At 39.0% G+C, this 274306-nt stretch overlaps 8 protein-coding genes and 1 long non-coding RNA gene across 15 annotated transcripts in view; 8 read left to right on the top strand and 1 right to left on the bottom strand.

Annotated features, from left to right (window-relative positions):
- The window catches only part of LOC139942998 (uncharacterized), a 4486-nt gene extending 2689 nt beyond the window's left edge, over positions 1-1797 (top strand). Inside the window, exon 3 of the long non-coding RNA XR_011786726.1 lies at positions 1-1797. This exon is cut by the window's left edge and continues 596 nt beyond it. This is a non-coding gene — a long non-coding RNA (uncharacterized lncRNA).
- Positions 1798-64441: 62644 nt separating this feature from the next.
- On the top strand, positions 64442-89354 carry LOC139943130 (metal cation symporter ZIP8-like). The gene is made up of 12 exons (XM_071939947.1): positions 64442-64862; positions 77640-77915; positions 78392-78599; positions 79014-79110; positions 79222-79252; positions 80034-80202; positions 80865-81034; positions 81666-81821; positions 82684-82861; positions 84577-84729; positions 85295-85485; positions 86121-89354. The coding sequence occupies exons 1-12, from the start codon at positions 64572-64574 to the stop codon at positions 86253-86255; spliced, it is 2055 nt and encodes a 684-aa protein (XP_071796048.1). The 5' UTR covers positions 64442-64571; the 3' UTR covers positions 86256-89354.
- Positions 89355-90172: 818 nt separating this feature from the next.
- On the top strand, positions 90173-96343 carry LOC139942903 (dual specificity protein phosphatase 3-like). The gene is made up of 5 exons (XM_071939720.1): positions 90173-90546; positions 91270-91424; positions 92354-92468; positions 93657-93768; positions 94733-96343. Exons 2-5 carry the CDS (start codon positions 91276-91278, stop codon positions 94930-94932), a joined length of 576 nt encoding a protein of 191 aa, XP_071795821.1. The 5' UTR covers positions 90173-90546; positions 91270-91275; the 3' UTR covers positions 94933-96343.
- Positions 96344-97648: 1305 nt separating this feature from the next.
- LOC139942820 (kinesin-II 95 kDa subunit-like) lies at positions 97649-137333 on the top strand. The gene is made up of 20 exons (XM_071939597.1): positions 97649-97730; positions 102388-102462; positions 103478-103662; positions 113022-113146; positions 114694-114818; positions 115420-115503; positions 116579-116658; positions 116971-117040; positions 117901-117993; positions 120259-120479; positions 121202-121383; positions 123190-123329; positions 124372-124569; positions 125086-125205; positions 125613-125731; positions 126325-126441; positions 126884-126989; positions 128236-128375; positions 130491-130550; positions 130892-137333. The coding sequence occupies exons 2-20, from the start codon at positions 102460-102462 to the stop codon at positions 130986-130988; spliced, it is 2265 nt and encodes a 754-aa protein (XP_071795698.1). The 5' UTR covers positions 97649-97730; positions 102388-102459; the 3' UTR covers positions 130989-137333.
- A 2654-nt stretch (positions 137334-139987) lies between these two features.
- On the top strand, positions 139988-144239 carry LOC139943353 (uncharacterized). Its single transcript, XM_071940183.1, has 2 exons — positions 139988-140517; positions 142165-144239. The coding sequence occupies exon 2, from the start codon at positions 142371-142373 to the stop codon at positions 142908-142910; it is 540 nt and encodes a 179-aa protein (XP_071796284.1). The 5' UTR covers positions 139988-140517; positions 142165-142370; the 3' UTR covers positions 142911-144239.
- A 1086-nt stretch (positions 144240-145325) lies between these two features.
- On the top strand, positions 145326-152159 carry LOC139943223 (uncharacterized). Its single transcript, XM_071940034.1, has 2 exons — positions 145326-145488; positions 147027-152159. Exon 2 carries the CDS (start codon positions 147063-147065, stop codon positions 148605-148607), a length of 1545 nt encoding a protein of 514 aa, XP_071796135.1. The 5' UTR covers positions 145326-145488; positions 147027-147062; the 3' UTR covers positions 148608-152159.
- A 1481-nt stretch (positions 152160-153640) lies between these two features.
- LOC139942567 (epidermal growth factor receptor kinase substrate 8-like) lies at positions 153641-215955 on the top strand. 7 transcript variants are annotated; one of them, XM_071939415.1, is made up of 22 exons: positions 153641-153857; positions 165968-166016; positions 190041-190190; positions 190997-191097; positions 192174-192484; positions 193838-193999; positions 194693-194842; positions 195328-195398; positions 197651-197808; positions 198901-199010; positions 199655-199870; positions 200352-200575; positions 201390-201558; positions 201718-201806; positions 202273-202420; positions 203628-203888; positions 205220-205277; positions 205912-205992; positions 208129-208321; positions 208887-209019; positions 210220-210388; positions 212932-215955. In XM_071939415.1, the coding sequence occupies exons 3-22, from the start codon at positions 190120-190122 to the stop codon at positions 212949-212951; spliced, it is 2895 nt and encodes a 964-aa protein (XP_071795516.1). In that variant the 5' UTR covers positions 153641-153857; positions 165968-166016; positions 190041-190119; the 3' UTR covers positions 212952-215955. The 7 variants fall into 7 exon arrangements, with proteins under 7 accessions (XP_071795516.1, XP_071795517.1, XP_071795511.1 ...); XM_071939416.1 differs by having other exon boundaries at positions 153642-153857; positions 198898-199010; positions 208156-208321; XM_071939410.1 differs by having other exon boundaries at positions 153642-153857; positions 198898-199010.
- Positions 215956-225094: 9139 nt separating this feature from the next.
- LOC139943303 (uncharacterized) lies at positions 225095-231436 on the top strand. The gene is made up of 2 exons (XM_071940126.1): positions 225095-225404; positions 228241-231436. Exon 2 carries the CDS (start codon positions 228254-228256, stop codon positions 229340-229342), a length of 1089 nt encoding a protein of 362 aa, XP_071796227.1. The 5' UTR covers positions 225095-225404; positions 228241-228253; the 3' UTR covers positions 229343-231436.
- Positions 231437-232448: 1012 nt separating this feature from the next.
- Positions 232449-265369, bottom strand: LOC139942465 (uncharacterized). Its single transcript, XM_071939255.1, has 6 exons — positions 264254-265369; positions 237618-238334; positions 237169-237306; positions 236443-236580; positions 235290-235361; positions 232449-234723 (listed from the first exon to the last, which is right to left on the bottom strand). Exons 1-6 carry the CDS (start codon positions 264332-264334, stop codon positions 234409-234411), a joined length of 1461 nt encoding a protein of 486 aa, XP_071795356.1. The 5' UTR covers positions 264335-265369; the 3' UTR covers positions 232449-234408.
- Positions 265370-274306: the final 8937 nt, after the last annotated feature.

Here is a 274306-nt window from a genome sequence, read left to right as displayed (position 1 = left end):
ATAAATATTGTCCACTATTGTTACTGAATCACTATTTGCCCATTGGTTCGACTGCATGACTTGCACTCAAAAGGTTGTAGGTTCAAACCCTACCAAGATAATGGTGGTCAGTGGTTAGACTGCAGGACTTGCAATCACAAGGTTGTGGGTTTGATACCTACCTAGCCAACCGTGTTTCAGTGGTTAGACTCTAGACTTGCAATCAAAATGTTGTGGGTTTGAATACTACCAAGCTAACTGTGGTTTAACAATGACTAATATAAGTAATTGTTCCCTAGTTACTGAATCACAATATTGTGATGGTTTAGTAGTTCGACTGCAGGACTTGCAATCACATATATATTGGTTCGAATCCTACCAAGCTAACTGCTGGTTTAACAATGACTAATATAAGTAATTGTTCCCTAGTTACTGAATCACAATATTGTGATGGTTTAGTGGTTCGACTGCAGGACTTGCAGTTACAAGGTTGTTGGTTCAAATCCTACCAAGCGTACTGTGGTTTAGTGGTTAGACTGCATGACTTGCAATCAAAAGGTTGTGGGTTCGAATCCTACCCGTTTAACTGTGGTCCAGTGGTTTGACTGCAGGACTTGCAATCACAAGGTTCTGGGTTTGAATCCTACCAATCAAACTGATCAAGTGGTTAGACTGCAGGACTTGAATGCACAAGGTTGTGGTTTGGAATCCTACCAAGCTAACTGTGGTCAGTGGTTAGACTGCAGGACTTGCAATCAGAATGTTGTTGGTTCGAAATCTACCAGCTAACTGCTCATTTTACAATGACAATTTTGTGATGGTTCAGTGGTTAGACTACAGGACTTGCAGTGACAAGGTTGTGAGTTCAAATGCTATCAAGCTAACCGCTGTTTTAAAAATGACAAGCGTCTAGTTACTGAACCACAAGTTCTTGATTTACAATTCATAATCGTGGGCGTCCAGGCTGGGATTTTAGGAGGGGTCATGGAGATCACTATGGGCTGACTACCCCTGTCATATTAACTGCTCATCCATTAATTTGTTATGAGCCAAGTAATTCAAAGGCCACACTTGGAAGTTATTTAAAGAGCTTTCCTAATGTTCAATACAAATTATGCAAAACGTAAAAGACTATTTTACTTAAACTTTCAATATGGGCAACAGTGTCGAAGCAAATTTAATGTCAAACTTCCAAGACAAAAACAACACAGAATCCTGGGTCATTATTCCTTTAATATAAAACCTTATACAATTGCAATATAACTGTATATACAATAACGATATTACCTTTATACGATTGTGATATAACCTTTTACATTTGCGATATAACCTTATATGATTGTGATATGACCTTATGATTGTGATATAATCTTGAACTATTGCGATATTTCCCTGATACAATTGCGATATAAATTAATACAAGGACTTAATTGTCAAGGACTAGCCTTCACAGTTGGTGTATCTCAACATTATGAATAAATAACTAACCTGTGAAAATTTAAGCTCAAACGGTGATCGAAGTTGCGAGATAATAATGAAGAAAAAAAACACCCTTGTCACACGAAGTTGTGTCCGTCAGATGGTTGATTTCGAGACCTCAAGTTCTAAATCTAAGGTCTCGAAATCAAATTTGTGGAAAATTACTTCTTTCTCGAAAACTATGGCACTTCAGTGGGAGTCGTTTCTCACAATGTGTTATACCTTCAACCTCTTCCCATTACTCGTCATCACCAAGAAAGGTTTTAAATAATTATTTTGAGTAATTACCAATAGTTTCCACTGCCTTTAACTATTGTGATTTAACCTTATACATTTCTGATCAAGCCAAATCTGCTATATTGTTCTATTCCAATAAACAACATTACAAATCATTGAAAAAAAATGCTTGACTTATGCCTTGTGATTTTATTTATTTGTATTATTTGACCATATTTTTGAAGTTCGATTTGTATGCATTAAAATGAAGCTAGTTTCTTCAGTGAGGGCATCATGTACCTTTCATTTTTTTATAAGATTGAGATTTGATGTTGACCAATCTATATCTAAAACCATTCCTCAAGTTGAAAATATTGTTTATCAAAGTTATTCCTCAAGTTAAAAACACATCAGAGTCAGAGGTACCTATCGCATTATTTTAGAGAATAAAAACGACTCTTTGTGTTTTCTTAAATTTATGGCCCAAAATTTTATAAACTGTAGGACATCTACCCCTTGTTTTGTTTATATTTAAAGAAATAAAATTATTGATGTAATTATTTTGAGGCACAAGGCTCTTGTCTTTAAACTTTTTCAGTTAACAAAAACGGTGTACCGTACAAACAATGGATGTTCAAAGCCTTGCATTTTTCGTTACAAAAATTCAAATGGTAAGCCTTGCGTTTTAGTAAAATCCTTGCAATTTTCTAACACAACAACATGCATAAGATGGCCATTTTTTGGTGTTATTATTATTGTAGACTTTTTTTCTTTTTTTTTTTTGAGGGGGGGGGGGGGTTGAAGTGTACCGAAGGCTTTAAAAGTTAGATTATTTGGTGGTGCAATTTGATTGAGATAATTTCAACAACGAAATATGGTCACTTTTTAATAATCAACCTACAAGTTATTTGTTCCTACATTAATAATAAGCTGAGAAACGAACCAAAAAATATACCTCATATATTACCTTTAGTTCTTTCAACTTTGCGCTAAATCATTTCAAGTTAAACAAACGTACGGCTACTTGGTTTAATTATCAAAATTACTTACAGTGTAAGCGTTTATTCATCACTTTTAATATGATTCAAGCCTTCGATTCTCGCATTTCGAATCATTCCGCGAGATCTTGCGGGAGCCAGTTTGCCCCTTTGATCTTGGACAGGCACCGGTGATTGGAACCAGCTAAAGCAACCGACCAGTGCAACCGACAGGTACCCGATTTCCACGCTACGCGAAATAAACATCAACAGAGTAGTAGAGGTCTGGGTACTCGACGGCTTGATGCCGTGACGCGATATTCAAAATGGCCACCAGCCATGCTTGTGAAGTTGTCAACACCGTGGATATACTTACGATGATTTGATGTGATTTAATGTCTCTTATGGTAAGCTTTATCATGCAGCTTATTTAAGTTAATAATGTAGAATAGGATGAAGGCCTCGTGGAAGGCGTGTAACCACTTAGTTTGTCATAAAACGGGCAGTTCTTGTCTCAATTTTAGTCGACCTTCATTCATGCTCAACATAAACAACGGCAATCCGGAAGTAGCTGTAACGTTAAAGCATAGATCATTTCATTGTCATTGCCAATTTGCCGTCAATCAGATACTGGATGAAGAACTCCTCCATGATCTGATGAAACAATCGACTTTTCTGTGTAGTTCTTATAGATTATCTACTTCAATTCGTGTCGGCCGCTCCTACTTGTTTCTATGTGTCAGTTTTTGTTTACATGTTATGTAACACTGAGCTGTCGTAAACTGTTTACCAACCAAAAAAAATGACCGGTGCTCTGACATTCGGAGTCGTAGCCTTTGCAGATTGCCTTTCTCTCATATCAAGTTATAAATCTAAAACTGGTTTGCCACCTATACTGCCAAATGATAATGTAAATTTTTAAAGTCTGAACATGGTCTGAATAAAACTGGAGGGTTTTTTATTTTTATTTTGTTAATCGTCTGAAATTTCATCCAGATGTGTAATGAAGGGCGAGGTGCACAGAAAAACCTTGGTCTGAGTCGTAGGCAACTTTTTGAGATATTGTCTAGTTTGCGATGCCCCCAAATCAAGATTAAAATTAATATTAATTTGAGGCCCTTCCAATTGTTCCAGCAATCTGTAATCCGTAGAGCGTCTTTTGCACATTAAGAACTTTCTTTGGTTAAATTTAGAGGCAAATCTGAGAGAAATGTTTTTTGAGGGTGCAAAAAACGTCAAGTTATACTCCATGCCGTTTTCTCAAAAATCTGCCGACAAAAATTGTGTGTTTCAAAATCACCTGAAAACTTGGGTTTAGTCGTCTACCTTAGTAACTTTTTGATGTAATTGTTTTTATTGCCTGATTTTCGATATAACAATGTCTCAAATAATTATTGTATAAAACTCAATAAAACCAATTGTACCATCGCGGCGAGTACCCACCAAGAACACTGGTCGAAATCCAAAGAAGTTATCCCGCCGTCATGTTGATCCCGGCTAGCCTACCAAAGACTCAGCCACCCAACCCCAATGTACCCCGCTACCCTTTCCACAGCGACCGACAATCCCCAATTCCCATCGAAATGCCAGACTAACTTCCCCTGTGAACTAATTTTCTATACCTACATCGTGTGCCTTCGACTCAAATAATTATTTTGTAAGTCCCCTATTATGCCTATGTTTCCTTGTAAACCAATGCGCCATATACAGCGTGTGCCTTCCATCCACTCACCAATTTTTTAAATCACAACCAGAGTCCCCTGTCTACCCGTCAGCAAAGCGTATGCCTTCCACTCTCAAATTATTTACCGAGTCCAAAGCAAGGGTTTCCCTATGCCATTGTACCATGCGTACCATTTCCCCATTAATTAAACTAATTGTCTATCTTTATGCCTACAGTGTGTGCCTTCAACTCGTCGAATACTTTTTAAGTCCGAACACAAGAGTCCCCTATCTACTACCAATACCCGTCAGTAAAAGCGTATTATGCCTTCCACTCGCAAATTATTTACCAAGTCCAAAGCAAGCATTTCCCTATGCCATAGTACCATGCGTACCCCTTTTCCCATGAAACTAGTGTGTAGATTTTAACTCAAATAATGTTTCAAGTCCGAACCAATGAGTTTCCCATGCCTATGTAACCAGCCCACAACTTGTGCATTTCACTCGAAATAACTAAGTATTCGAAATAACTAAGTATAAAGCACTGATTTTGCTATGCCATAGCATCATGTGTAAAGTGTTCCCCTCGCAAATTATATACCAAGTATAAAGTATAATACACTAAGTATAAAGCATTGATATTCCCATACCATAGTATCCTATGATGAGTATTCAATTATATACTAAGTATAAAGCACTGAAATCCCATGCCATAGCTTTCTGTGTAAAGTATGAACCGAAGGTTTATCAGGTCTAAAATGCGAATTATCCTGGGGGGGACCCAAGTGGGTGTCGTGGGTAGGTGTCGGCCTCCCAAGCAAAGGATCCCCGGTTCGAACCCCGGTGGTGGCAGCGCGGTTGCCGTCCGAGAAGCCTCGACTCACCAGACAGTGGCACACACCGCGCAGTGGCACTCACCGCTAGCACTCGCTGAGGAAAGAAACTTTAAACTTAAAACTTAAAACGAACCTATGCTCTTTTTTATATAAGTTTAAAAATTTTTATTAAAAAAACATTTTTAAAACGTCTCAAACTTTTCTGAAGCTGGATTCGATCCCGGGACCCTCCGGTCCAGAGATCAGAGCCCTTCCACTGGGCCACTGCTCCTTCTTACTAATATGTGTTCGAGTTTAATTTTAAACCTTCGTATGACAAACTTATAATTAAAACGTAGTAAAAGAACACCCGGGAATCGAACTCGGCACCATTGGGTGTAGAGTCCGGAGCCCTTCCATTGAGCCACGTCTCCTCTTACTTCATCTGCGTGCGAGTTTAATTTTAAACCTTCGTATGACAAACTTTAAATCAAAACGTAGTAAAAGAACACACGGGAATCGAACCCCGTACCATTGGATGTAGAGTCGGAAGCCCTTCCATTGGGCCACTACTACTCTTTCTGCATTTGCGTTCGAGTTTAATGTTATACCTTAGAAGGAACAACTTTATATCAAAATGTATTCTAGCTTATGCCTTCCACTCGCAAACTATTTATTAAGTGTAAAGCATGGATTTCCCTATGCCATAGGATACCGCGCAAACCAATGTTCTCAAGCATACTAAAAGAACACAGATCGGGAATCGAACCCCGTACCATTGGGGGTAGAGCCCGGAGCCCTTCCATTGGGCCACGTCTCCTCTTACTTTTATAGCGTTCCAGTTTAATGTTATACCTTAGAATGAACAATTTTAAATCAAAACGTATTATTTGCCTCCCACTCCCAAATTATTTAGCAAGTGTTAAGCAAGGATTTCCCTATACCATATGGAACCGTGCAAACCAATGTTCTCAAGCGTAGAAAAAAAAACACAGACCGGGGTTCGAACCCAGTACCATTAGGTGTAGAGCCCGGAGCCCTTCCATTGGGCCACTACTACTCTTACTTCATTTGCGTTCGAGTTTAATTTTATACCCTAGAGTGAACAACTTTATATCAAAACATATTGTAACTTATGCCTTCAACTCGCACTAAGTATTGATTAGGGGTTAAGCAAGGATTTCCCTATGCCGTAGGGTACCGCGTAAACCAATGTTCTTCAACGCAGAAAAAGAACACACACAGGGGTTCGAACCGAGCACCTTTGGCTTCAGAGTCCAGAGCCCCACCACTGTGCCACTGTCCTTCTTCATAACGAGCGGTTCGAGTTTAAAGATAAACCGTAGAATGAATTCAACTTTAAATAAAAACGTAATAGCGGGTGCCTTCCACTCGCATGTTATTTATTAGGTATAAAGCAAGGATTTCCCTATGCCATAGGGTTCCGCTTAAACCAATTCTCTTACGCGTAGAAAAAGACACACGCCGTGGCTCGAACTCAGTACCTTTGCGCTCAGAATCCGGAGCTCTACCACTGGGCCACCGCTCTTCTTATGAACAATGGGCTCGAGTTTTACTATATACGTTAGAGTGGACAACTTTAAATCAAAACTTATATAGCGAGTGCCTTCCACTCGCGTGTTTTACAAGGATTTCCTGATGCCATAGTACCCCAGGTAATGTAAAGATTGGGACTGGGTACAACAGAGTTGATGCATGCACAAATTCGACGGTGTTTGAGATAAATAGAATGCACGGGACTAAAACGGGTCTATCTAACTGAGAAAATATCAGCGATAGAAAGTCTCTAGAAGCCGGGCAGATCAGGCGAATGATGGGGGGGGGGCATAATCAAACAGGGGGCGTAACGATGTGACCAACAAAACCATTTATTATTATACATTTATGTAATAAATATTTGATAATCTAAGGAAATTGAACTCTAAATAAGACACGGGACGGAGTATTCTTTATGTTTTAGATCAATATTTGTTTCATGTTTGAGTTTCTACATTTCACATTATGACTGCTCTTTAAATCAATATAAAAAAGAATTCGGACAATAATTGACATACACATTCAAATTTATTTTAAACAGCAATTTTTATTTTTTATTTTATTTATTTAAATAATTAAAACCATTAAAATTAAAATTTAAACGTCAAGTGTTTGTGCATGGTAAAAGAATTTTGTTTTTCTACAAAGGCGATCAGAGAATACTGACCGAAACGTCAACTGAAACCAACGGTTATTTTCAGAACCACCCCATATTTAGAGATGATAGTAATTGCATGGTGTTACCGCAAACCTGTCCATATCGTATTTCCACCATGCAAAGTTTTAAATCCAGGGTACAACATCAAAGCATTGCCATAGATAGGCTGTACAATATGCAGTGAATAATAAGACGGGAACAATTTTACGACCTCACCGCCAATTTCTGGCCGTTTTGTTTTAATCTCCGAATAATCAACGGGAAAACAGCAACCTACAGGCCCACTAACTATAACAGAGAATTAGATTGAGCAATACACATACATGTACATACACAAGCATACCAGCTAACGTAGTGTTGACCTATAGCTAATAGAAACAAACAAATCACAAACATTGCTTTTACCATTGGTTTTAACGACTTTATATTGAATCAGAATAAACGAGTACACATTAGTCTTGCCTGAACAGTTCCCTGAAGATTAGAACTGCATAAAAGGCTCTAAATATCGTCCACGGAGACAGCCAGAGTCAACTGCATGGTTGGAGATAATTTTGAATACATGTGTACGCAGTAAATTACTGGGTACGAAGCATGGGTTGTAAGACCAACTATAGGGTACCCGACTATTCGTGTTCTTGTCGCACTGTCGCTTACTTCTTGATATAGCAGTGCCTCCAAAAAGAGAGGTTGAAATGAATTTGAGGCCCATCAAATTGTTCCAGCAGTCTTAAACTTGGAGACTGTCTTTTACACATGACGAACTTCCTTTGGTTAATTTTTTAGGCAAGTCGGAGAAAAAATGTTTCCGAGGTTGAAAAAACGTCAAGCTTACCCCCTTGTCGTTTTTTTCAAAAATCAGCCGAAATTGTTGTCTTCCAAATCCCCTGAAATTTCATACCTAGGTGTATTAGAGGGCAAGGAGCAGGAAAATCTTGGTTTTAGTCGTCTACGATGGCTACTTTTTGAGATAATGCCTCATTTCGGATAGTACGACGGTTTAAAATCAAGGTTAAAATGAATATTTGAGACCCATCCTTTTGTTCCAGCAACCTGTTACTTGGAGACTCTCTTTTACACATGACGAAATTCCTTTGGTTAAGTTTTGAGGCAATTCGGAGAGAAAAAGTTTCCGAGGCTGAAAAAAACGTCAACGCTTACCTACCCCCTTGTCGTTTTTTCAAAAATCGGCCAAAATTGTTGTCTTCTGAATCGCCTGAATCTTCATACCTAGGTGTAATAGAGGGCGAGGAGCAGGAAAATCTTGGTTTTAGTCGTTTACGATGGTTACTTTTTGAGATAATGCCTCATTTCGGATAGAACGACTGTTTAAAATCAAGGTTAAAATAAATATTTGAGACCCATCCTATTGTTCCAGCAACCTGTAACTTGGAGACTGTCTTTTACACATGACGAACTTCATTTGGTTTATTTTTTAAGCAATTCGGAGAGAAAATGTTTCCGAGGTTGAAAAAACGTCAAGCTTACCCCCTTGTCGTTTTTTCAAAAGTCGGTCGAAATAGTTGCTTCCAAATCCCCTGAAATTTCATACCTAGGTGTAATAGAGGGCGAGGAGCAGGACAATCTTGGTTTTAGTCGTCTACGATGGCTACTTTTTGAGATAATGCCTTATTTCGGATAGTACGACGGTTTAAAATCAAGGTTAAAATGAATATTTGAAACCCATCCTATTGTTCCAGCAACCTGTAACTTGGAGACTGTCTTTTACACATGACGAACTTCCTTTGGTTAAATTTTGAAGCAATTCGGAGTGAAAATGTTTCCGAGGTTGAAAAACGTCAAGCTTACCCCCTTGTCGTTTTTTCAAAAATCGGCCGAAATTTGTGTCTTCCAAATCGCCTGAAATTTCATACCTATGTGTAATTGGGGTCGAGGAGCAGGAAAATCTTGGTTTTAGTCGTCTACGATGGCTACTTTTTGAGATAATGCCTCATTTCGGATAGTACGACGGTTTAAAATCCTACCGTCAAAAATCCTACATCTAAAAGGGATAATAAGGGAGGATTGAGTTATTACCGTCAAGTTATATCTAAGAATAGAGTCACCTCTGCAATGGATACCACCCCCTCCCGGATACCAACCATCTCATCCCAACGTACCCCCAGTCCTCGCAAGCTTTATCATGCCCGTCTCAACCCAACACAACACTCACCCTCAACCCAAGTCCTCATCTCAAACACCCCACCCCATTACTCCTACCATCACCCAAGCCCCCATTTCAACCGTCCATCCCACTCTCCTACCAACACCTCAAGTCCTCATCCTAAACAGTCCAGCCAATTACTCCTACACCATCACCCCAAGTCCTCATCCCAAACAGTCAAGCCCATCATCATTCCTACCATCACCCAAGACCTCATCCCAACCAACCGAGCCCACTGGCTAACCGGCAAACTCCCACCCCTTGCCCAGGAGTCTCAGACCAGAGGCAACCCTTACCCAAGCCCACTGAGTAACCTCCTTGGCCCCTCGGCACTTAGAAATTTTACTCCTCCAGCCAAGCTCCAAGGCCCTTGGTAGGCCCTTGTAGGCCCTTGATCAGCTCTCAGATCAGCTAGAAATCCAAGGGTTGAGCCAGGGAAAATAAGTTCTGAAATATTGTCCAAGTCGGCCATTTTTAACTTCGTCACTCCAAAAACCGCTCAAGTAGCACAGCAGCGAACGAGAGTGCTTACAGAGTGGAAGGTCCCAGGTTCAAACCCTGTACATTTTAATCAGAATTCAAAGAAAAACATTTTTTTATGGCAAAAGGGTCCACGGAGGGATTTAAACCCACTCTGCTCACAGCTCCAGGATTCCTGGGGCTGTGAGCTTGGCCACTGTGCTACGGCAGCTCTTGAAAAAATTTGCTCGGAACATAATATTTAAACCTTACAATGGAAAGGTCTTATTAAAAAAAAAAAAAAAAAAAAACGGACCCTATGACCTTTGACCTTAGCAAGAGTCACAAGAAGAAAGATGGAATAAAGACATGACAGTTGGTGTATATTAAATTAAGGTTTATTTCCAGAACAAAAATAAACAATACAAATATTACCAGATGTTTTAATTAGTAAAGCTGTACACCTGTAAGACTACTTAAATATTTTAACAATTAAACGTAGTAACATTTAAAAAGATCACAAAATTACAAAGAATTAAAACAAATTTGTTTCTCAAGTAAACGCAAAGACTATATTTAAAACCTTAAAATTAATTTTACAATTTAAACTAACACCATAAATAACACAAAATAATTAACAGAGTACCATAATGGACCTTATGCACATGATATCATTTGCGTAAAGCGCATTCAACTACAGGTCCAAAATAGGTTGCACATTGGCCCAACCACTACAAAGTGCGTATTGCCACCAATTATTATTTGCAGTCTAGCAGTGCTTTATTTTAAATGCAAACTCAATTTGAATAAGTTACTTGTCTTCCTTAATAATTTTACAGTAAAACTAGTTTCCCCTGTTAACAGTTCAAAAACTGCATTCTCTAATCGAGTTACCCGCCCCCCCCCCCCAATTTACTCCATCAGAGTTGAAAATAATACTAGTTTATTTCATTCATAATAAGAACTACACAGAGCTTGCACTGCAAGTGGTTATTACATACTTCAATATTCATGGCATAGTCTTCCTTAATAATTTTAAAGTAAAATTTAACTTACTCTAATAACAGTTCAAAAACTGTGTTCTCTTATCAAGTTCCCCAGCCCCCCCCCCCCCCAATTTACTCCATCAGAGTTAATATACTCTAGTTATTTTAATTCAAACAAGAACTACACAGAGCTCGCAACTCTTCAATATGGTAGTTTTAGATTTAATTTTGTTACTGCATAGAGGGTGCTTCGCTATCTTGCTGACTTTAATGTTACCCATATTAAGAGTACACATTCAGCTATATATTAGTGGGGTTTTTTTGTAATGCAGATAATTTTATATAGTTATTTTTCAAGTTAAAGTGTGCCATAAAAACTTAACCATAATATTCATCTACACGTGGGCCTGACCCCCACTAATTGTACAATATGAAGTTCATACATGTGATGTATTAAATTAAACTGTAATTATTGTTTTAATTTTAGTGAAACAATTGTGTCCTTCCCCCTTTTGTTAATGTAATTTTTAAGTTGTCATAAACATGTTACCAGAGGATATGTTTATAAGTGTCACATTTATTCAAATGATATTGATAAATGTTAGTTCTAATTTAATTGTGGAATGTAAGTAGAAAACACTACCCCTTAATTACACATATTGTCAAATTCATAAATGAGACAAATTACATTCTCATTAACTGTAAAGTAAAAATTATAATTTTCTTTACTGATTTTTGATTTTTTTTGTGTGATTAACATTTCATAACGCTACTTTGTAACGTGGTAGATTGTTATAGTAGTTATAATTAAACTATAACAATTATTTAATTAATTTTTGATGTTATTAGTGGTACGATCTAACTCAATGTAAAAAAACACCAATCCAAATAACTTGTTTTGTGAAACAGACTTTGTTATTTACAAAGCCCAAATCATTAATAGTAAGATTCATGATTTATATTTTAATTATTTAAATTTTGTAGCACAATTTTGTCTGTGAATTATGAAGAAAACACAACAACACGTTCCAGTGCAAGTCTTTCATAGAACAAGACCTATATGACGAAACAAATGTGATATTTCCGCAACATTTCAACGCGCGACAACATTATGCGTGCACCACTCATGCTCAAACCTATCAGCAGCAACCTCGTTTTCATACCAACAAACTTATTTAACCAGTGAATACTTATTTGGGGTCTAAAAACAACCAGTCAAAGGTACTGTAAACACCCACGATAAAGTTTAACATCACAATTAAAAAAAAAGAAGTTCATAGTTTCACAAGTACACCACAAACATTTTATTTCAGTTTGGCCTATCTATTGGGGGGATTTCTTCAAATTGATGGGCTATCTTTGACTGAGACAAAGGGAGTTTAACCGTGAAGAAGCAGCACGCAACGCCGCACAAGGCAGAAGCAGCACACACCTCCACATAAATGCAGAAGTGGCACGCACCTTCGCATGAAGTGCAATCTCACAATGTAACCATTATAGTAGCTGATACTCCCATGATAAGAGACAGACTATAATGGGATACATTGCAAGACATCATACTTGGGTGACACGCCTTCAAAACGATGGATTCTCATATAGTTGATGTATTTCTTGTTGCCAAGATTAGGGTAAGGGATATTCTATTCTATGTTTATCATTTGTTTTTGAGGGGATTTTTTCAACATAACTTATTGATTAGCTATCTCTGCCTGAGACTGAGAGACTTTGACCGTTAAGAAGCAACACGCACCTCCACACAAGGCAGAAGCGGCACTCACCTCTGCATAAATGCAGAAGTTGCATGCACCTTCGCATGATAAGTGCAATCTCACAATGTCATAATAATAACAAGAATGATAGATATGATTGAAGGCACTGGACACATTTGGTAAATGTCAATGACTAGTATTCTCACTTTCCCAACATACATGTGTGCATAAAATAACACATTTGGGCACAATTAGTCATTGAAGTTGCAAGATAATAATGAAAGAAAAAAACACCCTTGTTGCATAAATTTGTGTGACTGCTTTAAGATGCATAATAAAAGGCTTCAGCTGAAGTCTTTATTATTTCAAAAACTACGTTACTTCAGAGGGAGCCATTTCTCACAATGTTGCAAACTAGCAACGGCTCTCCATTGCTAGTTAGCCAATAGGGTTTTACGCTAAAAATTATTTTGAGGAATTACCAATAGTGTCCAGTGCCTATATACACCTCTACACAAAAGTAACATACCAATAATAGAAACCATATTTAAAAGGGGAGAGGTTCCCAGTACTTACACCCTTAGCCAAGATCCTCAGCATCTGGCCATAAAAACAACACAGAAATGTTCAGCTTAAACAAGAATTATAAAGCACAATGAGTGCATCATTAATTAGAAAAGTTATGAAAAGGGGAGAGGTTACCAGCACTTTCACCCTTGGCCAAGATCCTCAGCATCTCGCCATAAAAACAACACAGGAATGTTCAGCTAAAACAATAATTAGAACGACTCTTGAAGGAAGTGATCGAAGTAGCTTGGCTAACAATAAGATGAAGACTGTTTCATAAGGTGGGAGCAGCATTGACCCCCATATTGCGAGGTAGGGATTCGTTGGGGAGCTTGCAGTAGAAACTGTGATGATAAGCGAAGACAGCGAGGATGTATTTTATGCAAAGTTATAAGTTTGGAGACACAAGTAGGAGTGAGACCATAATGAGACTTGCATAGTGAGCAACATTTGCTTCAACCCAACATGGTCATGATCGGTTGCCAGTAGTGACAGCGAAGAATCGAGGTGATGTGCTCATTTTTTGTAGACCGTTCCACAACAGGCATGCAGCAGTGTTCTGAATACATTATTCAGTTCATAAAAAACACATTAATAATACCTTGCTGTTAAAGAAAACATATCGATTGTTACATCCATAATTGCTTGCAGCTTATAGATGTCTTGAAGATCGGGATATTTTCATAATGTATGCGTTGCTCTCCTTTACACCCAGTATCTTTGATAACATCAGTAGAGGTGATTCAATTCTGCACTTCTTTTCAGGGAACCATTCCTCACATCTCCGTCTCTGAAAGGTCAAGTTTGAAGACAAAAAGCTAAATATAAGCCAACAATTTTAATTTGCACAATACAATGCAGGGTATATAAAACTGGGCAGGCCCCCTAATTGGGTGTTAAATCCTAATTAAAAGTGTGATTAAATATAATTTTTTAACACCAATTACGAACCGACATCAGCAACAAATGGAATAGAACTAGAGGCATGCCACTCACGAACCCACAGTGACCTGACAACTGCAACCAGTGGCATAGAACCAAATGCCTGTTGCTCAAGGAACAACAGTGAATTGACATAGGCAGCCAGTGGCATAGCACCAAAGGCTTGTCGCTTAGAAACGACAGTGAACCGACTTCAGAAACCAGTGACTAGCACCAGAGGAATGTCGCTCAAGGAAAGAAAGTAAACCGACATCGGAAACCAATGGCATAGCACAAAAAGGCCTGTCGCTCAAGAAACGACAATGAGACGACATCGGCAACCAGTGACTAGCACCAGGATGTCGCTCAAGGAACGAAAGTAAATCGACATTGGAAACCAATGGCATAGCACCAAAGGCCTGTCGCTCAAGAAACGACAATGAACCGACATCGGCAACCAATGACTAGCACCAGAGAAATGTCGCTCCAGGAATGAAAGTTAATTAACCGACATCAGAAACCAATGGCATAGCACCAAAGGCCTGTCGCTAAGGAAACAAAAATAAACCGACATTCGGCAACCAGTGACTAGTACCAGAGAAATGTCGCTCAGGGAACGAAAGTAAACTGACATCGGAAACCAATGGCATAGCACCAAAGGCCTATTCTCAAGAAACGACGATGAACCGACATCAGCAACCAGTGACTAGCACCAGAGACATGTCGCTCAAGGAATGAAAGTTAACCGACATCGGAAACCAATGGCATAGCACCAAAGGCCTGTCGCTCAAGAAACGACAATGAACCGACATCAGCAACCAGTGACTAGCACCAGAGAAATGTCGCTCAAGGAATAAAAGTAAACTGACATCGGAAACCAATGGCATAGCACCAAAGGCCTGTCGCTCAAGAAACGACAATGAACCGACATCAGCAACCAGTGATTAGTACCAGAGAAATGTCGCTCAAGGAATGAAAGTTAACCGACATCAGAAACCAATGGCATAGCACCAAAGGCCTGTCGCTCAAGAAACGACAATGAACCGACATCAGCAACCAGTGACTAGCACTAGAGAATTATCGCTCAAGGAACGAAAGTAAACCGACATCAGAAACCAATGGCATAGCACCAAAGGCCTGTCGCTCATGAAACGACAATGAACCGACATCAGCAACCAGTGATAGCACCAGAAAAATGTCGCTCAAGGAATGAAAGTTAACCGACATCAGAAACCAATGGCATAGCACCAAAGGCCTGTCGCTCAAGAAACGACAATGAACCGACATCAGCAGCCAGTGACTAGCACTAGAGAATTATCGCTCAAGGAACGAAAGTAAACCGACATCAGAAACCAATGGCATAGCACCAAAGGCCTGTCGCTCAAGAAACAACAATGAACCGACATCAGCAGCCAGTGACTAGCACTAGAGAATTATCGCTCAAGGAACGAAAGTAAACCGACATCAGAAACCAATGGCATAGCACCAAAGGCCTGTCGCTCAAGAAACAACAATGAACCGACATCGGCAATGACTAGCACCAGAGAAATGTCGCTCAGGGAACGAAAGTAAACTGACATCGGAAACCAATGGCATAGCACCAAAGGCCTATTCTCAAGAAACGACGATGAACCGACATCAGCAACCAGTGACTAGCACCAGAGACATGTGGCTCAAGGAATGAAAGTTAACCGACATCGGAAACCAATGGCATAGCACCAAAGGCCTGTCGCTCATGAAACGACAATGAACCGACATTGGCAACCAGTGACAAGCACCAGTAGAGAAATGTTGCTCAAGGAACGAAAGTAAATTGACATCAGAAACCAATGGCATATAGCACCAAAGGCCTGTCGCTCAAGAAACGACAATGAACCGACATCGGCAACCAGTGACTAGCACTAGAGAATTGTCGCTCCAGAAACAAAAGTAAACTGACATCAGGAACCAATGGCATACAAATGTTGCACCAAAGGCTTGTCACTCAAGAAACGACAATAAACCAACATCGGCAACCGGTGACTAGCACCAGAAAAATGTCGCTCAAGGAACGAAAGTAAACCGACATCGGAAACCAATGGCATAGCACCAAAGGCCTGTCACTTAAGAAACGACAATGAACCGACATCGGCAACCGGTGACCAGCACCAGAGAAATGTCGCTCAAGGAACGTAAGTAAATCGACATCGGAACCAATGGCATACAAATGTTGCACCAAAGGCTTGTCACTCAAGAAACGACAATAAACCAACATCGGCAACCGGTGACTAGCACCAGAAAAATGTCGCTCAAGGAACGAAAGTAAACCGACATCGGAAACCAATGGCATAGCACCAAAGGCCTGTCACTTAAGAAACGACAATGAACCGACATCGGCAACCGGTGACCAGCACCAGAGAAATGTCGCTCAAGGAGCGAAAGTAAACCGACATCAGAAACCAATGGCATAGCACCAAAAGCCTGTCGCTCAAGAAACGACAATGAACCGACATCGGCAACCAGTGACTAGCACCAGAGAAATGTCGCTCAAAGACTGAAAGTAAACCGACATCGGAAACCAATGGCATAGCACCAAAGGCTTGTCGCTCAAGAAACGACAATGAACCGACATCGGCAACCAGTGACAAGCACCAGTAGAGAAATGTTGCTCAAGGAACGAAAGTAAATTGACATCAGAAACCAATGGCATATAGCACCAAAGGCCTGTCGCTCAAGAAACGACAATGAACCGACATCGGCAACCAGTAACTAGCACCAGAGACATGTCGCTCAAGGAATGAAAGTTAACCGACATCGGAAACCAATGGCATAGCACCAAAGGCCTGTCGCTCAAGAAACGACAATGAACCGACATCAGCAACCAGTGACTAGCACCAGAGAAATGTCGTTCAAGGAATGAAAGTAAACTGACATCGGAAACCAATGGCATAGCACCAAAGGCCTGTCGCTCAAGAAACGACAATGAACCGACATCGGCAACCAGTGACTAGTACCAGAGAAATGTCGCTCAAGGAATGAAAGTTAACCGACATCAGAAACCAATGGCATAGCACCAAAGGCCTGTCGCTCAAGAAACGACAATGAACCGACATCAGCAACCAGTGACTAGCACTAGAGAATTAGCGCTCAAGGAACGAAAGTAAACCGACATCAGAAACCAATGGCATAGCACCAAAGGCCTGTCGCTCATGAAACGACAATGAACCGACATCGGCAACCAGTGACTAGCACCAGAGAAATGTCGCTCAAGGAACAAAGTAAACCGAAATCGGAAACCAATGGCATATAGCACCAAAGGCTTGTCGCTCAAGAAACGACAATGAACCGACGTCGGCAACCAGTGACTAGCACCAGAGAAATGTCGCTCAAGGAACGTAAGTAAATCGACATCGGAACCAATGGCATACAAATGTTGCACCAAAGGCTTGTCACTCAAGAAACGACAATAAACCAACATCGGCAACCGGTGACTAGCACCAGAAAAATGTCGCTCAAGGAACGAAAGTAAACTGACATCGGAAACCAATGGCATAGCACCAAAGGCCTGTCGCTCATGAAACGACAATGAACCGACATCAGCAACCAGTGACTAGCACCAGAAAAATGTCGCTCAAGGAATGAAAGTTAACCGACATCAGAAACCAATGGCATAGCACCAAAGGCCTGTCACTCAAGAAACGACAATGAACCGACATCAGCAACCAGTGACTAGCACTAGAGAATTATCGCTCAAGGAACGAAAGTAAACCGACATCAGAAACCATTGGCATAGCACCAAAGGCCTGTCGCTCAAGAAACAACAATGAACTGACATCGGCAACCAGTGACAAGCACCAGTAGAGAAATGTCGCTCAAGGAACGAAAGTAAATCGACATCGAAAACCAATGGCATAGTACCGAAGGCCTGTCACACAAGAAACGACAATGAACCGACATCGGCAACCAGTGACTAGCACCAGAGAAATGTCGCTCAAGGAACAAAGTAAACCGAAATCGGAAACCAATGGCATATAGCACCAAAGGCTTGTCGCTCAAGAAACGACAATGAACCGACGTCGGCAACCAGTGACTAGCACCAGAGAAATGTCGCTCAAGGAACGTAAGTAAATCGACATCGGAACCAATGGCATACAAATGTTGCACCAAAGGCTTGTCACTCAAGAAACGACAATAAACCAACATCGGCAACCGGTGACTAGCACCAGAAAAATGTCGCTCAAGGAACGAAAGTAAACTGACATCGGAAACCAATGGCATAGCACCAAAGGCCTGTCGCTCATGAAACGACAATGAACCGACATCAGCAACCAGTGACTAGCACCAGAAAAATGTCGCTCAAGGAATGAAAGTTAACCGACATCAGAAACCAATGGCATAGCACCAAAGGCCTGTCACTCAAGAAACGACAATGAACCGACATCAGCAACCAGTGACTAGCACTAGAGAATTATCGCTCAAGGAACGAAAGTAAACCGACATCAGAAACCATTGGCATAGCACCAAAGGCCTGTCGCTCAAGAAACAACAATGAACTGACATCGGCAACCAGTGACAAGCACCAGTAGAGAAATGTCGCTCAAGGAACGAAAGTAAATCGACATCGAAAACCAATGGCATAGTACCGAAGGCCTGTCACACAAGAAACGACAATGAACCGACATCGGCAACCAGTGACTAGCACCAGAGAAATGTCGCTCAAGGAACAAAGTAAACCGAAATCGGAAACCAATGGCATATAGCACCAAAGGCTTGTCGCTCAAGAAACGACAATGAACCGACGTCGGCAACCAGTGACTAGCACCAGAGAAATGTCGCTCAAGGAACGTAAGTAAATCGACATCGGAACCAATGGCATACAAATGTTGCACCAAAGGCTTGTCACTCAAGAAACGACAATAAACCAACATCGGCAACCGGTGACTAGCACCAGAAAAATGTCGCTCAAGGAACGAAAGTAAACTGACATCGGAAACCAATGGCATAGCACCAAAGGCCTGTCACTTAAGAAACGACAATGAACCGACATCGGCAACCGGTGACCAGCACCAGAGAAATGTCGCTCAAGGAGCGAAAGTAAACCGACATCAGAAACCAATGGCATAGCACCAAAGGCCTGTCGCTCAAGAAACGACAATAAACCGACATCGGCAACCAGTGACTAGCACCAGAGAAATGTCGCTCAAAGACTGAAAGTAAACCGACATCAGAAACCAATGGCATAGCACCAAAGGCTTGTCGCTCAAGAATTGACAATGAACCGACATCGGCAACCAGTGACTAGCACCAGAGAAATGTCGCTCAAGGAACGAAAGTAAAACCGACATCGGAAACCAATGGCATAGCACCAAAGGCTTGTCGCTCAAGAAACGACAATGAACCGACATCGGCAACCAGTGACTAGCACCATAGAAATGTCGCTCAAGGATCAAAAGTAAACCGCCATCGAAAACCAATGGCATAGCACCAAAGGCTTGTGCTCAAGAAACGACAATGAACCGACATCGGCAACCAATGACTAGCAGCAGAGAAATGTCGCTCAAGGAACGATAGTAAACCGACATCGGAAACCAATGGATAGCACCAAAGGCCTGTCGCACAAGAAACGACAATGAACCGACATCGGCAACCAGTGACTAGCACCAGAGAAATGTCGCTAAAGGAACAAAGTAAACCGAAATCGGAAACCAATGGCATATAGCACTGAAGGCCTGTCGCACAAGAAACGACAATGAACCGACATCGGCAACCAGTGACTAGCACCAGAGAAATGTCGCTCAAGGAACAAAGTAAACCGAAATCGGAAACCAATGGCATATAGCACCAAAGGCTTGTCGCTCAAGAAACGACAATGAACCGACGTCGGCAACCGGTGACTAGCACCAGAAAAATGTCGCTCAAGGAACGAAAGTAAACCGACATCGGAAACCAATGGCATAGCACCAAAGGCCTGTCACTTAAGAAACGACAATGAACCGACATCGGCAACCGGTGACCAGCACCAGAGAAATGTCGCTCAAGGAGCGAAAGTAAACCGACATCAGAAACCAATGGCATAGCACCAAAGGCCTGTCGCTCAAGAAACGACAATAAACCGACATCGGCAACCAGTGACTAGCACCAGAGAAATGTCGCTCAAAGACTGAAAGTAAACCGACATCGGAAACCAATGGCATAGCACCAAAGGCTTGTCGCTCAAGAAACGACAATGAACCGACATCGGCAACCAGTGACTAGCACCAGAGAAATGTCGCTCAAGGAACGAAAGTAAAACCAACATCGGAAACCAATGGCATAGCACCAAAGGCTTGTCGCTCAAGAAACGACAATGAACCGACATCGGCAACCAGTGACTAGCACCATAGAAATGTCGCTCAAGGATCAAAAGTAAACCGCCATCGAAAACCAATGGCATAGCACCAAAGGCTTGTGCTCAAGAAACGACAATGAACCGACATCGGCAACCAATGACTAGCAGCAGAGAAATGTCGCTCAAGGAACGATAGTAAACCGACATCGGAAACCAATGGATAGCACCAAAGGCCTGTTGCTCAAGAAACAACAGTGAACCGACATCGGCAACCAGTGACTAGCACCAGAGAAATGTCGCTCAAGGAACGAAAGTAAACGGACATCGGAAACCAATGGCATAGCACCAAAGGCCTGTCGCTCAAGAAACGACAATGAACCGACATCGGCAACCAGTGCCAAGCACCAGTAGAGAAATGTCGCTCAAGGAGCGAAAGTAAACCGACATCAGAAACCAATGGCATAGCACCAAAGGCTTGTCGCTCAAGAAACGACAATAAACCGACATCGGCAACCAGTGACTAGCACCAGAGAAATGTCGCTCAAAGACTGAAAGTAAACTGACATCGGAAACCAATGGCATAGCACCAAAGGCTTGTCGCTCAAGAAACGACAATGAACCAACATCGGCAACCGGTGACTAGCACCAGAAAAATGTCGCTCAAGGAACGAAAGTAAACCGACATCGGAAACCAATGGCATAGCACCAAAGGCCTGTCACTTAAGAAACGACAATGAACCGACATCGGCAACCGGTGACCAGCACCAGAGAAATGTCGCTCAAGGAGCGAAAGTAAACCGACATCAGAAACCAATGGCATAGCACCAAAGGCTTGTCGCTCAAGAAACGACAATAAACCGACATCGGCAACCAGTGACTAGCACCAGAGAAATGTCGCTCAAAGACTGAAAGTAAACTGACATCGGAAACCAATGGCATATAGCACCAAAGGCTTGTCGCTCAAGAAACGACAATGAACCGATGTCGGCAACCAGTGACTAGCACCAGAGAAATGTCGCTCAAGGAACGTAAGTAAATCGACATCGGAACCAATGGCATACAAATGTTGCACCAAAGGCTTGTCACTCAAGAAACGACAATAAACCAACATCGGCAACCGGTGACTAGCACCAGAAAAATGTCGCTCAAGGAACGAAAGTAAACCGACATCGGAAACCAATGGCATAGCACCAAAGGCCTGTCACTTAAGAAACGACAATGAACCGACATCGGCAACCGGTGACCAGCATCAGAGAAATGTCGCTCAAGGAGCGAAAGTAAACCGACACCAGAAACCAATGGCATAGCACCAAAGGCTCGCGCTCAAGAAACGACAATAAACCGACATCGGCAACCAGTGACTAGCACCAGAGAAATGTCGCTCAAAGACTGAAAGTAAACTGACATCGGAAACCAATGGCATAGCACCAAAGGCTTGTCGCTCAAGAAACGACAATGAACCGACATCGGCAACCAGTGACTAGCACCAGAGAAATGTCGCTCAAGGAACGAAAGTAAAACCGACATCGGAAACCAATGGCATAGCACCAAAGGCTTGTCGCTCAAGAAACGACAATGAACCGACATCGGCAACCAGTGACTAGCACCATAGAAATGTCGCTCAAGGATCAAAAGTAAACCGCCATCGAAAACCAATGGCATAGCACCAAAGGCTTGTCGCTCAAGAAGCGACAATGAACCGACATCGGCAACCAGTGACTAGCACCAGAGAAATGTCGCTCAAGGAACGAAAGTAAACCGCCATCGAAAACCAATGGCATAGCACCAAAGGCTTGTTGCTCAAGAAACGACAATGAACCGACATCGGCAACCAGTGACTAGCACCAGAGAAATGTCGCTCAAGGAACGAAAGTAAACCAACATCGGAAACCAATGGCGTAGCAGCAAAGGCCTGTCGCTAAGGAAACGACAACAAATCGACATCGGCAACCAGTGACTAGCACCAGAGAAATGTTGCTCAAGGAACAAAGTAAACCGAAATCGGAAACCAATGGCATAGCACCAAGGCCTGTCGCTCAAGAAATGTCAATGAACCGACGTCGGCAACCAGTGACTAGCACCAGAGAAATGTCGCTCAAGGAACGAAAGTAAACCGACATCGGAAACCAATGGCATAGCACCAAAGGCCTGTCACTCAAGAAACGACATTGAACCGACATCGACAACCAGTGAACCGACATCAGCAAACAATGGCATAGCACCAAAGGCCTGCCGTTAATAAAACGACAGTGAACCCACATTGGCAACTAGTGACTAGTACCAGAGGCCTGTTGCTCAAGAAACGACAGGGAACCGACATCAAATAATTACTGGCAAACCCCTAAAGGCCTGTTGCCCAGAAAGGACAGTTATTCGAAATTGGCAAACACAGGGAATACCCATTTGTACTCCTGGTTGGAGAGAAGCAATTAAGGCAAAGCGCCTCATTCAAGGACACAATTGTTGCCACTAACCAGGATTTAGGATTGGAACCCATATTTCGTAAATTTCAAAAATTGAGTCGCAACGATGCAGGGCGCTAGGCCCAGACACATACAGCGCCTTTAAACAAGAGTAACAACATGCATTCTGCATACATATATTACAGAGCTCCATTCGAGACTGGGGTTAATATTAGAAGTAATCTTGTTATGAACTCGCCTTTGACTGGAGAGTGTAGCTCCTTCATCATCGACTGGTCTTCGGTGGAGATCTACTTACAGTCATAGAGAAGTCTTTGCAGATGTTAAGCCTGACTGCAACACAAACAAAAGACACAGTTGATGTTTAGGAACATTACCCATCATCAAGACAGTCAAAGTACAGAAAAGTTGCTTCCAACTCTGGATTTGTAAAAAAAAAATTTTCATAAAAAATATGAAAAAGTCAAGTTAAGACAAGTCACAAGTCACATTTTTGCAAGTCAAGATAAGTCACACGCCAAATAATGTCCCTAAATAAGTCAGCTCTCATTAAGTTGTGACAAACTCAAGCAAAATCAACTACCTTCGTTTCCCCCCATGGAAACCACTTCCGATGTGTTATTCAATAATGAAAAATAAATGCACGAGTTTAATAAAATAGGGGGGAAAAATAACTTTAAAATGTACTTGACTATTAATGACCATGCAGAGACACAAGGAATTTTTGTTTTTTGTTAGCGATGTATCTTACTGATAAGACCAAAAGCTTTTGCAATTTTTGCATTTTTGTTTTTTAATTGCCATCAGTAAAGTTGTGAAAAACTAAAAACCTCATCCAACAAGTCAGCACACAACAATCTGTGTGTGCGTGTGTGTGTGGAAAGTCAAGTGACAGTAGTCTGATTGCAGACCGTCCAATACATATGGAGATACACCTGCATATGGATGTGAAAACCAGACATGGACCAAAGTGTGGCCAGTCGGTGGAATCAATCTCGTGCCTGTGTTTATGTACTGGGGCTGGGCATGATAACAAACAACATCGTGTGCGGAAGCGATTTGGTTTTTCATGAAAACATTTGAAGATAATTTGCAAACATTATATTCAAGTCAATTCTAAACTCTCGAGTAATTTTTGCGCAAGTCAAGTCAAGTCGCAAGTCATTTTTGTTCAAGTCAAGTCAAGTCACAAGTCTGACAAAATTGATGACTTGAGTCCAAGTCACTGACTCAAGTCAACAACAACTGGTTACAAGGAACTCATGCATACCATTTGGGTTGCTGCATTCCAAATATACAACAGTAAAACTTGGAAATGTCAATTGCCTGAAACAGTTCTCTTGGGGATTGGTGCTGTATGAGGAACACGTACGTTGCCTTGGATCGGACGAGTTGGTCTATAAAAAAGCGTTTGAAAGATGTTGTCAAAGTAGAAAACAATGATCCACACAAACATGCCTCGAAATTGCCCGGTTTTCCTTTTACCTCGTCGACTAACACAGGCGGCCATTTATGGGAGTCTAAATTTTTGACTCCCATAAATGGCCGACAGTGTTAGTTCGCACAGTAAAAGGAAAACCACGCAATTTCAAAGCAAATTTGTGTGGATCATTGTATTCTACTTTTGAAAACTCTTTCCAATCGTATACATTTTATAACAAACGGTTACACACACTTTTTAAAGACCAACTCGGCCAATCCAAGGCATCGTGTTCCTTTAATCAATGCTCTATATCTCTCTTCCCAAATAAAAGTTATCCTGCAAATAGCATGCAACCTTAAAATAAAAAAATCTATGAACTTGTCTTGATCTTTATATTCCAAATAAAGCTTACTATAAAAGCACTTTAAAAGCAGACTGAAAAACACAACGCAGTCTGTCAACTGCGAAGAGTTTGTTCTGATGCAAGAAAATGACTCATATTTGTTTTTGGTTAATCCAACACGGCAACAACAATTGGGCACACTACTAGACTGCTCTGTTCAGGACCAGAAGTAAATATTAAAAATATTGTTGTGAGAAATTCACCTTTGACTTGGGAGTGCAGCTCCTCGATTGAAGGCTGGTCTTGTAGATCTACTTGCTGATGGGTAGATGTCTTTGGAGATGCTGAGCCTTTCTACAAATAAAAATAAAACAGATCTCTTATGAAGCAGTGCTGATATGAACTTGATTTTTATGTAAGTGAGCTTTCAGATAACTTGCATTTACCTTTAACTTTTGTTGTACTCAAACAGAAAACAATAAATGAAGATGAAACTTTAAAAGCAGCGACATCATGGATTGTGTCAAGGAGCTCTCAAAATGAAACTACATGTATTCCAGCAAATGACATGCACAGTTTAGATTACCAGTGTTAAGGAGTTTGTCTTGATGTTTTGGTTTAACATGAAGTCCACTCTGGCTACGTACCTTCCCAAAATCTTTCAAACCCCAAATCTTTCAAACCCAAACCAAACACTGATATAAATGTATGTATAAATCGGAACAACTGAATAGGCATTCCTGCACAGAAAGCTGGGAACAGGGTCCAGTTTCATGACTCCTTGTACAAAATGAGCGCTTCGCATAAAAATTTTGCTTCTGCGTGTGCATACTCCACGTTAGTAGGCACTCTATGCGCAGAATAGCGCAGAAATTCGGCGCTTGCACGTAAGCAGGGAATTATGATCGTAAGCGCGAAATTTGGCGGTAGGCAATCCCATGAAAATGGGCCCTGGTCGGAACATGTTTGAATACTTAGTTCACTGTTTGGAAACTAACGTCCGTCGATATATCGAAAATACTCAAAAACTCGATATTTTTTTGACATCGAAATCGCCGATGTCACTTTTATAATCATATCGTAATATCGGATTTTCGATATATCGAAAAATTTCGATGTTTTGAAAAATTCGATGATCCTAAATGATATCGAAAATACCAAAAGAGTGTCCGATTATTTAAAAGAAATCTGTGTTTGAGTATTAGAAAAGCCGTCGTCGTTATGTAATTTCATCATTTCGAGTTGCTCTATTAAATAAAATACGTTTTACAACCAAGTATGTCTGCTTGTTCTTTGTGTTTTCGCCATCAGCCGCTGGCCCGTCGCAGAAGTTCACTCCGCGGCGAGCGCACGGTAAAACCTCACAAGAAACCACCGCTGGTTTGCAAAAATACCCCGCAAAAACTTCCCCGAATCAACAAGACATAACAAAACAAGGAAGAAAACAATCTTACGTTATACAGTAAAATAATCTTTCTATCAATCCAAGGTATCATAATGGCGTCATTTTGGTCAAATAAAGCCTACACGTTGTTGTTTTCGTTTTCTGGAGAGTGCAGCTCCTACGTCTTCTTCATCAAGGCGAGCGCCATGCAAAGTAGCTCGAGCCTGCCCAGTGTTTTTTGTCTAGATGTGTTGATCCACTTGCAGGAGCGTTTGGCAAAGCTGCGGTGTCTTGTTTCAGGGTGTTCGCAGATCTCTTCTTCAGCCAGCATACAGGTTGCAGTTTCTCATGGTCCTGCCAGTAGATGTTTAGGGCCATACGCAGCATCCTGGTATAGCTTGTCAAGAGACTCCGACGTCTTAGGTTGGTCTTGGACATAGATTATGGTTATTACTGGGTATAGATATAATTGGAGATATTCAGCCAGAATGAAACACAAACAAATTCAAACGGTTTGCAACATTTCGAGTTTCAAACTATGATTCAACATATTAGGCAGATTGTGGTTTAGTTTTTGCTTTTATATTGAAACTCTCATTCATAAACAATTGAAGGGGAAATATTGAAAGCAGCAGCAAGCTGACAGATAAATATGAATCCAGCAAATGAAATGCACACCTTAAACTACCAACAGCTAGAAATTTGTTCTGATATTTTTTATTTAACATGAAGCACAAGGGACCTCCTTAAAATCTTACAAACTCCATGCAATTAAAAAAAACACAGCCCAGCCAACAAAAAAATCACACAACCTATCAACTCTAATGCTTGCCAGAAATATAAACCACCTTTGAAAAATTTGCAAAACTGCAATAAAAAATGACTCATATTTACTTCTGGTTAACCCAACTCAGCTACAAAAACCCGCCAACTACTATTAATTTTGCTCAGTTTAGAACCAGAACAAGTAAATAACACAATTCTTTTTAGGGAACTCACCTTGGAGGGCTGAGCTCCTCAATTGCAGGCCGGTCTAGGACATCGACTTGTGGATGGGTAGATGCTCTTTGGAGATAAGGAGACTTTCTGCAACGGAAACAAACCAAACTATTTGCAGCAACAAAACATTGAAAACAACTTCAAATATTTATAATTGTTTGAAGCTTTGCATAGTGTGGATAAATGAAGGGACAGGCAGCAAAACAAGCAACACTAGTTCAGAGTGTTTTTTTTTTGGGGGGGGGTGGGCAACTGCCTGAAAACATTTTTCTGACAGAGTAGTGCTGATATGAATTTTATTTATTAATCAGGGAGCTTATTCCTTCAGTTTTTTTTTTCTATCAATCTATTAAAACAAAGTGAAAACAACTTAAATTACCAACAGTTCAGAATTTTGCTTTTTTTTTGGCTTAACATGAAGCTCGCTGTGGTACCTTCTCAAAATCGTTCAAACCCAACAGAAACCAAGCTTGTTAACTCTAAAATGACTTTCAAACAAGCGCTTCCGACATTATTACCCCTGGTCACTGGGCCTTAAATCATTCCTTAAACCATCTCAGCTCCCTGGGCAGTATTTATACAGCCTGTGCGCAATATGTGAGCTACTCGACTAAACCAGTCACAAGATCCATCTCTGCCCTCACAGGTACCCATTTACCCCTAGGTGGAGAGAAGCAATTATAGTTAAGTGTCTTGCTCAGGGACACTAGTGTCACGACCGGGATTCGAACCCATACTCTGCTGAACAGAAGCGTCAGAGCTTGAGTTTGGTGCTCTTATCCACTCGGCCACGACACCTGTACAACATTTACACATCCTTGAACAAATGGTAAAGCTACAATGACACTGGTACAGCTTTATTCTAAACATGTTTTAATATTTAGTTCACTGGTGGGGAACTCACCTTTTCTGGGTGCAGCTCCTACTACTTCTTAGGTTGGTCTTGGACACACAATGTACTTGTTGATGGGTAGATCTCTTTGGAGTTGCTGAGCCGTTCTGCAACAAATCAAATCACACAATTTGCAGCAACTACATTGAACAAAGCAACAAAATAGCTGAAGGAGCTCATGCACAACAGGAGTACTATCAAACAAGCAAATTAAATTCGGTGGTGGTGGGGGAGGGGGCAAATGCATGAAATAGTTTTCTCATGAAATAGTGCCGAAATGAACCCTTTTTATCAGTGAGTTTTTAGATAACCTGCTTTTACCTCAAGTTACCCAGGTCAAAATTCCAGTTGAACCTGGGGTCAACTGGTTCAACTGAAAAGTGACCAAACTCTTCCATTTTCCATATTAACCAACTGGTTTGGACTGGGTGTAACTGTGTTCAACTAGGTTGAAATTATAAACCAGTTGGTTCCTGTCCATTTTCCACATTAAACCAACAGGGTTTAACTGTGTTTAACTAGTTTATCAACTGGTTTCAACTAGTTCCAGTTAAACCCAGTTTAACTAGGTTCAACTGGAATTTCGACCTGGGTAATTGTTTAATACTTTCAATTTATCAAGAGTAAATTAAGAAAAACATTACAGCAGCAACATAATGGTTTATCAGTAGAAAGTTATCTAGCATGTGGCACTCGAGGTACTTTTCAAAAAACTTTCAAACCCCAAAGAAAGTTCCACAACCGAGCAATATAGAAAACATTAAACCCCACAACAGAACCAGTCAATCTAATAGATGTTAAATTTGCCTCAGGAATCAAGAATATTAACTTGTTTTTGTATACCTTCACACCGATGTGTGTTAGCACTGTATACTCAGTACTTTCCCTAAGTCCTTTGAAAAAATATATCACAGTTACTCGGGTGCAGGGGTCGAAATTAAGTGTATTTCCATGGTAGTCAGCAGGGCTAGTGACCAATAATTTTTAGTAGCCCTGATTAGATTTTGGTAGCCCGAAAGACACATTATGTCTCGCGTCACGGCTCAAACTTTACAATACACCAATAACATAGTTCTTTATTGTTTGTGATGATGATTTTTGCATTATTTTTCCACTAGCCCGTCGGGCTATCAAACTGGAAAAATCAGTAGCCCGGCTGTAAATCTGGTAGTCCCGGGCTAGCGGGCTAGTGCCAATTTCGACCCCTGGGGTGGATTCGAACCCACGACCCTTGCAATTCTAGAGCAGTGTCTAATTACCAACTAGAGTACTGAGGTTGCTCGGTAGCATAGAGGCAGTTCACTACAATCACTACAAAGCTTTATAAGAAAACCAGACTTCCAACTCTGAAACGATTGCTGTACTGGAAATATCTTTAGTTGAATTGTTCAAGCTAGAGCAGCAGTAACTAAGCTCATTGTTAGACCAGAAGTACTTATTCAAAGTACTTTAAGGAATTCACCTTTATCTGGAGACTGCAGGTCCTCTATCTAAGGCTGGTCTTGGACCTCTACAAAAACAAAACAAACAATTTGCAACAATAAATACTTAAAGGCAGTGGACACTATTGGTTAACCCTCAAACTAATCATTCGCGTGAAACCTTTCTTGATTACAAGTAATGTGGAGAGGTTGATAGTATAAAACATTGTGAGAAATAGATCCCTCTGAAGCAACGTATTTTTCGAGAAAGAACTAATTTGTCACGAATTTGATTTTGAGAACTCAGATTTAGACTTAAAGTCTCAAAATCAAGAATCTGGAAGCACACAACTTCGTGTGACAATGGTTCGACAAGGGTGTCTTTTCCTTTCATTAATATCTCGCAACTTCGACAACCGATAATTGAGCCCAAATTTCCACAGGTTTGTTATTTTATGCACATGTTGAGATACACCAATTGTGTCAAGACTAGTCTTTGACAACTACCAATAGTGTTGGGTGTCTTAAAACTCCTTGAAGGGTTTATAAAACACAACGTTTTTTTTATTGTTGAGGGGTCTATCAAGAGAATAAATATTATGACAGCAACAATAAAGGTGAGCAAGCTTGCGGCGACAAAGCTCTTTTGAGTGAGAGTGGTTCTGAAGATAACTGGAGGGCTCAATATTTCGGACTTTGTCCGTCGTTAGGAGACAGATGAAACAGTCTGGCACAATCAACAACAGTCTCATGCCTTCAATGTATTACCCCATTACTTCCCAACTGACTTTATTCGGGAAATCGTCTTACCTCTAGGGACTGCTCCCTCCAAATTATGTCTCAGCCAACAACAGGTTCATCAAGAATATCAGGACTCCTCAATGAAGATGTCAATATTCCTGTCCATGCTCCTGGTGACCAGTTCCATCCGAGTGGGAAGACACCTCAACTGTATGGATGGTTTATCTACTTCACCTAGGCAGAACCAGACATGGTTGACATCTTAATCAGCCATCTGAAAGAGATAAATAACTAAAAGAGCATGAGTTGATACACTGAACTGTTGGATGGATGCCAAACTTGCATCTATCTGAAGGCATGTCTATCTTCTGCAAAAGGACAAATTTCTCCCCCAGGAAAGAACAATCCTGTATTTTGACTTTTACAGGATGGGACTTTCTTAGGTGATACAAAGAATGCATTAATTCAAACCTTCATATTACTTCTCTGTCATGGGATGGTAGGATCAGGGGGAGGGGTTTATATTTTGCTGAGACGTCAGCTCCAGCGTTGCATTCACCATACCATGACTACACTGAGGGATGACAGCCCGCAAGGTAACTAACAAAACAGTGTCTTTCAAAAACACTGAAAATAAATCAGTTTTAACCTCATCATACTTGGAATAAAATTAAGTTCATTTTTGGTAACATTTAAACTTCTTGAAACAGGAGACTGCCAGCAAGTCAACTAAGAAATGTGGACCAATTGACGACTTTGCTTGCTGTGTCATTTTGTACTTCTTGTCTTTCTTTACTTAAGCCTACATGAAGTCAAGACCTCTTTGCTTTCCTTAGTGCTGTTTCTTTTTTTACTAAAACAGTAAAAACTAAAGAAGGAGCCATGAAATTATGGCTTTTGGTAAAGCGATCAGCGTAAATAAAGGGAACAAGGATTTTTAAAGCGATAAAAGGCACTCACTGGACACCTTTGATGATTGTCATATTTATAATGACCAGTATTCTCACTTGGTGTATTCCAACATTTTATAATATATAAAAATCAATCACAAATCTGTGAACATTTGGACTCAATTGGTCATCAAAGTTGCAAGAGAATAATGAAAGAAAAAACACATAATTGTACAAATTTGTGTGCTTTCCTTAGATGCATAATGAATGGCTTCATCCAGTCTGTTTATTATTTGAGTGAGAACTTTACCTATCAGAAACTCACAATGGTGTCTACTATCAACAGCTCTCCCATTTGCTCTTGAGTAAATACCAATAGTGATGCCTTTTTAACAAACTGCTTTGTTTCGCGGGAGTGGGAGCTCCCCCTGCCCTGTCCGCGGCGGGGTTTGGGGTGAGGGCTCTGGAAGGCTGCGACTGGTCTATTGGATCAACCGGGGACCCCGGGATAATATTATTTGTACTGAGACCATTGGGAGACTGTGGCTCTTATGGTACTGTGTTCTCAACTACAGTTCCTTGGGTAGCCCCCCTACCCCATCCAATGACACTCGAGCTGGGACCGGTCAGTGGGGCGATGGTCAAACTAGGGCAGAACATGCGAACTAATGGGATGTCTCAACTCATTAGTTGACTCGACTCATTGACACAGAATAAAAACACTAGTTGGGGTCGGTTACTTTCAAGGGAAAATGTATTTCCTTATACTCTGACATAACAAGAATTCACAGTTGAACAAAACAAACAGTTAGCACAACAAATAATGACAAGTCCCTAGTACCTCATCCAAGACCCTCCAACATCTTCCAAAATACTTTAATCCATGCTTTACAATAGTATGTTTGGACTTAAAAAAACTGAAATTGCAGGGGTTGCCCTTAACTTTTTTCCAACTGGCCAACAGGACGTTTTGGCTTGATTTTTCACTGGTCCGCCAGGTTTTTGACTGATCCGTCAATTTTTTATGTTTTTTTTTAAAACTAATAGTATACTGTTGTATACCAACTGCTCGATTTGCGATCGTCACTATTTCAAAATTCATTGTGAATTGCAACGTCAACTTAACTGCACTTGAAGCCATACTTTACTTGACCGTCCCTGTTCATCTGGTGTTTGGGGGTTAGAACCCACGTTCCATCCTTCTGTCGACCAACAGAAGATGCTGCACAAACTTGGCCGGTGGTCTGCTCGTCTGTACATCGGCTATAATAGGTTATAATTAATGTAGGTTATACTTAAATATAAACTATGAATTGAAAAACAATGTTTAGTGTGAATTGAATGATCATCCATGATCATTCAATGATGAAGTAGTTATTCACTCATCTGAACATAACATTTGCCTTGTAATCATTTTGTGATTCGTGGGTCACAGAAAATTAACATAATTATATGAACGTAACCCTAATTGAATTTATCAAATTCAACATCGCTGTCATCGTGATTGAATCATTCTATAGCTGCACTTTGTGTCACAATCAGTTTATTTCCATTTTGAAGTTATGCTGAGGAGTTTGCAGATTGCAACATTAACGGCGAACACATGCACGTCGATTCACAAAGCTTTATTATAATCTGAGGAAATTTGTTCAATTGTCAAACCATATGATTTAACAAAGTATAGCATTATTAAAACAAATTGGCCGTATTTGCTAATCGGGTTATTACATAACCAGAATTTTTAAACCAGAAAGGGTCGAAGTGTCATTCCGTGACCTCAGAACGGCCTGTACTGAAACTGGTTGTAGATACACATAATTGAAAATAAAGTAATGGCACAAACGTTCATTATGATATTTTAGATGTAGGTAGGTAATAACGGTTTGCAGTAACACACATAAATGATCATCTCTAAATTAGTTAGGGTGATGTGTATTGTAAGAACCACTCCACGTTTCGATTTTATATAATGTAAAATACTAAAGCGGTCATGCAGGTGCATTATAATATCATGTCCAAGTACCATCGCTTAGTGATTCAAAAGTTGAAATTGTGACTTGTTATTAAACCATGGTGTAAGATTTCCAGCTTCAAACTCTGGTTCGAACCAGAATACAAGTATAACAATATCAATGAGCTCACCGAGCCATTGAAACTTAGAAACTTATATATCAATATGTAATGTTGGTTTGAGATATTTCACGCTACTTGTAAAACCTTCTGTTTAAATGCGACACCTTCATGGCGTCACCGACTTTGCAGTCTTGAAAGTTAGTGTCATTTCAGTTTCTGCTGAGTGTCTAGTTTCCATTATTTTGTCATAAGATGTTGTTTGACGAGAAGATCTGTGCTTACCTCAGAACAAAGAATGGCAACACCAAAGTCACGGGAAAAAGACATACCGGTTGTAGCATTCAATTTCCTGAAGGAAAAAGTTGTTAATGTCTTTTGCCGTAAATGTGTTTATTAGCCCTCCTGAGCCTTGACCCTGGGCACCAAAAGAGCGTCTCAGTTCGTTAGTACACTTCTCCATGTTCATATTTATCGAACTTTGTAGAACGAAGCAGCTTCTGTTTACATAAACAAAGACAACAACCAAAGATTAGAAATGTACAAACTCGTGAAAAAATCAGGAATATTCTTTCGAGGTTTCCAAAAAGAAAAGCCTCGACCAAACACTCAATGCGTTTATTTAACGCACTGAGGGCGCCGTGTTTGTTTGTTGGTATTTCAACACTATCTCAGAAAGAAACATTTGGCAGGTTAACAAAATACCAGTTAATCGTCCACGATTTTCCGAGAAGAAGAGGATGATGGCCTTCTCATTTGCTTTTAAATTTTTCTCAAAGGTGGCCACTAAGGATTCTCCTCATCAAACTGGCCACCAATTCCTCATTTTCATGTCACCAACACATTCCTATAAGATTAGTAAGTTAAATGACACTTAAACCATGCTTATACACAGTAAAATAACACATACAATAAAATGGAATGCACCCTAAACAAATATGAGAGAGGGGACGCCCAACCGGTGGTGTGTGCGTCACTGTTGGACCAAAGAGAACTTTGTTTTACTCTGATATGGATTTCCACGTGATGTTGGTGTTGACGTTTTCATGTGATCCAAAAGTTTACATAATGGTTGTGCCAATGAATTTGTTTTACCTGCATGGTTTGGCTGCTGTTTTAGGCTGCTTTATTTTTAATTGGAAGGTACTCTTTTTTACTACTATTTTTAGTAATTGTTTGTCACAATTTATATGTTTAAAAATATATAAAGTTGTTTGGGGGCTGACTCCGCTACCCCTTTTGTGACGTCAATCGAGGCAGACTTTGCCTGCAATGCATATAGTAAACACACGTGCAAAGTACACGAATGAAAAAAAAAAAAAAAAACAATTTAATTTTGAAGCGTACAACGCGACTTGGTCCGTACATGTACTTTGCAATTGTGTTTTCTCTACGCATACAGGCAAAGTCTGCCTCGATTGATGTCACGAACAGCACTCTCTCGGGTCGGGTTCTACTCTTAAGTTTGTAAATATAAGAACTGATTTGTTAAAACCTTAGTTAAAGCCATTGGACCCTTTCGGTATTAACAGTGTTGTCCAAGGCCCACACTTTGTGTACCACAACTTCTATATCAAATAACAAACCTGTGAAAGTTTAGGCTCAATCGGTCATCGGAGTCGGGAGAAAACAACGGAAAAACCCACCCATGTTTCCGCGCGTTTCGCCGTGTCATGACATGTGTTTTATAACTCCGTAATTCTCGTTAACGAGAATTTATATTGTTTTACCGTTTTCTCAAAAAGTAAAGCATTTCATGGACTAATATTTCAGAGAAGTCTTTCACCATTACCTTCTGTAAACCCTGTAAATTATTTGTAAATCTGTGAACTTTTTTTTTTTTTTCTGTACCGAAAGGGTCCAATGGCTTTAACTGTTTATTCATATTCCATTCATCAAAACACATATATTAGTGACAAAAGCTTTACTTTGCAAAATTACCACTTCTAGGTGACTTTAAACTGTGTGAGATATAAGAACTAAACTGTTAAAACATGTAGGGCCTACATAATGTAAATAAAACAGTCAGGATTCAAACTGCATAATTAAAATGTACATGCAAAGCCCCAGTCACAACCCAGCGTGTGTGTTTTTTTTCCGTATGTTTTTTGGGGAGGCCACGGCTGCCACGTTTTTCTGAAAATGTGGGAAGGGAGTGGCAAGAGCAGGGAGGGAATATATGTCAACACACGTCACTCGCACGGTTTGTGCAAGGTGTAAGTACGTGGCCCGCACGCCACGCCTGGCTGTGGGCGGTTACGTGCATAGTACGTTGCGCATGTGGTATGCGAGTACTACATGCTTACTACGCGCTTACAACATACGATCATCTTGGGAGTGCCACGTTATCGTACGGAGGCCATACTTACACGTGCTGATTACGTACGGTGTACTCACCCGCATGTTGTAAGTGCGTGCAGGTGTTTCGTTGACGCAAGTTGAAAGCAATTTGCCTGCAAATAGTAGGCCTCCAGTGATCAGTGCAAGAAACTGTTTACACGGGAATGGAAACGCAATTTCAATTTTCTGTTCACAAAATATTAACACCAAAGAAGACAATTCAACAATTTTAAATAATGTGGGCTTGGAGTTCCAACTACAAGGAACATATGAGTAAAAGTTCAGACTCCCGAGTATTATTTTTTGTTGCAATGGTACAGGACCTTCATACCCTGCACTCCGTCGCGTTGCCTGCAACGGAGGAGTCCAACCTGGGCTACTCATTGGCTAAAATAGTTTGCCCAAATTTAGTCTAGTGCAAACACCGCTTAACAATTGTCCGAAAGAGACGAGGGATAACTTTCTGTGTATGTGGTAGTTGCAATAACGTAGCAAATCTGCTGGAGCAAATCTGCTGACTAGCTGTCGAAATTGTACGTTTTTAACCATTTCGCCCCGCACACATTGCGTCTGCTTCGTAACCCTCCGGCTACGCCGTCGGCAGGAGGGTTACGTTATCGCAACTATGGGATAACTTTCCATATGGCGCCACCACTTTTTCACTCATTTTTACAAAAAGGGATATATCAGTCAGGTAAATTAGATACTATATTATTTTATTTCAAATGAAAAAGTGGTGGCGCCATACGGAAACTTTTCCCAACTATGTATGGGGATAATGGCGCCACCACCTTTTCACTCATTTTTACAAAAAGGGATATCTCATTGAGGAAAATTAGATACTGTTATCGCAACTATGTATGGGGATAATGGCGCCACCACCTTTTCACTCATTTTTACAAAAAGGGATATCTCATTGAAGAAAATTAGATACTGTATTATTTCATATCGAATGAAAAAGTGGTGGCGCCATACGGAAATTGTTCATAGACGAACTTCAGGCATTATCAACACGTGCGCTTCGAAGATTGCCGCCACACTGCACAGTTAAGCCTACCGCACAGTGACATTGCACACACAATGACTTAATGCCCACCCGCCACACTGACAATTTAAAATGTGTTTGCACCATTTTTGCCGTTTTGAAACCTCATATAAACCTCAAAAACACTCCCAAAAGATTCTATAACTCATATTTAACTCACCTTATTCATTTTGCAGTAGTTTTGTCAACCGAATTGGCTATAAAATACAGAATAACTGGAGAGAAAAATTGGAGTCTTCCGCTGTCAGCCATTTTGTCTTCAACGAAAGGTCAACGCCCCGCCGAAAAATGTGCTCATCAAAGTAGCCCTGACGTCATACTGTGAAGATCATTAATGATAAAGACAGGGGATCAGTCTAATCTCGAAGGAGCGAGCCAACGTGACTAAGGCCTTGTCCGAAACGAAGACTTCGGCTACAGCTACGGCTAGATCGCGCGCGTCTGCTATTCTTCAACACTGGTAGACGCGCTGATCTAGACGTAGCTGTAGCCGAAGTCGTCGTTTCGGACACGGCCTAATTTGCATATCTCCATTGAGAAGGGCAAAGTACATTTTTTTTAAGGGAAATACTTTTCTTGCGATAGAGGAGGGGACGGTCCCAAACATGATACAAATAAGGACAAACGGTTAAATTATAGCATTGTGATAAAACATGTTGTTGCTTAGAAGACTTTTGGAAACATGTGTGGAATGTACGATGAAGAATTAGCTGTAAGGAAAAACCAACCCTTCGTGAACACCCCCATTAAAGAATGGAGACAAGTCCCCCTTATTTTCTAGATAACTATCGATAAATCTTTGGGCAAAAAGAATTCCCCTTGTTTGACCACCAGCCCACCCCAGGTCCTGTTTTGCTTCTGCTAGAGCAAAATAAAGCAGGACGGGGATGTACCAGTCAATTTGTACTTGTGAGGTGGTATTTTGGCTGGTAACGCAACAAATATAGGTGCTTTTGATTAGCTCGATACCTGACGGATTCCCAACAAATATAGGTACGTTCGATTAGCTCGATCACTGCTGGGATCGCTACAAATATAGGTGCGTTCGATTAGCTCGATCCCTGCCGTCATGCGGTGCGCATTCGGGTGAAGAGCCCCTGAGGGGAGCTCCCAAACGATCACTCGCCATCGATCTCGTGGTGACGTCATGCACCTCGGGCCAGCCCCAAGTCATCCGATGAGTAAACCAGTACAATCATTTACTGATAACATGAAAGGAGTTTACGAAGCAGAATTTTCGAATCTGTAACTTCAGGCTTTTACAAGGAGATTTAAACTACACAATCTGAAAGGTAAATAAATAAATGTCCCTTCATAAGTTTCTATGCACCACACAAAACTCACCACTTTCATTAAAGGCCGTGGACACTATTGGTAAGTACTCAAAATAATTATTGCCATAAAACCTTTCTTGGTGACGAGTAACGGGGAGAGGTTGATGGTATAAAACATTGTGAGAAACAGCTCCCTCTGAAGTGCCATAGTTTTCAAGAAAGAAGTAATTTTCCACGGGTATGATTTCGAGACCTCAGATTTAGAACTTGAGGTCTCGAAATCAACCATCTAAACGCACACAACTTCGTGTGACATGGGTGTTTTCTTCTTTCATTATTATCTCGCAACTTTGATGACCGATCGAGCTCAAATTTTCACAGGATAGATATGTAGGATTTGAAACTTTGCATGGTGGAGATAAGATATAGAAGAGTTTGCGGTAACACCATGTAATAACAATCTCTAAATGAGTTGGGGTGGTTCTGAAAAGAACCGTTGGGTTAACTCGACGTTTCGATCAGTATGCTCTGATCGCATTCTCCAGAAGACGATCAGAGCATACTGATCGAAACGTCGAGTTAACCCAACGGTTCTTTTCAGAACCACCCCAACTCATTTAGAGATTGTTATTACATGGTGTTACCGCAAACTCTTCTATACCAGGATAGATATGTTATGCATATGCTGAGATACACCAATTGTGAAGGCTAGTCTTTGACAATTACCAATAGTGTCCACTGCCTTTAAGCGAAGACTCGGCAAATGCTCATACAAATCTTTTTGTTATGCAAATTACGTGTTCGAGTTCTTGCAGCCGATTGCAACCATTGCTCTTTTCCAATAGAAAGTGTGTCAAACATTGTATTGTGGTTTAACACGTCAACGGGATAATGGACACTCATGGCTCTGCACTGGGTCGTCTGCTAAAACAACCGCTACTTCAACCTTTGTTAGAATGTCAATATGTTTGTATCATCACCAGTTATGTAGGCATTAATTTAATCAGCAGTTTGAATGGCTCAAGTTTATGTTCTAAATTACGTCGCCGTAGATTTGAGTGCATGCTGAAAACAACGGAATTGTGGACGATGACAAAACTGAGGGCTGCATTTCTTTCAAAGGAGTCAAGGAAAATGCCACAACACCGGGATTATTTCTCTGCTTAGCTTTTTTTCTGTTTTTTCAAGCTCCATTTATAGTTTGATTCAAATGGCACCGGATTTTTATTATTTTTTTATTGAATGAGTTGGAGTGGTTCTGAAACAGGGATTGGTTCAACTGGACATTTCGATCAGTATGATCTGATCGTCTTCCGGAGAACGTTGTTTCAAACAAACCCGTTGACGGAAGAAGGTGAAATAAATGTGCACCCAAGAAATGAGCTAACATAGTTTTGTGACAGGAATTAAGCGGACTTACCATTTAAAGCATGCCACCTGCTTAGTGCAGATTTTACTTGGCGACGATCCTCAAGCGTCCGGTGGAACACTCTGCTGCAATGCCTCTGGTCTAATCTTGACGGTACTCCCATTTATTAATGAACAAGGGAGTACAAACAAATCAGTAATTTTGTTGTGTCAACTTTCGGGCGTTTAATAATAAACAGCCAAATCAAGGGAACTCATTTTAAAGGTCAATTTATTGTTTTGTCTGACTCAATTTAATCAACACAGCTAACCACTTTAGTTTGACCCTGGTGTGTTGATTGAACTTCTCTCATTAGCAACCGGGACTAAGGACAATTATTTCGGTTTGCCGGATATCAAATAATCAGAACTCTGCACTGCGTACAAGTATAAAAATGAAGACAGAAAATGAAAAGAGCGAAAAGCATTTTTTTGTTTTCTATTTTTTATTCTTACCCTTTTGGTATTTTAAACGGAACATGGTCGTTCACTTGTGTACAATTGTTGAACATCATCCTACCTGAAGTATTCACTATATTGTGTATGTTTTTATTTCCAAGAAGTGCGGTATTTTTAGCACACTGCACAGGTGGGTACACTGAGCTTTCGCGCAGTCAGCGACTGTAACATGGTAAACACACATTAACGGTACGGGCAAAAATCACGTAACATCCGTGATGAAACAAAGCCTAATAACACTTTTACCAGCAGAATTAGCTTGGGGTGAGTCTTCGACTCTTTCAGTTATAATTAACTTCGAAGCCCCAAACATATTGAACACATTGTCATCCAATACACCCACGTTCTTAGCCACAAGTTGGATTTTGGGGTATTGTTTTGTTGTAAGGACCAAGTGTGCTAACACATAGCACAGGGGGTTGTTTTTGTACAATGCTTTCTTTTTGTGTGGGAGCCTTGATCGGTTTTCTGGAGAGTAACGCAATGTATTAATCCATATTATTATTATTAAGTTTCATTGTGATTGCCACAATCAGCCTAAGTGTTTTCAATTAGCCAATGTTTAGTGGGCGATAACGGTAGCTACATCAATTTAAAACGAGAAATATCACTCACTTGTCAAACCTAGATGTCTGTCTTGCGTAATTAGTGAGTAGTCTACAGCCAGACAATTTCTACAAGGTATTTTCGAAATACAATACCTATTAATAGTTGTTTTATAAACTTACAATAAACTTACAAGGTTTGAAGATATTGATGACCAAATGCTTCCCCTAAACTTACTAGCTGACCTGCTGTAGTTAGCATGTATATAGTGCGACTGTCATGAAAACAATGCTCTGTGTTGTTCATTTTTGTTCTAACCGTGGAACAACGAAACGCTTTGAAGTATTTGATATTGAGCTTTCGATTGGTGTAGGTTTTGGTGAGTTGAAGAGTGTTCTAGGTCGGATTGGCCTTTTTTTTGGGGGGGGGGGGTGAGGTATAGCTTTGAAAGAATAGTTAAAGCTCTGTTTTTCTTTATTGAGAAATGCGTTTTTTGAACTAAAACATAACAGCAACAGATAAAATTTAGCTATTTCAAGCTAAAACCTTAGACTATTATTAAATCCCGTCAATTGTGGCTTAACAAGTCCCTTTAAAAATCTTAGAATTGTAGCCTCAAAATGGGCCGTTTCCACCAAATCATGCACACATGCAATTACGACGTTTGCAAGTATTTTTTTTTTACTCCTGGGTGAAGAGAAGTAATTATGATGTGCTTGTACAATCAATGATTACTAGTGTAAAAACCGGGAATCAAACAGATACTATTATGACCCAGCAACCAGAGCTTGTGCCAGACCGCTCAGGTACGACAGTATAAAGTGCACCACCAAGCGTCAGTCGAGTTCAAACTGTATTTGTTTCAAAACAGTGTTATCGGTTACCACCATTGTTATTACTTATGGTTTTATCATTGGGAGAATATTCCTTCCCTTAAACCCCGATGACGTCATCCAGTGATCACTCTGAAAATAGAAAAGCTCGTTTCGGATCATCGCTCCAGCTGTTAATTATCTATTTTGGGGATTCTAGGTAGTTTGTCATGCGTTTTTTATAACACTTTCATCGCCGACATCCTAATAGATTTCAGTCAGGACAGGTTCATGATTAGAATATCCGTGGACACCGTGCAATGAAAGGTAATGTTGCTATTTTATAAATTATTTTACTTAAATATGCTGGTAAATTTTGTAATTAAACGCAATTGACACCTTTGGCTATATTTAAAGACCAGTATCCCTGCATATGCGTAAAATAACAAATTTGTGAAAATGTTTACTCTTCAGAGTGTCTGTCTGAAGTCGATTTTGAGTGAGAATTTACCTCTTTCTCAAAAACTAGAGAGAAGGAGCCTTTTTTTCAAATTAGGTTATAATAACAATAATAATAATAACAATAATAATAACAATAATGGTGGTGGTGGTGGTGGTGGTGGTGGTGGTGGTGGTGGTGGTGGTGGTGGTGGTGGTGGTGGTGGTGGTGGTGGTGGTGGTGGTGGTGGTGGTGGTGGTGGTGGTGGTGGTGGTGGTGGTGGTGGTGGTGGTGGTGGTGGTGGTGGTGGTGGTGGTGGTGGTGGTGGTGGTGGTGGTGGTGGTGGTGGTGGTGGTGGTGGTGGTGGTGGTGTTAGGGTTAGGGTTAGGGTTAGGGTTAGGGTTAGGGTTAGGGTTAGGGTTAGTGGTGGTGGTGGTGGTGGTGGTGGTGGTGGTGGTGGTGGTTAGGGTTAGGTGGTGGTGGTGGTGGTGGTGGTGGTGGTGGTGGTGGTGGTGGTGGTGGTGGTGGTGGTGGTGGTGGTGGTGTTAGGGTTAGGGTTAGGGTTAGGGTTAGGGTTAGTGGTGGTGGTGGTGGTGGTGGTGGTGGTGGTGGTGGTGGTTAGGGTTAGGTGGTGGTGGTGGTGGTGGTGGTGGTGGTGGTGGTGGTGGTGGTGGTGGTGGTGGTGGTGGTGGTGGTGGTGGTGGTGGTAATAATAACTTAATGTCGAAGTCTTATAATAGCAAACGTATCTATCAAACAAGGTACTCAATGCGCTGACAATAATTTGTTGTTATACAACTTCAGATATATATGTTACTGCAGTGATGAACTCTGAGACCCATTTAGATAAATTCTTGTTTGAATTTTTCGCAAAATCTGGACATAATGTTAATTAATTAGATCAACAAACTAATCCAAATAGCCGGACTGCAGTGAGGATTTTGAGGCCTACGTGCAAGCCACTGATGAAGTCCTGTTTTTCTTCGTCTTTTTCAGTGTTCGTTTCCTTTTTTAATGTTTACTATATACGTCGTATTGACCCCTTGCACGCGCGTCACACATGGCGACTGATGCCACGCTCACCATGTTGGTGGGCAGTTAGGTTTACGTGTATTAACGCCGCGTCACCTAAAATGCGCACTTCACTGCATAACGCACAGCATACTCTATGCATAAAGTTATAATGAAAACGCACGGTGACATTGCCCACCAGTATGGCGCATTCAAGATTTTTCTGATGATGACGTCAGGTGAAATGGGTTAATATCATAATGTTGGCCGTTCATAACTAATTAGGCCGTTCGACTCGCCCGCATAATGTTTTCCATATACTCAGTGTTGTTTGTTTTCACTTATTATTTTACTTCAATTTGTGTCATATAAACATGGGCTTATTAGCTAATTGCCTATTACTTTCAATTATCGTATTAAAGGCGGTGGACACTATTGGTAATTACTCAAAATAATTATTATCATAATCATAAAACCTTTCTTGATTATGAGTAATGGGGAGAGGTTGATGGTATAAAACATTATGAGAAGCGGCTCCCTCTGACTAACGTAGTTTTCGAAAAAGAAGTAATTTTCGACGAATTTGATTTCGAGACCTCAGATTTAAAATTTGCGGTCTCGAAATCAAAAATCTGAAAGCACACAACTTCGTGTGACAAGGGTTTTTTGTATTTCATTATTATCTCGCAACTTTGACGACCAATTGAGCTCAAACTTTCACAGGTTTGTAATTTGATGCATAATTATGTTGAAATTCACCAAGTGGAAAGACTGGTCTTTGACAATTACCAATAGTGTCCAGTGTCTTTAAATCACCTAGCTCCCGCGTTATGGGTATATAGCTTTCTACTTCAGGCGAATCGTTTAAAACTGCTGCAGAAAAAAAAATTGTCGACATGAATGAACAAATAAATATCCATTGAAATTGGCATCAAGGATACACGATTTTAACTGTGTTATACCTATACACCGATGTGTGAAGGGACTAAAATAACCTGTTTCATAATATTTAAATGTATAATGTTCAAAGAGGTGCAACCCACTCAACTTCCAACGTACGGTTCAGATGATGATGCTTTATACACAGAGCAATACAACTATGACATATCACGCTATTGTGCTCCCATGGGAGGCTGATTTATTAATTTGCTGGACTAAAAGGTTTAAATGCATAATTTTGCCAATTAGCTCCAACAATGAACAAGTCATAACTCAAGACTGATTGTTCGACAGTCACGCGTTCACGGTCTACTACATTTCAATATCCCGGTTGTTGATTGTTTTTTTTTTTTTTATACTAATCATCTCTCTTTCGAACAATATTGAATTGATGCATTTTGAATGACTCGTGTTTTGGGGGTTTTTTTTGCTCAAAAAGGCACTATATACAGTACGGTTGAATTATACAGAGAGTACTTTGTCAGGTAATATATTATTGTCGTCTGAATGACTATAACATTGTGAAAGGACAAACGAAGTGTGAGTGGGTTTTTTTTTTCGTCAGTAATGGTGTGATGTTTAACAAAGAAATACAAAAATGTCATACGCAAACCTCCATCTTTATTAGCCTTTTTGAGGTTACGGTTGACACTATTAAGGAGGGCACTGGTTGGTTTGGGTGTATACAAACAGGATAACCCTAATCTAATAGTGCCGGTAGTATTGTGTCCACCATATCTCAAAAAGGCTTATGTTTTTCACGTCTGTCTTTCGTTCCCCAATACTCTTGCAGGTGACTTCAAGGCGCAAGTACTGCAGTTTTAAAGACGACCTAAACAATGACCAACGTATGCATCATTTGTGAATTACTACTGACATTTATTGTCGTTGGCGGGCAGTCAGTCCGCTCCGGGGATTTGACCACTGAAAGTCCACAGCTCAGCAACGAATCCATTAACGGTGAGTGAGAAATTTTGTTTAATGATTTGGGTACTCTTTGCAGAATACAAAACACAATACCAACAGATTTACTTTCTGACGATATTGTGTTTTGTTATAAAAAAGTACCCAGGCCATTTAAAATGATTTAATGTTGTTGTCCGGGCACGTCGTGGTAACCAAGCCAGCACACCTACTCAATTTCATAAAGCCTGTAAGCACAAACACTTCCCAAACACTATGCCAAACAGAACTGGTTAACAGCAAAAAAATACAACAAGTTTGCATCGTTGCGGCTGGTTCTCCACTCCATTTTTGCTAAGAAAGACATTTGTCATTTTCTGCTCAACAGCTTTATGAAATTAGACCCTACCCACTTCCTCAAACCGTTGTTGTTATACTGAATTATTTGATGTGGACTGGTCCCCTGCCCTGATCCGTAGGACAGGTACTGGTTTATATGTATACACATGTACGTCGGATTTAAATGCGAATCTCCAGAACCATGAAGGTCATGTTATAATGATTAGAGGTCAAAGGTGATTATGGACGTGGGCTCAACATGAGATGTAGACTGGTCCCCTTTAAAAACAGGTACTTGCTTGTCAGAACCAGATTTCATTTGACACGATGATGTCAGTCGATAAACGTGCAGTGACGCGGCTTTACATATCTGTGTTTTGATTGGTCCGAGGTGATGTGGGTGCAGCTGAGAAGAAGTACCTCGGATAAATCAAAACACGTAATAGTAAGCTTACGTTAGGTCATATGCATGCATGTGTATCATCATATAGCAAGGACCACTTTGTTATTATGTAGAGTGTAGATTGGTATGTAGGATTCGACTCTGTGTGAAATGAATGTAGGTGAAAGGTGAATATGGAGGGGGATTGGCCTAGGCTAGAGGCCACTCTCGTTATTTACGAGCCTCAGATGTTCAAGCTCCAGAAGATGCTGTCTCACAAACGGTGAGACTTTAGGGACGCTAGGTGGCAGCAGACTTACCAGATAAATCATTAATGTGAGCATGCTCAGAACTACGTTAACAATTACAATTTACCGGGTAAGTCTGACCACTAAATCCTTCAGCAGTTTATTTGCCACATTTTGTTAATGAGTTGTGTGGCTATCCGATGGTACTCACAACCGTATTCGTTCTAACATTGTTATATAGACCAATCGCATATGACGTCACACTCTCAAATAGGAGGCAGATCATTGGACAATAGCTGTTCTCTGTGCGTAAAAACGTGCGTTAATTACCTGTTTTCATATTTTACTTCTGCAGTTGGATGTCCTGACAATTGCCAATGCACAAATGAAGTCATTGGTTGTCTTGAAGGCTGGGACTTGGTCACCATTTCAAACATGACAGGCAGGACAAAAAATATGCAAGTATAAGCAGAAATAGTAGGCACACTGCACTAAATGCTGTAATTTGGTTTTGTTGTATGGGTTCGGGTCCCGGTCGTGGCACTTGTGTCGTTGAGCAAGATACTTTACTAGTTTGTCTTCACCCATGGGTATAAAATGGGTAGAGGTTGATGTTGTGTATGAACAAGCTTTTGAAGCTGTACGGTTGCCCAGGTTGCATCCACAGTGAGCTGCGAAAAATAAAAAGAATGTTGTTGGACCAATGACCAGGGCATTAATGTAAAGCGTATTGAGACGTTTTTTGTGAAATGCGATGTGTATGAACTTGTTGTTATTATTATTAATGTGAATGTTTGCAGTGTCCTTCAAAACGGAAATGTACACACCATCACAGCCGGTCTATTTAAAGAGTTGCCACTTCTACAAGAACTGTAAGTAAAACTTTTCGTAAAATGTTCACCCGGATCCAGGTCTCATGAGGCCTGACCCGTTGAAGGGTCTGTGTGACCCGTTTAAGGGTCTGTGTGACCCGGATTATGTGTAAAAAATGACCGAGAATTATGTCAAAACAACGCAAAATCCTTCTACCGTTTGCACGCCTCTAATTAACACTGCAATCTAAATTATTCCGTATCGAAATTGACCCGGATCCGGGTCTCATGAAGCTTGACCCGTTAAGGGTTAATGTGCCCGGACTCTGTGTCCATAATTGACCTACAAAGTGTCAAAACAACGCAGAATCCGTCTATTGTGTGCATGCCTCTAAGTAACACCCACTCATTGACCCGGATCCAGGTATCATGAGTTAAAATCACAAGGACTTGACCAGGCCCACCTGGGACTCGGAGTCCGGGTCATTTCTGAACTCATATACGTAATAATAATCCACACGTCCTTACATAAGTATTCGAATTGCTTTAAGAAAATGTAATCAAATACAAAAGTATTTATGTCTTACCCGGGAAACAAATGTTTCTTTTTGTGAAACAAATACTTTAAAGACCACTCTTGACCACTTTAAAGACCACTCATTTACCAGGAGATTCAAAATATGCAAAAGCAGTTTTGCGAAGTCCGTAACAAATTGCAATAATGACCTGCTGCTGAGCAGACGATCTCTTCTGTTCTTACATAGAACTTTGGTCAACTCTGGCATAAAGGCAATTTCTCCGGGAGCATTTGATGGACTGAGTCAACTCACTTATCTGTAAGTTAGGTTTTTTTATGTATTTTTTTTTAATAGATAACTGCTAGTCCTGCTTAATTCGGCCTCTGGCTGCGATGTCAGTTTAAATAATAATAATAATAATAATAATAATAATAATAATAATAATAATAATAATAATAATAATAATAATAATAATAATAATAATAATAATAATAATAATAATAATAATAATAATAATAATAATAATAATAATAATAATAATAATAATAATAATAATAATAATAATAATAATAATAATAATAATAATAATAATAATAATAATAATAATAATAATAATAATAATAATAATAATAATAATAATAATAATAATAATAATAATAATAATAATAATAATAATAATAATAATAATAATAATAATAATAATAATAATAATAATAATAATAATAATAATAATAATAATAATAATAATAATAATAATAATAATAATAATAATAATAATAATAATAATAATAATAATAATAAAAATAATAATAATAATAATAATAATAATAATGATAATGATAATGATAATAATAATAATAATAATAATGATAATGATAATGATAATGATAATGATAATGATAATGATAATGATAATGATAATGATAATGATAATGATAATGATAATGATAATGATAATGATAATGATAATGATAATGATAATGATAATGATAATGATAATGATAATGATAATGATAATGATAATGATAATGATAATGATAATGATATTGATAATGATAATGATAATGATAATGATAATGATAATGATAATGATAATGATAATGATAATGATAATGATAATGATAATGATAATGATAATGATAATGATAATGATAATGATAATGATAATGATAATGATAATGATAATGATAATGATAATGATAATGATAATGATAATGATAATGATAATGATAATGATAATGATAATGATAATGATAATGATAATGATAATGATAATGATAATGATAATGATAATGATAATGATAATGATAATGATAATGATAATGATAATGATAATGATAATGATAATGATAATGATAATGATAATGATAATGATAATGATAATGATAATGATAATGATAATGATAATGATAATGATAATGATAATGATAATGATAATGATAATGATAATGATAATGATAATGATAATGATAATGATAATGATAATGATAATGATAATGATAATGATAATGATAATGATAATGATAATGATAATGATAATGATAATGATAATGATAATGATAATGATAATGATAATGATAATGATAATGATAATGATAATGATAATGATAATGATAATGATAATGATAATGATAATGATAATGATAATGATAATGATAATGATAATGATAATGATAATGATAATGATAATGATAATGATAATGATAATGATAATGATAATGATAATGATAATGATAATGATAATGATAATGATAATGATAATGATAATGATAATGATAATGATAATGATAATGATAATGATAATGATAATGATAATGATAATGATAATGATAATGATAATGATAATGATAATGATAATGATAATGATAATGATAATGATAATGATAATGATAATGATAATGATAATGATAATGATAATGATAATGATAATGATAATGATAATGATAATGATAATGATAATGATAATGATAATGATAATGATAATGATAATGATAATGATAATGATAATGATAATGATAATGATAATGATAATGATAATGATAATGATAATGATAATGATAATGATAATGATAATGATAATGATAATGATAATGATAATGATAATGATAATGATAATGATAATGATAATGATAATGATAATGATAATGATAATGATAATGATAATGATAATGATAATGATAATGATAATGATAATGATAATGATAATGATAATGATAATGATAATGATAATGATAATGATAATGATAATGATAATGATAATGATAATGATAATGATAATGATAATGATAATGATAATGATAATGATAATGATAATGATAATGATAATGATAATGATAATGATAATGATAATGATAATGATAATGATAATGATAATGATAATGATAATGATAATGATAATGATAATGATAATGATAATGATAATGATAATGATAATGATAATGATAATGATAATGATAATGATAATGATAATGATAATGATAATGATAATGATAATGATAATGATAATGATAATGATAATGATAATGATAATGATAATGATAATGATAATGATAATGATAATGATAATGATAATGATAATGATAATGATAATGATAATGATAATGATAATGATAATGATAATGATAATGATAATGATAATGATAATGATAATGATAATGATAATGATAATGATAATGATAATGATAATGATAATGATAATGATAATGATAATGATAATGATAATGATAATGATAATGATAATGATAATGATAATGATAATGATAATGATAATGATAATGATAATGATAATGATAATAATAATAATACATCACATCAATACAGGGCCCGGTTTCATAGAGCTGCTAAGCACGAAACTCTACTTAGCATGAACTTTCTGCCTTGATAAAAACAGCTGGAGTACCGACCAAAGTTCCATTTTGTGGCATATTGCTTGTTACCCGGTATTCAGCTGTTGTCTGCTTATCCTAAAAATCATGTGGAAATTAGGTTGGTTATCCAGTTTTTTTATCAACTTAAAGGCAAAAATGTCATGCTAAGCAAATATTTGTGCTTATAGCAGCTCTATGAAATTAGGCCCTGTTCACTTGATGCAGTAGCGGAAGCTGAATTTGTTTTTGAGAAAGGCAAGTACACTTATGTTGTCATTAGCATACGTAACTTTGAAGCAAATGGGAACAATATAAGCCGTGAAAGTAAGGGCCCTAAAATAGACCCTTGCGGTACGCTAAAATGATGCAACTTGGAGGTCGAGTTTGTCCATAATAACTGATTGCAGCCTGTCAGTAAAAATGAGCTTATTTTGCACTGCCTCTCACGCCAAGATTAGATAACTGTACAGCCTAATAAGAATATCATTTATAATTGTGCCAAAGGTAAATGACCGGGGGCCAATTTCATAGAGCTGCTTAAGCAAAAAATTTGCTTAAGCACGAAAATAGCTCGCTTATTTTACACATGTTACTGGCCAAAATTTCATGCCATATACATTGCTAATGACTAGTATTTAGCTGTTGTTTACTTAGCATAACAATTGAGTGGAGTCTTGGCCGGTAATCTGATTTTACTAAGCAATGAATTTTTTGCTTAAGCAAAATTTTGTGCTTAAGCAGCTCTATGAAATTGGGCCCAGCCTAAGAGAACAAGTAAACCTTAATTTCTAGAATCAAAGGTTGAGAAGTTAAAAACTTGAAATGTGTCTTTTTAAAGTATGTTGTTCTTTCTTTCACAAAATATATTTTAGGAGACTGTCCGACAATGACATCAAAACAATTGCAAGAGGAACATTTCAGCCTCTTCAAACACTCCATTTTTTGTAAGACTCTTTGAATATTATTCCTTTAATGTATAAATGCCTTTTGTGATCCGCCCACTTTAATCAGGGTCAAGTTGAAAGACCTACACATTTTCTAAAAATTGTGTATTACCCTAAGCTGCTGTGCTTCTAACAAAGAAAGTTTTATTGCAATTGATTTCCAGAGTGATTATTATGGTGTCGGTAAATGATGATGTTGTTGGTTTTTTTTTTTTTAGGGTGCTACGAGACAATAATATCGTCGAAATCGAAGATGGAGCTTTTGATGGTTTGCGCAATCTTGACTTGCTGTAAGTACATCCTAGTACAGCACATTACATTTTTCTCACGTGTACAAGAACGTCCTCATCAACACTATACTCTCGCGGATCTCAGAAAAAAATTGCTTAAAAGTAACCTGAACGATTGGGCATCATAATTGCAAGGCTTTGTTTACCGAATTCTGCGCTTACGATAACCATTCTTCGCCTATACTATCCAAAACGCCGATTTTCTGTGCTAGTTGTGTAAAGCGATTATTTGCTTACGGTATTAAGCAGAGATATGAAATTCGGGCCCCATGTCACACTTTGAGGCTCGCGAATAGCAGACACCTCCTTGATGATCTGACCGGCTGTCAGGGTTTTGTCAGATGTACCTTTGACCTTTCGCAGGCGCTACACTCATCACTCGTTGTGTGCGTTTTAACCATTGATCTCCATTATACTGAACCTTTGAATTATTGATGCTATATCATAATATGTCAGCCGAACACATTGTCGGAATCCGAGCTTCCCGTCCTCGTCGATTCCAGAAAACCATCTGTAACGGAGTGAAAACAAAAATTGCTCGACAAAAATAACAAATACTTGGCCTTTAATAATTGTTGTTTTGAATGATAGTTTAAATTTCCTGTCCAATATTTGTAACGTTAGATATTATAATAATATGAATCATTAAAAAAAAAATGCAAAGGCCTACTTACTTTTATGGAAAGACAATCCATTTGCCGACCCAGTTTTCCCTCCTCCGGCGATTAACAGCCGCGCACACCTTCACCATAAGCATTTTTAGTTTGTTTGATCCGATTCCAAAATTTTAAATCCCCAAAATGACAATTAAAAGGACGAAAACTTCTCCCTGTTTAAAGCAACTCCGTTTAAAAGTGTACAACGCATTTCGTGTGACGAACGGTCTTCACCCGTTTTAAAAAGTACGCGCGCGGCCTGCGTTTGGACGCGATGTCCTATATCCAGTCAGTGTAATGGAGATCAATGGTTTTAACACTACCTAGTACGCGTCCCTGAATGATGACCTTTTGGTACGCTAGGTGGCAGCAGACTTAGCAGGTAAAAACCTTTGTTCTCGGTAAAGTGCGCATGCTCAAAACTACTTGAACAACAGACCTTTCGCAAAAACTGGGACGTGCGCGTAAAGCTTGGAATTAGGAGCATTGTGGTCTAGCTTGTGATCAAACTTGATCCATATCTATCCCACAATGCACCTCCATTCAACAGACTGCGCTTGCGCAATGGTATTTGCAAAAAGGTCTTTGGGAGTTTAGCTGGTTAGTCTGCTGCCACCGAGCATTCCAAAGTTTCCCTTTGTGCCTGTCACGCAATAACTATTTCGCGAGTTGTTCTCGCGAGTTTAACCCGGATGTTATAGTATTACACACCGAAATCGTTGCTATTTTTAATCTGTGTAGATGGTTAGAGAACAATGTCAGACATATACACCTTGGAGCCTTTGACGATCTTGGAAATGTGACGTCATTGTAAGTATCTACATGCCCCATCATGTCAAAAATGCTTTGACCTAAGTTATAAAATATCTATTTTGTTAAATAAAGCATTTAATATTTTTACTAATATTTTAAGAATTTAAGTCATCTTCGCAAGGACTGCTATACATATTTGTTTTGTTTGAAAGTTGGCGGAGTACAAACCGTTAAACTAAAAGCGTACTCATGACCGACGGCATCAAGAATAACGATTTATTTATATGGTAACACACAATTTTTATGTTTTATTTCAAAACCTTTTAACTTTAGAATTCTGCAAAACAATCGAATCGAGGAAATTGTACCCGGAACACTTAAAGGTCTTCATAAGGTTGAACTTATGTGAGTATCTCTTCCTTGCTATGTTTTTTCACTTAGTTCGTTTAGTTTTAAACCACCAGTTTTCATAATTTCCCGATTTGTATGTACATTATTTCGTTTATTCTCACTCAGATATTTTTCTTCTTTGTCCTTTTTTCCGTCTCTAGACATGCGTTTGTTTATTTTTTTTATTTTTTTTTTTGCTCACTTTTATTTTGTTGTTGTCCGTATGTTTGCCTGTCTTTATGTCATGTTAGTCATCTCCTCAAGCTCTGCTTTTCTGGGATTTGCCCCAATATTACTTCCTCTTTAAGTTCTTGTTTATTATTATGGCCATTTTGTATGCCTCTTTTGTTAGTTTACTTAATATAATTGTCTATTTTTTGCATGCACTTTTTTTGCATGAAAGAATGAACGAATCTTCACTAACTCTAGTCTTAATTGATATCGGATCAGGGGACGGGTTTTTTGAAAACTTCGAAATCTAACTGGCCTTGTTACTACACTACTGTAAAAAAAAAAAAAAAAATGTAAATTTTCACCTTGTGTGGCAAGATTTTCAGCCCTGTGGATTCTGCCCCCCCCCTCCCAATACAGTGGTCATGCAATTCATAGATTTTGTATAAAAAAAAACTTTTCAAAAATTTGGGGCTCTGATAATTTAAGGCAGGTAGGTTGTCCTGTTTGCCTTGTGAATTTTTGATTTGCCTCATGGAAACAGTCTGTTTGGGAAATACACAATTTCGGTGGCGATTTTTGTGGGTAAGATAGCCAAAATTGCAAACGGCGGCTGACCTGCTAAAAGATTTGAAAGAGATTTGAAGTTTAGTTGTCAGCATTTAATTTGTTTAGTTTTCAAAGACGCTGGGAGATTTAAACTATGGTTTTGATATTTGTTTTTAAACATAAGCATTTAGCATCGGTTGCTAAACGTTCGTTTAAAACCTTGCAGGATTTCCGGCGGGCATGCATACCTTCAGGGACTTCGTGGACGAATGATATCAGACAAACGATGTAGTTTTGTTTTGTCAAAGTGGAAAGCAATACTTCCACAACAATAATAATAGTAACAATAACATGACACTTTTTTGTGCTCATTAAAAAAACGTAATAACGTCCCCCACGATAATAACGCATCATACCATTGTTTGATTCCCTTATTATGATTCTTTCACAGAGAACTAGGATACAATAACATCACCAGAATAGAAAATGGTACATTTGAAGGTCTTCACAACCTGGAAATTTTGTAAGTGTTGATGACTTTATTGTTGTTGCAATTGCGCAGTATGTACAACTCATTTTATAGTGCGCCACCCAACGACCCCTACATTTTAATTTAAATGTTAACGTCTATTAGACCCTAAACTGGGCCCCTTTCCTTATCCGCGTACTTGCTTTTAATAACCAGCGATTTCATTGGAAACGATGATGTCATGGATAAACGTGCAGTGACGTTGCTTAACATATCTGTATTTTGATTAGTCCGGGGTGATGTGAGTGCAGCTGACAAACACCACCTCGGACCAATCAAAACACAGCTTAAAGGCAGTGGACCCTATTGGTAATTACTCAATATAATTATTAGCATAAAACCTTTCTTGGTGACGAGTAATGGGGAGAGGTTGATGGTAAAAAACATTGTGAGAAACGGCTCCCTCTGAAGTGCCATAGTTTTCGAGAAAGAAGTAATTTTCCACGAATTTGATTTCGAGACCTCAGATTTAGAACTTGAGGTCTCGAAATCAACCATCTAAACGCACACAACTTCGTGTGACAAGGGTATTTTTTTCTTTCATTATTATCTCGCAAGTTCGATGACCGATTGAGCTCAAATTTTCACAGGTTTGGTATTTAAGGCATATGTTGAAATACACCTACTGTGAAAGCTAGTCTTTGACAATTACCAATAGTGTCCACTGTCTTTAAGTTCGGTCCTCTACCGTATGCACTGCCACGTGTGTATTATGCAAAGTGATGTATACTTGTATGTAATGTTGGTATGTAGGATTCGACTGTGTGTGAAATTAATCTAAGTGAAAGGTGCAAATGGACGGGGATTGACCTACAGAGGCCACTCTCTGGCGTTTTTCACGAGCCTCGAAGTGTGACGTCAGAGACGAACTTGTTAAATCCAAAATAAGTAAAAAGATTATTTTGTTTGATGAAGGTCTTGCAACCATCTCGTTTTTCTAATTCTCATTGTGAACAATCAGACGTTGTTATTTAGTAAACAGCCAGCCACCACATAACTTGCTTATGTTTCTCTTCCAGATCGCTCAACAATAATCCAATCGTCAAAATCGATCTAGGGGGATTCGATGGTTTGAAGAGCTTGACAAAATTGTAAGTTCCCTTCTTGTTTTATATCAAACCAACCTCTAAAGCATGGTTCATGTACTTCCTGCGAATGCGAATACGATACGAATTTTTACGTCACGAATATTTGTGACAATAACTTTCGCATTTTGCCAGAAGTATTGACCGGGTTTACCCTCTATCTGTCACAGCTAAACCCATGGAAGGTGATTGAATTGTTGAATGTGTAGGTTCTGTGTACACGGGCCATGATTTGCTCCTGTTATTAATTTTAGTTAATAAGGGAATCAATGTGTGGTGAAGAGGTTTTCACCAAGTGGTATAATCCCAATGAGGCCTGGTTCTTGATAATTTTACCGAGACGAAGTCGAGGTAAATTATCAAGAACCAGGCCTCGGCGGGTTTAAACCACTAGTTGAAAACCGATTCAACACACTTTGATTTCCATTCATAAATACCTTGTTCGGTCAAAAACAATCAACACTGTGGTCAAAAAGTAAAATAAATGCAAATACTATAATTGTTCAATGATTTCTTTCAACACAACACCCCTCCAGTTATGAAATGGTAAGGCCCTCGGGTAAACAACTCCTTATAAGGGAATGCTGTGAGCGTCGCGCGTATCGTGTGACGTGGCACAGCTGTTTTAGCCGTTGCTCTCGACCAATTTTTACGGGAATGAAGAAACTGTTTTATAAGCACAGGTGCAAGCTCGCGTGTCACGCCCATGTTTCAAAACTTTTTACTGGTCATAAACAAATGTTTATACACACCCACGTGACGTGCTCTCCACCAATAGGAATAGCGAAACTGTCTGAGGTATTTATGGGTAATTGTTGAGTTTCAATTGTGCAATTGCTCCTGCAAGCAGAGGCTGCTCTTGTTGTAAATTGTTTTGGCACGTGTGCAAGTGCTATTGTGCAGCAGTAGTGCTTGCAATATAAGTACAAATGATCGGTTGCCTTTGTTCTGTGAGGCGTAGTCCCTCGCGAATGTCTCGGGAATGTCACTCGTGCACATGAGTTAACAGAGTGTGGTAGTGTTGGATATGATAAAAGTGAAACTAGGCACAGAGTACTAGTTTTTAATTCAGGGGGGTGTAGTGTGTGAAGTTAGTACTACTTAATAGGCAGCCAGAGTTTTTCCTTGCATGCTCCGGCACAACTGTAGTATATCTTCCGGAGGACACAGACAGTGAGTTGTTGCGTTTTCATGGCCGAGAGGTTCTAATTCACACAGCCCAAGGTTTGGTGTTGCCAGCAGGAGAGTGTGGGCTCGAATCCTGGTCATGACGCTCGGTGCCTTTGAGCAAGGATATAACCATCATTGCGTCGGTGTTGGGAAGGTAGTGCATTCTACTTTACAAGCAAGGCTCTTAGTGGATGATCCCCACGCCTACATCCTTATGTGCAGGGTTAAGCCTAGACTTGATGACAAGTCGTTAGGCGCTGCCTATTTGTCTGCCTTTCATGCAACAGTCACAGTGCGATATTACACATGCAACAGTCATAGGTAGCGCGAGGCAGCTCTAATTGCGACTGACCCACACACACATAATGGGATCGAGGGTGTGTGTATCGTCCCCGTAGCTACGCCGCGCTGTAACTACACACCGCGCTTAACAATTACCGTCTTGACTTCAAGACTAGGTTAAGCCTGTTTCAGCCCCAGGTGTAGTCTTGGTTCCAAGACCATTGGTGTTGCGCGGTCACACACAACCAACGTTCCGATTATGCACGGCAAAAACTGTCCACGCTTGTTATGAACGAACGCTAGCGGGCGCTCTGTTTCTCTGATTTACGGATCTCACCATGTCCTGTGCTCACCATGGTCTTGGATATTTGCAAATTGAAGGCGTGGCCAGACTATGTAAATTACTTTTAAAGTATGCAATATTCATATCACGTGACGAATTGAAGATGACTATTCAAACTAGATCGAGTCAAAGGTCAATATGATCGGCGGTCTATTTTTAATAATCTTTGCTCAAAGAGTGATTCCGTGGTCATTATAGGCCTATTAAAAGGCAAACAGTGAAACTTTAAGTATAGGTACCTATTCAGATTATGGATACGTGACGATTTGAAATCGTAAATAATGGTCAAAAATCGAACGTAAAATTAGCATTCAGAGAGTCCGTGTATCGGACGCTGTATGGCCCCACGGCGTGGAGCAATCGGAACGTGAAATAAGCCTTGTGGAATATCACGCACCGCCCATGCCGTGTCTCGTGGGGGTTGGAGGTGTTAAATCCCAGGCGCTATGAACTCCCAGCTTGCGGGTGTCGAATCCGTTGTTTCTTATGATCGCAACGTTCCAATATGCTCCATTTTGATTCATGGCCCCCTAATTTCTTTTTGTTATGAGTTTTTCAGGTAATTTTGATGATGTCAAAACGTAGGAATATCGCATTTTGTTATATTGACAGTGTTATTGTGTGAGTAGCTTAACAAAATTATGAGAATTTTTTGTAAAAGGTTTAAATAAAAATAATGCTAAAACAAAATTCCCTCAAAGCATAATTTTGTCAAACAAAGTATTATTTTTTAATTCTGTGAATGAAGAGTTATTTTTGAGGTAATGATTAAACTGGGCAACTAGTGGAATTTAATGACCCGACTATTCGCCTCAAATAACTGGGAGTTGAATAGCAGTAGTCGCCGCTGGACAAGCAATCAAAATTCGAAATTTCTCATGAGTTATTCCAAAAGATTTTGTTACGACTACATTCCAAAAAATGTTATATGGTAACGTTCCAAGCTACGCAGCTACTCGGCTACGTTTACGTTCCAAGATACGCTTAGGTCTACGTTCCTTCAAGTTACACTATAATATCAAAAGGTATGTTTTCAAGCCCGAGTCAAGCTACGCTTACATTCCAAGATACGCAGCTACGTTTACGTTCCAAGATACGCTTAGGTCTACGCTCCTTCAAGTTACACTATAATATCAAAAGGTACGCTTTCAAGCCCGAGTCAAGCTATGCCTACGTTCAAAGATACGCAGCTGCGTTTATGTTCCAAGATGCTACGCTTCAGTCCAAGATATGCTTACGTTCCAAAAGATTTCAACGTTCCAAGCTACACAGCTACTCAGCTGCGCTTACAGATCTGCTTACGTTCCTTCAAGTTACGCTATAATATCAAAAGGTACGCTTTCAATCCCATGTCAAGTTACGCTTACGTTCCAAGATACGCAGCTACGAATTACGTTTCAAGATATGCTTACGCTCCACCAAAAGATACTGTTACGTTCCAAGCTACGCAGCTACTCAGCTACGCTTATACACTCCAAGATACTATTAGGTTACGCTACAATATCAAAAAGTACGCTTCAAAATACGTTCTCACAAAGACGCTTTTGAATCCCTCAAGATTTCCTTCCCCCAAGATTAAAAAAATTTCACTGTGAATAACACAACAGGGCCCACCAGTTAATATCTGTTTGGCAGAAAATACTGTACAAAATTTCTTTACTATCAAAAAATTTACTTGGGCACTACAAAATTTCAAATTTAATTAAAAATTGGCTGGCAACCAGTTTCTGCTAAGCAATACTATTTTGTGCTAACTATAAGCAAATTGTTTAGCCAATACAGGCTTCATCAGTGTGGGCCCTGGCACGTCGGGAGCATAACGCCACGATCGCATTTCAAGCTGCATATCATGGCAATGCAGTAGTCTGGATCTGGACATTATACATAGAAATGTTTGTGCTGGTACCACAAACCTTTCTTTATCGCATATCCACCATGTGTCAAAGTTTCAAATCCTACTGATCTGGACATTATTATACTCCGATAAAAACATTATACCCACACACAGAGTAAAGCAAAAGTCATGCAACGGAATTACTGCATGCATTGTACACTACATGCACAACACTGATGAATTATTCATGAGCCAACCGCAACGCAGCCTCTGATTGGCTCCACCGGAAAGTCGGGGGAGATTTGCCGAAAAACAATAAAAAAGTTAAGACCCGTCGTTGCAAATATTCAAGACCATGGTGAGATCTAAATCAGAGAAACAGAGCGCCCGCTAGCGTTCGTTCATTACAAGCGTGGACAGTTTTTGCCGTGCAACACCAATGGTCTTGGAACCAAGACTACCCCAGGTGTAGGTATAGCAATGTGCCCCCGCTGACAGTTGTTTTAGGTTGACTGCCCAAATCAGTGAAGTGTAGAATCTCACCTTGAAGTGGCCGTCTGGCATTGTGATGTCAGGCGATGACTACCTCTTCATCTTTATAATCCCTATCTACTGGTGAATTACATGCATTATGTTTTATATTTTATTTTGTTCTTTAATCAATAATAGGAATATGTCTGTGAATAAACTTACCAGCATTGAATCTTGGTTTCGAGATATGGGCAAGTTGCAAGAATGGTAAGATGCTACTATGTGTTTTTTTTTTTTTTGCATGTCTGTCTGTTCTGTTTGTTTGTTTGTCTGTTTGTCTGTTTGTCTGTTTGTCTGTTTGACTGTTTGTCTGTTTGTCTGTTTGTCTGTTTGTCTGTTTGTCCGTCCGTCCGTCCGTCCGTCCGTCCGTCCGTCCGTCCGTCCGTCCGTCCGTCCGTCCGTCCGTCCGTCCGTCTGTTTTTTATTTTATTTATTTTATTTTTTTTTTTTGACGGGTATTATTTGTGTATTGCCCCTAGGAGTGCGATGAACACACCTTTCAAAAGTTTACAGAGTGACGCCTTCAATGGATTGAGTCAGCTGGAAACAATGTAAGATCTTGTTTTGTATCTTTAACAAAATGCTACTTGATGTGTGACGAAGGAAGGGTGATAAATTCAAATTGTTTTGCTATGGTAATCGATCATTACCTCTTGTGGGGATTTTGTTTTTCTTTGCTGTTATACTTGTGTAATGTTGCGTTTTGTAGCTAATCGTCTCCCGGAGGAGCTTTTTAAAAACTTTTTTTCAAGTAGGACTAACTTGTAAGTTTAGCTTCGACAACTTTACTTATTTTTTTCTGTTAACTTATAGGCAGTGGACACTATTGGTAACTACTCAAAATAATTGTTAGCACAAAACCTTACTTGGTAACGAGTAGTGGGTAGAGGTTGATAGTACAACACATTGTGAGAAACGGCTCCCTCTGAAGTGACGTAGTTTTCGAGAAAGAAGTAATTTTCCGTGAATTTGGACGAGGGCTAGGTTGATTCATCCAAAAGTTGTAACCGCCAATTTTCATGTTGTGAATTCGTTAGGAAACTGTCCAGGGGTGAGGACACCAAAGATCACCAAATTGACGTCAAAGAGGGCGCACTTGACAGTCTCGTGATGCTTAAGAAACTGTAAGTATGACGCGCAAACATTGAACTTGTATCAGTCGACCCCAAGGTTGTTTTCACAAAGTATTGTCGTCTAGTTACTGATAATCATAGACATTAAACCGATGTTTATGTTGGGAGAGTTTGGCTGTTGTCAGCTTGGCGTTTATATCCCCTCCGTCGCCCAATCTTTGATGTTCTATAAAAGTCACCATGCATATGAATCTTCTTATTATTTTAATTTGAGACTTTGGAACGCTAGGTGGCTGCAAACTGACCAGGTAGATTTCCATTGTTTACGTGAATCTGAGAGTGCGCACATTACCGAAACAATGAATTTAATTGTAAGTCTGCTGCCACCTAGCGTCAAAAAAATTCCCAACATGATCTTTACTCAACAATGGGCCTTATTGTCCCTTCTGCAATGAAATTTCCAAGCTTGAGTATACCCACACGCATAATGATTGTTCAGGACGCTAGGTGGCAGCAAACCTATCGGGTAAATCATTTTTGTCTTGGTAATGGGTGCATGATCAGAAACTACGTACACGGTGACATTTTACCTGGTAAAAGTCTGCTGCCACCTAGCGTTTCAAAGTCTCTCATTGAAAGATAAAAATACATGGTATTTTTTATTGTCTCTTTTTTACTTAGAATTGTGGATGAGATTCGTATTTGTTGCATGTTCGTTTCAGCACTTCCTAGTTTCAATTACACGAACTGCAAATTCGCAGATCGAACCCTGTTACTCTACCATTGCGGTACTTTGATGTGGAACAACGGTATGCGGACATTCTTGTGGGTCATTGGGTTGACTTCCTGTATGGGCAACTTGTTGGTCATCGTCCGGAGATGTTGGCTGGGTGGTGTGAGCAGCGAAAGCGACGTCCACACGTTTATGGTGCTTAACTTAGCCCTATCCGACATGATTATGGGGGTTTACCTGCTGATATTGGCGGTAGCTGACTTGACTTACGGGGAGACCTACTCGACCTACGCGGAGGAGTGGCGATCGGGGACAATCTGCAGCATTGCCGAGGTGCTATCTGTCCTCTCTTGCGAGGCCTCGGTCTTTTTCATCACCCTGATTGGCGTGGAGTGTTTTCTTCTTATCGTGTTCCCGTTGAGCCGCGTCAAAATCGGGGAGAAGGTATCCAAAGTTGCTGTATGTGTTATATGGGGGGTGTCTGGGTTACTTTGCCTGCCATTTATAACAGGTGCGGGTGGGCGCGGGGCGACCGATTTGTGTATTACGTTACCGCTTATCCCCTTTCCAAATGGGAAGGCGGTTATTACGCACAGGGGATATTTTGATGGGAATTCGGATTCTGAGACAGTGACTAATGATCAGCAGAAACCGCTTGTGTATTCCATCTTTCTCTTCATTGTCATCAACACCCTCTGCTTTGTTATTTTGATCTGTTGCTATGTTGCCATTTTCGTGAGCATCAGACGGTCAGCCAAGAGGACCAAAAAGATGACCCCACGACGCAAGAGAGAGACTCTTATGGCGGTCAAAATGGTGCTGGTCGTTGCGACCGACTTTGCATGCTGGATGCCCGTAATCATTATGGGGATTTTATCGCAGACGGGGGCGGCTAAGATTTCTCTTGACACGTTTGCGTGGACTGTTGTGTTGATCCTACCAATCAACTCTTCTCTGAACCCCATTATATATACATTGTTTATCAAACTAATGGCTAACTAGTGACATCATAGGCCCAATTTATTCAATCTTGTAAGCACGGAAACTTGCTTAGCACAACAAACATTTGCTTACCAGCCAGAATTGGAATTACCACCCAGGCAGCCATACAGTTACAATTTGCTCCGACTGGTACCCCGGGTATTTTTGGCTAAGCAGATTTTTCTGCTTATTCTATGTATGAAATTGGGCACTGGGTCCTATTTCATAGAGCCGCTGAGGCACAAAATGCTGCTTAAACATTTAGTACAACTAAGCAGGATACCAGTTATAATTTGAACGTGTTTTAACGTTTAAAAATTGTATTTTTTGCTGGTAACCTTCTGGTAAAGAACAACTTTGTTGTGCTTGGGATAATAATATCGCTAGAGCGCCAAAATAAATTTTTAAAGTGCCTTTTAACTTTGGTAAGAGTTTTATATAAAGTTTAAATTATTGCAGATTTTTACACATTTTTACTGATTCAATTGTGTTCGATTTCGTAAAGAGGCAGTCAATTTCGCCAAATGATAATTGAAATAAATACGATAAAGTCATGCTATAAATAGATCAACTGTAGAGAAAGTTATGACTATTCATAACTTAGGACTCGTCCTGGGATATTAAAAACATATGGCTAGTCCAACTCGAGATAAGACTAGTCTTAACGCTTTGTGAAATTCACCTCTTTTTTTCGCGTTTTGTTTGTATTTTTTTTGCTTTTATTCAAACAAACCTTATGTTTCTTCATGTATGTTTCCAGTAGACTTTTAGAGCGTGATTTCCTGTCTGTACAAATTTGCAGATTCAACAATAAAACAGCACAAAAGCACACTTAGCTTTTCTCGTATCCTAATTATTGTTTTACTCCAACAGGAGGATCCCAATTCACAGGTAGTGGCAGGAGGTTCTGTCCCCCTGAAAACCTGCCCCGCAGTGGCGGACTTCTGATAGCGCCCTCTTTTGACACATCCTCCTCCAGCCCACGTTAAGTTACTACACATGGGGGGGGGCAATAAGCCACTTCGGAGTTCCAGCTCCGCATGTCAGTTACTGCTGACAACGGACTTTGTCTATCTCCCGTGACCTTGTTTTCAAAGGGTTACGGGAGATAGACAAAGTCCGTTGTCAGCAGTAACAGACATGTGCCATTGACATTCCGAAGTGGCTTACTTCCCTGCGGACACTAGCTTACACTCTGATTCTGAATCCTAACAGGGATATTTCAGAATTGGTTTTTTTTTTTTTTTTTTAAACAAAACAGTTGCTGACAGTGTAAGCACTTTATGTAATCCACCATTATACATAAACTGTTTGAGATCGATCGGCCATCTGGGTCACGAGAGAATAGTGAAAAAAACGATTGATGCATCGATGCCAAAATAAAAATGAATAAAACGCTCACTGAGCAATAAACTCTAAACGCAAAGTTAGATTATTTATTTCTCATCAAATATGCAATTTCAGACAGAAATATTTCAAGGGATGTTTTCAACTATCCTCATCATTAGACCGTGTAAGTTTTATGTAAATCTGTGATCTTCACGATTTTTGTTTCTTACCAATTCTGTAACGTTCCTTTAAATAAAAAGTCAGCAAAGCAATCTAATTGATGGAACATCACAATAATCCTACCTCCATGATCACACCAACTTTTTTGTGGAGAATACAATGGAGGTAGGGAATGAAAAACCCAATCTATACTAGCTAGGCTCTGGTCCGGGCTCAAACCGGCATGACCGGGGTCACACAGAGGTGACAGGCAGGACAGACACCATTGAGCCAACAGACAGTCAAACACTATTTTTCTGCAGTGGCGCACGGCAAAAGCGCAGATACGCCAAGTTCAAAGTTTGTTACATCAAAAAGCACATTGATTATTACCCCAAAAATGTTCCCTTATCTTCCCACTAAACTGCTATAGCCCGCCGGTGATTTCGATCGGCTTTGTACCTTTTTCTTTTCGTACCGCTTCGAAGCCTTGTCCCAATGCTTCTTACGCAAGCAAACCGCTTTGAATTCGCAACCTAGTATTAAACACACGTTGGACGACGAACTGTACGATACTCCTGCTTACAGTACTCTCTAAATATAAGAGTGAAAAACACCACTCTTTACATTTCGAGCTGTCCCTCATATGGCTCTTCAAAAAGAGTGGTGGTTATTTCACAGGACAGAGTGAATAATCACTCAAAAAGATGCAAACTCCAATCTAAAAGAGTGGAAGAGCACTCGAAAAAGAGTTGTCCTTCTATGGCTCTTCAAAGAGTGCATTTTAACTCAATAAGTACTTAATATTCCTCCATGATATACGGTATTCATGCTCCTTGGCGAATTCAAACCGGGATACTTGTGTATAAAGAGCCTTGGGACAAGCCTATATTGTGCTTCCTCGACCCATTTTCTTCCTCCATGCTTGACCAAAGTCTACGGCACTCCCCACAAACCACCCCAATGCAAACACCTAACAGTAGTCTAATCTAGCCAATCTCTTTAGTGTGCCGTGCGCATTATGCAAAGTATGAAGTTAGTGTCAACTGAAGGAATGTAACAACGTAACGTGATAAGGAGCTATGTGGCGTGTACCACAATGGGACATTGTGGTTATTTTGAATATCAATCAGCAATAGGGCGTTTAAAGCGTAGGCTTTAAATTTACATAGTTAACAATGATAATTTTGCATAATACAAGCGCCTTGCACAAACGGCCCTTCTGCATCACTACACTCTATATACAGGTAACCGTGCACGCACGACCGACAAAAAATTAGCATAAATAATTTTGACAACGCCGTGTGCACAACACCGCTGGATACACTATACTACTAAGCTTCGGTTGTGGATCATCGTACACAGGGCGTACATACAATAAACAAAATGGCACCGTGTTGGAATCGCTACTTTCGTGCCGTGTGCATATTTCTGGTGTTAGTCTGCGAAACTAGCCGTCTTCACGCGCTCGCGGCCGGCCAAGTTTCTACTGATGAACACGGTCACACACCGTCCATATTCGGCGATCCATTCGATGAAATCCTCGGTGAACTTAATGAGGAAATCTTGGCCGAGGAAAGGAACATCACATTGGAGGAAACGGCGGGAATTATTGGGAACCTCTTTGTGCAACGCATGCGATGCAGTGAAAATTTCGACGCTGCAGTGTGTGAAACGGTAAGCTGAACTTTCTTAAACTTATGCTTAAACGATTTATTGGTGAACTTGTACTTGTACAAAAAAAAACAAGTAGCAAGATAATTATAAAAGTATAAATATGATAGAAGATTTTCCGTAACACTCCACCGCTTTTTCTGATTGAGGTAAATGGAGGGGATCAGGTGTCATTGGAGTGCATCATTTTTTGTCGGGGAATGATGAGGGGGCGGCTCTTCTGGTTTTCGCTTGTCGTTTTTAATAATAATAATAAATAAATAAACGATATTATTAAGTCTTATCAATTATAGCGCACGTATGTACCAACAAGGGGATAACTTTCCGTATGGCGCCACCACTTTTTCACTCATTTTTACAAAAAAGGATATCTCATTGAGGTAAATTAGATACTAAATTATTTCATATCGAATGAAAAAGTGGTAGTGCCATACGGAAACTTTTCCCAACAAGGTATACAACTCAAGCCGCAGAGTATACACAAACTTTCAGAATAATACGACGTTGGAATTTAGAATTCTGAGACCAAATTGTAATTGCATTTATGTAGCAATAAGTCACTTTTCGACGCTCGTTTTGCTTTGCCGCATACTAAGATAGTCCGGTGCCCCCTCAGCTACACAAGCAGACGTGATAAGCTAAACAGTATTGACCAACTCCAATAATCCGAAAACACATGAGGTCTTTTATAATCATTTATTACCGTTATCATCTTGGGCATAAAGTCGCAGCTTATACATTAATGCTTGCCGCCTCTATAAAATATCTGTGGCTCTTACACCAGGCGGCTCAAAGGCATTGGGGTGGATTTCACAAAGGTAGTCCTAACTTAGGACTAGTCCAAAGCAATGCTAAGAGACAGGACTGGTCCTAAGTTAGGACCAGTAACTTCATGCTCATCCTAACTTAGGACTGGTCCTATCTCTTAGCATTGCCTAGGACTAGTCCTAAGTTAGGACTACCTTTGTGAAATCCACCCCTGGACACTTTTGGTTATAACGCGAAACAAATGTTGGCGTAAAAACTTATACTTGGTAACGAGTAATGGAGAGCTGCTGATTAGTATAAGCCTGTATGACGTCTTTCTCAGAATCAAATATTTTATTGGGAAATTACTTCCTTCTCGAAAACTACGTTGCTTCAGGAAAGTCGTTTCTCACAATGTTTTATACTATTAACTGATCTCCGTTACTTGTATTACCAAGAGTAAGTTTTTACGACAATGCATATTTTGAGTATTAAAATACCAACTGTATTCAGTGCCTGTAACGCAGTCAAGCTATATTGTTATAAGCGCATACAATTATTTTAGGAACAGCTTTCAATATTATTGCCAAGCTCTAAGTGGTTTGATACCTTCGAGCGCCGATTGCACCTGAGGCATTCTATTATTCAAGTGTACCGCACAAACAAACTTTAAAAATGGTGTCGCCCTACTTTAATAGATGTCATTCTATGAAACCCGGATCTAAAACACCGTGACGTTTACGTTCCACAATGCATGCGTCATGGGTGTGCCGCCTCGTGATTGGTCGAAATAGGGCCCTACGTGCGATCCTCCGAGCGAACCGGTCATAACTGGTTGGTCCCGGTTGGATCCGGTTGCGCGCGTATACACTTTTACGACCAAGCGGGGAAATAATGGTGTATCACTCGCTCGCGCAGGTGCATTTTACTCGTTATGCGCGAGCGTTATAAAGAGCACTGTTAAAAGGAAGTTCCGGGGTCGATTTCACAAAGAGCTAAGGCCGTGGCTACAACCGTTGCCAGGGGTGTTGCTAAGGGCGTCCTATACTTCAATGCATGATGACGCGGCGATCCGGCCGTAGCCGTAGCCGCCGATTCGGATCCGGCCTAAGATTGATCTTAACTGCATATCAACCGTAGTTGCTAAAGTGTGATGTCGCAATACAAATCACCATGGTATACTGACAATGTCTCACGATAAATTGTATTGCTTTGGTCATAAAGAGTAGCCAACATTCTGGAAGTCCTAAAAGTTATTCATGGTCCTATTTTGGTCCTGTCATCTTATTAAAATAACCCTGTTATTATTCTGTTAAAGATGTAATTTGGCCGGTCCCAGTGATTGTTATAACTACAGTCGTTTAAAGGCAGTGGACACTATTGGTATTTACTCAAAATAATTATTCGCATAAATCCTTTCTCGTTGACGAGTAATGGGGAGAGGTTGGTAGTATAAAACAATGTGAGAAACGGCGTCCTCTGAAGTGACGTAGTTTTCGAGAAAGAAGTGTTTTTCCACGAATTTGATTTCGAGACCTCAGGTTTAGAACTTGAGGTCTCGAAATCAACCATCTAAACGCACACAACTTCGTGTGACAAGGGTATTTTTTCTTTCGTTATTATCTCGCAAGTTCGATGACCAATTGAGCTCAACTTTTCACAGGTTTGTTATTTTATGCATATGTTGAGATACACCAACTGTGAAAGCTAGTCTTTGACAATTACCAATAGTGTCCACTGCCTTTAATAGGTGTACGTAACTCTATCTGCTTATCACGACAATACAACAATCTCCTATTTATAATAATAATTCTGAAATACTTTAATCGGATCTTCATAATTTTTTTAAGTCTTTAAATTCGTTCTTAATTATAATTATTCAAACAATACAATTGGGTTGTCACTAACTTTATAATATTTTACGGATGACGTACACTAAACTGTTAAAAGAGATCACGTTGCCTTAGATTTGCTAACAAAGCGCTTGAAATCATTTTCTATGAAATTCATATGATTGGAAAGATGTTTAAAAACATGAACGTTGTTATGAGAAGGAAGCACCACAAGGACACACGAAGCACAAACGAGATCAGAACGAACTGTTTATGAAGCACAACCCCTTTATTAAAGGCAGCGGACACTACTGGTGTTTACTCAAAATAATTATGAACATAAAACCTTACTTGGTAACGAGTAAAATGGAGAGTTTGATAGTAAAAACACTGTGAGAAACGGCTCCCTCTGAAGTAATGTAGTTTTCTCGAGAGAAGTAGTTTTCCTCGAATTTGATTTCGAGACCTCATCAGATTTAGAATTTGAGGAATCGAACAGCGTGTGCTGGTTAAATTCCGAATATTGATTAAAGCATATTCCGTTAGCAAGTCATGACTCAAAGTGGCAAAACATGTTTGTTTTTTATCATGAACAAAACATACTATGACGTCATCATGCCGTTATTTCACAAGTGACAAGAAATTTCAAATATCTAAAAACGTACTAAATTAATTTCAACATGATTGCACTAATACTGATGCGGGAGACATACAAATTCAAAACGTACAAAATGTAATATCCCATATCAAAACAGTGTTTTCTACCTAAGTGTGGAGTTTCCCCGATCTCGTCATGGCTTTAAAAGTATGATCTAATTTTACTAGGGTCAGGGTTTAGCGGAAGTTAGTCATTTTAACATCGAGGTAGGCCCACACACACACACGACTCCCGCTGGCATAATAATGTATTAAAGAAAAAAAAGAAAATTCTGTTTCCGTTGAATTCTTCCGGAATCTGCCAAAAAATTATCTCATTTCCTCTTCGTTTCCACCATCCCAGAAAGGAGTGTCACAACTAAGTCACTAAATGGGAGTGGTTTAAACATTTGTTTAAAGGATTGTAGTTATATAGGGACCAATCCATTTTAGCTTTAAAATTTAATCTTTTAGATTTGACTTTTAAGGGAAGGTACACGTTTGGTAATAACTTTTAAAAAGAACATTAAAGGAACACGTTGCCTTGGATCGGTCGAGTTGGTCTTTGAAAAGCGTTTGTAACCGTTTTTTATAAAATGCATATGGGTAGAAAGATGTTGTAAAAGTAGAATACAATGATCCACACAAACATGCCTCGAAATTGCGTGGTTTTCCTTTTACCTTGTCGACTAACACGTCGGCCATTTATGGGGGTCAAAATTTTGACTCCCATAAATGGCCGACCATGTTAGTTTGCACAGTAGAAGGAAAACCACGCAATTTCGAGGCAAACTTGTGTGGATCATTGTATTCTACTTTTAAAACATCTTTCCAACCATATGCATTTTATAAAAAACGGTTACAAACGCTTTTGTTTTGACCAACTCGTCCGATCCAAGGCAACGTGTTCCTTTAACTTAAAACTGACTTGGTAACGAGCATTTGAGAGCTGTATAACATTTGAGGGATAGTATAACACATGGAAACGACTCCCTCTGAAGTAACGTTGTCTTTTAGAAATAGGTAATTTCTCACTAAAATATTAAAAGACTTCTACTTTCTAGCTAGAAGTCTTTTATTCCTGTCTGAAATCACACAAATTCGTCCAACGAGGGTGTTTTTTTCTTTCATCATTTTCTCGCAACTTCGATGACCGATTGAGCCCAAATTTTCACAGGCTTGTTATTTTATGCTTATGGTGGGATACAGTAAGTGAGAACACTGGTCTTTGACAATTACCAAACGTGTACAGTGCCTTTAAATTGAGTTATTTTTATTTCTTAAAATTGATTGGTTCCTAGTAACAATCCTTTGGATTACCCTTAAAATCTCTCCCATTTAGGGTATTAATTCATGGTTAATTGATTACAAAGTATCAACGAAGCCATCTGCAGAATGTCGAGAATTTTTTACAAATACAAGGAAGCATGACAATGGGAGACTTTGGAACGCTAGGTGGCAGCAGACTTGCCAGGTAAATTTCCATTGTTTACGTAGTTCCGAGCATGCGCACATTACCGAGAACAATTGATTTTACCTGGTAAGTCTGCTGCCACCAAGCGTCCCAAAAGATTTTCTTTGTAGAAATAGGGACTGGCATCCTATAATTTCCAGCCCCCCCCCCCCCCGCAACACACACAACCAGCCCCAATATTTATTTTTTTACTTTTAGGATTAGAAATTACCCGAACATGAATGTTATATTATTCTTAAGCTTTTATGTAGTAATCTCAATGTATTTTTTTGAAGAAACAAATTTAAAAAAAAAACGCACTGAGAGTTCATTGGCTAAAGATTTGTGCGCGAGTGACCTTTGCAATTGCTCTCGTCCGAAATGGCGGTCGATGACGCTACATTTTGCACAATCCATCTACATATTAGTTATAAACTGCGCCAATAAAGTATCTAAACACTTACAAATAGTCAGATTTATCGGAACCTGAATTAGTATGCCAAAGAATAATTATTCATTTCTATTCACCGTTAATTTCTGCACATTTTGACACATCTTATGTTGCGCTACGATGTTGTTGGGTGGATTTATGGGCACTTGAGTGGCTTAAGGTCGAATTTCAAAAGTTGCAAAAGCCCCTATTCACCCCAATTCCAGAAGGGAACTCACACAAGCCTCACACACAGACAAAATCAAGACAAAAGACACAAACTCGTTTCGTTTACCTGACCATGAAATTTATGTCCGTATCTTTAACTCTAAAACTGCTGATATCCTGTCCTCAATACTTGGTGTGTCCTCCATCACTGTTAACGACAAGGAGTCGTCTTCTCATACTCCAAACGAGACATCTGATCTGTCCCTGATCAATCCCCTGCCATTTCCTGATCAGGATGCGTCGCAATCCCTCGAAAGTGGTGTCAGGCTTGATGGACTTGTTCACTTTCTTCTGCTGCAGAAGTCACACTCGGGCGGCCACTCCTTGGCAGGTTGTCCACATTTCCCTGGTAGCCATTCCACCATTTTACTGACCGTCGCTGGTGACGTTCCAACTTGATGAGCTGCAGCTCGAATCGACATACCGGCTTCAATCAAACCAACGATCCGTCCTCTTTCCTGTTTGGTCAGTTGAGCCATCTTTCCTGTTATCTTGAAACACCTTTCCCTGTCTTACCATAATCAGGGATTCTGGCTCTTAACCCATTTTGTTGTATGCCTCCCATCTTTGACCCCTTTGCTTGGTTACTGACAATTATTGCTGATGTTCATCGCAACCGATTTATCCAAAACGCGACAAACAAATCATTTATTAAGGGCGGGCAAAAGAAACGCTGATCTTACTCGTCACAATACAACGATTTAGCTTGAATAGGGGCTTTTGCAACTTTTGAAATTCGACCTTAAGCCACTCAAGTGTCCATAAATCCACTAAACAACATCGTAGCGCAACACAAGATGTGTCAAAATGTGCAGAAATTAACGGTGAATAGAAATGAATAATTATTTTTTGGCATACTATTTCAGGTTCCGATATATCTGACCATTTGTAAGTGTTTAGATACTTTATTGGCGCAGTTTAGTTTACTCTTGTTATTCACACGCCCCAAAGCTCCAAGCGTAACATTTAGCCCCAAAGTTATCCAACAAATATAAAAAAATTCCCCACCACCAGTGAGTTTGTTTGTTTGTTTGAGCATGGTATCACGGTGTCAGTTTGTGCCCGACGCATTCGTGCGAGAAACTTAAGTCTTATGCCCGAATGATTCCGGGGCACACATGCTTTGTTGTTCGAGCCTTTCTTAAAAATCACAGAAACTCAACCTTCAGAAAGTAACAGGACTGTGATTTTTACGTTATCCTTATATCCCAAACCCAACCATAAACCGTAACTCTCCCCAACCATAAAGCTAACACAGAGCCCACCCCTAAACCATAACCAACCAACCCCCTAAAAACAATTCCATTTACAACTGTCACAGCAAATCTTCACAACGTTTGCTTACTCGTAAAAATAACATCAATATCATTACGGCAAAGTATGGGCAACCTTAACAGATTTCTATGTTATCAAAATAGCAAACTGTTGGTTGGTTGGTTTTGGTCAAACAGCATCATGACTATACAACATTCTAACATTGACTCGGGTCCCAATCCCGTGCATTCGCCAGAAAACTATTGTTTGTTATAATGCTCTGCATTCCCCAACCTGTTCCGCATATTGACGCATGACTTGAATCTAGTCTACTAACAACATTCCCGCCCTTCAGTCTGGGAGTCACAATAGAATGTGTTGCTGCATCAATACATCAATCATAACAGTATTCAATAACTTTTGAAGGTCTGCTGGGGACACAATGTAAAATCTCTCTTTTGTGACCAGTGGTGGTTCTGAGAAGAGCTGGTTTCGGCTCGAAGTTTCGGTCAGTTTTCTCCGACAATCTTCTGGAAGACAGTTAAAGAAACTGACCGAAACGTCAAGTAGAAACGGCTCTTTCCCCAGAGCCACCGCTACTTACACAAGAGAATGTTAAATGGCACCACAAACCTAACTTAGTGTTGTCCACCACACTACCCCACTTCGTACTCGGTATACCATCAAAGGCCAATGAAGACCACTTATTTTAGGCCTACGTGATTTTTAGTGTCACCATTTATTTATACAGTCACCGATGTGTTTTATCACTATATACTCAGTACTTCCCCGAGCTCTGTGGAAAATAAAATCATTTGCATTATACTCGGGTGTGACAAAGGATTCGAACTGCCTTTCTAACTACCAGGCAAACCCGGTGGCTTAGTGGGTAAGAAATCTACTCTAGAATTACAAATAACTGTTCTTTCGAAACCAAACATGCGTGGAAATTGCATGCTAAACCTGACCGCGTCTTATACATTTACTCAATGGTCAGTCACGAAACGTTGAACGTGAACTACCACTTACCTAGTCAAATAGTGTTGTGATTAAAGGAACACGTTGCCTTGGATCGGACGAGTTGGTCAAAACAAAAGCGTTTGTAACCGTTTTTTATAAAATGCATATGGTTGGAAAGATGTTTTAAAAGTAGAATACAATGATCCACACAAGTTTGCCTCGAAATTGCGTGGTTTTCCTTCTACTGTGCGAACTAACATGGTCGGCCATTTATGGGAGTCAAAATGTTGACCCCCATAAATGGTAAAAGGAAAACCACGCAATTTCGAGGCATGTTTGTGTGGATCATTGTATTCTACTTTTACAACATCTTTCTACCCATATGCATTTTATAAAAAACGGTTACAAACGCTTTTCAAAGACCAACTCGACCGATCCAAGGCAACGTGTTCCTTTAATGAATTGAGAACTACTTATAGATAATATCATTACCAAGAAATGCCTTGTAATTAAGTCATGTGTTCTTATCTATATCATGTGTTCATGTGTCCCAAGTGTGTTCATGTGTTCTAAATTTATATCATGTGTTCATGTGTTATCTAAGTCATGTGTTCTTATCTACGTTCCTAGATGTCTACCCCCCCCCCCCAATTGTGTAGTGATTTATGGGTTTCACTTGAGTGCAAACAAATACAGCCCAGGCATCAATAAAGTTTGGGGGTTTATTGAGAGGAAAGCGTCAATAAACTTTCCGTGCGTGACGTTATTAAAGTTGAGCACCCTTTGATAGAGATCCAAAAAAAAGTTGTTCATTTGGCACATGCTGTTGGCCGCACAAATACTTTGCTTATCTTGTGAACCATTTACACGTATTTTCGCTATGAAAGTCGTTTTATATAAATTAAAAAAAAAAAAAAACATTTGAAAACCACTGGTGTGGCAACCATTTTGCTGTTATTATATCAATCATCACCTATCAGTCTGTCAACGATGACATAAAAAGTACTGGGGTTTGCAAATAGTTCGCACACGCTCGCAGACGCCATCTTGAGGGCAGGGCAGATCATATTTGCAAGCTACTCAACAAGCTATTTATCAAGCTACTTATCAAGATTACAAGAGTCTTTGTGATGTTTGATTCCATTATGAAGGTCTAACATTGGTGCGGGAAAAAAAATGATTATTTTGTTATTCAGAAGGTCGCTTCGTGCTGTATGAAATAAGCCCCTTTTCACATTGAAGGGTCCCTTGCTAAATTGTGGCATGCCGAAAACGTTGTACATGGTTGAAAACCTCGAAAAGCCATACCTCGACCCCACATTATCAAGTACTGTATGTCAAGCACCCATTATACCATATACCGTGCCAGTACATGTATCCATGCAGTTCGTCGTCCAACGCTACCTCGTGAATTCAGGTTTTGCGAGCCTTGAACAAGGCTACACGAATTCTAGTTCTCTTCAATTTGGGTTTGCCCGAATTAGTAATCAGGTCGTGGTATAATAGTATAAAGAAAAATATTTTGGTAAAGTCTGACCTTGTTGAATGTCTACCTCTTAGAAAATAGATCTGGGTTTCACGTTTATTTATTTATTGATTTAGTTAGTTATTCATTCATTCATTTCCTTTATTTACCGAGGGTGAGCAAAATCAGTAAAAAAAAAATATAAAACAAGTTTCCATTAGGGCCCTGCATATAATACATGATCAAACAAATCAACGTATTAATACTTCAAATGCTTTAAATTTATACTTTCAATACTTTAAATACGTTCAGTACTTTCCATACTATTTCAATACTTTCAAAACTTTTAATATACTTCAATACTTTTAATACTTTCAATACTTTCAATACTTTCAATACTTTCAATACTTTCAATACTATTTCAGTACTTTCCATACTTTACATACTATGTCAATACTTTAAATACTTTTAATATACTTCAATACTTTTAATATACTTCAATACTTTCAATACTTTCAATACTTTCAAATACTTTCCATACTATTTCAATACTTTCAATACTTTTAATATACTTCAATACTTTTAATATACTTCAAACTTTCAATACTTTCAATACTAGTTCAGTACTTTTAATATACTTCAATACTTTCAATACTTTTATTTATACGTTTTACTAAAACTTTCTATATACTTCCTCGATACTTTCAATACTTTAAATTCATAACCTTCACTACTTCCAATACTTGACTCTTTAATTGACTCTTTCAATACTTCAATACATTTAAATTCTTTCAATACTCTAAATTAAAAAAATTCAATACTTCCACTACTTTCTAAAAGGATACAAAAATCGATACTTCAATACTTTCAATACTTCAATATACTTTAAATACTTTCAATTATTTTTTAATACACTTCCAACACATATAATATACCCAGCAAGTGCAGATACACAAATGGTGTGCATCTAAAGAAAGTACAGCAAACTAAAGAAAAGACAGCCCAAAAGTATAGGAAAAGGGGATTATTTTTTTCAAAGAAACAACTTTGGTGTGTTCTTTACCTATATAAAGGATATATTTTTATGCACTTTTTCCTAACAAAACACACAATGTCCATAGATATACATTAAACTTACACAGTCTGAAGATTATGATAGTAGAAAGCTTCCCTTGAAATTTTACTTACTGAGGTGCTGTTCGTCTCAGTTTTAGCATGTAAAAACGTATTAACCAGTTATGCTATGGTTTTGGTATAATATCATAACTGGTTAAGGGGATTTTACATGCTAAAATAGTTTTGGTCTCATGGGACCAAAACTTTTCTGTGACTTGTTTTACTCGTTTCTCAAAAGCTACACAACCTTAGTTAGTAATATCTGAAGGGAAGCTTTCCACTATCATTATCTTCAAACCCTGTAAGTTTAATGTAAATCTGTGGACATTTTGATAAAGTACCCGAATCATTTAATGTCCCGCTGATGTGCAATTTGCAATGACCTTTCAGTCATCACTGGTCCTGCTGTGTTCTCTACGGGAACGAACTGCCCTAGCGTAGAACTTAAAAGCATGCCTATACCCCGTGTAACGAGGTTTGTCTGCAACAATTCACCGGTGAAACTATTGTAAACGCAAATCTATTATCAAAATTGAGAAAGTAATTGTTTTGAGTTGACTTAAACCTTTATTTTAAATGTCGGGTTTTTTTGCGGGGGCGGGGGGGGGGGGGGGGGGTAACATAGCTTTCTCTTCTCCTTCACTACGTAAGGATTTACCTTTGTCGCTTTAAGTTAGCCTGTACTTTCATTGTTTTTCTTTCTTTTTTCTTCCGTGAGCATCATTGTTCGTCTGTCTTGTCCTTGTTCCGTGATTCTATTTTTGTTTGTTTGTCTGTTTACAAGGCTGTTTTCTACAATCATCGGCTTACTGTAACAGCATCATGCTCTCATTTTTCCTCAACTACTCTCCGTTTCGTTTTACCTTTGTCGTCTTCAGTTAGCCCCTGGTACTTTATTTTTAGTTTTAGTTTTTTGTTAACGTCAGCATTTTGTACTGTCATTGTTCGTTTTGTCTGTCTTGTCCTTGTTTCGCGAATGGCTGTTTGTTTGTTTGTCTGCCTGTCTGTACGCAAGGTTGTTTTCTACACAATCCTCGGCTTACTCTAGGAGCTTCATGCTCTCGTTCACCTCTCTTGTTAATTTTGTATAGTCATTGTTCTTTTTATTTGTCTTGTCTTTGTTTCGAGGTTCTGCTTTTGTTTGTTTCTGTATACACTTTCCGACAAGCCTCGGCTTACTCTAACAGCCTCATGCTCTCGCTCTTCTCTTGTACATAGTTATTTCCTAGTTATTTATAATTTTCTTTAACAAAAATATATAAATTTAGTCCACTTAAATTGTGCACTTTTGACTGTGTTACCTTTCTATGTACTGATGGATCATCATATTTTACTTTTCCCAAAAAGAGTATGGCATAAAAACGTTCCATTAAATTGAACTGCATTGAATTGAATTGTTCATGGTGCTGCACCACTATTATGCCCACAAAAGTGACTGATCGCGTGACTTAACACGCTGAGAACGCCACGCTCCACAAGGTCAACCATAGTTTGACGTATACAACTATTGTGGGCAATGGCCTTGATTTTGTATACAAACATAGCTGACCACTATTTTTTTTTCAAAGGGCGACCTCAGGTGTCAATAATTGAATAAATGAGATGGAAATTTGTCCTTTACACTTCAACGATCATAGCAGCTACTAAAACGGCTATTACCAAAAGCCTATGGTTAAAGCTGCCGCAAACGGCTGCACGTTTGACCTACTTTGACTCAAAGCGCGTGAGGTCAAAAAGGGTATCAAACCAAAGGGTGCGTTTGATTAGCTTCCCCGGGTCGAACCCGCAGTGCTCATTCGGGTGAGCCCCTGACAAGAGCTTACCGAACGATCACACTCGCCCTCTCGGGGTGACTTTATGCACCTTTGGCCAGCCCCAAATAACCCGTTCCACACAGGTAGGACACTTGGGGCTGACCCGGGTGAGCCCCTGGAATGACGGCAAAGCTATTCGAAAGTACCGGGGGCAGACCGGGGTCGACCCGGCGAACCTAGTCGAACGCACCCATGTATTTGCAATTATGGGTTTTGTTCCCTAACTGCTTGGATGCACTTCCCCTATTTTGGCTTTCGTCCACATCTAAAACCGACCGAAATTTCCTCATCGCATTCCAACTTATAGCGTTGTCCATGTTTAGATGTGTGCTAAAATAATAACTTGCTAGTTTGTACATTTTATAACCGGATCCCAAGAAGTGTTTTTTAAGTAGGCTACATGAACCAGCACAAACTATTAATTTCAGTTTTCAATTATTAGAAAATGCACTCCAGCAAGCAGAATACATTTAAAGGAACATTACAGATTGGTTTTGCTAACAAAACAGTTGCTGGCTGTTTAAGCAATTTATGTAATCCACCATAAACTGATATACCTGTATTAGTTTGAGAGATCGGCCATCTGGGTCACGAGAAAAAAAGTGAAAAATATAAAACGCCCACTGAGCGATTAACTCCAAACGGGAATTAGTTTCAGACATTATTATCTTTTGAGAGTTTTTTTTTTTCTTTTTTTTTTTTTTTACTTTCATCTTCATTAGACCGCGTAATATAAGTTTTGAGTAAAGCTGTGATCTTAAACGATTTTGTTTTCTTTTACCAATTATTCTGTAATGTTCATTTAAAGCTATACTTTTCACAGTTATTTTTCTTCGTGATTACAGTGTTTGAATGCCACACAGCTGTTCTCAATTCTCAACGTCAACCAACAAGATGGCCTGGACGAGAAAAACTTCCAACGCGCATGCGTTGTCCTCATGTACTACGTCATCGACCTCGAGACGACATGCGCAAACGTCTCTCTTTACTCGAAGGCGTACGAATATTTTGAGCGGGAAATTCAACAGAGGAATGACGGCACACTGAACATCACAGAAGATGAGCTTGAACAGATGCTGGACTCTGTGGCTGTTACGTACACTGCTGAGAACTACGCCAAGGTATGTAAGGATAGACTGGTACCCCAAGACAGGTTTTTGTGGTACAGAAACAGTGATTTCATTGGGTAAACGTGCAGTGACGTAATCTTTTCATATCTGCGTTTTGATTGGTACAAAGTGATGTTTGGCAGCTGCACAAGCAGCGTGCATTATGGTTTACAACAGGGCATGTAGGATTTGAATGCGTATGTGAAATTAATGAAGGTGAAAGGTGATTATGGACAGATTGACGTGGGTTTAAATTGTGACGTGATATTCAGGCTGTATCAGTTGTCATGGGATGGTGCAAGGCATGATCTTTTCAGGGGTCGTTATTTCTAAAAAAAGGACCAGTAGGTAATTACCTACTGGTCCTTTTTAGAAACAACACTGAGCATCATGGTGTTTACTCGCAAACCTCCGAACTGTGAGACCAGAACCAAAAAGAAAATGATTTCATTAATTAATTTGATTAATATTTATTGTTCTGTTTTTAGTGTTTCGACGTAGAGACCATCTTTGACGCCGCCGTTGCTGACCACGTGGCCGGCGCAAACGACCACGAGGTAGAAGATGTTGCCGCCATTTTGATTTCCAGTCTAGTGCGTGGATTTTGCATCGGTAACGCTACCGAGGTAGACCCAGACGCCTTTCTTGAGGACATCTTTGAGACATATTCCACAGATGGAATCATGAGCGAAGAACGTAAGTGACTTTGTTACAGCCTATTGGTACTTGCATTAATGCAAAATATTGTGAATATCTGCTGATGTTGCAATCCGATATTAAACGCAAAATTTCAGAGAAACTTCAGATGTTTAAATAATATGTCATGGGAAAGCTTGTATAATTCTCAACGAGAGAATGCTTCATTTTTATAAAACACATTATACCGATTAGTTTTTCGAAAAATATTTAGTTTACATTTGTTTTCTCAAAAAGTGTATCAATGTCTAAAAAACAATGGTTACCACCAGTTTTTTTTTAAAGAAAGTGCGTCTTGCATTATAAAAGCTAACACAAAAAGAACGAATAAGTTTTCTACAACTCCGATAACTTATGTGATCAATTGTTATTTCACCCATTTGAATTATCACTTTTTGAACTTCACTATTGCAGAATTCGTTGCAATTTACACAATAATCGTAAATGCCGAGGAGGAAGGTGCACATGAAGACCACGCTAGGCGAAGACGAAACGTCGATGAGCATGATCATGAGCATGATCATGATCATGATCATGATCATGATCATGAGCATGAAGACCACGCTAGGCGAAGACGAAACGTCGATGAGCATGATCATGATCATGATCATGATCATGATCACGAGGAAGGCGCTGGGCATGGATTACAAACGGTGAGTAGCCAATTTGCACTGTTGGTAATGGGACACTAACTTTGGAACGCTTTTTTTGAAATGTTGTGAATAAACCAGTATCCCCCGGGATATTAAAAAAAAAAAAGAAAAAAAAACAAACTTTGGAACGCTATGTGACAGGCTGCGGACCACCTTTATTAATTAGTAATGTTTTCTCTTTTTTGTTTTGTGTACTTTTTGTAACACAAAACACAATGTCCACAGCTTTACATTAAACTTACACCGTTTGAAGATAATGATAGTAGAAAGCTTCCCTGAAAACATTAGATGCTGAGGTGCTGTAGTTTTTGAGAAATGAGCAAAACAGTGTCACGAAAATACGTTTTTACATGCTAAAATAATTTTCGTCTCATGATCGGTGAGACGAAAATTGTTTTCATGACATTGTTTTACTCATTTCTCAAAAACTACAGCACCTCGGCATCTAATGTTTTCAGGGAAGCTTTCTTCTATCATTATCTTCAAGCAGTGTAAGTTTAATGTAAATCTGTGGACATTGTGTTTTTTGTCCCCCAAAGAGTACATAGACCCTTTAACAAGTTTAGCGCTGTTTATGCAATACACTGTATCTCCAGGGGTTAATTTCACAAGAGTTAGGACTAGTCCCTGCATAATTCTAGGATATATTGAAAACTTAAAGCTAGTCCTAAGTAAGGACGAGTAACCCGTCCTAACCCGACACGATAAGACTAGTCTTAACTCTTTGTGAAATCCACCCTGGAACTCTACTGATATTTAACCCTCCTTTTCATGCCTCCAGTGTTTCACCATCGACGAGCTCCTTGAAACTTTTGGTGTCGATCACAGCGTGGGCCTTACACGTCAGCAATTCAAAGAAATAAGCCCCGCCCTCATTCAGCAGGCTGTCAGCGGCGCATGCGCACACGAGGAACACACTGAACCACGAACAGCACCAAATGCTGGTGAAGGTACAAACTCAATGCTTAAAGATCCCTTAAAGGGGTTTGCTACTTTTTGCTCGACACAAAACTCAAACGTTCACAGGCTTGCAATAAATTTACAAGGTTTTATAAATATATTGATAGTAGAATGCTTCCCTCTAAATATTACGTGCTGAGGAACTGTAGATTTTGAAAAAATAAGTCAGGCAACAAACGAAGAAGAAAAAATGTACTATCTCTATGATTTTTACCTGGTAACTGCCGCCACCCAGCGTCTCAAAAGTCCCCCATTTATGTACTTTGGTCCAGATAGTTATGCAAAGACTCTCATGGTACTTTTATCAAGGTTTGGTAACAGAATACTTTGGCGTCATGAAGAAAAAACTTAACGAAAATCAGGGGACTTTATGGACGCTTGTTGTGCAGTGGGTCACTTTGGGTGACCCGAGGTGCATGACTTCACCACGAGAGGGCGAGTGTGGTCGTTCGATTAGCTCTCGTCACCGAATCTAATCCATGCCGAGTGAGCACCGTGGGGTCGACCAATGGAAGCTAATTGAATGCACCCAATGGAAGTTTATTTGATTAGTCTGCTGCCACCAAAGTGTTCCAAAGTCTCCCATTTCTGACCGACATGTTTAAACATCACAATCTGTAATGGTTTCACTATTCATTTCTTTGTTCGATAGTTTGGGGTTATAGCGTGCTAGCGGTATTCCTCATCAGTCTCTGTGCTGTGGCTGGCGTAGTCTTCCTCCCGTGTCTGAACTCGGACGTCTACCTCAACGTGTTGCAGACGATGATGGCGCTCGCCGTTGCTACCCTTGTTGGTGATGCTGTTATTCATCTTATACCACAGGTAGGGCTAGGGGAAGACTATCATTCATTTGGGGACACTGGATATTTACTGGCCCCAGCCTTTATCCGCAAGGTATTGGCCTTACTATGTACACAAATGAACGCTGGATTTAACTGCGAATCTCCAAGACAATTAATGCAATGTGAAGGTCAAAGGCGATTATGGATCTTGGATAGGCAGTCGGATCTCGGGCTCATTTCACGAGGCTGGAAGTGTGGCGTCAGATGACAGGGTTAAGCAGCAGCTGTGTTAGGCTGAACATTTCACTCATACTTCGAGGCTCGTGAATTACGCCACATTGGCATTGAGCCTACGTTAAGATCCTGACAGTCACGTAGTAAGGATGTACCGTTGATGATGCATTCATTTCGCAACCAAATTCTACGTACATGTTTACGTAGTAACATCATTACATGCATGTACATGTACTGTAATTATTGTACAATAATAATATCCAATGAAATTACTGTTCTGTAAAGCCACTACCTGTCTTTATCCTTGTTTATCCTTGCGGATAAAGTCAGGGGACCAGTCTATATTTTCTGCTTATTATGTCTGTACAATACATGTTTCCATTATATTCCTAAAATCACAAACTGTGTATAAGTCTATGTGGTATCTCCTTCATCAGGCTGTTGGTCTACACGGTCATGATTTTGCGGCAACATCTGGTGAACATAACCACGACGCAGGCTCAGATGAGTTAGCGTTCATCTGGAAGTGCCTGGTAGTCGTCGCAGCTATCTATGTCTTCTTCATCTTCGAAAGCCTCATGCACATGTCAGGAGTAAGTATTTTAAAGGCACTGGACACTATTGGTAAACACTCAAAAGGATTGTCAGCATAAAAACTTACTTGGTATCGATCAATGGGGAGCTGTTGATAGTGTAAAAGAATTGTGAGAAACAGCTCCCTCCAAAGTGAGAAAGAGGGACGATAATCTTAGTCAAATCATAAGCCTTATATTATGCATCTGAAAGCACACAACTCCGAGCGTGTTTATCTTTCATTATACTCTTGCAACTTGGATGACGAATTGAGTCAAAGTTTTGCACAGTTTTGTTATTTTATCGTTTGTTGTGGTACAACAAGACAAGAATACTGGTCTTTGACAAAGGTGTCCAGGGGAGGATTTCACAAAGGTAGTCCTAACTTAGGACTAGTCCTATAGGCAATGCTAGGAGATAGGACCAGTCCTAAATTAGGATAAGTTACTGGTCCTAACTTAGGACCAGTCCTATCTCTTAGCATTGCCTAGGACTAGTCCTAAGTTAGGACTACCTTTGTGAAATCCACCCCAGTGCTTATTAACACCTCTAAAATCGTTGCAGTATACCCGTTGTTAAACAGGATTCAAACTGCCTCTAACTACCGGGTAATCTCGGTGGTCTAGTTGGTAAGACAGCTACTCTATATTGGCACGGATCGTGGGTTCGAATCCCTCCCTTTTCAGAACTCGAGTTTACAGTGCTTACACACATCAGCGTAAGGGCAACACCCAATAACATTTTCTTAATCACCGATACAAATGTAACACCTCTAAAGGAGTAAGTATTGTTGTCGCAGACGATAGCGCACATGACGTCAATGACCGCCATCTTTGATTGCATACAACAGAAAAATGCAACTTTATTATTTTTTATTTTTAGGGTGGACACTCCCATTCAGGAGAGTCGGGAGGACTGGAGAGGTCACGGCCACCAAGCATAAGACTTAAGGACGCAGTTAACGGTTCCTTCAAGAAGTCGCCCTCTGTACAGCAGCTAGAACTGGCTGACGTAGAGAATGACGTCACGACTACGACACCAAAACCTACAGTTTGTTGTGGTAAGAAAAGTGTACTTTGGTGTCTGTGGAAAATTCTTTAATATACAAAAACTGACTGCTGTTTTGGGGGCGTTTAAAGTATCAGTATTTTGTATAATGTTTTTTTTTTTTTTTTTCGTTTAACAAACAATTCCATTTTGATGTCGTTGTTGTTGTTTGTACTCCTATGCCTCATTGTGTACTTTCTTAAGACTCTGTGTGTTCTTATTGGTCATATTTGTAGCTGCTTTTGTGTTGTATTCTTGTGTATGTTAATGTATGTATACGGAGCCCCCATGGATAACACTTTATTTACAATCGATGGGCTATCAGGTTGACGAAACAAATAACTAAATAAACAAAGTATCACAAAAATGACTTGGTTCGCACAACTTTTTTAATAAAACTGTTCTCGTATTATATCCGGTTTGCGGTAACACCATGTATATAATATACTTTGCTGTGTGTGTAGATTTAGTTTTTTTCTGAACAAGTTCGTGTTTTGTTATTCTACTGCCTGGAAATGGATTTTCAATTTCAGAATAGAGTGCGCCACCAATAGTTTCTTTTTGAAGGGTCACCATCATCGTTGTTGTCATCCACTCACACACAAGCGCATGATGTATTGTAATAACCTGCAAAACAAACAGGCTTATGATCGAGAAACACAAACGGAGCTTGGACTTCCTGCTGGAAATTAATTTTGTAAAACAAATAAATGAAAGTATCTCAAGAAAGGGGACACATATCGAAAGTTAATAACAACAATAGTTAAACACTTTTACAATTTTTGATTTGTAGTGGTTGTTATGAGAACTTACGGATACACATACACCTGAGTAAAGCACAGACAGATACCTTAAAATTAAATTCAAGTCAACATTTATTTCATAGTACTCTTCTCAAAATATAACGTTAACAAAATATTATTCAGTTTGTCTCCTTTTCTCACAAGATATTTTTCAGTTTGTCTCCTTTTCTCACAAGATATTATTCAGTTTGTCTACTTTTCTCACAAGATAATATTCAGTTTGTCTCCTTTTCTCACAATATATTATTCAGTTTGTCTCCTTTTCTCACAAGATATTATTCAGTTTGTCTACTTTTCTCACAAGATATTATTCAGTTTGTCTCCTTTTCTCACAAGATATTATTCAGTTTGTCTCCTTTTCTCACAAGATATTATTAAGTTTGTCTCCTTTTCTCACAAGATATTATTCAGTTTGTCTCCTTTTCTCACAAGATATTATTAAGTTTGTCTCCTTTTCTCACAAGATATTATTCAGTTTGTCTCCTTTTCTCACAAGATATTATTCAGTTTGTCTCCTTTTCTCACAAGATATTATTCAGTTTGTCTACTTTTCTCACAAGATATTATTCAGTTTGTCTCCTTTTCGCACAAGATATTATTCAGTTTGTCTCCTTTTCTCACAAGATATTATTCAGTTTGTCTCCCTTTCTCACAAGATACTATTCAGTTTGTCAACTGTTCTTTCGAGATATTATTCAGTTTGTCTCCTTTTCTCACAAGATGCTGTTCAGTTTGTCTCCTTTTCTCACAAGATATTATTCAGTTTGTCTCATTTTCTCACAAGATATTATTCAGCTTGTCTCCTTCAGCTTGTTACTTTTCTCACAAGGTAGTGACGGACAAAAGCACTGGTACCCTGATTTATATGCAAAAAAAATGGTAAAACAGTTAAGTAAGTTTTCATGTTGTGATTTTAACTTTTAAGGCATTGGATCACTGCCGTTCATGATACTGATAGGAGACGGTCTGCACAACTTCGGCGATGGTTTGGCCATCGGTGCAGCCTTTGCGACCAGCGTAGGTGCCGGACTCTCAACAAGCATTGCCGTCCTCTGCCACGAGTTGCCCCATGAACTTGGTGAGTAAACTCCTGCTTAAATTCTCGCCAGTCTCCAGTACCGTACAATAGACCTTATGCACATGACGTCATTTCAGCACGGCGCCCTCGCCTTGAGGTCAAAAGGAGGTTGTTCATTGGCCAATCTATGTGCGTTTCGTTTGTTTCGTCACCGTTTGACCTCAAAGATGGCGGCTGGATGACGTCAATGCATAAAGGTCTATGCGTTTCTTGACATTTGTTGGTTATGTTACTTAAGTTTGTTGAGCCAAGGTTATCTCACGCATTGCATGCTGGGACGATGTAAAATGGCGACCATTCATGGTGAATGAACAAAATGTAAGTGATCCAGAACAAAAATTGCAACTTGTTTTAATTGAGACCTGAAGAAAGAATCATAGGAAGCAAAGCTTTAAACAATTGCTGTTCCAATATAAATGCAACCCAACATTAGTTTGACACAAAGGACATTTGTACAGATCAAGACAGCTTTGAGGCAACTAAACTGCACTGCATGCAAAACAGGTCATTGGTTTAAAGAAACATTGTTTCTATTAATGTTGTGTCTTTCTCTTTCGTTCCCTAGGGGATTTTGCTGTCCTTTTAAACTCCGGGCTCAGTTTCCGTCAGGCCCTCGGTTTTAATTTTCTGTCTGCCATGATGGCATTTATCGGCCTCTGTATCGGGATACCGCTGGCGTCTGGTAACGCCGAGGCTCGTCAGTGGATTTTCGCCGTGGCTGCTGGGATGTTTTTATACGTAGCACTTGTAGATATGGTGAGTTTTGAACTCTATATCAGGGGTGAGGTTGTTCAGCCTTTTTAAGAATTCAGACTTTTTATTTTCGGCCTGGTGAAGAAAATCAGACAATGTTTTGTTCCACAAAGTAAAGAAATCCTGCTCATTGGTCTACATCTCTAGTGCTTTGGATACTGGCTCCTTGGATTCTATAACCCCTTATATAGCGCATTTTACAATAACCGTATCATAAGCTTAAAGGCAGCGGACACTATTGGTAATATTGTCAAAGACTAGCTTTCACAGTTGGTGTATCTCAACATAAGCATAAAATAACAAACCTGTGAAAACTTGAGCTCATTCGGTCTCTCGAAATTAAAATTCGTGGAAAATAACTTCTTTCTCGAAAACTACCTTTAGTGCCCTGGTCATTATAGGCCAATAACATTCCTTTAATCTTTTCTCAGCTCCCAATGGGTACATTGTTTTCAGCCCAAGGCTCATTAATTGTCAAAAACTATAGCGCTTCAGTAAAGTAAAATTTCAAGGGAAGCTTTCTACTATCATAATCTTCAAACTGTGCAAGTTTAATTTAAATCTGTGAACATTGTGTTTGGTGTTAGTAAAAAGCAAACATATTTATTTTTCCTTTCTTTCCATCTCATTATTAACAGCTTCCAGAATTGATCCACCACGAGATGAAGAACAAAGGAACCGTCTTCCTTCTACACAATGCAGGTTTCCTGTGCGGAGCCGTCATCATTCTTGTCATTGCCTTATACGAGGATGCAATTAACATAAGCATTTAAATAAGATGCAAATGACGGTTGTAATGAGATTTAAATGAGGGTGTAGTAGTATTCAAATAAGATGTAAATGAGGATTATAATGAGATTTAAATGAGGGTGTAATAATAATAATAAGCTAATGATAAGCTAGCATTTATATAGCACCTTTTCATAGGTTATAAAGCGCTTGGATAATGTCCAACACAGATCAGAAGTCAATATCAAAGACAAAACAAGTGAGTCTTTAGCACTGTCTTGAATGAATCAACTGAGCTTGCTTTTCTGCAGCTATCAGGAAGTGAGTTCCACAGAGCTAGGCCAATTTCATAGAGCTGCTTAAGCCAAAAATTTGGTTAAGCACGAAAATAGCTTGCTTATTTTACACATGCTATTGGTATAGAGCTATTGTTTACTTAGCATAACAATTGAGTGGAGTCTTGGCCGGTATTCTAATTTGACTAAGCATTGATTATTTTGCTTAAGCAGAATTTTGTGCTTAAGCAGCTCTATGAAATTAGGCCCAGGGCCTGCATTTGAGAAGGCTCGGTCTCCTGCACTAGTGCTTGTCTTATGCTCAGTGAAGGTTGCGTGAGGAAGAACGTAGCATGCGTGATGGTTGATGTTGCTCAAGCCTTTCGCAGATGTTTACTGGGTATTTCAGAATGTATGCCTTGCAGATAAGTAGACAGATTTTGAAGTCAACACGCGTAGTAACATTCAAATTAGATGTAAATTGTAAATGAGGATTACAGTGATATTTAAATGAGGGTGGATCGAGTTGTATTCAAATGGTGATATTTTTAATGAGTATTAAATATTTGAATAATGAAATTACTTTTACGGCTTTTTATCCATAATCAATAATGAGAAGTTTTAAAGTATTACTAAAACCTTAACACAATTTAGTTATAAAATGTATAAATTACTCAGTATAAACACATGAGATAAGAATGGAGTATGTGTATAGTCATGAAGATTTAAATGAGATGTTAATGGTATTATTTGGATGTTTTACCTAACTTCGTATAACGCCTCTCTGAATAACTATTTTATGCATGCAGGACTTTCTGCAGGCACAATATGTACACAGCCCAATGGAAGAATATGTAGATGATCGAGCACTATCTTACAGATAATTATTGTATTGTCTAATTTGTGTAAATATTTTTAATATGAAGAAAGGTACACATCTCAAAACTTATGCAGCTGTTACTTTTAGAATGATGCAAGTGTAAATTTTCACTCAGAGCCTTATTGCCTACTAGGCCATCGATGTACTAGGTCACAATGGTAGTAAACAAGGTTACATGGTCTATACAATTGGTGAGTGATTAAGTGAATCACTAAATACTTTAATTTGGGGTATTTTTTTTTTTTTTTTTTTTTTTTTTTTTTAGAACTTGTCAATGCTCATCACTGAGCTTGGCCCCCCTACACTTTTGCTTTCTGTTTACTATGCATTTTTCGTAAGCAGTTGACATAATATTATTTTTAACATAGCAGTATAGGTGCCCATAGGTGCCCAAGAAAAATAAGAAGTGTGTCCCCCCCCCCTTGATTAACCTTTGTGACTTTTGATAATGGCAGTTATTGTCTTCCATTTGAGCTCATTCATATTCATTTTCAAACAACACTTGGGAAACATGTCGTAGAATTATTTCTTAATTATAGTTGTATTGGTAAAAATGTTTGGCCTTACAAAGTGATGACGAATTGTGGAGGGGGTGGGGGACTTATTTTTGTTGATGTGTTTATATTCAGATGGTATAGTTTTAGAGATCAGTGGTCAGGCCCCACGGACCCGGATACGGGTCAAATTTCGACCCGGAAACTGACCCGGAAGTGTTCAGAGTTTAGAAGCGTATAGACAGTGTCTTGGTTATCTACTCTACTCATGCCTTGAAACAATAATTTGTGATCTAGAGTTTGTAGTTCTCTAAAGTTTAAAGGTTTACTCAAACTTACTTGGTAATGAGCAATGAAGCTGCTGATAGTATAAAACATTGTGAGAAATGGCTCCCTCTGAAGTAATGTAGTTTTGGAGAACGACGTAACTACTCACTAATGAATTTAATTCGAGACCCCAGCTGAGGTGTCGAATTCAAGGCATCTTAACTCAACTTTTGCGACAAGGGTGTTTTATCTTTATTTTTTCTCTCGCAACTTCGTAGTTAGTTTATGCATTATGCTGCGCTGAGTCTCACCAAGTGAAAACACTGGTCTTTGACAAGAATAAAATTACCAAAAATAAGTCGAGTGCCTGCCCTGAGCTCATAAGATCAAATAATAATTACTCAGAGTTAACAAGACAGAAGGAAGATGCTACTTATTGAAATTAGAAAACAGTGCTAACTTTGTGGTTTGACACTAACTATAAAAATATGTATTATTTTTTTTATTTTTTTATTTTGTAAAAATAAAGTCATTAAATGACGACATTAATTATTGCCTTAAAGTGATATGATTGACACCATACATTGTATAATTATTCATAAGGTGTCCTGTTTAAAGGCAGTGGACACTATTGGTAATTACTCAAAATAATTACTAGCATATAACCTTGCTTGGTAACGCGTAATGGGGAGCAAATAAATCTTTGATTGGTAATTGTGTCTGGTTTATCTTTGCTTCTTAATTTTATAAGCACTAAAGTAAGTTTCGTGTCAATTCTTGTTCTTGGTCTTGTTAAAGGCAGTGGACCCTATTGGTAATTACTCAAAATAATTATTAGCATAAAACCTTACTTGGTAACGCGTAATGGGGAGCTGTTGATAGTATCAAACATTGTGACAAACGGCTCCCTCTGATGAAGTGCTATGGTTTTTGAGATTTCCACGATTTCAAGACCTCAGATTTAGAACTTGAGGTCTCGAAATCAAGCATCTATACGCACACAAGTTCGTGTGACAAGGGTGGTTTTTTCTTTCACAATTATCTTGCAAATTCGATGACCGATTGAGCTCAAATTTCACTGGTTTGTTATTTTTATGCATTATGTTGAGATACACCAACTGTGAAACTAGTCTTTGACACTTACCAATAATGTCCACTGCCTTTAAATGTTTTATTTTTTATTTAATAAAAATGTTTTATTCATAATAATAATTATTATACATTGTGATGGAATCGGCCAAATAAAAAAGAAAGTAAATTCCAGTTATAAAAGTGCCCATGAAAAGAGTGTTCTTTATTAATTTGTGTGTTATCAACCATCGCTTCTCCATTGGCCAATGAAATGAGCATACTCAACATTATTAAGTCATGACGTCACGGGTTTTTTTTTACACCGGTGATGTCATCTTGTACCAATAATAACCAACGGTTCTTTTCAGAACCACTCCATTCCAACTCTTTAGAGATCGCCTAGTCATTACATGGTGTTATCACAAACCTTTCCATATAGGTTTTGTATGTAGAAATAGTAACGGTGTCAGATGCAATTGTGTCCGCCATGCAATACTGTCCGCTCCGGACACTTTGGCATATGCATTCGTGTCCGGGGCTATGCGAAAACCGTCCGGCGGACATGTACATGACTGTACATGTATGTGAGCGCGGAGCGAGCGGCACATGGACCTACGTATCAATTATATGCAGCATGAATATTGCGGACACAACTGCATATGCAAATGTGTCCGGGCGGACACAATTGCATTATGCAGCAGCGTTCGGGCGGACACAATTGCATATGCGAAACCGTCCGGCAGACATTATTGTATATGCAATAATGTCCTCCGGATAGTATTGGATAGAGGACATTATTGCATGCGACACCGGCTTCGTTTTCTGCCATACACCTGTTAGATAATTGTATCTATTATAATAAATAGCGCCCCCAATGATCATTTAAAGCCATGCTCCGTTAAATAGACAGGTAGCCATGTCGTCATTAATCCAAACGTTGTAAAGATCCTTAACAAAACGGACCTCAGACATGGCCTGACATACCGGAAATTGTTAATAATTCGTCTGCTTCCTGTGCTTTTCATCCAATCGGAAACACTTGGGTTGGTCTTGAACTTCAGTTCCTGTTTGCTCTTTGTTTTACCAGCCTGTGCAAATTGTTCATCTATTCAGTGGTCAACTAAGGGCGGTTTAGATTTTGCCAAGAGTACACAGTTTCCTATCTGGCCTATTCTATTCTAGCAAATTGAACGTCAACACACCAGTAAGTACAGTACACAGGTCACAGTTGGGGTTTGCTAGCAACAGTCACTCCAAGCCAACTCCACGCACTCAAGTTGAACCTCCAACAGCGATGTTGAATAGTGAGTAGCACTACACCACGGTACAGTTTTAGAAACAAAAACAGGTAAGCTTCGGTTCGTGTACTTTGTCTTTTGCAAACTATATCATGTATGTAGATAGACGATATTATCTACTCCTAGTCCTACCCTGGCCTAGCCCGCTGGAACTATTGAGGTTCGTTCCGCTATCGTCTGGCTGGAGACAATGAACCTCAATTAAACTGAAGTTCTAGGACGAAGGAGCGATAACTTTCCGTATGGCGCCACCATTTTTTCACTCATTTTTACAAAAAGGGATATCTCATTGAGGTAAATTAGATACAATTATTATTTCATTTCGAATGAAAAAGTGGTGGCGCCATTCCATGCACATTTTTCATTTGAAGATTTTCGAATCATTGCAATTCACAAATATTAAATTGCAATTGGTGACTTTGTAAAATAGCACTGGGTCGACTAGTTGCGATAACGTATCCCTCCTCGCCGTTGGGAGGAGGGTTCGTTATCGCAACTATGAGTCGACGAGACTGACTTCATCCCCATCTGTTGCTGTCAGACTCAGAGTATAAGATAAGTGTTGTGAAATTGTACAAGTTTAAATCAGTATAAGTTGAGTGCCTGGATTATGTGTAATTCTCAAACGGTTACCATGGTTACTATGAAAATACAATAATTATTTCCCGTAATTTAGGGGTGTCATGCTCATAAGGGTGTCTGAACATGATGGAAACTTTAACATGTGAGTAACCAAAACTTATCATCATATTTTATTTTGTTTATCAATACAGATTGCCATGGCAACTCAGGATATCGCTGAAACGGTACCATCTGAGTCCTGTACGCCAAAGGACCTGTTGGAGATAGTGAGGGGAGGTGGTGAGTTCGTTCTCATGCCATCGAGAGCTTATGACGAAGTCTATCCTGACATTTACATCAGTGAAAGGTCAGTTTTAAAGGCACTGGGGTCGATTTCACAAAGAACTCCAGTCCTTGTTCTTAATAGGACTAGTCTTAGGAGGTGTTAATTACTTACAGCTAGTCCTTAGTTAGGACGAGTAACTTGTCCTAACTCTTTGTGAAATCCACCCGGGGGTCGATTTCACAAAGAGTTAGGATTTGTCCTAACTTGGGACTAGTCCGAGGAGATTAAAAAAAATGTATGGCTAGTCCTAAGTTAGGACGAGTCACTTGTCCTAACTCGAGATAAGACTAGTCTTAAGTCTTTGTGAAATCCACCCCTGGACACCTTTGGAAAATAGTCAAATACCAGTATTCTCACCTTGTGCATCCCAAACATAACAGGACGGTAGCTCCCTGCAGCACTCCCATTCAAAGAGAAAGCATGACCCCACCACTGACAAAGCCATTCCCTCTAATGGGGGTGATAAACAGGATTTCCTAGACAGCTACAGGCCTTTAGATCATGATGACACTAAATATTTTTGTATTTTAAAGACACTGGACACTATGGGTCACTCAAATTCAAAAACCAGTCTTCGCACTTAGTGTATCTCAACATTTGCATAAAATAACCAACCTGTAAAAAATTCAGCTCAAATGGCCGTCGAAGATGCAAGATAACAGTATGAAAGAAAAAAAAACACCCTTGTCACCAGAGTTGTGTGCTTTCAGATGCTTGATGTCGAGACCTCAAATTTTAAATCTGAGGTCTCAAAATCGATATCACGGAAAATTACTTCTTTCTCAAAAACTAGGTTACTTCAGACGGAGCCGTTTCTCACAATGTTTTATACTATCAACAGCTCCCCATTACTTGTTACCAAGTAAGGTTTTATGCTGATAACTATTTTGAGTAAATTACCAATAGTGTCCACTGCCTTTAAGGACATTCATATATTTAATATTTCACAGGAGCTTTGCTACCAATAAAACATCACTGAAGAAAGTTGGTATTACGCATATCGTCAATGCTGCGCAAGGAACAAGTAAATTTGGTCATGTGAACACAGATGAGGAGTTCTACAAGGTATGTGTAATATTAATAATAACAAATTCTTTAAGGAACACGTTGCCTTGGATCGGTCGAGTTGGTCTTTGAAAAGCGTTTGTAACCGTTTTTTATAAAAATGCATATGGGTAGAAAGATGTTGTAAAAGTAGAATACAATGATCCACACAAACATGCCTCGAAGTTGCACGGTTTTCCTTTTACCTCGTCGACTAACACGGTCGGCTATTTATGGGAGTCAAATTTTTGACTCCCATAAATGGCCGACCGTGTTAGTTCGCACAGCAAAAGCAATTTCGAGGCAAACTTGTGTGGATCATTGTATTCTACTTTTAAAACATCTTTCCAACCATATGCATTTTATAAAAAAAAGGTTACAAACGCTTTTTATAGACCAACTCGTACAATCCAAAGGAAGCCTTTTCCAATGACTCAGGGCCCTTTGCAAGAAGAAAACCTTCGCTAGTTTTGAAATGTCACTTGAGCCATTTTTCTTTTACCACCATGACCATTTCAGGTCGTTCTTTTGAAAACAAGTTTCTCAGCCCATCTGGGTATACTTTGGGGGAACTCTTTTGAGCTTCTATGGAAAATATCAATGCCACAATAACAAAAAATTATTTGGCAAAGGAAAGACAATAAAAGGCTCTTTTTTTTAGCAAAAAAGGTGTTAAGGCCCTAGTTGCACGAGTGGTCTTCCCTTCCAGTCATTTTGGATGGCGGCTCTACAAAGCCACCAAAGCCTTGACAAAAGGCTAGCCTGGCCTTTAGTTGGGAGCTTGTTAAAGCATTGGACCCTTTCGGTAAACAGTATTGTCCAAGGCCCACACTTCGTGTCTCACAACTTATACATAAAATAACAAACCTGTGAACATTTCAGGCTCAATCCGTCATCGAAGTCGGGAGAAAATAACGGGAAAACCCACCCTTGTATCAGCATGTTTCGCCGTGTCATGACATGTGTTTAAAATAAATCTGTAATTCTCACTATCGAGAATTGATATTGTTTTACTGTTTTCTCAAAAAAGTAAAGCATTTCATGGAATAATATTTCAAGAGAAGTCTTTCACCACTACCTTCTGTAAACCCTGTAAGTTATTTGTATATCTGTGAACTTTTATTTTCTTTCTGTGCCGAAAGGGTCCAATGGCTTTAAGATGAAATTAATCGAGGGTAGAATGAAATTCTGTCTGATTCGTTTGTACAGGATACAGGGATAAGCTTCTATGCCATCAAAGCTGTCGATGTGATCGGTTTCAACATATCTCCCTTTCTGGAGGCTGCATCTGACTTCATAGACAACGCCTTGACGAATAAAGGTGGGTGAAATGTTCTTAATTAAAGGAACACGTTGCCTTGGATCGGAGGAGTTGGTCTATTAAAAGCGTTTCTATAAAAAGTGTTTGTAACCCTTTTTTATAAAATGCATATGGTTGGAAAGATGTTTTAAAAGTAGAATACAATGATCCACACAAGTTTACCTCGAAATTGTGTGGTTTTCCTTTTACTGTGAGAACTAACACGGTCGGCCATCCATTAATGGCCAACTATGTTAGTCAAAAGAAAAGGTAAAAAGAAAACCGTGCAATTTCGAGGCATGTTTGTGTGGATCATTGTATTCTACTTTTACATCATCTTTCTACCCATATGCATTTTATAAAAAGCGCTTTTCAAAGACAAACTCGAGCGATCCAAGGCACTGTGTTCCTTTAAGGTAAAAACTTTTTAATGGACGAGTCAAAGGCACTGGACACTATTGGTAATTACTCAAAATTGTCATTAGAATAAAAACCTACTTGGTAATAAGCAATGGAGAGTTGTTGATAGCTTAACACATTGTGAGAAACAGCTCTCTTTGAAGGTTGAGAAAGAGGGAACTTTTGACCCAAATAATAAAAGACTTCAGCTGAAGCCTTTTATTAGGCATCTGAAAGCACACAAATTTGCGCAAGGAGGGTGTTTTTCTGACATTGTTCCCTTGCAACTTCGATGACCAAATGAGCCAAATTTTCTCACAGGTTTGAGATTGTTTGCATGTAATGTTGGATAGACCAACTGAGAATTCTGGTCTTTGACAATATATCTGTGCTGAATAAGTTTTTTGTGCTCACGAACTTTGTGGCTCAATAAATGACTTGATTGATCGATTGATTGATTGATTGATTGATTGATTGATTGATTGATTGATTGATTGATTGATTGATTGATTGATTGATTGATTGATTGATTGATTGATTGATTGATTGATGTTCAGTAATTTGTGTTTTTGTTTTATTGATGCAGGCAAGGTGCTTGTTCACTGCGTGGAGGGATTCAGTCGCTCAACCACAGTCGTCGTTGCTTTTCTGATGATCAAGAGAAACATGGACGCCAGAGAGGCCCTCCGGGTGGTCCGAGCAAAGCGGGAAGTCTGCCCAAACGATGGATTCATGAAGCAGCTGTGTGAACTGAATCGTAAACTGAAGGCAGAAAAACCATCGTAAAGTCTTGAGTCTTTGCACCATGAATCCTACATGTGCCTTAAAGACAGTGGACACTATTGGTAATTGTCAAAGACCAGTCTTCTCACTTGGTGTATCTCAACATATGCATAAAATAGCACACCTGTGAAAATTTGAGCTCAATCGGTCATCAAAGTTGTGAGATAATAATGAAAGAAAAATAACCCTTGTCACACAAAGTTGTTTGTGTTTAGATGGTTGATTTCGAGACCTCAAGTTCTAAATCTGAGGTCTCGAAATCAAATTCGTGGAAAATTACTTCTTTCTCGAAAACTATGGCACTTCAGAGGGAGCCGTTTCTCACAATGTTTTATACTATCAACCTCTCCCCATTACTCGTAATTAAGAAAGGTTTTATGACAATAGTTATTTTGAGAAATTACCAATAGTGTCCACTGCCTTTAACTTAGCTTAACTTAAATGCATTTATAAAGCGCTTACGTCATCAATCAAACTAGCAGCATGTCCTGCAGGATGTTGGCTCCAAGAATTGTCACTCTCCATCCTTGCCTAACTTGCACTCTTCAATGTTCCAGGTACAAAGTGCCGTAAGAGATGATGTCGTTTTCCCAGCTCGTCCGAGCAAGGCCTACCCCCTTCTATTTTTCACAATTTTGGGAGTCTGTTATTTTCCATTCTCACTTTGGGGCCAAACCAGGCAAGTTGGATCTTGTAGATGCTGTCATGGGTGTTCAACCTGGGTTTTTTTTATAAATATTTTTTTTAAATTATTTTTCAGCAAGACATTAAAAAAGCTTAAAGGCACTGGACACTATTGGTATTTGTCAAAGACCAGTCTTCTCACTTGCTGTATCTCAACATATGCATAAAATAAAAAACCTGTGAAATTTGAACTCAATTGGTTGTTGCAGTTGCGAGATAATAATGGAAGAAAAAACACCCTTGTCACTTGACGTTGTGTGCTTTCAGATGCTTGATTTCGAAACCTCAAAATCTAATTCTGAGGTCTCAAAATCAAAATCAAGTATTTTAGTGGAAAATTACTTCTTTCTTGAAAACTACATTACTTCAGAGTGAGCCGTTTTCACATTGTCTTATACTATCAACAGCTCTCCAATGCTTGTTACCAAGTAAGTTTTAATTCTAACAGCTATTTTGAGTAAATACCAATAGTGTCCACTGCAGGACAGTGCATTTTAGACAAAACTTAATGTACAAAATAAGACGATAACTTTTTATTTGTGAATCTACTGTCTAATTTTTTGTCAAGAAATTGTCAACTTTAAGTAAAGTGCAAACGTTTAAACATTCCTTAAGTTATTACAAATCATAATAGTTCATACTTTTGTACAAAGTAAAATAATTAGAGTTTATTTTGGGGACTGAAGTTAATGTAAATTTTGTATCACAAAGATGTATGCAGAATATTAAACCAGAGATTATATTATTAATAAAATTTACAACACAAATTGTGTTCCAAGTGTGATCATTGTGTGTCAGTTAGGCCTCATAATGACCCTCAGAGTAAAGGCTAGATTTTTCATTTAAAACTTGTACGAAGAGATTTTCAGTCAAAGGTTAAAAATGATTTGGTTTTTACTAGGTCTATATTGAAAAGGTTGACATTCAGTGTATAAGTATTAGGGGGGGGGGGGGGGGGGTGTCATTGGCACATTTTGGCATGTGTACTTAAAAACAAGGCAAGTTTTTGCAGGCCTGTATGCTTCGTTTTTGAAGGTGCAAGGGCACCAAGGCATTTTCTCTTTGGCAAAGGGCACCCTATGAGGAAATTGTAAATGTTTACTGGAGCATTTTAAGGGCACCAAGGCAATGGCAAGGGGCACAGAGGCAGTCGCCTCCGTTGCCTCCGTGAAGTATCAGGCCTGTTTTTGAAAGGGCAATGGCAAAAAGGCCTTGTTCATTGATAAAGGGCACAATTATGTGACCCACTCTGCAAAAAAGTATTAAGGGACGCTAATTACAAAGAGGCCTTCAATGTTGAGATGCTGAAAACATTTTCAAAACATGATTTTGTCTTTCTTGGTTTATTGGCTTCTATTGTATAAACACTTCCGTAGTTTATTTACAGAAATAATAAAACATATCCTTTTTTTTTTTAAACAAAAGTTTTTGTATACAATTTTAGGTTATTTCCCTTAAATTTTGCTACATTTATAAAGGGGCTATGTTCAAGAGGTTGTATCTCTGAAGGCACTTTCATTACATTGTATATGAATGCAACTTAATATCAGTAGCCTATCTCCAGAATGCAAAATGCCACAGGGTTCAAAGCTGATAATAACACAAATTCAGCTGTGTATGTAACTCAATTTACTTATTTTGTCCCTTAAAAAATACCCATTTTTGTAGAAGCCGGTTACATAATGAATGAGGAAATTGTAAATTTCTACACTAAATTTTTACACCAAGACAGCAATGACCGAGGGCTTGGAGGCAATCGCCTTTGTTGCCTCCATGAAGTAATTAGCCTACAAAGCATAGTCGGCTATAAATTAATTTGTGCAGATCTTAATTAATATTCTAAACTCTTTAATACGAAAATCTTTCCCAACTTTAGTTTTGGACATTGTTAACCAAAGGATCAGTCGCCCCGCCCACAAACTTTTTTTGGCGAGGTCCACAAAACTGTCATAGCGCCACCATTTGTTTGAAAGTGGAGATGCAATCAATTTTATAATGTACGCATGCGCTGAGACGCATTCCTCTAGTTACAAGATGGCGGGTTACATGGAGAGAAAACACCGGCTGTTTTTTTCTGGAAATGTCAGCGAAGTTTAGAGTCGCACCAGTGATTCACGGTAAGTCAGTTCAGCTTGCATTAGTTTATCGAAAGAGTATGGTTAAATGATATATCTAAGACCTGAATTATTTTAATTTACTCTAATATTAGGCCCCATTTTAATATTTTGTCGGACAACCAGGTTGGGTTTGCTTTATTTTTGAGGTTCACGAAATCATATGTCAAATTTGCATTTGCACTTGGCAGTGCGTGAAAAGGTTCAGTTCAGTACATGTACTTCGGGTTCCTTGCTCAACATGTTCTTGAGAGCAGCACTTGTGGGAAAAACGTGCCGTAGCTTGCCCCAAGTTTTTCACTCCCATTTTTACAAAACCGAATCTCATTAATTGGTTTATTTTTCTTTTGAATAAAAAAATACATGCATTTTATTTTCAAACAAATCATCAAATGAATACAAAAATGCAGTTGCGATAACGTAACGGAACCCTCCTCCCGACGGCCGCCAGGCCGGTGTGTTACGAGTTCGTTTCGAGCGGAAACGGTTGATCTGGTCCAACACGTACAATTTCGACAGCTAGTCACCAGATTTGCCCCATTTTTACCACTTTCAAAAATCACGACACAAATTCTGAGGGTACGAACTTAATCCGTAATGTCTAATGCAGCCTGCCATAATACTCAAAACACCATTTAGGAAATATTTCAAAGAAAAATTGACAAAAACTGACCAGATCCCGGAGCGAATTCCCAGGCTGATGCGATAGGAATGTTTTGTCTGAATCCTTATGAAACTTCTATTAATTAAGACAGCATAAAACAGCATCAAACAAGTATTTAACTATGCTCACATCGGTAAGAGTTAAAACAATGACAGTTCCGATGTTTTTTGTTAAAAGATTACAAAAGTTTTCCTTCTACATAAAGAGTCAATCACGCTATCAAAAGAAAAAGCGAATTGCCATCTTTAAATAAGATCTGGTTATTTTTATGAATGAACCGAGTGACACTGTCTAAAACTAACATCAATCCGCCCATCTGACCACAAAGGAACAGTGCGGTTAACCGAATACAAATATGTACCATACCAATAATCTCAACAATGCACAAAACAACAAACCTGTGTCAAAAAAACACCCTTATCACTCGAAGTTGTGTGCTTTCAGATCCTTGATTTCAGGACCTCAAAATCTTATTCTGAGGTCTCAAAATCAAACTCGTGAAAAATTACTTCTTTCTCGAAACTACAGTCCTTCAGTGAAAAACTGATTTTCACATTTTGCATTCTGACATCGATTAAAGACACTGGACACTATTGGTAATTGTCAAAGACCAGTCTTCTCACTTGGTGTATCTCAACTTAAAAATATGCATTTATAAAATAACAACCCTGTGAAAATTTAAACTCAATTGGTCGTCAAAGTTTTGAGATATATTAATTAATGGAAGAAAAAATACCCTTGTCACACAAAGTTGTGTGCCTTCAGATGCTTGATTGCGAGACCTTAAAATCAAATTCTGAAGTCTTGAAATCAAATTCAAATATTTTAGTGGAGAATTAATTCTTTCTCGAAAACTTTGTTTCTTCAGAGGGAGCTGTTTCTCCCCGTGTAAGTTTTGTACATCTGTTTAGATTGATTTGGCGCATTACACATACCTATATTATTATTATTATTATTACTATTTATAAATATTCACGCTTTGTTTATTTACCATTTCTGTAACATTCCTTTAAAGCCATTACACTCTTTCGGTAAACAGTATTGTCCAAGTCCCACACTTTGTGTATCACAACTTATATATAAAATAACAATCCTGTGGAAATTTAGGCTCAATTGGACATCGGATGTGGGAGAAAATAACGGGAAAACCCACTCCTGTTTTCGCGCGTTTCGCCGTGTCATGACATGTGTTTATGACAAATCCGTAATTCTCGTTAACGAGAATTTATATTGTTTTACCGTTTTCTCAAAAAGTAAAGCATTTCATGGACTAATATTTCAAGAGAAGTCTTTCACCATTACCTTCTGTAAACCCTGTAAATTATTTGTAAATCTGTGAACTTTTTTTTTTCTGTACCGAAAGGGTCCAATGGCTTTAAAGGGTGTATGTACTTTTTATAGGACAAAAAACACAATGTCCACAGATTTACACTAAACTTACACAGTTTGAAGATAATGATAGTAGAAAGCTTCCCTAAAAATATTACATGCTGAAGTGCTGTAGTTTGGGGGAAATGAGTAGAACAATGTCATGAAAATTGTTTTTTCGTCTCATGAGACCAACATTATTTTAAGCATTTACAAACGTATTTTCATGACATTGTTTTACTCATTTCTCAAAGACTACAGCACCTCAGTAAGTAAGATTTGAAGGGAAGCTTTCCCCTAACATTATCTTCAAACCCTGTAAGTTTAATGTAAATCTATGGGAATTTTGAAAAAGTACCCAAATCCTTTAATGCAAATTTAATGAACATGTGTATCATTTCATAGAAATGAAACACCTGCTGTCTGAATAATTAAAACCATGATTACTGCACTGCAGTCACTGATAACTGCAATGCTACTGTGCTGGCCATAAGCCTTTTATAAAACCCCCTGCAAGGACGTTTCAATGCACATCTGTAGATTTTTTTTTACACTCACAGCTGAATAATACAATGTATATATATAATGTACACACAGTGTAAAAAAATGACCTCAGCAATGAAAAATAATAATAATAATTTGAAGTCTTGTTAGCAACTACCACCTTAAGGCAGTGTACACTATTGGTCATTAATCAAAATAATTTTTAGCATAAAACCTTACTTGTTATCAACAGCTCTCTAATATACAAAAAAATGATCAAAGCGCATAACAAAGAAAAGGATAAATTAAAACTAGCTAGAACAAATCATTAATCTTCTCTTTAGGAAAGAGATAATTTTAAAGTTTTTTTTTAAAGTATTCAACGCACAAAGAAAAGGGTTAAAAGAAAGTTAAAAGGGTGAGGTCTAACTTTAGTGATGGAGGAAGGAAGAGAAGGAGCTCGAACGACCCGCAAAACCGCAGAGTAACAAAAGAATACCCTGACAATGCCCCTGTCTGACCAGTGGAAAAAGATAGGAGACCTCCAGCTGGACGGTCGATTAACGAGCAGGATTAGATCTCTTTGTACAGAAGGTGTGGTACCGCCAGACTGCGCCGTTGCCTTCGTGTAAAGTTGAATCATTGGAGACAAGAATTGTGAATACACACGTTTTCATTTACTGTTTGTGGTGTTTCACGGAAACATCATTTTTTTTTTTACTTTCCGGTCACTAGCGGTGGTTCAAAATTTGGGTATTAGTATACGATGGTGGTTGGTATTCAATTGTGTTTTTCGATTTGGTGGGCACAAGTGTACACAATTTTTATCAGGTCTCAAAAAAGTTGTTTTTTCTGTATTACATCCATACGACATACGACACCATAGGTGAGTGAAGAACCAAGTGCGCACGCGCAAACTCACATATACGCCAGGTCGCCCATTGTCTGTATTTAAGGTATGTGGTCAATTACGAGGTGTCGCTAAACGACTGCGGTACCACGGGTTTCGACTTTTGAAGTCCCTTCGTTGGAGCTCCTTCTCTTCCTTCCTCCATGCTTTAGTAGACTGTCTGATCATGGCTATATGATAGAGGGTTGTTGTACTGTATGGACAGCATTGTAATTACTTGGACAGGTGACAAGGTCTTTAATTACACTCAGTGATACTTCTGACGTTAAGCGTTTAGGCCTAATGTATTTAGCATTGGTGCTTGCTGTTGGCCTGACATTCAACTCTGAAATGAAATTCCTGACGGGGACATGATCTTTTCTTCGCGCAAAAAGAGCCGTTGAGTTTATAACGATCATAACGTATACTGTTTTTAGTTTGACCTGTGTTCAAATTTTTCTATTCAATTTACATTTATTTCCATACTGTCAAACATGTTGTCAAAAACACATCATCACAGAATGCATCATATAATGTACGTATGTACAATGTAATAGCGAACAGAGTCTAGGGTTTTACAGTCAAAGAAAATGAACAGTACTGAGGCAAATTTGATTTATTTAGGCCAGGCTTGTAGGAATATTTGTCTGTGCTTAGCATATTTTGTTGTGCTTACAGGCTTTATGATATTTGGCCGTGAGGCTGACTGAAGTGGTGAAGATTGCAGACCCATTTCTTAGGGCATGATACACACTGCATGACACTATAGAATGCACTACTTGTAAATTGTAATTTAGAACTGTGTTAATATGGATCTATGATGACTCTGCTCAACTGGACCGTGAATAAAACAACAGTCACTGATGATACCCAGGGCCATTAAAGCCTGATACTAACGATCAAATGGCGACGGCCGTCTGGGGATTCCTGATTATGAAATTTATACGTATGTCATTATACGTATGTTGCCGGCCTGATGCATACTTAAAGGTAGTGGACACTAGTGGTATTTGTCAAAGACTAGCCTCCACAGTTGGTGTATCTCAACATATGCATAAAATAACAAACCTGTCAAAATTTGAGCTCAATCGGTCATCGAAGTTGCGAGATAATAATGAAAGAAAAAAACACCCTTGCATACAAAGTGTATTTTCTCCTGAATTTAAAGTTATAATCTGCCGGCAAAGAGCAAACCATTTCTTCAGAGTAATTTTTTGTCAACAAATTTCCTGATTTTGTCTCTTTTTTTTCTTCAGATTGCGTAGATACAGACGACTGATGAGTTGGTCTTGTTAACGTTACGTGTAGGATTGTGAAAGACTAGCAAAATGGTAAGTAGACAAATTCAGACATTAAGGGTACCCCTTTCTCCATTCCTCCTTTCGTTCCATGTTACGTATTGTGGGCTACGTTGTTTGATGTCGGTCGAGACCTGGAGCCTACCTGTACTTCGTCTACCTTTCATCTCTACATGTATCAAACCAGGAACACAGGAGCGAGCCCCTTCTCTTGTTGATAAGTGCCCTGGGTGCTTTTACGTGCATTGCACAACACACAGCACCAACAACTTTATGTCCCATCCGAAAGACGAAGCAATCATGGTTAAAAGTGTCTTGCTTCAAAAGAAACAAACTCACACTTTGCTGACCAGAAACACCAGAGCTTGAGTATGGTGCTCTTGTCCACTCAGCCATCATGTTTCACCACCTTCCATCTTACAATCTAGACTGTTTTAAGAGGAACATCAATCCCAACCTCGTTCCAAGGGGTGATCGCTCTTGCCGCGCCATTTTCTCCCAGCATGCCTTGCTCGATCATTTAAACACCTGGAAGTGTGACTTCAAAATATCCAAATATTTAGGGATATTATAATTAGTCATGTGGTTAATCTGTTCTGTGTTGGGCGTTAGTCGCGCACGGGCTGGATGCGCTGTGTGTAATAAAAGTCATAAACTTGCCTTGGCATTCAGTGTTGCGTGATGAATACGTACATCTTTATACGCACGTGTTTCGGCATATAAAGCTTTGTGAAGACGCACAGCGTTTCATATTTTGCGCATAATATGATAGCCAGACACGGATCGGAGTTTCCCTCCCAGGGTTAGAGACGTACGCAGAGCTAGCGTGATACGGCGAGCTGCCCTTGGTAGCGAGGTTGCATCAATCCCTACAATGTACCTTCAGCTCTCCTGAGTTATTTTTCACCTCAAATAGTCTTTCTACCTGTAGTCCCGTACCAAAAGTGACTTTCAGCCTTGTTTGGAGAAAACTTGCTTTGAAAAAATATTAAATAAATCAAAACCAAACTTGTGACTGGGTTTTTCTCTTTTTGCTTCCTCCCTTCAGTCTAAAAAAGCTGAGTCCGTCAAGGTGGTGGTCCGCTGCCGACCGATGAACACCAAGGAGAAGGCGGAAAAATATGAACGAGTCGTCGACATGGATGTCCCTCGCGGGGTCATCACGATAAAAAATCCCAAATCAACCCTGGAGCCGCCGAAGCAGTTCACGTTTGACTCGGTGTACAATTGGAAGTAAGTTACTTGTTTTGTTTTGTCACTTGTTTTGTTTTGAAACGTCAGGTCACTATTTGTTTGCATTGTTTTTATGTGTTTGTTGAAAATTTTGTATTTATAAAGGCAGAGTATCTTGATGGTTTTAAAACTAACCTGTGAATATTCCATTTCAAAAGTCAGTCACGGTTTTTAATGTTATTAATTTAAAGAGTAAATACCAAACATACCTTCCGTTTAAAAAACGTTTTTTTAAATTATTTATAAACCGCAATATTTCCTTACCTGCGAGCCTTTCAAAAAAATGGCACCCTGATCAAATACCAGATCATCAGTCAATGTGTCGTTATTTTTGGATGATAAGTCGGTAAATCTGTCAAAGTTTGCATACATTGACGGAGATTTAATGGCAGACACAGATAATTGTCAACATTTGAAAACAATTTTTATAATTCAAGATTGGATGCGCAAGACCGCGGACTTTTCCAGTCTTGAGTTCACTGCAAGCCTGGTATTATACAAAGGCCAAGGCCTCTGTTATGTCCGTTGCCCCTGATCTTGGCCTTGGTGCCCCTTTAAAAACTTCCCATAGACTTTAATACTCTCTAATGCAGATGCCCTTTGTAAAATGAAAATGGCCTTGCTGTCCCTGAGTTGAAATTCTAGGCCTGCACTGGCCCGATGGTAAAAACACTGGCCTGCGGTCCAGTGGCAATTTCGAGCCCTGTGATTGTTTTCTTGCAAGTGTTTTTGGTATACCCCGTGATATTATTGCACATGTTCTAGATACACACAAAGTCTTTTAAGGAACACCGGTACTCATTTTTACGACCCAATAATAACTGATCCCTCGGGGGATCGGGTTACCAGCGTTGCTGTTCCTTACCCATTTTAAAATTCCTTGCGAAAACAATCCACGGAGTGAGAGAGTGGGTAATTGGCCGAAGATGCCCGTAACACGATGGCATATTTGGATCAATGCTCCGTGGGGTTGTAGCTTATAGACCGTTTGTTGTCTCCACTCTGTTTTGTTTGAGATTTTTTTGGCTCGTTTTCTTTCCAGATTATCTCTTTAATCCTGTAGAGTGTTTAACTAAATTTGGCTAATTGGATTGTTGCGGTGATTTGATTTTAACTTGCCAGCACCCATCTGCCCTTACACTGTGTATTGTACTTTCAGACAGTGTGCATACAACATACACAATACTTTAAAGGCATGTTTGTAGTAATTATTACAAAAAATTGTTAGCATAAAAACTTACTTGTAAAGAGCAATGGAGAGAGGATGATAGTATAAAACATTGTGAGAAACCGCTCCCTCTGAAGTAATGTAGTTTTTGAGGAAGAGGTAATTCCTCACTCAAAGATTTGAATTGATTTCAAGACCTCAGCTGTGGTCTGGAAAATCAAGCATCTGAAAGCACACAACTTGTGCAACAATGGTGTTTTTTCTTCTGTATTCTTGCAACTTCAATGATCGATTGAGTTCAAATTCTCACAGGTTTGTTTTATGCATTATTGAGATACACCAAGTGAGAATGAGAAGACTGCTCTTTGACAATATTACTAAACATGTCCAGTGCCTTTAAAACCCACAATACAAAGTGAGACAAACCTTCTCTTCAATAGTGCTTTTTAAAATTAAAACAGTTTGCACTTTATAAATACTGATATAAGATATACTTATAAGATATTGACAAAATAGGGACACCGCCAATATAGGGCTAGATAGCTCAGTTGGTAGAGGGCCGGCACGTTAATCCGGAGGTCGTTGGTTCGAATCCCACTCTAGTCAATTTGTTCAACCCCAAAAATCATTTATAAATACTGTGTACAATTTATATTGTAGGCATTTCTTCATTCTCAAAATTCGATTCTGGTCTTATGAGAACAAAACAAAAACAGTCTGACAGTAAATGTTTTGAACTACAAACAACGTCTTGTGGGTTCCCCCTCCCCAAACTTCAAGCCCTGACAGTGCACACTGCAATGGTCCAATGGACAACCCTTAAATATTTGATACTGTCTACATGGTATACAGTGTATACATGTACTTGTACACCAATCTTTTGCCAAACCATGCTTAGCCTAACGACACTTGGCAGATCTTTTAAAGGCAGTGGACACTATTGGTACATGTAATTACTCAAAATAATTATCATCATAAAACCTTTCTTGATTACCAGTTATGGGGAGATGTTGCTACATGTAGTATAAAACATTGTAAGAAACAGCTCCCTCTGAAGTGGCGTAGTTTTTGAGAAAGAAGTAATTTTCCACAAATTTGATTGCAAGACCTCAAGTTTAGAATTTGAGGTCTCGAAATCAAGCATCAGAAAGCACACAACATCGTACATGTATGACAAGGGTGTTTTTTCTTTCATTATTATCTCGCAACTTTGACGACCAGTTGAGCTAAAATTTTCACAGGTTTGTTATTTTATGCAATATACATGTATGTTGAGGTACACCAAGTGAGAAGAGTGGTCTTTGACAGTACCAATAGTGTCCACTGTCTGTAATTTAAAATCCATACTTGAACAAGCCAGAGGCCCCCCCCCCCCCCCTAAATCCACCCATGGCATTGCTTGACCCACATGACCCAGTAGGTAGAAATTGTTTCACGACAAAGGAGAAGCTTTCTTTTCCGTTCTTTGCATTTCGCTGTTTTTTTTCCATGAGATCCAATTTCACTTCACAATTTTAAATTTTCTCTGCGCTTTGGTTTGCAGACGTGTGGGTGTGTGTAGTGTTGCTGATCAGTCAAGCGTTGTCAATTTCTAATGAATTTGGTGTGGACTCGTTGGTCCATGAAGCGTAATATTACATTATGCATCCTTGGTGCATCCGAAGCATCATCATTTCTTGTCGTCAAGTTTTTGTTAAATCTTCTTTTCTTTTCCATTTCCCGTTTTGAACTTTTGTCCAAACTAGGTACATCCATACTTGCATGGCATATACAAAAAACTACAAGTTTGAAAACGTGAACCAAAATTCAGAAGTAAATGTTTTTCCCAGAAATTTAGTGTTTCTTTTTGCCAACATATTTTACAGACTATAACCTGTTTTTACCCATGTTTTTACCAATTTTTGTACCTGTATCCTCGGTACTTTCCCGAGTTGTTACTTTCCCGAGTTGGGTCTCGGAAAATCCACCGGCAAATCACTCAGCTGGGATTCGAACCCACAACCTTTTAGCTGGTAACAAGTTTCTGCTAAGTAAAGATTGTCTGTGCTTAGCAAGGCTTTATAAAATTGGGCCGTAGAGCTCCAAAATATGCAAACTGCACTAACTTGTAACCTTACACCTGAGCTGACATTGAAATTGGATAACTTTCCGTATGGCACCACCACTTTTTCACCCTTTTTTACGAAAAGGGATATCTCATTGAGGTAAATTAGATACTATATTATTTCATAGCGAATGAAAAAGTGGTGGCGCCATACGGAAACTTTTCCTTGAAATTGTCCATGTCGTGTACATTTATAAAAAATAAAAAATAAAAAAATATCAAAATTGAAGAATGGTAGTGCCCTTTCCCAGTGTAACTTCAACATACTTGATTAAGTTTTAGTCTAAAGGCTTTTTTCTTTTAAATATATTTCCATCTACACTAAAATGAAGTCTTCATAAAATCTGTATCTGACCAGCTGATTTCAGTTTTTACAATTTACAATATGTAAGTTAGAGGCAATTTGTTAGCTCTACCGATCCTAATACACATGTGTACCTTTAATTAAGAATTTCATGCATCATAATTCCACAGCCTACAATACTGTATGATATACCTATTTATAAACAAAATCCGCCTAATAAAGCCTACCAAATCATGGCGCATTACAAATGCCTGGTATTTCATGTGTTTGGCGCATATTAAACTATAAACATGAAAAAGCACAGCTCCAGGCCGCTCTCCCCCCCCCCCCTCCCCCCAGTAATGTAAGGTAATGACTCATATAAATTTATGAGTCGGAACAGTGGTGATATTTTTTACGTATTATACATAGTACTTGTACACCGGTAGTGTATGGTGTGTGGGCTGCTTAGCGTTGGTGTTTTGAGAACAAGTGATTAATGGATTGTGTGTTATTACCGATTGCACTGTAAGGAATTTTAATATTTTAAACACGGAACAAAGAGTGTTAAAGGAACACGGTGCCTTGGATCTGACAAGTTGGTCTCTAAAAAACGTTTGGTATGCGTAGAAAAATGTTTTAAAAGTAGAATACAATGATCCACACAAATTTGCCTTGAAATTGCGTGGTTTTCCTTTTACTTTGGGAACTAACACGGTAGCCATTTAAATGGGAGTAAAAAATTTGACTCCAATAAATGGCCGACCGTGTTTTAGCCGCCGAGGTGAAAGGAAAACCGTGCATTTTCGAGGCATGTTTGTGTGGATCTTTCTACCCATACGTGTACATGTATGCATTTTATAACGAACGGTTACAAACGCTTTTCAAAGACCAACACGACCGATCCAAGGCAATGTGTTCCTTTAAAGTGATGAATGCTTTTGTTTGGTTCAGCAAGAGGGCTTGAATCTAATTTTTGTATTTTATGGGGTGAGGTAAGGCTGTTCAAGGGGGGGGGGGGTGTGAATCACAAAACCGCAGTACTTGCAGCTAAAAATATTGTTACCAAAATGCTTACAATCTGACCGGAATGCAAATAAAAGAAAAAAACGTCAACAAGCAAACACCCAAACAAGCAAACAATCTGAATACACATTTTTGATTTCTGAGTCGGTCCAGGCAAGTCACAACATTTTCCATTTAATAACCCTTTGATCATTATGAATGTAAATTTGCACTTGATGACCTTAGAGCACTGAGCCGACAACTGGAGCCTTGCCAGAAAATAAAAACTGCCATCCGAACTTTGATCATCAAGAAATCTCAATTGTAAAAAAACTGGGAACCCCCTCCGCATCAATAGTTTTCGGGGGCCGCTAAAAAATCCAAGGTAAACAAGAGCATTTAGTGCAACCCAAATTGTTAATGTTGACTGCTGTTCAATATTGACGGCTGCTTCCTGTTACCATGGATACAGAGGAGGTTGGTTGAGAATGGTAAACAACGTCGTACATTGTACCTAGGGTTCAATATTAGTTTTAAAAGCAGAATGTATCGTTTTAAGACTACAAGACTCCTGTTTCCTACAGTTTGTAGGATACGAAACACTCCTTGCAGGAAACAACATATTATAAAATCCGTTGAAACATACAAGGTTCATGTAAAGTAACGCTTCATGGTATAGGCCTACATAATGTACATGTACGTATTCCTCGTAAAATAAAACATCAATTTTTATGCTTTAGAATCTGAGAAGCGTTTGATAATAAGGATTATTCCTCCAGCGTGGTTGTATTTCACTCCAGATTTTCGCCAATATCTCAAAAATGCGGCCACCTTTTGGAATGAAATTTTCACGGATGAATACCATGAAGGAATTTCATGCTTGGGAACAATCACAAGCAAGAGTTGTGAGACTCATATCAAAAAAATGTGTCGGGTTTTTTCCTGTTCAATTTCTATTGATGTTTGGAATTGATGGCGGTAAATCCACCTGGCAAAAATAAAGTAAAACACATTATTGAGCAAGCCTGATCTGAGGATCAAATTTCAAGCTACAGTTCTTGATTTAAGTGTGCTACTTGTACTATACATGGCGGTGAAGATAAAGGAACACGTTGCCTTGGATCGATCGAGTTGGTCTTTGAAAAGTGTCTGTAACCGTATGGGTAGAAAGATGTTGTAAAAAAAAGTAGAATACAATGATCTACACAAATAGGCCTGTGCCTCGAAATTGCTTGGTTTTCTTTTTTCCTCGTCGTCTAACACGGTCGGCCATTTATGGGAGTCAAATTTTTTACTCGCATAAATGGCCTATCGTGTTAGTTCACGACGTAAATGGAAAACCGTGCAATTTTGAGTCTTGTGTGGATCATTGTATTCTACTTTTAAAACATCTTTCTAACCATGCATTTCATAACCAACGGTTTCAAACGCTTTTGTATTTAAACCAACGTCCGATCCAAGGCAACGTGTTCATTTAATTTAATTTCATTTAACGAGAAGTCCCCTCGATTAACTAAAAGTACAGTAGTTGTAGTCTGGGACAATTTCCTACAGTTTCCATCCAGATTATGTACATAGTTAGTTTTAATAAGCAGGACAGTTCTTTTCAGGACTGACAAGTCTCCCAAATTCCTGAAAGATCATCCAAATAAACAAACATCCCCAAAGCATCATAGACGACTTCAATTCCCAGCATCATCTTCTTGATTGTTTGACGGCCGTATTTCCTTGGTGGTCAGAATATAATACCATGCCTGACTGGTTAGACTTAACCTACATTATTCATGCATTTATAACCATCCAGCCATGCCTCCCACCCCCCCCCCCCCCCCCCCCGGACTTACTGATGCATGCACTGTGTCCTTCCTCTCAATGGTCATTGCGGATTTCATGCCTCCCAAGGAATCAAGAGAACAGTTTCATTTGAGGGGGCATGTTGGTACCCCTCCCACTAAGCCTTTGCCAGTTTGTACTTTCATTGTGTGCTTGGTAGTTTTATGTACAATATTTGTGATATCTCAGGAATTCTTTTAAGGAAAAAAGGAACGAATTTAAGGGGATGTGTTTACTTCTGTTCAAATAGTGTGTTGAAGGGAGTGGACAATTATTGGTAATTACTCAAAATAATTGTTGGCATAAAACCTTACTTGGTAACGAGTAATGGGGAGTGGTTGATGGTATAAAACATCTGAAGTGGAGTACTTTTCCAGAAAGAAGTAATTTTCCACGAATTTGATTTCGAGACCTCGGGTTTAGAATTTGAGGTCTTGAAATCAAGCATCTGGAAGCACACAACTTCGCGTGACAAGGTTTTTTCTTCTTTCATTATTATCTCGCAACTTCGATGAACGATTGAACTCAAAGTTTCACAGGTTTGTTATTTTATGCATATATGCTGAGATACAGCAAGTTAGAAGACTGGTCTTTGACAATAACCAATAGTGTCCAGCGTCTTTAAGTTAAAGTATCGCATGGGTTTCCCCGTGCACAAGTTACTTGTAGCGTATCAGGATGATGCCCAAGAATTGCAAAATGCACATTTTACCCAGTTTTCTTATTTTATAACTTTATAATAGATCTACATTTATTTAGCATTAAATTTGACATACCACTTCTCTGTCATGTCTGTGGACATACATACTGTACATGTACTGTACAAACTCTCTCCATTTGCTTTTACATCCAAATTTGCTCGGGGCTGTTTGTTCTATAATCCGTCCGCAATTTGGTTTCTGAGTTGCGATATTTGAGAGTTAGCAGCTTGAACGGAGACTAATTGGATTGATTAAGCTCAGATGTCTGGAGGTGTGAAGGGAAGAACCAGGTCAAATGGGGTCATGAACGCTGCAGGCTCGAACATGTTTTTACCATGTACTTTCGCTTAAAGGGACAACTCCCTGGCAGGATCTAATGTGTACTCTTGTAGATTTTGAGGGGTTTCCTGATAAATACATGTAATAAAAATAATCTTAGCATTTAATATAGCATTCTTACACAGAAAAGGTAAGGTACCACAACGCTTAAAGCCATTGGACCCTTTCGGTAAACAGTGTTGTCCAAGGCCCACGCTTTGTGTACCACAACTTCTATATCAAATAACAAACCTGTGAAAATTTAGGCTCAATCGGTCATCGGAGTCGGGAGAAAACAACGGAAAAACCCACCCTTGTTTCCGCGCGTTTCGCCGTGTCATGACATGTGTTTAAAATAAATCCGTTATTCTCGTTAACGAGAATTTATATTGTTTTGCTGTTTTCTCAAAAAGTAAAGCATTTCATGGAATAATATTTCAAGAGAAGTCTTTCACCATTGCCTTCTGTAAACCCTGTAAGTTATTTGTAAATCTGTGAACTTTTATTTTTTTTTCTGAACCGAAAGGGTCCAATGGCTTTAAAGGAATTTTACAGAATTGGTAAGAAACAAAAATTGTGAAGATCACAGATTTACATAAAACTTACACGGTATAATGATGATGATAGTTGTAAACATCCCTTGAAATATTTCTATCTGAAATGTCATATTTGATGAGAAATAAATAATCTAACTTCGCGTTTGGAGTTTATCGCTCAGTGAGTGTTTTATTTATTTTTATTTTGGCATTGATGTAATGCAAAATTTGTATTCGGTTTTTCACTACAATATTGTATTTTCTCGTGACCCAGATGGCTGATCGATCTCAAACTTATACAGGTTTTTCAGTTGATGTATATGGTGAATTACATAAAGTGCTTACACTGCCAGCAACTGCAAACCAATTCTTTAATGTTCCTTTAACAAAAATAATATACAAGCAATCAACAATTAATACAGGAATGAAAATGAAATAAATAGCCTTGTTGGAATTCAATGAGTGAAATGGCAAGACGTGCATTATTTGATAAGGAAGATTGTTCCAAAGGTTTGGAGCAGCTGCATAAAAACATTCAGACGATGAAGAGTATCTGGTTTGAGGTTTAGGGAGAATCCTTGATCCATTGGAGTGAACGCTGCTTAAATCACAGGCCTTATGTGGGCCGGTGTTAATTTCAAGCCCTGATGTATCAATCAATCAATCAATATATCATTTATTTCCACATTCACATGGAGGCATCGTCCTAAAAGACGAGGCTTGTGGTGGATGTGCCCGTTACAACAATACAATAATAATAATAATAAATTCTGATATATAGCGCATTTCACAATAAACCGTATCAATGCGCTTTACATTAGTCCCCTGGTCATTGGGCCAATTAACATCCCTTTAATCTTTCTCAGCTCCCATTAGGGAGTATACAGCCCCGAGCTGCCGTGGCGCTCCAAAAGCTTTTCATTCACAATATCAACTTCTACCCTCGCAGGTACCCATTTATACCCCTGGGTGAAGAGAAGCAGTTTTAGTAAAGTATCTTGCTCAAAGACATAAGTGTCACGACCGGGATTCGAACCCACACTCCGGTGACTTAGCACCAGAACTTGAATTCGATGCTCTTAACCACTCGGCCGCGACACTCTATGATTTTTTTTTACAGTTTATGCGGTTAGTAGAAATTTGCTCTTGAGGTTGGGTCATTGATTGATTGTTTTTACAGATTTTGCAGTTCATCAAATAAAACATGACTGGACAGGACTTTGACAGAGGCCATTGCCCCTGTTGTCCCTGCTCTTGGCCTTGGTGCCCCTCCCAAGGATTTTCAAAAAGCCTTGCCCTTTTCTCAAAATGAAAGTGGCCTTGCCCTCTCCTAGAGGTTAAATTCAAGACCAGCAAACCTACATTCCTATTTTGTTATTATAATTTCTCGTCTTTTATTTCTCGTTTTCAGTTCCAAACAGAGGGAGCTTTACGACGAAACATTCCGCAGTCTAGTGGAGTCGGTGTTAAACGGCTTCAACGGGACGATATTTGCATACGGGCAGACCGGTACCGGAAAGACATACACCATGGAAGGTACACTCATCAATACTCATTCATAAATACATAAGACAGTTTATCCATTCTGATTGATCGAGAGGGCATCACGAGGGGTTGTTTGAACGGATGATATAACACCAGTAAAACGTGTTGAAACATGGGCACGACACGCGGGCTTGCACCTGTGCTTATAAAACAGTTTCTTCATTCCTATTGGTCGAGAGCAACGGCTGGAACAGTTGTGCCACATTACGCGATACGCGCGACGCGCACAGCAATCTCTTTATAAGGAGTTGTTTACCCGAGGGCCAGTACCATTTCATAGCTGGAGGGGTGTTGTGTTGAAAGAAATCATTGAACAATTATAATTTTTGCAGTTATTTTACTTTTTGACCAAAAAGTGTTGATTTTTTTTGACCGAAAAGGTATTTATGAATGGGAATCAAAGTGTGTTGAATCGGTTTTCAACTAGTGGTTTACACCCGCCAAGGCCTGGTTCTTTATATTTTACCTCGACTTCGTCTCGGTAAAATTATCAAGAACCAGGCCTCGGCGGGTTTAAACCACTAGTTGAAAACCTCTTCACCACACATTGATTCCCTCATTAATAGAATGTACAATGAATATTCATCACATGCTCATTTTGTCTCGGTAAAATGATCAAGAACCAGGCCTCAATGGGATTAAACCACTAGTTGAAAACCTCTTCACCACACATTAATTCCCTTAATAATAGAATGTACCTGTAATGAATATTCATCACATGCTCATTTTGTCTCGGTAAAGCTATCAAGAACCAGGCCTCGACAGGTTTAAACCACTAGTTGAAAACCTCTTCACCACACATTGATTCCCTTAATAGTAGAATGGAGGTAATGAATATTCATCACATGCTCATTTTGTCTCGGTAAAATTGTCAAGAACCAGGCCTCGGCAGGTTTAAACCACTAGTTGAAAACCTCTTCACCACACATTGATTCCCTTATTAATGTAGATTGTTCAATGAATATTCATCACATGCTAATTTTGGAATTGATGGAATAGCATGGAGGCCACGGAGGCCATTGGCTCTGTTGCCCTTGGTCTTGGCCTTGCTGCCCCTTCAAAAGTTGTAATGAATAGACTTTAGGATCTTCTAATGGAAGTGCCCTATGTTGCAAAAAAGAAAATGCCCTTGCCCTCTCACAGATGAAAGTTCAGGCCTGCCTTTTTGTGAGTGAAGGCACTAAATAAAAACTGCAAGAATTAGTATTTTTTTGATATGGAAATGTTTGCGGTAACACCATGTAATGACTATGAGTTGGGGTGGTTCTGAAAAGAACCGCTGGTTTCAACTCGACGCTTCGATCAGTATGCTCTGATCGTCTTCTGGAGAGAAGAAGAAAAACAAAAAAACAATCAGAGACGAAATGTCAAGTTGAAACCAACGGTTTGTTTCGGAACCACCCCAACTCATTAGAGATAGTCATTACATGGTGTTATGCAAACCTTTCCATATCGTATTTCCACCATGCAAAGTTTCAAATCCTACTTGGTATCATTTTATTATTTTTTCAATGAATATGTGTTTCTTCTTCACAAAGGTGTGAGGTCAGATCCAGAAAACAAAGGGGTCATCCCCAACTCCTTTGAGCACATTTTCACACACATCGCCCGGACGCAGAATCAGCAATACCTTGTCAGGGCGTCGTACCTTGAAATTTATCAGGTAATACTAACCAACCCAACTCAGAACCCAACTTAGAACCCAACTTAGAACCACACTCAAAAACCCGAATTAGAACCCAACACAAAATCCATTCCAAAACCAACCCCAAAACCCAACTCAAAATCCGACTCAAACCCCCACTTAAAACCCGACTCAAAACCCCACTGCAAACTCGACCCAATACCAAACTCCAAATTCCAACTCAAATCACAAGCCAAAATGCAAGTCTAAACCAACTCAAAACATATTACCCAAAACCAAATTTTAAACCAAACTCAAAACCCCAACTCAGAACCCAACCCAAAACCCAACTCAAAACCAAATCAAAACCAATCCAAAACCCGACTAAAAACCCCACTTAAAACCCGACTCAAAACCCAGACTCAAACGTCAAATGTAAAAAAAAAAAAAATAATCACAACCTTAATCACAACTAACTCAAAACCCAACTCAAAACCAAACTTTTAACCCAACAGTATGCCTTGTTTATTGGGCTGAAAGATGTGAGCTTCCCTAAACCCATCAAAATCCAACAGTAGGTCTTGTTTAAGTGTTGGTTTTTGTACTAATTTCTCGGTTGTTTGTTCACTTGTAACTGCAGGAAGATATTCGTGATTTATTAGCCAAAGATCAACAGAAGAAGTTAGAGTTAAAGGAAAGACCTGATACGGGCGTTTATGTGAAGGTAAGACTTATAGTATACAAAATTATTTGTGTATTATTCTACAAGCACCATGGTAGCATCTTGGTGAGATCTCTGTGGTAGCATCGGGGTGAGATCTCTGTGGTCGTTATAAAAACGCAGCACTGTCGGCAACAGTAGAAACTACCGCTTGGTTGGTATTGGTCTACAACCCCTGCCAAAATGCTTGAGCCACCCATTCCCAATGTTACATAAAACAATTCCATGTCCTTTTCGCCCGTCCCCTCGCTCAAGGTTGACTGGAATGCAGAAGACTGTGCAACCAGAACCAACATTGAAAGGGGGCAGGGGGGCCAAACGAGATATGGCCGGGATTGTAGATGTAATCGTAATGGTAGTGGGTCAGCAACACTTTTGTCATAGATGCAGTGCAGTTGTGTGGAGTCTTTAATTTGCCAAATTGCTTGATTTTTACGGCGATTGTGTCCTGACTTAATAATAATAACAATAACCGTATTTATAACACGCCTTTTGCCAAAGAATACAAAGTGCCAGGTATTATTACTGCAAGGAGTGGGGTGAATTTGTGAGATATAAGACCTAATCCTTAGCACCATGTACAATGGTTTACAAGGTGCTGTGGCGCAATATGCTGCCAATCCAGCCAGGAACACCGGGGCGAACCCCTTCTCTTTACGATAAGTGCACTGGGTTCTTTTACATGCGTTTAAACAACACATGGGACCAACGGCTTTACGTCCCATCCGAAGGACGAAGCAATGGTTGTGTGTCTTGCTTAAGGACACAAGTGTCACGGCTTGATATGTTTTTTAGATCCCGGTGATGGGCATGCTGTCGATTTCACAAAACTCATTGAACGATTAATCTTATGACTTAGGACGAGTCCCAACCCTGCACTGGAGCATGCAGACCTTCAAAAGATTAATCCCAAGTTAGGACTTAGGATGAGTTCCTCGTCCTACTTCGAGATAAGATGAGTCCTAACTCTTTAAGAAATCAGCGGATGGTCTTCTATTAGGTCGTAAGAGCTGTGTGAATGGGGTAAAATGCACATTTGTTACTTTAACCTTTGTGTTCACATTTTTTTCTCTTACAGGATTTATCCTCCTTTGTCACGAAGAGTATAAAAGAGATTGAACACGTTATGACTGTAGGAAATACGAATAGATCGGTTGGGTAAGTCAGCAATGCCAATCATAAGCCTTCTATTGATCACTTTTCCTACCATTAAGGTGTAGTAGACGAGCGGTCTAGTTCACTGGACCCAAGCTCTGGTGTTGTAGCCGTGTTTGCTTTTGTTATCATGTATGCCTACATGTAATGGGGAGACCACCGACACAGGGTTGGATAGCTCAGTTGGTAGAGCACCGATACTTTGGTCCAGAGGTCATAGGTTCTTGTCCCATTCCAGTCAATTTGTCTTTGTTCAAGCCAAAACTATTAATAACTTTGATGAAATATCTGTATTCTTTCCTTTTTCTCCTGTAGTGCTACGAATATGAATGAGCACAGTTCCCGATCTCATGCAATATTTATTATCACAATAGAATGTAGCGAGGTAAGGTTCATGCTTTAATTGGAGAATGTCAGTTAAAGGCAGTGGACACTATTGGCAATTACTCAAAATAACTATTAGCAGAAACCTTACTTGGTAACAAGTAATGGCGAGAGGTTGATGGTGTAAAACATTGTGAGAAACGGCTCCCTCTGAAGTGACCTAGTTCGACGAGAGGGGATTTTCCACCAATTTGATTTCGAGACCTCAAGTTTAGATCTTGAGGTGTTGAAGTCAAACATCTGAAAACACACAACTTCGTGTGACAAGGGTGTTTTTTTTCTTTCATTATTATCTTGCAACTTCAACAACCGATTGAGCTCAAATTTTCACAGGTTTGTTATTTTTTGCATATGTTGAGATACACCAAGTGAAAAGACTGGTCTTTGACTCATGATAACCAATAGTGTCCAGTGTCTTTAAGGTTTTTATTTATTTGCACCCGCCCTGTCTATTTTGCATTTATCTCTTTGTCATTTTTGTAAAATTTTTGAATTATTTAGTTTTGATTTTGGTACAAGCTGTTTGCGACTGCTTTGGTCTCTTCAAGAGTACTAACATCATTGTATATTTTTCTATTTAAAGACACTGGACACTATTGGTAATTGTCAAAGAACTAGTCTTCTCACTTAATGTATCTCAACATATGCACAAAATAACAAAGCTGTGAAAATTTGAGCTCAATTGGTCATCGAAGTTGCGAGATAATAAAGAAAGAAAAATAGTGTCCAACATGTCCAAAAGTGTTTTCTGCCTTTAATGATATCAAGAGTTAAATTTCCTGTATTTTTCTAATTTATATTGGAAATTGGCAAGCCAAATAAATAGAAAAATTAATAAATAATTATTGTTTCTGTCAACAGCTTGGTCCTGACGGTGAGAATCATATACGAGTTGGTAAACTCAATCTGGTAGACTTGGCTGGAAGTGAACGGCAAACAAAGACAGGTGCCCAGGTTCGTAATTTTTTGAATTTTTCTTTGAACTTAAGTTGAACACTACTGTAGGGTATTATGGCCGAAGGGGTTTGGAGCATCGAACTCAAGTTCTGGTGGATAAAGTCACCAGAGTGTGCAGGCATGAGAATCTTCCGGATTTTTCCGGAATTCCGGATTTTTCACTTCAAAATATGTGGTCTCCGAGTTCAATGTGAATTTGCTATAAAATTCGGGGGGTAGGTTTTGGGGGGTATACATTTGGATTTCTCTAATCCCTCTTCTTTAGTCAGACAATGTCCAGTTTACCTTTGTAATTGTTCTTATCGCGGATCCACACGTACGGCGTTCATGAAAAAACGGCACCTAAACAATAAATTGCCGTCCAGCAACTGGCTCAGTTTACGGCTTGTGGTCTTTCTGGCATCGCGCATGCATAATGGAGCAGCAGCGACCGATGTATAAACTTGCCGCATTCCTTGGTTCGTTTATAGTGGTACGGTTCAATAATGTTTGCGTGTAATGCGCTTGCTGCTGCAGCAAAGATAACACGTGTGGAGACTTTTGAAAGTCTACTGAAAAAAACAATGCACGTGTTTGCACCATGTGTACTGTGTACGTGCAGGTTTGTACACGAACCAATGAGCGGCGCGGCACGAATCTGAGATCGCCGGCAGGCCAGGGGAAACTGGTACCTGTTATTGCCTCACAACCAGCGAAAGATATATTGGGAACCAGCGAACACACTGTGCGTCCGGACGACGTGCTTTCTTCATTGGTTCTATTTCTATGTTGGGGTCTAATCTCAACCTCGTTCCAGTTATACCCTATGCTGAATCACAACCTCTTTCTCAAAAACACATCGCTCTCGCCAAGTATATAGGCCTATATATATTTTAAAATGTGCGTCGCCGACGGATCGTTAAAATCACAAACATTTAACTGCAAAAGAATTTCTTTTACACAACCGAATTTCAAATCAAGAACCTATAAAAATGGTTGTTGGTGAGAAAAAAAGCATTTTCAAGAGCAGAAATAAGGGATAATTTTTTTTTTTTTTTTTCCCTTTCTTTTTCCGGAATTGTAATAAAATCGCAGGCGAACCCAAAATTGTTTGAATTGTGTGAGCTTTACATTTTATTTTCCCTTAAACCTATTATAAAAAAATAAAAAAGGAAAAATCACACAAAAGTAGCTCACTTCTACCTGGAAAAATAGGTGCCAGAAATGCATTAGAGACCACCACAGAGCTTCTAAAATAGCCAGAGCTCCACACACAAAAATGATGGAATATTAACATTTCCAATCAACTGAATTTTTTCCTTTTTTTTTATCATCACCCATTCTCATGCCTGAGTGTGGGTTTGAATCCCGGTCGTGATACTCGTGTCCTTGAGCAAGATGCTTTACCATAATTGCTTCTCCTCACCCAGGGGTATAAATAGTACATGTACCTGCGAGGGTAGAATTTGATATTGTGTATGAAAAAGATAATGGAGCGCCATGGGGCTCGAGGCTGTATACTGCCCAGGGAGCTTGGAAAGATGTAAGGTAGTGGACACTATTGGTAATTACTCAAAATAATTATTAGCAAAAAACCTTACTTGGTGACAAGTAATGGGGAGAGGTTGATAGTATAAAACATTGTGAGAAACAGCTCCCTCGGAAGTGACATAGTTTTCGAGAAAGAAGTAACTTTCCACGAATTTGATTTCAAGACCTCAGATTTAGAATTAGGTCTCAAAATCAATTATCTAAAAGCACACAGCTTCGTGTGACAAGGGTGTTTTTTTTCTTTCGTTATTATCGTGCAACTTTGATGACCAATTGAGCTCAAATTTCCACAGGTTTGTTATAATGTGCATGTGTTGTGATCCACCAAGTGAGAAGACTGGTCTTTGACAATTACAAATAGTGTCCAGTGTCTTTAAAAACAATATTGGCCCAATGACCAGGGCCCAATTTCATAGAGCTGCTAAGCACAAAAATTTGCTTAGCATAAAAGGTCTTCCTTGATTACAACAGGATTACCAACCAAATTTCAACATGATTTTCAGGATTTAAGCAAACAACAGCTGAATACCAGTAACAAGCAATATGCATCAAATGGAAATTTTGTTGGTAATCCTGTTTTTATCAAGGAAAGTATTTCACGCTAAGCAAATTTGTGTGCTTAGCAGCTCTGTGAAATTGGGCCCGGGCACTATTTTAAAGAGCGTTGAGACATATTGTAAAATGCACTGTATAAAAACTAGTTATTATTATTTAGTATTATTTTGTTCTCAGGGCGAAAGGTTAAAAGAAGCAACCAAAATCAACCTGTCCCTGTCGGCTCTGGGTAACGTCATCTCGGCCCTCGTTGACGGGAAGAGCACACATATACCATACAGAGATTCCAAACTCACTCGGTTATTACAAGACTCCCTAGGGGGGAACGCAAGGACGGTGATGGTGGCGAACCTCGGACCAGCTAGTTATAACTTTGATGAGACTATAACAACGTTAAGGTTAGTTTTCGTTGAAACATTTTTTGGTTGGCATGGGTGGCTAGTTTCAAATTCTACTGAAGTAAAATGAAATGAATGTATTTTAAACTGTGTAGAGAAACTTTTCTCAATTTGATTTTGGTCTTGTAAAAAAAACAATTCTGGTCCCGAATAATAATTGTTATAATATCGAAGTCTTAAAGGCCTGTAGCGCACGTAACTACCAAACAAGGTACTCAAGGCGCTGAGTATATACAAACTTTCAGAAAGATAGTTAATTGCAGTGATGAATTCTGAGACCCAATTAGTTAGCACCTTATAAGAGTTTACAAGCTGCTACGGCGCATACAGCAGCCACAGCCAGGAACACCAGGGCGAACCCCTTCTCTTTTCGATAAGTACACTGGGTTCTTTTACATGCGTTACACAACACATGGGACCAACGGCTTTACGTCTCAGCCGAATAATTTTGAGCAGCAATGTTTGAAATAACTGTAAGGGCCATGTCACACGAAGGCAATCTCCAAGAGAATTCGTCCACATTTGAATGTTAAAATATTTTTCCATCGGGTCATAAAAAAGTTACTTCTGTGCTACTAAAGTGGTCATGTAGCATGCACTGCAGTTGGTTGCCCCCAAGTTGCCTGCATAAGTTGCCTCGTGTGACAATGCCCTACTTTACCACGTCGGAAAAGCTAGACACTTTTGTACTGACCAAAACGATTGATAACCATTGTTTTTAGATACGCCAACCGTGCCAAGAACATTAAGAACAAGCCCAAGATTAACGAGGACCCGAAAGACGCCCTCTTGCGAGAATTCCAAGATGAGATCCTTCGTCTCAAGCAGCAACTCGACAAGAAGGGAGGGGACGGCAGCGAGGGAGGGAACAAGAAACGGAAACGAAGACGCAGGAAAGGAGAAAGTGAGTTTTTATTTTTAAATAATAATAAGAAGAAGAAGAAAAGGAAGAAGAATATTAATAATGCGCCGATATCTAGTGAAAAGAAGCAGTGAAAAGGATTTGAGAGGCTAATTGAACTTAGAAAAGATGACATGTTACGGTGTTAAGAGGCAGATTATTCCAAAGTAGCGGACCAGCATGAGGAAAGGCCCTGTCTCCCCAATTGGTGTGGGTTTGGGGAACAACCAGTAATGAAGAAGTGGATTCTCTAAAGACATCTTGAAGGATTGTAGCGGGTAATTAATTAACATTCATAAATACCCCAGACAGTTTCTCTACTCCTATAGACTGTGCAAGTCTCGCGCGGATTTGAACTTCCGGGACCATTGTGGTCCCAACCTTATGGAGTTTTACGTTGGGGAGATTTTGTTTCGTCCATTACTTTAGTTTAATATATTTTATGACCATAAAAATGACATATGTTGTTAAAAATGTAGTACTAATTAACAACATATATAAAAGTAAAAATAAAGTCAACATAATAACGAAGAAAAACCGATATTTAAACTTGACCTCAGGTCAGGTTATTAGTAAAAAATTAAGAATTTGTGCCCATCTCCGATCACGAAACTTACGCAGACGCTTGTTTTGGCCGCGCGGGGTGGAAAGCCTTTTCATTGGTCGCTTAGGCGTCGGCTTCCTCTTTAAAATGTGTCACGCGTTTATCTAACGCCCTTGCGGACCACCGTGCGTCCGCGTATGAACCAGCTTTCAGTAGTTTCACATTCGGGCGTAGATTTACAAAAGGGGTTTCAAAACATTTAAGATCAAACAAACATCCTTGTCCCAGAGTTTTACTTTTGTCTATATAGACTTTAACCGATAATGTGTATTAGTTTAAAAAGCTAAAACTAATTTAAACAAGCTCGTATGGGTATTTTTGTTGTTCAGATTCGGCATTAAGAAAAAATTAAAGCAAAGATTGATTCATAAAAAAATTAAGTTCTGCAGTTGTCGTGTTTTCTCGCTCCGGTGCGCGGGAGACTTGCACAGTGTATTGGTGGAGAGCACGCCACGTGGGGGTGTTTAAACCTTTGATAATGACCAGCTGGAGCTGTTTATAACAAGCTTATTCTTATGTGATGTTACTTTCATTTCCTTTTTTTTTGTACAGCAGCACCATAAGCGAATACTGACGCTTTGTATTATTAATATTGTATGTGTACATGTACATGTAATATATATATGGGTCTGTTGTTTCTAATGTTTGAAATTTTTACCTACTATGTGTATATTGTATAATCTTTTCTGTAGGTTATTTTACATTTAACATAGTAGGCCTATTAGTTGATTAGGGTTATTTTTTATTTGGTCATGTTTTTAGCTTTTCGTTTCTATTGTTAGGCGCATTGAGGAATCTGTGATTCATAACGCGCTTTATAAATGCTGTTTATTATTATTATTAAAAGTTTCCATTATTATTATTTTTATCATTCAGTTTTTTGAAATGTCATCTTATCTGTCTTTTAGTGGGAGGATCAGAGGATGATTTGGTCATGTTTTTAGCTTATTGTTTCTAATTGTTAGGTGCATTGAGGAATCTGTGATTCATAATGCACTTTATTTTTATTTTAAATCTTCGGACATAATTCTTTGTTGGCAGGGGCCGTCCAGGGTAAGGCAAAAGTTTTAAAAACTGTCATCAAAGCGATGTGCCCTCCCAGACTTTATAAATGCTGTTTATTTAGCTGTTTATTATTAGTTTCCATTATTACTATTTTTATCATTTTTTTTTTTTTTTTTAACGTCATTTTATTTGTCTTCTAGTGGGAGGGTCAGATGATGAGATTGACGATGAAACGGAAGAAGGTGAAGAAGAAGATGAAGAAGAAGCTTATAAGAAAGCCCAGCTGAATCTGGAGGCAGAGAAAGAAGCCATCATGGCTAACAAGAGTATGATCGCTGAGGTAAGAAACGTTAAAGGAACACGTTGCCTTGGATCGGTCGAGTTGGTCTTTGAAAAGCGTTTGTAACCGTTTTTTATAAAATGCATATGGGTAGAAAGATGTTGTAAAAGTAGAATACAATGATCCACACAAACATGCCTCGAAATTGCGTGGTTTTCCTTTTACCTCGTCGACTAACACGTCGACTAACACGTCGGCCATTTATGGGGGTCAAAATTTTGACCCCCATAAATGGCCGACCATGTTAGTTCGCACAGTAGAAGGAAAACCACGCAATTTCGAGGCAAACTTGTGTGGATCATTGTATTCTACTTTTAAAACATCTTTCCAACCATATGCATTTTATAAAAAACGGTTACAAACACTTTTGTTTTGACCAACTCGTCCGATCCAAGGCAACGTGTTCCTTTAAGCTTGTTACCATGGGCCAATTTCATAGAGCTGCTTAAGCAAAAAATTTGCTTAAACACGAAAATAGCTCACTTATTTTACACATGTTACTGGCCAAATTTTGATGCCATATACATTGCTTGTGACTGGTATTTAGCTGTTGTTTACTTAGCATAACAATTGAGTGGAGTCTTGGCCGGTAATCTGATTTTACTAAGCAAGGATTTTTTCGCTTAAGCAAAATTGGGCCCATTTGAGAAGAAGAGATATTTCTCCAGGATTTTTCACATTTTTTCTGGCCAGGGAGTTCCTTTTTTTTCTGGGAGATTTTTTTAATTCCAGGCATAGGTCCCTGGCTTTTGTTTTGTTCTGAATATGTTTGTACTTTGTATGTGTTTTTATGCCGAATAAATAATAATAATAACATTGTTCTTTTCCTCATTTCAGACATGATATTATTCCTATTTACATTAAGTCTGATTTATGATTTTTGTTTCCCCTTTGAATTATCTGGAATTATTTTATTGAATAGCCTAAAAGTATATTAAAGCCTACACCATGTGTTCATATAGGTCAGCCATTGCACTCGGCAATGTGACAACTTTTTTCCAAGGACCAACAATCATGCCTGTCTTTTCCTCATTCCACACAGGAGAAAACAAAGTTCCTACAGGAGCTCCAGCACAGGCAAGAGCAGCTGAAGAAGCAACAGGAAGCGCGAGACGCTCTAGAGGCCAAGATTCGCGCCATGGAGAGTAAACTCCTGGTGGGAGGGAAGAGCATTATGGACCATACGGAGGAGCAAGATAGACAGCTGGAGCAGAGACGGTTGGAGCTGGCGGAGAAAACGGTACGTGCGCACACTTGATTATTTTATTTTATTTTAAAATTGTTTATTACTCAGAAAAGTTGTTAGCCGAAAAACTTACTTGGTAACGAGCAATGGAGAGTTTGTTGATAGTAAAATATTTTGAGAAATGGCTCCCTTGAAGTAATGTAGTTTTGAGAACGAGGTAATTTCACACTCAAACAATAAAATACTTCAGCTGAAGTCTTTTTGTGTGCATCTGAAATCACACAAAGTAATTTATTAATTTTATTGTATCTTTTTTTTATTAAAACCACAAATCGCGGCCAAAGGGCCAAATTGCATGTGACTGCAACAAGGGTGTTTCCTCTTTCATTATTTTCTTGCAATTTTGATGACCAATTGAGCAAAATTTTCATGTGTTTGTTATTTTATGCATATATGTTGGTATACACCAAGTGGGGATACTGGTCTTTGACAATTAGCAAAGGTGTCCAGTGCCTTTGGGAGAAAATGCTTTGTTCTATTTGAATATTTTTTCTCGTTATTTGAAAACAGCGAATCGAAAGGGAAATGCAGCAGAAGCTTGAAGAGAACGAGGAAAACACGGAAGAAATCCACAAGACATTTACGTCTTTACAGCAGGAGGTGGACATCAAGACCAAGAAACTCAAAAAGGTAAAAAAGTAGTATTTGAAACTTTGCATGGTGGAAAAAGGATATAGAAAGGTTTGCGGTAACACCATGTAATGATTATCGCTAAATGAGTTGGCTTGGTTTGAATCAGTATGCTCTTATAATAATAATAATAACTAGGTCTTGTGTAGTGAAATCCACAGCAGGAGTCGAACTATAAGACCAAGAAACTCAAAAAGCTTAAAAAGTCCTCCAGTGTTGAAGTCCCAAAACTAAGCTTTCAAAGACCCTTGGCATTTATGAGGCTCGGAAAGTCTATGTAAACATGTAGGTCAGCCCTTGTAACTCCATAAAATTTTTCCACTATTTTCCCAAAGACTAAATATCATGCCTAACACTACCTTTAAAATAATACTGTGTTTTTTATGACTTGATTTATTCTTGTTCAGTTATTTGCGAAGCTGCAACTCACAAAAAGCGAAATTCAAGACTTGCAAGAAGAGCACGCAAGGGAGAGGCAAGAAATGGAGCAGACTCAAAATGAGCTGACGAGGGAACTCAAATTAAAGTAAGTGTCGTCAACTACAACTTTGGTCACGTTCCTGAAGGATAGACGGTTAACGAGTGGTTGTTCAGTGACATACATAGGGCATGCACACAGAAGGTGTAGTGCGAACATAGAGTTATATATAAGAACTAGAGAGCGCACTGGTGATGCTGCTTGCACAAACGCGAAAGGACCGCAAGATGACATGCGAGCCATTCTGTACGTGCGTTAAATATGAAATACACGTTTGAGTTTTGTTTTATTGAACGCTCACGCCATGCTGTTTGTTCAACTTACGAAATGGCCGCACAAATAGTCAACTTGCATAGTCCAACTACACAGAATTTGGGCAACGTTACATGTAGTCAAACTATGGTCAACGATAGTCTTTGCGTGAATTTGGCCTTTGTACCAAGCGTTGATCAATCTCGCCGCTCTGTTTTTTTCTCAGCATGCCTTGCTTGCTAAACCCCGTATGGAGACGACAATCTGAATTGTATTATTTTATTGTTTAATTTTTTTTTTTTTTTTTTTTTCTTATATAATGCTTATCATTGAAAGATTCATGTTTATTTTGTATTTTTGTATTGTTTTATTTTTTTTTTTTCTTACAGAATGCTCATCATTGAAAATTTCATTCCTCACGAGGAGAAGAATAAGATTCTGAACCGGTCCGAGTACGAGGACGACACGGACCAGTGGGTGCTGAAGCCACTGGCAAGATCAGAGGGGTAAGTCTCGTCACAGTTGTTGAACAACTCTTCAAAAGGATAAGGAGTGACTTTAAACAGCAACATTTGGAGAGAATTTAAGTCACTCAGCATCTTAAAAGACGATTCATTTCTGTATACATATCATCATACACACAGTTATTGCTAATCTTGTTATTTTTTTCCAACGCTATTTTCAGGTAAAATGTCAGGAAAATAAGAAACAGAAATACGTGGTATTGTTTTTGAATTGTAGATTCTATGTTGACATGGGAAACATTAGAAAAATGTCATTTCAGTCCCAAGCCTTTTCTTTGACCCCATTGTTTGAGCAAAAGTTGGTCAAATATTGTGGTCGTTTGAGAACACTCTGGGCATTTTAGTACAAGCTGCTTGCAGCTGCTATGGTCTCCAAAGTGTTAGTTTAATACTATCAATGCATTTGCCCTCATCCCATGTTCAGACCAACGCAGATGGCGACTAGACCGGTATCTGCAGTCGGTAACCGTCGCCCTATTGCAGACTTTGCAAGAATGGCTGCTCAAGTCGGCGGGAATCCAAGATATAAGGTGAGGAATAGTAGGCGTACTGTAGGTTGGAATAGGTAACTTGGTTACCAGTTCGACACAGAATGGCAAGGTAAAAGTTCGAATAGGTAACCTGGTTACCAGTTCGACAAAAAGTAGCATCTATAAGTGTTTTAAATAACTAAGCAGGCGTAATGTTGGAATAGGTATCTTGGTTACCAGTTCGACAGAGATTGGCAAACTAAAGGTTCAAATAGGTAACCTGGTTACCAGTTTGACACAGAAAGGCATCTATAAAGTGCTTTGATTAACTTAGCAGGCATAAGGTTTGAATAGGTCACTTGATTACCAGTTTGATGCAGAAAGGCATCTATAAAGTGCTTTGGTTAACTTAGCAGGCATAAGATTTGAATCGGTCACTTGATTACCAGTTTGATGCAGAAAGGCATCTATAAAGTGCTTTGATTAACTTAGCAGGCATAAGATTTGAATAGGTCACTTGATTACCAGTTTGATGCAGAAAGGCATCTATAAAGTGCTTTGATTAACTTAGCAGGCATAAGGTTCGAATAAGTAACTTGGTTACCAGTTTGACACAGAAAGGCATCTATAAAGTGCTTTGATTAACTTAGCAGGCATAAGGTTTGAATAGGTCACTTGATTACCAGTTTGATGCAGAAAGGCATCTATAAAGTGCTTTGGTTAACTTAGCAGGCATAAGGTTTGAATAGGTCACTAGATTACCAGTTTGATGCAGAAAGGCATCTATAAAGTGCTTTGATTAACTTAGCAGGCATAAGGTTTGAATAGGTCACTTGATTACCAGTTTGATGCAGAAAGGCATCTATAAAGTGCTTTGGTTAACTTAGCAGGGGTAAGGTTGGAAAATGTAACTTGGTTACCAGCTCGACACGAAATGGCATCTATAAGTGTTTTAAATCACTAAGTAGGCTTAAGGTTCTAATAAATAACTTGGTTACTAGTTCGATAAAGAATGGCATCTAAAAGTGCTTTGAACAACTTATGAAGCAATTCAAGGTTTAGCACCAATTTTATGTTATGGAGCTCATAACAGTGATATCACTCTCTCAAACATCTTACTGTCTGATGTGTTCGCAAGACAACACATTGAATGCACATAAAAGAACCCAGTGCACTTCTCGCTAAGAGAAGTGGTTCGCTCCAGTGTTCCTGGTTTGATTGGCATTGACTCCCACACCCTCCTTCTCCCCCCTCCCCCCCCCCCAATCTATCAATGTAACTTTGTTTTGAATGTTGTGCTTTCTAGGCGGAGAATATCCTGCAGGTAGAGTTGGACATGCCGAACCGAACGACGAGGGACTACGAGGGGCCCAGCGTAGCACCCAGGGTGCAGGCAGCTCTAGACGCCGCGTTGCAAGACGAAGACGATCTCGATCTAGAAGTCCAGTAAGTTTTTCTAGATTTATTTATTGTTAGACTCAATATAAACACTGTTGTTAAATTGTTGATCCGCCCCAGAGCAAAGCTGGGGTGGATTTCACAAAGGTAGTCCTAACTTAGGACTAGTCCTAGGCAATGCTAAGAGCAAGTACCAGTCATAAGTTAGGACCAGTAACTCATCCTGACTTAGGACTGTTCCTATCTCTTAGCATTGCCTAGGACTAGTCCTAAGTTAGGACTACAATGTACCTTTGTGAAATCCACCCCTGGTTTCTGAAGGTGATAGGGTGTTCTCTGTAATTGGCCCTGAACTGTAGATAGATTCAAGGCCAATTTTTTTCATATACCTATTTTTCTGTAGCTATGCCAGCTTTTTAGTGAATGTTTATCCTCGCTGTTTTTACATATTGATTGTTGATCAGATACTGCATTTAGTTACATTTTAACTGAAGGTTTTATAACTATGGATTTTAATGGTTGTTTTTTAGTTGTTAAGCGCCCAATAGCATGTTTCATGGATAGGCGCTATACATTGTCATTATTATTTATTATTATTAGTACATGTGTATCACCCTCATTTTCGCCTTTGCCCGATTATTTCTTTGATGTAATATATATATTATTGTAAACAATAGGAAAATAACCTGTTTTTCTCAACTGGCTTATTTTTACCCTCATTTCTCTTAATAAGTTGATGTAAAAATTGCAGAGGTATTTAATAACCCGCTCTCTCCGCAGTTTCTTCTTGCCCATTTGTATATCATCCTACCCCTTTGATCTTGTCATTCTTTAATTGTCCACTGTTAGTTGCATCTTCATGCATCTTGCTCTTAATCTCTAATCCTACCTTTAATCCTATGTTTCCCTAGCATTGTAATTCCCTAGCATGTCCCTACAACGCATTTACCACTTTTATGGTCCAGTAATCCATCATTTCATACTGACCATCCTTTTTTCCCTCACCACTTTACTTTTATTGGTTCTTAGCTACCCATTTGAACAGAATTTTTCTGTTTTTGTGTGGATACTTTCCCTAAATCCTTTGCTCCTCTTTTTGCTGTGGATACATTATTATTTTCCAAATAGAGTATATTTTTATAGTGTGTTTGCTTCCCTATGTGACTGGATTAACAGGCTTTCGAGCGACATTGTTTAATAATACTTTTGTTGATCCTGGCCATCACATTAGGGTTGTTTTATCATTTCCTGTGCCCTTATTGTTTTTCTTGCTTTGTATTTACTTTTGTACATGTGCTTATACTATCTATTTGACATTCTGTCTGCTTGTATTTGTAAAATGTTATTGGCCAAATAAAGAATAAGAATAAGAATATATGTATTTGTTTGTACTTGTTTGGGCCTGACGAAGGTCCAGTTTGGATTGAAAGCTAAGGCCACCTTCCCTACTAGTTTTATACAATATAAGTTATCACACAAGCGCGAGTGGAATACGGAAAAATATAGCGCTTCTGCGTCCCATATCCAACGAGGCCGTATTTATCTTCAAGCAAACTTTGCGCGTGACATAGAACACACAAGACGCATGGTAGTGATATTAGCCGTGCAATATAGCTTTTTATCACCACTCCATTCTGGGAATCTGATTGGAGGATTAGCGCGTACTTGAAGATAATATACTTTATATTTATTTCCACTTCACTGCCTATATGTTACACTTAGTTACCTGTTCATGTTTGCTTGTGTTGTCATTTAGCCTTTGAGAAAAACTCTGGCAGGGTCAAATTTTTAGGCCATTAACTTTTAAATAGTTAATGGCCTAAAAGTTTTTGCTTTGCGCTTCCTCCCAAACGTAGCTAAAGACCGCATTAGGAGCCACAAGAAAAACAATTTTATTAACATTTTAAATAAATAATGTTTTTGTTTTTATTTCTGCATTGATATTTATTTCTTGGCCCTTGGGCCACGATTTGTGGTTTTTAATTAAATAAAATATAAAAAATATGTATTTAATACAGTCACACCACACTTTTGTGGTTTAATAATAAATAAAATGTAAAAAATATATATTTAATACAGTCACACTACACTTTGGTTAAAGTTGCCAATCTTATTTTCTGTCATAATGACCTGTATTTCAATATAACTTTTTTTTTCTTTTAGGCCGTCAGTTTTCAGCGGAAGAACGAAAACAAAGTTGAAGAAAGAAAAGACAAAAACAAGGTGAGTATTGACACCCCTCTAGGATGTATGGAATGGTCCACTTTAGGACATCATGGCCTATGAGCTGACAATTGTGTACGATGGATTCAAACAATGGAAATATTATTTAAATAAGTCAGCATATGCTGACAACTGCTTTCACTGCAAAGTTTTTAAGTGACAGGGATTTTTGTTTGCTTAATCTTTATAATTGGGTTGTTTGCTGTGTCTTTATTTTAGGTCTTAATCATTTTATTGTAAGGCGCTTTTGATAATTTTTAATATGGAAAATGCGTGGTATAACTTTGATTATTATTACTATACTCTAACCGTTATTATTTTCTTTTTGATCTATTTTCTAGAAGCAAACCAATAGTGCCATCGGCCGCGCCACACTCAAGAAAAACCGGAGGAAACTCACAGCTGTATCCGTCAGCGAGGGGCTTAATCTCAAAGTAACGCATCATGATAACGGTTTGGCTATGCAGTACTCAACCTAATCCTTTTCAAAATGGTTGGATTTGGATTTGGATTTGGATTTGGATTACAAAGTGGTAATCCCCAAAGTCCCTTCAATCCGAGGTTCTTAATCTCAAAGTAACACATCATGATAACGGTTTGGCTATGCAGTACTCAACTTAATCCTTTTCAATATGGTTGGATTTGGATTTGGATTTGGATTTGGATTAAAAAGTGGTAATTCCCAAAGTCCCTTCAATCCGCGGTTCTTAGTCTCCAAGTAGGCGTCATGATAACGGTTTGGCTATGTAGTACTCAACCTAATCCCTTTCAAAATGAATAAAAAGTGGTAGTCTTCGAAACTCCTTCAATCCTTAGTTAATCTTTTTAATCCATATCTGTCTAACTACGGGATTTCCCTTGAAAATCCCTTCTATCTCCATTTAATCACTTAAAGAACCCGTATCTGCCAAACTTGTGCATTCCCTGTTGGGTTTTGATGGATTTCAGGTGGTAAATCCTTCAATCCAGAAGTAATCCTGTAAATCTATGTCTGCCAAACTACAGGATTTCGGTTGAAAATGCCTATCCTGCTGTCAAAAAAAGACTACCCGGTAATCTTATCTCCAGGTAGGACGAGTAACTCGTCTCAACCAAGGACTAGCCTTAAGTTTTAAATATTTCCTGAGTCGCTAGACTAGTCCTAAGTTAGGACTACCTTTAAAATTTACCCCTTGGATAAATTTGAAGCCGGGTTCTGACGACACAAAAATGAGCAAAACTCTTAAGCAACATGCAGCGACGGTCTTATAAAATGGCGTTCAGAAACTAAGGCGTTACTTTCTCCTTGGTATCTGAAACTAGACCGGGACGATTTGTTTTAGGAATTCCTGTTGCCTTGTTTTGTAATTCCTTCAGTTTTTACGTATGTTACGTGACTTTGTGATTTGTTATAACATGGAGGTATCTAGATTGTACTTAAATAGTCGTACAGCCGTAGCAAAGAAACATCCAGTAACAAGTGTGGCTTATGCTCAAACTTTCCTCTTTGGAGACTAACTAATATACATTGTACACACGTACAAGTACGCCCTCAAGTGGCAAAATTACCACATATTAACGGCTTGAATGCAAGACTATGCACAGTGGCATTCAAGCATCAGTCAATAGCAAAGAGAACTAAGTGTTTGACATTTCTGCATAATCTGCATTTCTGCATATGCTCAAACTTTCCTCTTTGGAGACTAACTAATATACATTGTACACACATACAAGTACGCCCTCAAGTGGCAAAATAATCACCTACTAACGGCTTGAATGCAAGACTATGCACAGTGGCATTCAAGCATCAGTCAATAGCAGGGATAACTAAGTGTTGGACATTTCTGCATAATGTAGGCACAATGTATCATATTGTATCCAAAATTGTAAAGATATAATATTACAAATGTCTGACTCTTGCAAAAAAAATTGTTATGGTATTAAGAAAAAGATTCTGAAAATCTGGCCGACATTTTTTCGTCTAAGATCACAGTTAAAACTTACATGGTCTAAAGATGTTGATGGTAGAAAACATCCCTTGAAATATGTACTAGTCATCAGAGACCCCATTTTACCACACTCGCCCTTTTCCCATATGAAAAGCAATTACATATGCAATCACACAGTACTACGAATTATAAAAATAGTACTGTTTCAAAAGTCAACTTCTAAATGCACTTGTATACTCCAATTATGATATTATATTAAAGCAAATAATAATTTTGTCCTTAGAAAAACAAATTGCTATAAATTCAGCGAGCATTTTAAGGAAATAAGATATTGGTGTCTTGAAAAGAAGGTTTTCTGAGCAACCAGTTTAAACATGTCATAATGAACACTTTTTTTTTTTGGTGGGGGTGCAAATTTGTTTTGAGTTTTTGATCTATGGGCTTGAGTCCCAATTTTTCTTAACCTAGTAAGCAATATTCCTCGCTAATAGGGAGACCTGTAAAATAACCCAGGGCTCAATTTCATAGAGCTGCTTAAGCAGATTGCTTAACAGTTTCCTGCTAAGCAAAACTGTGCAGGTTACCAGTTCAGTCAATGTTACATTGTACTTTGGCTGGTAACCTTATTTTAGTAAGCATAATGTTGATGTGCTAAGCTGTTTTCATGCTTAAAGACACTGGACACTATTGGTTATTGTGAAAGACCAGCCTTCTCATTTGGTGGATGTCAACATATGCACAAAACAACAAACCTGTAATAATTTGAACGAAGTTGCAAGACTATATTGGAAGAAAAAACGCCCTTGTCACACAAAGTTGTGTGCATTCAGATGCTTGATTTCGAGACCTCAAAGTCTAATTCTGAGGTCTCAAAATCAAATGCGTGGAAAAGTACTTCCTTCACTAAAACTACTTTACTTCAGAGGGAGCCGTTTCTCACAATGTTTTATACTATCAACAGCTCCCTATTACTCATTACCAAGTGAGGTTTAATGCTAATAATTATTTTGAGTGATTACCAATAGTGTCCACTGCCTTGGCAAATATGTGCAGCGTATACTAAACAAATTGTATATGTTACATGGCAGGTAACTTAAATCTGGTAAGCACAGTGTTGCTGTGCTAAGCAACTTTTTGCTGCCAAGCAGTTCTATGAATTTGAGCCCACATGAAACAAAATAACGCTAATATATTAAAATTATTTTGAAATTCCATCCATATTTCACTCAGTATTCTTCAACCGTGCAGTAAAAATTGATCTTCAATTTCAAAGACTGGATCAAGTCAGTGTTTTAATCACATCCATACATTTGTAAATTAGTATTCAAATATATTCAAATTTATTTAAATATATCCACAAGAATATTTATTAAAACTTTGTATTCACAAAATGGCTGCCCTGTCTATGAGAATTCACTTTAAATACTAAGTTATTTATTTTGTGACGTTGGTCCCGCTTTTAGGTTCTAACCGGAATTCAGACTTTTGAAAGACTGCTTAGTAAACGACAAATATGCTGTATTTTTCTTCAAATACAAGAAGACATGCTCTTTGATCTACTTCTCTAGCATACACTGTTGTGGGTTCGAATCCTGCCAAGCTAACTGCTGGTTTCACAATGACTAGAATAGATATTGTCGTCTATAGTGTCTGAATCACAATTTCTCGATTTCACAATTTATAATCATAGACGTTAAACAAATGTTTGTATGAGAGAGATTGGCTGTTGCCAGCTTGGTGTTTATATCCCCTTGTGGGAGTTTGCCGAGTTCTCTTGATCATCTAAACAAACAAAACATTGTCTATAATAGATGTCAAATTTGCATCGCGAAAATTAACATCTATTAAATCGTCCTGGTACTCGCTGCCAAAACATATAGGATTCGAACTGCCTCTAGCTACCGGGAAATCTCGGTAGTCTATAGTTGGTAACACACTGTTCTAGAATTGCAAGGGGAGTGGGTTCGAATCCCATCCGAGTAATATGCCTGTGGTATTTTTTTCACAGGACTTGGGGAAGTACTGAGTATACAGTGCTAACACACATCGGTGTATGGGTACAAAAATAAAATTAAAAACATTGTCTGTTTTTGGAGCAACTCTGTGAAACTGGACCTTGGTTTTTAGCAGAATGTCGCAACTAGTGTAAGATAGATAGATAACTAAATGCATATTAAAAATTAATACTGTAGTTAATTATATAGTTGCTGTGTGTATAAACTTACTAAAAAGGAAAGAATATCTAATGTATGTACATATAAAGCATTAATCTGGACATTTACAATGTATATAATGGAGTGTACATTTATCTAGTACTTTGAAAAAAACATCTACCAAAAAGTTATTTTCTGGGTTGTTTTGTGTGTGTATTTTTCAGCTTTCTTTGCTTTCATTATCTGAAGTGCTTTTATTTTATTTTTTTGTTTTCTTTTGTTTGTTTAAAGGGTCTATGTAACTTTTGTTGAACAAAAAACACAATGTCCACAGATTTACACCAAACTTACACAGTTTGAAGATAATGATAGTAGAAAGCTTCCCTGAAAATATTACGTGCTGAGGTGCTGTAGTTTGGGGGAAATGAGTAAAATAATGACATGAAAATAATTTTGGTCTCATGAGACGAAAATTATTTTAATCATTTACAAACGTATTTTCATGAATTGTTTTTACTAATTTTTCAAAAACTACAGCACCTCAGTAAGTAATATTTGAAGGGAAGCTTTCCACTACCATTATCTTCAAACCCTGTAAGTTTAATGTAAATATATGGACATTTTGAAAAGGTACCCAAATCCTTTAAAGGCACTGGACACGTTTTGGTAATTGTCAAAGACAAGTATTCTGGTGTATCCCAACATATGCATAAAATAACACATCTTTGGGCTCAATTGGTTATCGAAGTTGCAAGAAACAAATATTGTAAGAAAAAAAAAACACCCTTGTTGCCGAGTTTGTGTGCTTTCAGATAAACGCTCCAGGCTTGAAGTCTTTCTCAGATTCAAATAATTTAGTGAGAAACAACCTCTTTCTCATAAAACTACGTTACTCCAGAGGGAGTTGTTTCTTACAATGAGTAATAATATCCACAGCTCTCGGTTGCTCGAAACCAAGCAAGTTTAATTGCTGATATATCTTTTTTAGTTACCAAATGTGTCCAGCCCCTTGGATAAGTTAGCATGGGGGGGGGGGGGGCTATTGTTTGACATTATTGTACTACAAAATCTTTCTTTTATTTGTCATTTTTTACGTAAATGGTAATTAAAACTTGCAAACTTTCAAACAAACATAATAACGTGCATTTGTTTAGGTGCTTTCATACTTATCAATACTTTACACTGTTCGAATCCCACCCGAGTAATATGCCTGTGATATTTTGTTCACAGGACTCGGGAAAGTACGGAGTATACAGTGTTTACACACATCGATGTATGTAAAAACCAAAATTAATATTCTTTATCCCCGATGAAAATTTAGCATCTATTATATCGCTGCGGTACCCACTGCTAAAACATAGGATTCGAACTGCCTCTAGCTACCGGGCAATCTCGATGGTCTAGTTGGTATGACACTGCTCTAGAATTGCAAAGGTCGTGGATTCGAATCCCACCCGAGTAAGATGCCTGTGATGTTTTGTTCAAAGAACTCGGTAAAGTACTGAGTATACAGTGCTAGCATACATCGGTGTATATGGGTAACACAAAAATGATTATCTCCCTGATTCTTCTACAAAATCTTCCTGGTTATGGAAACATCTCCCTGGTTGCAAGATGCAAATATTGGCATCTCTGACACGCCCATCACACTTCAGTGATGAATGTGATTGGTCGAAACTTTGTGGGGGCGGGGCTTATTAAGTTATCTTTTTTGTTTTTTGAGAACTTTTGCATTTTCCCGTCCATTTTCGTTTAAAGTATTAAACAGGATTGGTATAAAGGATAACAACATTGATGCTTATTTTTGTCTGATTATGAAGTTCAAACTAGAACCTTTTTTTGTATGAAATATATGAAATGAAGTGATATTCAAGACGAGTGTATCTGACAACCTAAACAAAGAATCACTAGCTGATTTCTGTTTTTAAACCAAAATTTTGGACAATGTGTTTACAAGCTGAAAACTTGTGCTTGGTTGTTCACTGTTTTCTCCTGACTCGCAAAACGGATTAAGCCTACGCCAAAATGTGTACATGTATTTTATTTCATGTAGATGGTTAAAGCCACTGGACACTATTGGTAATTGTCAAAGACCAGTGTTCTCACTTGGTGTATCTCAACATATGCATAAAATAACAAACCTGTGCAAATTTGAGCTCGATTGGTCGTCGGAGTTGCGAGATAATAATGAAAGAAAAAAACACCCTTGTCACACACAGTTTAGTGCTTTCAGATGCTTGATTTCGAGACCTCAAATTCTAAATCTGAGGTCTCGAAATCAAATTCGTGGAAAATTACTTCTTTCTCGAAAACTATGCCAATTCAGAGGGAGGTGTTTCTCACAATGTTACATACTATCCACCTCTCCCCATTACTCGTATTCAAGAAAGGTTTATGCTAATAATTATTTTGAGTAATTACCAATAGTGCCCACTGCCTTTAATAACACAAAACATGAACATTGTCTGCAACTATCTTGTAAACTCAACCAATCCTGTTTAATACCGTTAAACATTTTACATGAATGACATTTTGTTTTTGATGTTTAAAATCATTGTTTGATCGGTTCTTTTTCATTTGCTGATCTCACTTTCAGTGTTCCTCCGATTTGAAATAATATATTCGTGCAAATAATATCATGTTTTGTTTGTTTACAGTTTATGAAAAACTGAATAAAAAATCCACAGTGAAAGATAACTAAATGCAGCTGTCGTTATGTCTCCTCTAATGGTTATTCCTAATTGAGTTCAAGGTCTACGTTTGATAGTGACTCATAAAATTGCTGGCACTTAAAGTCACCTGGAAGTGGTATTTTTTCAAAATAAAGCTTTTGTCACTAATATATGTGTTTTGATGAGTGGAATGTGAATAAACAGTTGACTAAGGTTTAAAAAAAATCAGTTCTTATGTTATTTACAAATTTAAGAGTAGACCCCGACCCGAGAGGGCGCTGTTCGTGACGTCAGTCGAGGCAGACTTTGCCTGTAATGCGTAGAGTAAACACAATTGCAAAGTACAAGTACGGAACAATTTTTGTTTTTTTTCCGGCAATGCCGAACAGGTGTATTGCTGCTGAATGCAGAAAAACACTTTTTGAAATGTACCAACTCACGACTTGGACGTACATGTACTTTGCACGTGTGTTTACTATACGCATTGCAGGCAAAGTCTGCCTTGATTGACGTCACAAAAGGGGTAGGCGGAGTCAGCCCCCAAACAACTTTATATATTTTTTAAACATATAAATCGTGACAAACAATTACTAAAAATATTGTTTTATTGTTCGTAAGCATATACTCCTATGTTTGAAAAAAGAAAAATTCTATTTCCAGGTGACTTTAAAGTCACCTGGATTTTTTTATTTTTTCAAACATAACAGTATTATTGAGTTACAATAAAACAATTTGTTTAGAAATTGTTTTTAACGATTCAAATATGTTTAAAAAATAGATAAGGTTGTTTGGGGGTGACTCCGCCTACCCCTTTTGTGACGTCAATCGAGGCAGACTTTGCCTTGATGCGTAGAGTAAACACACGTTAAAGTACATGCAATGTGTTTTCCAGCAATGCCGACCAAGTGTATTGCTGCTGGATGCAGCAAAACAACTAAAGACGGGTCAGTCTGTATGGCTGGTCAAACTCACAAGAGCAATAGTGCCTAGTGGTCCGGTCCGACGTCTTTTTCAGTACTGTGCAGCTCAAATTTTCACAGGTTTGTTATTTTATGCATAATTATGTTGAGATACACCAACTGTGAAGGCTAGTCTTTGACAATTACCAATAGTGCCCACTGCCTTTAAGTGTAGATTCTAAACGGTCTACATTTCGATCTACACTTTCAGCAATAGAGTGACGTCACAGAAAAAGTTTAAAATTATAAGTACAGCAGTTTTTGATATTATACAGCACTATGAGAATCATTCACGTTGAAGTAAATTGGTTATTTTTGGGGCGTGCAGTAACTGGACGAGAGTTCATGTCATATAAAGCAACATGCATGCCTTGATCATTGTGACAAACATATAACGACTTGTCCACAAGTCTAATTTCTAAACAACAAATAATTTCATATTAGGGACTTTCCCTTGATGAGAAAGGCGAACGGCCCATTCATCAGGCCACTGTGCTTAGTCTTCGATCAAGTCGCTCAGCGTGAGTAACATGATTGCATGCCTCAGACTTGCGTGCTGGGGGAAAATTATTACACATCATCAACGACATGACACGATCGAAAGGAAGTGGATAGAATTTAAATGTATTGTAAATTATTGATGCAGAGTACAATAATACAGTTAATGCTTTTGATAGTGACTTATTTTGTGCATTTTTGTTAAAGGCAGTGGACACTATTGGTAATTACTCAAAATAATTATTGGCATAAAATCTTTCTTGGTGACGAGTAATGGGGAGAGGTTGATGGTATAAAACATTGTGAGACACGGCTCCCTCTGAAGTGCCATAGTTTTCGAGAAAGAAGTAATTTTCCACGAATTTGATTTCGAGACCTCAGATTTAGAACTTGAGGTCTCGAAATCAACCAGCTAAACGCACACAACTTTGTGTGACAAGGGTTATTTTTCTTTCATTATTATCTCGCAACTTTGATGACCGATTGAGCTCAATTTTTCACAGGTTTGTTATTTTATGCATATGTTGAGATACACCAACTGTGAAGGCTAGTCTTTGACAATTACCAATAGTGTCCACTGCCTTTAAAGAAAGAGTCAAGGTTCTCGTTTTGTTGAAAAAAAAAAATTCACAAAGAGTAGCTGGATCAACGTTAGAAAATAATATGCAACAATGGGAAGCGAACAGTGGACGCATGGTGCGTGTAGGCTACACCGGGAAGGAAACGGGGCCCGTCTCGACACTGCGAAAAGCACCAGGACCAAATTTCATAGATCCGCTTTATATTGCTTAACAAGTCTGCAAAGCAGAACATTCATGAGCAGGATACAGTCACTAATTATATATGATGGTAGTTTTGCTGATGACCTCATTTTCGGTAAGCATATTGTTATTGTGCTAAGCTCCCTTTTTTTTTGCTTAAGTAGCTCTATGAAATTAATAGGTCCGGAACTAAATGCAATCGAACTTTTTTTTAATGGAATGTTTTATCGTAATGACTCACAGATCACACAATGGGCCTGCCAAAACCCCAACCCAAAGTTGCGTTGTCACAAATTGCACGGTGTCATGTCCAAATGATTATGAATTTCTGGTCTGCTTCCAACCGAGTGAGCAATCCTGGCGCATTTCGCAACAACCCAAAGTAATAAATTGACTGTGGCACGTACTAAATGACTAGTTCAATGGTATATCCTCGCACAACCAAACAAACAACTTCAACCACATTTTCCGTGGAACTGTTAGTGGCGGAGGATTCGCTTTACGGTCACAAAATTGTTATGGCTTTTCCGAGTGGGACGTAAAAATTAAAACAACCCACCAAACAGATTACGCTTCAGAACTGAACAAGAAGAAAAAAAACATTCTTGAGAGACTTGTTTAGACTTGCCATAATAAGGTCACGGAAAGTGCCAAGTGCTTAAACTGTTTGCTATTGGTAAACATTAGAGATAACAAGTTGACAACCAAACCATTTGAATAGTTGTGTTCACAACAACTACACGTATACAACGTAACAACTGCCACTGCAACGCAACTTGAGCAGACGGTCTAGTTTCCTGTGTGGGTGCATGGTGATCAATGTACTATCAAGACGAGGGACCAGTCTGTTTTACAGATAGCCTCAACTCCCGACACAGCGTAGCCTACTGTGTGATTTATATTGGTGAATTAGGTAATACATCAGCAGAAACAACTTCATCCGCCATCTTTGAAATCGACGGCAGATTATCGACTGTTTGGAGTTAATCCCAAAAGGTAAGCAAAGAATAATAAACAGTAGAGCGCAGCCGCAAAAGCCTAAACCTTCCTCCATATTTTATGCAGCGGATTCATAGAGTTATATAAGAACTAGAGGGCGCACGAATGATGCTTCGTGCACAAACGCCACGGGACTGCAAGATGACAAGCGCGTCATTCTGCACGCGCGTTGAATATAAAACAAAAATACTCGTTCACGCGATGCTGTTTGTTCAACTTACAAAATGGCCGCACAAACACACGCTGTGAGATGGCTGTTTTGCATAGAGTTATATATAAGAACTAGAGAGCGCACTTGCCTATATACGCGCCCCGGCATGCGCCCAGGCGGCCATTTTCTAAGTTGACAAAACAGCTATCTCACAGCGTGTGTTTGTGCGGCCATTTTGTAAGTTGAACAAACAGCATCGCGTGAGCGTTCAATAAAAAAAATTCAAACGTGTATTTCATATTCAACGCGCGTGCAGAATGACGAGCTTGTCATCTTGCGGTCCCGTTGCGTTTGTGCACGAAGCATCACTCGTGCGCCCTCTAGTTCTTATATATAACTCTATGCTGTTTTGTCAACTTAGAAAATGGCCGCCTGCGCGCATGCCGCGGCGCGTATATAGGCCAGTGCGCCCTCTAGTTCTTATATATAAATTTATAACACCCCTTACAAGTATTCTGCCTGCTCATTGGTTTAGAGCGCGTCACATGACATGTCTTAGTTTTGCTAGACGGCGGCCGTGTGATAGTGCGTCGGTTTGCCGTGCGCTAGTCCGAAGACTAGCACATGGCGTGCAGTACCCAGACGTCCGTTGCGTGACGAGGATGATAAATTAATAGTCTGTAACCATTTCGGGCACCATATGCCATTTCGGATTGCACGACACTACATGCAGCACAGTAAAAGTGTTTGCAATCTGTATTCGCGTCGTTTGTGGATTGTGGCATTCAGGTCTGTAACTTAATAATAATAGTACAATAGTTGGAAATGTTTGGGGTGTTATAAAACAAATATTTACTGTTTTTACTTGGCAATGGTTAGAACTATGACTCCCTTGGTGATCCCCGTAGCGTTCTATTTTCCCTCGGCTTCGCCTCGGGAAAATAGAACGCTCCGGGGATTACCTCGGGAGTCATAATTTTAACCATGGCACTCGAAGCAGTCAATATTTGTATACTATGAGCGAACTAAATCTTGTTAGAAAGTCATTACTTCACACGCATGCGTACTTGCTGTGGATGCCTAAAGTTTTAAAGTCGTAAGACATTATTTTAAAAATTACTCATGTGCTACCAAAGTGGTCCGGTAGCATGCACTGCGTTTGGTTGCCCCAAATGTGATCCCAAAAATGCGGAACATGTAGGGGAATGCAGAGCATCACAAAACAATAGTTTTCTGGCATGGCACGGGATTGGGGCTTGAGTCAAGTCTAGCACATGAGACAGGCGGTACGCGCCATAGCGCTGTGCGAGAAGCGCGTTCGAAGGGTAAAATGCTGGCTTTTAACTCCTGGAAGAGCGAGCGGTCGCCTCTTAAAAAATTATTAGCTTTCTTCCCCGTTCAAACTGTCAATAAACAAAGTCGAGGTTAGTGAGGATTTGTTTTACATCAATTCAGTGACACTTTGTGTATTATCTCTTGTTGTCGTAAAATAGGACTGAAAAGCCTTTGGATACAACTGCTGACTCAATGTTTAGATCATATTAGAGCGACAGAAGACTAAAGAGAAAGTTCTTCTTCTTCCAGTTTCTGCGCCAACAACACTGAAGACTGCGGCACGTTAATGAGCGCAAAAAGAGAGAGTTAAGGAACTAATCTGAAGGTGGAGCACGTGTAGAAAGAGTTTGAGTTTTGGGCCTATATGAAAGCTGACAATATGGCGGAGATGAATATGTGTGCAACTCCGACCTCAATAGAACAGTCACTTGGTGACCGTAATGTAGCCTCGGATGTGGAACATCAAACACCGGACGACAGTGCGGTGACCCAGAGCGTGTCCCAAGGAGAAAATCAACCGAGCGCCCCGCAGTGTGCCCCCGGAGATCGCTGTGATGCGACGGGGAAGGACGGGGTGGGTGTTGCTGTTGACGAAACATGTCTCTCGTTGACGGCAGTTGACGAGGCTTATCGAGCTGCAACTAGCGACTGCCGTCAAGACTACGAGAATCTCCTGCTCAAAATGGAGATACCAAATCTCGCAGAGTCTGATGACGTAACACTTTCGGACGATGATGCCGAGTTTACGGAAGCAGATGCGAGCACCAACAGCATCGTTTCCGGACATGACGTCACACCCGGTGAACGGGAACCAGACTGTGGTGATGATTCTACGGAAAGGGGTAGTGTGGAGCCTGGGGACGTGCCACTTCGGTATTACGATAACTACAGTCGGAGGCATTAAGACATTATTTGATTGGGAAAACCCTCACTAAACACGAAATATCGCATGTGGACGGGAGAAACGGTTTAGGATCTTTGATTACTGTTTGGGCGTTCAACTTCGGCTACACGACTATAGCCGTTGTTGCATGGACTGAGAACAATGTCGACGCTTACCGCCATAGCGTGCAGTCATATGATAAGGTTGCGGGTTTGAATCCTACCAAGTTAAACCACTGATTTCACTGGGAATAGAAGACGTATTGTTGTCTGTATTATAATAGCTACTGAATAACAATATTGCTTGATTTGTGCAATTTATATTACTGTACACGTTTGTTTTGTATTTAAAGGCAAAATGTAACCTCTTTTTTGTGGAAACCGTTCGATTGTGTGAGTGATAGTTGTTTACGTCAATATAAAGATAACCTACAAAAATTTCTTTTCAAAATGTGGTCACGTTTTTGAGATTCGCATAAAAATCCGGAGGGGTATCCACGCAGTTAGATTTATCCCTATGAATACACAGTGAGAAGCGTTACTCAGATTTTCAAATATTTTTACAAAAAGTGATATCTTTTTCCATAGCCGCAGTACTTCAAACTTAAATGTTTCTCAAAATGCATTTGACTATCCAAAGCTAACCTGTACTTTAACCAAGTAGGTTCTTAATGCCATTTATTTTCAGATTCATAACCAAACGTATACCTTTAATTTATTTTTATATGAAAGAGACTTGGCTGTTGCCAGTTTGATGTTTATATTCCATTGTGGAGTTTGCTGAGTTCCCTTGGCTGGGCTCTAATATAACAACAAAGATGGCGGATTATACAGAACAACAATATTGCATTGAGAAACGCTGAATGATTTAAGAACCCAATTATGTAAAAAAACGTTAAGAAGAGTAATTTTCAAAACATGAGGTTTACACCATTAATATAGAACATTATCATTACAAGAGAATTAATGAATTACTGAATATTATTATTAATAACCAGACAAGTTATGAATCCGAGAAGACCCCTGAAATAATAACGTTCATAATTTGTGCCGTATAATAACGGCTTTATAATTTTCTATAATAAAAACAGAGAAAGCTTAAAAATGAGTTTGGTTCATGATCGAGTTGTTAGTATGTTCATTATCGAGTTGTCTGTCTGTCTGGTTGTCTCGTTTTCTTGTCTTTATCTGGCTGTTTTTTACAAGCTTATATGCTAACCAAAACGGCCCGTACTCTATTTGTTTATTCATGTTTACTCTTTAAAGAAATGTTTTGCTTTTCTCCGTAAATACATGTAACTGTTGTTATTTTTTTATGAGAGTATGGAAATAAATGTATTTATGAATTGAATTGAATTGAAAATGTATTGAATTGAAAAGTTCGGATGAACCGCAAACTCTGGCAACTACCCCCCCCCCCCCCCCACCAATCTTATTGGCCCCAATTTCATTGAGCTTTCAGTATACGAAAGCAAGTTAGCTTAAATTATGCTTATAACCATACGGTATAACAGTTACGTTATTCTGGTGATCACACATGCTCTGTGCTTGGAAAACTTGTGTGTTTTGGGTGTATGTTTTTTGCCTGTGCAATATATTGGGCACTTATTTGGTTATGATATGCTTATTTGTAAAGTTTCCTTTGGTTTATGTACTATTATATTTATGCTTCAACAGTTTGCTATATGCTTCACTGATTTACGGAATGTTATTTGCTCAAACTTGATGTGGTGAAAATGATTGATGCCTTACACACGTGACCAGGGGGTTCTGAAGACGCTGCCTCGGAACAATATTAAACTACATTATACTTTTTACAAAAAGACGACCTAAGCCTAAAAGTCTTCCTATTTTAATTTATAAGTAGACCCACAGTAAACCGGTTCCCTTCGGTATTATTACGCAAAAAAAACCCTCCATGCAATAAATAGCACTAGTTCTGTGAAATCGGGGGCCTCCACAAAAAGTCCCCGCACCTTGCAATACGTAGACTTGGTGACAGGTCGGTTATAATGTCTATGGCAGTGACACACGCATTCTTACCTCTCCGCATTCTCGCGGAGAGCTATGCCACGAAGTGTATTCCGCTACCACGACATTAACGACTTGACAACACGTCTATGCAATAATTACGCGGCAGGCTCGGCTATAGACTTGTGAACAAGTCGTTAAATGTCTGTCGCGTTGATAGCAGCTGTGAGAGTACTTAGTAGTCTCGCGCAGAGCAGCACCCTCACGAGATAATTGCAGAAGAGCCGTTTTGCTATCACCGCGACAGACTTTTAACGGCTTGTTTACAAGTCTAGCTCGGCTGTTGCGTGATATGGGGATTCCCCGATTAATGACTCACACAAAACGAATTGAGCAATACACAAAAATTCCCTTCTCGTTTACATTTTGCACGTGATAGCATTGCACACCCAGGTATGTTGACGCTTTATGAAAATTGTTATTGCAACAATGGACATCATTTGCCTCCATGGAGTGTGGTCATGAGTGTATAGTCTCCGATCCTTCATGTGACTTTTTTAAACGCAAGCTTTAGCATGTTAACTATGTGGACTTGCCTGTACTTTCAGCCTTAACAACAACACAACAAGGTAAGACGCAGTTTATTTTATTTTGATAATTATGTTATCAAATTCTCGACTGACAGAAAACGATGTGATTACATCGTTGTTTTCGGCCAATAAACTCCCCCAGTTCCATCAATTTGATTAGCTCCTTGCTACATACTGATCTTCTACAGCAGCGAAACATAAGACCAGGGGTCAATTTCACAAAGAGTCCTAGGAGATAAACAAATTGCATGGATAGTCCTAAGTTAGGACGAGTAACTGGTCCTAACTCGAGATAAGACTAGTCTTAACTCTTTGTGAAATCAACCCCAGGACTTAGATCGTCATCACCATCATCACACATACTCTATGTTCCAAAAACTCGTCTGGCAAGTTACGGAGACCGTGCTTTTTCCAGCTGCGCACCGCGTCTCTGGAATTCCTTGTCAGTCGAGCTGAGGGACACAAAATAATGATCTATCTACATTCAAACACAACCTCAAGACTCTTTTGTTCAATTTGTCTGCTTGCTAGCATCCGGCGCCTTTGGATGGTACCTTCCAGATACTGTGCGCCTTATAAATATTATGTTATTATTATTAACTTATGCCACCATACCGAGCTGTATGGTACAATTTAAAGATGCTATACCAGATCTTTGGCCGATTTGACTCAAAAATTTTGATTTAAGATTCATTAGGTATTTTGATGGGGGTCGAGAAAGTTACAAGCTTTCATTTGAGCCATTGCTCGAAAAGGTCCGCAAATTATTAGTAGCGGCGAAATAAAGTGCTCAAAATTAGTTTTTTGATATGTTACGTGAGTAATTCTTATGTGTTTTATAAGAAACGTTTCAATTTTTGTCATGGTTCCTGACTATTAAAGTAAAAGTTAAAACTGTTTTTGTTAGAGCGGGCGATACTCTTTGAAATACCATTCACTCAAAACAATCTATTTTTGAATGTTTGGGGCCAAAAATCTGACATAGCATCTTTAATAGAGCTGCTTCACAAAAACCACAGCCCCCACTTTTGTGTAACCCAACATAATAATGCATAAAACAACAAAGTAGAATTAGGATCAATTTAGTAGTCGTAGTTGCAAGAAAATAATGCAAGTAGTGCCTTCAGATTCCCGACAACGGCTTCATGCCCTTTCTCATTAACATTAAAATTTGTGTGTGAACAAAAAAAATAGCTTGTTCTTAAACTATATTATTTAAAAGGGGGCAATTTTCAACAACGTTTGATAATATCAACAACTCTCGAAGTGTTCTTTACCAAGAACGTTTTTGTGGTCATAGGAAGAGTGTGATTCTGGTAATTAATGTCAAAGACCAGTATCCTATATATACTTGGTGTTTACCCCCCCCCCCCCCCCCCCCAACAACGTGTGAAAATTTCGGCTCAATATTATTGGTCATCGTAGTCGCAAGAAAATAATTATACAAGATACAACCTTGTGGCATAGAATGTTGTGCTTTCAGATGATTATATCTGAGAAAGGCTTCATTGCCTGGAAGACTCCTTTTTTTCTCAAAAACTGGTGCTTTTATAATTGCTTATTATTTTGCTGGACAGGTCACGTGGCACTTTTGTAACCCCCCTACACCCAAAATGGATATCGGCAGCTTCTGCTCCATCTGTGACGTCACATTCACGTCAGAAACGCACGCGCAGTCGCACTTCACGGGCAAGAAACACAGAAAAAAGGAAGATTTCGGTAAACCACGTCAGCCGGGCGGCTCTAGGAGGAACTGCGTTTCGCAAAAACCCAACGGAGAAACGGCCTCAGAGTGGTCCCCGCCGAAGCCCAAAAACGGGTTTGCGCGGGATGATCTTGTTGGTTCCCGTTGGTTGTGGCGTCACCAAGATGGCGACATCAACACTCGCACGCCCAATGAGTCGGGGCACCTGTACTACTGCAACCCATGCATGAAGAATTTCTCCGGGCCGTCGCCGATGAAACAACACATGGCGAGTCCCAGCCATGACAAGCAAGTGAAAAAATTGGAAGCAAAGCTCGCCAAAGACAACAACAATAACAACAACCAGAACGGTCAAATGATCCCATACTGGAAGGACCTGTCCACAACAGGTCAACCCAGACCCCAGGAGTTCGAACGGAGTTCTGAAAGCTCATCAGAAGGTTCTGGGAAAATGTCCACACCACCAAAAGGTGACACCGTGAGGTCAGGTTCTGTAGCATCTCTTCAAAGTCTTCCGAGGTGCAGCGGAGCGAACGATTTACGCAGTATGCTGATCGGCATGTGCATGACGAAACTGAAGGCAGAGCTAGGTCGCATCATACCCTCTATCGCCGAATCGGTCGTGGACACCGTTTTGGGGACCTTGGTTCGAGATGAAAATCTGACCCAGGCTGACGAAACGTCATCACAGGACCAAGATGGCAGCCGTCTGAATCTAGAGGAAACAACCTCGTCCCCAGTTGCAGACGGTAGCGATGAGAACGACCGGAAACTTCATAAAAGTTCGACCGGAACGTGGGTTGAAAAACATACACAACCAGCCGACGCAGACGACATGAGACAAAATGGCGGGAAACCTGCTACATGTTCTCCTATCACTTTTGAAGAAAGTGAACCAACCAATAATACAGAAACAGATGACGTCAGTGACACCAGCGAGCTTTCAAATCCAGAGACGGTGGTGAGAGTAGTGAGCACCAGTGAAGATGGCGACGTGTCTAACCTTACTGAACAACAGCGATGTTACCAGGACAGAAACGGGTTGGGAGGTCAGATAAATATAACCCAGACTCCCTCCTCTACAAACCACACAGAAACCAATGGACATGACTATGTTGAGATATACGGTGTGCAGCTGCAAATGAAGAAGGGCAGGGATTTCGTATCAACGGTTCACCAATTACATCCAATCGCTACTGATCCAGCCTCGGTAGATGACTCCATGTTTGACTTGAAGAGCGCCACCAGGGGCGAGCTTGAACCAGGGGGAACCAGTCCGAGAATCATACAGTCGATGACTTCAGAAGGTGGACATAGTCGCACCGTGGCGTCACCAGATCTGATCGACTTTGAGGAAATGAAAAACGAAAAAAACGCATTAATGTTGGACCACCATCATGCAAGGAGACCAATCACAAATGGTTCACTTTATCGATCACAAACTTACCGGTAGCAAATGCCAGCGGTAGACTGGTACCCTGTCCTTGTGACCCACAATATAAGGACAGGTGTATTGGTTGATGTTCACACGTTGTGTTTGTGTACACACTTTGGATTTAACTGCGAATCTCGATAACCATGATTAAAGCCATGTGAAATGGTGTGAGGTCAAAGGTAATAATGTATGTGGGCTTAACGGCAGATCTCTGGCGTTCACGAGCCTCAAAGTGACGTCAGATGTTCAGGCTGAGTTAACCATAAAAGGACTTAACTTGTTGTCTTCGGATTTAACGTTTTGAAAAAGCGGTTGTTATAAAATGAATGGTTGGAAAGATGTTTTAGTTGTATCATTTAATGTTGTAGACTTTAATAATCCCTTGCAGTCATATATTTGGAGGGATTTAAAAGTTAATCCAAAGGGTTGGGATTAGGGACCGTTCCATTTTTTATAAAAATAATTCTTTTAGATTTTAATTTTAAGTGCCTGATATTTATTTTTAAATCATCAAATGGATTGGTCCCTTACAACAATCATTTGAATTAACTTTGAAATCCCTCCCATGCAGAGTATAATGTGTGGTTTTCATTTTTGCTTTGTGAACTAACACGGTCCGCCATTTCGAAAAGCCAAATCATAAAATAACTGACCATGCCTAACCACAAAGTATAAAGGAAAACCAAAACTCAACTGACATTTTTTTTGTAACTAACTGGGTACTTTTAAAATATCTTACAACCATGTTCATAACAAACGTTTTTGAGCCAAAAGTGCACTACGAAGGCAATGTGGCCCTTTAAATACTTGACGTTCTTACAGAAGAAATGTTGTTTTTAATATTAGTTCATACAACCATAAGCATGTAATTAAATGAAGAGAACAAATTGTACAAACATTTGTGAATATTTAACTTTAAAAGATATAGCGTTTCTTAAAGGGTCTATGTACTTTTTTTCTAACACAAAGCGCAATGTCCACAGATTAATACACAAACTTACACAGTTTGAAGATAATGATAGTAGAAAGCTTCTCTGAAATATTACTTGCTGAGGTACTGCTGTAATTTTGAGAAATGAGTAAAACAATGTCATGAAAATAATTTTCGTCTCAGTGATCATGAGACGAAAATTATTTTAGCATGTAAAAACGTATTTTCATGACATCGTTTTACTCATTTCTCAAAAACTACAGCACCTCCGCAACTCAAATTTTAAGGAACGCTTTCTACTATCGCTTTCTTCAAACGGTGTAAATTTAATGTAAATCTGTGACATTGTGTTTTGTGTTGCAAAAAGTACCCAAATCCTTTAAATTATTACCGAAAATAAGGGGCAGTTTAGGCATGTACAAGCAGAAAGAATAATCTTAACACTCAATCTCTCAACATGTTATTTGAGTAATATTACCCAAAGGGGAAAGGCTTAAAGGCAGTGGACACTATTGGTAAATGTCAAAGACCAGTCTTCTCACTTGGTGTATCTCAACATTATGCATAAATTAACAAACCTGTGAAAAGTTGAGCTAAATCGGTCATCGAACTTGCGAGATAATAATGAAAGAAAAAACACCCTTGTCACACAAAGTTGTGTGCGTTTAGATGGTTGATTTCGAGACCTCAAGTTCTAAATCTGAGGTCTCGAAATCAAACCCGTGGAAAATTACTTCTTTCTCGAAAACTATGGCACTTCAGAGGGAGCCGTTTCTCACAATGTTTTATACCATCAACCTCTTCCCATTACTAATCACCAAGAAATGTTTTATGCTAATAATTAATTTGAGTAATTACCAATAGTGTCCACTGCCTTTAAGAGATTTTGTATAAAATTGTATATAAATTTTACTGGCTTTTTTAATCAGTTGACTCTTTTCTTGCAAAAGCAAACTACTGTTGTACAAACTTGAAGGCTTTAACTTCGGTGGAATATTTTTTAGAGTAGTTGTAGTTTTAATTTCGGGTCATCGTTTTGTTACAAACGTCACTATCGTGATTTATGGACAAAAATATCAAACAAGATGCAATACGAGTCACCTGCAAAGGTTTCAGTTGTCTACTTGACCTAACTGTATTCTGTTAGTGTGTATGTTCGAATGCTGCTGCGGTTGGAACCCGTTATGAATTTCGACGCTCTCTGCAGTGTGACATAAAGAACGTCCAATCCTTCATGCAAACTGCATGGAAGGCTGTATCTTTAAACGGAAACCACGCAAATATAATTAAAAAAAAATCGCAAACAGACGATCTTTGAATATTCAAAAAAAAATTCAACAGATTTTAACTGATTTCGAATTAACAGCATTTCTTATAGACGAACAATATAGTTTTATCTTTATAACAGGTAAGCTTTTAAATACAAACTGCACAACTGTTCGGGCTCAGGCCGCAACTTTACCTTTAACAGCATGGTGTGGTTATGTATTGCTCCACAATCTTTAACGAGAAGTTCACAATAAACTGTGACGCCAAGATTGGCGGCAGCTACAAGCTTTTGTTTTAGTGGGGTAATTGCACGACGAAGAGTAAAATATTATATATAAAATATCAATAAATAAATAAAAACATACTTCGCCAAATTGCATTTCCTCAAGTCCACAACAAACACACGTTTGCATGTCACATTTATTTTGTGCATTATTCCATGCGTGGCATAGCCTTTTGTCAAGGCCCTCGTAGCTTGGACGGCTTCTTAGAGCCGCGATCACAAGCGGCTGGAAGGGGAGACCACGCACGCAGTCGAGTGACAAAGCGCAACAGCAAGCCCCGACTCTAGGTGCGTGGTCTCCCCTTCCAGTCGCTTGGGAAAGCAGCTGTATAAGAAGCTGTCCAGGTCATGAAGGCCTCGGAAAAAGGCTAGTGCGTGGCCGGTATAAGTTAAACACTATGGTCAACGCGCCTTCAGTATTTCAGCACCAACCCTGTGGAATCAACTCCCACCCAACATCCGTGCTGCACCAACCCTGGACACTTTCAAGAAACTTCTAAAAACCCAACTATTTAAGAACTAATTTTGTCTTGTTTTCCCCCCTTACATAGGGGTAATGATTCAATTCCATATTATTTTTGTATAAGTATGTGTATTTTTCTGTTAACTATGTTTATATTTCTGTTGTAATTGTTGTTTGTTGTATTGTAAAGCGCTTAGAGATGTTTATTCATATTATGCGCTATATAAATGTAGTTTATTATTATTATATTATTATTAAACATTATTTGATGTTTTTTCTTTATGAAACGGCAACATCCTGTCAAAAATCATTTAGAATATTGTGGTTTTTTTCTTCAAAAATCGGGCCGCGCAACTTTAAAGTGAAAACATCAACGATGATGTCAGTGTGACTATCATAATAGGGATTAATGGTGAGAAATATTCATCTCATAAAATTGTATCTAAATTATAAGTTTGTGAAAGCTCTTAATCGAATCTGTTTTGATTTTGAAGTAAGTTTTCAGTTGGTATTATGCATGTAAGCATCTGAATGTATTTTATAGTTCGTAAGTTTAACAGTGAGAAATCTATGAATTAATTTGAAATACAGGAAGTGTCCTACACAGATTATTTTATAAAATAATTACTCAAGATTGTATAAAAATGTGTCCTTATTCGTTGCTTTGTTTCATGGACAATGTCCGAGTGCATCAGAATTTGAAACTCGAACCGAATCAATCATGAACAACTGCTTTTCACACGACAAGCTCACGAGTATTGCACCAGCAGTCGCTTCAACCACTTGCTCTATGCTCCAACAAACGTTTGGGCCACTTTTTGTGGGCATGATGATGGGCGGGGGGCGGGGGGGGGGCGGTGAATTAGTGACTATGGGCGGTGTCAGATGCAATTGTGTCCGTCATGCAATACTGTCCGCTCCGGACACTTTTGCATAATTTTTTATGCAGTCGTGTCCGGGGCGCAAAAACCGTCCGGCGGACATTATTGCATACTGCATAATTTATGCAATTATGTCCTCCGGATAGTGTTGCATAGAGGACATCATCATTGCATGCGACACCGGCCCTTTCGAAACAACGGCTTGTGCTATAGGTTCAGGCTTGGGATCTGTCTATCTGATTAAGACCGGACCCATAAGGATAGCACACGTTTTCTAAATGACTTGTGGAGTCTAGCCCGCAAGCCAAGGCCTTGGTTTCGAAAAGGGCCTATACAACAAACAATGAACTATTTTATCAGGTACTTCTGCTGCCACCTAGCTTCTAAAGTCTCCCGTAGCTTTTTGTTGTGCTACTGTAAAAAAAAATGGCCCAATTTCACACAGCATGGAGGTCCATGCTTAAACACAAAAAAAACTTACCCCGAATATGGTTATCAGCCAAAATATAGTTTCTCGTGCCAACTACTAGTAATGCTTATAGGGAACTTTTAAAAAAATCTGGTAGCAACTCTGTGAAATTGGGTCGAGATGTTTATTTTGTCTACATGAGCGATGTTTTGGTCTTACTCTATTATAATGCCGTTTCAATTGTTTTTCTGGTAATCCCTTCCCTTTCCCCTTTAGTAACATTATTTGCCTTATCTCACAATCATTCATTCTTTATTCTTTCCAAAATAAATCGTCGGGCAAAATTTGTTTATGCATTTCTGGGAATAACAAACAGATTCTTTCTGTTATTTGTTTCTTTCTGGTTTTTCCCTTTTATTGGAACGCGTGCGGGAAATTCCAAAACAACTGCCCGTAAAATTGCCCGAGGGCGCCCTCAACTTAGATTGCGATCACATTAGACTGTGCAAAAGTCGTTCTGGCGCAGGTGGTTGTGCGCTTGGTGCATTATTACACAAAATATCGATTCTTTTAGTTTAAAAGTTTTCCTACCATTAACTACATCGTGTGTCACTGAATCAATGTCAGTTTTAACCCAACCGGGTACAAAAAAAATCCAAAAGTTAAAATCATCGTCACAAAAATACGACAAAGGACTAGTAAAAGTTTACTTTAGGGCTGTCAATCAGAATAGTCTGATGCACGGAATCTCGTCAAGTGAAGAAAAATACATCCTTTGGTAGTCGGGTACCATACAAAAATAGCGCCTGTAAAGAGTACGCAATTCGTAAACAACGCCCATCCCAATGCATTGAAGAAGAAGAAGTACAGAGCGAAATATATCACCCCAACGTCGATTCTCGGTAAATCTAGGGGCACGAACACCGGTCTCTTTTCCTCCGATGTTGGTGCTTTTTAAAAGGAGAATTGAAGGAGATAATACGCTATTTATCCTGGACCAAGGTTTATCGACGAGAAGGAGTCATAAAATCGGTAAGTCATTTTGGTTTTATGTGGTATTTTGTGGTGAGAAAAATCTGACTTCTTCAGCAGTCTGGTGAAAGTGGCTGGTGTCACCATTTTTCGACTCCGTGTACTCGACGGTACGTTGTTGCGGTGCCGGGGGAGGGGATGGCGCCGTAAGGGACGCCGGTGGGCTGGTCGGCCGTGACTGTCGCTGGTGCAAAAGAGGCATTCGAAAGAAGAATTTCAATGGGTAAACAATACAAAGAATCTGACTTAAAACATCATATTTTCTTCCTTTGAATGAAAATAGTGCACAAGTGTCAAGTGAATTTGCTGGTGAATTAGATAAATCATAAATAATTGAAAAAATTGGGGCAGTGGCCATGGGATGGTGGCTGGCACGGGCAGGGCACATAATAATTAAGTACGGAATACATTGGGAAAAGTTTCCGTATGGCGCCACCACTTTTTCATTTGAAATAAAATAATATAGTATCTAATTTACCTGATTGATATATCCCTTTTTGTAAAAATGAGTGAAAAAGTGGTGGCGCCATACGGAAAGTTGTCCATACATTGAAACTGTGACAGTGTGATTTGACAATGTTTGAACTTTGACTCTTGAGTTGACCAAGTAACAGGGGATCGCTCTGCTGTCTGTCATATAAATATAAAACAAAAAGTGACATTTGGGATAACTTTCCCCATCTTTATTCTGCCACCACTTTTTCACTCATTTACAAAAAGGGATATCTCATTTGAGGTAAATTAGTTACTATTTCATCCGAAGTGGTGGCGTGATATGGAAACTTTTCGACATCACGCCACTACTTTTTCATTCCATATAAAATAATATACTATAGTATCTAATTTACCTCAATAAATGAGATTATCCCTTTTTGTAAAAATGAGTGAAAAAGTGGTGGCGTGATACGGAAAGTTATAAATCCAAATTATTTGTATTTAATATCACTGTTAGTGTTATAATACAATCTATTTAATTGTCTTACATTCAACAGTTCGCAGTGGAACTGCCAAACTCTTGAATAATCGGTAAAATTGTGACACAAACCGTACTGAAGTGTCGTGGCTGAGGGGTTAAGCAAGAAACAAAACCATTGCTTTAGCCTTCTGATGGACCGTAAAGCTGTAGGTCATGTGTGCTGTTATAAAAACTATCAACGCGCATAAAGACACCCCAGTACACACTTATCGCAAAGAGAATGGGTTCGCCCCAGTGTGTCTGGCAGTGCAACTATCTTCAATCATGAAGACTGCTCTAGATAGAAAGGGTGAACCCCTTCTCTTTTCGATAAGTGCACTGTGTTCTTTTACATGCGTTTCACAACATGTGGGACCACTGGTTTACGTCCCATCTGGGACGAAGCAATGGGTACGTGTCTTGCTCATGGGTAAGTGTCTTGCTCAAGGACATTTGTGTCACGGCTGGGGATTCGAACCCACACTTTGCTGATCAGAAACACCAGGGTTTGAATTTGGTGCTCTTAACCGCTCGGCCACGACACTTCCATAGAGGTCGTTCTATTAATAAACAAAGGTTACACAGTCTATTGAATGTAGTTTGATGAATGGTTTTTGTTTTCTCAGTGGGCAGGTCACAAAAATAAATTATCCTTATACCCCCCCTTAGGGTGGATTAAATAATACGAGGGAAAACCTTCCCATTCAGAGATCCTACAGCAATCAATAAGGGATTATCGCACGGGAATGTGGCGCAATAAATAAGGTCAATAGATTCTCCGGATGTGTTGCAGACCAATGCAGGAAGTTGTTGTATTATCTGAATGATAGTTTGCGTTGTAACCACAAAACCAACCACAATCATGGTTACACTTTTTGTTGTAAAGACCCCAAAACCAGTACAAGTTCAGTTGAGTAATTCTTTGCAGATGTTTGTAGCACTTTTTTCATTATTGACAAGCAATTGTTAAAGTGTTTCTGTTAAAGACACTGGAAACTATCAATTTGGTCTTCTCACTTGGTGTATTTCAGCATGCACAAAATAACAAACCTTTGAAAATTTGAACTCATTGGTCGTCGTAGTTGCGAAATAATAATGGAAGAAAAAACACCCTTTGTCACAGGAAGTTGGGTGCTTTCAGTATGCTTGTAGGGACCTCAAAATCTAACTCTGAGGTCTCAAAATCAAATTCGTGGAAAATTACTACTTTCTCAAAAACTATGTTACTTCAGAGGGAGCCATTTCTCACAATATTTATACTATCAACCGCTCTCTACTGCTCATTATCAAGTAAGTTGTTATGCTAAGGATAACGATTATTTTCAGTATAGAGCAAGTTCGAGTGCACAATGGTTAACTAAAGGGTGACCATTTGACTCGAACACAGGCTGGTCGACCATTGGTTGACTACCGTGGTCGACCATTTGGAACCAGCCTCGAACCCATGGTTTCTTCACTGGTCCCAACAGCTTGTTCCATTCTAACATGTGTTTCAGGCGCAGAGGGGAACCAGTGACACTTTAGCGAAAAGGTGGAAGGTTGACTAGACTACCAAACGAGCCGTTCGGGTGAGTCACTGCGCATGTGCGTTGCTAGTCTGTGGTCGACCACTGGTGGACTAAATGTGCGCACTCAAACTTGCTCAAAGTGTCCACTGCCTTTAAATCCAGGAGTTTACGAAAAGGTGAAAATCATTTCAATGCACCTGGATACCAATTCCAGATGTTTTTTGTCAGTGAATGACTCTCACCACTAAGTTCAGCCTGGGGATTGGTATGGCATGTTTTGGAATGTAAGAGGAATTTGTTTGAACTAATAATTAGAACATACAAGTACCACATCCGCCCAGACAGGCGCTCATGGCGCTCACGGCACTTGAGGGAGCAACAAACTGTAAGAGTCTGTATTGTTTGAGAATAGAGCTATGGTATGAGTATTGAGGAAGGAAAGTTTTAGGAAGCTTGCCTACAGCAGGGCTGTATGCTTCGTTTTTGATAGGTCAAGGGTACCAAGGCATTTTTTTTTTGGTAAAGGGCACCCTATGATGAAATTGCAAATTTGTACTGGAGCATTTCAAGGGCACCAAGGCAATGACCAGGGGACACAGAGGCAATCGCCTTTGTTGCATCCGTGAAGTATCAGGCCTGCTACAGGCGTGACTTGATTCTCTGCCCGACTTTTTTTTAGAGAAAAAAAAGGTGAAAATCACAGAGCAAAGTTTTCAGGAGAGTTGTGTAATCTTTTAAACATGGTAAAGTAATTTTCGACTCACTACGTATTGAGACAAAAACTAGTTTTGTGAATATTGTTTTACTCATTTCGTACAAAAAGTACCCAAACCCTTAAAAGCCCTAACCAGTGCATGTGAAATCAAATGACAAGTCCCATGCTAATGACAAGGTGTTGAAAAAAATAAAAAATAAAAAATGGACCATTGAAAAAGATGGCAGACTTGTGAAATGCTAAACAAACTGGTCCTACTGTCTAGTCGCTGAAATGTGAAGGGTAAATTCCGTTTTTAATCCATAGTGTTATTTCTAATGAATTAACGATGCTGTCAGATTTTTGGTCGATTTGACCCACAAATTTTGATTTAAAATTCAATAGGTATTTTGATGGGGGTCGAGAGAGTTACAAGCTTTCATTTGAGCCAATGCTCGAAAAAGTTCGCCAATTATTAGTAGCAGTGAAATAAATTGCTCAAAATTAGTTTTTGTCGAGATCCTGACAATATATCACGTGACCAGTTCTTATGTGTTTTGTAAGAAACGTTTTAAAATTTTGTCATGGTTCCTGACCATTAAAAGTAAAAGTTAAACTTTTTTCGTTAGAGCGGGTGATACTCTTTGAAATACCAATCACTCAAAAAAAATCTATTTTTTAATGTTTGGGGCCAAAAATCTGACATAGCATCTTCAAACATTTTGTTTCATCACACTGTTATCCACGTAAACCATGCACTTTGTAGCTCAAGGTGTATGTCTGTGTCATGCTTCTAGAATGTTAATTGCTTCCAAAAAATTTGTCTCTAGAACAGAAAAAAATACCAACCTGGTTATCTTTGGCAGAAGTGCTTATTTCAAACCATTTCACAACACTCAACGTATTTATTTTATCTCGATGTCATTCTTGTACGATTTGAAATCTTGATTTATCAGTTTGGAATACAACCTGACCAAATCAAACCACTGTGTATTATTTATGTAGGGCCTTTGTCTCGTCAACATGGAGTTCATTGCTTCCAAAAAAATTGTCTAGAAAAGAAAAAACTACCAACCTTGTTATCTTTGGCAGAAGTGCTTATTTCGAACCATTTCACAACAATCCCCTACAGTATTATTTAATCTCGATGTCATTCTTGTGCGATCTGAAATCTTGATTTATCAGTTTGGAATACGACCTGTCCGACCCTTGGAATGAAATCAAACCACATTGTGTGTACATGTAGCAATTTCGTCAACTTCACTGTCTACAGTCATGACAGTGGAGCTCAAATTGTGGGATATGGCATGTTGTAGTGAGACATGACATACAGCCGTGTTAGTGTATGCTTCGTTTTTGAAAGGGCACCAATGCATTGACTGCAGGTCTGATACTTCCCGGAGGCAACGAAGGCGATTGCCTCCGTGGCCCCTGGTCATTGCCCAGTACAAATTTACAATTTCCTCATAGGGTGCCCTTTACTAAGGACAAAATGCCTTGGTGCCCTTGCCCTTTCAAAAAAAAAGCATACAGGCCTGTACTGCATAAATAGTATGAGCAAATTGTAAATTTCTGCTGTCCATATCATTTTAAGGGCACCAGGGCAATGACCAGGGGGCATGGAGGCAGTCACCTTTCGTACTTTATGCCTCGTTTTTGAAAGGGCACCAAGACTTTACTTCTCTCAGATCTTAGCATGAGGAAATTGTAAATTTCTACTGCAAAGCACTTTAAGGGCACCAGGGCAATGACCAGGGGGCATGGAGGCAGTCACCTTTCGTACATTTTGCTTCGTTTTTGAAAGGGCACCAATACTCCTTAAAGACCTTAGCATGAGGAAATTGTAAATTTCTACTGCAAAGCACTTTAAGGGCACCAAGGCAATGACCAGGGGGCATGGAGGCAGTCGCCTTACGTCAGCTTAGTTTTTGAAAGGGCACCAAAGCATTTACTCCTTAGTAACTCAGAGCATTTCAAGGGCACCAAGGCAATGACCAGGGGTCATGGAGGCAGTCACCTTCCGTTGCCTCTGTTTCACAAAGAGCTAAGATTGATCTTAACTGCAAAGCAATCGTAGTTGCCAAGTAAAGTGTGATGTCACAATATAAATCACTATGGTAATGCTGACAATTTGTCTTGCGATGAATTGTAGGCCCTATTGCTTTGTGAAATTGGCCCCTGGACTCAAATTGTGGGGTACGCCATTGTTGTGACACAGTGGGTGATATGATACTCTTTACCTGGCATGTAATGGCTCAGTACACTGTGTACAAAAATGTTTAAAAAATATGTCACATACTCTAACAATGTGGGTCATTCACACAATAAAGCTACTGTTTACACTTAAAGGCACTGGGGTGGATTTCACAAAGAGTTAGGACTAGTCTTATCTCAAGTTAGGACCAGTTACTCAAGCTAACTTAGGACTATCCATTCAATTTGTATATCTCCTAGGACTAGTCCTAAGTTAGGACTAGTCCTAACTCTTTGTGAAATCGACCCCTGGACACATTTGGTAAATTTCTAAGACCAGTATTCTCACTTGTGCATCCCAATAATTGCAATATAAAATTTAAAATCTGTGAAAATTTTGGCCCAATTGGTCATCTTAGTTGTATGAGTTTGTGTGCTTGCAATAATGCCTTTTGAATAAAAGGCTTCAGGCCTGAAGTCTTTTTACCTCAGATTTCTCAAAAACTTTATATAATAATGTACATGTAGTTACTTCAGAGGGAGCCGTTTCTCTAATTTGTTTAAATACACTACAGGCATGCAACTTTTCCTTGGATCAGCTGATTTCCTCTTCTTTAATCTCAGTTTTACCATTTTTCTAAATTGAAAAATACTATACAAAATCATTGTAATTCTGTATTCCTCTTTATTTTGGTGAAGTTACAGAACTTGCCTTCCTGTTTATCAACAGCTATCCATTGCTCGTTACCAAGTAAGTTTTATGCTAATAATTTGGGTAATTACCAAAAGTGTCCAGTGCCTTAAAATCAACACAGACCAAATGCTCAAATTAATTCAGGTCGAAACAGGTTGGCTACTGTTTGCGCAGTTATTTGAAGTACGCAAAGCTTAAAATTGTTTATGCAGCTACATGTGTGTTCTTACTTCTGACTCCTAATCCAAGCGTATTGCCAAGTCGGTGATAAGGTTTTTTTTAACGGGTCAAATAATGGTTTCTAGGGTGTTGTGTGCAAACACTCAACTAACTGAGTCAGATTTCTGTTTCAAAAGGATATTCTGGTTTTTTTTGTGCTGTGAAATTCCTGAGTTGTCCTGTTGAAATTCCTGTTGAAATTCCTTGTCAATTGATACATTATATTGGGTATAAATGGGTTGGAATTTAGAATAGTAAATCAATAAGGTTGTACATGTAGGTTCCTAACAAAGGATCTGAAGAGTGGTCCGCCAACAAATTAATGCCAATTTTAAAACTTGAAATCCCTTTTAATAAAGGATTAACTCCCGTGAAAAAGTCAATGGGGAAAAATGACTTCAAGCTTACAGTACATCATGGTCATGCTGGCCAGCAAATCATAATTGCCAGCAGACCATTGAGTGTTAAAGCCATTGGACCCTTTCGGTAAACAGTATTGTCCATGCCCACACTTCGTGTATCACAACTTATATATAAAATAACAAACCCGTGAAAATTTAGGTTCAATCGGTCGTCGGAATCAGAAGAAAATAACGGAAAAACCCACCCTTGTATTCGCGCGTTTCGCCGTGTCATGACATGTGTTTAAAATAAATCCGTAATTCTCGTTAACGAGAATTGATATTGTTTTACTGTTTTCTCAAAAAGTAAAGCATTTCATGGAATAATATTTCAAGAGAAGTATTTCACCACTACCTTCTGTAAACCCTGTAAGTTATTTGTAAATCTGTGAACTTTTTTTATTTGTCTGTACCGAAAGGGTCCAATGGCTTTAACGGGAGAAAGTGAAGACTTGTGTACATAGTTGTTTATCAATACAATAAACTTCGCCTGGATTCATATCTTACAGTTAGAAATACTGTTGTTATGATGTTTGAAACTGTCTAATTAAACATGAGGCCTAGAATTTTATCTTTGAGAGGGCAAGGCCATTTTCATTTTGCAAAGGGCACTTCTGTTGGAAAATCTTAAGTAAATAGTAATTGTGGCTTCTTAAATCTCGCGCACATGTCCGTCACCCAGTGACGCTCCTGGCGCTGTAACATACAGTATTTCCTGCCAGATGTGGGACTACGTTTGAATTATGAGACCTAATTCTGATAGCACCATGTAATTTGTTTTTACAAGGTGCTCGGTAAAATTATCAAGAACCAGGCCTCGTTGGGATTAAACCACTACATGTAGTTGAAACCTTCTTCACCACACATTGATTCCCTTATTAAAGATTCAAGGAATTGCCTTTAAACACTGAAGCAGTCACATGATGAATGGTAACTGGTATCCAAGGTGCGTCAAAGCAACGTGATCAACTACTGGCATGCATCTAGGTATTAATCTTATTATGGAAGATCGTCATTGATAACATTGAGGATTCCGCTTTTGTTGTCAGGTGGAGGATAGTTGAAAGCTTCTGTAGCTATCTTTGTAATCTCCGTAGATGGACCGTGACCCAAAAGGTCTTGTGTACAGCTGACCTTCACATACACACGCTGCGCAATAATCTGTGTAGATATCAAATTCGCAATGCGCTTTGAACATATTTATCACGCCTCGAGAACAACAGTTTTCGCTACAGGAAGTGACATTACGTAAAGTCTGTATTTCAATTGGCCCCAAACAAGTTTTGTTTCCGGTTACATTTCATTATAAACTAGGGTAGGTACATGTAGGTCGAAAATGTGTTCTTTTATTATTTATTTTAAATTTTTATTCTGATCAGTATTGAGTGTGTGAGTGTGTAAGTTCCCTACTTTAAAAATGTACCCAAGTAAATTCGCCCCCCCCCCCCTTCCAAAAAAAAAAAAAAAACCAGCATGGGGCAATTTCTTTTCATTTAAACAATGCATACTTCAGTACTTTGAACTCATGAGCTATGCAGGAGATGTTGCTAGAAAAAAATGGAGGAATGATTGTGTCAGAAATGTCCAAAGAAGATAAAATTCCAGCTTAAAGATGTCTGCGCTTACCATTGAGACCACGCTCATGGAGCGCATTCAGTGGATTTGCTCAACAAATTGGGACACACTACGCAATTATGCTGTTCGCAATGCGCTTTGTACGTGTTATCACATCACAAGACTGGAACGTTGTGTTACAGGAGGATGCAATTAAACAACATTCTTGTTAAAGCCATTAGACACTTTGGGTTACATGTAGCAGTATTGTCCAAAGGCCCACACTTCATGTATCACAACTTATAAAATAACAAACCTGTGAAAATTTAGGCTTAATTGGTCTTCGGAGTCGGAAGAAAATAATGGGAAAACCCACCCTTGTTTCCACATGTTTCGCCGTGTCATGACATGTGTTTACTATAAATCCGTAATTCTCGATATCGAGAATTTATACTTGTTTTGATGTTTTCTCAAAAAGTAAAGCATTCATGGAGTAATATTTCAAGAGAAGTCTAAGGTACATTACATGTACCTTTTGTAAACCCCGTAAGTTATTTGTAAATCTGTGAATTTTTCTTTTTTTCTTTCTGTTCCGAAAGTGTATAATGGCTTTAAAGTCATGTGTTTCATAAGTTTCATTTATTGTATGGCCATACATGATACTTATATCTTGTTTCTGTTTCCATAAAATTCCAGAAATTTTTATGTTACTTTTGATATGAGATATCTAAAAGTGCAAGGACCAAAAAGTTACATAATTGTTACTGTGTACATTAAGTCTCTGTGTCTAAAGTCCAATCAATATGAAAACAACGAGTAGCCATGGATTAGCTGAGCCAATAAACATGGATTAATTTCTTCACAACCTTTGCCCTATAAAAAGTAAACTTTTGTGCCATGCCCACATTTTTTTTCTTCATAAGTTTCACTTTGAAGTAATGTGATGATGGAAAAAGATATCAGACTTTACCCCCTTAAATTGTTCCCCCAAATTGTTCCATCAAGATCAAATTTGAATTTGCCATCAAGATCAAATTTGAATTTGAGAACTGCTACTGTACAAAACTTTTCTCGGATTGTGTAAAAAATTCCAGAAATGAATTATTCTTCCTCCGGGTTTTCGGCGATATCTCAAAAACGGGACCACCTTTTGAAATGCAGTTTACACAGGATAGGTTTGTAGGATGTGAAACTTTACATGGTGGAAATAGGATAGCAAAGTTTTGCGGTAACACCATGTAGTTTTAATGATAATCTTTAAATGAGTTTGGGTTGGTTCTGAAAAGAACCGTTGGTTTCAACTTGACGTTTCGATCAGAGTGCTCTGATCATCTTCTGGAGAAAGCAGGATAGGTTTATTAAATATAATATCTACTTAGGAATAAAAAAAATCGAGCGGTTCCTCAAACTTTGAAAGTGAAATGAAATAATATGCGCTCATTATTATGCGCCTACTGAAGCATTAAAAGATTGACCCTCTAGCAGGCAGTCACTGCATGGTGTGCACCCAGGCTGCATGACGCCCATTTAACCCAAGCCCCATGTACTCTGGTTACGCCCCAAGGACCCCTTTTGGGCTCATAATAGGGTTCCATGGGGTACAATGTAAATGACTCACTGCGTCAACACAGTAAGGTGTTGTTCATACAGTGACACCCAGTTTTGTAGCCTGGCCCAATGGACCCCCATTTTATAAACTCCCTTTCTGTAAATTCAACCTATTGACTCTTAGGATTTAAAAGTCTTGGACTAAGGGGTCTTCCAGTAGTGTATCACATGGGAATGGCATGCATAGAGGTTGTGCAGACACCATACTACTAAATTTTAAAGTCAGTTTTAAGAAGTTTTAACTTCTTCGGTTTTAACTTTGTGCGACTGTTACTTTACGTGCGCCAGATACTTCATTGAGGCAACGAAGGCGATTGCCTCTATGCCCCCTGGTCATAGCCTTGGTGCCCTTGAAATGCTCTAAAGAAGAAATTCACAATTTCATCATAGGGTGCCCTTTACCAGGAAGAATATGCCTTGGTGTCCTTGCCCTTTCAAAATATCAGCAGACCTTTAATATCAAGTTAAAGGTTTTTAGTAAAATCGGTCCACGTGTTACCACAAACCTTTCTATTTCGTATTTCCACCATGCAAAGTTTAAAATCCTACTTAAAATCGCTAAAACACTTCAGGTTTATCTTTTAGCGCGTTGTGTCAACAAAATAAAAACAACCAAATCCAATTTTAAGTCCTAACAGATGACAGGTGACCTGGGGCATGTTGCGTGGCCTCTTAAAGCCATTTGACCCTTTCGGTAAACAGTGTTGTCCAAGGCCCACACTTTGTGTACCACAACTTCTATATCAAATAACAAACCTGTGAAAATTTAGGCTCAATCGGTCATCGGAGTCGGGAGAAAACAACGGAAAAACCCACCCTTGTTTCCGCGCGGTTCGCCGTGTCATGACATGTGTTTAAAATAAATCCGTAATTCTCGTTAACGAGAATTTATGTTGTTTTGCTGTTTTCTCAAAAAGTAAAGCATTTCATGGAATAATATTTCAAGAGAAGTTTTTCACCATTGCCTTCTGTAAACCCTGTAAGTTATTTGTAAATCTGTGATTTATTTTTTTTTTTTTTCTGAACCGAAAGGGTCCAATGGCTTTAAAATAAAAAAATAAACCAATATCAGGTTTAACTTTTAGGTGTCAAGCAGAAGTTATTTTTATTTTTAGGACCGAGCCCCCGCCCCCCCCCCTATTAGTAATAGCCATCGGCTGGATCGGAACCATGGTTCTAGAGGTAGAAGGACAGTAAATAAACCAAGTGCATTGTACACTAAATTGACCACCAGATGTCAGAAAATAGAAAACATAATTGTAAAAAAAAAAATTAAAATCCTGCCAGAATTTGATATAATGACTTTCAACAACACTCCATTATTGCATTTATTTACTGCCTATTTTCTGTCAATAATTTCTGTGTTTTTCTAATCAATATTATGGCGCCTCTAACAGCATGGTACCAGCCAGAGCTTAGCACTAGGTCAATCACCGATCTATTGATTAATCTTCTAATTATTGGCCATCCTTGAATTTGGCATTTTGCCGATCAATAGTATTGATCAGTAGATATTGATTTGTGTCAGACGAGGCTAGTTAGTTGTTTTGTGAATTCCTGGGATTGAATGACGCGCTTAATTGATTGTAATGATAACGATGTGAAGCTTAGCAATTTTAAATTACTTGCTGAAGTTCTGTAGCGTGATTCTCCTGAAAATATTGCTCATGTGATTTTCACCTGTTTTTTTTTTTCTCAAAATGTACGTAGGTAGATTGTTATACTGTGGCAGTGGATACTATTGGTAATTACTCAAAATAATTATTAGCATAAAACATTACTTTGTAACGCGTAATGGGGAGAGGTTGATTTAGTATAAAACACTTTGAGAAACGGCTCCCTCTGAAGTGGCATAGTTTTCGAGAAAGAAGTAATTTTCCACGCATTTGATTTTGAATCCTCAGATTTAGAATTCAAGGTCTCGAAATCAACCATCTAAAAGCACACAACTTCTTGTGACAAGGGTGATTGTTTTTCTTTCATTAGGCCTATTATCTCGCAACTTCGATGTCCGGTTGAGCTCAAATTTTCACAGGTTTGTTATCAAATGCTTATGTTGAGATACACCAACTATGAAGACTAGTCTTTGACAATTACCAATAGTGTCCAATGTCTTTAAGTATACATCTTCCTTCACAGTGAGTTGGGATTCATGTCATGGCCAAAAACTTGATCAAAACCCTTGGGGAGAGCTGACAAAATACACTATGCTGGCAGTGTTCATATTTTGTGTGATCAACCAAAACATCATCATGAAATAACATTTTTACTTTGTTTCTTGCAGGAAAATTCATCGAGTCACTTGAAGGTTGAAGCTCAAGAAACTTTTCCTGGTAAGTTTTAAAAACAGAATATTTTCTTCAGTCTTGGTTGGCAAAGCTCAGGGATACTTGTTTTACAGGGATGACAAATTTCAGACTTTTAAATCTGAATTCAGACTTTTCAAGTCACCCTTGTGAAGAAAATCAGGTTTCTTTTTCCTCCCATAACAATAACTCCTGCTCTTGGATCCATGTAGTGCTAAGGACACTGTTCCTAAAAGCTCTGTCAAATCTGACCCCCCACCGGGGGTTGCTTAAAGATGGAAATACCATCATTTAAAATGTTTGTTTGTCGTGTTTTTGTGTTTAAAAATATGAGCCTATCGGCACGCTAGCCGGATACCCTAGCTGGTGCATGGGGAGAACCCTGCAACAGGCCTGTGCTTTGTTTTTAAAAGGGCAACGGCACCAAGGCATTTTCTGCTTGGTAAAAGGGCACTCTATGGGGAAATTGTAAATTTCTATCGGAGCATTTCAAGGGCACCAAGGCAATGACCAGGGGGCATGGAGGCAATCGCCTTTGTTGCCTCCGTGAAGTATCAGACCTGCTGCAATATGAGTAGGTTCAACCTGGTCTTGGAAGTTCGAGAGACTTGTATTCAGTGTGCTGTATTAACACCATGTGTGTTCGACTTGCTGGGTAGATGTTCTTATTTGAGAACTTTTCTTGCTACATTACGGCGAAGTAGATTTTTCAGAATTCAGGAGATTTAATAAGGGAATCAATGTGTGGTAAAGAAGTTTTCAACTAGTGGTTTAATCCCAACGAGGCCTGGTTCTTGATAATTTTACTGAGACGAAGTCGAGGTAAATTATCAAGAACCAGGCCTCGGGGGGTTTAAACCAGTAGTTGAAAACCGATTCAACACACTTTGATTTCCATTATGGGTCAAAAAATAAAATAAATGTAAAAATTATAATTGTTCAATGATTTCTTTCAACACAACACCCCTCCAGCTATGAAATGGTAAAGCCCTCCGCCGCCCTCTGGTAAACATTTCCTTATAAGGGAATGCTGTGCGTATCGTGCGTATCGCGTGATGTGGCACAACTGTCCCGGCCGTTGCTCTCGACCAAAAGGAATGAAGAAACTGTCTAATAATCATAGGTGCAAGCTCGCGTGTCATGCCCATGTTTCAACACGTTTTACTGGTCATAAACAAAGGTTTATACACACCCACTTGATGCGCTCTCCACCAATAGGAATAGCGAAACTGTCTGAGGTATTTATGAATGGAGATTTAATCCACTGTGACAGAAGAATATAAAGCAATGCTAGTTCTTAAAGGAACATAATCTACCCAGCAAGTAGATACACACTTGGTGTTGCCGCAAACCAAATACATGCATTGATACTTCACCATGCAAGGCCTCAAATCCCATACTCACCAGACTTGTTAAGTCTCATGAGACTTGCTAAGTCTATTGCCAAATACACTGTGTACAAAATGTGAGTGTTCCCTGACAATAATGCACTTTGTTTATTAAATTGCTGATACACCAAGCAGTCTGAAGCCTTTGTGTATGTTACTAGGCAACATGAAAGTTGCCGTGTACGTAGAACGTGTGCAGCTTTGTCAGCACTTTACTTTGTAATTAACTTTTAACCTACGTTTTTTTTCTCTGGACACTATCAAAAGAGAATTCAAGTTAATTACGCGTCCACAGCTTGAAATCTGTCAAAGGATGTACCATAGGTACATATGTACATGTAACACTTTGTACCCTTTGAATGGAATCAAATTGCAGTGGTTTATTTAAACCCAACGAGGCCTTGTTCTTGATAATTTTGTCAATGCCTTCATGCCCTCAAGTTGCCCCATGAGAAATGTACAATTTCCTCATATGGTGCTCTTTACCGAGGAGAAAATGCCTTGGTGCCCTTTGCCCTTTCAAAAATGAAGCACAAGGTTAGGACTGTCTAAAACTGAACCCTGGGACTCTAGGCTCTAAACCTCCAAAACCCCAATCGTCAGATAATGGCTGCCCTGACCTGATATTTCCAAAACCTGGCTCTCATCAGTTGGAGTTTCATTGTCAGGATTTGGAATGTTGAAAAAAGATTCACCATGTTTATTGTTCACATCAGCTCAGGGCCTGTATGCCTCGTTTTTAGAAGGGCAAAGGCACCAAGGTATTTTTATCCTTGGCAAGGGCATTCTATCTCCCTAGAACCTGTCAATTAGTCAGTCTTCTTGACTCTCCAAACCATTAGACATTTACTATAATTTCTCTCTTAACCAAGGAGAATGTGCCTTGGTGCATTTGCCCTTGCATACAGGCCTGTACATGTAAGGTAGGACTGTTTGACATCGAACCCTGGGACTCTTAAACCTCCAAATCCTCAATCGTCGGATAATGGCTGCCCTGAAATTTCTGAAACCTGGCTCTCATCAGTTGGAATTGCATTGTCAGGATTTGGAATGTTGAAAATAGATTCACCGTGTTTATAGTTCACATCATCTCAGGCTTCGTTTTTTAAAGGGCAAAGGCACCAAGGCATATTTCTCATTGGTAAGGGCACCCTGTCTCCCTAGAACCTGTCAATTGGTCAGTCTTCTTGACTCTCCAAACCATTCGGAACCCTTAACCCCCAATCGTCAGATAATGGCTGCCCTGGAATATCCGGAAACTGACCATCATCTGTTGGAGTTTCATTGTCCGGACTTGGAATCTAGAAAATAGATTCACCGTGTTCATTGTTCACATCAGCTCATGCGAAAGCAAACTCTTTGAAGTGTGTGCAGTCAAGTCTTTCACAAAAGTTAATGCTGGAGGAATGTTTTTCTGTGTTTAGTGGAGACGCCAACAAAGACAATTCCTTACAGAGATCTTTAGTTCATCCATGGAGGAAGGAATAGAAGGAGCTCGAACTACCCGCATAACCGCAGAGTAACAAAAGAATACCCTGACAATGCCCCCCGTCGAACTAGTGGAAAAAGATAGGAGACCTCCAGCTGGACGGCCGATTAACGAGCAGGATTAGATTTCTTTGTACAGAACGTGCGGTACTGCCGCTCTGCACTGTTGCCTTCGTGTAAAGTTGAATCATTGGAGACAAGAATTGTGAATATTACACGTTTTCATTTACCGTTTGTGGTGTTTCACTGAAACATCATGGCATATTTTTTCATTTTTTTTTTTTAACTTTCCGGTCACTAGCGGTGGTTCAAAATTTGGGTATTAGCACCTGAGGGTGGTTGGTATTCAATTGTGTTTTTCGATTTGGTGAGCACAAGTGTACACAATTTTTATCAGGTCTCAAAAAAGTTGTTTTTCTGTATTATATCCATACGACATACGACACCATGGTTGAGTGAAGAACCAAGTGCGCACGCGCAAACTCACATACGCCAGGTCGGCCATTGTCTGTATAAGGTATGTCGGTGATTACGAGGTGTTGTTAAACGACCGCGGTACCGCAGGTTCGACTTTTGAAGTCCCTTCGTTCGAGCTCCTTCTATTCCTTCCTCCATGGTTCATCCATCCATGGAGTAGTCCATTGGTCTTCACTTTGTGCATTAAAGATACTGGACACTGTTGGTAATGTCAAAGACCAGTCTGCTCACTCGGTGTATCTCATTATTTGTGTGAAATAACAAACCTGTGAAAATTTGAGCTCAATTGGTTGTCGAAGTTGCGAGATAATAATGGAAAAAAAATATCATACCAAGTTGTGTGCTTGCAGATGCTTGATTTCGTATATGTACTACTGAAAATGTAATACTTTATAATCAGAATAGATAGGGAGTTTGTTCCGTTCCCATGGGCAAATTCTCAGGTAACATATTGGCAAGTCAATTACTTTTAAAAGCATCTCCCTTGATTGAGATTCCTTCCGGGTGTTAAAGGAACACGTTGCCTTGGATCGGTCGAGTTGGTCTTTGTAGGGGTGTCGTGGCCGAGTGGATAAGAGCACCAAACTCAAGCTCTGATGCTTCTGTTCAGCAGAGTGTGGGTTCGAATCCCGGTCATGACACTTGTGTCCCTGAGCAAGACACTTAACTATAATTGCTTCTCTCCACCCAGGGGTAAATGGGTACCTGTGAGGGCAGAGATGGTTCTTGTGATTGGTTTAGCCGAGTAGCGCATGTATTTGTCGCACAGGCTGTATACTCCCCAGGGAGCTGAGATGGTTAAAAGAATGATTTAAGGCCCGGTGACCAGGGGTAATATTGTCGGAAGCGCTTTGAGACGCCCTCCGGCGTGAAAAGCGCTATATAAAAACGGTCTATTATTATTATTATTGAAAAGCGTTTGTAACCGTTTGTTATAAAATGCATATGATTAGAAAGATATGTTAAAAGTAGAATATAATGACCCACACAAGTATCACTCGAAATTGCTTGGTTTTCCTTTTACCTCGTCGAATACACGGTCGGCCATTTATGGGAGTCAAATAGTTGACTCCCATAAATGGCCGACCGTGTTTAGTTCGCAAAGTAAAAGGAAAACCACGCAATTTCGAGGCAAATGTGTGTGGATCATTGTGTTCTATTTTTAAAACATCTTTCTAACCAAATGCATTTTATAACAAACGGTTATAAACGCTTTTAAAAGACCGACTCGACCGATCCAAGGCAATGTGTTCCTTTAAACTCTTACATGTACATGTACATGTAATGTTCCACTTGGCCGTGCTAATGTACAAATGTTTTGAAACTTGTTATTTAAAAGCTTTCTAAATCCTGTCTCTTAATGGACCATTATTTATTTTCTTTGGGGAAAACCTGAATTTTTCTGTTATTAAAGGGCTTTGTCAGTGGTGTTTTCAAAGAGATTTTATGTTCGTATTGACGTAATAAAAAATCTTGTTGTTTGGCTGTGTTGGGGGGGGGGGTTGTATGTAACATGTACAGTTAGGCCTTTATCAGGTGACAACATTGACTATTTTCATTTACAACAGTAAGCACTGGAAGGTTAGTATGCCTTTTTATGTGCCTACGGTTAGCAGCACCATTGAAATGGAAACCACACAGTTAGCACAAAATCAGCCGTTAAGCAGCTCTATGAATTTGGGGCATGAGCTTGCTGTTTGTGAGGGCACCCTCCAGATGCAAGTTGTACTAGCATGTGTGTTTGGTTTCTGGGGTTGAAGTGCATAGATAGTACAATGTATGTACATGACCCTCTAGGCACTAGAGTTAGGTTTGTCAGGAAGTTGCCTCAACAATGTGAACTATTGTAGAAGACATAGATCTTGCAAGAGTGAAGTAGAGATCTTATGAAGAGGGGTTAGCAACAATACCACACTTAGTGCTGGCCATGTAAGTTAATTGATTGGTTTGTTCCCATGAGTGGACGATTATAAAGTGACAAAGATAACTTGTATGGATTTCTCATTCGGTGGGCAGTCAGGCGGCAAAATGTCCGTTGAATCACAAGGGGCTCGTGCAAACTTGTGGGGGACACTTTGACTAGCTTAATAAAACAAGCCGCCCTGAAAAATAAGTGCGGGAAATGTTGATAGATTTGTGTGACCTTGGATGCAATAACATAAATATTTACTACATCATCTAGGTATTGCATATGAAAACAGCTACACCTTGAGTTTTCCTTTAAGTTGTTTGCATAATCTTTGAAGATGTCATTTTCTTTATTCAAAAGGTTAGTACATGTACGAATCGCACAAACAAAAATGGCAAGTTTCAAGAACAATTTGAAGCAGCATCAAAGCCAAGTCCCTACTCAGTTCGATCTTGCAGTTCTCACAAATACAACACTACATGTTCCTGATAAAAAAAATATTAAATTTAAAAGTAAAAGAAATTACTCACAATAACATCAAAGCATTATGGCAAGTGGAAAAATAACATTTTCCCAGACGCACATGACTCCCATGTTTCCCTAAAAAAAAAATGGAACAATAGAATGGAGAAAGAAAAAGAATTAGTTGTTATGAAACCTTGACTGAGGGTTGTTTGTGTTGGGAAAGTTGGGCGATGGGTTTACCCCAAAAGGTTTGTATATATACAAAAAATGTACACCGTATTGTCTTTAATGCATTGTGCAGCTTAAAGACACTGTATACCTTTGGTAATTGTCAAAGACCAGTCTTCTCACTTGGTGTATCTCAACAATGCACAAAATAACAAACCAGTGAAAATTTGAACTCAATTGGTCGTCGAAGTTGCGAGATATTAATGGAAGAAAAAACACCCTTGTCACACGAAGTTGTGCATTTTCAGATGTGTAGGGATTTATCTAGCCGAGTCTTGAAAGACTCATGTCTTCATACAAGACACTTAAAGGCAGTAGACACTATTGGTAATTACTCAAAATAATTATTAGCATAAAACCTTACTTGGTGACGAGTAATGGGGAGAGGTTGATAGTATAAAACATTGTGAGAAACGGCTCCCTCTGAAGTGCCATAGTTTTTTAGAAAGAAGTAATTTTCCACGAATTTTATTTCCAGATCTCAGATTTAGAATTTGAGGTCTCAAAATCAACCATCTAAAAGCACACCATTTCGTGTGACAATGGTGTTTTTTCTTTATTATTATCTCGTAACTTTGATGACCGGTTGAGGTCAAATTTCCACAGGTTTGTTATTTAATGCATGTTGAGATACACCAAGTTAGAAGACTGGTCTTTGACAATTACCAATAGTGTCCACTGTCTTTAACCGTTACTGTCCTTCGGATGGGATGTACAGTTCCAGGTCCTGTGTGTTGTGTGCAAAAGAACCCAGTTTTTGACACTTATCGCAAAGAGAAGGGGGTTTGCGGATGTGTTACTGGCAGGGCTGCTGAATGCGCCACAGCACCCTGTTAACCCTAAACTGCTACATTAATGGGTCTCACAATTCAGAAACTTAAAAAACCTGTCTGGAAATAAATAATGATATATCAGGCCTGTAAGCCTCATTTTTGAAAGGGCAAGGGCACCAAGGCATTTTCTCCTTGGTAAAGGGCACCCTATGAGGAAATTGTAGATATCCACTGTAAGCATTTCAAGGGCACCAAGGCAATGACCAGAGGGCATGGAAGCAATCGCCTCTGTTGCCTCTGTGAAGTATCATGGCCTGATACACAGTGCTTCGAGGTTGCCCCATAGAAAAAAGTGCCACATATGAAAACTGGTCCAATATTATCGTAAAATATCACCACTTGGCTCAGTGACATGTAAAGCAGTTTTGTAACACTACCTGGCACTGGTGGCTCAATGTGTACAAAAGATAACCAGAACACTTTATTTGTTATTCGCCTTTATAGTAGATAATCCTCCCATCCAAAATGGCATGAAAAGAACTCCATACTGCACAATGCTGACTCCCAGAATGGGCCAGACAGCTGTAAAATTACGTTTCCCGGTAAAAGGGAGCAAGCTTTCCTTGATAATTGTTTTTTAAATGTAGTTTGCAATTAATGATGGAGGGTCACAATCCTGGCCTTAATTGCATTCAATTATCATTGAGTCTTACAAAAATGAAAAGGGGCCAGACTACATCATGACATACATTTTTCCATCCTGTCTTAGTTTGTTTTGAAGGGGGGGGGGGGCATTATGATCCTAATTCTTGCCTGAGCTTGCTGAATTTGTTCAAGATCTTCGCAATGTAATGTTTTTTTACTTGGTGTTAATCTTTTATCTTGGTTTTTATTTGGCTTTATGTTTTAAGCCCAGACTGTATAATCTTTGGAATTTTAAATAATTTTGCCTTGATGATTTCTGTGAATGCCTTATCACCCCCCCCCCCCCCGAAACACATAACGCACACCTTAATCAAAGCAAAGACAATTTCAAATTGTTTTGGGGCGTATCAGCTAACTTAGTAGCAGCCACAATCTGCCAAATCAACCCGCAATTTATTAATATGTACCCGATACACTAGCTTGTACATGGGTACCCTTGGACTAATCCTATTTCAAGTCAGGACGAGCAACCGTCCTAACTTAGGATGGTTTCATTGCGTCCTAACGTCTTTGGAGACGGAATTTGACTGGTCTTAAGTCCTAACACTAATCCTAAGTTAGGAAGAGTTTGGTGAAATCGACGGCTGGACATCTAACGTCATAACTACCCCAGAGATCTGCCAATGTACCTATTCACCTTTGAACCTTGCATCATTTCACATGACCTTCATGTTTGTGGAGATTCGCAGTTGAATCCGATGTGCAAACAAATTGTGTATTAATAAATAGGAGACCAGTCTGGTACATGAGAAGATTCCTGCTTCTCAGTGCTACTGACATGGCTAGCGCAACTATTTCTACCTGAGAAGTCCCCGAACACCTGAATAATCTACTCCGCGGTAGTAGAATTGAAGGGTCTATGTAACTTTTGTAGGACAAAAAACACAATGTCCACAGATTTACACTAAACTTACACAGTTTGAAGATAATGATAGTTGAAAGCTTCCCTGAAAATATTATGTCCTGAGGTGCTGTAGTTTTTGGGAAATGAGTAAAACAATGTCATGAAAATAATTTACGTCTCATGAGACGAAAATTATTTTAATCATTTACAAACGTATTTTCATGACATTGTTTTACTCATTACAATCTATGGACATTTTGAAAAGGTACCCAAATCCTTTAAGCAAGACAGTTCTCTAAGAACAAACTTCACCTGGCAAGTAGATAAAACACACATGGTGTTACCGCAAACCAAATATATATTGATACCTCACCATGCAATGCCTCAAATCCTATATTTCTACCTCCATGGCGCATTGAAGTCCACTTCCTAATTATGGTGCCTAAACTAATAAAACTTATATAATGTAAACAGTGTGTTTATTTTGAGGTACAGTACAATGTTCATTTATGTTCCTGGAATAATCCCAGGTACACAATCACATGATGTTATTCATTTGGTGTTTTGTAACAAAAGGTGTCTGGGGTGGATTTCAAAAAGAGTTAGGACTAGTCTTATCTCGAGGTAGGACCAGTTACTCGTCTTAACTTAGGACTATCAATGCAATTTGTATTTCTCCTAGGACTAGTCCTAAGTTAGGACTAGTCATAACTCTTTGTGAAATCGACCCCTGGACTCTCAGAGGCCTGTGTGATTCGTTTTTCAAAGGGCAGGGGCACCAAGGCATTTTCTTCTTTGTAAAGGGCACCCTGTATGAGGACATTATAAATTTCGACTAAAGCATTTCAAGGGCACCAAGGCAATGACCAGGGGGGCATGGAGACACCTTCGTTGCCTCCGTGAAGTATCAAGCCTGGGCTGTGCACATGTGATGTGTGACTTGGTCATGTGTAAACTAAATGACTTGGGGAACAAAATCCCTTCTTAGCAGTGTGAGAAACAAGTTTTCAAACTCGTATGGCCCTTATACCCCCTATTCATAAAGTAATTTCCCCTAATCAGGGGACCCTTCTTGTTGAGCCAGACAAGGACAAATTGACTTGCAAATGGGCACCTGTAGGTGCTGGGATTTCAACTTTTGCTCAGTGGTTCATCAAGATTCATAAAAACGTATTGCACAATTCATTAGAGTTGATATAAGTCCTTCGGCGGTTTGGTTCCATAATGGTCTCTTACATTACATTAGATGTATGCAGTGTTTACTTCTCCATGATTTTTGTCCTACACCTGTTGCAAGTTTAATATTGAACTTAAAGGCACTGTCCCTGAACATGATTGGTAATTACTCAAAATATAATATAAGCATAAAAACTTACTTGGTAATGAGCAATGGAGAGTTATTGATAGTGTAAAACATTGTGAGAAACAGCTCCCTCTGAATGCTTACTACACATTTTCTATTTTTTTATTTTCCTGCAAATTCATAAACCAATTGAGTCGATTCCTCTTCTTTCCTTTTTTTGGGGGGAAAGACCAAGGGGCTCTTTGGTTAAGGGCACCCTATGAGGAAATTGTAAATTTCTACTGTCAAAGCATTTTTTAGGGCACCAAGGCAATGACCAGGGGGCATGGAGGCAATTGCCTTCATTGCCTCTGTGAAGTATCTATTAGGCCTGTTTGTCTTCAATGAGTCTGTGAACTAGGCCAGAGATCTGCCGTTAAGCCCACGTACATAATCACCTTTGACCTCGCATCACTTCACATGGCTTTCCTGGTTCTGGAGATTTGCAGTTAAATCTGATGTATGTCTGTATACATACAAAGCCAATACCTTTCCTTGTCATCAAGCTTGAGAAGATCGCTGAGTGGACAATATTCCACCCACTCAGTTTCTATTCTACTTGGAGCTTTGTAGACTTTGTAGACTTTGTTTGGTAATCGTCTATCATACAGGGTTATCCAAGGGTCCATGCTCCTTACATAATGAAGAACTTTAGGGTGTTTTGAAATGTGCCCAGGGCGTATTAGGATATGCTTGAAAAGTGACTTTGCAAAATCGGGGTAGAGTTATATTTAAATGAAAAAAAATGAAAAAGAAGAGGCCACCTTTTTGTAAGTAGGTTCCTTTGATGTAAATGTTTGCATTGAAGCATAGACACCACTTAGGCATAACAAAAAATGTTTTGTTGGCGTAACGGGCCCAAAAATATAGGGTAGGTAGGTGGGGATTATGTTTTTCCCCTCCCAGCAACGAAATTGACATGTTTTCTAATTGTTTAAGCCGGTAGTATACATGATAGACAGGGAGCCAGTGAAGTTGTTTCAGAATGGCGGTGATAGAGCAGGATTTTCTTGTACGAAAAATTGGTGCGATGCTTTTCAATAGGACGCTTTGCCAGCTACACAGACCTGTATGCTTTGTTTTTGAAACGGCAAGGGCACCAAGGCATTTTCTCCCTGGTAAAGGGCATCCTATGAGGAAATTGTAAATTTCTACTGGAGCATTTCAAGGGCACCAAGGCAATCGCCTTCAACCAATAGCCTTTGTTGCCTGAAGTATCAGGCCTGAATTCAGATTTACATTAAGATGTGCACGCCCTTCAAAAGTGGGGTGCTCAAAGTTCTGTCATCCAAGAAAGTCTAGAGGTCATCCGCATAGCGCCCTCTTGAGTTCCTAAGAGAGTTGTCATGAAGTACCCTGGTCATTATGTCACATCCTTGTGTCAGTAGGTGGTCCTTTACAAAGTGGATATCAAGGCCCTCGGGCCGTCCTACTCGTATCGTTAATCCTCGTGAAAAAATTGTAACAATTACAACTTGATTGTCCGATCAATCAGCCTGGTTGATTGCAGGACACTGACTGAATGTTCACCTTGATGATTGGGAAATGGATTCAAGATTGCTGTCGAATGTTGTTGTTTGTTTGTGTGTTTGTTTATTTGCTTGTTTGTTGGTTTAGATGATCTTCCCGTCAAGGGAACTTGGCAACCTCCAACAAAGCTGGCTACAGACGATCTCTCTCATACAAATATTGCTTTATCGTATAATAACCACACAAATCAGGAATTTGTGAAATGGTTTCAAGATTGTTGTGTTTACGTTGTTGTCTTATTTGTTTGTTTGTTTGTTTGTTTGTTTGGTTAGATGATCTTCCCGCTAAGGGAATTCGGCAAACTAACACAATTGAGATATAAACACAAGCTGGCGACAGCCAATCTCTCTCATACAAACATTGGTTTAACATTTATGATTATGAATTGCATTTGAACAAATTGTGATTCAGTTCGGGACGACAATACTTATTCTAGTTATTGTGTAATCAGGGGTTAGCTTGGTAGGATTCAAACCTTTAATCTTGTGATTGCAAGTCCTACAGTCTAACCACTGGACCACAGTTAGCTTGGTAGGATTCGAACCTACAACCTTGTAATTGCAAGTCCTGCAGTCTAACCACTGGATCACAGTTAGCTTGGTATGATTTAAACCTACAACCTTGTGATTGCAAGTCCTGCAGTCTAACCACTGGACCACAGTTAGCTTGGTAGGATTTAAACCTACAACCTTGTGATTGCAAGTCCTGCAGTCTAACCACTGGACCACAGTTAGCTTGGTAGGATTTAAACCTACAACCTTGTGATTGCAAGTCCTGCAGTCTAACCACTGGACCACAGTTAGCTTGGTAGGATTTAAACCTACAACCTTTTGAGTGCTAGTCATGCAGTCTAACCACTGGACCACAGTTAGCTTGGTAGGATTTAAACCTACAACCTTTTGAGTGCTAGTCATGCAGTCTAACCACTGGGCAAATAGTGATATATAGTAACAAGAGGACAATATTTATTCTTGTCATTGTATAATCAGGGGTTAGCTTGGTGGAATTCGAACCCACACCCTTGTGATTGCAAGTCATACAGTATCACCACTAGACCATGTTTGAGTTTAAAGACTGATTGATGTTTGGTATAAAAATGTATGTTATTGCTGTGATAATTGTGTGGTTCTTATATTATTTGGTCTGAGGTAACACCATACCTTGCTGAGAAGATTATGTTCTTTTGGGAACTTGTCGTACTTTATATTCTACTACCCCTGAGTAACTTTTTGGTAATTCGGGGGACTTTTCAGTTCTGAAAAGAACTGACTGTGTTTGACTACTTTTGACCTACTTACCAACGTCCTTCTGGTTTTAAAACAGGCCAGCGTTCTACCAACTGAGCTATCTTGTTTGTCATTGTGAACTCAAATGAAGTGGCTTACATAGCGATGGGAGCTCAACAATTAACTAGCCAGTCTAACCTGGGCCCAATTTCATAGAGCTGCTTAAGCACAAAATTTTGCTTAAGCAAAAAAATTCTTGCTTAGTAAAATCAGATTACCTGTCAAGACTCCACTCAATTGTTATGCTAAGTGACCAACAGCTAAGTACCAGTCACAATCAATGTATATGGCATTTAACATTTTGGCCAGTAACATGTGTAAAATAAGCGAGCTGTTTTCGTGCTTAAGCAAAATTTTCGCTTAAGCAGCTCTCTGCAATTGGCCCCAGTTGGAAGGATTTCTGACCGGTCCTCAGGTGGTGTTTTAATTGCTAACTGGCCAGCGGACAACTGTTATGGGAAAAACACTGTAGGGACAACGAGTGAGTTACCGTCTACGCATACGCTCTACCGTGGAAGTACGCGCACCTGTTAGCAGAGGCTTCAAGGATCAATTTGTGCCATCCTTTGATTTATTAGGAAAGCGCCCCTTTGTGATTTTTTGTGTGTTTATAAATTTCCGAGTGGTGTCAAACTATCAAGGGTCGTTAGGATAACCCAGTTTCTGTGTGTACCGTTGCCACAGCAATGGCACCCTGATGTGGTGCTGTGTATGCCGTCGCCTTGCTTCTGGCAGGGAACCAACATGTCCAAAGGTTAAAGGCCGAGCTTGGCTTTGTGGGAAAGTGTGGCTGGGAAATCAAAGCTCCGGAACTGAACTCTGCACCGTTGGGAATGTATGAAAATTCCACTCTGTGAAGTGGGTTCCACTAGGGAAATTACAGTTCTGGTAGTTTGGGTTACCCGCCAGAATGTTTCGTTTTTGAAAGGGCAAGGGCGACACAATGCATTTCTCCTTTAGAGTGCATCATATAGGGAAATTGTAAACTTCTACTGTACAAGTTTTAGCCAGGATTTGGTAAAAGGGTGTCCAAGTTTGCTGGAAATTTTAAAACTGGGTGTCCAAATTGTTCACTTACAATAAATCTACATGTAATTGACAGATGAAACAGGGTGTCCAAATTAAAAACAGGGTGTCCAAAAGACACCCAGACACCCCTCTGGCTAACACTTAGCTGTGACAGTATTTATTCGGCACCAAGGCATGGGAGCCTGAGGGAGCTTGGAGGCATTTGCCTTCGTTGCCTCCGCAGTGCAAATCAGGAGTCTGGTTTTCTGTGAAGGATTTTCTTGACTTTAATAATAATAAATCAAATTAATAATAGTGGCTTCTTATGTAGTGCTCATATCCGTCACAAGGCGCTTTAACATACAGTATTTACCGGCAAGGTACATGTATGTGGGACTACGTTTGAAGTACGAGACCTACTCCTTTTTACATACATTCATTTGTAGTCTCACTATGTACTGGCTCACAACTCCTTCTCTTTGTAATAAGTGCACTGGGTTCTTTTACGTGCGTTATACACAACACACGGGACCAACAAGTTTACGCCTTGTTTTTCGTTCTTGAAGGGGCACAGTAATTTTTGCATCTGGTAAGGGGCACGTCTGGGAGGAAAATTTAAATTTGTATTGGAACTTCTCAAAGGGCACCACAGCAAAAGCACAGGGCACCACAGGGAACCACAGGGCACCACAGCAATTGCCGTGGTGCCCTATGCTTTTGCTGTGGGCACCCTTTGGTGCCCTTTGCAAAGTTTCAATACAAATTCATATTTTCCTGAAAGAAGTGCCCTTTACCAGATGAAAACTGCTGTGCCCCTTCAAGAGCGAAGTTCAAGGCCAATTTCTGCAGGCCTGGAATTTCATCTTTTAGAGGGCAAGGCCATTTTCATCACTTCCATCGGAAAATCTTAAAGTCTATGGGAATTTTTCAAAGGGCACCAGGGCCAAGACAAGGGCAATGGAGGCCATGGCCTCTGTTGCCTCCGTGAAATTCCAGGCCTGTTTTTGCAAGTCTTACAGATCCTTCATACAGGGGAAAAAAAGTGCTGCGCCCACATTACAACCCGCCCAACAGCCTCATTTTTTTGTCTAACCCCGCCCTTTTTTTATTTTCATTTCTAAACTCAATATCTGACCTTGCCATAATATGCGATTGAAACCAAACAACAATATGAAAACTGGAAAGTTCCATTACACTTGCCTTCCCATCGTGCCATCACGCTCGTCAGTTGTCGAGTACCGAAGCGTAACATGGTTAACAAAAACCCATTCTCTAAAAAAAAAAATTTCTACCTCCATCAATAAAGCTCTCTTTTTTTATTAGCGATTGACATCAATCTTAATTTCCAAAGATTACTGACCCTTAACTTTGATAAGCTCCCTTCAAAGTAGGACTCAATGCTTTTTACTTAGGGCTTGGGTGAATGGGTTACCATAACTTTATGCAGGTGATTTTATGGTTGTGCTACATGTATGGCATGCAAGTTTGTTTTACACATAACCAAACTCCACGTAGACCAAACACAATCAGGCCTGTATGCTTTTTTTTTTGAAAGGGCAAGGGCACCAAGGCATTTTTCTTCTTGGTAATGGGTACCCTATGGGGAAATTGTAAATTTGGAGCATTTTCAGGGCACCAAGACCAGGGGGGCATACATGTAGAGGCAATCACCTCCATCATTGTCCATTGCCTCTTTGAAGTAGCAGGCCTGCACCTTACATGTATGTACAAAAAGATAATGGGAAAGTTGTTCAGTTTTTATCCCCCATAATTTGAATCTGAGAAGTGTTACTAATGTCTCTCAAATTTTGTATTCCAATGAAGTATTATTCTTCCTGCTTGGACACTCCGGATTTTCCGCAATTATCTCAAAAACAAGACCACCTTCTTGTCCTTTTGACATGAAACTTTCTCTAGTAAATTGTATCAAAATCTCTTTATATTGGATTAAAACAATCCAACGGTTCCAAAAAGAAAGGATACAATCCTTCGATTTCACCAAACTATTCTTAACTTGGGATAAATCTCAGGTCAGGACAAGTTAAAGGCAGTGGACACTATTGGTAATTACTCAAAATAATTATTATCATTAAACCTTTCTTGATTACGAGTAATGGGGAGAGGTTATGATTTTTTAAAACATTGTGATAAACAGCTTCCTCTGAAAAGAATTTGTTTTTTGAGAAAGAAGTAATTTTCCACGAATTCGATTTCGAGACCTCAGATTTAGAATTTGAGGTCTGGAAATCAAGCATCTGAAAGCACACAACTTCGTGTGACAAGGGTGTTATTTCTTTCATTATTATCTCGCAACTGCGATCAGTTGAGCTTGTTGAGATACACCAAGTGAGAAGACTGGTCTTTAACAACTACATACATGTATAGTGTCCAGTGTCTTTAAGCTTGGTATCCATAGATGATACATGTAGGACGCATTGAACCCATCCTAAGTTAGAACGAGTTACTCATCCTAACTCGAGGTAGGATTAATCCTAGCGTTTTGTAAAGAGCCAAGATCGATCCTCAAATCAAATCAAATCAATCAACATTTATTTCCATACAAACCCAATATACAAACACAAGCGAAAACTGTATGGAGGCATGGCCCATTAAAGCAAAGCTTGTAGGCTGGGATGCCTTTACAAAAGTGTGAATCCATCTTAACCGCTAAGCAAAGTGAGATGTCTTGTATACAAATCTCTTTATCAATATTGACAACTCATCTTAAATTGAATCTTAACTGCTTTGTGGAATCTAGCGCTGGAGCCCAAATCCCAGTTACATTCAATTTAAGCAAACATTTTGCAGTTTGCCTTCTATACCACGGCCAAGTTTAAAACATGTTTACCGTCCCTGTCCTTTTTAGAGGCTGCTCCCTTAAAAACAAAACAAAAGGATAAATTACATCAACTTCAGATTAACATTTATTTTTAAAAATTTTCACCATTTCATGTTCAAAAACAGCCTAGCCAGTTGTCATTAAAAATGTGTCGACCAGCTATTTTGAAAAAAGAAAAGAAGGCATTCTTTCCTTTTTCAAAAAAGAAGGATGCTAAACAGGTTTTTTTTAGCCTTATTTGTCATGGGCTTTGTGAGGTAATTTTTTAAAACATGTAACAGCTTTGAAGATGACTTCAAGATTACGAAAGAAAAAGGTGGTTTGACAAGGTTGACCTAATCCACAAGATGTTGAAGGTACACGAGAAAAGAGGCTTTGGGTCGGACTGGGTTTGGGATCAACCCAAAAGTAAATATCCGCCAAACGATTTGTGGATTTCATCAAGGGTCAATATTTGTGCTGGCCCGTTATGCATCTTCACTTGTTGCTTGCGTAGTGTACTCTCACTCTCGTTTGGGTGTTTTGTCAAGGTGGTTTGCAAAATGGACAGATTCCAAGCTGGTTCATTTCTGGATTTGTGCCGGCTGGTTAAACATAATTTTTGCTTGCATAGTGCTCTCTTACTCTGTTTGGGAGAGTACGTAGTCAAGGTGGTCTGCAAAATACAGTTAATACGTGTGTACAAAACTAGCTCAATAATCTAGAAAAATAAATACCGATCATTTTTAGCATTCTTTGATTCTTCATGAAAGTAATTTCAAACACTTAGTAAATTCTATCCGAGAAAAACCTGTACCAGAGTCTGTCACGCAAGGAATTCTAATAATTGTTAACAAATTCTACACAAAATATTTCAAGCATTTACCCTCACCCCACCCCCCTTTCAGAAATGTTCACTAAACAGTTCACATACCCACCACAACGCTCCATTATTTGTCTTCTTTACAATTTAAGTAAATTTCAATTTGACATTGGCTGGCCTCTGATTTTGTTTTTATATTGCCACTTATAGGCCATTCACCCAAAATATTTCCCGCTTTCAGAAACCACCTGGGGTTAAAGCGGAACTGTTTACACCCATTTCTGTGAATGTATTTTAAAATTTCCACCCAAACTTTTTATTGCATTTTCATGGTGGCACAAAAGAGTCTTTATCTCCACAATGCCGAGTGGAATGTGCGGTATTTGTCGAGTGTAAAGAACTCGTAACCCACGTAATGCACTGATTGTGAGCTGCTGGGATAGTGTAGTGTGTGGATTTTAGAGGATTTATGTGCAATGAACTTGTTTTGGCTGGATATTTTTTTATATTTTCATTAGAGAAATGAAAAAGTGATGATGATGTGTAGTGGTTGAGTTAGTGTAGAGGTATCCTTCCTCACCTCCCACCTCTAGGACCGCAGTTTGAATCACGCCTGGGGCACTTCATAGGTTCTGGACCTGTTTGGGTACAGGGTTGGCGCTACATCTGTTCTAGCTACATTTAGTAATTTATTGGGGCTACATTTAAGTTCTTGCTCCATTGAAACTACAAACACGGTTGGGGCTACATCTAAGTCTAGCTAAATGTAGTTACAAGTTTAAGGGTTACATTTATATTCTGGCTCCTTTGAACAAGGTTGGGGCGAAACATGTCTATTTTCTGGGTACATTTGGGTACATGGTTGGGGCTGCATTTAAGTTGTGGCCCCACTTGGGTACAGGGTTGGGCTAAAATTAAGTTCCGGGTCCTTTTTTTCCGGGTACAGAGTTTGGGCTACATCTAAGCTCTGACTACATTTGGGTACAGGGTTGGGGCAACATCTGGGCTCCATAAGTTGCGGTTTGGGGGCTACATGTAATTAAGTTCTGCCTACCTGTACATTGAGGTACATATTTTGGCAACAATTAAATTCTGGCTTCATTTAGGTCCAGGATTGGGGCTACTTTGAATTTCTGGCTAATGAAGTTCTGACTACATTTATGTACAGGGTTGGGGCCACATCAAAGTTCAAGCTCCATATATTAGAAGTTATCACACAAGCGCGAGTGGAATACCGAAAAATATAGCGCTTCTGCATCCCATATATCCAACGAGGCCGAGTTGGATATGGGACGCAGACGCGCTACCATGGGTGTGCGTGTGATAACGTATTTATCTTCATGCATACTTGGCGTGTGACATAGAACACATAAGATGCAGGTAGTGATATTAGCCGTGCAATATAGGTTTTTATCACCACTCCATTCTGCAAATCTGATTGGAGGATTGGCGCGTACTTGAAGATAAAGATATTTAAGGTTTTCAGTGTAAGATATTTTAGTATATAATGTACTTGGAATATAAACTTGAAGCCAATGCTTCCCTGCAAAATACCTCCCTCAAATCGGCCTCATTTTGTGTAATTGTACTTGACAGTACACTCCTAATCCGGTACAAACATATTGCACACACTTCCTCCTTCGCACCGCTTGTTGAAAAGATGAAATTCGCTGGAAGCAGCGAAGCGTAGACAGCCATGAGCTCTGTTGTTGCTCCTAGCGATTACAAAAGCCACCCTCTTTCATATCAACTCTATCCTTGATAACTTTGAGTTTAATACATATAGTGCCATAATAGTTTTGAGGTCAAAAGGGTCGGACTGTAAATTAAGGTGTCGCTGCTGTTCACATGGTGCTTTTTAAATGTTGGTATTCATCAAGTGTTATATCGAATGGCGGAAGAAATTTATTGTGGGATGCAAACAGCCCCGCGTCTAATGGCATATTATGAGTGAGATGGGCACTGATGAAGTACAGTGCAGACCTGATGCTCCACAGAGGCAAGAAGGCAATTGCCTCCATGCCCCCTTTGGTCATTGCCTTCAGTCTTTTTAAAGTGTCTTTGAAATGCCCTTGTGCCCTTGAAATGCTTCGGTAGAAATTTACAATTTTCTGATATGGTGCTCTTGGCAGGCCTTGAAGTTCCTCTTTTAGAGGGCACTTCAATTGGGAAAGGCAGTGGACACTATTGGTAATTACTCAAAATAATTATCAGCATAAAACCTTACTCGGTAACGAATAATGGGGAGAGGTTGATAATAAAAAACATTGTGAGAAACGGCTCCCTAAAAGGGGCGTAATTTTCCACAAATTTGATTTCAAGACTTCAGAATTAGATATTGAGGTCTCGAAATCAAGCATCTGAAAGCACCCAACTTCCTGTGACAAGGGTGTTTTTCTTTCATTATTATCTCGCAACTTCGATGACCAATTGGGCTCAAATTTTCACAGTTTTGTAATTGTATGCATATGTTGAGATACACCAAGTGAGAAGACTGTTCTTAGACAATTGCCAATAGTGTCCAGTGTCTTTAAAGGGACACACCGGCCGAATTGGGTTATTTGGGCTACAAAATAGACTAAGATATGACTTCAACGGTCTTCCAGGAATGAAGAAGAACAGTCCTTAAAAAAAATCATCAAATTTAGCCGTTTTTGAGCATTTTAAGACAAAAACGCAGGTCGCGTGATTGTTCTAACCAAAAAGTGGTACAAACAATCACGTGACCTTCCGGGCTAGTTTTACTTTCAGCCGTCTAAAAGTAACTTACTTAACCAAATTTAAATCTTTTTTTTACAAAATTATTTACGAATAATTGACGAAAAAGATCATGTATTCAAATTATCGCTACAAAATGTAAATAATGGTGAAAAATCTAACGTAAGATTCACATTCAAAGAGTCCGTGTAACGGAAGCTTGTTATATGGCCGCGTTGGTTTTTTAAAATCATTTTTCGCTAAATACTTGACATTTTGATGATTTTTTTTTACAGCAACCATCTATAAAAACATTATTTATGATTCTACACCCCTAAATTGCGTAAACGGTGAGCCGGTGTGTCCCTTTAAAGTCCAGGGGAAACTTCTGAAGGTGCACCAAGGCCAAAACCAGGAGGTCATGACCTCTGTGGCCTTCCTGAAATGCCACGCCTGCCTTGGTGTCCTTGCCCCTTCAAAAAATCAAATCAAACAGGGCTGAAAGTGGGCCGCCTCGCGTTTGAGTTTGAAGATGAGATAGTTATCAGAAGAGTGAGAGTTCATACTGCGTTTCCATACCTGTATTATTCTGAAAATCCTGTTATCCTGGTTATTGAAAAAGTTTAGCCAGTTGAGCGAGCACAAAGTTCTTTAGAACTATGCCATACCAGTGACTCCCATATGCTCACATGTTGAAGGTGTACATGATGGTAACCACAAGTTTATTAGGCCATATTAAAAATAAAACCTGTTTACCATTCTGCCTTTTTATAAAAAAAAGGAAGGAGAGGCTTTTTTTCTGCTTTTTTTATCACAAGATGGCCGCCCGACACATTTTTTACGACTTTTTTTGTTTGAGATTGTTTAGGTTTTAGTGTTTTGTTTTGGTTTTATAAAACAAGTAGGGGGCGGCCTCTAAAAATGAAGCAGGTGGGGGACGCTAAACTTGCTTTATTTTTTATTTGGCCTCACCTTGGGCGGATATTATTTCAGTACACGGTTCAGCGACTCTTTTTGTAAGAGCCTATAGTTCAGAGTGGAGTTCAGCTACACTGTCCTAGGTCGATATCTTTCCAGGGCGTGGGTGAAATTTTTAGGAAAACCGGAATCCTGATGCGCTGTTAGAAGCTGGTTCTTAGTAAAGAGATCCCCCGGATTTGATGGATCACGAATGTAGTACATGTTTCCAGGACGAGAATTACTTCTTGTAAGAACATGTGTGTGTAGAAAAAGTTTTCTTGCCGACTTTCCTTCTTCAGCTTGGACCCATTCGGATTTATACTTAGTAACTTTCTGTGGAGTTATTTACTGTGGCGGACTTTTGACATTGGCTGATGGAACTATACATGTACGTATGAAGGTTTGTAATGTTGACTGTGTTGTACTCATAGAGCAAGCATTGGGCTGAATGTTTTTTTTGTAAAGTAGTCCCTTCGGTCCAGTTTAGTGTGCGTTTTACTTGCCTTTTCCTTCTTCGACAAATTAGAAATTGGTTCCTAGTAAAAGTGATCATTCTGGGTTTGATGGATCACGAATGTAGTCCTTGTATTACAGGACGAGAATGACTTCTTGTCTGAATAAGTTTGTTGAGAAGTTTTCTTGCCGACTTTCCTTCTTCAGCTTGGACCAAATTTGATTTATACTTTGTAACTTTCTGTGGTGTTATAGGAGACTTTTGGCATTGGCTGGTGGAATTGGGCTAATGGAATAGTACAAACTGTACGAAGGTAATGTTGATGGTTATTAATTTTGGTTTTTACCCATACACCGTTGTGTGTTAGCACTGTATACAAGTTGACTGTGTACCTGTACTCAGTACTTTCCCGAGTCCTGTAAAAAAATGTTGATGGTGTTATACTCTTATATAGAGCAGGCTTTGGCTGAATGCTTTTTTGTAAAGTACATGTAGCCCCTTCGGCCAGTTAAGTGTGCATTTTACTTGCCCTTTTCTTTATCGACAAAGTTGGATTTATCTTATTACTGTCTTTGGGGTGGTTTACGTGGGTGACTAGTGGAATTGGCTGATAGTATTGGCTGATGGAATTGATGTTTATATGAAGGTTTGTAATATTGATGGTGTTGTACTCTTATCATATATAGAGCAGGCTTTGGGCTGAAAGCTTGGTGTTACACGTAAGTGTGTGTTTAACTTGCCCTTTCCTTCTTCGACAAATTTGGATTTATCTTGTAACTTTCTGTTGAGTTATTTACTTTGGTGACTTGTGGCATTGTGCTGATGGAATTGGGCTGGTGGATTTGTACGTGTGCGAATGTTTGTAATGTTGATGGTGTTGTACTCTGTTGAAGCTTTCTGTAAAATACATGTGTAGCTATGGTACCCCACAAGGCAAGTAAACTGTGTGTTTCACTTGCCCTTTCCTTCTTCGACAGAGTTGGATTTATCTTGTAACTTTCTGTTGAGTTATTTACTTTGGTGACTTGTGGCATTGTGCTGATGGAATTGGGCTGGTGGATTTGTACATACGAATGTTTGTAATGTTGATGGTGTTGTACTCTGTGTTGAAGCTTTCTGTAAAGTACATGTAAAGCCATGGTACCCCACAAGGCAAGTAAGCTGTGTGTTTCACTTGCCTTTTCCTTCTTCAACAGAGTTGGATTTATCTTGTAACTTTCTGTTGAGTTATTTACTTTGGTGACTTGTGGCATTGTGCTGATGGAATTGGGCTGGTGGATTTGTACATACGAATGTTTGTAATGTTGATGGTGTTGTACTCTGTGTTGAAGCTTTCTGTAAATTACACGTGAAGCCATGGTACCCCACAAGGCAAGTAAACTGTGTGTTTCACTTGCCCTTTCCTTCTTCGACAGAGTTGGATTTATCTTGTAACTTTCTGTTGAGTTATTTACTTTGGTGACTTGTGGCATTGTGCTGATGGAATTGGGCTGGTGGATTTGTACATACGAATGTTTGTAATGTTGATGGTGTTGTACTCTGTGTTGAAGCTTTCTGTAAAGTACATGTAAAGCCATGGTACCCCACAAGGCAAGTAAGCTGTGTGTTTCACTTGCCTTTTCCTTCTTCTACAAAGTTGGACTTATCGTAACGTTCTGTGGAGTTATTTACTGTGGTGGTTTTTGTCATTGAATTTTTCTTTTTTTTTGTGACAGAATTATACACAGGTTTGTAATGTTGACTATAGTGGGCTTTGGGTTTAAGCTTTTTGTAAAAGAGGGCCACCAGCCCACAAGACTTGTAAACTAATGTATGTTTACTTGCCTTTTCCTTCTCCAGAAAAGCAATAAATATAAGCCTTTTAAACATACACATAAAGGTTACGGGCGGGCGGAGGGTGTCACTATCTCTACCCGCCTTTTTGCTACACTTCTGGTTTGTGTTGTTTGTTCTATTGTTGACATGATGAGATCAGTTTCATTATTAAGTGAAAGAAACCAGCATTTTTATTGGAATAGTCTTACATGTGATTAAAGGAACCGTGCCTTGGATCGGACGAGTTGGTTTATAAAAAGCGTTTGAAACCGTTTGTTATGAAATGTATATGGTTAGAAAGATGTTTTAAAAGTAGAATATAATGATCCACACAAGTAGTACGTATCTCTCAAAATTGCATGGTTTTCTTTTTACGTCGCGAACTATTACGGTCTGCCATTTATGGGAGTCAAAATTTTGACTCCCATAAATGGCCGACCGTGTTAGTTGACGAGGTAAAAAGAAAACCACGCTATTTCGAGGCATATTTGTGTAGATCATTGTATTCTACTTTTACATCATCTATCTAACCATATGCATTTTATAACAAACGGTCACAAAACGCTTTTCAAAGACCAACTCGACTGATCCAAGGCAACGTGTTCCTTTAATAAAAACACCTGTGGAAATGTAGAAGCCATTGTTTATATCAGTTACATTGGAACATAACACCATTGCATTCTTGCTTTGTAATGTAGGAGTGGGAACAAAACAGCAGTAACTCAGGCATTTCGTTGCATTTGTCAGTGTGTTCGAAAATGTTTTCTGTGAGTGAGAAACTAGTAACATATTTCTAGGGAAACTACATGTACTTGCGTACGCCAAAGTTTTGTGGGGCGCTGTTTTCTCCAAGAGAGAAAATTTTTCTCAAGTTGGCCTGTTATGTCTTGTTTCTTCCTATTGATATTTCCGACAAATGACTGATTTAGTTTGACCTCATTACATAGTATGCGGACAGATTTCTGCAAACAGAATTCTTCTTTGACAACTCTCTCCAGTCTCACAAAAAATTTTTTTTTTATTTTTTTTTTGTAACTGCAGGTTCTAGCATCAAGTAGCAACCAGTGAAACAAGGAGAGATAGAAAGTCAGCACCCCATACCTTGTCTGGCGTGGTCACCATGCCTATCCCGGTCGGGGTGCAAGACCACTACGGTGAACAAGCTTACAGTCATTCAAACGCTTCAAACAAGTAAGTTATTCTCATTAATAATATTTACTTAAAGGCAGTGGACACTATTGGTTATTACTCAAAATAATTATCATCATAAAACCTTTCTTGATTACGAGTAATGGGGAGAGGTTGATAGTATAAAACATGGTGAGAAACAGCTCTGAAGTGACGTAGTTTTCGAGCAAGAAGTAATTTTCCACGAATTTGATTTCGAGACCTTAAGTTTAGAATGTGAGGTCTCGAAATCGAGCATCAGAAAGCACACAACTTCGTGTGACAAGGGTGTTTTTTCTTGCATTGTTATCTTGCAACTTCGATGACCGATTGAGCTCAAATTTTCACATGTTTGTTATTTTATGTATATGTTGAGATACACCGAATGAGAAGACTGGATTTTGACAATTACCAATAGTGTCCACTGCCTTTAATAATAATAACAACAATTTTCAAATACAATATCAACCTCTACCTTTGCAGGTACTCATTTATACCCCTGGGTGGAGAGAAGCAACTATAGTATAAAGCATCTTGCTCAATGACACAAGTGTCATGACTGGGATTTGAACCCACACTGTGATGACTACCCAACCAGAACTTGAATCCGATGCTCAACAATTACATTGTAAACTGCTCGGCCATGACATCCTACAACTAACCTAACTTTTGCGAAGATGAGCAGAGTTTACTGTTCGAAACGTTGAGACCACACCGGCTCTTTGTAGAGCCAACACTCTCACAAAAGAAATTTACAGGTGGTTGTACCCGCAAGTTTACTATTTACTTAAAGTGTCTTCCTAACCAAACTTTTGTTTTTGTTCTTGTAGTGGTATGAACGGAATAGACAGACTCGCTATGAGCAACGGGTATGGACCTGGCCCTGCTGGTCCCTTCAGAAACTCCAATGGCCCAAGCCGACCTTCAAATGGTAAATAATAAATTATGTGATCTGATAGTAGAATAGTTTCCATTTAAAAACATAATTCTACACAGGGCTTGACTTTGGAGGCAAAAATTCATATTACACTGCCGAAAATGGTGTTCTTATAATACTGTAAGAAGATAACAAAGTTGTTGAAAACTTTTCTTTAGTCACTCCCAAAAGTCTTAAAGGAACACATTGCCTTGGATCGGTCGAGTTGGTCTTTGAAAGCGTGTGGAACCATTTGTTATAAAATGCAAATGGTTAGATAGATAATTTAAAAGTAGAACATAATTATCCACACAAACATGATTCAGAACTGCTTGTTTTTCCCTTCATGTTGCGAAGAGAAACATGGTCGGCCAATTTTGGGAGTCAAAAATGGCCGACCATGTTAAATTCACAACATATAGGAAAACTGCTGATGTGATTGTAGAAGAGGGACACACTTTTTGATTAATTTCATCTTTTCTGTATGAGGATCTTTATTGCATAATTGTAGAAAAGTGACACACCTTTTTGATTAATTTAATCTTTGCTGTATGAGGATCTTTATTGCATAATTGTAGAAAAGTGACACACTTTTTGATTCATTTCATCTTTGCTGTATGAGGATCTTTATTGCATAATTGTAGAAAAGTGACACACTTTTTGATTAATTTCATCTTTTCTGTATGAGGATCTTTATTGCATAGTTGTAGAAAAGTGACACACTTTTTGATTAATTTAATCTTTGCTGGATGAGGATCTTTATTGCATAATTGTAGAAAAGTGACACACTTTTTGATTAATTTAATCTTTGCTGGATGAGGATCTTTATTGCATAATTGTAGAAAAGTGACACACTTTTTGATTCATTTCATCTTTTCTGTATGAGGATCTTTATTGCATAAAACCTTCACACCTGTTTAAACAACACGGCATGCAATTGATGGAGGACTTTAGCCCTGCATTATGTCGTTACTGTATATCCCCATAATAGGTTTCAAAAATGTCCCCAGCCCAGATCAATACAATAACAGCATAAGGAGCCACTATTATGATTATTTAATATAATAGGTTTAAAACATTTCCCTCATTAGGTCAATACAACAACAGCCAAGCCTACGGCGACCCCAGAGACGACCCACGCATCGCAGTTCGCGCTGACGTCCACAGACCCCCGATGGACCCCCAGATGGGCGTCCCCGGGCAGCGGGACCCCGGCGGTCCGATCTACAGAAACCAGAGGATGCCGAGGAACGAGCTGCCTCCTAGAGAACTCCAGAGGGAGGTGAGCAGGGAGGGGCCGAGAGACGGGCCGAGGCGGGAGTTGAAGAGGGACCCGTCGATGGAGCCGGAGAGGAATCCACAGATTGATGTGTATGTGCAGCAGAAGAGGTTCCCTATTGAGGTAGGATACTTTGAAAACATATTATTGAACTTAAAGGAACGTTACAGAATTGGTAAGAAACAAAAATCGTGAAGATCACAGATTTACATAAAACTTACACGGTCTAATGATGATGATAGTAGAAAACATCCCTTGAAATATTTCTGTCTGAAATGTCATATTTGATGAGAAGTAAATAATCTAACTTCGCGTTTGGAGTTTATCGCACAGTGAGCGTTTTATTCATTTTTGTTTTGGCATCGATGCAATGCAAAATTTGTAATCGGTTTTTCACTATTCTCTCGTGACCCAGCTGGCCGATCGATCCCAAACTTCTACAGGTTTGTCAGTTTATGTTTATGGTGGATTACATAAAGTGCTTACACTGACAGCAACTGTTTTGTTAGCAAAAACCAGTTCTGTAATGTTCCTTTAAAGGATTCGGGTACTTTGTCAAAATGTCCACAGATTTACATTAAACTTACAGGGTTTGAAGAGAATGATAGTGGAAAGCTTCCCTTCAAATATTACTAACTAAGGTTGTGTAGTTTTTGAGAAATGAGTAAAACAAGTCACAAAATCATTTTCGCCTCATGAGACCAAAACTATTTTAGCATGTAAAATTCCCTTAACCAGTTTTGATATTATGCCAAAACCATAGCATAACTGGTTAATACGTTTTTTACATGCTAAAAACTGAGACAAAAATTATTCCTTTTTCTCATTTCTCAAAAACTACAGCACCTCAGTAAGTAAATTTTCAAGGGAAGCTTTCTACTATCTTCAAACTGTGTAAGTTTAATGTAAATCTGTGGACATTGTGTTTTTTGTTACGAAAAAGTACATAGATACCCTTTAACAAGTAGAGAAGTTTAAACAGTTCCCGGAGAACTTTGGATGACAAATCGGCTTTGATCCTAGTACATGCCTTTGTTTTATCTCAGTTAGATATTGGAAATGCTCAAGATTCTGTTCAATATTACGAAACAAAATCTTAATAAACGTCAACATGCCCTGATGGCGCTTATGGATGCTTTTGGGCATTTTGTTTAGAAGCCATTTTACGACGACAACCTCACCAGGTGTTTGTATGGAGACCAATACAGATACAGATACATTCGCGGCCACTGTGGTCGCTAAAGGATTAAAGGACTCATTAATTTTCAAGCTAGGCCTTAATGTGTGTTTCTTTTCCTTTGACAGCATTTGTGCACATTCACAATGGACCGTAAGGAAGGCTTGGTGGTTGTTAGGCTATGGGCCTTTTGGTACAATCCACTTGTGGCTGCTCTGGGCATTTTTGTACAAGCCACTCATGGCCGCTCAAAGACATTGATTTTCCGACCTTAATGTGTGTTTCTTTTCCTTTGACAGCATTTGTGCACATTTACCATGGACCGTAAGGAAGGCTTAGTTACCGTAGAGGATGTGATACGCAAGGTGCAGAGGCTCGACGCTAAGGGACAGATCTGGTCTCAAATTGTTCTCCTTCAAGTCGCCGATCGAGATATTATGATCGTGGATGCGGCTTCACGGGTATGTTAAGTTATAGAAGGGCAGAAAATATTTATTTTAAAGGCAGTGGACACTATTGGTCATTACTCAAAATAATTATTAGCATAAAACTTACTTGGTAACTAGTAATAGGGAGAGGTTAATGGTATAAAACATTGTGAGAAACGGCTCCCTCTGAAGTGCCATAGTTTTTGAGAAAGAAGTGAAATCAAGCATTTGAAAGCACACCTTCGTGTGACAAGGGTGTTTTTTCTTTCATTATTATCTGGTAACCATTTTCTGCTTAAGCAAGATTTTTCCGTGCTAAGCAATTTTCATGCTTACAGACTTTATGAAATTGGGCCTAGGGCATATTCTGCAGGCAAGATTAAATTGTTGCCAAAACCCGCTGTCAAAACAGGATTTGAACTGCCTCTAGCTACCGGCAATCTTGGTAGTCTAGTTGGTAAGACACTGCTCAAGGGTTTTTCATGGGTCGTAGGTTCGAATCCCACCTCAGTAACATGCCTGTGATATTTGTTCGCAGGACTCGGGGGAAGTACTGAGTATACAGTGCTAACACACATCAATGTATGGGTAAATCCCCCCCCCCCCACCCCGAGAAAAATAAATAAATAAATAAATAAATAAGTAAATAAATAAATAAATAAATAAAATAAGATTATATTGGTCATGTCGAAAACAAACTTTTGAAATCTTTACGTTTCATTTTAGGGTGAGATTGAGAGGTTCCCAATGAATGACATCAGCCTTGTGTCCGCAGAGCTCAACCAGTGTAACTACAACAGTATTCTCGTTATTCAGTTCAAATTCGTCGGCGAGAAAAACCCACAGACATACGTCTTCCAGTGTGACCAAGTACCTGTAAGTAAAAATAACCATTGAAAAACATTGACCACACCCTACCCAGGGTGTCGCGACTTGGCCCCGCGGATAAGAGCAGCGGACTCAAGCTCTAGTGTTTGAACAGCAGAGTGTGGGTTTGAGTCCCGGTAGTGACACTTGTGTCCTTAAAAGCAAGACACTTACCCATGATTGCTTCAGAAAGTTGGGGAGGTAGTGCTTTCTGCTCTACCAGCCAGGCTTCTGATGGATGATACCCAAGCCTACATCCGTATGGACTGTAAAGGGGGTCACCCTGTTTCAGCCTCGGGACTAGGTGGCAACGTTCCCGGGAAAAATAGTTGATCAGCCCACATCTTGAATTGGCCTTCAGGCCTTGTGTGTCTGGCGACGTGCATCAAAACAAATTGTGTAATCAAAAATCCCTGCAGTCCAGTTCAAATTAAGTAATTCAAATAATGTGCTGGTTAATTGACATTCATACATTCATATATTCATTTATTCAGGCTGATGTCATTGCCAAGGAGCTTCAAAGGAACATTGATTATACACAAGGGAGACGGAAGAGAACAACAAGGTACAGTGACCTTTGACCCCATATCAAACTTTGACCTTTAACCTCATCTCAAACAAACTACCTGCCCTAAATTACTAATGAAACTGGACCCACTTTCATAGAGTTGCTTTAATCAAAAATAGGAGCTAAGCACATCAATACCAGATTAAGATTGCCAGCCAAAATACCATATCACATGCACCTTTAACTGGTACTCTGCCAAGTTTTGCCTGCTCAAAAAATGTTGAGTAAAATTTTCTGCATAAGCAACCTCTCTACTAAACTGGACCCTGGCCTTAGGAAAAACTTCATTCCACATTATAAAAATGCAAAACAAAATTGACTTAAATCAGGGCCCAATGTCAGAGAGCTGCTAAGCACAAAAAGATGCTAAGCACAACAAAGTTATGTTTACCAGAATAAGGTTACCAGTCAAACTACCATGTCACATGCACCATTTGTGATTGGTATCCTGATCATTTCTGCTTTAGCAGAGAGTTGTTAAGCAATATTTTCTGCTTAAGCAGCTCCATGAAATTGGGCCCTGGTGTTTAAACGTTCGGTTTTTACAGCTTAAAAGACACTGGCCACTATTGGTAATTGTCAAAGACCAGTCTTCTTTTGGTGTATCTCCACATGCATAAAATAACAAACTTGTGAAAATTTGAGCCCAATTGGTCGTCAAAGTTGCGAGATAATAATGAAAGAATAAACACCCTTGTCACACAAAGTTGTATGCTGTCCGATGCTTGATTTCTAGACCTCAAGGCTGAGGTCTAGAAATCAAATTTGTGGAAAATTACTTCTTTCTCGAGAACTACATGTACATTACTTCAGAGGGAGCCGTTTCTCACAATGTTTTATACCAACAACCTCTCCCCATTACTCGTTACCAAGTAAGGTTTTATGCTAATAAATATTTTGAGTAATTACCAATAGTGTCCACTGCCTGTTAGTTGTCAATGAGACAAAAACCACAGCATTGTCATGACATTGGAGCAATTGTACATGTGTACGTGGTCTAGATGTACCAGCACCAATGTTAATAACAATACAGAACCAGGACACGGTTTTATTGCAGGCAAATTTAATTGGATTCAATTTTTTATTGGAGGAGAAGCATATCTTGTCATGCGCAAAGATTACTTGTCCCTCAGTTGCTGGATATTTGTGTCATAAATATTTCATTCCCAACCCTGCCAAAACAATTTCAATATTCATGGTTTAATTAAAAACATTAAGCGTAGTTGCCACCGGCAAAATTCCTTTGAATTAACAACTTTGTTTAGCTGAAACAAGCAAAATTACAGACAGTAAATGGGTTTAGCATACATGTAGGAACCTTACATTGATAGCCCACATCTTGAATTGGCCTTCAGGCCTTAGTGTCTGGCGACGTATTATGCGCTTATTAAGAACTGTCTATTATTATGATTAATTTTTTAAGTGCTAACAGTAGCTCTATTACATTGTGAATTACCAACATTGTAAGAGTATGTAACATACACTGTACTTGAACAACATGCTGTTCACTGTACTGAGCCATTTCGTCCCAGGTACACATCACATGTCATGTCACGCAATGTGTCGCTACATTGGCAGACCCCACAATTTGAACCCAGGGCCCAATTTCATAGAGCTGCTAAGCACGAATATTTGCTTAGCATGAAATTTCTTCCTTGATAAAAACAGGATTACCAACTTAATTTCCATTTTTGCATATTGCTTGTTACTGGTATTCAGCTGTTGTTTGCTTATCCTGAAAATAACGTGGAAATTTAGTTGGTAATCCTGTTTTTATCCAAGGAAGAAATTTCATGCTAAGCAAACGTTTGTGCTTAGCAGCTCTATGAAATTGGCCATGGCCTCATACTACTTGATACAGTAGTTATTTTATACATGTTGGGAATCACCAAGTGAACAACCTGGGCCCAATTTCATAGAGCTGCTTAAGCACAAAATTTTGCTTAAGCAAAAAAATCATTGCTTAGTAAAATCAGATTACCGGCCAAGACTCCACTCAATTGTAATGCTAAGTAAACAACAGCTGAGTACCAGTCACAAGCAATGTATACGGCATGAAATTTTGGCCAGTAACATGTGTAAAACAAGCGAGCTATTTTCGTGCTTAAGCATTTTTTTTGCTTAAGCAGCTCTATGAAATTGGCCCCAGGTCTTTGACAATGACCAAAGATGTGACTTACCTTTCAAGTCTACTACATGTACATTAGTGAAGTTAACTTACACGTTTATTCCTTTGATTGTCCCAACAGGACGGAGGTGAAGACAGAACTCAGGAACTCGTCTCACTACGATGACAGACAGATGTACATCCCACCCCCTCCTGATGAGCCTGCACCCAAACCCCCATCAGAGGGGAACGTCCGTAACAAGGTGGCGGCATTCGCTGCAGCTGCTGCTATCGCACAAGGTATAGCAAGGCTTGATATTTCACTTCATTTTATTTGCCAGCAAACATAAATAAAAGCATTGACAATTTGTAGATCAAAGAACCTAAAAAACAAACAATACAGAAGGTTTTTTTTGCAAGCTTAACTTTAGAACTCTAGAACTCTCTACCACTGAATCTTATCACTTCATCTTGTCTTTATGTGTTATCATATGACAAGTTTTTGAGGATTAATTTAGTTGTATCTATTTTCTTTTCGTTTTGTTGTTTTTTTACTGTGCCTTGAACACCAAGCAGGGTGGATATACATGTATGCACATCACAAATCTTTATTATTATTGTTATTAATACAAGATTTAAAGCCATTATTAAAAAAACATGTACACTTTCGGAACAGAAAAAACAGGAAAAAGTTCACAGATTTACAAATAATTTACAGGGTTTACAGAAGGTAATGGTGAAAGACTCATCTTGAAATATTATTCCATGAAATGCTTTACTTTTTGATAAAACATTAAAACAAAATCAATTCTCGATAGCGAGAACTACGGATTCATTTTAAACACATGTCATGACACGGCGAAACGTGGGGAAACAAGGGTGGGTTTTCCCGTTAATTTCTCCCGACTCTGATGACCGATTGAGCCTAAATTTTCACAGGTTTGTTATTTTATATATAAGTTGTGGTACACGAAGTGTGGGCCTTGGACAATACTGTTTACCGAAAGTTTATAATGGCTTTAAGAAGAATACTACAATGTACTGAGGAACCCGGCTTGCCGGGCAGATACATGTACATGTAAGAAACAACCTCTAGTGGTGGTGGTAGACAAAACCAGTAGAAGCTAGGAAGCCTGGTAGGGAAAGCAATAAGTGACAATTTTCAAATTGGCTGAACCACCGAAAAGACCAAACAAAACAAACAGGGATGTTTATTTAACACTGAACTAACCATTGGGAAAACTTGAGAATTTTGACTCTGGTGTTTTGTCTGCCATTTGGCCAGCAGACCACTCTACAAAAATGTTGGATCTGTTTGTTTTATTTTTTAGATCTTCTCACATACTCTAATTTGTTTTTCTTCTGAAACTATGAAACTTATGTTTGCAGCAGCTGGAAATGGGGTTAATCGTGGTTTCCAGTACCCAAAGTCTCTGCCGATGCGAGCATCAGACAGCGACGAGCCCTTGGAGATGCTGGCGATGAGAACGGAACGAGATGTGGTGAGTTGGAGTCGATTTTAAAATGTCACCTTTTCACTAATTATTTCTAACTATTTCTTTTGACCCATCCACCCACAATTTTGAGAAAAAAGATTGAAGATGTTTAAGCAATGATTATCCTGAAAATACTCCGCAGTAGTAGAAATATATTTAGACAAGCTCTTAAACGAACATACATGTAATCTACCAAGCAAGTAGATATACAATTGGTGTTACCACAAACCAAATATACATCGTTACCTCACCATGCAATGCCTCAAATCCATAGAAATATAACCCGGAGAATGCTGAGTGTCTCATTGTGCGTGCCATTTCGTTATGAGACCATTTTTTTGGATGCGCGTATTTATTTTTTTACGCGAGAATGGCAAAATATTTTGCCATACAGTGACGTCATCATTGACCAATGAATACACTAGAAACGGTCTATGTGTGTGACATCTTGCCTTTTTGCCATACACATGTGTCACGTGATGCTCATTTTGCCATACACGCATATCTCGCGGTATCAATACGCCGCGTCCACAGACGAAAAAAGAGGGTGGCCGAGCTCAGCGTTCTCTGGGTTGTATTTCTATGCTCAAATTCCATACCTCAAAGACCGTATTACAAATACATGTATTGTACCTTATCTTGAATTTCAGGAGATTTTAAACCACTGTTTCGACGAGATTGAAGCCTTCATCGGTCTCCTACAGAAGGCAGCGGAAGCCTACACAGAGCTCGTTCGTAGACGCAAGGCGCGCAAGAGCAAGAAACGTGAGCCTGGTGACGGGCTTCTCCTCGCCAGATCTCGCCCTCCGCCAGAGTCCGAGTACACCGAGTGCTTCAAGAAGTTCAAATTCTGCTTCAATCTACTAGTAAGTCTCTACCAAAACTAAAATTGATGACCATCTTGGTTATGTTCCCTGCATCCAATAGCAGTAATGGATGCTAAGATTCATTGCAAAGAATGCAACCAGACTATTTTTCTTAACAGCCTCAGTTTGTCACACATATTTGGATCAGAGAAAAATTATGATAGCCGCACCCTGAAAAACTGTCGCTTGTGGTCGCAGAAAATTCTGCACTAATTGATAGCCAATCTCAAATGAGTTTTAGCTTTGTATGCTTGCAGCCTCACATAATATACCACTTGACTTGGCACCAGGATTTTCTTAATTTCTTTGGTTTCTTGCGCAAATGTTGATCCACTAACGTTTTGTAGTTGATCCACTAACTCCACTGAATATGAAGAATCAAATCCACGACCAGAGTTGATCCACCGAAAGAATTATTTATTTTTGTAGGTATTTCACTATCTTGATCCACTAAATCCACTACTTTCTTCCTTCCACTCAGGCCAAGCTCAAGAATCATATCCACGACCCCAACGCACCAGAGTTGATCCACTTCCTCATGGTCCCGCTAGATCTGATCATCAAGAGTTGCCAGAGCACCGAGCTGGCATCCAACATCGTCTCTCCGCTGCTGACCCCACAAGCTGTTGACATTCTGCAGAACTGTCTGACGTCTCGTGAAGCTGACCTGTGGAGGTCGCTCGGTAGAGCTTGGACGATTCCATCGTAAGTGCTCCTTTAAAGTTTTTTTTAAAAGTTAGTCAGTTGAAACCTGTTGAACTCGCCAGCATAAGGAATTGCCATATTGCAAACAGCTTAAAGGGAACGTATTGGTTTGGGTAATCACTTTTAAAATTAATGCCAATGAAAACTGGCCTTAAAGTCACTTTTGAATTAATGCCCCTGAGTTATCCCCCTATTGTGTTTTCCAATGGGAGACTTTTTGAAAGCTCTGCCACTAGAGGGCAGCAGACCTACCAGGCAAGGGTGCACAACTCCTATAGCAAACAATGGTAAATGCTAAACATTAAAAAATACTCAAAAAATATTTAGAAGTCTCTCAGCCTCTTGAAGATTAAATCAAATACATTGTCATACAATTAAACTTCAAATTTCTTCTCATTTTTTGGTAGGTCAGCATTTTGGAATTTTTGCTAATTACCCTAGAAGAAACACTCCCAAAACCTCATGCACACCGCTTGTTTTCATAGGGGAACTCGTGTCCAGTACGTCCTGTTCCAGAACAGTTTGGTTTATGCTGGCATTGTGTTATGAGAAACAAAATACAGTTTGGCTAAATCTAAATACAAAATCAAAAACACGCAAAACACAAGGTATTTGCTGTCAGTGACCGTCACTCATGCTTCTCCTATTCCTAAGTTGTTGACATTACCTGGTGGAGAGCGCCCTCTCTTGGTGATTGGCAGATAGTCTAAAGTTTCCCATTGCGGAATACTCTTCCTGCATGGACATTTCATCAAAATAATTATGATTTGGCAAATTTTTAAAACAATGTTTATCTTTATTTCATGACTTGCAGAACTGAGTGGCCCAAAGAGAGACCGGTACCCCGCTATACACCATACTTCCACGATGGCTGGGCACCACCTGGACTGCCGGATCATCACACAAGCCTCGACGTGAATGCAGCAGTGGCAGCGAACGCAGCCGCAGTGGCTCGGGGAGAGCTAAGGGAACGCGTTCCTAGCGTAAGTATGACAAGAATATACCATGCCCATATTTTATATGTTGGATCACTTGTTGGGTGGTTTCATGGCTTGGGTTCAGAGGGTACATGTGACATCTTGGTTTCAAACTAAACCAACATTCAACTTCACATTATTTGTAATTTGTTTTAATACATGCAGGGTTCGGATTATTCAGATGGTGGTTACCACGGAAACAAGAGAAACAGCAGCAGCAGTGGGATGTCAGACCAGCGACCAGTCACCTCGAGGTCAGATCCAGTTATGATTTTTATGTCACAAAAAAAAACAATCGCCTGCGATTACTCTTAGTAATTTTATCGAAAGCATGACTTTGAATTTGATCTTACAAATTAACGTCATCGTACCACCATCTTAGTGGTATACTTATTATGAAATAGTGGAAATGGAACAGATTTTGTACGCGCGGCGCACAGGATTGGCCAATGAGCGACCTCTTTTGACCTGTAGGTGAGGGCGCCCTACTCAAATGACGTCATGTGCATAAGGTCTATTATGCTACATGAAATGAAATATTAAAAACCAGTTGGCAATGATGGCTTTCATTGGATCTCTTTTCTTGTTTTAATTTTATCCAAAGCAGAAAACAGAAAAAAATTGAAATGTTAAAAAAACAATTGACACTGATGGATCTCACTGAATTTGTCGCTGTAAATTCTATTCCAAACTTGTTTTTTTGTTTGTCTTTGATTTCAGAAGTCCTGACATCCCACCTCAAGTGTCCCCTAAGCCGGTCAACAACACGCCCCTCCCACCGGGGGTCAAGGGTTATGTCAAACCCATGTTTGACTTTGTGGCTCGGAATGTCAAAGAGTTGACCATCATGTCTGGAGAGAAACTAGAGGTATGAACAACTTGTGATTTGTGAGGAAATGTCCCGTTTTTAAGATGTCATAGTTTTATGTTATTTTACCTTAAAGGCAGTGGACACTATTGGTAATTACTCAAAAAAAATTAAGCATAAAACCTTTCTTGGTGACGAGTAATGGGGAGAGGTTGATGGTAAAACACTTTGTGAGAAACGGCTCCCTCTGAAGTGGCATAGTTTTCGAGAAAGAAGTAATTTTCCACGAATTTGATTTTGAGACCTCAAGTTCTCTCGAAATCAACCATCTAAACGCACACAACTTCGTGTGTCAAGGGTATTTTGTCTTTCATTATTATCTCGCAAGTTCGATGACCAATTGAGCTCAAATTTTCACAGGTTTGTTATTTTATACATATGTTGAGATACACCAACTATGAAGGCTAGTCCTTGACAATTACCAATAGTGTCCACTGCCTTTAAATTTCTTAAAGATGTAAACTTGTTTCAAACATCTATTATTCTATTTGTATAACGATTTTAAATCCTTCACCAGGCAGGTTTACTTCACAGCAGAGTTTTCCAAGTTCATTTATTTGTGAGACGGCCGACCTCACCCACTTTCAGTCACCACCAATTGCTTTAATATTTTTTTGTTTTTGCCAATACCACCTTTCTGTGAAGATTTGCCGTAGGGTGGTCATGTTGGTGAAATCTTTTCCCGACCTTCAACCTCAAAAGTCCCTGTTCAAATTCCGTCAGGGCACTATGTGGATTTGGTTTACAGCCCCTACCTGACTGGGTGGGTTTTCCGTGGTCACACTCCATGTCACACGCCTGTATGCTTCATTTTTGAAAGGGCAGGGGCACCAAGGCATTTTCTCCCCTGGTAAAGGGCACCCTTCTTTGCCTCCTTGAAGTATCAGGCCTTGGCCCAATTTCATAGAGCTGCTTATGCGCAAAATTCTGCTAAAGCAAAATAATCAATGCTTAGTATAATCAGAGTACCGGCCAAAACTCCACTTAATTGTTATGCTAAGTAAACAATAGCTCAATACCAGTCACAAGCAATGTTTATGGCATGAAATTTTGGACAGTAACATGTGTAAAATCTATTTTCGTGCTTAACCAAATTTTTTGCTTAAGCACCTCTATGAAATTGGCCCCTGATGTCATACATGTACATGTATTAAGGCTTACACCCTAAAACATTGGTGTTCATGTTTCCATGTAATTTCTTGTGCAGCTTCTGGAGGACAATCGCAAGTGGTGGAAGGTTCGGAACTCCTCCGGGCAGTACGGCTACGTACCTTCAACCATTCTCACCAGCATAGCCACAAGCCAGCCACAGCAACAGCAACCCCCGCAGCGCAACCCGAACTTCAACTCAAACCACCACGCCCCTTCCCCTCAGACACCGCCAACACCCCCTCTACTCGGTGCTACCACTTCTTTTGACCAGTCCTTCAACAGCAGCAACTCTATGACGCAGAGAATGGTCAACCAGGTGAGTCCATTTATTTAATAGGGGTGTCTTTCAGGTTAAATAATGAGGGGATTTCACATTTGTTTAAATGCGCTTTCATAAAGCGATCAATGTAAACGTTATCTCATCTGTAACAAGTTTTCAGACACTGATATTATTATTATTATTTTAAAATTTTTAATTACAACTTTTTCTCTCCACTTTCTCAAATTTGTTATTCTTGCCTACGGATGTTTGTTTCCGCTCACATACTAAAGTGGAGGTGGTATTTTGTTATGCAAAAGAAAAATAACACACACGGAAAGAAATTGTTGACAAAACCCTCCCTGAAACTTAAAGAAACCACCCCTGCTAAACAAGAAGAAAAACAAAATGAGATCACCGAAAGCTCTGAAGAGCTAACAACCAATGAGAAGCCTGGTTGTATTCCACCCATAGAGCTTTCCACCAATGGGAAGCCTGGTTGTATTCCACCCGCAGAGCCTTCAACCAATGGGAAGCCTGGTTGTATTCCACCTGTAATGAATATGGATATTGTGGATTTAAATGTTCATTAATGTAAATTAACATAGTAGCTCTGAAGAGCTTCCAACCAATGAGAAAGGTGGTTGTATTTCACCTGTAATGAATATGGATATTGTAGATTTAAATATTCATTTATGTAAATTAACAGAGTTGCCCAATGTATTAACTTGTGCTGATTTTGTTGTTGTATCAGACTTTTTGATTTATCTTTTCAAAGTGAGAGTAATTCGTCCCAACCTTAGATAAGACTAGTCTTTAACTCTTAGTGAAATCCACACCTGGGGTGGATTTCACAAAGAGTTAAGACTAGTCTTATTTCAAGTTATTACTTGTCCTAACTTAGGACTCACCATCCATTTTTAACATCTCTTAGGACTAGGCCTAAGTTAAGACTAGTCCTAACTCTTTGTGAAATCGACCCCTTGTCTGGGCCAATAACATTCCTGTAATCTTTCTCGTCTCCCTTGCTTAAAACATTATGCACAACACGTCCAGCCCTATGTACTGTATTTAAATTGTTACTTTTTTTTCTGGCATCTCCTGTGTAATTTGGCCTCTTTTAGTTTGGGGGAGGGGGTCCACTACTCTTTCATGTTTTAATGTTTTTGTTTATAATTTTTTATTAAGGTGATTGTTTTCTGCGGTATTGTGGTATAACTTGCGCAATTTTAAATGTTATTATTTTATATGTTGCTGTACAAAAAGGTTTAAAATTTTATGTGTTTTTTAAATACATGAGACGAATAAACCATTCAATTCAATTCAGTTCAATTCACTTACTGTTTTTCGCGTCAATCTTATCTTCTTTTTTTTCTTTACTTTTCCAGGCACCACCCCCACCCCCACCACCCCCTGGGCCACCAAGCGCACCCCCTCCACTAAGATGTAAGTATTTCCCAGTGATGGCCCGATTCTGGATATTTTTTTATTTCTGAAGAAATTTAGACAGGCAATGCTAAAAAAAAAAAGGTTTCAAAATATGTGTATGGTTGATGGACGACATTGAAATGCTTCAAATAATGGGAGACTTTTCTAACGCTAGGTGGCAGCAGACTTACCGGGTAAATTTCCATTGTTTGACTTACCGGGTAAATTTCCATTGTTTACATAGTTCTGAACATGTGCACAATTTTGAGAACAATGGCTTTACTCGGTAAGTCTGCTGCCACCAAGCATCCCAGAAAGTCTCCTATTGGATATGGACTCACTTGTGTTTCTGGTCAGTAGATAGTGCGGGTTCAAGTCTAGGTTATGATATGTGTGTTTCCTTAAACCATTGTTGCAATGTCCTTCAAATGGGATGGCGTTAAAAGCCGTTGGTCCCACGTGTTGTGTAATGCACGTAAAAGAACCCAGTACACTTATATGTAGCAACCTTATTCTGGTAAGCATACTTTTGTTGTGCTTAGCTACTTGTTGTGCTTGGGCCCAGGATGCGACGTCCTTCCTCTTAACCTAAATATAATTTGTTTAATCACTGAGTTTGCTTCTTAATTCTCTTGACAAAATATTTCTCCAGCCGAAAACAACAGCCTTGATTTTGCCACCCAGCTGAAGAATACTCTCCGCAAGAAAGAACTCCAGAGGAAGGGAATTAGTGGTAAGTTGTTATCAGTTAAGACCAGATAACTCGTTTGCACGCACAACTTTTAACAGTTTTTACTTTTTGTACATTGTTTGTTGACAAAACTTGTTTAAACTTTGAGAACTAGTGATATAATTTCATAACTAATAATTTAACTGGGGTTATTTATATCTGTATTGTTGTTGTTGTTGTTTTGGGGTTTTTTTTCCCCAACTTTTTTATGATACCTGACAACTGTTCCTATATTCCCGGAACTGTCTTGATGTCCAAGGTTTAAAAAAATAGCGGGGGTCGATTTCACAAAGTTAGTCCTAACTTAGGACTAGGCCTAGGAGATATTAACAATTTAAGGCTAGCCCTAAGTTAGGACAGGTAACTCATTGAGATAACACTAGTCTCAACTCTTTGTGAAATCCACTCCTGAACAGCTTAATCCTGGACCCTGGCATTGAACAATAATCTCGCTCCACTATGTATCCCTCTCACCAGCTTGGCAGGTATGCTTTCTTAAAGGATATGGGTACTTCTCGTAGGACACAAAACACAATGTCAACAGATTCACAATAAACTCACACAGTTTGAAAATGATGATGGTAGAAAGCTTCCCTTAAAATATTACTTGCTGAGGTGCTGTAGTATTCAAGAAAAAAGTAAAACAAATCACAAACAATAATTTTTTGCTCTAAAGACGAAAATTATTTTAGCTTGTAAATCATATCTTCGTGACATGTTTTGACTCATTTCTCAAAAACTACAGCACCTCAAGTAGTCGTATTTTGAGGTAAGCTTTCTACTATCATTATCTTCAAACGGTCTAAAGTTTAAGGTAAATCTGTGGACAATTTTGTTTTGTGTTACAAAAAGTACTCCAATCCTCTAATGCAGTGATGCAAATGTAACTTCGCCTCTTGGAATGGTATCCCACTATGATGCTTAATACATGTATTGCCTTGGTCTCCGGACACTAACAAATTTAATGCTTTTTTCTCTCCTTCCCCAACCATGCTGCGACTTCTCTCCAATCCAATTACCCCATCCAACCCCACCCCCAAACATATTCATTACAAATCTCCCTCCATCCCCTCTTCATTTTTCATCTTGTCCCTCAATACTCTCCTGTGTTGCTAATTCTCCTCCATTTCTCACCTTTTTTGCATCTTGACAATCTTTAAATTCTTCCGCCACATCCTCTCTTTAACCATCGTGTGGATTTTCCCTCTTTGCTTTGACTATACACATCCTCTTAATATTCTTTACATTTTTCTGCCACATCCTTTCTTTCCTACGTTCCAAATTTTTCTCTGTTTTCTTTCCGTACATTATATCCATCTCATCACGTCCTCTTCATATTCTTTCGTCTTTCCATCTTTTTAATCTTCAATCTTCCACAATCCCATTTACTCTTCTAAATATCATCTTACTTCTTGCATCTCAAACTGTTCCTATCATCACATCCCACCTCCAAAAAATACCCCCAACTTGCCTCAACTTTTCATTGCATCCACGCCATCCAAATTGCCTCACTTGCACAATTTACCTCTACCGCACCAAACCCTCACACCATCAAACTCTAACACCCCACAACTCAAAACTCACATTTTCAAACCCCAAACCCTCAAACCCTTAAACTTTCAAACCCTCACATCCCATAATCTAACAACCTCGCAAACCTATAACCTCACAACCCTTTACAATCCCACAATACCACATCCTCCAAACACCACACCTCCAAATCCCACACACTCCTCAAACCACACAACCCCACAATTCTACAACCTCAATTGTCTCAAACCCCAAACCCTCATACCCCAAACCCTTAAAACTCACACCCCACACCCTACCAAATCTCACAACCTCACACCCCATTCCCTCAAAACCACACAACCAATACCCTCCAACCCCATACACTCAAAACTACCAAACCACACAACCACAAACCCCATATCCTCACAACCCAATACCCTCTAACCTCCTACATCCCCACAATCCCACAACCCCAAACCCTCATATCCAAACCCTTAAAAATTAAAACTCTTGCACCTCACAAAACCTCACAACCTCTTAACCTCACAACCCTATACTCCCAAACCCCAACACCGCACATCCCTCACCCTCAAACCTCAAACCCTCACACCCCATCGGACCAAACAGTTGAAGATTTAATCCCACAACGTGCAGAGAGAACACATCTTGACCTTCATGAGGAACTCATGAAGAGGGTCAACCAGGGACCTCCAAGGAATTACAACATCAGACGCACCAGCAACACTAACGTCAAAATTAACTACCTGTCATCAGCCGACGATGTCACTAAGTGGCTACAGAGTAAAGGATTCAGCAAACTGTAAGTTTCACATATCGTTGGCTCAGTTCTATATTAACTACTGTAGCAGTTTCATACCCGTTACAATCAAAACCAAAATAAATCAAAATTAAAATTAAAACAAATCAAGATCAGAAAATAAATATTTTACTTTGAAAATTAATGGGTTTTTTGGGGCCAAACAAATACTCTGAAGACCACTCTCACTGTGAAAATCGTCTTCTTAAAAATGGAGTGAACATCGACTTTTCTCCTTGAAAAAGTCTGAGCTTGGATATCATTCCATGAATCGCAGTGAAATTCACGGAGGCTGCAGTTAATGGTCTGGAAAACCTTTTTCAAGATGGTTTAATGGAATTACAGTTCCTTTACAGAATGGTGAAAGACAGATAGGTCCTTGAATTTCAGCCAAATCCAGCACTTCACTGAGAGTTTTTGCAATGCGACATAGTGCTTTCCCCAACAAAAACCATTTGAATGATATGGTCAGTCATTAGTTTCTCAGCTGTGGGTAAGGATGATTAGCTTCCCTAAGAACATTATTATTTTTTCTAAATATTTGTTCGCTTTTCTTTATGTTCACCAGGACTGTAGATAGTTTGGGTGTCCTAACCGGTGCCCAGCTGTTCAGCTTGACCAAGGAAGAGCTACGCCAGGTCTGCTTCGACGATGCCAACCGCGTCTACAGCCAACTGATGGTACAGAAAGCAACTCTAGAGGTCAGTTACTTTTAATTTTCTAGGCTGTTCCGACTGGTTCTGACTGGTTCTGTCTGGTCCAGACTGGATTTCATTTTGTCTATGTGGAGGGTTTTTCTGTTCTAACCAGTTCTAACAACTTGTCTTGTTTTTTTTTTAGTTCTCAGAAATTGCTTAAAATAAAATTAAAATAAAAAAAAAATCCAAATGGGGAGACGAGAATACCAGCTGGTTTTGACCTGTTCAAACCTGTTCCATTCAGTACAAGTTACTGCTTGTTCTGGTTCTATCCAGTTCCCACTAGTCTTTGTTGTTCTTATACTGGATAAATAACATGCACTATACACTTATCATTTTCCTCACCTTTGAACCACTCAAGTGACTTCATACATCAACATGTAACAAAATCATGCAGAAGTTATTAGGATTTGAAACTTCTTTTCATGGTGGAGATGCAATCAAGTAAGGTTTGCAATAACTCAAAAATACTTCTCAATAACGTGTTCATTTGAAGTACACCTGTGGCTATTCATTGAATTATCAACTCTCTCCTAGCTACTGATTGCATGCACACGCTCTCCACAGATATGATACAAAGGAAGGCTACATGCATTTAGTATCTGACTGAGAGTTCATAATTCCATGTACAGCCACATGCCAGTGTTAATCACGACGGCACGGCCTGGGAATGTCGTGGCCGAGCGGTTAAGAGCACCGAATCCAAACTCTGGTGTTTCTGATCAGCAGAGTGTGGGTTCGAATCCCCAGCACAACCATTGCTTCGCCCTTCGGATGGGACGTAAAGCCGTTGGTCCCATGTGCTGTGTAAACGCATGTAAAAGAACCCAGTGCACTTATCGAAAAGAGAAGGGGTCTGCCCCGGTGTTCCTGGCTGGATTGGCAGCATATAGCGCCAAAGCACCTTGTAAACCATTACATGGTGCTTAAGGATTAGGTCTTATATCTCAAAATTCACCCACTCCTTGCAGTAATAATACCATGGCGCTTTGTATCCTTTGGCAAAAGGCGCGTTATAAATACGGTTATTATTTATTAAATATTTTTTACATACGTGCGCTATATAAGACTTCCATATTATTATTATTAGATGAGGGCAGAATTCACAGCTTGCATCCGTAGCTATCAGGCGATAGGCTTGGCTTCTTATCTGATGAAGCGCTGTATAAGAACGTAGTATTATTTATTATTTATCGTTTTTAGGAATCCACAACCTCCTCATCTGAGCTCAAGGCAATCATGGATCGACGGAAAGTCCGCTCAGACTCAGACAATTCCAACGATCAGGATGCCCAAGCCTTCAACTCGCCCCCGCCAGATTTTACTCCGGCCACCCCGCCAGGGTTGGACGGCTCCTCTCCTGGTTACGGAGGTAGCTAAATATCTCTCCCAAAACACAAAAATTAAAAAATCACGGATAGCCATAGTTTGTAGAAATGTTACACAAATGTTATTTAATATTTGTGAAACATTTCTACTATAGTACGCTGTAAGATTCTTCAACTCTTAAGTGCTACCTGTACATGCCAATCTGTAGGTTACGTGACCTCCAGTCAAACAGTTTGTAAATATACTATGTTCGTGTTGCTCAACAGTAAACAATCTTTATGGATTTGATGTGATTTTGTACCTATATTAATCCACCATTTAACGCATTTTAACCCATTGTTAATCCACTTTAACCCATGGTTAAGACACATTTGTTAACCTTACTTTTCATATGGTTGTGTATGGTTAAACATCATTACAGAGCGAAATATTGTGTGTGCATTCACCACTTAACATCATATTGCAGGCTGGCATAGTGTATCTATCTTTCAAAATCCATGGATGATATTGATCAGTCAAAGAGTGAGAGGGTTGAGTATGCACTGTGTAGATTCAATCACCACTTTATCATTCAAAATCAGTGGATGATATTAAACGGTCAAAGAGTGAGAGGGTTGACTGTATACTCTGAATGCATTCACCACTCTACATCATATTGCAGTCTGGCATACACATAGTGTATCTGTCATTCAAAATCAGTGGATGATATTAAACGGTCAAAGAGTGGGAGGGTTGACTATACTCTGTATGCATTCACCACTTTATATCATATTGCAGTCTGGCATACATGTAGTGCATTTATCATCCATAATCAGGGGAAGATATTAAACGGTCAAAAGGTGGGAGGGTTGACTGTGAACTGTGTACATGTACATGTAGATGCGTTCACCACTTTATATCATATTGCAAGCTGATATAGTGCATCTTTCAACATGGTTGATGATATTGAATGGTCAAAGAGTTGGAGGGTTGACTTTTTTTACTGTCTATCGCATTCACCATACTGTATGATATAATATTTCATGCTGGAATCTATCATTCAAAAGTCGTGTGGGTCATATTAAGCAGTTGCACAGTAGGAGGGTTGATGTTATTTGATATTAAACTTGCCCTTTAGAGTTGTTTTCCTCTTAAAAGTAACCAAAACACGTACCTACCACATATTAAACCTCATATGAACACCTAGTTTACATGAAATAACCTCCTTGATATAATGCAAAGTATGACTATTTATGCAAATTGTATGCAACTGTTTTAGTTGTCAACCATGTAAGCTTCCCCCACTCCAACTGTATGAACTTACGGTTGAAATGTACTAATTTTGTCAAATCTGTTTTTTTATTCTGCACCTATTGCCATCTAGTCGTAAGTTTCATCCACCTTTCAATGACAGCATTCAGTCCCGCTAAATTTTCGGCAATTTTTTTCTGTGGTGACAGGCTTCTCTCTTGGAATGTTTTTTTCTTCATTTCTTTTTAGAATTAACTTAAAAATCTCTGCTTTAGATAATTTATCATACAAATTGCATGATGACATAGCGCTTACTCCCTACAAAACCATTCAAATGATATGGTCAGTCAGTAGCTAGTAGACAAAGGGTTGATCCATTTATTCATTATTAGTGTCTTTACAAATGTACAGTCATGTTTAGCTCACTTTTGTTTTCTTGCATGCCGGTAATCGGATAGTCATTTAATGCAGTAGATTTAAATGAAAGTGGGAGTGGCTTAATTACACCTTCATGGATATTCATTATTGCTTTGCTTTGCACGCTCAGTGTGAGACTTTTTTCAAGAATTCAGCCGTTTTTGTCTGTCTCCCAATAAGATCGTTGTTACCAAACTGAGTCGAGCCTCTTTTTCATACAATGAAAACACGAAGTGTGACAAACATGGCAGGAACCAATTTTATGGAGCTGAATAATAGCACAAAAATAGCAAAGCACAACAAAATTATGCTTAACAGAATAAGGTTACCAGCCAAAATACCACCTCAAGTGTACTTAATGTGGCTGGTATCCTACCTAATTTTGCTAACCAGAAATCGTTTAAGCAGTATTTTCTAAATTAAGGCCCTGGAGCCTGACAAAAGTCTAGTGCATTTGAGAGTTTCATATTCAACTTGTTGAAATCGTCTACAGGTCTATTTTTGACCATTTAAGAGGTGTGGGATTTGACCCAATTTCATTGAGCTGCTTAAGCAGAATAGTGCTGAATTAGTTGTCTGCTAAGCGAAAAAGAGGCAGGATTCCAGATGCAATTTGACATGTGACATGGTAGTTTGGTTGTTAACCTTGCTCTGGTAAGCAAAACTTTATTGTGCTTAGCTACTTTTTAGCAGCTCTGTGAAATTGGACCCAGGAAGAGGTTACCAGCCAACATACCATATCATGTGTGTCTTTTGTAACTGGTAACCTACTCATGGATTGCATATCCTTTAAAGTGTGACTTTAGCAGCTTTATTGTAAAGGACCTATCATGGAATGCTTTTTTTGTTTGTTTTTTTGCTGTGGTTATTTTTTGCCTTTGTTGGTTTTTGCGTGCTTTCCATTCCTCATACCTTCTATCCACCCTTCTATCATCACAGACTCTGCATTCTATTGGTAGACCCACGGTACCTCTAGATTCCTACCATGGGAGGCGACAGGTGGCTGATCTCTATTACTGATACCCTATACCTCAACTCTACCACGCTTTGAGCCTCGCATCAATTTACCTCCTACGTGGTGTAGCCTCATTTTGTAGCCTCATTCTTTAAGCGTCAGTTCAATGTACCTCTGATTGGTGTAGCTTCATTGTATAGCCGTATTGTATAGCCTCATTATGTAGCCTCAACAGACCCAGTTGGAAACAACAGGTCACTGATATCTATTACTGATACCCCATACCTTTGCCATGCTTTATGCTTCAGTATAATGTACCTCCTACTGGTTGTAGTCTCATTGTTTAGCCTCATTATGTAGCCTCAACAGACCCAATTGGAAACAACCTGTCACTTATATCTATTACTGATACCCCATACCTTTGCCATGCTTTAAGCTTCCGTATAATGTACCTCCTACTGGTTGTAGCCTCATTATGTAGCCTCAACAGACCCAATTGGAAACAACCTGTCACTTATATCTATTATTGATACCCCATACCTACTATGCTTTTAAGCCTCCGCTAAAGTCTCAGTTAAGCCTTACTGTGTGGCCTCGGCAAACCTCATTTGAATTCAGCAGCCTCACTATATGTTTTGCTTTCCACTTCCATGCATCCTGCTTCTATACTATGTTTTATTGCATGTAAATTGTCCTCATATATGGCGGGAAAGGTTTCTCAGTTTTTCCAAATATCCACGCCAAATTCTGTATTCAACAAAGGGAGCCTCTGTTTTCTGCATTCTGACTAAAATTTCACAAAAGCAATGGAATCTGGACGATTGATTCATCAATATGTCTAGCCAAACCCTGGAGTAATGGCCAGCAACATATTGCCATACGCTAGACAATGGCGACCAAGAACTTTGCAATTGTTTGCTTTGTACATTGTATACTTCAAAACCCCCCCCCCCCCCCCCCCCCCCGATTGCAAAGTGTTAGGGACACACTGTAATGAGAACCGCCTGTATGGAAAAAGAGATGATTGTAATATTCAAATATTTTTGAGATATTGATGATAAACAAAATGATAAAACAGATGTAAAAAATTATGTTTTTAATTTGGTGTACTAACAATGTGTGAATTTATATACAAGCAATGTGTAACCTGAACATGTATAATACATTTCAATCATTATTATGCATTTTTTGAAGGTGATTATTATTCATGATATGCACGACTGCTTATTAATATTCAGTTATTCCGATGTTTTTGTTGAGCAGAGAGAGAGAAAGAATTTATGTTTTGATATTTATAAATGAAATTATTTTAGATATCGGTGAAATAATCAGTGTTAAAGGGAAGACAGTTGTATAAATTTTTAAAGAGCAGATTATGTATATATTCAATTTAAGGGTCACAAGACCTCATTTATATTCATAAAAATCATAAATATTCATGTTTTAGCTTATTTTTATTCATGTATTCATATTATTAGTTGTTATTATTAATTTTTTGTTTATGTCATTTTGTTAATGGTGTAAATCTTGAATGATGCTATGAATGTTACGTTTTAAGCTTTTAATTTTGTTTCACTGCAAACCTGTATCGTGCACCTATGACAACCTATACAGTTTGAAAGCTTTTTTGTTGTAACTAGTGTATTTTTAAATTAGCTTCGCTTCGTATTCTTTTAGTTTAGACTCACTTCGTATTTTTTTAATCAACCAAAATATAATCAAATAATATTGAAATTGTATGTTTTTTAAAAAAGAACGAACCTGAAACGATTGAATATGCAGCTTTAAAAGACTACTCATTTGCATAAAGTGCCTAGTAATTTGAATATGTAAATATGTATAAGGTATGTTAAATTAAGGTGAAGGGTCATCAATAATGGATTGACTTGAGAAGAAGAGAATATTTGTTGTAAATTTGTTTTCCTTTAAACTAGGCTTAGGCTTATCTGGCTTAGGCAGAGTCTAAAGGCCCAGTCCCACTGCAGCCATGACGAGAACAATAACAATAACGACGCAAAGAGAACGCATTCCATTGGTTGAATGAGCTATGCGTATTCTGCGTTGAGCAATTCAACCAATAGAATGTGTTCTCTTTGCGTCGTGATCATTGTCGTTTTCGTTATCGCTGCAGTGTGACTCGGCCTTAAACCAAAACTAATGTTTCATTTGATGGGAATGTGCCTACCCAGCTTGCAGGATTCGTGGTACAAGTTTGTAATTTCAAGTGGTGCGAGGATATGTACTCCAATTATTATTTTTAATATACAAATTTTGAGAAACTGACAACGCGACAGGGAAATTTAAATTTCAAACTTGACTCGAAATAATTCATGGCATTTACTGCACTCTTTTGGTTTATAAATATACAAATATAAATATAAAAAATTGAAGAAAAACAAATCCACCAAATCTATGCAGATTTTCTCATTGCAAAAAGAAAACAGTTAACAAACAAACAAGTTTCAAAATGCACAATTAAAAAATTAATCAGTTTTACTTTCAAAATAAGTCTTTAAAAAGGGGAAGCATGTCAATTTAAAGTGGTGCTCCAAGATCAAACTCGGTTTGGGATCCATTGGGCCATGGAATCCCTCTATAGCACCCCCCCCCCCCCCCCTATCTCGCTCTGTAATCGTGACAGTCATTAGAGAGTCTTTAAAAATTTGTGAGGAAATTACCTGCAGAACTAGTCCTTGAAGGAAAAACTTAGCCATGGAATTTTTCTTTAAAAAAAGCAGGAGAATAAACAGTACTGACTTTCTTGTCAATGCATCAATATGCAAAGTAGTTGCTCTGTCGTCACATGACTATTTATGCTGTAGAGCTATTTGCATATATTAACCTTTGACCTCTCACTTATGTAAATTTTTCCAATAGGATCTGTATATTGTAATGAATCATATTTCTTTCTTTTTTCTATTTTAAATCATCAATAATTCAGCTGTGTTATATGTATTCGAATCCAATAATATTAAACATTCATAGAATTTATAATAAAACAAAACTTTTTGGCTGATTTTGTTGGTACTGCAAGGTTTGCCCTTGACCTGTTCGGATAGCCAGTGGGAACAGGGCCCAATTTCATAGAGCCGCTAAGCACAATAATTTGCTTAGCATGAATTGAAATTTCTTCCTGAATAAAAACAGGATTACCAACCAAAATTTCCGTATGTTGCATATTGCTCGTTACTGGTAGTTAGCTGTTGTTTGCTTATGCTGAAAATCACATGGAAAACTGGTTGGTAATCCTGTTTTTATCAAAAGAGAAATTTCATGCTAAGCAATTTTAGCAGCTCTATGAAATTGGGCCCATGTAGCTTGTTGCTGTGCTAGTCTGCCAACTTTGTTAGTGGTCCGTATATTGTTTGTGGCATGTCCTGGCCTAGTGGTTAACAGCACCAGACTCGAGCTCTTGTGTTTCTGATCAGCAGAGTGTGGGTTCGAGTCCCGATCGTGACACTTGTCTCTTTTAAGCAAGACACTGGGATGCTTTGGATGGAACGTTCTGCCGCTGGTCCTGTATCTTGTGTAACACACTCAGTCACCGTGGTCAAGTGGTTACACTGCAGGACTTGCAACTACAAGGTTGTGGGTTCGAATCCCCCGGCTAACCACTGATTTCACAATGACTAGAATAAATATTGTCATCTAGTTACTGAATCACAATTTCTTGATTTGTGTCATTCATAATTATGGATATTAAACCAATGTTTGTATGAGAGAGATTGGCTGTTGCCAGCTTGGTGTTTATATCCCCTTGTAGGAATTTGCCGAGTTCCCTTGATTGTCAGATCATCTAAACATAAACAAACCCAGTGCGCTTTTCGAAAGGAAAATAGGAGACTTTCGGGACGCTTGGTGGCAGCAGACTTACAGGTTAAAATCCTTTGATCTCGGTAATGCGCGCATGCTCAAAACTACATAAATAATGTGTGCGTTCGATAAGCTTCCTTGGGTCGACCCCGCAGTGCTCACTCGGGTGAGCCCCTGACAAGAGCTAATCGAACGATCACACTCGCCCTCTCGTGGTGACGGCATGCTTCTCAGGTCACCCCCAAGTGACCCACTCCATAAGCAGGGCACTGGGGGCTGACCCGGGTGAGCCCCGTCAAGCTATTCGAACGTACCGGGGCAGACCGGGGTCGACACAGGGAAGCTAAACGAACAGTTCAAAATCAGTCAAAAGAACAAGTTTAACCCCTTGCAGTTTTTTAAACAAAAACTCCTGGCTCTAAAAGGCCCATTCTTAAAAATTGGCCAAAAAATAAAACTGTCCCAAATCAGTCAAAAAAACAAGTTTAACCCCTTGCAGTTTTTTAAACAAAAACTCCTGGCTCTAAAAGGCCCATTCTTAAAAATTGGCCAAAAAATAAAACTGTCCCAAATCAGTCAAAAGAACAAGTTTAACCCCTTGCAGTTTTTTTAACAAAAAATCCTGGCTCAAAAAGGCTCATTCTTAAAAATTGGCCGAAAAAATTTAATTTTCCCAACTACGTCAAAAGAACAAGTTTAACCCCTTGCAGTTTTTTTAACAAAAAATCCTGGCTCAAAAAGGCCCATTCTTAAAAATTGGCCAAAAAATAAAATTGTCAAAAATCAGTCAAAAGAACAAGTTTAACCCCTTGCAGTTTTTTTAACAAAAAATCCTGGCTCAAAAAGGCCCATTCTTAAAAATTGGCCAAAAAATAAAATTGTCCCAAATCAGTCAAAAGAACAAGTTTAACCCCTTGCAGTTTTTTTAACAAAAAATCCTGGCTCAAAAAGGCTTATTCTTAAAAATTGGCCGAAAAAAATTAATTTTCCCAACTACGTCAAAAGAACAAGTTTAACCCCTTGCAGTTTTTTTAACAAAAAATCCTGGCTCAAAAAGGCCCATTCTTAAAAATTGGCCAAAAAATAAAATTGTCAAAAATCAGTCAAAAGAACAAGTTTAACCCCTTGCAGTTTTTTTAACAAAAACTCCTGGCTCAAAAAGGCCCATTTTCAAAAATTGGCCAAAAAATAAAATTGTCCCAAATCAGTCAAAAGAACAAGTTTAACCCCTTACAGTTTTTTAACGAGAAAATCCCGGCTCAAAAAGGCCCATTCTTAAAAATTGGCCGAAAAATAAAATGGTTCAAAATCAGTCAAAAGAACAAGTTTAACCCCTTGCAGAATTTACACGAAAAAATCCTGGCTCAATAAGGCCCATTCTTAAAAATTGACCGAAAAATAAAATGGGTCAAAAACAGTCAAAAGAACAAGTTTAACCCCTTGCAGTTTTCAAACAAAAAATCCTGGCTCAAAAAGGCCCATTCTTAAAAATTGGCCGAAAAATAAAATGGGTCAAAATCAGTCAAAAGAACAAGTTTAACCCCTTGCAGATTTTACACGAAAAAATCCTGTCTCAAAAAGGCCCATTCTTAAAAATTGACCGAAAAATAAAATGGTTAATTTCAGTCAAAAGAACAAGTTTAACCCCTTGCAGTTTTCAAACAAAAAAATCCTGGCTCAAAAAGGCCCATTCTTAAAAATTGGCTGAAAAATAAAATGGGTCAAACTCAGTCAAAAGAACAAGTTTAACCCCTTGCAGTTTATAGACTTAAAAATCCTGGCTCAAAAAGGCCCATTCTTAAAAATTGGCCGAAAAATAAAATGGGTCAATATCATTCAAAAGATCAAGTTTTACCCCTTGCAGTTTTCAAACAAAAAAATCCTGGCTCAAAAAGGCCCATTCTTAAAAATTGGCCGAAAAATAAAATGGTTCAAAATCAGTCAAAAGAACAAGTTTAACCCCTTGCAGTTTTTTAACGAAAAAATCCTGGCTCAAAAAGGCCTATTCTTAAAAATTGGCCGAAAAGTAAAATGGTTCAAAATCAGTCAAAAGAACAAGTTTAACCCCTTGTAGTTTTCAAACAAAAAAACCTGGCTCAAACAGGCCCATTTTTTAAAATTGGCCGAAAAAAATTAATTCTCCCAACTTTGTCAAAAGAACAAGTTTAACCCCTTGTAGTTTTTTTAACAAAAAATCCTGGCTCAAAATGGCCCAATCTTAAAAATTGGCCAAAAAATAAAATTGTCCCAAATCAGTCAAAAGAACAAGTTTAACCCCTTACAGTTTTTTAACGAGAAAATCCCGGCTCAAAAAGGCCCATTCTTAAAAATTGGCCGAAAAATAAAATGGTTCAAAATCAGTCAAAAGAACAAGTTTAACCCCTTGCAGTTTTTTAACGAGAAAATCCCGGCTCAAAAAGGCCCATTCTTAAAAATTGGCCGAAAAATAAAATGGGTCAAAATCATTCAAAAGATCAAGTTTTACCCCTTGCAGTTTTCAAACATAAAATCCTGGCTCAAAAAGGCCCATTCTTAAAAATTGGCCAAAAAGTAAAATGGTTCAAAATCAGTCAAAAGAACAAGTTTAACCCCTTGTAGTTTTCAAACAAAAAAACCTGGCTCAAACAGGCCCATTTTTTTAAAATTGGCCGAAAAAAATTAACTCTCCCAACTTTGTCAAAAGAACAAGTTTAACCCCTTGCAGTTTTTTTAACAAAAAATCCTGGCTCAAAATTGCCCCATCTTAAAAATTGGCAAAAAATAAAAGTTTAACCCCTTGCAGTTTTTTAACGAAAAAATCCTGGCTCAAAAAGGCCCATTCTTAAAAATTGGCCGAAAAATAAAATGGTTCAAAATCAGTCAAAAGAACAAGTTTAACCCCTTGCAGTTTTTTAACGAAAAAATCCTGGCTCAAAAAGGCCCATTCTTAAAAATTGGCCAAAAAGTAAAATGGTTCAAAATCAGTCAAAAGAACAAGTTTAACCCCTTGTAGTTTTCAAACAAAAAAACCTGGCTCAAACAGGCCCATTTTTTTAAAATTGGCCGAAAAAAATTAATTCTCCCAACTTTGTCAAAAGAACAAGTTTAACCCCTTGCAATTTTTTTAACAAAAAATCCTGGCTCAAAATTGCCCCATCTTAAAAATTGGCAAAAAATAAAAAGTTTAACCCCTTGCAGTTTTTTAACGAAAAAATCCTGGCTCAAAAAGGCCCATTCTTAAAAATTGGCCTAAAAATAAAATGGTTCAAAATCAGTCAAAAGAACAAGTTTAACCCCTTGCAGTTTTTTAACGAAAAAATCCTGGCTCAAAAAGGCATATTCTTAAAACTTGGCCGAAAAGTAAAATGGTTCAAAATCAGTCAAAAGAACAAGTTTAACCCCTTGTAGTTTTCAAACAAAAAAACCTGGCTCAAACAGGCCCATTTTTTAAAATTGGCCGAAAAAAAATAATTCTCCCAACTTTGTCAAAAGAACAAGTTTAACCCCTTGCAGTTTTTTTAACAAAAAATCCTGGCTCAAAAAGGCCCATTCTTAAAAATTGGCCAAAAAATAAAATTGTCCCAAATCAGTCAAAAGAACAAGTTTAACCCCTTACAGTTTTTTAACGAAAAAATCCTGGCTCAAAAAGGCATATTCTTAAAACTTGGCCGAAAAGTAAAATGGTTCAAAATCAGTCAAAAGAACAAGTTTAACCCCTTGTAGTTTTCAAACAAAAAAACCTGGCTCAAACAGGCCCATTTTTTAAAATTGGCCGAAAAAAAATAATTCTCCCAACTTTGTCAAAAGAACAAGTTTAACCCCTTGCAGTTTTTTTAACAAAAAATCCTGGCTCAAAAAGGCCCATTCTTAAAAATTGGCCGAAAAATAAAATGGTTCAAAATCAGTCAAAAGAACAAGTTTAACCCCTTGCAGATTTTACACGAAAAAATCCTGGCTCAAAAAGGCCCATTCTTAAAAATTGACCGAAAAATAAAATGGTTCAAAATCAGTCAAAAGAACAAGTTTAACCCCTTGCAGTTTTCAAACAAAAAATCCTGGCTCAAAAAGGCCCATTCTTAAAAATTGGCCGAAAAATAAAATGGGTCAAAATCAGTCAAAAGAACAAGTTTAACCCCTTGCAGTTTAAACTTAAAAATCCTGGCTCAAAAAGGCCCATTCTTAAAAATTGACCGAAAAATAAAATGGTTCATTTCAGTCAAAAGAACAAGTTTAACCCCTTGCAGTTTTCAAACAAAAAAATCCTGGCTCAAAAAGGCCCATTCTTAAAAATTGGCCGAAAAATAAAACGGTTCAAAATCAGTCAAAAGAACATGTTTAACCCCTTGCAGTTTTTTAACGAAAAAATCCTGGCTCAAAAAGGCCTATTCTTAAAAATTGGCCGAAAAGTAAAATGGGTCAAAATCAGTCAAAAGAACAAGTTTAACCCCTTGTAGTTTTCAAACAAAAAAACCTGGCTCAAACAGGCCCATTTTTTAAAATTGGCCGAAAAAAATTAATTCTCCCAACTTTGTCAAAAGAACAAGTTTAACCCCTTGTAGTTTTTTTAACAAAAAATCCTGGCTCAAAATGGCCCAATCTTAAAAATTGGCCAAAAAATAAAATTGTCCCAAATCAGTCAAAAGAACAAGTTTAACCCCTTACAGTTTTTTAACGAGAAAATCCCGGCTCAAAAAGGCCCATTCTTAAAAATTAGCCGAAAAATAAAATGGTTCAAAATCAGTCAAAAGAACAAGTTTAACCCCTTGCAGTTTTTTAACGAGAAAATCCCGGCTCAAAAAGGCCCATTCTTAAAAATTGGCCGAAAAATAAAATGGGTCAAAATCATTCAAAAGATCAAGTTTTACCCCTTGCAGTTTTCAAACAAAAAATCCTGGCTCAAAAAGGCCCATTCTTAAAAATTGGCCAAAAAGTAAAATGGTTCAAAATCAGTCAAAAGAACAAGTTTAACCCCTTGTAGTTTTCAAACAAAAAAACCTGGCTCAAACAGGCCCATTTTTTTAAAATTGGCCGAAAAAAATTAATTCTCCCAACTTTGTCAAAAGAACAAGTTTAACCCCTTGCAGTTTTTTTAACAAAAAATCCTGGCTCAAAATTGCCCCATCTTAAAAATTGGCAAAAAATAAAAAGTTTAACCCCTTGCAGTTTTTTAACGAAAAAATCCTGGCTCAAAAAGGCCCATTCTTAAAAATTGGCCTAAAAATAAAATGGTTCAAAATCAGTCAAAAGAACAAGTTTAACCCCTTGCAGTTTTTTAACGAAAAAATCCTGGCTCAAAAAGGCCCATTCTTAAAAATTGGCCAAAAAGTAAAATGGTTCAAAATCAGTCAAAAGAACAAGTTTAACCCCTTGTAGTTTTCAAACAAAAAAACCTGGCTCAAACAGGCCCATTTTTTTAAAATTGGCCGAAAAAAATTAATTCTCCCAACTTTGTCAAAAGAACAAGTTTAACCCCTTGCAGTTTTTTTAACAAAAAATCCTGGCTCAAAATGGCCCCATCTTAAAAATTGGCAAAAAATAAAAAGTTTAACCCCTTGCAGTTTTTTAACGAAAAAATCCTGGCTCAAAAAGGCCCATTCTTAAAAATTGGCCTAAAAATAAAATGGTTCAAAATCAGTCAAAAGAACAAGTTTAACCCCTTGCAGTTTTTTAACGAAAAAATCCTGGCTCAAAAAGGCATATTCTTAAAACTTGGCCGAAAAGTAAAATGGTTCAAAATCAGTCAAAAGAACAAGTTTAACCCCTTGTAGTTTTCAAACAAATAAACCTGGCTCAAACAGGCCCATTTTTTAAAATTGGCCGAAAAAAAATAATTCTCCCAACTTTGTCAAAAGAACAAGTTTAAACCCTTGCAGTTTTTTTAACAAAAAATCCTGGCTCAAAAAGGCCCATTCTTAAAAATTGGCCAAAAAATAAAATTGTCCCAAATCAGTCAAAAGAACAAGTTTAACCCCTTACAGTTTTTTAACGAGAAAATCCCGGCTCAAAAAGGCCCATTCTTAAAAATTGGCCGAAAAATAAAATGGTTCAAAATCAGTCAAAAGAACAAGTTTAACCCCTTGCAGATTTTACACGAAAAAATCCTGGCTCAAAAAGGCCCATTCTTAAAAATTGACCGAAAAATAAAATGGTTCAAAATCAGTCAAAAGAACAAGTTTAACCCCTTGCAGTTTTCAAACAAAAAATCCTGGCTCAAAAAGGCCCATTCTTAAAAATTGGCCGAAAAATAAAATGGGTCAAAATCAGTCAAAAGAACAAGTTTAACCCCTTGCAGTTTAAACTTAAAAATCCTGGCTCAAAAAGGCCCATTCTTAAAAATTGACCGAAAAATAAAATGGTTCATTTCAGTCAAAAGAACAAGTTTAACCCCTTGCAGTTTTTAAACAAAAAAATCTTGGCTCAAAATTGCCCATTATTAAAAATTGGCCGAAAAATAAAATGGGTCAAAATCAGTCAAAAGAACAAGTTTAACCCCTTGCACCTTTTTTACGAAAAAATCCTGGCTCAAAAAGGCCCATTCTTAAAAGTTGGCCGAAGAATATAATGGTTCAAAATCAGTCCATGGAACAAGTTTAACCCCTTGCCGTTTTTATCACTGAAAATCCTGTTTCAATTTAAAACAAAATGGCCGAAAAATAAAAGGATAAAAAATTTGCCGAAAAAAAAGTGTTCGAAATCAGTCAAAAGATCGAGTTTAACACCTTGCAGTTTTTATAACTGAAAAAAATCCTGGCTCAAAAAGCCCCTTTTTAAAAATTTGCCGAAAAATAAAAACGTTCAAAATCAGTCAAAAGATCAAGTTTATCCTCTTGCAGTTTTTTAAGACAAAAATCCTGGCTCAAAAAGGCCCATTTTTTAAAATTGGCCGAAAAATAAAAATTGTCTCAAAGCATTCTAAAATAAAAGTTTAACCCCCTGCAGTTTTTATAACCGAAAATCCTGGCAAAAAAAACATTTCTGGTTCAAAATCAGTCAAAGATTAAGGTTAACCCCTGGAAAAACCTGGCTCAAAAAGGACAATTTAAAAAAAAATGGCAGAAAAAAATAAAATTGTTAAAAATCAGTCAAAAGAACAAGTTGCAGTTTTTATAACTGAAAATCCTAAATAAAATAAAAACATTTTTACCTGGCCGAAAAATAAAAAGGTTCAAAATCATTCAAAAGATCAAGTCTAAAGCCATTATACACTTTCGGTAAACAGTATTGTCCAAGTCCCACACTTCGTGTATCACAACTTATATATAAAATAACAATCCTGTGGAAATTTAGGCTCAATCGGACATCGGAGTCGGGAGAAAATAACGGGAAAACCCACTCCTGTTTTCGCGCGTTTCGCCGTGTCATGACATGTGTTTATAACAAATCCGTAATTCTCGTTAACGAGAATTTATATTGTTTTACCGTTTTCTCAAAAAGTAAAGCATTTCATGGATTAATATTTCAAGAGAAGTCTTTCATCGTTACCTTCTGTAAACCCTGTAAATTATTTGTAAATCTGTGAACCTTTTTTTTTCTGTACCGAAAGGGTTCAATGGCTTTAACCCCTTGCAGCTTTTAAACAAAAACTTGCCGTTTTTAAAGACACTGGACACTATTGGTAATTGTCAAAGACCAGTCTTCTCACTTGGTGTATCTCAACATATGCATAAAATAACAAACCTGTGAAAATTTGAGCCCGATTGGTCATCGGATTTGCGAGATAACTATGAAAGAAAAAACACCCTTGTCACACGAAGTTGTGTGCTTTCAGATGCATTCAGATGCTTGATTTCGAGACCTCAAATTTTAAATCTGAGGTCTCGAAATCAAATTCGTGGAAAATTACTTCTTTCTCGAAAACTACGTCACTTCAGAGGGAGCTGTTTCTCACAATGTTTTATACTATCAACCTCTCCCCATTACTTGTTACCAAGTTAGGTTTTATGCTAATATGTATTTTGAGTAATTACCAGTAGTGTCCACTGCCTTTAAACAAAAAATTGCTGGCTCAAAAAATCCCATTTTCAAAGGAAAAATTTTCTTAAAAAAAGACAAACAAACAAACAAACAAACGCAAACAAAAGTCGTTTTGTCAACATTCACTATATTTAGCAACGAAGATAACATTGAACAACAGTCAGAAAAAAAAATTCCTTTCCTCTGTGAGTGAACGTTGAGGAAGGAATGTGTTAATACCACGCCTTCTTTTCAGGGCATTCAACCCATGCCCCTCGGGTCCTTACAACGCACTCGTCCCCCGTTCGCCCCCAATTTGCGTACGTTTGTTGTTCCACAAAATTCACTTGCTGCTTTTTACGCTTGTTTATTAAGTGAAAATATCGACCCTGGCATTATTCAATTAGCCCGTGGTGTTGAAGTACAGTATCGATCATGTGAGTGCGTTGGTAGTGACGTACTGTACAACCGGTAAATGCATTACTCTGATGCTAGTTTCGAATACTGTAGAGTCGATTACAACGCAAAGGTCAAAGGTTATTGAGGGAAAGGTGCGGTGCTTTTGCAAGCGGGCTCATGTTTTCACTTTCTGTCGTCCCACGTCGTTTGACCAGGGATTTAACTCTCCGTTTTTCTTCCTTGTAAGATAAGATTGAGCCTGCATTTTGAAGAAACGGACGGCAGGGCTGCGGTGTGGTGACACGGTAAAAAAGTAAGTGATATTAAGAATTGTGTAGACACGGCACGGTGTGTACTGTGTAGGAATACGCTAAAGGGGTTCACCCATTGCTGTAGTGTTGCTGTGCTAGTCAGTGCACCATAACAATTAACATGTCATTTCTGCATAGTGTAGGTCTGGCCCCTATCATGCTGCATGTTCTACGTTATTTTATTCAGTCATGCATACTGTTTTTTCATTATGTACGACTAGTCTATACTACCTCAACATACACCTTTAGAAAAGCCAAATAATTGAACGACCTTCAACCTTTCTTAAATTTTTAGAGGGCGTCCATGCGGGAATAAATTAGTATTTTAATATTTTTTACTGTGATTTTATTTTGAAGAATGATTGTGCTTGTGTTTATTACTTTAGAGGCAAGGTGTTATTTGAAGAGCACTAGAGAAATTTTGAAGCTATAAAACATTGTTAGAAACTACCCCCTTTGAAATAATGTAATTTTTTTTTTATAGAGAAAGAGGTTACTTGCCAACGAAATAATTGAGTCCGTGAAAATGTCAGGCATCTGAAAGCTCATAATCATGTGCAGCAACTTTTTCTTTCATTTTTTTCTTGCAACTTTGATGGCCAATTTTGAGCCCAGTTTTTCACAGGTTTGTTTATTTATGCATAGATGCTGGTATACATCAAAGTGTTAGGCAATTACCAAAAGTATACCATACCTTTAAAAACGATTATGCTTTGTTGTGATTTTGTTTGTTACTGAACTTAAGTGTGATTTTGGAATATATACCAGACCACACCTTTACTAACTTAGCCTATACTTATTTTATGAGTGAAATTTATTGAACCCTTATTACCACATTTTATATTAATTTTCTTTCCAGAACTTGTCAATTTTGTCTCGTTGTATAATTTCATTATCTGATGTTTTTATTCTGCATTATTTGTATAATTTGTTTGCTCATTTTGATTGTATCATATTTGTTTATGATGTATTGCATAATAATGACTCACATAAACATATTTGAAATTTGATTTTGAAATTGATTTACTATAATTGAGAATCATATGTAATGCATAGTAATTACTGATTTAAGCATATTTAAAATTTGATTTTGATGCGATTTACTAACAATGGAGAATCACTAACAATAGACAAAAATAGACGACAACAAAAACACCATGAAAAGACATGTGGTTGCCGTGGAATACATACAAATCACAGAATGGTTTCAATTGTGTTCCTCATCATGAATTTGTTTTCTTTTGCTGTTAAAACTAAAACTTTATTGATCAAGTCTTGAGATAAACTTTTCAAATTTTGTTTGCAACTGTGTTTATCGAAAACAACAGGATGTGAATCACTTTTCCTTGAGGCAACTAGTCCAAAAGGGAACGTTGTCAATTATCATGCTCTATTCACCTTTGTCTAATCCCAAAACGCAGACAAAGACATGGATGGTCAATTCTTGTCTTCCTGTTTTTCACTTTATATCTGTCGTCCCACGTCCTGTTGACGAAAGATTTAATCCCATGTTGTCAGTCTTTGCAAATATTTCGCCGGTAATATATCTTTGAATAATTTTAATGGGTTTTTTTTATCAGTGGAACTCTCTTCTTTTGTCAACTTCGTCTTCTTCTATTTTTAAATTGTTCAATCTTTGCAAATAAGATCAAGCCTTTAACAATTTGAATAATTGCTGAAATGTTAAAAGGTTTTTGTTATATTGTTGTGTGTTTAATATGCTGGTCCAATTAGCTTTGTTTTCCTTTTTTTCATTGTAGTTCTCATCTTTTTCTTCTTCTTTTCTTTTTAAATATTTCCATCTTTGAAAATAAGGTCGAGCCTGCAAATGTGTTGATAATTTTTAATGTTAATGTTTTTTTTATTGTCTTATTTGTTGGCCTAATTATCTGATTTCCCTTTTTTTCTTTTTCTTTTCTTTTGGTCACATTTAGGCCTACTAATCAAGGACATTTCATTGTAGTTTATGAGTTTCAATTCAGCATTTAGCCTCTCGGTTTATGTTGTTTAAGTAAACCGTTACACAATTAAATATAACGTCATTCAAATAAAAAATAAAGTAAAATATATTATTAATGATTGGATAAAAAAAATTAACAAAATAGGGATTAAAAAATAGTTCACTATAAAACGTTTCTCGGATTATGGCGTCCAATTGTTACGAATTATTCTTTCTGCATAAACATTGCCGCTCCATGTTTTTGGTGATATCTCAAAAACGCTATACCACCTTTTGAAAAGGGATTTTATCTCAAAAACTCTACCACATTTTGAAATATATTCCGAGTTCATCTAAAAATCAACTCACCTTTAATTAAGTCACATACATCAATGGAAAATACATTTATTTTATTAAATATGCGGAAGTTCCTCTAATGTTTACCGCGTCGTGATATCGTGATATCTGTTATTGGAGTTTGGATTTCAGGAAATTGAAATCATTGGATTTATGTTTTCTTGTTATATTGTGTTTCGTGAAGGCAAAAGAAGAAGTACATGAAGAAACATGTCAGACAAAATACTGACATGCTTACATTTGGTTTTAATTATAAGTTTTAGTAAAACTAAAGCTGTAGCTCACTATCACAAAAATAAATTTAAAAGTTATTTAAATTATTTGTTGTAACCGTTTATAACGGGCCAAGTTCTGACTTGATCCCATTATATTTTAACTGATGTATTAGTTACTTGGTAAGCCCTATGCAAAATAATTAAATTATTAATATTAGGCATAGGCTAGAGTATAACATAGGCCTACTGGGTTCGTTTTTACAAACCTGCTAAGTACATAGCGCACATCCTCATCATCTAATTCCTATCAAATTTTATTTCTTTCAGAATCATTTCCATCATGGCGGACAGTATACAAAAACGAATGGAAGAACTATCTGGTATTTATAATGACATTTGTACCTCTAGCGGAACGTTCGGCAATTTCCTTCGATCAAAGCTCACAAAAGACGTCTTGAAAAAATGTAACATAACAGCCGTAGACTTGCGCTATTCCACGCTACTAAAGGACAAAAAGCTGTACTCTTTTAGCGACCACTGGGACCATGAAACAGCCGTCCATGTTTATTCCACTCGGCTCGACGACCCGGTGATGCTGCCCATGCGCGATAAGAACAAATTGGGCGCCGATGACACGTCGTGCGCGCGCATGTTCGTCACTTCTAAACCAATCCGTATTCTGTCCGTGCAGCAGTCGCCGTTTCTTGAGCTGTGTAAAAAATGGGCAGCAGGGCACCACGAGTTGGTAAATTCAACCAGCAACGGCGCCCCCAACGGTGATGAAGACACCCCCTCCAGTGACCTCACGCCCCCGCCTAGAGACGTCTTCACGCGTAAGAACGGCCTGTCACTCCTCGACTACACCTTGTTCCAAGAGCGAATCAGCGGCTTCCATTCAATTGAGGGCGTGGCTTACGAAGAAGCTCCTTCCACACAGCAAACCCCCTACAAACAAATTGCTCTGTTCAGCGGCGAGTCTCTTCTCCTACAGCAAGAGTTTGTGTACCCCGCTAAGAAGAAACTCCACAAATCAGATAATGGTTTCATGTGCTGTAATGTCGAGCCAAGCCGCCCTCAAGCACCCCCGATGAAGAGGGGTAAATCCGTAAACACGCCCCCTTTCGCCTCACAATCCCCGGGCGGGAAACCTCTCAGCACCCCGCCCTTACCTCCTCCTCCACACACCCCTGGAAGTGCCCCACCCACACCACCTCCCCCGTACAGCCAGACGAAGACAACCCCTCAACCTACACCAACACCCCGGCCGAGGACTCCGACCATGCCAGAGGAGAAAGGCGACGGGAAGGGAGCGCCTAAACCCCCGATGCCTGCTACCAGGTCAACCCCCAAGGACACCACGGCTGGGTCGAACGACGATTTCCCCAAAGAGGATGTCCCCAAAGAGGATGAGACTGACACTAAAATGTAGAAGTATAATTAGTTCAAAGCCGTGCAGTTTGTGTTAAAATGTATTTGTATGCATAGCAAAAGACATTTTTGACTCCTCAATGTATCATTCAAAGCAAAAGACAAGTCGAATCTCAATGAATCATGCGCAGCAAAAGACAAGTCGACTCTCGATGTATCATGCACAGCAAAAGACAAGTCGATTCTAGCAGGGTACCATGCAAAGCAAAAGACAAGTCGACTCTCAATGTACCATGCACAGCAAAAGACAAGTCGACTCTAAATGTACCATGTAAAGCAAACGACAGGTCGACTCATAGCAGGGTACCATGCAAAGCAAGACAAGTCGACTCTCTATGTATCATGCACAGTAAAAGACAAGTCGACTCTCAGTGTATCATGCAAAGCAAAAGACAATTCGACTCTCAATGTACCTTGCAAAGTATTTAAGACTCTCAAATTCTACTTAACCTCTCTCTATCTGCAAACAAAATTTTGCTGCTTTTACAAAGTGGTTTTGTGCCCGCATTGTTCATTGTACTGGAACCCACATATCTATGTTGGTCGTTGCTGTCTTTCCGTAAGCTCATCGAGATTTTGTTTCAAATCAAAGTGCAGTGCAAGCTGTTGGTCATACTACACTGTTTTAGTTTTCGTAGCGAAAAAAACATTCTTCACGAAATTGCAGGAAAATGTTTTGGTGAGATATTTTGCACCTCGACATCGCTAGCAGCTGAAATTATTTCAAACTTATACATTGCGCCCTCTCAGGCTTTTATGGACGTAGTCATAATTAAATGTTTACGAAAAGCAGCGAAATGTAAATAATATTAAGTTACTGAAATTGCCCTGTTTTCACCAAAGATGATGTCTGTGAGAGGGTGTGCCAGCAGTATAGACTTTTAAAAAAAAGTATACAATGCGCCCTCCGTCGGCTGTATGTACTTAGATATAAATGTTTTACGAAACACGAAATGCGGCAAATTGTGAATACATGTTTAAGTATTAAAAAAAAAAAGCGCTGTTTTCATCGAAATATTATATATGTGACATTGTATCAGGGTATGCCAGTTGTTAGACTTACAAAAGTTACGCAGTTGTGCAAAATATTTGTAGATCTTAAAGGCACTGGACACGTTTGGTTATAATTATTGTCAAAGACCAGTATCCCAACATATGCATAAAGTAACAAATTAATCAGTGAATATTTGGGCCCAACTGTTCATCGAAGGTGCAAGAAAACAATTGTGACAGATAAACACCCTTATTGCACAAATTTATGTGCTTTCAGATGCCTCGGAAAGGCTTCAGCCCGAAGTCTTTCTCGTATTACAAATGCTGTGAGAAACTACCTCTTTCTCAAAAACTATTACTTCAAAATGAGTCAGATAGAACTTGAGGTCTCGAAATCAACCATCTAAACGCACACAACTTCGTGTGACAAGGGTGCTTTTTTCTTTCATTATTATCTCGCAAGTTCGAGGACCGATTTAGCTCAAATGTTCACAGGTTTGTCATGGTGTTGAGATACACCAAATGTGAAGGCTGGTCTTACCAATAGTGTCCACTACCTTTTAAGGACAGTGATCTGTATAGTGTTCAAACCATTCCCAAACATAATACAAAATATTCCTCTTTCAGTTTCGATGCGACTTGAAAATGAAATTGAAACTGAGTGATAATGTTACCTCTTCATTCCAGGAACTGTTTGCTTCTATAAACAACTATACTTCCGTGTGTGCGTTAACTATGCAGCTTTAAAGTAATAAAAACCTAGCAGTGTATTCAGAAAGGCTAAGTATGCCTAAACCATTCCTCTATCTACTTATTATGTGTATATAATTTGAAATTAAATGAGCTCTTAGGCACGCCAGATTGTACACGTGGCATGTAGCTGGTAACCTTATTCTGGTAATCATAATTTTTCTCAGCTACTTATTTTTTAAAGCAGCTTTATGAAATTGGGCCCAGCTCGGGCAATGCTTAAACAAATAATTCAGTATTTGTCAACTCTGTATGTCATGAATGGCGTGATGTGTCAAATTTTAAAGATGTTTGGTATTGTACCAAGTACGTTTCATTGTGCATGAATATTATGAACAAGAATATTAGTATTAATAAACAAATTAATTATAAATAATAAAATATAACAAAGAGAGTAAATTTTGTGTTTATTTTCGAACAGTCATTATCATTATTGACAATGCACAGGGTTGGTACATAAAAAAGGACGCTAAAAACAACAAGATTCAATTTCAAAGCTCACTGATTTAAACATTATAGAACAGTGCATTCTTGCCTGAACATCTGAGGTCACACTTCGAGCCCACCGTCATTTTAGACGATGTGACCTCTGACGTCACTCGAAAACCATAACATGGTTCGCGCGCATACCGCCGGGAAAACCTTTGTGTTTTGGCAGCCAGCTAGCAAGTATATGCAATCTTACCATGACTACACGTATTTTTGCCCGGCGAATCATGACGTATACAGTGTTTTTTCAACAGAGGGCGGTTTGAATGTCCACATCGTCTATAATCATCACATTTAACCTCAATTCATTTGACATGGCCTTCATGGTCCTGGAGATTCACATTTAAATCCGACGTGCATGTGTTTAAAGCCAATACAGTACCTAACTTTATCCTTGCGGATAAAGTGCATTCTTACTTGGCGCCAAATTCGAACAAGGGGACGAAAGCACATTGGAAACTAAGGCCGTGTCCGAAACGGCGACTTCGGCTACAGCTACGGCTAGATCGCGCGCGTCTGCCTATTCTTCAACACTGGTAGACGCGCTGATCTAGACGTAGCTGTAGCCGAAGTCGTCGTTTCGGACACGACCTAAGAGGGTAGACTTGGTTCCAAGTCTTTGATCGTGGCTTTCAGTCGTCCTGATAGCCGCTACAAACAACGCCATCTTAATAATCAACCTCCGGCGTGATAGCTAATAATGTTGGGGCGTTATTCGTGGCTGGCTGGGGTGTGGAGTAGTAACCGCGATCTAAGACTTGAATCAAGTCTACTGTGAGGGCAGAAATCACAGTTTTGTACGATCTACAATGTGTAAACAATACAACTTGAATAATAAAACACTTCCACTTTCAAGATTGTAGATCAAGGGTAATTTATTCACATATTAATCCGATACAAAAAGTCTCTTCAAGTTCAGAGTGTTATTTTGCATAGTCTGAACTTTTTCTTTTTACAAAAAAAAAAATATATAAAAGAGTATTGGTTTATCAAAATTAAGTAAGAAACTGTAATGTGAAACTATAACTGTACAACATACTATGTGCACATGACGTCATTAGAGTAGGGCGCCCTCAGTTGGAGGTCGACACACACAGAGTAGTCTGAACATCTGAAGTCACACTTTGAGGCCCATGATTCGTGAATTACACCAAAGATCTTACGCCTTCAGCCACGTTCATAATCACCTTTGACCTTGTACTCGATTCACATAGCATTCATGGTTCTGGTGATTCGCTGTCAAATCTAACGTACATGACTTGTGTATACATACAGAACCAATCCCTGTCTCTATCCCCAAGATAAAGACAGGGAACCAGTGCCCAATTTCACCGAGCTGCTATGCACGAAAATTTGCTCAGCATGAAATTTCTTCCTCGATAAAAACAGTATTGCCAAACAAATTTCTATTTGATGCAAATTGCTTGTTACTGGTATTCAGCTGTAGTTTGCTTATTCTGAAATCACGTGAAAATTTGGTTGGTAATCTTGTTTTCTAGCAAGGAAGAAATTTCATGCTAAGCAAATTTTTGTGCATATCAGCTCTATGAAATTGGGCTTAGTTCAGTCTATCATGTGGACCGCGCGCACAGATTTTCTTTTTTATGGTTGCATCACATTTTAGCTCTCAAGATGGCGGAGTGATGACGTCACTGCATACAGTCCGTTGAATGATTACATCGATCTATTACAATCTCAGTTTGTTTAATTAATAATGCTATTGTTTATAATAATTATATAATAATTATATACATAAAGAGGTACGAAAAAATGAACACATTTTATTTGTATAGTATAAGACAGTGAAATAATGACTGTCTGATTGTCGGCCGCAATATAAACCCGCGTCATATAATAAAAATAAAAATGGCGGATTCTTATGTCGTTTAAAGGCAGTGGACACTATTGGTAATTACTCAAAATAATTATTAGCATTAAACCTTTCTTGATTACTAGTAATGGGGAGAGGTTGATAATATAAAACATCGTGAGAAACGGCTCCCTATGAAGTAATGTAGTTTTCGAGAAAGAAGTAATTTACCACGAATTTGATTTCGAGACCTCAGATTTAGAACTTGAGGTCTCGAAATCAAGCATCTGAAGGCACACACATTCGTGTGACAAGGGTGTTTTTTCTTTCATTATTATCTCGAAACTTTGATGACCGATTGAGCTCAAATTTTCACAGGGTTGTTATTTGATGCATATGTTGAAATACACCAAGTGAGAAGACTAGTCTTTGACAATTACCAATAGTGTCCACCGTCTTTAAAATAGAGCACAAAACTGCAACCTGTACGCCAAAAGAAAGATACTGATTGTGATTAATCACAAGTATAGCATAGATGAACAGATTGTTACGAGATATATCTGCGTCTGAAATTATCAAACAATTGTTGGACTAAAATGCCCTTACTTTCATTAATTACAGACTGCATTGTTTATGGTTTGGGCCTAAAGCGTTTGGAGCGTGCACCCTTTTTTCAAATACCGGAACAAAAATACGACAGATTTTAAGTTACGGTTATCTGATTCAACTCTGTATACCTACTTTGTTGAGGTTCGATAAATATAAAAAAATATAAAAAATTGAACACTTATTTATGTGCACTGCGCTTCCAATGTGTCATTTTGTTTAAGGTATTAACAGAGCGATTTTAGCCATTGAAAAAATACAGCTAGCTGCATGCCAAAAAATAATTACTATATTGAATTATCGCATTTTGTATTGTCTGAAGAAATACGTTTACAAATTAATTAACAAAAAAATTAATATAAATGCAGGTCAATAATAATATGTAAATATTTACAGACGCGTATTGTTCCGAAGATGTTTTAGAAGAAGCCACATTGACACGGGCACGGGTCGTACTCGTCGGCACACCAGCAACACTGGAAGTGAATACCGCCCTCTATGGTCAACTCGTCCCTGTAATCACCGCCTCTTGAGGGCAGTAGACTCCTTCTGAGTCTGTTGATGATGCTGATGTCGTCACCGTCGCCCACCTGTTGTGCCCAGAACACGGGGACGTTGCGACAGGTCTCCGTGATGGGACCGGATATCTGGCCGAGAAGCTGCTCCGGGAGCTCGAGAGATAAAGTCACCCGGAGCTGCTCGATGATCGGCTTGGCTGAATTTCTGCGAATTTTCTGAAAGAAAATATCAAAAGCGGAACAACGGAATTAGTGAAAGGGGTCAAAATAACATGCAGAGATTGATCATCGTTATGTGGACTTTAGTTTCTAAGAAATGTTGTTTTGCTGTTTCCACATGTTGTACTTTGCACCATCGAATGTAGCCTGAACATCTGCTGTCACACTACGAGACTCATGAATTACCCCAGAGATCTGCCTCAGCCCACGTCCATAATCATCTTTGACCCTGCGTTCATTTCACATGGCCTAAATGGTCATGGAGATTCGCAGTTCAATCTGGCGTACACGTGTATACATACAAAGCCAATACCAGTCCTTTTAAGGGGACCAGTCTATAAGGATCACGTTATAATATACTTTGTTTCTCATAAAAGTTGTTTTGTTGTTTCCACATGTGTTTTCGCATCAAAGAATGTAACAGCTGCACTGGCGACCAAACCATGAACTGCAAATTGTATCCACCATTCATAAAAGCTACTGTTTAAAACCACAAAGAAGCAGTATTTGGAGCGGCCATTATTTTCTTTATCTATGTATATCTGTTCCCGTAATACACTCACCAGGTTTTGCATGTCCTCAAGTCTCGCGAGAAGACAAATACCGGTCTCCTCCAGTAATATCGCCCTGTAGCCCTAAATGAATAAACACAGAAATATACAGATCAATTATTCTTGTTGCGCATTATAATTACTAGAATATTGCACCCTTTTACCGACAGTCAAAGGAAAATACATCAAACACATTGTTTATGAACGTACGTTGTAGCCAATGTTATCACTGGTTCTGTAAATCCAATACCTGTCCCTATATCCTTTACGGATAGAGACGGTGGACATTAATTTTACAAGTCCGATTTCACAAAGCAACAAAATTCATCGCAAGACAAAATGTCAGTATCACCATAGAGATTTGTATTGTGACATCACACTTTACTTAGCAACTACGATTGATTTGAAGTTGCGATCAATTTGAGATCTTTATGAAGCCGAGCCCCGGAGCAGGGTCCTCTGACGTCATATCCACATCCGGGCCAGCATGACCCCGTTTTGGTGTCAAACTCATGACTCAGAATTGGTCTCTAATAACTCGGATCCCTAGTTATTTTGACCCGGAAAAACTGACTCATCACACTGACCGGGAAAAACATTGTCATTGTCCTTGATCTGGTTGCATTCTTGTAGGGTGTCTTTTGCTACCTGTCAACGGTAGTTAAAACGGAAGCACTATAGGGGATTCATGCCAACATCGCAACCACGAACATCAGTAATATTCTTTGCATGTTTATGGGATTTGAGGCATTGCATGGTGAGGTATCAATAATTTAGTAAGCAGTAACACCATAGGTGTATATACTTGCTATGTAGATTACGTTCTTTTGAGACCTTGTCTTGCTTTATATTCTACTACCATGGAGTAGATTTTCGGAATTCGGGAGACTTCTCGAAACAATATTGTCCTATTTATTAACTACTACCTGGGCGGAAGGTAGAAAATCAGCCAGGCCACGGAAGCCTCAATTGCCCCTGATCTTGGCCTTGGTGCCCCTTCAAAAGTTTCCCATTGACTTTAAAGATCTTCCAATGGAAGTGCCCTTTGCCAAATGAAAAATGGCCTTGCCCTTTCAACATGTTAACATTGGCGCTGTTGGATTTGTCAAAAAATACAAAATGAATGAATGCATGAATACATGAATAGATTAAGAACATATTTTACCTGTGCCTCATCTCGTACTATTGTGAACAGTTTGCCACCACCTCGTTGAAGAACCGTCAGCTTCTGAGGTCTCATTTGAAGGTCAGTCTCGATGACCTCTACCCTGTCGTTACTCATGAAACCGATCGTGCAGGATTTCTGACATGAATAAATTTTAAAATACATGAATACTCAGAGATAGCTGTTACATGTCTATCGTGGATGATTTTTTAAATGAATTACGTAACGAAAGGTGCTTAAGGGCGCTTAAGAGCACCGAACTCAAGCTCTTGCGTTTCTGCTCGGTAGAGTGTAGGTTCCAGTCCCGGTCGTGACACTTGTGTCCTTGAAGGGTTTTGCTGATCTAGTGGTTGACCATTACATGAATACTCACAGTGAATGAAGATGTCAATATGTAATCAAATTTACATGTACAAATGTTAGCTTCATAGTCGTCAGATTGTTGGGCAAAAAAGTGGATATCACACAGATCAATGTTTTCAGGAGAGTCGCGTTAATACATTGTACTGAGACGACATTTATTTTTTTAAGTGACATTGTTTTACTCATTATCAAAAACTCACCACCTCAGCAAATAATATTTTTAGAGAAGCTTTCTACCACAATATTATCTTCAAACTGTGTAAATTGAATGTAAATCTGTTGACATTGTGTTTTGTGTCCTACACATAGTACCTAAACCCTTTACCATGAAACCAAGACGAAATTTAGCCGTTTAATACTTACGGGCGTGCAGAGGGTTCGATAGTCCGTGACCGGTATCGGGTACCGGACCACCGTAAACTCCTGGGGAGTGGTCAGTTTCGGAACTCGCTCCTCCTTCACGACTTGGAGAGTGTCTTGAAAAGTAGGAACAAAGTAATCCTAAAAACAAAAACAGAATGAATAAAAAAAAAAATGCAAAAGATGGTTAACGACCTGACGTATCGACCCAAGCAGATTCTTTCATACTTAAAGGCTACATAGCAACAAAACGTTATCTTAGTGTAAACAAGGCAAGCAGACAATTTTGAATGAAAAGATTATTGATTTTAACTTGAAAGTTTTGCGCGTGATAACAATGTTCGTGCCACGGTTCGCCCTAAACCATTTCAGTATGCAAATTAGCTTGCATAACTATTGACTTTGGTGTTCACGCAGTCGTTTTGGGTTGTTGTTTTTTGTGTTCCACTCACCCCACTATTTTCTCCTTCCTCGTCATCACCAGAGCCAGACCCGGAAGCACTGTCCACATCGGGGTCACTTCCGGTGTCGTAGCTGGGGTCATAGGTCGAGTAGTCTGATCCACCACCGGTCGGCCTGTACGGAATTTCAACATAATCCCCGCCCTCAGCATCCGGTATGAACCCTGACCCCGAGATTACCTCCGGGTTATCCGACTCGTCGTACTCGCTGTAGTCATAAGGTCTCCCAAAAATGGAGGAGTACAACGGCGCGGAGAAACTCTCCCAAACCGAGGATTTAGACTCGTCCACAGAGGGCGCTGTTTCCGTCGTCTGCTCCTCATGATGAGTTGGTTTAGCGGTCGTTGTTGCTGATTGGCTGGAACCTCGGTCTCCCTCATCAATGACGATGTCACCGGCATCAGTGGCTACCCCTGGCATCGCGGTGAAAGATTCTGTGACGTCATCTTGACTTTTGTCCCCGTGTGGCGTGTGACCCGCCGCAGCCTCGTTTTCGGTTTTACCAACGGAAGTTGGCAAGATACCAGCGTGTCCATGGTTCCCATCGAACAGGCCGTAATGGCCGATGTGTGACGAGTGGTGGAATGATAACCACAGTGTTATGGCGCCCAGTGTACCAGCGACAAGGATGAGGGTTGTTAGGACGACGGCGCATGCGCAGATCGCTGCTCTTTTAACCTCCGTTCTGCTTGCTCTTTTCAACGCAACCTTGAAGAGTGAAAGAGATAAAAGAAATAATAAGTTGAAATGGAGGTCACAACTGCGTTTAACTGTAAATTCGACGAAAAAATTGTGCTTACAAAATAAGCAATCCCATGAAATTAAAAGTTAACGGCCGACTTGTCATGTAAAGAGAAGTACGTGAGAGAATGTACAGCTCACAACAAAGTCTATTATTACGAAAATAATCGGTCATCCATCGCATGAGTAACTTAAAAAGCTGACAAAACCAGCAAGTCATCAGTATTGGAGAGTTGTGCGTGTTTATTACTTGGTTCCTGTATTACCATTGTGACTCGTGACATCAAAGTATGTTCCCAGGCCCAATAACCTCAGATCTAAACGTCCGATTGTCGCGGTTAAACGTTTCATTATTTTTTGCAACTTCGGTGACACCAATTGAGCCCAAATTTCCACAGGCTTGTTAGTTCATGGAGGTATGTTCTACTTCCATGGATTGTTGGTGAATTATGCTGGCACACACCAGAGGGTGCTGGGCCCAATTTCATAAATCTGTTAAGCAGAAAGTACTGCTACACACATTTCTATGCTAAGCCAAAATTGAGTGGGGCACAAGTCACAACGATGTAGACTTTATAATTTTGGCTGGTAACCAATTTCTGTTAAGCAATACTTTTCTGTGCTAAGAAAATTTGTGCGCTTACAGGCTTATGAAACTGGGTCGGGTCAGGACTGGTACTCCAAGGGGGCAACGAAGGCGGCGATTGCCCCGATGGCCCCTGGCCGTTGCCTTGGTATCAGTGAAATGCTCCAGTACTACAATAGGGTTCTCACACAAGGAATAAATGCCCTGTTAGTGCTCTTGTCCTTTCAAAAAATTAAGCTTACATGCCTGCCCTGATCTTTGACAATTGCCAAAAGTAAGAGTTGTTGAGTAACGATAAGCACATTTTGGTGGCAAATAATGGTGGGTCAACCATCACTATGGACTTGTAGGTCAACCCTTCACTCACGAACGCGGGATTGCTCGCATGGGACTACGTGTGCGTCTTGACTTTTACGAGCCGGTGACGCGGACGACCACACACGGGCAAAAATTCTAGCCGAATACTTGCGTTGGTAAAAAAATATGCAACAGATAACGTTATCTTATGATATCAAAATGTTGCCTACTCAGTTTCATCAAAAACATACCTTATTTGTTTGGGGTTTGTGTTTGAAGCTTTGCATATGGTGTGAGCAAAATTAAGAAACATTGCGAGAAATAGTATTGCCGAATACCTGCGTAGGTAAAACAATATGCAGCACAGATAACAGAAGCGTCATCTTTTTGATATCAAACGTTGCTTAGGTATGCCTACTTGCAGTTTCCTCGAAAACATCGTTAATATTGTTGTTGAGTGGGGGTTGTTTGGTTTGACGTTTTTTGCATGATGTGGACAAATAAGAAGAATTGCCGAATATCTTATGATGTCAAACTTTGCTGATAAAATTATACTCGTTGTATTTTTTCCTCGATGCTTTGACCTAGCCCTATATATAGGACTTTTTCTCTGTGCTATACACGGATACTGTAGTATATACGAAAGTGAAAGTGTAATGCCGTCAGGGCTAGCTTTGACCATGCTTTGACAAACACATTCTGGTTCTTTGGAGGTTTTGCGGTGTTTGAAGATTTGATGGTGTGTGACAGATATTAAGAAATATTGCAAGAATTCGTATACTTCACATAATATAGAGGCAACCAAGGCGATTGCCCCCATCCCCCTGCCCTGGTCATTGCATTGGTGCCCTTGAAATTGTGATGCTTGAAGCTTTGCATGGTGTGGAAAAAAAAGATTGCGAGAATTACTTCACATGTAAGTAAAGTCTTGATTGTTGAACGCGGTGCTGGGGTCGAAACGTCGGGCCAACAATGTGTTTTTGGGGAAAGTTTTAAAGGGTGTATGAACTTTTTGTAGGACAAAAAACACAATGTCCACAGATTTACACTTAACTTACACAGTTTGAAGATAATGATAGTAGAAAGCTTCCCTGAAAATATTACTTGCTGAGGTGCTGTAGTTATTGGGTAATGAGTAAAACAATGTCATGAAAATAATTTTCGTCCCATGAGACGAAAATTATTTTAAGCATTTACAAACGTATTTTCATTACATTGTTTTACTCATTTCTCAAAAACTACAGCACCTCAGTAAGTAATATTTGAAGGGAAGCTTTCCACTATCATTATCTTCAAACCCTAGTTTAATGTAAATCTATGGACATTGTGAAAAAGTACCCAAATTCTTTAAAACAAGGACATCATGTTATTTGGTCGAGTTCGTGGAGGGTCTTAGGGGGGGGGGCACATACAGACGCCACATGTTCCAAGCAGAAGATTCCAGAAAATCTGATGAACTTTGTGTGTTTTCTGGCACTCTTGGTGATGTGTAAATCAAAAAAAAGTAGGCTGAGGTACCTCCAAGCATGGAGGTAGCTCCTCCATAGGCTTGAACCGCGACTGAACTCTAATTCAATTATCACTGCGTCCCTTGTGTACATGTACACGGGACAAGCAAGGGTTGATGGGTTGAACCACACCACCTCTGACCTTTTCGGTGTGTTCATAGAGCAAGGTGTATTCCAACATAAAATAGGCACAAAATAAAATGTGAAAATCGGGACTCGATATTGGTCATCGAAGTTGCAAGAGAAAAATTGTACCCGCTGCTCAAATATAAGATTCGAACTACCTTGATATAGTTACCGGGCAATCTCGCAAATGGTAAGACACTGCTCTAGAATTGCTAAGGTCGTGGGTCGAGTATCATGCTTGTGATGTTTCGTGACATAGCTCGGGAAAATACTGCAGTGCCAACACACAAATGATCGGTGTGCAAGGGGTAAACCAAAATTAAAATTGTATAAATTGAAAGTTTATGCAGAGGAAGTTTATGTCATCAATTGATTTCTCCTTTTAAAATGATGGATTGCACCACACACTATATATAGTTAGACAAATCGTGTAGATTATACCTTCTATGATTGTACGTACACCAAGTATACCTATAGTAAGATATGCTAAAGTTACTCCACGTCATTATAAATATAAAATCCCAAGAAAAACGATCTTCAGTAGAAAGAAATGTTTTGAAAAGACCACAACTGTCAGTCACCAACTTCTGACACCTTACAAGCTCGTCTAATTTCATGACAGGTTATCTTGACAGGGGTTTGTCAAGTAGAGACTCGACGCCCTTTCCATTCACGCTCCAACCCCCCATTCACTTAGCACAGCAACGGGGGACAACATCCAATACCCACTCGGTAAATTCCATGTACCACTAGTGTGCACCTGTGATCAATTGTAATTACCCTTGAGCCTACCCCGTAACAAGGGTACCATATCACCGTGTTTTCTGAAAGAACTTCTGGTACGGGTACTGTTCCCGGACAACAACACAAAAAAAATCGCCACCCGTAGTGTTTCTTTCCAACCGCGATTTCGTTAGTCCTGTATTCTTTTTCCTTTTTATATTATCCGATCTAAACTCCCTTTTGCACTGTGGTATATAGAAGGGGGGAAGGAAACACAAATCTTTGATGTCTGTGTTCTCGAAGCGGATTTCCAACGGGGGGTTTTGTGTTCCACCTATTGTGCACCGAGTCGGAAGTGTATTTGTCGTGGGGTTGAAAGGCGCGATTCCCCGGGGGTTGTTTAGGAGTGTGGAGCCCGCTCTAAGCTGATCAAACATTCCCCATTGGTCGTGCCGTATAGTCGGACCCATTCTTCCGAATAATTCGCTTTTGAATTTCGGATTCTATCCCAGATAACCTGGAGGTTTTACCGCCTTTATTTCTCAGATATAATTTTGTTGTCGAAAAGTCCGTATGGATTTTGAATTGAGAATTTTGCACTTTTGTGTGGTTGGACTATAGTTTGAAGTTTTTAGAGTGTAGTACGATTTATTAATGTAACTATTCAATAGAATGACATTTTCAATCTTAATTAAAGTAGACATGTAATTATTGCGGTTATATGTTATAGTAGTACCGGAAACACATACATAATGTTTTGACGCTTACAATAAATCGGGTACCAGAACATTCTATTGTCAAATTTAGCCTCGCGTCAAGCACTCACGCCAGAGAAACGTGTTAAAGGCAGGGTGTACTTTTAATAAACTAAAACCTGGTTAATAGCGCTGGAGAGTTGTTGGTATAATAAAACATTGTTAGAAAAAGCCCATTTAAAGGAACTGGACACTATATTGGTAATTATCAAAGGCCAGTCTTCTCACTTGGTATATCTTAATATATGCATAAAATAACAAACCTGTGAACATTTGAGTGTGGATAATTGTATTCTTCTTTTACAACATCTTTCTAACCAATGCATTTGATAACAAACGGTTACAAACGCTTTTTCAAAGACCAACTCGACCGATCCAAGGCAACGTGTTCCTTTAACACCTGACGCCTAGTCAAAACTCACTCCAAGTGGCCCGACTGGCTAGTTCGGTGTTGAAAAACATCCCCATTTAATTTGAAATACGTAAAAGTGAAAAGTAGATGGTCTAGTGAAAAGACAAGCTAGACTGGTCCTGCTGGCCAGTCACTGAAAACCCCCGGTGCAACTGCGTGCTTCACAGCAGTCGTCCCCAAACGGCATGTGCTGTGCTGGGGGAAAAGTGCTTCAGGGCAGGGCGGGGTGGTCGGACCGCACGCCCTTTATAAAATACACAAGAGTTAATACTGTCTTGCGGATACAGGAGGTTTGTTAATGAGTTGTCTTATCTCATGAAGTGTCTGCCTCTGAGTCTGGGACCTAATGGTATGATTCACGATCTGTAAGCTGTTTTCCCCTCCATCTATATACGTCACTGACTGATGAGCTGTGAATCTCAACAACTGATCACTGATGTGGATTTGGCGTGCAGAGTCATGATTAGTCTTGCGGTCAAGTCATTTAAGGCACATTACACTGTTGGTAATTGTCAAAGACATCCCAACATATGCATAACACAACAAATCCATGAACATTTTGACTCAATTGGTAATCAAATTTGCAAGAGAATAATGGAAGAAAAACTCCCCTCCCTTGTTGCACAATTAATTGGTGTGATCCAGATGCCAAAAAGGCTTCAGACCTGAAGTATTTTAATACTTGTGTGAGAAATTACCTCTCTCTCAAAAAACTATGTTACTTCAGAGGGAGCCGTTTCCCATGATGTTTTATACTATCAACAGCTCTCCGTTGCTCGTTAACAAGTACGGTTTTTTGGGTAACAATTATTTTGAGTAATTACCAATAGTGTCCATTGTCTTTAAATGGTCCGTTTACGTCGGTACACGTTCAATTTGGGCTTTTGAAAAGGGCCGATCGATCGATGTAAAAGACTGACCGATGATCAGAACGTTTTGCTCATTCGGCGTTCCAGATATAGTTATGAGTTCTTACACGATTACTTCGAAGTGAAGATTTCCTCTTTCGAGATAACGCTGGTTGGATGATACATGGGGGATCTTATCTGATGTTGCGTAATTATTAACTAAAAACAGGTTTCCTCTTTACTGATGAAATTACGAAACTTTGTTGCTATCTCGAAGTTTCATCTGATCCTCATTAATTATGAAGCTTGACGAGTTCCTGCAACTGGATAATTTGTGAATAAGTGGACGCTGGTCAAATGGACATAAATCATTACTTGTTTACTTTTTATATGGTGCAGTTTTAAGATCTTTATCTATGGGTAAGATTTAGTGAGAAGATTCTTTTTAATCATGTGCCCCGTTTCTGGTGAAATTATTAGCGCGGTCTTGGTTACGTTAATAATAATAGCCAATGAGGCCCTTCACACATAAAAAAAACTGACTAAAAATAACATCAATATATTAAGAAAAAGCAGATTCTTGTAGTGTGAAAGTTATCATTGTTAAAAAATAACCAAGGACCCTTGTTTTTCTTCAAGATTTAGCTAAAGCGATAAATCACAAGCACAGATCACCCCGAGTACATTTTCTGTGAATTAACAATCATGACCTTCAACCTCCACCCTCTGAAAAACAAGGGGCGTCGGTAAAATTAGGAAAACATGCAAAAGCTTGTTACATAATATTGAGCAAGGTGACAGACATCCAACACCCATTGTCGAGCACCTTTGTTCAAAGGTGCTCGCGTGAAAGGGCCCCCAAAATAATGACTGGGGTTTAAAGGCAGTGGACACTATTGGTAAAAAAAATGTCAAAGACTAGCCTCCACAGTTGGTGTATCTCAACATATGCATAAAATAACAAACCTGTGAAAATTTGAGCTCAATCGGTCATCGAAGTTGCGAGATAATAATGAAAGAAAAAAAACCTTTGAAATGAAATACGTGGAAAATTACTTCTTTCTCGAAAACTATGGCACTTCAGAGGGAGCCGTTTCTCACAATGTTTTATATCATCAACCTCTCCCCATTACTCGTCACCAAGAAAGGTTTTATGCCAATAATTATTTTGAGTAATTACCAATAGTGTCCACTGCCTTTAACACACAGCTACAATCCAGGAAGGAAAACAGTCACCCCACCCAATGACCCAAACAACCAGAAGGGGTTAAAATACACATGTACATCATGATGTACGATGTACATGTAATATCATAGATCCCACTTTCCCGAATGGATTCTAATGTAAACCAGATGGGCAGAGCAATTTAGGGGGGGGGGGGTCGGGATTACCATGAATTACATTCCGCAGACCTACTTGAAGAAGATGTAGGTGAAAGGGTAAGATGAGGGTGGGCGGGGTCGGGTTTAGGGGGGCAGGGTATTTACTTAAATACATTAGAGAATTGAGTAGGCCTATCCCAAGGAAGTATAGCCTGACACTATATGCTGACAGTGGAGGTAGGTAGAAACATGCCTGCATGCCTCGTTCTTGAAAGGGCAAGGGCACCAAGGCATTTCAAATTTCTACTGCAGCATTTTAAGGGCACCAAGGGAGGCAAGGAGGCAATCGCGTTCGTTGCCTCCGTGAAGTATCGGGGCCTGTTAAAGGCAGTGGACACTATTGGTAATTACTCAAAACAATTATCAGCATAAAACCTCCCTTGGTAACAAGTAAAGGGGAGAGGTTGATGGTATAAAACATTGTGAGAAACGGCTCCCTCTGAAGTGATGTAGTTTTCGAGAAAGAAGTAATTTTCCACGAATTTGATTTCGAGACCTCAAGTTTAGAACTTGAGGTCTCGAAATCAACCATATAAACGCACACAACTTCGTGTGACAAGGGTGTTTTTTCTTTCATTATTATCTCGCAACTTCGATGACCGATTGAGCTCAAAAAGGGTTACCAATTGTGTCCACTGCCTTTAAGAAGTATCCCAATACTCAATAATCAGCACTTTGTGTGCATGTAAAATTGTAAAATTGCTTTGCAAAAATGCTGAATCGCTCACTGTACAGCCAGGCACCATTCCTCGACTCGTTAATTGCGCAACCAGACTTGCTTAACTACCTCTGCCATCACACAATAATACCCGTCCATCATCCATCCAATGAGATAAGACGATTTGTGGTTCACACGTCACACCAGCAACCTCTTTAAGAAGACCCCCTCTAATGAGCACACACACACATTGGAGCCATTCTTGTTTCATTAAGGAGGGTGGGGCACTAGCTGCTTACGCCAATTAGACACCCATGGTACCATAATCCTAAGGGGATGTAGTTGGCACCGTGGCACCCGTACCCAGTAAGCCCCCCCCCCCCCCCGGGATAAGCAGGATACACAGGCTCACCCCACCAGGGGGAGGGGAGGAAAAGAGGATCACTGCGCAATATACAACACATTCACGGTGTACTTCACGCGTGTGATTTCATAGGATTTAAAGGATTCTCTCAACATCTCCTTCTTGAGCCTTTAGATTGTCTTAATACAAAGCAAAGATATTGTGCCCCACATCTGTTGTATATCTGGTGCTGTGAGAAGTCGTAATAAACACATTGGTTGTTCCATGTCTTCTATGGAGCAATGGTTGTTTTGGATCTGGGGAAAAGGGGGACCAATCCATTTATTCCTCTCAAAATGTCTTTGAGCCTTTTGCAATAAAGCAAAGATATTGTGCCCAAGTCTGTTTTGTATTTCTTGTGTTGCACTGAGTCGTAATAAACACCTTGGTTGAACCATGTGTTCTTGGAGCAATGATTGTTTTGGATCTGGGAAAAAGGGGAACAAAAAGAAGCCTTTTTCCTCTCAAAATCTCCTTGAGTCTTTAAATTCTCTTCATTCAATAAAGCAAAGATATTGTGCCCAAGTCTGTTTTGTATTTCTTGTGCTGCACAGAGTCGTAATAAACACCTTGGTTGACCCATGTGTTCTCGGAGCAATGATTGTTTTGGATCTGGAAAAAGGGGAAACAAAAAGAAACCATTTTCCTCTCAAGTCTCCTTGAGTCTTAAAATTCTCTTGAAATAAAGCATAGAGATTGTGTCCAAGTCTTTATTGTATTTCTGGTGCTACACGGAGTCTCTAAACATCTTCATTAACACCTTTGTTGTTCCACGTGTTCTATGGAGCAATGGTCGTTCTGTGTCCAGAAAAAGGGGGAACCAAGCTCCTTTTCCTTTCTAAATCTACTCGAGTCTTTAAATTCTCTTGAATTAAAGGAAAGAGATTGTGTACTTACAAGTCAGTCTTGTATTTCTGGTCTTGCACAAAAACCATAGCACTTTTGTTTTCTCGTACGGAATGGTTGACACTTGACTTCAAAACGTTTTAAAGGCGGTGGACACTATTGGTAATTACTCAAAATAATTATTAGCTTAAAACCCTTGCTTGGTAACGAGTAGGTTGGCAGTATAAAACATTGTGAGAAACGGCTCCCTCTAAAGTGGAGTAGTTTTCGAGAAAGAGGTAATTTTCCACGAATTTGATTTTGAGACCTCAAGTATAAAATTTTAGGTCTCGAAATCAAGCATCTGAAAGCACACAACTCCGTGTGACCAGGGTGTTTTTTCTTTCATTATTATCTCGCAACTTCGACGACCAATTGAGCTCAAACTTTCACAGGTTTGTTATTTTATGCATATTATCTTGAGATACACTGGTCTTTAACAATTACCAATAGTGTGCAGTGTCTTTAAAACATACAAAAAAATGCATACAGTACAGTTTGACTACAATATATGCATGAAGTTGTTCTTTCAAATTTTGAGAAACCTTTACCCGTGGTGTTGTTTATGTTGAAGCATTGGGGTCATCGAAGGTTCAGCTATAAACACCCACTCGCAATAATATACACAGTTGGTCGAACACTCTCAAATTGAATGTTTTCCTTTAGGCCAAATAAAAAATCAAACATGTTTAGCGTCCCTCCCACATCCTTTTTTCTTTTTTAAAAATACAACTTGTCCGTGTTTTTCTCATTATACTTTCTGGGCCCAATTTCATAGAGCTGCTTAGCACAAGAATTTGCTCTGAGCATGAAAACGTGATTTTCAGGACAAACAGCAGCTGAATACTAGGTACAAGCAATATGCAATAAAATGGAGTTTGGTTGGTATTCATCATGTTTTCATCAAGGAAGAAATTTCATGCTAAGCAAATTTTGGTGCTTAGCAGCTCTATGAAATTGGGCCCTGATCTTTTAAGAATGTATAACTACATAAAGTAAGTGGTGACTTTGAACTGAAGAATTGGTTGTGGCCAGCTTTAATTAAAATGCTTGGCGGCCACGTTTTAAAGAAATAAAAAATAAAAAGGCCCTCATGTTTCTCTTTTTTTGAAAAACCCGGACGATAAACTGTTATTTTTGTTTACTTGGCCTTACTGCCACTTGTTGTTTATTACAACAACTGTCAGGGTGTATAATGCTGCCCCGGTTTAGTCATCAACAGCTCTTTGCTTCAATCGTACATATCGTACTTTTTGTAGGGGGCACATAACTCATGAGCATAGTTTGGAACATCGAGAAATATATACCATGCGATCTTTGTTTACAATTTTTAGTGTGACCATGTACATTATTGTGCCTTTCTACCAGGCAAGACAAACAGCTGAACAAGTTTTGTTCGTCATATTAAAAGTTGCAAACAATAAAAAGTGCCATCTCCATAAATTTATAAGATTTTATGATTTCACCCATTGAGCTGTGCACAAATCGTTCAGGCTTGGTGGCTATTTTGTAAACATGTGATGTCACATATCACATTGCCTATGTAGGACAATTTTTGAAAACGAAGTGATTGTGACTGCTACAGTGTTTTTTTATACACTCCTTTTCTAAAGTTCTGACACCCCCTATGTTCTGACCTGACAACCCCTCACGATGTGCACGTTTGGGTAAGGGTTGAGGGTGAGGGTTGGGGTAAGGGTTATTAGGGGTTAGGATTTTGGAAAATACATTAGGGGTGTCGGAACATAATTGGAACATAAGTTTGTAACCTATACGAGACAGGGTCTAATAATATACTGAGAAGATTGGTGAGCTGACAAATTAGTCGCTGGCACATTAATAATGTTTGGTGTGATTAACAATGGCATTTGCCTATTATGCTATATAGGCAAACTACACATGTGTGAGTTGGGAGAAAAATAGTCCCAAACAATATGCACAATATTCAGCACGCGTGTATAAAACACATGTATACTTCACGGGGGCAACGAATGCGATTGCCTCCGTGTCCCCTTGTCATTACCTTGGTGCCCTTGAAATGCTCCAGTAGAAATTTGCAATTTCATCATAGGGTGCCCCTTTACCATCAAATAGAAAATGCCTTTATGGTCTGATACTTCATTGAGACATCCAGGCCTGATACTTCACGGAGGCACCCTTGCCATTGCCTTGGTGCCCTTGAAATGCTCCAGTAGAAATTTGCAATTTCATCATAGGGTGCCCTTCACCAAGAAGAAACTGCCTTGGTGCCCTTGCCCTTTCAAAAAAAAAGCATACAGCCCTGTAGGCAAACTACCAACGTGTAAGTTGGGAGAAAAATAGTCCCAAACAATACGCACAATATTCAGCACGCGTGTAAAACACATTGATACTTCGGGGTCCAGGATAAGCAAACAACAGCTGAATACCAGTAAAAAAAAAAATATGCAACAAATGGAAATTTTGTTGGTAATCCTGTTTTTATCAAGGAACAAATTTCATGCTAAGCAAATTTTTGTGCTTTATGAAATTGGGCCCAGGTCTGGACCATTAGCCTTCAAACTAAAATTGTGTTTTTAACCACAGTACCAAAACACCTTTAAATTGACTTGTTGGCGTATAGTGTCACAACAGTTACACAAATAACCCCACCTTTCTCTAAAAGACACTTCAGGCAAGGAGTAATAAAAAAAAAAATCAATTTTATGACATTGTAGTCGAGCAGCATAATCCCCATAAAAAATTCTAGAAAAAAATAATCACCATCAACGTAACAAAATAAAAACACCTATACGTGTTACTGAATAATAAACCCGGAACAAATTTACCAGTTGCCGGTTCGGTTAATCTTTTATGTATACCCAAAAAGCCCTTAAAGCACTTCCGAAAGTGGTGCGGTATTATGTGGGGTGTTTTTCTTCTTCTCATACCCGACAAATACAAAAAATTATAGAGAATAGTAGAGTTAATTTTACGGTTTGTGCACTAAGCTTTTTGTGGCTGTAAAGAGGGATACCCCTTAACCGTGACCACGGCCCAATAAGGGGCTTGAAACGCAGCTGAAATGCAGGTGCTAGATCTATTTTTGTGTTTACGCAAGAGGGAAATTTACGACAGGGCATAAAAAACGTTGGAGTGGAAAAGATAAAAATGCGAAGAAAAAAAAACATTCCAAAAGCTCAAACAGCGTTACTTAAGTTTAGCTTTATAGTTTGACCTTGGGTTGGGGGAATTAGCTTTTGAGTTGACAACGTTAACTCATAAATCAAAGAAAAAGGGTATCATTAAAGTTTCTCCAAGCAGGGTTAAGATGCCCTGATTTACCGCATGGGTATAAAACAAAAAACTTGCAACACCTCGGAGTTTCATGCACGATATCTGGCTCTTGGATAAAAGTTGGTACATTTTGTTCACCTAAAAAAACATGGTGTAAGCTCTAAAATATAAATTGTTTCTTCTGATTTTCCCAAAGTGCAACAAAATCGAATTTTGTATGAGGACTAGTGACATGACAAGTAACTTGTTCTACCTAGCTCTATGTTGCTACTAAAAACCAGTTACGGAACACGTTAAAGGCAGTGGACACTATTGGTAATGACTCAAAATAGTTATTATCATAAAACCTTTCTTGATAACGAGTAATGGGGAGAGGTTGATAGTATAAAACATTGTGAGAAACGACTCCCTCTGAAGTGATGTAGTTTTCGAGAAAGAAGTTATTTTCCACGAATTTTATTTCGAGACCTCAAGTGGAGGTGTCGAAATCAAGCATCTGAAAGCACACAACTTCGTTTGACAAGGGTGTTTTTCTTTCTTTCATAATATCTTAATTGCAACTCCGTCGACCAATGGAGCTCAAATTTTCACAGGTTTGTTATTTTATGCACATGTTGAGATACACCAAGTGAGAAGACTGGTCTTTGACAATTACCAATAGTGTCCACTGCCTTTATGGGAATGCCCTGCCCAAAGGTCAGATTATTAATCAATTCCTACACATGATAGTGCAGAGCTGCATTTGTAGAGTCCTTGCTTTATGTCTCTACATAGTACATGTAGGTCTATATTTTGTGACTGAGCAAGTTCAGAGATTGATTTTTTCCCTGACAGTGACAGAACTCATAATTATGTTTTAAGATCGGTTAGTTTTACTTTTTTTAACACAAAAAGGTGCTAAGGAGGACGGAAGTCCTGTAAGTAGATAACGAGAAAGTCACCCACAACCAAAATAAGAAGTCCTTATAATATTTTAAGGCTGACATACAAAAGTACACAAAGTAGTTCACAACACAACTTCGCAAGATCACAATTTGTTTTTTTGTACTGCAGTCGTGAAAGTAGATAACGAGAAAGTCACCCTTAACCAAAATTAGAAGTCCTTATAATATTTTAAGGCTGACATACAAAAGTGCAAAAAGTAGTTCACAACACAATTTCGCAAGATCGCCATTTTTTGTATTGTACTGCAGTCTTAAAAGTAGATAACGAGAAAGTCACCCTTAACCAAAAAAAGAATAGAAGTCCTTGGAATATTTTAAGGCTGAAATACAAGTACACAAAATAGTTCAAAACTTGACAAGATCGCCATTTTCTGTATTGTACACTGTACGGTGTTTTTTGTCTTATGACTTTCCAGTCACCCTCGCCAAAATCAAAAGTCCTTGAAGTATTTTGGCTGAAATACAAAACTACGCAAGTAGTTCACAGTTTCGCAACATAGCCATTTTTTTATTATGCTATGGTGCTTTTTGTCTAATTACAACTTTCCAGTCACACAGCGTGTAAAATAACCAGAGGGCAAATTTGAGAAGGGTAACCTTCCTTTCGTTTCTATTGAAGTATTTGTGGTAGCTTTGGATAATATTGTCATAATATTGTGGTAATGTTGTAATAACATTGCTTGTTCGCCCTTGGATCAGGTTTCAAGAGGTCGAGCGGGGCTCGGGTACCTCGGGGACGGGGGCTAACGAGAGCGCGGCCCCGTGTGACAAGAGCGCGCAGCGCCTGGTAAGCCTCAACGGCCGCACCGCTGTCCCTTTGGGCACGTCGTGGCTGAGCCTTACACAACGATTAACATGGGAAATCGACCGCAGATTATGGCTTGTTTCTCTCTTTTTTTTTCTCATGAGGTTATCAAAGGAAGGGACACAAAATGCATGAGCAGGGATTGTGGCTGGGTTGGAAGTGAGAGCAAAGGTGATTCAACGCCAATTCCCATAGAAATATACTGCATTGTAAGGTTTGACTCGTAACACAAGGTTTTAAAAGTGTTAGGTCTATGGTTTCGTTTCAGCGTTGTTCAATTTTACACGCCAATCAAAAAATTGCCACAAGTTCAGGTTTTCCTCCATGAAATGCAAAAGTTGTTTTTATGCAGGCCTGATACCTTATATAGGCAACGGGGCGATTGCCCCCACGCCCCCTCGTCATTGCCTTGATGCTCTTGAAATGCGACATTAGAATGTACAATTTCCTCACAAGGTGCCCTTTACCAACGAGAAAATGCCTTGGTGCCCCTACCCTTTCAAAACGAAGCATACACGCCTGAATCTTTTTTCTTTTTTTTTTACAAGCAATCTACTATTAGCCAGCTACAAGGTCACCATTTTATAAATGCCACGAAATTTCTCCCCCAGAATTGGCCAATTCTTTGTACGTATACGATATTAAGATAAAACATTGACACAAAAAGCCATTGTTCAGAGATAATTTAGGATATGAGTAGAAATATATATATTTTTTTTGCAGGCATATTAGTCATTTTACCGAAAACAACAATATGTAAGCTGGCAGTGACACAAAAAAGGGCTACGTAATTTCTGTCCTTGGTGGTCAATCCCTTCCTGGTGCACGGTCAGTTCAACTATTTCAAGAAGTTTAGAGAGCAATCAATTTGGAAACAAATTTCTGAATGAAGGAGAAATCCTGACGAACCAAAGGGCCCGAGAGATAATTAGTCAGATCAGTGTTCCTATATTAAGAAATAATTTAATTACAACATCAATTCTGTTGTTAAATTAAAAATTAGGGCCTAGGCCTACATCCACACTTTGTTCAATCTCATAATTCTTTCCAAAGTATTGCTTCTGACAAGTTCACACACGGTCACCAATAGCTTCAAGAGGTGAGAAGGTAATTGCCTAAATGCCCATTGGTGATTGCCTTGGTGCCCTTGGTTGAATGCTCCAGTATCATAGGGTGCGTTCGTTTAGCTTCCCTGGGTCGACCCCGGTGTGTGGCGGTTTTTACTTCCAGGACGAACGTGGGTAATTATCTGCACACGTTCGTCCTGGAAAAAATAACCGCCACACACCGGGGTCGACCCAGGGAAGCTAAACGAACGCACCCATTGTATGCCCTTTCAATGAGAAAATGCCTTGGTGCCCTTGCTCCTTGACCACTGCCTTGATGGCCTTGGAATGCTCCAGTAGAAATTTACAATTTCCTCATATAGTAACCCTTTACCAAGGAGAAAATGCCATGGTCTTTTTTGGTGCCCTTACCATTTTCAAAAACGAGGCACACAGGCCCATGACCGTGTGTACACGCATCATAAATGTACAACCGCTGTTGTGTTTTATCAACAGGTGTTTCCCTGTACCCAACATCGTCATCCAATCTTCTAAAATAAGGAGGTAGATAGAGGGGACCAGAAAACCTAGCAGTTGTCACCCCCCCCCCCCCCAATCCCCTCTCCGGAAATGGGGGTAACGAGGCCTCCAGAAGACCAATCAATCTTACCGCAATACTGGCCTTGTTCTTATTTATCTCGTAACGAGAAGAATTTGGGTACATGTTCCCCCGTATATGCTCCGATGGGAGATTCCGATCTGACCTAGGTAAACCTTTGCCAAATTGGTGAGGTGACCTGGGTTCAGGGCTGAGGTATTGGGTTAACTTTCAATCTATGTTGTAGTACAAGCATAGGTCCTTTCTTTATGGTAAAAGCATAGCGAAAGGACTAGGTCTCTAGGCCTACACTTTGCCAAGAGGCCCACAGTGGTAATAAGCTTTTTTAAGTTTTAGTGATATGGGTATACAGGATCGTGTTTCACTTCTTGATTGAAGCTATTGCTGTCTGTGTTATTCAAGTGTACACTTAGCACACAAAAAATAAGGACATATTATTCAGAATTTGGGGCAAATGCATTGTCAACTCAACAAAGACCACTCCATATTTGCTTGGTGTATCCCAATATAATGCATACATTAATAACAAACCTGTGAAAATTTGGGATCAGTCGATCATCGGAGTTGCAAGAAAATAATGACAGAAAAACACCCTTGTTGCACAATGCGTGCTTTCAGATGCATGAGAAAGGCTTTAGGCTTGAAGTCTTGTTCACTGATTCAAACACTATAGATGCTATGTCAGATTTTTGGCCCCAACATTAAAACATTGATTTTTTTGAGTGAATGGTATAATTTCAAAGAGTATCACCCGCTCTTACGAAAACAAGTTTAAGTTTTACTTTTAATGGTCAGGAACCATGGCAAAAAATGTTTCTTATAAAACACATTAGAATTGGTCACGTGATATATTGTCGGGATCCCGACAAAAACTAATTTTGAGCACTTTATTTCACTGCTACTAATAATTGGCGGACTTTTTCGAGCAATGGCTCAAATGAAAGCTTGTAACTTTCTCAACTCTTATCAAAATACCTATTGAATTTGAAATCAACATATTGGGGTCAAATCGGCCAAAAATCTGACATAGCATCTTTAAGGTGAGAAATTACTTCTTTCTCAAAAAACTATGTTACTTCAGAGGGAGTCGTTTCTCACAAGTAAGTTTTGTGGTTAATATTTATATTGAGAAAATGAAAAACGTGTCCAGTGCCTTTAACGTCTATATATTTGACCTTCTTCAATGTGCCTTTTCCAAGCAATTAACCATGGAACGATTGTCCTTTCCTACAAGTCCCTGGAGGGTCAGGGACGGGGTGACTATTGTGCTAAGTTGTGAAACATTGGACCTTCAATTTATTTTTGTAATTATTATTTATTTATTTATTATTTCAAGTGAGTGCATGGGAAAATCCTCGCCATGACGGAAGTTACATTATACTAAAATAAATGACGATGTAGTTTTTAAATAACAGCCAACCTACTATGGTGGATGTTATCCAAGCCCGATAATTCACAATGCAATTGGTCTCTGGTCATTGCCTTGGTGCCCTTGAAATGCTCCATGCAGTAGAAATTTACAATCTCCTCATAAGGTGCCCTTACCACAGGAGAAACTGCCCTGGTGCCCTTGGGTCGATACCCCAAAAGTGTTGCCCTCACCTTGAAGTGGCCGTCCGGCCTTGTGAGTTGGGCGATATTATTTTTTTTTTAAATGAGGGCAGACCAAAAACATAATTTTCTTTCTTTATTTTCGAAATAATGAGACGGCCCACCTAGGTAACACTAGCAGCTCAGACGTGATAGAGTGCCGGTGTCGCATGTAATTATGTCCTCCACGCAGTACTATCCGGAGGACATTATTGCATATGCAATAATGTCCGCCGGACGGTTTTGCATATGCAATGGTGTCCGCCCGAACGCTGCTGCATAATGTAATTGTGTCCGCCCAGACACTTTTGCCTATGCAGTTGTGTCCGCCCCGTGCAAAACCGTCCTTGCAGTAAATTAAACGCCCTTGGTCGACGGAACACGTTCGCCATTTTCTTTTTTTACAAGTGCATGACATGAATGAAATGGGTATTGTTCAGCCGTTGGGTATTCGCTGCAATCATAAAATACGTGAATATTCATGCATGCTGCATATACGTAGGTTCAGTGCATGCACGCTCGCTAACACGCGCACATGTACGTGTCCGCCTGACGGTTTTTGCATAGCCCCGGACACGATTGCATGTGCAAAAGTATCAGGAGCGGACAGTATTGCATGGCAGACACAATTGCATCTGACACCGGCCCTGTGAGTTGGGCGATATTTCATTAAAAAACATATATAATGACGGCAAACCAAAAATGTAATTTTCTTTCTTTCCTTTTGAAATAGGGAGACCGCCCACCTAGGTAGCACTAGGTAGCTCAGTTGTGGTAGGGTGTCGGCATTTTTAACCGGCGGTTGTTGGTTCAAATCCCGCTGTATTTACTATGCCTTTGTTCAACCCCCAAATCATTTCAAATTAGATGGCTCAGTTTGTTAAGGGTCGAAACGTTTAACCAGAGGTCGTTGGTTCTCATACCGCTCGAGTAAATATGTCTTTATTATTTCAAAATGTACTCGGCTAGCCATTTCTCCTGTGCGGTTTAAAAAGTACTTTTAATATTTTCCAAGAAATCCCATATGAAAATAAGCTGCCGTACAAAAACAGTACCCAATATAGCCTGGTCATTGTGTGTTACCAATTATATAGCCTGGTCATTATGCCTTATCAATAACGGGCATGGACTTGAGTAAAAAAGGAAATAACACCATCAGTTTACGTTATCATTTTGAGCAATCCTGCGGTATTTGCGCTGTCAAGTTCCTTAATACACTATAATTACTCGCTATATAGATCATGGGCAAAGATTAGAGTAACTAACGCAGCTGGCACCCGTAGCTATCAGGCGATAGACTTGAATTTTCTTATCTGATATTGGTTCTACGGATTATAAAATTGAAGTGCATGTACTTTTTTGTTTACGGTTTTGGAATTTCTTGATTGTTTGATTGAGGCGGTTTGAATGTGATTTTCAATAGCATTCACTTTAATAATTCAAAATGATGCCGCGTTGCCCTGTACTTTTGCAGTGGTGCCCTTTGCAAAGTTCCAGAACAAATTTACATTTTCCTCTCACAGAAGTGCCCCTTATACCAGAGGGAAATTGCTGTGCGTTCAAGGCCTAGGAACCAAACTAGACGGTGAAATCTCCAAACAAAACAATACAAGATTTTATTGTTTTTTCCCCCATTGAGCTGTGTATAAATCGTGCCTACTGCCTGCAGGTTACTGTCAAGGCTTGGTGGCTCTTTAGTAAACATGTGATGTTGGTCACACCGTCTACACCACCCGAACCAACGGCCAAACAAACCCCCACCCCACCCCAACCACACCCCCACCAAACGACACTACTCTCTTAAAGGAACACGTTGCCTTGGATCGGACGAGTTGGTCAAAACAAAAGCGTTTTTGACCGTTTTTTATATAATGCATATGGTTGAAAAGATGTTTTAAAAGTAGCATACAATGATCCACACAAGTTTGCCTCGAAATTGCGTGGTTTTCCTTCTACTGTGCGAACTATCACCGTCGGCCATTTATGGGAGTCAACATTTTGACCCCCATAAATGGCCGACGTGTTAGTCGACGAGGTAAAAGGAAAACCACGCAATTTCGAGGCATGTTTGTGTGGATCATTGTATTCTACTTTTACAACATCTTTCTACCCATATGCATTTTATAAAAAACGGTTACAAACGTTTTTCAAAGACCAACTCGACCGATCCAAGGCAACGTGTTCCTTTAAGAGTGAAAAAGCACTCTTTCAAGAGCCATATAAAGGACAACTCTCTTTCGAGTGGTCTTCCACTCTTTTAGATTGAAGTTTGCATCTTTTTGAGTGATTTTTCACTCTGTCCTGGAGTGATACCCCTCTAAAAGAATGAAATAACCACCACTCTTTTTGAAGAGCCATATGAGGGACAGCTCGAAATGTAAAGAGTGGTGTTTTTCACTATTTTACATTTAGAGAGTAGAAGATACTTTTGTAAACATGTTATGTCACGTGTCACATCATTGTATACACGTGACACCACCCCAAACCAAACCCATCCCAACCCCGTCCACACCACAAACCCACCCCGACTATAAGATACACAAACATGCCCACATGAAGTTCACACCTAACAAATATGTCGTGCATTACAATTTTTGTTCTTACGTGAAAATGGATTACCGGGTGGCGATCAACATTTAAGATTACCTTTGGCACTTATCGAGTATAATGACTGTGCGTCTTTGTAAGCGGAAGTCACCCCCAGGATTGTCGGCACCACTGATATCCTACATGTACTTCTATATATAAAAAGAGGGAGAAAGGTTCCGCGGTTTGGGGGCGAGGTTGCATGACTGTATGGTTCTCATTCTACACTTGGCGAACTTTCAAAAATAAGCTTTTAAAACCCCAAACCAACAAAAGTTCAAAACCCATCTTTCTTCTTGTAGCAGGAAGGGCGGGGGTAATTTTCCCTGTTCAATATTGGCCAAAGTGAAATAATGTTCTAGAACTTGCAAGGTGCGTTCAAGACAAATGACCGGTGGAGACCATCAACCGCGTTGCCTCCCTGCGACTAGCCTCCCGCCAAGGCCTTCCTGGTCTCCCCTTCTGTATAGAAGGTGTAGCGACTCTATTATGTCCAAACCACAAAGTCCTTGACAAAAGGCTACCCTGCGCCGTACACTCTCTCCGAAACACGGTATGATTGATCATAGAGGATTTATCACCCATAATTAACGAGTGTCCAAAGACAATTAGGAAGCAATTAACTCTCTTTAATTTCACCGAATCACCTCTGACCAGGGAGGTAGGAACCTCCATGCTAAGATGTTCTAGTCGGTGTTGGACCCCTGTCCAACTTAACGTTTCGTAAAGTTCTTCAGACTCGCCCTTTTCCATGTTAATTGCTTTCATGTGCGCTATGATCTTGATTGAATAGCGCCTAATAATGTTTATTGTTATGTTATTGTGTAGTAGGGCAAGCTTAGGACTATAGTCTATACAGTCAAACCATAGAGCTAGGACCGTCCAACACGATCTGTTTTCTGCACTGTGTAATTGTGGTAAATGGTTTTACTTTAGTAGTGACAACGAAATTATGGATATGCGTCGAGAATAGCCCTTATCACGCTGTCACCATCTTGGTCGTGTTCCCTGTTTCCATAACAGTAATTAATGCTAACATTCAATGCGCAAACATGGCACCAGACTATTATTTCGTCCAGCCTCAGTTTGGTTACAATGAGTTGCAATGGAGTAAAATCAAGATGACCACACCGTGAAGGTCTATTGCTTAGTACGATACATACCCACTATTGATGCCACAGTGTGGAATGTTAACTGTTTACTTGCCAGGGATTATGTAAATCCCTTTTGTACTAATCTGTGGGGATAATGTTTACTTTCCAGGCATAGATCGTGTGCGTGGGGTACGTGGGATAGGGGGGTAACAATATTCTTTTCAGAGCCACCTGTCATGGTTTTAGAATACAGTGTGGATCTTCGAGAACACTGTACTTCACAATAAGTGCAGTGACAACGCACAGGTGAATTATAAGAATTAAGAAATAAACAGGGTTTGCATGCAATTCAAGTATCTGTGTCTTGAATTGTGTGAAAGTCAATATTTTTTCTTCGTACACTTTGGGGAGGGGGTGGGTATTGGACGGTCTTACGCTTGTTAAAATTTTGATTGAAAACTATTGCCAATACCTCAAAATAATGAATAGCATAAAACCTAACTTGGTAACGAGTAATGGGGAGCTGTTGATAGTATAACACATTGTGAGAAACAGCTCCCTCTGAAGTAACGTAGTTTTAGAGAAAGAAGTTATTTTCCACGAGTTTGATTTCGAGACCCGAAGTCTGAGATTTTAGGGTCCCGACATCAAGCATCTGAAAGCACACGACTTCGTTTGACAAGGGTGTTTTTTCTTTTACTCGCAAATTCGACGACCAATTAGGCTGAAATTTTCACAGGCTTGTTATTTTATGCATGCTGACAAACAACAAGTGAGAAGACTGGTCTTTGACAATTACCAACCAATAGTGTCCAGTGTCTTTACATAAATTGTGGATTCATAAGGTTAATGCACTCTACAAAAAAAGGTTATGGAGGCTTAGCATTTTTTCCTCAATCGACAATTTGTCTAAACTACAATGAGTGAAGTTATTTATTTTGTCCCAGTTAACTGTCAACAGCTTTAGCTCAGTTGAAAGTGAGAGAGGCGGTCATGCATAAAAGGTCATGGTAAAATGATTTTGAGTTATTTGAAGTTAATTGCTGGGTGAAAGGGGGAAACCCTTTTGCTACCGTTAAATGATTTAAATCCTTGTTGTTGCATCGAAACGTGACTCTATTAATATGATAGGAGTGTTTTCAATTTACCTGTTCTTCAAGATTCGGATAATATACCTTGTCGCACATGTACTTTCAGAAACTCAGGCATGAGATTGAGATACTTGTCTGATAAATTACCTCTTTCTCAGAAACTACGTTAAATCGGAGGAAGTCATTTCTCATGTTTTAAACTACAAACAGCTCTCTGTTACTCATTTACTAAGTGTGTTCGTATGCTAACATATATTTTGTGAGTAATTACCTAAAGTGTCCATGTGCCTTCTACAACATCGACATTCAGTTCCAATTTTCAAATAATGCGAGAGATCCGTTTTGAACACTAGGGACCAATCATCCGCCATTCCGTTGGGTTAAAGAAAACACGTGGTTGTCGTAAAAGTCGGAAGATTGTTTTGCAAAAAGGTTAAGATCTATAACACAGGTGTGTGAGCACAATAAAAAAAAAACTGAAACTGGGATACAAATTCTAAGGTATGTTGAAATTAATTGGCCTTTCTATCTTTTGGTAATACAATTACAAGTTATTGGGCGATACTCCCATCAAGATCATAGCGCACATGAGAGCAATTATCATGGGGAAACAGCGGAGTCTTTCAAACTTTACGAACTGATACAGTGAAGATAGAGTTATTTTTCATAGATTCCAAAGACCTTTTGAAAAAAGTGTCTGAAGGCATATAGGGCAGTTTATACCAAAGAGCAGGATTTCGTTATAATGTGGAGAAGAAAACACCGTTTGATTTCAAGCCTGCTACTTCACGGAGGCAACGAAGGTGATTGCCCCCTTCGTACCCCCTGTTCTTTGCCTTGGTGTCCTTGAAATGCTCCATTAGAAGTTTACATTTTCCTCATAGGGTGCTGGCCCATAATCAAGGAGAAAATGCCTTGGTGCCCTTGCCCTTTCAAACAAAGAAGCACACAGGCCTGAAAGTCATTATTTTAAGCTTAGGCTGTTTTGCCACAGAAGGGCCGAAGTTCCCCAAGGACGCACTACCCCTCAAAAAAAAAAAATATGTATTTTTTCTTGGCAAACTTCCCAAGAAAGTCCGCTGACCTTTCTCACCTCCAAGCAGAAAATATTATTCATAATCCACCTGTCGTTATGGAATGTCAAGAATATGATTATGGTTTTTTCTCTATTATAAGCAGACACTTTGCCACATGTTGCCTGTTGGTGAAAAAAAAATGCAACAGTGCCGAATTCCTTAATAATCCCCGATGAAGGTTCTTGGGCAACATGGGAGATCCAACCATGTGTTTTGAAGTATGAAGAAACTAGACAAATACCATGCTTGGACAGAAGTACACAATTGTCGTCTTTTCACACGAGGGTAAAGTTTTACAAGCATGCTACAATTTAGCAAGGGACTATTGCTAAAGTGCTCTCGTGTGAAAGGGGTAAATTCCTCAGGTGTAGAAAAAGGTATGGGTTTGGGAGGAAGTCCCAACCATGTGTTTTGAAGTACGAAGAAAGTAGACAAGTACCATGCTTGGACAGTTAACTCGTGATTTCACAAGTCCGTCATCTTTTTCACTATTCTATAGCCAGCATGTCCTCAGGTGTTTTAACCGGCAATTGGCATTTTGCTGATTTCACTACGGTTGAACGGGCACAGATTTGACTGTTTACACAGCGTATATACACTAGGCCAGATAGTTTCTCTTAACTCCCTTCCTTTTTCTGCATACCATAAATATTACAACGGAAAGCTCCCATGTACAATACATATCCGATCGGGTATCTGTTTTGTCAACAGTCAACAGTCAATGCACTACAACATTCGTCGTAATCAATTACAGAGGAAGAATGTAGTCTCCCCCCCCCCCCCCCCCACACCCCCCTCGATAGGATTTCCACATAACTCCTTATTTTTTTTTAGAAGGAGCTTTAGTGGGATTTGCAAATAGGAAATACAATCTGGAGTTGGTTTGGTCATGATTTGGTGTATGGAATAGTAAAACAGCTGGGGCACGTCACTAGAATAAACTCGCTATGATTTTTGCGTATTTTCTGATGAATATCAGTTCAGCTCGGGCACTTGTATGCCTACATCAGGTCTTATACTTTACGGTGGCAACGAAGGCGATTGCCTACATGCTCCCTTGTCATTGCCTTTAAATGCCCTTGAAATGCTCCAGTAGAAATGTACAATTTCCTCATAGGGTGGTGACACTTACCAGGAATAACATGCCTCGGTGTTCAAAAACGAAGCATACAGGCGGATGGCCTGACTGTCGACCACTTCGTACCCAGGTCACATCGTTATTTATTTCGTAACCAAGTCACTTCGTACCCAATTCGTACCCAAATCACTTCTTCAGGTCACTTCGTACCCATGTCACTTCGTACCCAAGTCACTTCGTCCCCAAGTCACTTCGTACCCAAGTCACTTCGTACCCAAGTCACTTCGTACCCAAGTCACTTCGTACCCAAGTCACTTCGTACCCAAGTCACTTCGTACCCAAGTCACTTCGTACCCAAGTCACTTCGTACCCAAGTCACTTCGTCCCCAAGTCACTTCGTACCCAAGTCACTTCATACCCAAGTCACTTCGTACCCAAGTCACTTCGTACCCAAGTCACTTCGTACCCAAGTCACTTCGTACCCAAGTCACTTCGTACCCAAGTCACTTCGTACCCAAGTCACTTCGTACCCAAGTCACTTCGTACCCAAGTCACTTCGTACCCAAGTCACTTCGTATCCAAGTCATTTCTAACAATTGATTTTTCTCAAGTTGTGCCCAGTTAATGCGTATATATGTTTTATGGGTTTACTTTACACACTTAACACTGCGACGGTATACATGTACATATCATGTACAACAACCATTGTTAGGAGCGGTAAACATCACACTTTTTTTGTTAGGGTTACATCATAGTGCATGGTTACATGGTTACATGGTTACATGGTCAACAGCTTAGTGCAATTTAATCACACTCGCTAATTATTTTCTTCGGAAGTTGCTTTCTTGACGCTAGTCGGAAGGCCTAAAGCCCAGTTTTATTATTTCTTTGAAACCGTTTATTGTATTATGCAATCTTTTACGAATGAATTGGGTTTGCGTGGTCATGGTCAGTCAGCAGCGTGTGAGACCAGAAGGAACCACGTGACCTTCAAGCTAATGGGGGTGGCCTAGCGTCACAAAAGATTTACAGATGTGTAAATAAACGTCAAGGAACTTTTCCCGGAAACTAAACATTGGCCATAAAATTAAGTCAATGAGGTATTATGGTAATACATGGGAAATGTAAATGTTTACCGATGAGTTTGTGTTCGGTGGGTGGGTGCCAACCCACCACAGTGACGCCGGAGCGCACAATGATACGATTCAAAAATAAAAGAGTTTGAACAACCGTTTGAATTTGATAGCATGTCTCTTTATCAATTTACCATTTGAGTGTGTTCGTGCGTTCATGGACAACCCATAGAGTGGGCTTTGCATGTGCTTCTACTTTCCACATATTTTATACAGTAGTAACATGCATGGTCTCTCCTGGTTCAACTTATACTATCAATTAGAAGTTAGATTGGTAATTTGGTTTAAGCTACCTCCATCCTAGTTGCGATAACGTAACCCTCCTCCCGACGGCGAGAGGAGGGTTACATTATCGCAACTACCTCCATCCATGGTTTTTAGCCTCGAATAGCTCTCTACGAAATTTGTATTACAATTATAGTCAGCACTAGTTAACGAGTATACATTCCTGCGGTGAATTTTTTCTACAAAGTGACTTTAAGAAGTTACAGCGTACGGGTCCTTTTAGTTTTTAACAGAATAATAAAATCCATCCAAATTGGAATAGAAACTCTTTCCCACACACTGTACTGTAGCTCCACTAAAGGTGCCTCGTGTGACCATAGGGTAGAAATGTGTGACACGGCCTTTTACGATTAACGCAACTATACAGGTTGACAAGTTGAGGTAAAATGGCAGCAGTCAATGCAAAGGAAGAGAAATCAAAGACACCACAAAACAATTTTGAAAGCCGTGTCTTTCTGCGTTATCTCTGTTTTTGTTTTTGTTTTTTCATTGCAGTTGAGTTAATCAAGTGTTATTGTTAGATTACTACGTATGTTAGTGTCATGAGATTGACATTGTCTCACGTGACATTGATATAAATAAAGTGTCCATTTGTACGGTAAATGGTCGAGTAAACTGCAGTAGTCACACAAGATTATTATTATTATAAAGACTGAGCAACACACAAAAACTAGATAACTATACAATTGTCATATCTTACCTGTACATCCTTCTCACCTACAATATACACCATCGCTTCCTTCTTCACCAGCTTGTCCGGTACTGTTCCCTTCGGAAACATCTTGAAGAACAAAAACTGTTCCTTTCCACAAAAAAAACACTTCCTACAAAAAGACAAATCTAGGCGCACCTGTTGCTCCAAACCCTTCACCTGTTTCAAACCTTCCTCCCACGAAATGAAACGTCAAATCCAAGTCACCCTTCTGAAGTTGGTTCTAGAAATCTAGCTGGTCCTTGCGCTTTGCATGGAGGAGGGAAATACACTGTGGTTCGCTAGTACGGATTCAATAAATGGTGGTCAGTTGATGTAATTAGTTACGTCATTATACGGAATGCAGATTTTACTTCTCCGTAGCTTGGTTTTCCATCTGCTTGTGGTGGCAACAAGTGTGAGTTATCCAGCCTCCACGTTCTGACCTTGAAGACGCAATACCTACAGTGTGGAGTGACCACTCACCCAAATGGGGGCCGATGTTTATACACGTAGCGTCACTGCTCACCAATAAATTGTTTCGCTAATTGCAGATTTCCGACTGCACTGTGTTGGCTTCCTGTATATTTTATAGCGCGAAAGTTTACTTCTAAGAAACTTATGGGCACTTGTAAATAACTCAAGACGTGTGTCTCTGAATGAGAAGTCACCAGCACCAAATCTGTACCTCGCTGTAGTTTGGGCTTATATTTGATTCCACTCGAATCTTTTCACAGCACTGAAGTTCCTTTTGTAACTACTGATCCGCTTTACGAAGAAGAAAAAAACAGCTCCGTACTAGCTCAGCGCAACTCCCGGTCTAATAACAATCCCACAGAAACGCGACGTGTGCTGCGAACTTCAAGCCCCGCTGCGGTTTCTATAGTCCACGCTCTCTCACCGCATTGAAGTACCACAAACTACAATCGCCAGATACAGTTTTTTACGGGCCTTGTAGTGGGTTGTTGTGTTTTTATAGGCCTGTCACCTTTTTCAATGGCCAGGGTCGTAGAGCTGTTGATACACGCACTCAAGGTTTTTCACGGGTACCCCGTCGACCATTGAAGACAAAACCAGATTGTATCGAAGGACCGTACGCACCAATGTCAAGCTGCACTCAATCCCAAGTGATCGTGTGTGTTTTTTCTTGTGAGGGTATAATAATTATAGTCCAACGGTCAACTTAAACGTGGAGGTGTATTAAAGGCACTGGACATGTTTGGTAATTGTCAAAGACCAGTATTCCCACTTGGTGTATCACAACATAATGCATTAAATAACAAACCTGTGAAAATTTGGGCTCATTTGGTCATCGAAGTTGCAAGAGAATATTGACAGGAAAAACACTCTGTTGAACTTGTGTGCTTTCATAATATGCACAATAAAAAAGTTCCAGCTGAAGTGTTTTATTATTTGAGTGAGAAATAATAACCTCTTTCTTCTAAAAACTGCGTTACTTCAGACCATGGAGCAATACACTAGATTGCTCCATGTTCAGAGGGAGCCGTTTCTCACAATGTTTTATACTATCAACAGCTCTCCATTGCTCGTACCAAGTCAGTTTTTATACTATTAACAATGAAATGATTTGAAGTAGTTACCAATAGTGTCCAGAGCCTTTAATAAAATATTGCCACTTTTTGGTCCGTGCGGTCCCGGGTCGTGTGAAGGAAACATCTTATCTGGGTCCAATTTCATAGAGCTGCTTAAGGCCTAAACAACAGCTTAATACTAGTCATAAGCAATGTATATGGCAGGAAATTTTGGCCAGTAACATGTGTAAAATAAGCGAGCTTTTTTCGTGCTTAAGCAGCTCTATGAAATTGGCCCCTGGACCTGACTGTAGTTTGTGACGAGTTGGTGTTTCTTTATTTTCTTTTGAAGGGCCTTGTTGAAGGTCATGCGATTGTATTTGACCAACGTCACAACTCTTTGACCTTTTTGCGAATTGGGCATTATTACTTTGACAGAGTGTGACTCTTCTGTATATTGAATGGGTGCTTCATGTTGTGTTCTGCCTTTGTACCAAATTCTTGTCCTTAATGATTCGAAAAGTAGACAAGTATGAAACATGTTTTTAATGACAAATCGGTTCCCCTTCGGTCAACTTGGTCAGGTTTTGTGATCGTTCTGCACTGATTGCTCAATCCAGAGCTGGTTCTGCCTTTTTTGTACCTGGTCCTTGCTCTTTGTTCTTAATAACATTTCCTCAAATTGGAAATGTTAATTGTAGATTTTAGTTTTTACAACGTAACACGTGCGGAGGGGTGGGGGGGGGGGCACAGGGTAGGTAAAATAACACCCTCGGGGCTTGAAGGTTGTATTCCACAGAGATAACATATAGCGTAAATGGGCAAAGGAGATTAACATCAAATGAAATCACTGGTTCTGTAGAAACCAGTCTCTGTTGAGAGACACAACTGTTATCAATTATGCCATTTCTCTCTCATTGGACTAGACTTGACTCAAGTCCCAAGAGAGTCCTTTTATATTCAGTCCCATCGCCTAACGTCAGAAAACTCCCCCAACCGCGACCACAATACCTACATTTTGACGGCGGATATGCTTAGGGACCTCTCGCACGACAACGGGACTTGAATCGAGTCTACCATGAGACATACCCGCACCTCATTAATACTTCTAAACTTTTAGCTCCATGTTTACGCTAGCGGTTAATCTACACCGGACACAATGGTATTTTTGGAGTCAGTGATAATATTTACCGGGGTTTTCTTTGTTTGGTATCCACTTTGGACAGTCGCCAGTCAGTAGATACAGTCCTTCGTCAGTAGATGGAGCCAGGATCTCTGGCAGACCTGGGGTGACCGATAAACCATGGATAAACGATGTTCGTTTCACACGAAAGCACTTTAACTGGGATCCCTTGCTTAGTTTAACCATGGTCGTATTAAAATGTAGCAATGTTCGACAAGTTTCGTAAGAGAACTTTGACCGTAGAACAAACGTGTCCTTTCACACGAGGTAATACAATTGTACAACTATGCTGCATACATACTGGCATGATGAAGCCTACAGAAGTGTGTTGCCTCCTTCTCAAGAGCTATTACTTCAGAGCAGCTCTTTGTTCTGAAGGAGCAAATTTCTCACAGTGTTTAATAATACAAAATAGTATCAACACCTCTCCTTTGCTCGTTACAAGTTAGTTGTTAGGTTACTTTTGGTAATTATTACCAGAAGTGTCCAGTGTCTTTAACATGACCTTGACATTGACTCGATTATTTGGTGTACATGGCGCTTTGTTCTGGCTGCAGTAACAATCACAATCAGTTCCTCCTTTCCTGTATTGACTGTTATTATCGATTGATTGATTGATTTAGGAAATCCATGGAGCGCGGATGAGGAAACAATTAAACGTGTAATTAGACTTGCTTGTAGTTTATTTACCTGTCTCTTGGTCCGGATTGCGCGTCCGGATCCTCATGAGGCAGGCAGGAAGGAACTTGACGTTTTAATCACTGCAGGGCATTAGCCATTATTTGAGATAATGATGGACACAATACTATTACATTAAATTTTAGGTTAGGGTAAATTTTTCTTTATACACCTAAACGAAACAGTGCAATCGAATACAGTGTCCCATTCTCTAACAAAGCCATTGGAGATGGTAGACACAATGCTAGGCCCTGCACAATTGTGTGGGGGAAATTTGTCTATACACACCTAAACCAAACGGTGCAATTTTAAAGTGTCCACGTTTCAAACATGCCAATGGGAATTTTCTGTAATTTTGTTTCTTAGGCCTACATGGGCCTACACATAATTTCCAACCTGTTACAATGGGGCGCATTTTTGTACTGAACTTGCGTTTGCAACGAGCATTTTTAAAGTCGAAATTCATCCAAATTAGCAGTTCTGGTTGGATACCATAATACACCAAATAAAGGAAATCAGATACATATTTCAAAGTTTTTGGAGTAGGCCTACATGTCTGAGTCTTGCTTGAGTCTTGCTCGTGTCTTGATTGAGTAATACTTGAGTCATAAATGGGCCTTGCATTGAGTCATGCTTAAAGATTGAGTCATTCACTGAATTATAAAAAAAAAAAAAAAAAAAAAGAGGCCTATTATTATTTTTAGGCATCTGAAAGCACACATTTCAATTAATTCTATGCAACAAGAATTTTTTTCTGAGTGACGAGTTGACGAGTTGAGTCAAAACTTTGACAAGTTGTTATTTTATGCATATTATGTTGGGATACACCAAGTGAGAAAACTGGTCTTTGACAATTACCAATAGTGTCCAGTGCCTTGAAGTACAGCACTATTAATGGCGTCGTTTACGAGGCCCCTGTGCCTTTAAAAAAAAAATTCTCAAACTGTTGAAGAAAAATATTCCTCCGAACTTCGACTAGTGTTTCCTTTGTGCTTTTGTTGGGAGATTGCCCCCTTTGCACTTTCCAGTTTCAAAATGCGATTTAGAAACTCTAATCTAGGACAAGACGGGTTAACTGTCGAATGTGTCAGTCAATCACAGCCACTTCTGAACAAGGCTGGAATGTAGAACGGCCATAAAGACTCCGAAAACCCAAAGGACTCCAGCGGCGCGAGGACCAGGGGGAGCACGGGGGATCAGAGTGGTACAATGCCTGGGTGCTGAGTCCGGTTGATAGAGTCATTTTCTCGGAGTATGGAATGGTGCTGTTGACTTTTGGGATCTGTCGATATTAACGCGGGTAGGAATGCGGTCTCCATGTGCTTATGGTATTATCTCGGTCAGTGCACTCTAGGCACGGAGTACGAGTAGTCTTGGTTCAAGACTCTCCTAGATTTGTCACAAGAGGGCGCGCTATCACCCCCAACACGAACCGCTACCACCCGAGAACCGCTATCACAGGAGAGTCTTGGCACATTCGTTAAATCTCCCCCAAAAATCAGGGGGAAACATAATGCGCGTGCGTAGGTTTCCTGCAGAGCCCGCCCCTTTTTTTTGGGGGGGGGAGATTTAACGAATGTGCCAAGACTCTCCTGTGATAGCGGTTCTCGGGTGATAGCGGTTCGTGGTTGATAGCGCGTTGGGGTTGTGACAAATCCAGGAGAGTCTTGAACCAAGACTAGGTAAGAGGGGCCTACTGAAGCGTCGAAGGGGGTTCGTAGGAGCGGGATTTGGGCAGGGTTTTGAGAAGAGGGTAAAATGATATCCACCATCCGTGGTATAGTTGTTCCGTCCCAACTTGACAACCGCACCAACTACAATTGTGACTGGTCCCAAATAGTTGAGTGCTCAAGTTGGGACAACCCCCCTAACTATAGTTGGGACATTGGTAATTGGATGGGGACATTGGTAATTGGATGTTGTCTGGGTTTTTATTTTATTTTTTCTTACAAGAGAAGAAAAAAAACATTTTTTTCTTTAAGAACGGTTCTTAAAGAAACAAATTTATTTTTGTTTTCATAGTGAATATTGGTGGATGCTATCCTGTACTTTACAACCTGAATTGTAGAGTCCTAATGGGCAAACCCAACTACAGTTGAGATGCCCCAACTGTTGGGACCTGCCCCAACTGTTGGGACCCGGCCCCAACATGTGTAGGATTTGTTTTTGGACATGATATCCACCATCCATGGCCCCAACACTGAGGATTGGTTTGGACGTAGGTGTAGACTATTTCTATCTCAATGTTTGGAATCAAAAACATAGTTATTTAATTTGAGTGTGAAAGTTTTATGATAACCAGTTCCTAGAAGCATTAAACATTTCCCTCTTTAAATAAAGTCATTATTCGAAAATTAAAAAACTCGAAGTTCAGCTCGGTTGTAACACTGAAAATAATTTGCATGGTTTTACCATATTTTTTTATTTGACACATTTTTTCTTTTGACTCAGTTAAACGGATTAAGCCAACATTTTCACAAGTTTGTTATTTTCATGTAGGCCTATTAATTATTATGGTAGACGACTATTACGCATGACCTTTATTACTTTTATCCAGTTTGGTGGTAGTCTTCGTACAAGACGTCAGTGATCGATAGTAGAGTAGTAACGCGCTCGGGTGTAAGTCGCTGAAGCGCGCCCTCTTACGACATGATTCAACCCACTTGATTCGCTCGGCCCCAGCGGCCAGTCTATCCAGGACCGCTGCTTGGGATGGGCTAATCGCTTGAACAGATTCTTGTTCAGGAAGTACGTCACGTATGTAGTGTATAGAAATATGTTGCAGTGTGAGTGTGATGCATGATGGGCCTGCGCATTATTAAACCAATGAGCGTTGCATGATGCGTTTGCCCATCCCAGCGCCTTTGGTTAAAGGAACACGTTGCCTTGGATCGGTCGAGTTGGTCTTTGAAAAGCGTTTGTTATAATATGCATTTGGGTAGAAAGATGCTGTAAAAGTAGAATACAATGATCCACACAAACATACCTCGAAATTGCACGGTTTTCCTTTTACCTCGTCAACTAACACGGTCGGTCATTTATGGGAGTCAAACTTTTGACTCCCATAAATGGCCGACCGTGTTAGTTCGCACAGTAAAAGGAAAACCACGCAATTTCGAGGCAAACTTGTGTGGATCATTGTATTCTACTTTTAAATTATCTTTCAAACCATATGCATTTTATAAAAAACGGTTACAAACGCTTTTTTATAGACCAACCCGTCCGATCCAAGGCAACGTGTTCCTTTAAAGCAAGGCGCTGGAGACGAGCGAACCCGCTTGACTGGATCATTCATGCAGTAAGAGGGCGCGGTGTAGCGATTTACTAGTGTCAATGGGAATTATAAAGTTACCAGAAGTGCCTCCTGCGTCATTTGCTAAACAAACAAAAAAGAGATAAAAGAAATGGGGAAAACAGAACAAGCGAGGAAGAGGATGAAAAGGGGGAAGTGGATGTTTTGATCACGAAAGGATGGGAACACAAAAGACAAAATTTATGATAGGAAGATGGGGAAGAAAGTAATTAAGTTGTGAATGAGGCAGACTAAAAAAGGGATATCCTTTTCCTCCCTACAGATATCCCCCTTTTTAGTCTGCCGAGTTTACTAATTAAACGTACTTTCTTCTCCCTTTCAGACTAAAAAGGTGATATCCTGTTCCCAGAACTCCCCCTTTTGGGGACATTCAATTTTAGAATGCTGCAATCACTAATTAACTTTTTTTAGTTTCCCTTTTCATACTAAAAAGGTGATATCCTTTCCCCACAAATACATCCCCCTGCTTAAGTCCTTTTATTCACTAATTAGGTACTTTCTTTTCCCTTTTCACACCATTGTATGTGTGTCTTTTGTGTTCCAACCTCTTTCGGTACACCAGCCACCTTCTCTGTGATCCTTTTGTTTGTTGTTTATCTCTTGCTTTTACGTTTTTCCACTTGGCCGCTTCTGTTACTTAAGCACATAATTTGCTTAAGCACGTAAATAGCTAATCTATTTTACACATGTTACTGGCCAAAATGTCATGCCATTATTCATTGCTTGTGAGTGGTATTTAGCTGCTGCTACTTTAAGCAAAACAATTGAGTGGAGTCTTTTCCGGTTATCTAACTTTACTAAGCAGATTCTGCTTAACTTAATTGGTGCTTAAGCAGCTCTATGAAATTGGGCCCAGATACCTGCGTCTGATTATTGTGTAAAAAAGACGCTGCTATGGTCGAACGCCAGACCTTATTTAAACTCAAGTTTAAACAACATCAGAATTATACCAATTGAATATTTTTAAAAGGTGACACACTATTTAAAGGTGGTAGTACACTCTGCTTTTGAAACCGTTCGATCTGTGGAAAAACGTTACCGCGGTTACACGCCACCCCCCATCCCGCCGCCCCCCGCCCCCCCCCCCAAAAAAAGAGTTTATTATCCACAATACTACAATGTCCACACACTCACACAGAGTTATCACTGAATGTTAAAATAAAAGCCATTGAAAATGTTAGTTTTGTTTTTATTCATTATAATCTAATGTTGACATACATTAAAATAAAGACAGTTATTATTAAGTACATTTAAAGAAGTTGAAACAGTACTTTGAAACAGTTTTAACCATTTAGCTACTGGACCGCCCAGCTACCTAAAGCGATACACTGTATTATGCGGTAGGAGGAAACCTCGATATAGCTTTTGTTTGTAGAATAAAAAGAGACATCAAATAAAACTAGGTAGGCATTAGTAGGTCTACGCATTGGCGAATCCATTTAGTTTTTATAGATCATTATTTATTCTTCCCTTCACAGTTGACTTGTCGAAGCTAATGATGGTGGAATCATTTTAGCTCTTAACCCAACAAAACGTTCATAGTAAACACAAATGAAACTGTATTTATCATTTATGGTGATATTGTTGAAAAGTAACGCCTTCGCAAATAATCAGCACTGAGCCAGATAAAAGCCTTGAAAAGCTATTGTGTCCATTTTATCGTTATGCAAAAATAATCGCCATAAATACTACCGTAGGCGTTTAACGAGGGGGGTTTATTGGCCCCCCCCCCCCCCATAAGGACTTGTACAAATATCACTGAAAGGGTCACAAATTGTGCATTTATTTATAAATAATCAGCCTTGGTAAATGTTGAACTATGATTCCAGTAATTTTCTGCAAGAATCTTGAAAATCATTTCGGCAAACTCGGGCGGTGCAGGATAGAGGGTTAAAGCGCTTTATAAATGCAATCGTTTAAAGTAAGGTTAAATACTTTTTCTAAAACGTCTTAACAATTAATCAAAGCAGCATTCAAATTCGCAGACGTTTCTTGAGGCGTGTGTGTCACGAAAAAGAATCACTATGCGCTAAATTGAACAGAGTTTTAAAGGACCTTGACTCGACTTAAAACGAAATTGAATGGCCGAATTCAGAATTTAAAACGCACTAACAACTAGAGAGGCAACACGGCTTTAATTCGAACGCATGAAAATGAAATTGGCTGCTCATTTCCCGATATTGACCGAGAAAACCTATAATATTAAGTAATAAACCACAAGGGAAACTGACTGCTTGGTAGAATTTAAAGATATTGGTTGAACACAGAAAAAATGACTGGAGCGAGCCTTGCACCAACGACCTTACGGATTGACGTACCGGTAATCTGTATACCAATGTCTACCTAGCCCTTGGCCTTGCTCAAGGCAGTCGAACTATTCACTCCGAAAAAAAGACCGCCGCTGTAATAAACCACCCGTATACACTGTGCATAACGTGTGTAACCACAACGCACGACACGACCCCCCCCCCCCCTCCCCCCGGAGGCACGCATGCGGAAAAGTGGTACGAGTGCGGATGACTTGTGCGCAGTAGTCGTACGACGGGTGTTGAGCGATATGACCGGGTAAACTGCTGGTTCGTGCTGTGTGATTACACACACTACGCATATAGTGTATACGGTTGGGTTTACATAATATGTGCGTCTTTTCAGAGCGAATAATGCAACTGCCTGGAGCAAGGCTACCTAACCCTATAATATTTCATATTAGTCCATATAACCTTAACATTGTAATAGTTAAATTCTAAGTCTTACAAAATTACTTATTTATATCACTTACATATTAATTTTGTCTTGCATTGTGTCCCATTACCTATGATGACCAAGCCAGCCCCTCCACTCCACCCTTCTCAATATCTTTATTGATAATCCCTTGCTTCCTATAGCCCCTTTCACACGAGAGCAATTTAGCAAGAGTCCCTTGCTAAATTGTAGCATGGTTGTAAGATTTTACAGTATGTATCTTGTGTGAAAGGACTATAATTGTCCATTCAAGTTCTCTTGCAACAAACATTGCTACAACCATGCTAAACTTAAAGGAACACGTTGCCTTGGATGGGACGAGTTGGTCTGTAAAAAGCGTTTGAAACCGTTTGTTATGAAATGTATAATATGGTTAGAAAGATGTTTTAACGCCATTGGACCCTTTCGGTAAACAGTATTGTCCAAGGCCCACACTTCGTGTATCACAACTTCTATATCAAATAACAAACCTGTGAAAATTTGGGCTTAATCGGTCATCGGAGTCGGGAGAAAATAACGGGAAAACCCACCCTTGTATCCTCGCGTTTCGCCGTGTCATGACATGTGTTTAAAATAAATCCGTAATTCTCGTTAACGAGAATTGATATTGTTTT

This window comes from Asterias amurensis, chromosome 10 (genome assembly GCF_032118995.1).
Source record: "Asterias amurensis chromosome 10, ASM3211899v1".
Classification (NCBI taxonomy): Eukaryota; Metazoa; Echinodermata; class Asteroidea; order Forcipulatida; family Asteriidae; genus Asterias; species Asterias amurensis.
Note: the sequence above shows the minus strand (reverse complement) of the source record. Positions and strands in the feature narration are given on the sequence as shown.

What these genes read in the sequence shown, in the direction of transcription:
- LOC139943353 (XM_071940183.1), top strand. Translation starts at nt 142,371, where the DNA reads ATGAAAGCTGACAATATGGCGGAGATGAATATGTGTGCAACTCCGACC.
- LOC139943130 (XM_071939947.1), top strand. Translation starts at nt 64,572, where the DNA reads ATGGCACCGTGTTGGAATCGCTACTTTCGTGCCGTGTGCATATTTCTG. An exon ending in TGGAATCATGAGCGAAGAAC is followed by an intron (nt 78,600 to 79,013) that starts GTAAGTGACTTT and finishes TCACTATTGCAG; the next exon opens with AATTCGTTGCAATTTACACA. An exon ending in AGCACCAAATGCTGGTGAAG is followed by an intron (nt 80,203 to 80,864) that starts GTACAAACTCAA and finishes TTTGTTCGATAG; the next exon opens with TTTGGGGTTATAGCGTGCTA.
- LOC139943303 (XM_071940126.1), top strand. Translation starts at nt 228,254, where the DNA reads ATGGCGGACAGTATACAAAAACGAATGGAAGAACTATCTGGTATTTAT.
- LOC139942567 (XM_071939410.1), top strand. Translation starts at nt 190,120, where the DNA reads ATGCCTATCCCGGTCGGGGTGCAAGACCACTACGGTGAACAAGCTTAC. An exon ending in TCCAGTGTGACCAAGTACCT is followed by an intron (nt 194,843 to 195,327) that starts GTAAGTAAAAAT and finishes TCATTTATTCAG; the next exon opens with GCTGATGTCATTGCCAAGGA. An exon ending in CAGCGACCAGTCACCTCGAG is followed by an intron (nt 201,807 to 202,272) that starts GTCAGATCCAGT and finishes CTTTGATTTCAG; the next exon opens with AAGTCCTGACATCCCACCTC.
- LOC139942465 (XM_071939255.1), bottom strand. Translation starts at nt 264,334, where the DNA reads ATGTTTCCGAAGGGAACAGTACCGGACAAGCTGGTGAAGAAGGAAGCG. An exon ending in AGGAAGGAGAAAATAGTGGG is followed by an intron (nt 237,307 to 237,617) that starts GTGAGTGGAACA and finishes TTTTGTTTTTAG; the next exon opens with GATTACTTTGTTCCTACTTT. An exon ending in TAGTACGAGATGAGGCACAG is followed by an intron (nt 235,362 to 236,442) that starts GTAAAATATGTT and finishes TTATTCATTTAG; the next exon opens with GGCTACAGGGCGATATTACT.
- LOC139942903 (XM_071939720.1), top strand. Translation starts at nt 91,276, where the DNA reads ATGGCAACTCAGGATATCGCTGAAACGGTACCATCTGAGTCCTGTACG. An exon ending in GACATTTACATCAGTGAAAG is followed by an intron (nt 91,425 to 92,353) that starts GTCAGTTTTAAA and finishes AATATTTCACAG; the next exon opens with GAGCTTTGCTACCAATAAAA. An exon ending in CAGATGAGGAGTTCTACAAG is followed by an intron (nt 92,469 to 93,656) that starts GTATGTGTAATA and finishes TCGTTTGTACAG; the next exon opens with GATACAGGGATAAGCTTCTA.
- LOC139943223 (XM_071940034.1), top strand. Translation starts at nt 147,063, where the DNA reads ATGGATATCGGCAGCTTCTGCTCCATCTGTGACGTCACATTCACGTCA.
- LOC139942820 (XM_071939597.1), top strand. An exon ending in AAACAAAGACAGGTGCCCAG is followed by an intron (nt 117,994 to 120,258) that starts GTTCGTAATTTT and finishes TTTTGTTCTCAG; the next exon opens with GGCGAAAGGTTAAAAGAAGC. An exon ending in CCACTGGCAAGATCAGAGGG is followed by an intron (nt 126,442 to 126,883) that starts GTAAGTCTCGTC and finishes TCCCATGTTCAG; the next exon opens with ACCAACGCAGATGGCGACTA.